A 288358-nucleotide genomic window follows, 5' to 3' on the forward strand; every position below is an offset into this window, starting at 1 on the left:
TTTGCCTCATTCTGAAGATAGGCAGTATCAAAATGACAGCAAATTAGATAAGATGTCTAATTTGCATACTTTATTCATCCTTCATTGAATTGAAATGCAATTAGACATAATTTGCAATTATGCCTGGAGTTGATTTTTTTTATTTTTGCTTAGTACAAAAAATATAGCTTCTTCACAGCTCAACAGCAAAATTATATGGAACATAGCTGCTAAAATTTTATTACAATTGCCCTTGATAATATCCAATATGGCAAGCATATGCAGATCTTAGTGTCAGGAGACAAAAATAAGGAAAAACAGGATTTTGCTCATTGTGGCTCCATTTTCTTTTCCTCTCCCCCTCCCCAATTAGCACCATGGATGTGATTGAAGGTACAGCCTCTTAAACATTTCTGAAAATGCAGCCTTTGAAAATGCACAGGTTGTTTCAAACATTATTGCAAAGAGTGGCTCACAGGCTTAAGTATGTATCAGGGGTGAAATCCAGCAGATTCTGACAGGTTCTGGAGAACCGGTAGCAGAAATTTTGAGTAGTTCGGAGAACTGGCAAATACCACCTCTGGCTGGTCCCAGAGTGGGGTGGGAATGGAGATTTTGCAATATCCTTCCCCCAGGAGTGGGGAGGGAATGGGGATTTTGCAGTATCCTTCCCCCAGGAGTGGGGAGGGAATGGGGATTTTGCAGTATCCTTCCCCTGGAGTGGGGTAGGGATGAAGATGGAGATTTTGCAGTATCCTTCCCCTGCCACGCCCACCAAACCTCACCCACAGAACCGGTAGTAAAAAAAAAAATAATTTCACCACTGGCATGTATATTCCCAATGGCTAAATACATGACTGTGTTATGATTTCTTAAAAAACCCACAGTGGGCTGCTTCACTTGCAAAGATAAGCCATAAACCAACATTGTAGAGAGAATACAGAATACAGAAGAACAGAAATTGGAAGGAAACTTGGAGGTCTTTTAGGCAACCCCCCTGATCAAGTAGAAGACCAGACAAGTAGCTGCCCAGTCTCTTCTTAAAATCCTCCAATGATGGAGCACTCACAACCCCTGAAGGCAAGCACTGGTTAGTTGTTCTCAGGACGTTTCTCCTTAGTTCTAGTTTGCTTCTCTCCTTGATTAGTTTCCATCCATTGTTGGAAACTCTTCAAGGAGAGAAGCAAACTAGAACTAAGGAGAAACCTCAACTGAACTGAAACTTCTATTGAACTGAAACAGAGCAGACTTCATTAAGGTTTTGCATAATGTGTGAAACCTAGAACTTAGTTGGACCAGAAGCTTCAAGACTATTGACCAAGTAGGAACTTTTAGCTTAGAAGATGATGGACAGACTGAAGAGAACATGTCTATCAGTGGTGGGTTGCCCCTGGTTCGGACCAGTTCTATAGAACGGGTAGTAAAACCGGAGGGAGGCTCTGCCCACCAATCCTGACGTCATCAGAACGCTTCTGCACATGCAGAAGAAGCTTCTGCGCAAGTGCAGAAGAGCACATGTGTGCGTGAGCAGCACCATTGCAAACCGGTTGTAAAGGTGAGTAAAACCCACCCCTAATGTCTATGTCCCTAAGCAGAAAAGGAATGGCTGAAGCAGCAAAAGGAATAATGAAGAAACTTTTCTTACTCCCCTGTAACATCTGTTATCTTAGCTGGCTGCTCATTGTGTTTCGGTAGAGAGAAACTTGATATGTCATGTGGAACAACTCTGGACTATGTTGACTTTGGGAGGAGTAATCATTTTGCAGATAGATAGATTACACAAATAACAAAGGAATTAACTCTGGAAAACATGGCTTCAAGATCACACTGTCTTTGTAGGAAAGATAAGAACCTTTGTATGGTGTCCTCATAGGGCATTTTGCAGAATCCATCACAGTCCACTGAAAATAGGGATAATTGCAAATCTAAAAGGGGAGAGCCTTTGTGTGTCCATTAAGGGATTCATTAATGCCATAACAAATTTGTTAAGTAATAGCCATTGTGCTCAGATTAATTAAGCAAAGCTACAGCTGGGTCACTGTATTCAAAAACACACTCTAAATGCAGAAAGCTGCCTATCACTAGTCCTATTATTTGTATAACTAGTTCAGTTCCGTCTTTTCAAAATGATAAAAAAGGGTAAAGGCTTTTTAAAGCCTAGCTCGACCTTAGTGCTACAATGGACACGTCTTTAAATTTTTCTTGATAGCAATATAGAAATGGGTTGGCATGTGTGGAAAGCCAATACTCTAATCCTGAAGCAGTAGTCTCACTGAGAGATTGGCATTCTCCCCATTCATCTAGTAGGAACAGCAGCAGCAGCAGCTAATCATCTTTCCATTCTGCTCTCTCCCGAGGGGCAATAGATTGTTTCAGGTGCTGTTCACAAATGGATGTTTTCTTTTATTTCCCTTAGTGCAGCCTTGACTTATTTGGTCTGATCAGCACTTTTATGGCCCATCTTGGCTGACAGGGAAGTGTTGCTGCCATCAGCCTTCCCTTACCTGGGGCATTCAAATATGAAGGTATAAGTGCTCCATCACTGGACGTTTTCAAAAAGACCATGGACAGCCACCTGTCCAGAATGGCATAGTACCATGATGGCGAACCTATGGCACGCGTGCCACAGGTGGCACGCAGAGCCATATTAGTGGGCACACTAGCTCAGCTCTGGGGCGCATGCGCACGCCGGCCAGCTGATTTTCAGGCCTTCTGGGCCCACCAGAAGTAGGGAAACAGGCTGTTTCCTGCCTCTGGAGGGCCTGGGGGGGTGCGGAAGGCCGTTTTTCTTTCTTACCTGGCTCCAGATCCTCTCTGTGTATCTGGGAAGGGTGAAAACAGCCTTTCCCACTCCCTTGGAAGCCCTACGGAGGCTGAAAGGGCCCATTTCCCGACTCCCGGTGGGACAGGAAGTGATGTTTTTTGCTGCCCCCAGCCTCCAGAGACTCCTAGAGAGGCTCCTAGAGACTCCTAGAGAGGCTCTGGAGGCTGGGGACAGCAAAAAATGCCACTTCCTGTCCCACTGGGAGTTGGGAAATGGGCCATTTCAGGCCTTTGGAGGGCCTCTGAGAGAGTGAGAAAGGCTGTTTTCGCCCTTCCCAGATAAATAGAGAGTATCTGGAACCAGGTAAGAAAGAAAAACAGGCCTACCAGGCCATCATGTGCCAGGAGCGAGGTGGTGGTGCGCGTGCATGCCTAAGGGCACGTGCTCGCGTGACCCTCCCCCGCCCCCCCTCTCCTGGCACGCGATGGCAAAAAGGCTAGCCATCACTGGCATAGTATCTCCTGTTCGAGCAGAGGGTTGGACTAGAAGATCTACAAGGTCCCTTCCAACTCTATTATTCCATGACTTCTATGTGGGCTTTATCTCCCAGGATTGCCCAAACAGAAGGACCATAGCTAAGAATTCTGGGAACCAAATTCCATACATCCAGGAAGTAGGCAACTTGGAGATGCCCCTGCAGATGCTGTGACACTGCCAGAGCTAGGTAGAGTGGTGCCAGTGGCCTGCAACGCTCTCTACATGGGGCTCCCCCTGGGGTGCACCCGGAGGCTCCAGCTGGTCCAGAACGCGGCCGCGCGGGGGATTATGGGGGCGACGAGGCGCTCCCATGTGACACCTCTCCTGCGCGAGCTGCACTGGCTCCCAGTGGTCTTCCGGGTGCACTTCAAGGTGTTGGTGACCACCTTTAAAGCGCTCCATGGCTTAGGGCCGGGGTACTTATGAGACCGCCTTCTGCCACCAATAGCCTCCCACCGGCCAGTACGCTCACACAGAGTGGGCCTCCTCAGGGTGCCGTCCGCCAGACAATGTCGGCTGGCGACCCCCAGGGGGAGAGCCTTCTCTGTGGTGGCACCCACCCTCTGGAACAACCTCCCCCCAGAGTTACGTACAATAACAGACCTCCGGATTTTTCGTCGGGCCCTGAAAACCCATTTATTTCAACTAGCTGGACTGGCTTGAGTCAAATTTTAAATTGATTTTAAATTGGAACAGTTTTAATTACGGCCAAGATATTTAATTATTTTAATCAGTTTTTAGATTTTGTATGTTTTGTATGTATGTCTTGTTTTTTACTTTGGCTGTTCACCGCCCTGAGTCCTATATCGGAGAAGGGCGGTATAGAAATTTAAACAAACAAATAAATAAATAAATAAAATGAAGTCTGTGAACAGAACACTGAAATGTCCGCATCAAATAACTGATAGATCAAAGCCAACTTACAGCATTATCTATGCTGCATAAATAATACTGAATATTTATCAAATGAATTCAACGGAATGCAGAAAGAGTTTCTCTATCCAAATTAGCACCACCAAAAATGCAAATCAAGTGTGCATTTGGAAAGCTTGTGACACCCGATGGGACTGCTATTTTTCAAATTAATTTGCATCTAGTTCCTTTTCCCAGTGTTTTCAGACCGATCAATCCGAACATGTCTCCAAGTCACATTTCCTACAAAATGGAATTTGGTTTCGATTAAATGCCTTAATGCCCAGCTAGGTGGCAGCATCTACATCACTTTATCCAATCTCAAAAAGCTAAATAGAGTTTAGCGAAGTAGAGATCTGATTAATACTTGGAAACTTTTGGATATACACTGTCCCATTGTATGTGGACAAGCATTGCAGAATAACATCAGGCACCAGAGAAATCAGGAGATTTAGGCAGTTCAAAAGAGTATAAAGATTTATTGCAAGCTTAAACTCTCTACAAGAATCTGACCAACTGGAGGTTAAAGGAAATGAGCAGGAGATAAGAGAGGCATTCAAAGTGGGTTGGACTTAAATCTCTTGCAGGCATGCAGGGACTCAAGGCTTATGAGGTCATCTCCTACAAACATAGTGTCTTTAGCTTATAGTTGCATTTAGTCAAACTCAGTTTATATAAGTGGGGTTCTTGGATGATAGGATACCAGGATTGTAGGCTAGACTGAACAGTAAAGTGGGGACAATTACACTGTATTCAATATATTTATATGTAAACAATAAAATATATATATTTTAAAAAACCTAGATGAGGGATTTGGCAAACCATTTTCCTCCTGTTGCCAAGAAAACTACATTAAGTCCCACACAACTGAGCTTGTAGCAGACATAGCTTAAATTTCTTAATGGAATACATCTGGTATTTTTGGCCTTTCTTCTTGATATTATCTTTCTGCCTTATCTCTTTTAAAAAATTTAAATCTGCAACAAATGCTGGGAAAGTAATATCCCTTCTTTTGCTCCTTCAGAATTTCTGAGTCAGTCCTTTTAACTACTTCCCAGAGGAATGAAATTAAATAAAATCTATTTGTCTCTTTCTCACAAAACCATATTTTTTTCTTCTGCCTCAAAGATAGTCACAGACCCCATTTAACCTGGCATGCAGGAGTTGAGAAGAGTTGTTGAGAATGATATTTCTACTCCTCATCATCTGAAGCCCACATACATTTCTGTTCCATGTCCTGATCATTAAGATGGAATTTCACTAGAGTTAGAAGGCTTCTACATCAGCTTCTACTCTATCTTGCTCCCCACCCCCTTTATTTGTCTATTTATTAATTTTATTTGATGCATTTCTCCCAAAGGTGCTTTTTCAAAAGGCAACTGGTTCTTGTTTTTCCTTGAAGAAGTTTTGTTTCTCATTGAAGAAGTTTCTTCAGTTCAGAACTGAAGAAGCTTCTTGGATGAGAAGTGAAATGTCTTCAAGGAAGTCCAGCTGCCTTTTGAAAAAGAGCCTTTGGAATAATGAATGGTTGTGGGAGTTAGGAATGGATTTCCAAAGGAAAAAATTGCAGACTACAGGAAACCAGGAGCACCAATCAGGTGACCCTGAGGACACAGATAAACTTTCAAGGGCTTTAATAACCCTCTAAAAGGCTGCAAATTACCAGCTGTCTGCAAGGAATATAAATCTTTCCATTCCCCACTATCCTGTCAGAGTTGAAGAAGCTTCTTGGATGAGAAGCGAAACGTCTTCAAAAGAAAAAACAAGAAAGTCCAGTTGCCTCCTAAAAAAAATAAAAGCACCTTTGAGACAACCATGATCTGGATGACTGAGATTCTCCATAGACATGTTGCATTTCTCTTTTCCTCTTCAAGCAGTAAGAAATTCCTACCTACAGTTATAGTAGGTATTCTAAGTATAGTTTTCTACTGAATGTACATGGAATATTCCCCAAAGCCAATCTGCCTTTGCAATTAATAAAGAGTAAAAGACTGAACTACTGAAGTTCAAAAGATGGCTCCTTCTTCCTGATTGAAGACAATCATTCCACAATCTTACTCTCTCCAGGGGTATTAATTTTGCCAAGACAGCCATCTCCAAGCCAACATATATAGAGGGTCTTCTTCTGGATCTTCCATTGTTAAAAAAAAGGACACCAAGAATTTGTTTGCAGGTGATGGTTGAAGATAGCTTCTAGGCATACATCTAGCCCAACCACTAGATGGAAGCACAGAGATATGATAAACTCTTTGTTCCAATCTAGTGGTCATAATAATATGGAGGGTTTCTTTTTAAACCTTCCTTGCCCTAATACTGATGCAACTTGCTAGCCTTGTTCCAAGACATCACTTTGATCCACCAGTTCTGCTATTTGTCACTGAGAGTGACTTTTGCATGCAAGTCCTGGGCACCCAAACAGATCTGCTTCCCCCCACCCCAATGTAGCCATGAGCTCTTTAAGTGATGACTAATGCTGGTATAAGGAGTCCCATCTGCGAAGCGCCCCTTTGACCCCAGGGAGCTCTCCTTATGGTTCCCCCTGCGGCTCTCAGCCATCTCCTAGATAAAATCCCATTAAGAGGTAAAAATTTGTTCTACTGTTTCACAGCAGGAAAGCCAGGATGTTAATAACTGAGCACAAATTCACAGTCATTATTGTTCCCAACAGCAGGTGGGTAGAAAATCATTAAGATTTTGTGAATCTTTCTTCCTGGACGGAGCATTCCATCAGAACTGAAAAGTATATTCAGTTTGCAAAATTTCATAAACTCAAACAATCAGATTCCGGTAACCCTTCTTCTATTACAAAAAGAAAAAACAAAGTCCGAGGCTATAAGTATGGTGGAGCAACTAAGTAACCCATTTTCTTCTTCTGATTGCTTTCCATTTAAAATTAGCTTTACAATCCAGCTTTGTACCTTTTGAGAAAGGAAACAAATGAAAGGGGAAGGATCAAGCAATATTGAATCTGCCTTTTCTTATTATATAGACGTTTCTGCACTGGAGGCAAAAACATGCTTGGAGGCAGCTTCAAGTTCAAAAGAAATACAGTTTAGAGAGAGAAAAAACCCCGTACTTATTTTCAAATTGCATACATGTAGCCCTTGATTTACGACCATAATTGAGCCTGGAATTACAATCGTAAGTCAAGTGGTTTATCACATGGCCAATCCAATTTTCTGATTTTGTGTGTGTGTGTGTGTGTTGGTTTTTAAGCAAATGCTGCAGTCATTAATTAATACCACAGTCATTAAGCAAACCTATTGTCAGCAATGGGTGTTTTTTGGCCAAAATCAAAGGTAAACATGAATGTTGGGACAAAAAATAATAATAATAAATAATGGTCATGTGACCACAGGAACGGAAAACAGCCATAAATGCAGGGCAGTTGCTCAGCACCCAAAATGCAATCCTATGAGAGTTTGAAATTGGAACTTCAAATCTGAGCCATTCAGGTTCCTTTTTTGGAGTGTCTCATAACTTCAACCATTTGCTAAGTGACTGGTTGTTAAATGAGGACAACTTGTATTTATTTATTTTTATATTTATTTATAATTAGACTTCTATACCGCCCTTCTCCCGAAGGACTCAGGGCGGTGTACAGCCATATTAAAACACATAAATTTACAAAATTTAAAACCAATTAAAATCAAATATATAAAATTTGGCTCAAAAATTAAAACATACATACACCCCTTATAAAATTCGTATTAGGCCTATCCAGCTTGCTGGAACAGAAGGGTCTTCAGGGCGCGGCGAAAGGTACGCAGGTCGGGGCTAAGACGAAGTTCTTGTATGCATCTGAGATAAAATAACTACTGCTAAATAGCTATGGGGGTTACAAAACTATTTAGCCTTTTGTTTGTTTGATGCTGATGGCGTATCTAAAGCAATTTTCATAAAATAAGATACGGTTGTAACTGAGAGGTCTAGTAGATACTGTTCATGTCCCAAGAAAGTCCCGAATTCAATACTGGCATCTCCAAATGAAGAATTTAGGTCCCAGCCAACTTTGGCTAAATAATAATAATAATAATAATAATAATAATAATAATAATAATAATAATAATAATAATAATAATAATAATAATAATAATAATAATAATAATAATAATAATTTTATTTCTATACCGCCCTTCTCCCGAAGGACTCAGGGCGGTGTACAGCCAGTTTAAAAACACAAGACACAACAATAATTAAAAATTAAAATAATTAAATAGGTTTGGCTGATTTAAAACTCTAAAAATTAAAATACCCCAATTTAAAATTATTATATTGACAGCCCTGCCTGGCGGAACAACAAGGTCTTCAATGCGCAGCGGAACACCCGGAGGTCGGAGATCTTGCGTATTTCTGGGGGCAGTTCATTCCACAGGGCTTGAAAGACTTGAAAGAGCTAATCAAAATTAGACCTTGGTTAGTATTTTGGTGGGAGGATTACAAGGATTAATTACAATTATTAGATGGACTCTGAAAAAAAAGAAACCAACAGTAAAACACTTCTGAGAAAGTAGCACCTCCATCTGCATGTAGTCACATGAACCAATCTTTCCAAACTTGGGCACCCAACAAATGTTTTGGACTACAATTTTCATCTTCTCCAAAATACCAAAATAGGCAGAACAAGGAGCAATGGATGGAAATTAATCAAAGAACCAACCTAGAAATAAGGAGAAATCTGAGCAATCTGTTCAGGGTTGAAGAAGCCACCATTCTGAAATTCAACTTTCAAATGGACAGTAAGTTGTGCATTTCACTTCTTAATCACTTTCAAGGATTGTTAGTCCAGTTAAAAGTTAAAAAGGGCTCTGTTGAGTCACAGCTTCCTATACCTTTTTGAAGACTTGCGTCATTTTAGGGATGTTTGTGTGTGTGCATTAAATAACAAGGAAGAAGGTTGCTAAGGCAAACCAAATAAGGAAGTGTGGAGCAAAAAAAAAAAAAGCTGACAGAGAAACATAAAGACTGAAGTCTGTGATTTTAGTTTATTATTGTAGTAATTTGTAATTTGGTCTTCTTTGATGTCGATGGCTAAAATATTCTGATCCTGATCAAAAGAGGAAGCCAAGATGATGGAGCAAAGTGTTAGAGACATATTTGAAAGGTCTATAAATAAAACCCACCAATTTGTTGACCAGTTTTGCACCAAGGATGATAAAAAATCCTCTCAATTTCCTTTTGAGATGCAAATATGTGGAGAATGATACCAAACTACCAAGGCAACTTCACAAGTAGCTGAAAATGCAGAGGAGTTCATTGCAATTTTGGAAAAACCTGATATTAATTTTCACTATTATGGTTTAAATATAAACTCTCAACACAACTGAAAAAAGAACGGGGAGAAAAACCACAAATGTGGGACCTTTTCTTTAAGGATGACCACAAGGTTGATGATTCTGTGATAAAAAGTGGAGGGGGGGGAGCTTATAACTACTTGATAAAACTTCCAGAGAAGAAAAAGATTTTACTTCATGAAGACATGCTGGAAGGAGTGACTTAAACTCAGTGAGTTAACTGGAATTAGGATGGATCTTTCTTTATTTGATATTTTTAACTGAAAAAAAGTTTTAATCTTATATATAATTTAAGTTATGTGTGTGTGTGTTTTTGTGTATGCTTAAGTATTTCTTAAAGTAGGCATATGTTATTGAAAATGTATTTGAGAGTACCTGTATTAAAAGAAAGTTAAAGAAAATGATATACCATTTTAAAGAAAAATGTGTGTTAAAAAAGATGTTTATAAAAGAAAAAAAATCTATAAGGGTAGTTTGGAGGAATGAGTCTAAATTTAATATTGAAGTTTAAAGCTTCTATGTTAAGAAGTAGAAGAAAAAAATGCATTAGTAAGTTTTGACTTCAAAAAAAGTGTTTAAAAAACATTTAGCACTTCAAAAAAGGTGAAAAAAACAGTGGTTTTTTTCAGTAAGGTCAATGAATTTGAAAGAATACAATGAATCTTGTTAAAAATGGTGACAGTTCACAAAGATTATTAGGTGCAAATAGAAATACATACTATTTCCGTAGCAAGGAAGCTAAAGCAAGAATGGCTAAATTGATTATTTTATTCAAAGAGGAAAATATATTTTCATTTGGATATCACTTCTTGATTTTGTCCTTGTGATGAAAAAAAATGAAACTTTGACTTTGGTTTTGTTGATCAGAAAGATTTGTCATTATAAAAATGGCTAGTTATGTATTAATGTGTAAAAGCTTGGAGTGTTTTTATCTTGTACTGTGCTAAGAAGAGTCGGAAGTCAATGTTTTTCTTTTTGCTTCACCCCCCCCCCCTTATATTTCATACCCCCTTTTCCCCATTCCTTTTCCCTCCCTTAATTTCCTATTTATTAAACAAATAAAAAAATTGAGAGGAAAGAAAACCAAATAAACAAACTCCTTAGCTACCGAAAAATAATAATAATAATAAACCGTATCAACCATTAGCACCAGTCAGTGGTATTTGTGATGCATTTTTGAATGTTCAGTTTATTTATTTATTAATTTATTAATTTATTAATTTTATTTCTATACCGCCCTTCTCCCGAAGGACTCAGGGCGGTGTACAGCCTAATTAAAAACACAAAGGCAGACAAAATTTAAAAATAGTTAAAATTATTAAATAATAGGCCCAATTTATAAAACCCCAAATTTAAAATCCCATTTAAAACCAATTAAAATCTTTACATTGATAGCCCAGCCTGGGCTGGGCACAGCGAAACGTACGGAGATCAGAGATTTTACGAATTTCTGGGGGCAGATCATTCCAAAGGGCAGGGGCTCCCACAGAGAAGGCCCTCCCCCTGGGTGTCGCTCAGTCAACTCAGTTGACTGAGTTTCATGTTTAATGAATAAAGTTGTAATAATAACAACAACAGATAGTGTTTTGAATATCAATACTGTGGGTGGGAGGGGTAGATATGGCGGGAGCAGGGGGCCATATCGTGTTAGGGGAGCTCGCACTCGCTGTTTACGAGTGATGGCGTGCTCCGGCCCCCAAAGCTCCACCCGTTTTCCAGGTTGCACAGACCCTCAGGGCCCGGGCCTTCGGCTGATGCTGTGCAATGCCAGGTCTGTAGTAAATAAAGCCCCCCTCATTTGTGATCTTATTCAGGAGGGGGGTGCGGACCTGGCAGGTGTTACGGAGACCTGGTTGGGCCATGAGGGGGGGGTTCCCCTCATTGAAATGTGCCCACCAGGTTTCCTTGCCTTCCATCAGCCAAGGTCACAGGGGAGGGGCAGGGGGGTAGCGGTTATCATTAAGGAAGGTCTGAAACCGAGGGAGGCCACTGTCCCTCAGACGACCGGCTGTGAATCCCTCCTCGTGAGATGGGGCCATGGGGTTCAGATGGGTTTGCTGATCACGTACCTGGCTCCCTGCCACGTGGCAGCAGCCCTACCCGAGCTACTCAACGTCATCGCCGCGGTGGCGGTTGATACCCCCAGGCTTATGGTCATGGGGGATTTCAACCTACCATCCGTGGGCGAGGCGTCTGAGGTGGCTCGGGAGTTCATGGCTTCCATGACAGCTATGGACCTGACCCAGTTAATTCATGGCCCTACACACACGGGGGGAAACACGCTGGATCTGGTTTTTGTCTCTGGACAGTGGTTGAGTGATCTTGAGATAGGGGATATAGTCACCGAGCCCTTGTCATGGTCGGATCACTCTCTCCTTCGTCTCGACCTTCGAACCGCTACACCCCGCCGCAGGGAGGCGGAGCCGGTAAGATGGTTCCGCCCCAGGCGCCTGATGGAACCTGACAGGTTCCAGATGGAGCTTGGGCCATTTCCTGAGGCTCTGGCACACGCCCCGACTGGAGACCTAGTGGCCGCCTGGGATAGGGCGGCCGCTGGAGCTCTGGACCGGGTCGTGCCTTTGCGGCCTCTGACCCGGCGCCGATCTCATTTAGCTCCTTGGTTTACCGAGGAGCTGAGGGAGTTGAAGCGCCGGAAAAGACGCCTAGAGAGCAGTTGGAGGGCCAGCCGTTCCGAATCGGACCGGACACTGGTAAGATCTCATATTAGGACTTACCTAGTGGCGATAAAAGCAGCGAAATGTAGCTATTTTGCTGCTCTTATTGCGTCATCAGATAATCGCCCGGCCGCCCTGTTCAGGGTGACCCGCTCCCTGCTCCACCAGGAAGCGCGGGAGGACCCCTTGGAGGGTAGAGCCGAGGATTTTGTTCAATATCTGTATGACAAAATCACTCAGATTCGGGAAGATCTGGACTCCGACTGGGTAGTCTCAGGAGGAGGGACAGGGGCAGGTCTTGAGAATGTTATCTGGGATGAGTTTGATCCTGTGACCCCTGAGGATGTGGACAGGATTCTGGGTAGACTGAACGCGACCACTTGTTTATTGGACCCGTGTCCCTCCTGGTTAGTGCTGGCTTCTCGGGAGGTGACACGAGGCTGGTTCCAGGGGATTATAAATGCTTCGTTGGGTGAGGGTGTCTTTCCTGCCGCCTTGAAAGAGGCGGTGGTGAGGCCTCTCCTCAAGAAGCCATCCCTGGACCCGGCAATGTTGGTAAATTATCATCCGGTCTCCAACCTTCGTTTTGTGGCGAAGGTTGTTGAGAGTGTGGTCGCGAAACAGCTCCCCCAGCACCTGGATGAAACAACGTATCTGGATCCGTTCCAGTCGGGTTTCAGGCCCGGGTACAGCACGGAAACGGCATTGGTCGCGTTGGTTGATGATCTCTGGAGGGCTCGGGACAGGGGGTGCTCCTCTGTCCTGGTCCTGTTAGATCTCTCAGCGGCTTTTGATACCATCGACCATGGTATCATGCTGCACCGGTTGGAAGAGTTAGGGGTGGGAGGCACTGTGTTACGGTGGTTCTCCTCCTTTCTCTCTGACCGGTCGCAGTCTGTGTTGACAGGGGGACAGAGGTCGACCCTGAGGCCCCTCATATGTGGGGTGCCGCAAGGGTCGGTCCTCTCGCCTCTCCTGTTCAACATTTATGTGAAGCCGCTGGGCGAGATCATCCGTGGTTTCGGGGTGGAGTACCATCAGTACGCTGATGACACCCAGCTGTACATCTCCACCCCGGATCACCCCAACGATGCCCTTGAAGTGATGTCCCGGTGCCTGGAGGCCGTACGGATCTGGATGGGGAGGAACAGGCTCAGGCTCAACCCATCCAAGACCGAGTGGCTGTGGTTTCCGACGTCCCGGTATAGTCAGTTGACGCCATCTCTGACTATTGGGGGCGAATCACTGGCCCCCACGGAGAGGGCTCGCAACTTGGGCGTCCTCCTGGATTCACGGCTGTCTTTAGAAGAGCACTTGACGGCCGTGACCGGGAGGATTTTTTATCAGGTTCGCCTGATTCGTCAGTTGCGTCCCTTTCTGGATCGGGACTCGTTACGCACAGTCACTCATGCCCTCGTCACCTCCCGCCTGGACTATTGTAATGCTCTCTACATGGGGCTCCCCTTGAGGAGCACCCGGAGGCTCCAACTGGCGCAGAGTGCGGCCGCGCGGGTGGTAATGGGAGCGTCATGGCGCTCCCATGTGACACCTCTCCTGCGCGAGCTGCACTGGCTCCCGGTGGTCTTCCGGGTGCGCTTCAAGGTTTTGGTTACCACCTTTAAAGCGCTCCATGGCTTAGGACCTGGTTATTTACGGGACCGCCTACTACCACCAATAGCCTCCCACCGGCCAGTACGCTCTCATAGAGAGGGACTCCTCCGGGTGCCGTCAGCCAAACAATGTCGGCTGGCGACCCCTAGGGGGAGAGCCTTCTCTGTGGGGGCACCTACCATCTGGAATGAGCTCCCCCCAGAGATACGGAGGATCCCGGATCTGCGCACCTTCCGCCGCGCTGTGAAGACTCTTTTATTCCATCAAGCAGGCTTGGCCTAATCTCCTCCCTCTTTTAATACATAAATTTTAAATCTGTTCTTAAATTATTGGGGTGTTTTAATTTGTCTGGGCCAAAAAATGATTTAATTCGATTTTAACTGGTTTTTTAAATTTTTGTATTTATGTATCTTATTGCTTGGCTGTTCACCGCCCTGAGTCCTTCGGGAGTAGGGCGGTATACAAATCAAATAAATAAAATAAATAAACAACAACAACAACAACAATAATAATAATTCAATAATTCAAATAATATGTCAAGAACTGGACATCGCTGGGCAATGATCAACTGCATGGCTTTTGGCTCAAATACCTGACCAGCCTGCATGGAAAAATGGCCGAATAGTTCAATGGGATGCTGCAGACAGGAAACATCAGTGAATGTTTAACAGCTGGAAAAACCTACTTGATACAGAAGGATCCAGCAAAAGGGGCCACACCTGCAAATTACAGGTCAATAATGTGTCTGCCAACCATGTTCAAGTTGTTGACCAGCATCATAGCTGACAGGATCCAGGACTACCTAGAAGCAAATAACATCTTGCCAGTAGAACAGAAAGGAAATAAACGAGGAAGCAGAGGCACAGAAGATCAGCTCCTGATTGACAAAATGATTATAGAGAACTGCAAAAGCCGAAAAACAAACCTGCATACAACTTGGATTGACTACAAGAAAGCATTTGATTCAGTACCACACAACTGGATCATCAAGTGCCTGGATGTCATCAGAATATGCAAGTGTGTTGGTACTTTCATTGCAAATGCGATGAAGCACTGGAGAACGGAACTGTTTATTGGAAGTGAAAGCTACGGACTGGTCAACATCAAAAGAGGGATTTTCCAGGGTGATTCTTTGTCACCTCTGCTGTTTATCATCGCCATGACCCCCCTGTCAACAATTCTACAGAAGATTAACCTGGGTTATCAAACTGCTAAAAATTCACAGAAAATCTTTCACCTGCTGTACATGGATGACCTGAAGTTATACGGAAAATCAGAAACTGAAATCCAGTCACTGACCAATACAGTTTGAATTTTCAGCACTGACATCAGCATGGAGTTTGGCCTGGACAAATGTGCCACAGTGGCACTGAAGAAAGGGAAGATCATAGAAAGTGATGGAATTGAAATGCCCAATAGAGAAACCATCAAGTGCCACCAACCCAAAGCCTACAAATACCTGGGCATACTGCAGCTGGACAATATCAAGCACGGGCAAGTGAAAAATGTGGTCAGCAAAGAATACACACAAAGGGTCAGGAAACTTCTAAAAAGCAAACTGAATGGCGGTAACACCATCAAGGCTATAAATACCTGGGCCAGACCCCTCATCAGATATACTGCTGGGATCGTAAACTGGACACAGGCAGAGCTGGACAGCCTGGATAGGAAGACAAGAAAACTGATGATATACACTATGTGCTGCACCCGCGTAGTGATGTCGACAGGCTATATTTGCCCAGAAAAGGAGGCGGCAGAGGACTTCTGCAAGTGAAGCAGACAGTCGAAGAAGGGAAGCATGCTCTGGCAGATTAAGTGAAAGACAGTGTTGAACCAGCTTTGATGGAGGTCAACAAGAGGAAGCTGCTCAAAGTGCAGCAAACCAAAAATCAATATAGGAAAACAGCGATGCAAACTCGGGCTGACAGCTGGTGTAACAAAGCACTGCATGGAGAGTTCCTTGAAAAGATCCAAGGAAAAGTAGATAAGGAAAAGACCTGGTTATGGCTGACCAACGGAACACTTAAGAAAGATACAGAAGGCCTGATTCTTGCAGCCCAAGAACAAGCCATCAGAACGAATGTAATCAAAGCCAGAATAGAAAAATCCGCTGATGACCCCAAGTGCCTGTAGCAAAGAACTGGTGGGATCATAAACCTGAAAAAGTGGTCGAAAATGAGCATGCAAAACTACTGTGGGACTTTCGAATACAGACTGACAAAGTTTTGGAACACAATACCCCGGATATAACGATTGTGGAGAAGAAAAAAGTGTGGATCGTCGACATTGCCATACCTGGTGACAGCAGAATCGACAAGAAACAACTTGAAAAAGTCATCAGATATTAGGACTTGAGAATCGAACTGCAGAGACTCTGGCATAAACCAGTGCAGGTGGTTCCAGTGGTACTCGGCACACTGGGTGCTGTGTCCAAAGACCTAGGCAAACACTTAAAAACAATTGGCACTGAAAAGATCACTATTGGTCAGCTGCAGAAGACCACCTTACTGGGATCTGCTCGCATAATCTGCTGATACATCATGCAGTTCTAAACACTTGGGAAGTGTTCGACTAGTGATTTGAGATACAAAATCCAGCATGGTTATCTTGTTTGCTGTGTATACTGTCAAGTTTGTGTATAATAATAATAATAATAATAATAATAATAATAATAATAATAATAATAATAATAATAATAATAATAATAATAATAATAATAATAATAATAATAATAATAATAACCACCACCACCCAGATGGAGTTAGACAATTTGGACGGAAAAACAAGGAAGCTTATGACAATGAATCATGCCTTGCACCCTAAAAGTGATGTTGACCGATTATATTTACCAAGAGCAGAGGGTGGTCGAAGACTCCTACAAGTAAAGCAGACTGTGGAAGAAGAAAAATGCAGCTTGAATGATTACATCCAGAAAAGTGAAGAACCAATGATTAAGGAAGTAAATAAAGGAGGCCTTTTAACGACAACTAAAACAAAAGCAGAATATAAGAAAGAAGTAATTGAGCAGCGAGCTAAAAATTGGAAACACAAAGCTCTGCATGGCCAATACTTGAAAAGTATTGAAGGCAAAGCTGACCAGAAACTAACTTGGAACTGGTTAAGATCAGGAGTACTGAAAAAAGAAACAGAAAGCTTTATTTTGGCAGCTCAAGAACAAGCCCTAGCCACAAACTGCATGAAGGCAAAAATTCAACATGTTACCACCAACAGCAAATGCCGCCTCTGCAATGAGAAAGATGAGACAGTCGACCACCTGATCAGTGGGTGCAGCAAAATTTCACAAACTGACTACCTACAACGCCATGACCGTGTTGCTAAGATCATTCACTGGAAATTGTGCCAGAAGTTTGGATTTGAGTACAGCAAAAACCACTGGGAACATCAGGTTGAGAAAGTTTTAGAGAATGAGAAACTCAAGATCTTGTGGGACTTTAGGATTCAGACTGACAGGCACTTGGTCCACAACACACCTGACATAACAATAGTTGAAAAGAAAAAAGTATGGTTCATTGACATTGCAATACCTGGTGATGCACGGATTGAAGATAAACAGCAAGAAAAAATCACAAAGTACCGGGATTCGCAAATTGAAGTTGAGTGACTGTGGAAAAAGAAATCGTGTGTTGTCCCGATTGTAATTGGAGCCCTTGGAGCAATACCCAAAGGGCTACCCCACTATTTAGAAATTCTAAATTTGCCGGACTTGAACATTTTGACTCTACAAAAAACCACTTTACTCGGAACAGCTTACATCCTCCGACGATACCTTAACAGTTCCTAAGTCCTTGGTTAGGACTCGAGCTGCTGAGCTATTAACCAGCCTCAAAGGCTGTGAATCTCACTAAAGATTAAATAATAATAATAATAATAATAATAATAATAATAATAATAATAATAATAATAATAATAATGGACTGTGGCTGAACTGGAAAACCTGGACTGGAAAATGCATAAACTTTTGAATATGTAGCACGCTTTACATCCACAAAGTGACACCGATAGGTTGTACCTGCCAAGAAGAATAGGGGGCAGAGGGCTATTGCAAATCCATCAAACTGTAGAAGAAGAAAAACCAAATTTGAATGATTATGCAAACCAAAACACAGAAAGATGGCTGCAGGCTGTGAAAACAGAGAACATTATAAAAACAGCAGAAACAAAGGCAGAATATAAAAAAAAACAGCTGGATGACAGATTAAATAGATGGAAAACCAAAAGTTTGTATGGACAGCACTTGAAAAACATTGAAGGAAAATGTGATGATAACTTGACATGGGCATGGCTTAAGAGAGGAACCACCAAGAAAGAAATGGAAGATTTAATACTTGCTGCATAAGAACAAGCACTACAAACTAATGCCATGAAAGTGAAGATACAAAAATCCACTGACAATCCGAACTGCTGACTTTGCAACGACAAAGTTGAAATTGTTTTACACTTAATATGTGAGTGCAGCAAAATTGCCCAAACTGATTATGAAGCTAGACATGATAGAGTTGCTAAATTAGTCCACTGGTCATTATGTAAAAAATACGACATACCTGTATTCGAAAAGTCATGGGAGCACAAAGTGGAAAAAGTTATTGAAAATGAGACAGTGAAGATCTTGTGGGACTTTTGAATACAGACGGATTGTCATTTGGAACATAACACGCCAGATATCATAGTTGTTGAGGGCTGAAGCATACAGTTTATTGACATTGCTGTACCAGGAGATGCCAGAGTCAAAGAAAAAGAACTGGAAAAAAAATCATGAAATATTGCGACCTGGCCATCAAAACTACAGGGCTATGGGTGAAACATGTAACAGTGATACCCATTGTCACCAGGGAACTTGGTACCATGTCCAAGAATTTTACAAAACACATCCAGAAATTGCAGCTTCCTGCAATAATACCAGTGGAACTGCAAAAAACTGCGCTACTCAGAACATCATATATTTTAAGAAGATACTTGGTTGATACCTAGGAGGCTGGCAGCAACCCGTATCAACCATTAGCACCAACCAATCATATTTGTGACACATTTTTAAATGTTCAGTTGACTGAATTTCATGTTTAATGAATAAAAGAGATGATAATAATAATAATAAAGAAATAAGGAGAAATTTCCTGACAGTGAGAACAATCTAGATTAAATGGTGGTTTACTATCCTAAAAGAAGACCAACTTTTTTACTGTCCCATTCACACATCCCACCAAGCCCAAACCAAACCAATCACATTAAGATTTAGTGAAGTATCTGAACTGACTACTGTTTACTAAGTGGTTTCTTGTAGCACATATGTGTGTTATATGTGTGCTATTCCCACGTGCAAGTCCTTTTTGCTAGCATGAATATTCAACTGCTACTTGAAAATGGTAGCACAGTCCATTGGGATGAAGAAGGAAGGATGCATTCTTAATAACAGATACCATGCTGAAGAACTTTGCAGGAAAAGGAGGGGGGAGGGATTAACAAAAATGGGCCACTTCATTGAATTATTCCCAATAAAGAGCATCTCTCAAGCACTTGGCACACATGAAAGGTCTCGGGAAACATGTTGCATAAATTAAATGCACCAGCAGCCTTGACAGCTATTTCAACACATGGGAAAATTCAGAGTCTTCATCCTTGGTCCACTGAGTACAAAGTCAAGGTTAAGAAAAACCAGAGTGATAAACACAAATTTCAACAGTTCTTCCAGTTTTGTTTTGCCTTCCTGCAGCCAAAGTCCACTGAAGCAATTATTGAGGAAAAGTAATGTATCATTATGGGATTCCACTGAGGTTCATGGTCCTCAGACTACTCTTGTATCTATGTATCACTTACAATGAGCATCTGTTTAGAACAGAAGTACTACTTGTCTGGAAAAATATGTCTAAAAACCAGATGGTAGCCTCACTAAAAGATGAAGAATAATCTAAACCTAATGAATACATATCTACTTCAGAATTAGAACTGAGAGGGATGCATTTGGCAGTTTTTAAAATTATTATTTGACTCTTGAAATATTGGAATTGATTTTCTGTAATCATCTTCTAGTGGTGGAGTTCCCTTGGCCATTTCCAAAAGGGCAATTTCCACAAGCTTTGTAGCAAAACATCTTATGGCACATTAAAGAACTCCTCATTAACCTTTTGTGACTCACAACCTGCCTTATCAGATGTAGGGTGCAAGTCCTTAAAAAGAAAGTGCACAATGATGCACTTTTGTTAATGCTCACACTCAGTAATCATACCTCTCTCCTTCTCTGTTTCAATTCACGCGTCTTTGTTCCCTGCTTTCTTTACAACAACACTGCTTGCACATCAGGGCTCTGCCTTAAAGACTTTCATGGAAAGGATTGGTTCCATGCTTCTAAGCATGACTAAGTCCCAATTTAATCCCATTAGGCATGTTCACTTGTAATTCCATGCAACAGTCAGCTCCAATCCATCAGAGTTTATTTACACTAAATGTGTTTATCTTTCAGCTGCCACAAGGCTAGCTCTGTCCCATTGTTTCATTTACCACAATTTGTGTGTGTGTGTGGGGGATCACCATGGCTAAATAAGCCATGCTCTACAAATCCCAAATGCTGTGTTTCCTTAACCAATGAAAAACAAGCATATTATGGCTTACTGAAGAGTCCAAAATTGTAATCCAATGTTTAACACTGTGCTGAAAAGGCGGATAGGGTGCACTGAAAACAAAATAGGACAAACATTAACTGAAAAAATTGATTAATTAGCAAATTCTTGCAACTAGACACTGTTCAGACAATAAGGTAAATGCTAAACCTTGTCAGACAAAACACAACTTGTGAGTATATATAATTTTTGTATACAAGTAAATAGTATTATGGTTTAACATGATTGTCAGGTTACTGTGTTATATCTTTAGAGAATAGATGGGTGCCCACAATATGTAGCACCACATGCTACATACCTACTGTATGCATGTATTAAGTCATTCCTTTCAGGGCCAACATCATTAAGCAAGTGTAAAAAAGGATAAGAAATAGTGAACCTGGAAATTATAGAATGAGATAGGAAATGGGAAAAAAAGCATGGCTGAAACAAGTTACCCAAACACAATTCAGTATCCTTCTTTACCACTTTCTCTCCTTCCAAACCATTCTTTCTTTTGTCATGTCCACAAACTGCTTTATACATTCACTTTGGTTCTTCAAAATGTCTCGTCTCTCTTTTCCAGGATCTCATAAACTCCATCCAATCACAATTTCCTCAACCTTGGTGTCAACTCATTTCTTTTTCTTCCTTTATATACCTGTTTTGTCATTCACTCCTCATTCTCCCTAGATGGTCAAACAATCTCAATGCATTTTTCCCCAAACCTAAGAATGATCTCTTAAGATCTCACTTGATCCCCAGATTTAAAATACACCAAGGACACGGCTGCAATATTAGGTCTGCAAAAATATTACCAACCAATAGATGGCAGCAAAGATTTGATGTTTCCTCTCTGCCTTTCTGGTCCTCTCCTGGTTATCCAGAGTTTTGCACCTCAGATATGGTTGCCCTAAATAAGAATGGTGAGCAAAACCAGGCTAAACATATATATATATATATATATATATATATATATTCTTTCATGCACAGAGAAAAAATAATTTATGAATAGGCTGCAGTTTGCACGGCCATAACTAATGAGTTATATGAACCAGGTCTCTGTTATTTTTGTTGCAACAAGTTAACACAATTCTGCTGGAAATAAGTTAAAACAAGAGTAGCCAGCAGAGGGTAGTAGCAAGCTGAAAGCTATCCTAGAACTTCAGCTACTAAGCTGAAATGTACATAGTTGGAAAATAGTATCTCAGGATGCAACGTGCATGTTCTCGCTCTCTTCCTGATATGCACACCTTCTGTTACTTCCATCCTTTGTTCGTGGCATCCTCAGTTTGCTTCCCGTCCTGAATTATTATACAGGTCAGTGAACAGCTCATTGATATTTATACATTGATCAGCTTGTTAGCCAAGTACTAAGTAAAAGGGAATCTGTCTCAAAGTGTGGTGAAGATTTTGAATCAGCTTTTGCAGGATAATATCTCTTCTGTTAGCATTTTGTTTGCAAAAGAATAAATTTCTGAAACATGATCCAGAAACTGCATTATTTCAAAAAAGAGAGAAGAAAAGGGGGAGAAGGACCATAAGCTAGAAGCAAGATTTTTGCTAGCATTCTGCTTTTTAAGCTATTGGAGTATTTTTAAGAGTTTTGCCTGGGCAAAAAGGGAATCTCAATTAAAACAGTATGACGTACCTTTGAGTAAAAGAACTTCAGCCTTTATTGCAAGTATATTTACTTAGAATTTAATTTATTGAGTTCAGGGAATGTATCTTCTATGTATTCTTGGTAAGGATTAAGCTTCAAAAGTGCTAATTCTTAACCATTCCAGTCACTTTTATATTTTATAGGACTTATATTCAGGAAAGAAATCCATGTCATTTGTCAGGGAAAAAAACATATTACCTTTCAGTGATAGTTCACATGTGTAATTAACATTTTTGTAGGTTCTTTCAATCACCTTCTTCCTGAAATTCTCTGCTAAGGTTGAAATCCTATTTTATAAAATAAGCCAAAACTTACAGATACATTTCATACATTCATATGATCCCATATGTGTTTTGAATGTTTTGAACGTTGCATGATTAAGTGATATCCGTTCCCTTTGCCTAGGTAAACAAAAGATTTCAAAACAACCCTAGAAAAGAGATGCTTACATCAACAGTGTATTGTTAGACAATTTTAAATGGTCAACTTCAATGGACTTAAAATGGACATTAAGATGACAATATGTTTTATTTCATTAATGACTGACAAAGGGGATCATTCAATTCAGCAGTCTTCCCATTCATTCTGTGGTGTGGATCATTGGCTGCAGATCCCATGGTAACTAACCCATAAATTGTTCTGAATCTTAACCAACTCCCAAAATTCCCCAGCTACCATACTTGGAATTCGGGGAGTTGAAGTCCACGCAGTTTAAAGTTGCCAAGATTGAAAAATACTACTTTTTAAAATTGGAAAGTCATAAGAACATTTCTGAATGCAGAAGGAATAATAAAACTGTAGTATATTAATCTACTTTAGATATAATGTTTAATTTAAATATCCTAAACCTTACATTTTGGAAAGAACACTCCAGTAGATCATTCAAAGAGAAAAATACAATCTTCAATCTGAAATACTTGTCCAGCCTTAAGCAGTTGCTGTCAGGCAAAATGAAATGTTCATAGGTTGTCATCATTATCTCTATATTTCCTAGAGTCTGAGCAGATGGAAGAAGCACATGAATTTCATAAAGAAAGAAATGCAGTATAATTTTACTTTATTTTTCCATACCCAGCTCTTATATCTTATTCCTTTATGTGGATTAACTATCACTGAAACAGAGTTGAACAGGAACAAAAAAACTGATTTTAGGAAAAGGAACTTTATGTGTCTGCCAAAGTTCTTCAGACATTTGTGCTTGGATGAAACAAAATTAACAAAAATCAAAAGCAGAGCTGAGAACCAACTATTATAGAACACCTAGCATCTTCTTTAAACACTGTAATTGGATGTCCCTGTAAATAGAAGCTGGACTCATTCATCTCCTTTTCCTTCTTGCCCTCCCTAGCTGTATCTTCCATATATGGAAGAGAATCGAATCAAATAGAATAGAATAGAATAGAATAGAATAGAATAGAATAGAATAGAATAGAATAGAATAGAATAGAATAGAATAGAATAGATTTTTTTATTGGCCAAGTGTGATTGGACACACAAGGAATTTGTCTTGGTGCATATGCTCTCAATGTACATAAAAGAAAAGATACGTTCATCAAGAATCATAAGGTACAATGCTTAATTATAGTCATAGGGTACAAATAAGCAATCAGGAAACAATTTCAATATCAATATAATTTTGTAATTTTGTTACTTGTATCCTTACGATTTATATTGATATGGAAGAGCACAATTTAACTCATAGGGATTTTGCAGACAAATTGATCTAGTTTTCCCAAAATGCTAAATGAAGTTGACTTGGTTGATTTTGACCTAGTTTCCATGTAAAGTCAGCAATTGATTCCACTAGCCAAGATTAAACAAACAACAGTCCAGGGTTTGGTCACTATCTGGATTTCTAATGCTTTGAAATGCTCATGAAACTCTAAAGCAGGGGTGTCAAACTGGCAGCCCGAGGGCCAGATGTGTCATGCACAGGCCATACTCACCCCAGCTCCATGAATGGGAAAAATGTCACAAAACATCATGTTACGGCAATCTGATGCTGCACGTTTGACACCCGTGCTCTAAGGAGATCCTGGATCAGTAGCTCAGTGAGCCGCAGAATCTCTCTGAACCAGCCCTATCTGCTACAGAATTCCAGATGGATTTGTGACCGGGGTTAATAACAGCTCATGGTGGAGTACATTTTGTACTTCATAGCTAAAAATTGGCAACATTCTCACTTTCCATATGTGCCAGATATTACACAGGCAAAAAAGGCTCTTAATTTTATAGTTCATTTGTTAACAACAAATGTTGGGAAAGTTGGAGATAGTATCCTAAATTTTAATGTATTTTTTTATTTGTATAGATAGATAGATAGATAGATAGATAGATAGATAGATAGATAGATAGATAGATAGATAGATAGATAGATAGACAGACAGACAGACAGACAGACAGACAGACAGACAGACAGACAGACAGACAGACAGACAGACAGATGATAGAGTAAAGAAATCCCTGAGAATTTTACTCCGCTAGTCTTTGTGGGGTAAAAGGGGCAGTGCTCATCTCTGTTTCAAGCCTGTGCTGTTTGAAGACATTTTCATGGTCATCTGGCCAGCGCTGTTACCTTCCCACCAAAGTGATGCCTATTTCTCTATTTGCATTTGCATGCTTTCAAACTGCTAGGTTGGCAAGAGTGTGGCAAGGACTGGAGCTCACCCCATTGTGTGGCACTTGGGTATTGAACCTGGACTGCCGGCTTTCCAGCCAACAAACTCAGCATCTTAACAAATGAGCCACCCTTATTTATTTGTATCCTGCCTTCATTATTTTTTACAAATGACTCAAGACAGTGAATATATCCAACACACCTTCCTAACCTATTTTCCTTTCTCCTATTTGTAGAAAAGCATTTTATTTATTTATTTCTGAATATTTCATGCCACCATCATTTTGCCACACAGCTCTGTAAGCTCTGAGCAGCGCAGTTCGGGGCCTGGCATGTTGCTAACATATTTTTCAGTTTGTCAATCTTTAGGGAAAGCTGTTTACCCTGTCATTCTATGCCTCTCTCTACCTTTTTTTCTTCTTCTTTTTAAATTGCTGTTTTCAGGCACTCCTGCAGCAAAATCCTTCCCTTGAAAAAGTAAACAAGGAGGTTGTGATCTTGAGATGAAAGAATAAAGCTACAGAGGAGCTACAGAAGCAACTCAGAGGAAAATGGGGAAGGCATCAAAAGGCAGGGATACCTAATGAGCTGAAAGGACTCAGACTCATGGCCTTTGAAAGCATTTCCTCTCAGTCCTACGGTGGCGGCTTCAAAAACAAGTCCTTCAAAAGATGGCCCATGAATATGGAAGTGCATCGGGACAAAAGGAACTTTCTGAAATATAGATAACCGAACCAGGCTAAATCCAGTATTTAATATATATCTTGTTTTTCCTATCTGATTGGTGTGAAACAATGCTAAAGCTACTCCACTATCCAAGTTGAACATGACTTTGGGTGGCTTTTAGGACACATCTGTATAATATTCTGGGCAACAGTAGAAAAGTGGACTGCTGTTACCTTCTCCTGGAATATTTTTCTTTCAATGTGTCACTGTGGTCTACAGCCCATTCATATCTGAAGCAGAACCTATCCTGCTTAGCTTTTGATCCCCAAGAAGGTCAACTACTTGCTGACAATGTGAGATGGAGCTCAAAGTAAAAGTTGTCTATTCTACTTATGGTTAAATCCTTCTATTGTGGTTGACTCATGGAAGCCACCAGCCATTGGAATACTGGCTTCTTTAATGGCAGCAGCTCTGAGGTAGCATTAAGGAACAGCTCCAATTTCAGTTCTCAGTTTACTAGTGTGCAGCTGATCCAGTCTTTCAAACCTCTGATCATCCCCTGCTACACCTTGGTGGTGCTTGTTGGCATCTTTGGCAACTATCTTCTTCTTTATGTCATCTGCAAGATCAAGAAAATGCACAATGTCACCAACTTCTTCATTGGAAACCTGGCCTTCTCAGATATGTTGATGTGTGCAACCTGCATCCCCTTTACCCTGGCATATGCTTTCAACCCCCAGGGGTGGATCTTTGGGAAGTTCCTGTGTTACTTTGTGTTCCTGATGCAGCCCATGACTGTCTATGTCTCTGTTTTCACACTTACTGCCATTGCTGTGGACAGGTAAACAAATGTTTCCTATTAATCAAGAGTCTAATGCAGAGTTTCTCAACCTTGGCAAGCTGGAAGATGTGTGGATGTCAATTCCTAAAATTTAGAAAGTTGAAGTTCACACCTCTTCAAATTGCCAAGGTTGAGAAACACTGGTCTAGAGAGAGATTTGGTTCACACACCTCTTGCTAAACTGTCATATTTGGCATGCTAATCAGAGAATTAGGTTCATTTGACCTGTGTACATTGGCCTTATTTGGTTTTGGCCTAGTGTGTTGTGTGAGTCTAAATATTGGAATTTATTTGGGAAACCATGTTTAGATAAATTATGCCTTAACACAATGTGTTAAGTTTTTGTGTTAAGATTTGTGTTAAGAGGAAGCCCTGCAGCTCAATGGTGAAACACATGGTTGACAGAAGAGAAGACCTCTTATTCCATCATTGACCCTCCCTGGTTAAGTTGAAATGCAACTCATCTTAAGGGGATGTAGCTGGGATGTTTCCATTACCCTTAAGGATTGAAGCTCTCCAGGAAGTTGATCAAGAGTTTCTCACTCTTCACAAATCTACTCACAAATTGAGAGGATTGATTCTGGGACTCTCTGCCTGCCAAGCATGTATTTACCATAAGGTTTTGGTTCTTTCCTTAGAACAATATGATAGGTCAATGTTCTTTATTATGTTCTATAAATGTCCTACTGTTTTCATTTCATTTCTGCTGGGAAGGAACTTATAGTTGGAGATTAAACTGGTTCTTCCTCCTTGTATTTCCAGCAGAGATTTAAAAACAGAGCATTTACTGGTTGATCATCATTATCCTGTTGTTTGCTCTTTTCTAACTTGTGGCCAACTGGTTTGGTAAATAAGTTAATTTTTACACCTTTTCTCCTCCATGGGTGTGCTGAGCGAGTGACTATGACCAGAGAATTAGGTTTATTTGCTCTGCTTATCCTTTTCACAGCCTGGTCCAAGAAGGATCACAGAGACAGCTGGTTTCTCACTGCAATGGGAATTGTCCCTGTCCTTCAATTAATAATGTGGTATCTTATTATTTGCCACAGAGAAAAAAAATCTGTGCCAAATGTAGCTGTTGCCTTTGGAAAGCCAGACAAATGTAGAAACTGTTTGGAATTGGGAGTGGGTGATAGAACATTTCCATAGCAACATAGTCCTAGCAAAGGTTGAGGATGCAACTTGTACTCCGCACTTTCTGCCAATACATTGAACAACATATCCAAGAGGAGATGGACACATTCCGAAAAGTAGATAAGACCAAGACAAAAAATGGATGTTTATGAGACTAAATAAATAACTAAAATATAACACAATAATTGCATATCTGGAAGCCACAATTCTAGGGCAATCTTTGTAGCCTTCTGGAGAGTCTCTGTTTGGGCTTTTAGAGGGTTCGTGGTACCCTGGGCCAAGTTGGGGACAATATGTATTGAAAACAATGGGCCAGATAGTATAGTACATCTAATGATATCTACAGCCCCTCTAGTGAAAGAAAATAAGGACCAGCTCCTCAACCTTTCCAGGCTAATATGTTTGTAATGTCCATCACAGGACAAAACTAGATTACATCTGATTCTTGGCCATGTATTCCCCTGGATTTAATCCCGGTGCCAATATATGCACCATATTCCACTCGTGTTGGCCTTTGTAAATGGTACAGGTGGTGGCTCAGTGAAACAGCAGATAAGAGAGAAAAGATAAGGAACATCTTTCACATGGACCAAACAGCAAATCTGGGTGGGTGCGATTGGGTAATCTTAAACCAGCGATAATACAAGATCAGAGTTGACTCAAAACAAAGCAATGCTAATTACAGGTGTGATATTGCTGGCATGTGGAAGCAATAGCAAGTTTCTGTTGTCGGAGGCCATACTTTATTTAATATAGTTTATTAGGACTGTCACAAACTGCAAGGGCTCAGATGCTAATGCAATGAAGTCTCCAGAGAGGATGGGAAAGGAATTTCAGCCCTCCCTATGTTGAATAATTTAAAAAACAGAAATAGGTTCATTAAGCATATCGAAGACCAATACAGGTAGTCCTCGACTTACAACAGTTCATTTAGTGACCGTTTGAAGTTACAACAGCTACAAAAGGGACTTATGACCATGTTTCAAATTTATGACCATTGCAGAATCCCTAGGGTCATGTGATTTACATTCGAATGCCTGACAACTGACTCAAATTTATGATGATTGCAGTGTCCCAGAGTCACATGATCCCCTTTTGCGACCATCTGACCAGCAAAGTCAATGGGGAAACCAGATTCATTTAACCCAAAGGTGCTTTTTAAGAGGCAACTGGACTTTCTGGGTTTTTCTTTGAAGATGTTTCACTTCTTGTCTTCAAAGAAAAACCAGAAAGTCTCGTGGCCTCTTAAAAAGCACTTTTGGGACAACCATGACCTGGATGACTGAGAACATCCATAGACAGATTCACTTAACAACCGTGTTACTAATTTAACAACTGCAGTGATTCACTTAACAAATGTGGCAAAAAAATCTTTGGCAGTTTCCTCCATAACCAAAGGTGGTGGTACAATTTGGAAGACTTCAAAACTTCAAAAAAGAAGCTACCTTTTCTTATCTTAAGGTAGATTTATACTATTTTTTATTACCTTTTTAATCTCCTTTTCCTTCAGAGAACTCAAGGCTGTAGAACTGCCCACATGCTGCATTCCATATTCATCAAAAGAATACATTCCATAAACAGCTGTGGTTTGACAGCTCTTCATACGGAGAAACTTCTTCAGTAGAGGCCCTACAGGGAATAAAGGGGAAAATGTTGCTATATTGGTCTCTGCCCATAAAGAAGCTCCTCCATAACCAAATGACTGTTTTCCCAGTAGTTATGGAGGATTATCTTTTGCAGTGTTCCCTCTATTCTCAAGGAGAGTTTTTCCATGGAGAACAGGTTCATAATTCAATATCAGAATGCAGACAGTGATCATTCCTGATTGATAGTCCCCATTCTCAAATTAGCTGTTGAGTGCAGCACAGCTTTGCAGGGATGAGATGAACCAAACACAATTTATGAAAATAATTCTTTGTTGCTTTTGAAATGGTAGGGTACTTGAATGAACATTCTGAATTTCTATTGATCATTTTTCAAAGCGGCAACTGATGACGTTGGTTAGTAGGATATACATAAATTTTGGCAAACCTGGATTTTTGGTGATGTGTTTCCTCTGATCAGTGACTACCATGTAGAGAAGGAAGCAAATCTTCATTTAGCAAAGTCTCCCATGACGGAAATAGGCTTACATTACTCTGGGCTGTACAGATATGAGTGTTTTTCCCTTTATTTTTGTATTGTCCAAAGACAATCTCAAAATATACAATACCTGTTAAACTTTGCAGAGGCCATTAAGCGGGTTAGAAACTGACAATTGGCAGCAACTCTCATGCTAATATCAGCTTCTACCAACAGTTTAGCAGTGGGGAATAGCCTTTGTCTCAGAAAATCAAACTTTAGAAAGATTTGGCATATATTTTTAAATCAGAGATAGAGAGGAGCTTTGGTTTATTGGCAGGCTTTGAGAGAGACCAGGAAGAACCTGCTGTGTGTGGTATTAATTGATCACCTGAAAAGAAAGAAAAAAGCCTCTCTGATTCATTCTCCCCCAATATAGATTGTTCCCATTCTTTTATTCTGTGATGAGGTTGCAGATGGGATAATTGCAATGGCCAAGGATTGTTCAGGGATGTGTTTTACCTTAGGACATTCTTCTCTTATTTAAGTAAACCAATGTAAATTAAATCAAAGCAAGGAGTAGAGAAGAAAAGAATGCTGCACTAAATCCACATCAAACACCCTAAAGGTTTTGCTGGATTCTGTGCTCCAGTCTGAAATTTCAATCTATTCAGAATAAAATTCAATCTATTCAGAATATTCAAAAGGGACCTTCAAGGTCTTCTAGTCCAATCCCCTGTTCAAGAAGGAGACCATTCCAGACAAGTGACTGTCCAGTCTCTTCTTAAAAGCCTCCAGTGATGAAGCACCCACAACTTCTGATGGCAAGCTGTTCCACTGGTTAATTATTCTCACTGTCAGGAAATTCCTCCTTAGTTCTAGGTTGGATCTTTCCTTGATTAGTTTCCATCCATTGCTTCTTGTCCTGCCTCCAGGTTCTTTGGAGAATAGGCTGACGCCCTTCACTTTGTGGCAGCCCCTCAAATACTGGAAGACTGCTATCATGTCCCCCCTAGTCCTTTTCTTTAGACTAGCCAAACCCAAATCCTGCAACTGTTTTTCATATGTTTTAGTCTCCAGGCCTTTGATCATCTTAGTTGCTCTTTCTTCTTTGCACTTTTTCCAAAGTCTCAACATCTTTTTTGTAATGCGGTGACCAAAATTGGATGCAATATTCCAGGTGCATCCTTACTTAAAGCTTTATAAAGCATACTTTCTGCAACTGATCATTATAAGTAGCCCTCAATTTACAACCATTCACTTAGCAACCATTTGAAGTTACAACAGCACTGAAAAAATGACATAAGGCCTGTCCTCGCTCTTATGACTATTGCAGGATATCCAGAGTTAGGTGAACAAAATTCGGTCACTTGGCAACTGGCATGTATTTAGGATGGTGGCAGCGTTCTATGGTCACATGATTGCCATTTACGACCTTCCCAGCTGGCTTCTGAAAGCAAAATCAGTTGGGGGAAGCTGGATTTGCTTAACGACCATATGAGTCACTTAACAACCATGGCAAAAAAATTCATAAAATGGAGCGTGACTCACTTAACAACCACCTTATTTAGCAATGGAAATTCTTGCCCCAATACTTGTATCTGGTTCCTTGTTGTTTTATGCAGATCTTTATTAACTGACAGCGCTACCAAAGCTAAGCCAGAAAATGTCTATGATCTGGGCCAAGCAGTGAAGCAAATATCAGAAGAATTCAACTTCCCAAGAGAAAATGGTGCAGGTGACACTCTGGGTCAGCTAAGTGGTACAATTTTATGCGCACTTACACAGGATTAATAGCCCAGGATACTTTTTGTTTAGTGTGCAATCTCACTCTTCCTTTGAAGAGCATGCATTAAATCAATAAATCATAACAACGGAAGGGAATTTGGAAATTATATAGTCTACTCCTTCACAATGGAGCGTATGCAAGGGCAGACATAGCTAGTCACTGGTAAAGTTGCACCTTTGAATACCATCAAAGATACTTGAATAACCATAGCTAAAACCCTGGATTTTCATGGCTTTCCCAGATAAAGATGTAGGTCTGAGAGATATCGAGTTAAGCATCTATTAGTCCCATATTATAACCAAGGATTTGCAAATACAAGCTATTTTGATATATTCCTGATCCTGGTGGTATTATTGGGATGGGTAAACATCGTTTCAAAGCAGCAAATGCTACTTTAGAAATTAAGCCCAAATATACAACTGCCAGAGTACCAGGAGTAAAATAGGAGTAAAAACCCTTTGAATAGTGCAAAGGGTTGCATTATGCTGAGCATACAAACAGGAAACATTAGTAATTTATTTTTGTGACGTGAGAAGACATTTGTGTTAGACATGAGCCTGAGGTGGAGGTGAGCATGCAGTTGTTAGCCACCAATCAATATTTGTATTCACTGAAGCTCTAAGTGTTAAGCTAGGCATAACAATGTATGCTGATTGGAAAGACAACCATTTATCACAGGGGTAGTACAGCTAGGTGCACACCCAATTAAAAGTAAAAAAGTGCTGGAGAAGAACAATTGTTGTTCTCCTGGGTCTACCTACCCTGTAGATTGAGTTTGCTGTTTTATTGATTACGATTAATCAATTGATTACAATAATATTAAGATTATTGTGTCTTGAATATGCACCGGGCATCTAGAAAAGTTCCTATTATTATTATGTCTATGATACCATTATTAATCCTAATGCTCATAATGATGACAACAGTGATAATGATGATGACCAGAAGAAACATGATTGCTTTTTATGCTGCATTTTCTTGCTTTAATTATTACTGTCCTTGAAATTTATCTTCAGTGTGGTCCTCTGTTTTAATTTTTCTATTGTTTTAATACTTTAACATAATATTATTTTTTCTAAGAGATTTTGTGGCACCCTACAGAGCTGTGGTTAGGGTATGACTGGGAAGCAGAAAAAATTCCATAAAAGAGCAGAGAAAGAAGCAAGAGGTCATGCTCATTTATTTTATTTTATTTTATTTTATTTTATTTTATTTTATTTTATTTTATTTTATTTTATTTTATTTTATTTTATTTTATTATTTTATTATTTTATTTTATTTTATTATTTTATTTTATTTTATTTTATTTTATTTTATTTTATTTTATTTTATTTTATTTTATTTATTTTATTTTATTTTATTTTATTTTATTTTATTATTTTATTATTTTATTTTATTTTATTATTTTATTATTTTATTTTATTTTATTTTATTTTATTTTATTTTATTTTATTTATTTTATTTTATTTTATTTTATTTTATTTTATTTTATTTTATTTTATTTTATTTTATTTATATACCGCCCTTCTCCCGAAGGACTCAGGGCGGTGAATAGCCATAATAAAAACAATGTACAAAATAGAATTTAAAAGCAGATTAAAATAATTAAATCATAGGCCAAATTTAAAACTCTAATTTTAAAACCAATTTTAAAACCCCATTAAAACCAAATTAAAATCATTTATCCCATCAAAGCGGCTTGCTGGAATAACAGGGTCTTCACTGCACGACGGAAGGCGCGGAGGTCGGGGATCCTTCGTATGTCCGGGGGTAATTCATTCCAGAGGGCAGGGGCCCCCACAGAGAAGGCTCTCCCCCTGGGGGTCGCCAGTCTACATTGTTTGGCTGATGGCACCCTGAGGAGGCCCTCTCTGTGGGAGCGTACCGGTCGGTGGGAGGCAATCGGTGGCAGAATGCCATCTTGTAGATAGCCAGGTCCTAAGCCATGGAGCGCTTTAAAGATGGTAACCAACACCTTGAAGCGCACCTGGAAAGAAATAGAAATAGAAATAATAAAGACCACCGGGAGCCACTCTCGCAAGAGGGGTGTTACATGGGAGCGACGGGTCGCCCCCATTATTACTCGTGCGGCCACATTCTGGACCAGTTGGAGCCTCTGGGTGCTCCTCAAGGGGAGCCCCATGTAGAGAGCGTTACAATAGTCCAGACGGGAAGTGACGAGGGCGTGAGTGACTGTGCGCAAGGCGTCCCGATCCAGAAAGGGGCACAACTGGGAAATCAGGCGAACCTGATAAAAAGCCCCCCTGGCCATGGCCGTCATATGATCATCCAAAAACAGCCGTGAGTCCAGGAGGACTCCCATTTCTCTTGCTCCCTGCTGGATGGATGAAAACTAATCTAGGAAAGAACCAACCTAGGACTAAGGAGAATTTTCCTGACAGTTAGAACAATTAATCAATGGAACAGCTTGCCTCCAGAAGTTGTGGGTGCTCCAACACTGGAAGTTGGACAACCATTTGTCTGAAATGGTATAGGGTTTCATGCTTAAGAAAAGGGTTGGATTAGAAGACCTCCAACTCTGTAATTCTATAATTCTGTTATTCTGCTCTCCCAGATATTATACCACTCTGCATCTTCTGAAGAAACGTATCTCGTATACAACTTGTGTGTACGTCATTGGTGGGATTTGGCTGCTCTCATGTGCCCTGGTAGCTCCAGCTGTTGCCCACACCTACCATGTGGAGTTCCAGAAGGAAGGCTTTGCCATTTGTGAAGAGTTCTGGATAGGAGAAGAGAGGGAGCACCTGGCCTATGCTTATAGCACCTTGATCATCACCTACATCCTGCCTCTTTCAGCTGTCTCTCTCTCCTACATCTGCATCACCATCAAGCTGAAGAACCGTGTCGTTCCAGGTCATCCAACACAAAGCCAGGCAGTGTTTGACCGCTTGAGAAGAAGGAAGATCTTCCGCCTCCTGGTGTTGGTGGTGGCTGCTTTCGCTGTCTGCTGGCTCCCCATTCATGTCTTCAACATCATCCGCGACATCAACATCAACCTCATTAACAAAGAATACTTCCTTCTGTTGCAGTTGCTCTGCCACTGGTTTGCCATGAGCTCTTCCTGCTATAATCCTTTCCTTTATGCCTGGTTGCATGATCGCTTCCGAAGTGAGTTGAAAGAAATGTTCACCTTTAAGAAGAAGATAATCCCTGCCAATAATTGTGTTGCAGTCAGTGTTATGCTTTAGATATAGATTAAATTCCTGTATCAAGTAAGTAAGGCAAAGTTGTTTTGAGTTGAGTTCAACTGCTTATGACTTCACAAAGATGTTCATATAGTTTTCATATAGTAAAGGGCATATATGTACATGTAGGAATAGATTATTGTTCTGTGCTTCAGATATTTTGAATTACAGATCCAGTTACCCCAAACCAAGAATGGCTAATGGTCAGGTGTCAGGCTAAGCCCAAGGATAATGAGGAGCAATTCAGTCAGAGTTCAGATCTTTATTTGCTTAGAGTCAACAGACAGAATCTTGCCAGACTAAACCCTTACTATTCCCTTCTTAATGGATACACCCTGAGAGATTCTAGGGCAGTGGTCTCCAACCTTTGTGGTTCGACGTCCTGGTGGTGGGGAGAGAGCGATACTGGGCCAAGCAAGCAGCGGGCCGGTGCATATGCATACACATGCATGCAGCCCTTGCACAAGCAGCAGGCGGATGCACAAGTGCACAGCTTGACTTCTGTGAGTGGTAACCTGGCGTGCATGCGCACGAGTGCCCACAGCCCACCACTCATTCAAGTTGAGCTGCGCGTGTTCTAGCCAGTCACTTGCATGGCCCAATTCCGAATAGGCCACAACCTAGTAGAGGGCCACGGCCTGGGGTTTAGGGACCCCTTTTCTAGGGAGTGGCTAGTCCAACTCTTTTCTTCTATCTCCTATCCAGCTTCAGGTTTTGCTACCTCTTGTTTGGTCCCCCTTTCCTCTTTTATCATTAAAAATATTTCAATAAAAATTAGATTTAAAACAATGAAGAAAGCCAGATCAACTGATTTAAAATACCTTCTGAATTGACAAAAAAGCAAAACGGCGAATTTAAATACTAGAAGGTGGATCACGAAACTTTTTTTAAAAAAGCAAATCTTTACAAAAAATTACTTATAGCAAAGTGAGCTCATATGGGAGGGGAAACTTTTTCTGTCATGCATATTGTATTACCTAAAATGCATGAAAAAAAAATGACTTTTCAAAAGCATCATTTCCTCATATTCGCACCTGCTCATTTTAATAAGCAGATTCATTAATCGATCCAACCATCAATGAATAATATATCTACTTGGAAGCAAGTCCTGTTTTCAGTGGGATTTATCCACAGCCAAATCTGTCTAGAACATTTATAAACCTGTAACTATTCAGATTTTGCTGAATTGTAGCTCGTGGCACCTTTCCCCATTGCCCCATGCAGTAAGGGTGCTGTGCTCAGCCACATTTGGCACGTTAGCAAATCCTCTCACCTATTGCAGAGCTACAGTACAAATGATGACACACAGTTTCTAGCGCACAAACTGTAATACGTCCTGAAACATTTATTTATTTTATGACTGATTGCCCATCAAAAGCACTTTTCTGGGAATCAATCACTCATCCTACTTTAATATCCCTCAATAAACCATGCGCTTACTTTCCATCAATACACAAACAGGAAGTCATTTATTAAAGCAACTCTAATCTTTTTTTTTCATTTTAAAAACAAACTTTATTAAATTTAAAAAGATAAAAATATACAAATTATTTTCAATCATAAAATTAGATATACAATACAAATCACCACAAACAAACTGAATATATGTACTTATATATAAACACATATATAAACAGTGACTTATTACCTACTTTATCTACATGACGGTGCATATTTATTACTTTTAATTTTTCTAAAATTTTGTCTTTACTTTTTTACCCTTTGATTTATCCACTTGTACCATCTATTCCATACTTCAAAATATTTTGAGTCTTCCTTGTCTTTTAATTCTAAGGTTAATTTGTCCATTTCTGCACATGTATAAATTTTTTGGAGTACCTCTTGGTCCGTTGGCAAACGATCTGTTTTCCACAATTGTGCTAGTGCCAATCTAGCCACCGTAATTATATGTAGTGTTAGATATTTTATGTCTTTTCTAATGTTCCCTTTAATCATGCCCAATAAGAAGATTTCTGGTTCTAATTCAATTTCTTGCTCTATTATTTCTACTATCCGTGTTTTTATTTTCCTCCAATATTTCTTAATTTCTGGGCAAAGCCACCAGGCATGGAATAAACTCTAATCTTTATGGCCAGATAAAAATACTTTTCCCTGCCTGTGCATTGTTTAGCTTTTAAAAACAAAGAAAAAAATCACTGTTTGTAACTGCTTTATTCCATCAATGGTTTTCAATATTAAGCTGATTTTAGCTACTCGATTGTGGGTTTTTTTATTATTATAAATACTGCCTCTGAAGTCTAATGTGAAAAAGACCTATAAATGTTCTCAATCAACTCGCATAATAAGAGCTAACATTATCCTGTCCTAGAAAGCACTTACTTTTTGCCCATCATGTTCCTTCCTGGTAACATGGCAACTACTGGTTTCATCATGTCATAATATTACACACAAAACATCTTTATTTGAGGACAGAAGAATCTCCCAGACAGTACAATTCTTTCCTTCTGGAAATCAGGTTGACTATTTTAAGCAGTGGATTTTAAGTAAAATGAAAGGGCAACACAGAGTTATTGATTTTATTTCTCTTCGTTGTTCCTTTATTTCCAGAGTTGGGCATCTTTCTTCCTTTACTGGTCCCCTTTTATTATAGATAGCCCTAATGAAGAAGAAGATGCTGTCTTAGGCTATCCGCTTTCAGTCTTTTTATAATTCTCCAGGCACTAGCTGAACCATAAAATAACAAATTTCCAGAGGAAAACATTGTAAGACTAATAAACCAGCATCAAATATTTCCAACTGTCTAACACGCTAATTTGCCCTCCCTTCAAAAAGTCTTTGAAAAGACTCCCCACTCCTACCCCACTTCAACAGCTTTTAATATAATCCTGGTACAAAACCATTTTTGCTTATTAAAGCCTTGTCACTTACCTTTGCTTTTGTAGATGTTCTTCCCACCTTCTGCAAAAGAAGAATAATTTGATTTTCTCCCTGCTTTAGAACATCAGGACTATTCTTCTGAGGATCTAATTAGATTGCACCCTGTCTAACCTTCACACTCTAGAAGCAATTATAACATAATGGGCTCCAGGCTTTGGTTTGTTTGTGTTTGTGTATACTTCTATTTCCATAGAACACAAGTCACGGGGCATTAGACTAGTGTAAGTGCAAACATATGATACAGGGAATTAAGGTTAGTAATATAAAGAGAGGCGTTACACCAAATCAGATTATCAGATGTTTATTATTTATCTACCTAGAATTGTGAAGGTTGACTGGCTGAATCACAAAAGTGCAGCACTTCACTTGAGTGGGCCTAGCAAAAAAGAAAGGTGGCAAGAGGTACTGTCTATCTATCTATCTATCTATCTATCTATCTATCTATCTATCTATCTATCTATCTATTTATCTATCTATCTACACATACATACAATATATCTTTTGCTATTAACTCAAAGCTGAATACATAGCTTCTGCTTATAATTATAGCTCCACAACTACTGTGTTAGGTAGATTGGATTGGGAGAGAAAGAGGGAGACCAATCCAAAGTCATCCAAGAAACTTGGACAGAATCGGGACTTGGATCTGGAGCTCCAAGATGCTGAGACCCTAGAAAGAATGCAGAGAAGAAAAATACCCTCACAAGGCCTTTTATTCTCACTAGTGCTTTTCTGAGAAGCTCTTGCCTTTTTCAAGCATTCTCATTTAATGAAAATTAAATAACTTTCCCTTTTTAAGTAAAACAAAAACAAAATTAAGAAAAATTAAAATATACTCTTAACAGAAACATAGAAAAACTGATGGTTCATTGACTCTGCCCTTTGAATGGATTTTTCTTGCTGTTGATGTTTTTTAAATTAATTAATTATTTTAATTAATATTTCTATTTTAATAAAATTAATTAAAATTTAATTATTAAATACATTTAATTAATCTGAGAATGCAATAGGAAATGAAATTTGGAAAAATTGGAATATAAATTTCAGCCTAACTACATTATACTTTGCATTGTGCCATAATAATATAGTTGTTTGACTTCAACTTAGCAAGTTATATGAATTCAGACATTCATTATTTGTACTGTACATCTGGCTTAACCTAGTGCATAATCCTGCCAACTGTGGCTTGGTCAACCATGCATAGTGTAACCAACCATAACAAACCATGACTTACCATGAGGCATGAACCCAATTTGGATCAGATAGCAATGGAGCCAATTCAAACTCTATCATTTTCCCCTGTCAGTACTATATCTGTTGTGATACTGAATTATCACATGCTTTGTCCTATGTGACCAAAGCACCTCATGCCAAGAAGTATGATCAATGAGTTATAAATGTGCCCTGTGAAAACTAATTACTTTGTGGTCTCTGATTATACCGGATGGATGAGCTTTAAAAAGGACATGGCATAAACAGCATAACCATAGAAGCATGGCTAATTGCTTGCTTTGCAACATGGCAATCTTCTCCTATAATCTTCCTGTCCTGGGTTAAGTGATTATTTCACAGGTGATGCATATCCATGGTATTGCTCAGGGATGCTTAGACTTAAAAATATAAGCTTCCATTTGAATTCCTGAAATATGAATTTACCTTTCAAAAGCCCTTTGCATTTGAATATTTGATGTTTAAATGTGAATTTGGATAGATCAGGCACCCAACAAAATTCCTATTAGGAAACAGTTTTATTTTTAATTTTCCAACTACTGCCATTATAATTATAATTTACTACATTGGTCTAGAGCACAGGTTGTGACTGGTTCACACATCACACTAAGCTTTGTTTAATCATGGCTCATGGAATAAACCAAGGTCACCTAGGTTAACACAAAATGCTAAGCCAAAACTCAAATTATGAATTGGTATAATGACAAATCTAGTACAGGGGAAGTTGCATGGCTAATAGTTCTCAACTAAATCATTCTTCTTCATCTCAGAGGTCCATTAGTTCTTTCATAGAACATTCAAGAGCCATACCACACCAAAGAAACTGCATCAAAACAAGGAGAGAAAACAACCTAACTCAGTTGTAAAGTGGGACAATCTGGAGTTGGTTCCAAAATAGGGCAAAGCATTCTTTTGCAATGTCCTGAGTTTGCACCAAAGCTACAAACCATGGTTTATAAAATGAAATGGCTAGTTTCATGCAACACACAAAATTGAAAACAAGCAAGCTAATTGTGGCCTAGTTTGATATCTGAAGTGAGAATGCAAATTACTCTGATTGAGTAGTTCTCTGAGTTCTCCAGAACAGAGAAAAAAAAGTCAGAAGCCTGCCTGCCTGCCTATTTTTATAGTACTTTTTTTCTCTTTCCCATTTTAAGAATAGAATAGAATAGAATTCTTTATTGGCCAAGTGTGATTGGACACAAGGAATTTGTCTTGGTGCATACGCTCTTGGTGTACATAAAAGAAAAAAATACATTCATCAAGAATCATAAGGTACAACACTTAATAATAATCATAGGGAAAGAGTCAATATAAATCTTAAGGATACCAGCAACAAGCTTACAGTCACACAGTCATAAGTAAGAGGAGATGGGTGATAGGAATGATGAGAAGATTAATAGTAGTGCAGACTTAGTAACTAGTTTGGCAGTGTTGAGAGAATTATTTGTTTAGCAGAGTAATGGCATTCGGGAAAAAACTGTTCTTGTGTCTAGTTGTTCTGGTGTGCAATGCTCTATAGCGTCATTTGGAGGGTAGGAGTTGAAACAGTTTATGTCCAGGATGCGAGGGGTCTGTAAATATTTTCCCAGCCCTCTTTTTGACTCTTGCAGTATACAGGTCCTCAAGGGAAGGCAGGTTGGTAGCCATTGTTTTTTCTGCAATTCTAATTATCCTCTGAAGTCTGTGTCTGTCTTGTTGGGTTGCAGAACCAAACCAGACAGTTATAGAGGTGCAGATGACAGACTCAATCATTCCTCTGTAGAACTGGATCAGCAGCTCCTTGGGCAGTTTGAGCTTCCTGAGTTGGTGCAGAAAGAACATAAGTATTTGCGTTTGTTAGTATTTCTTTCCAATTTTTAAAAAAATCTAATCAAATAATCTTAAAACAGAGTGGGATCTCTCAGGGATCTTAACTTAAGGCAGCATTGCAGGATCAATCCCTGATATTTTTTGAGAGGCACCAAGACAGCAGGTGGGCTTCAAGCACTAAAGAAGCAACAGTAGCATTTTCTAGTCCTTGAAATCTAGAGACACCCCCCCTTTCTGATATGAAGAATTAAAAAAGTTGTTAGTAAGTTAGGGAAGCTGATTCTGAGCAGAGCAGTGGGAATGAAGATGAGAGGGTCATAGGATTAGTAAGAAAATCATTCACGGCCCACAGGATAAGCTGGGAAATTATTTGAACAGTGATTTCCTCTGAATCATGCAATGATGCTCCCAACAATAGGGATTGATTGACAAAGATGAGTGCCAATCAAGCTTATTATGAAGCCTAGAAATACTGTAAAATGGTTTTGAGGAGGTTGGGTGGGCATTACCACCAAAGGAGGTCATCAAGTGAGATGGTGCAACCTCTTTTTTTTGGCAGGACCCTCTATTCCAAATGTAAATGTTACCCTCAGAGGTGAGCATCAGTAAATACATTAGAACCATCTGCTAGGTTGCAGTGTGGACCACTACCAAATAAATCTGTTGTATCCCAGCTGTGGGAGAAGAAATTGGAATCTGCAATACTCAAGCTCAACCAACTGACTTTGTATCTAAGTTGTGGCTAGAACTCACAGTCACCTGGTTTCCAACCCAGTGCCTTAACCACCACACAAACTGGCTCTCCGTAGGGAACATGAAAAATGACACCCTATTGCAGGTTGCTTAAGAAATAAACGAAGGCTGTAACTTTAGGTACAGGTCTGTGGCTGAGCAAAAATGCAGGAATGCAAATCCAGATACGGTATGTGTATATGTATGTTTATACTTTCCCACTGCCAAAGCACATCCTTCAGCTGCTGCATGAAGTTGAATAAACAAGCATGCACAAAATGGCTTAGTGTATGGGAGCATCTGGTCAATATGCATGGGAATATAAAAACACAATTTTCATTGAATTAGTAACCTTTAAAAGACAGGAAAATTGTTTTGGCTGAAAAGTATATGGAGCAGCAAAGCTTTAACCACCCCCCTAGAATTTGAAGGATAAATTAACTCAGGTCTGATTGTCAGGTACTCATAGTATTAACATTTTTAAAAAATATATTATCTTCATTTTTAGAAATGCTATTCTGGAAAGATATTGAATGTGGATAATTAAATGTGTGTATTTCTTTTTATTTTCTTTTTACACATGTTTGAATGCTCCCAAATTTTGTTTTGTTCCTTATTATTTCTGGCTTTAGCTTCCCTTCCATCCCAAATCCATATAAAGCTGGTGTTTATTTCCTATTCTGAAAATATGGACATACCTACAGCCTAAGGAGAACTCTGCTGGATTTGATCACATTCAGACACTTAGCAGCTGGCATGTATTTATGATGGTTGCAATGTCCCGGGATCAAGTGATCACCTTCTGATAAGCAAAGTCAATTAACAAGAATATAAAAATACTGTCTTGGTCCACCCAAACTTTATTCATTTGTCCACTCGACTCAGTTTTGCTTTTATACCAGCACTGTGTGGAAATCTGCTTTGCAATTACTTGAGACTTTTCTTCCTGTGAAAAGTCTGTAATGATGTTGATGAGTCATCTCACCAGATTCTTTAGAAGTCACCAGGTAAAATTAGATTTAATTGCATATTACTAAAGTATTTCCGGGACTTTCCAGCTATGGCTGTGTTTTTCTTTCAGATCAATAACAAACTTGTGTCTTAACTTCCCAGCTAGTATGCTCTTTCAGCTTCTGCATGTCGCCCACGTGTTCTCACTTGCTCCATCCTCCACTTGTAAATAAGAATCAGTTAGTAAACTAGTCCCACTTCCTTGTTTTCAAATGTTAAAAACAAGATAAAAACTAATCTTACTACGGGCCTGTTGTACATGTTTAAGAACACTCACATTCTCCTCATAGCTTAAGCACCTCAAATATATTCTCAAATATATTGTGATTTGCCAGGAAATTATTGTAGGGAGGATCTGTTCGGAATGGAACTGATGCAGACCAGAATAAGTAAAGCCTCCGTTGACCCAAACTTGGTCCCTGGTCCCATGCAAAATTGACTTATCTCTTTCTTCCAGTACATTTTTTCCAGATTCCAAATAAGATCTGTAGAATTTGGATTTTCCAAAGGTCTCCCTTTATGAGAGAAGTGGAGGGACGAGGAGAGCTTGGTGGACTACAATAAGCAAAGTTTTCCAGGAAAGAGGAAGCACATTAAAAAAAAAAAATGGGGGTGGGGGGGTTGGTAAGGAGCCAAGAGGCAGCCCAGCCCAGAGCTGGATAGGAGACAGGAAAAGAATAAGGATAGTCACTCAGGAGAAGGAAGAGGGGGAGAAGGCGAAGAAGGATTGTTGTACTATGGGCATGGGGTGGGAAAGCATTAGGAGCACACTTTACCCAGCCCAAGCAGAAGCAAAATGTTGTCCACTGGCATATGTAAAGGCACTATGGATAATGCATTAACATCTTGGTCTTAGAACAGGTTATTGACTTAATGGATCAACGGTAAAATTATCTGTATTGGGGCTGGAGATGAAGCCAAACTGGAGCAAAGCAGCGAAGACCAGTTGCTTGTAAAGCCTTAAAAAGAACAATTTTAAATGAGTTAGAGGTGCTGGGCTGGGGATGGAGGACATCATCATCTGTTCCTGCCCCAGGACAGAATGAGTAACAAGAGTTTTTCCCTCACTGTTGCAATCTTGTCTTGAGTTCTTTTGCCCAGGAGAAAAGACCATTTACCTTCAAGCTACACCTTTGTAAGAAAAGAAAACCTGGTCCATAATCCCCTTAGGATGGAAAGAAAGCAGTCAAATCACTTTACTAATCCATGCATAAATGAATAAGTTTGCTCTCTTAAATCAAAGAGAACCACACCCTTTAATGTTATGATTGTGTAAACACCGAAACTCTCTAGCATACTTTTCACCTGCTTGGCTGTTCTTTCCACCAGTTCCTCTTCAAAGAACAGGGCCTCCTGCTTCAAAATGAGCAGGGACATAATAGAAGGCAGGGAGAAGCTATCGATACTGGCATTTACCTGTGTTTGTCTTTTCTTTATGAAAAAAACTGAGAGATTTAGCAAAATACGGGCAATTGAGGGGTAGAAGGAGTTAGCAAGTGCATAGCAAATCCCTTTACCTCACCAAACCAAGATAATTTAAGTTCTGGAATGGAAGCTTAAATAAAGCAACATAAAATATTATCACAATGCTGGCACAGTGACAGAGCACAGAGTTCATATATCTCTTGGGTTGTTGAATAAGCTATGGTTTGATTAACCACAGTTTATTGAATCACCTCAAATTGTCTGGATTTTCCTGTTAGCTATATAAGCTAAGGTTTCAGGGCTATGTGTCCAGCTTCATTTCTGTGGCCTGCAAAGCCACAATTGCAGGAAATTGCTCTTAAGATTTAACAAAACAACAACTTGATGGAGGGATAAAACCTGAAGAACTTAAGTATATTGGTTTCTTGCAATCAATGAGCCTTTTGAAAAGTATATTTCATATCTGCTCATAAGTGGGGTGGGTGCTGTCAGGAAGGAATCACTAACATAATGTTTTCAGGATTCAGTCCTTACTCCGGGATCTTCATAAATTCAGGCTCAAAATGGCAGCTCACCCTCAGTTTGTGCTCATATCTGCCATCCTACAGATTTCACAGACCCTTATTAATAGTCGCCATCCTGCTGTACCACACTATCAATTCTCATCTTTGACTAAGGGTGGGCTGTAGCAAAACTATAAGCACATAATTTATGCATGATAATCCTTTACAATATACACTTTACTAGGCAAAATGTGGACAGTCACAACCATGCCTTCCACACTTTGTGGGAGAAAGCAGCAGCAGATGGTCTGATCCAAATCTTTAGACATGACATTACTATGAAATTTCCTCAAGAAAGGTCTTGTCTAAGTAATCAGGTCATGAAGAAGTATTTCCATTTAGCCGAAGAAAGCTCTGTATGCAACTTCATATATTAAAATCCTTTTTTATATACATATAGCAGTGATAGAATCAGAGCTATAAATAACTAGGCTTTGAGCTGAAAAGGATGATTAAATTTACATTTTTGGGAAGACAGCTTTGACAACAAATCATTATTTCCATCAGACATCAGGATAAAATGATATAAAACTCAATCCCAATACAAAGGATTACAACAACTTCAGCAGTAAGTGAAATTTAATATTAGTAACATCATGATATAAAATATTATAGTTCTAAATCCTGTAAGTAAAATTGTACTGCTGCTACTCTCGATAAATAAAACTAACCAATACAATAGAATGATGTAAAAAGACAATGAAGTAGATTTACTGTTAAACTGTAGTCTAAGTGGCTGACATGTCTTGTAAGAGTTCTTTTGTGTTCTGTTTTTTGTAATTAATACAACCTCTGGAGGGAAAATGGAGAAATGACTGATGGTTCAAATAAAGTCGAATTTATGTGTCATAATATTTATTCATTTATTTACTGGAATACTCTGCTGCAATCAGACTGTTCTCAGCAGTTCACATCAATGGAAATATAGTAAACATCTAGAATAAAACTATAAACACACATAATTGTCCCCGAAACTGTCTGAAATAACCCTGACATTTGAATCAGGAGTGTCAAAATTAAAGCAGATAACTGTGAATAGAAACCCCTATGAAAAATGAAAAAAATGGGAAAAAAATGTGATTTACAGAATGGCTTTGATGATTAGACAGGTTGGATTATAGAAAGAAGACAATCATGATGTAACTTTAGAGAGAAAGATTAATAGCAATAGCAATAGCACTTAGATTTATACAGTATACCGCCCCACAGTGCTTTACAGCACTCTCTGAATGGTTTCTGAGTCAGCATATTGCCCCCAATAATCTGCGTCCTCATTTTACCAATCTTGGAAGGATGGAAGGTTGAGTCAACCTTGAGCCCATCACGATCGAACTCCAGACTGTGGGCAGAGTTAGCCTGCAATACTGCATTCTAACCACTGTGCCACCAGGATTAAAATATATTGGTATTTATAACTGGTGTGAAGTATATTGGAAACTACTTTTTTCTTTCTTTTCTATATTTTTTACTTTTCTTTTTTTTTCTTGCACTTTTAGCTTTCTCTCTGATTCCTTTCTTTTTTCTTCCTTACTTTGTATTACTTTGTATTTGTTTTTATCTTCCTTTTTAAAACTTTTAGTGAAAATTGTATATTTTAAAAAATTGAAGCAGATAAGAATTCCTGCAATCACTTTGGAGCCAAGCCAGGCCTGGCTTGAAAGGATTGAGAACAAGGATTTTGAATTGCATTGAAACTAATAGATAGGGTCATGCTGGTGATTACTTATCTACCAATAGAGGGCCACTGCATTCTGGACCAAGGGAGGCTTTCAAAGCATCTTCAAAGCTAAGCCCACGTGGAACACACTGCAGTAGACTGATGAGTCGTGATGAAGGCATGAATTAAAGCTTGCCTCCTGGAGTTGTGGGAACTCCATCACCTACGGTTTTCAAGAAAAGATTGGACAACCATTGTCTCCTATCTTGGGCAGGGGGTTGGACTAGAAAACATGCAAGATCCTTCCAGCCCTATGATTCTAGGTCCTCTTGCTTCAGTTGGGACCACAATTGGTGCACCAAACTAAGTTGGGAAAAGGTCCTGATGGCTACAACATCCATTGCCCATCTGATTGTTGCTGGGCATCTGTGATTTCAAAATCTTTGATGTGCTTCCTCAAGTATACCCTACCCAGAAACAACATTGGAGGCTTAAAAGAGCAAATAGCAGCTTGCATCTTCTTAACTTGTTTCATCCCATCACAGCCTCCAGACATTGGGTTACTGCATGTCCTTTACTTTGTAGAGTTATACCACAATATTTAGTTTCATGCAAATATATATTATTTTGCATGCTTCAATTGCAGAAATGAAAAACATACTGGGCTTCAATGGTCGGTTGGAGAGTTTTAGTCCCTAAGTTAGATTCCCTCGTGACAGCAAAAATTTCAAATTTAATATACATCAATAAAATGTTACGTCAGGGATCATAAAGTCTAAGATCTTCTCAGTTCTTACTGGGCAAAATTTACCCTTAATTGCACAGGAATAGCTTATCAGAAAGTCCTTTTTAGCGCTTATCAAAAAGTTCTTACTTAAATGTCCCTGTTGGGATTGGGTAATGAATTCATGTGTTGTTCAAAGGGAAAAAAAGAACAGGTTTATCTATTTTGGGGTAATTTACCCAGGTTTGGGAAGCACTAAATTAACTTCTTAGATAGGCTTCTAAATGTCGCAATGCAGGGTGGAGTCTGTATGCATGAAGTCATTTCTAAAAAAGGAAATGCAAGACATTCAGGCTTGAATGCATTCAGATTGCCTACAGTGGAAAACTACACCCTTCTGAGATGAAACTATTATCTAACTGCTAGCTTCTGGACAACGCCATGTTTACTCACCCTCAGAAAGAAATGAACTCTGCACATACTCTAAGACAAATTGGCTCATTAGTTTCAGAAAGGAAATACCAGTGTTTTTTCTCCCTTTTCCCTGTTGTAAGTCTTCACTAACATGGAAATGAATAGTAAATCAGCAGAAATTCTTTCTCCATATAAAAAAGCTATTCAAGAAACTTTAGTGTCAGAATTTTTGCTAGCTCTTTGAACTCCTTCAAAAACTCAGCCAGGAAATGGCAGGCTAAAAAAACCAAGATGGTTTTTTTAGCTTGCCATTTTCAGATGTTGTTGTTCTCCATATTTTGCTCCCCAAACAAGTAGCCACAGCTATTTAGGCATTATTTGATACGTTTGTCCCAATTTCTGGGACTGTTGTCAGCATCCCGACATGGCACATTTACAACTGATGCTAAATCATCATGTGGTTTATCTATTTGGTAAGTTGAATGCAGTATGTGTTCCATATACTGCACTTATAATCAGTTTGTGCCCCAGAATAAAAAAAAAAAACACCCATCAATAGTATCCAACAACCAATTACAGACAGGAGAATCCAAGGTGAAAATATAGATTTATGTTTAATAAGCTATAGACACGCCAATTTTTTAAACTAAAAAGCAATGGAAAGTCATCAATTTGATAGAATCTGCTATAGGCACAGGGACCATTCATTACAAAGGACAGTCTTTTATTTCAAAAAGACGTCCTTTGGATTTATTTTTCCAAAACTCACTTTTTGTTGTTTAATTTTTACTGTATAAACGGTACCATTTCATGCACACGATTTGCATTCTTGTGAAAAATATGGAAATAGAATAACACTGTTATCAGCACTGTTGGTAATGAAACATCTGCAAGAGAACCCCCAAGCTCAGAGAGCACCAAGGACCCCACAAATATCCTTTAGTCTTTTTTATGCAAACTGACTTGTTGGATTTTATTAGAACAGTTGTCCTTGCTTTTGAATTTCCCTTTTTAAAGCAAAGGTATAAACATAAACAATATTTTAATCATTATAAACTTCTTCGGATTTGTCCCTTTTTCAGTCGAGTCCTTTATTTTTTCCCCAAGAAGCCTTTATTTGCATCGCAGCTATGTGCAAATAAAGGCAGAGCAACTGATGGCCTTCCGCATATTTTGCACTATCCCCGCCGTCATCAATGGAAATTGCTCCAAACCAAACCACAAGAGGAGGAACCGCTCTACCACTCCCGCCCGGGTAAACAAACTCCAGTCCCTGCGCTGGAAGCCACGCCCCTTTCCCCTGACAGATCTCGCGGGATCCGCCTCGGCTCTGGCGAGCGCGCGAGGCTCCCCTCCAGCGTTTTCCATTCGGAAGGGGGCGGGGCGTAGCGCTCTCGCGAGACTAGGAGCCGGCTGCTTGGCGTCTCCGCGGTGCCGGTTGCTCAGTCTGGCCGCGCGAGAAGACGGATGCGCTGCTGAAGCGGACGGAACCGTCGCTATGTCGCTGCCGGGCTCCCCGAGCTCTCCGGCCCCGCGCTGGGCCCCGACGCACGTCCAAGTGACGGTCCTCCAGGCGCGGGGGCTGCGCTCCAAAGCCAAGGGCGGCGGCGGCGGCGGCGGCGGGGGCAGCGACGCCTACGCCGTCATGGCGCTGGGCAAGGAGAAGTTCGCCACCTCGGTGGCCGAGCGCTGCCTCGGCTCGCCCGTGTGGCGGGAAGAAGCCACCTTCGAGCTGCCCTCGCTGCCCCGACGAGGCCTGGGCGTGGCCGGCGGGCCTGGGCCGAACGCCGTGCTGCAGCTGAGCGTCCTCCACCGCGCGCTGCTCGGCCTCGACAAGTTCTTGGGCCGCGCCGAGATCAGCCTCGGCGAGCTGCAGAGCGAAGGCGGCCGCCGCAGCACCCGGTGAGCGGGCGGGGGAAGCCTCCAGGCTCAGGGGCAGTCTACCTGCGCGGGGCGGCTGATGCGCCGGTCAGGGCCAACCTCGTTTTTACTAGATTGGTTTTCGATCCCCTTTGCTTCCCTGAGAAAAAGCAGAGAAATGCGAAATTATTTATATATATATATATATGTATATATGTATATATGTATGTATATATGTATATGTGTATATATATATATATATATATATATATATATATATATATATATATATATATATATATATATATATATATATATATATATATATATATATATATATATATATATATATATATATATAAATAAAAACCCTTTCCTTCCCCTCCCCCCTCCCCACGGTTAGAGATCTGAAGACCGAATTGTCACGTATCTAGAGATCTAATATTACATCTCTAGGTCTCTAATTTCTGGAGAGCCGATTGTCTAAATAATTGCGCATTAGACGAGGGCTATGAGATGTCAAATGGAGCCTCCACCTTCAGGGGCAGGGTATATCTGTGCGCCTGAAATGAGGGGAACATGGCTGAAATTGGCATGAAGCAGCCTATTTGGGAAAGGAGGGAGTTTCTTGCAGTAGGACCTGTTTGTATGTTTTGTTGTGTATTGTGAGAGCCCACCCATTTGGGTAGTTTTGGGTGTGTTGTGTCAGCCCTCCGAAAGTTGATAATGGGAATCCAGACAGCGTTCCTTTGTTAGGAGAATAAAATGTTATTTTAAAGGCCAGGCTCATTTTTAACATAAAAGTTTTGGATAGGTCAGCTCTGTAAATTTTTAGTTTAGTTTTGTGCTTTCAGTTAAAATACTCATTTTAGTTAAATGGAAGGGTGGAATAGTTCTGCTGGATAAAATTAGAGGCTAGCCAGCACACTTTAGTTTGTGCTTTTAATACAGATTGTCTTGACTTTTAATTAAAAGGGAAGCCTATTTTTGAAAAAAAATCAACATCCTGTTTTCAAGTACTGTTCTTTATTTTTTATTTATTAAAAAAAATTACATGGCGCCCATCTCTCATGGTGACTCCATTCAACTTATAGAAATAAACCCCAATGTACAAAACCCAATAATACTTCCAAGAAATGCCCAAGGAAGGTACAAAATGGTCAATTCTTGTTTTTCACTCAGCAGTTAATATGCTGCTTCTGTTTAATAGATGTTAATCTGCTAATAATTAAAGATAAACTTACCCTGTATAAATGCAGTTATGTTCTTTTTACATTGTTCAAAGCAAATATTCATTACTTTTTTTAGTAAAATTGGTTTGATACTGCAAACAAAAGCTGCCCTTTAAGAATCTAATATTCAATGAAATAAGTGTCTTATGGAGCCAAGCATGAATTTGCTTGATTATGAAAAAAAACTAAACAGAGAATGATGTTTACAATTCTAAATTTGGGAACGTGGTGGAATAAAAGAAACTTCATTTTTAAATTCCAACTTGAACTGAAAAATAATTGTAAACCAGCAGAAAATATAGTAATATAGAATATTAGTATAAAAATTAAGTTAGGAAACACATTGATGGATGAGCATGAGTAGAATCCAGTAATTTGATGAAATATCAATGAACTTTGAATGTTTGGAGATTAACTTTTTTTTTCAAACTCCAGTGTTAATTTAAATAGCATACTTTTAATAGATTGAACAAGTAATATGTAAGGGGGGGAGGGTAAATAATCCAAATGAAATGGATTAAGGTACCAATAATTAGGAGTTATTGAAAAAGAATGAAGACTTCAATTTCAGTCCAAAATGTAGTCCTATTTAATAAAAGATTGGGTTAGACATTTATCTTTGGAGGAAAATACTGGAATCTGAAATTCTACAGTTAATGCAAGGTTTCAGTAGGTGTGTCCTTTTGATCAAGATGAGAATGTTTTCAAATGTTTATATGGCAATTTGTAAACTCATGTTGGGTGTGTACCTTTTATAAAATGGTGCATCATAAGATCGAGGCAGGTAAAGTATCTATATTCAGTAACTGCTAGGAATGAGTCAGAGTTTTCTGTAATTCCTTATAGCCATGTACTTATTGTTTGCATTTTAGCAGCCCCACAAAATAGCCTACTTGAATTTGTAACATAAGAATTTGAATGTTGCTAGTTCAGAGAGAAGTTGGAAAAGGGAGTTTACATATATACCTATTGCACTATTTACCTTGTGATTAAAAAAACATGAATATGATTAGATAAACACTAGTAAATGAATGTGCTTTGAAACCAAATGTGCATTGTTACGTGAGGCATAAGTCTTTTGCTACTTGTTACTCTGTAGGCGCAAAGAAGTTGCTTTGGGGTGGTATATAAATTTTAACACTACTTTGTGCAGACTTCAAGCTGGAAGTGGTAGTAAAATGGATAGCTTTTATCTTCATTGTTGAAAGTCAAACTGTTGATAGTACTTCCCCTAATTTTTACATATGGTTTTATAATCGTTTAAATGTTGTTAAAGGATGCTATTTGTGTTTATTTTTAAATGTCCTCTGTGGGGTAATGCAGAGTACTTCCAGACTCATAAAATTTCTTGTTCTGCTATTGAAGCTATTGAAGAATTCATTTGTTATTTTAAAATAGGTATTTCCCTATTATGTCAGGATTCCTGCTGCAAAACAGCTGCACATAGTAAAAAGCATGATTTAAAAGTAAAAGATTAAATATATAAGACTGTATTAATTGGTTGTAATTCTATGGCCCTTTGTTAAATGTGCCAAAAAAATTTTTTTTGACCTTGAAGAGAAGATTCAAATCTTGGGAGGGAAAACTTAGTCCTTTTTTCTGCCATCCTTCCAGTCTGAAAAAACAACTAGATATAAATGAAATTATGTTCCAGTAATAATAGTTGAGCACCATATTCACATTGAATAAAATTATTTATTTATTTACTATCACTATTGAATAAAACCATACATTTAAAGTAAAAATAATATACATGCATAGTAGATAATGTATCACTGTTTTGTCTTAGAGTGCAGAAAATGATACTTCAGAACAAAATACCATGATCCTTTTCTTTGGTCAGCAATGTTTTTAGGCTGAGCTCATATTTCAGTGTTAGGAATGTAAATTACAATATATTATGATAACATTATTTTCTTAAAATCATATCTGGTATAGTTGATAAGTGGTAGGTCTCTTGTAAAGGCTGAACTATAACAAGTCCAACAGGCTTACCAAGTTTACACTGACAGTCTTGAATTCTTTGTACAACCATGATAAGCATCCAGAGAATGCTTGAAGGAAAGGCCCATAACTTTCTTACTACAATCAGCAGCACAATGTCAGCTAACCCACTGGGTTCATCTTACAAAAGAAAACCAGAGCTGTTTGATCTCCTTATTTTTTTCTGATTTAATCACCTTTACATCTGCAATTGATTGACTATAATGGCATCATATATTTTAAATCCGTTGGTATCTTTTCATTTGAAAATTGTATCTTTTACAGCAGCAGCCTTGTACCAAGTGGGTGGTTTTTGATATATAGTAGTACTTTTCCTATGGGATGGCAAATACACAACCATGTTGCAGGTAACGGACATGGTTTTGAACTGAATATTCCACTTAGAATCATATCACTTAGATTAGATGACCTAGTTGAAGAGCAGTTGCACAATCTCACCTGATGTTCAGAGGGAGGTAGGAAAGAATGTGGAAAATGAATTGCTTTATATCTGGTGCTTTTTCTCATTCTGTTCCTCTGTTTCATTCTTTTCTCAGACTTGGTATGTAAACTTTTAATGCATGCAATTTTCTTATAAAATGGAAATAGTTAAAATTAAAGTAGAAATTGCATGAATACTTGTAGTCCTTGACTTACAACCATTAGTTTAACAACCGAAGTTACCATGGCACTTGAAAAAGTGACTTGCAACCCCTCACTTATGACTGTCACAGCCATGGTCATGTGATCAAAATTTGGGCTCTTGCAGCTGGTATTATTTACAGCAATGCTGCATCACAGAGTCATGTGATTGGCATTTGTGACCTTCCCAGCCAGTTTTTGACTAGCAAAATCAATGGGGGAAGCCAGATTTGTTCAGTGGTTGAATGATTCACTTAACAATTGCAGTGATTTGCTTAACAACGGTGGCAAAAAAAAAAACTCATAAAATTGGGTGCGACTCACTTAACCACCTTGCTTGGCAATGGAAATTCTGTTCCCAATTGTGGTCATAAGTCGAGGACTACCTGTACATAGATTCCTCTTTCTGCTTCCGAAATCTTTTTCTGGTAATAACTTTCTTCTTTTCTTTCTTTCTAGTCATGCTATCTCCTATGCTGTATCCAGTTCCATTCAAGACTATACTACAGTACTTGTCTTGGTTCAAGTGAGGGAACGAAAAGGTTAGAGAAACTAAGGTGGCTTGCATCTTAGGCTCCAGTAGAGAAGCAGTTCGTTCTTTGCCATCTATTTCCTTATACCTATCAGTGGCATTTCAGCAGTTATTATTATATTAAAATCTTACTGAGAGTTTGGGAAACAGCCAGATCTTTACTGTTTTTTATATTGTAGCAATTTAAAATTACAAAACTGTTGCATAGTAAGAAACCCACCAACAGAATAGGGGGATCTAGAAAATTTTTTTCAAGATCCTATTAAAAGCAAAACTTTTTCCCAGTTATATTTTTGTATCTTCAGAGTGAAAGCACTCACTTCTCTTAGCAGATAAATCTACCTCTTCAGTTTGGCTCATCCTGTTTAAGTGCCTCAATTCTCCTTTCTAACCAGCTATATTTAAAAAGTCTGGATGCATTATACTTTGATCAGAGGGTTTAAAATTCTTACAGAAACATGTTCCTCTTTTGCTAAAGAGTTTGAAAATTTCCTTAAATGGGAATGATAAAACTAATTATTGTTTATGGGCATATATATAAATGGATAAATAACACAATGTACTTAAATTCACAGTAAATTATTATTTACATCTTTTTTCAAGTTTTTCTTTGCCTGATATCTATCTATGCCTGATAGATAGACCCACCCTTCCTAGCTATGTAAGCATAGAGACCCTTTTTTCTGATATTGGTAATTAGTTTTAAAATAAAAGAGCTATCTATAATTTTAACTATTTTGAGAATAATGCAGCACATTGGAGGAATAAATAATTTGAGTGATTTCCTTTTCTCTTTTTTACATTATACTTTGCTGGATCAGTATCACTAGGCTCCATTTCATGGTCATAGAGAACTTGATTCTTCTTCTTTTTGGGCTAAAACTCTGCAAGAAGCATTTCGGAATTAGTGTCTTCATGTTCCTAATTCCTGATTTCACTTTTCATGTATACAGATGGTACAAGCTTCACTCCAAACCAGGGAAGAAGGAAAAAGAGCGGGGTGAGATTGAAGTGGATATCCAGTTCATGAGGAGCAACATGACAGCCAGTATGTTTGATCTGTCCATGAAGGATAAGCCTCGGACTCCCTTTAGCAAACTGAAAAACAAATTAAAAGGGAAAAGGGGCAACGGATTGCCAGACACGGCTTCAGCCATTATTCCTAGCATTACTCACTCTCCAGCTGACAGTGAAGAAGAGTCAAATGAGAAGGAGAAGAAAAAATCAAAATTCAAGACACTGTTCTCTAAACCTGGTTTGCATAAAAGCAATATTTCCCAGTCCATGTCTGTGCTACCCACACTCCAGCCTGTTTCAGAGAGAGTTCGACTTCGACCCAGTGACTTTCAATCACAGTGGAGTGATGATGAAGATGATGACACTTTGACAACAGTCTCTGAGAGTGAGTAGCCTCTTCATTAAGAGAAGCAGTTTCATGAACCTCTTAGGGCTGTGTCTAACTTTGAGATACCATACATTTTCTTTTTTGATCAAAATTGAGTTCTCCCTATCTTTGAGAGAATGGAGCTGTCATGATGATCTGTAGTATATGTCATTGGTTAAGTCCACTTTAAATAATCCCCAATCATAAATATATTGTTCCTAAACATCCTTAATTTCTATAGATAAGTATTTTCAGAAATTATGTACTTAACCGTTTTGATAGCAATGTTACTTTTTCCTTTCAGAGCCCTCTGCAAACAGAACCAACAATAATGTACTTGGTCCCCCTTCTGTCATGACCCACAAGAGAACTGGTAGTGGAGACTCCAAGCAATTAAACCAAATAATTGCTGGCAGTGCTAAGAAGGATATGCATTCTTTATTTGGCCTCAGATCCAAAAATGACCCAGTTTCCAGGTCCAATCTGTGTATCAATGGTAGCCATGTTTACATGGAAGAAAATGAATCAAAGAGCGACCTCGTTTCAAAAGAAGGCACTCCATCTTCTCCTCAGACATCCCAGCGAAAACGCCTCTTTTTGTCTCAGGAAAACCTCTCTTTCGAACACGACAAGGAGCTTGAAAACTCTGCAAGGTTGGCCCTTGATAAATTGCCATCTGGGTCGTTGGAATCCTTTAAAGCCATGACTCTGCCATCGTATAAATTGCTTGCTGGTGGAGATTTAGTAGAAAATAACACTCAATTCGTTTCAGACACTCCAAAAGAAACCAAGGAGATCAAAAAACAGGAGAACAAGAAGTCTGGCTTGCTGTCTCTTGTGACAGGGAAAAAAGAAACAAAAACCAGTGAGGAGTTGGGGAACACTGAAAGTTCCCTGAAAGCGAAGGAAGTAAAGCGTAATGAAAAAGAATTGGCCAGAAAAGAGACAAACCCTTCTGAGCTCCCTGTGGATGGCAAAAGGGGCCATGGCCCACCTAAGAGTAATGCCATAGATGTTGTCATTGCAAAGACATCAACAAACCCTTTCAGTGAAAACATTGTGGAAGGAGAGAAACCAGAAAAGAATGCCGCTTCTGTGAAACCTTCTCAGACGAAACCTGTCAAACCCAGGTTAGTAAGAAGAGATGCTTAAATTTTTGCTAATATCATCACCATCTTATTTGTCAGGGCTGCCCAATTTAGAAAACTGGGCAGCTTATAACATTGGAATACACAATGAACAGTTAAAAACATAAGATTAAAACATAACAGCCCCCACAAAAAAGCAGCCATAACAAACATACAAGGGCTCCACAGATTCATCAATTAAGAGTTAAATGCTGCCCAGAGAAGAGTGAGATGGGCAACATATAAGTTGTATAAATAAAAAAAATAACTTCAGGTTTTATAACTTGAGCCAAATCTTAAGAGCTTTCCATAACCCCAGGAAAGAGGGTGCCATACGTATCTCGGGTGGGATGGGATCAAGGATGCTGTTTCAAAGGTCACAGATATCTTGGCATATAATGCATTTAGTAAGATTGATCTTTTACCTGGAGCAGGTATAAATTTCAAGGTGTATCTGATCTGGGTATTTAGCAGCCAGATCCTTTTGCAGGTGACATGCACGGCTCTGTCTTCTTGAAAAAGGAGAGTAACATGATCTTGGCAGGCTATCTTGGTTTTTTTTTTAGGAGAAAAAGCAAAATAGTTGCTATTCTTCCCCTCAGGGTAGAAATGTTCCTCATAGAGGTTCTACAGCTGGAACATGAAGGGAATAGGAGGAATTATTTGAGAAGAAAATTGGGCTACTTAGATTGCATAAGCTGATTATGTTTGTAAAGTAGTCCACGTTTCCAAACTAAATGTCAAAATACGTCAATACAGATACTGAGGACTATTGATTGTGACTCAGGTTCATTGTTTTATATTAGCGATAAATATATTATGTGCTAACAATGTCTTGTAACTTTGACTTTGTATTTAACTATATTTTAGAGACAGATAAACTTTGCTTTTGTAAGGGAAGTGTGCCTGTCAAACATAGTGCTGTGCTTTCTAACTTTTGTGTCTCTGCTGCTTTATATAGTTGAAGGCTTTGCTGCTCATACAGTCTATTTAATCTGCTGAGATTAACAAAGTAATACTTTATAGACATATTTTCCTAAAATACAGTTTTTGCTTTTCCATTTACTCTATTAAAAAAGTATCACAACATAAAAGAATATGCTTGGGTGCTTCACTAAAGCCCTGTGTCCCTCCTCATTACTAACATACAGCAACTTTTCTAAACTTTTTATCTAAAATATGTCTGCTTGTCTCAGGTTGCATCTGCAACTGACATGCAGGTTTTATTTTGTCCCTTCTTACAGATTGGGCGTGTCTTCAGAGGATGAAACCAAAGCCACCTCTTTTCCTCCTGTTCCTCTTCCTCCTACTTGCTATCCTTCAAATAATGAAAATAATCCTTTTACTTCTAAATTTGATGTAGAACAGAAAACTCGGGAAGTTGGTACGTTTGATAGCTCAAAGAATGTTTCTGTTAATAATCCGTTCACTACAAAATGGATGCAGGATTCTAGAAACCTGGAATGCTCTGCAGTTTCTATCTGCCTTCCTTCAACTTCTGGCCGTGAAAATAATCCCTTCACTCCTAAATGCGGACAAGAATTTCAGGAGATGGAAACCTCTTCCTTATATTCTCTACATTCTGCAGCTTCCATTACTGAAACTCATACTATTCCTTCTCAGCTTTCTAACATTAATGATCCCTTTGTAATCAAAGTAGGACAGGAATCTGAAAGAATTAAAAGTCCTCCCACATCTATAAATTCTGTTTCTTTAACCGGAAACATTGATAATTCCAAGTACACTGATGTTTCTTCAGAAAAGTTTCAAAATGAAAACTTAACTGTTCAAACAGATACTATATCCAACTTCTCTGGCTCTCTATCTGAGAGTCTTCCACCACAGTCTTCTGACCTAGTTAGAGTGAACCAAAAAGCCTCATATGACAAAGTGCATATAGTACTGCCTTTTAAAGAAAATAATGGGATGAAAAAGTCGGTAGCCTTTGCCCTCGATGAATCGAAAGTGGATGTAATAAGTAGTCATAATGACCGTGCAGATGAAGATTCATTTGAGGTAAATGAAAATAAAGAAACACTAAATTCATTTGAAAAGAATAGCGTCCAGGTAATTGAATTAAACATAGAAAATAGTTGTGGCTCTAAGCCTGATGAAGAAGACATAATTTCTGTTCATACTAGTGGGAACCCCTTAGAGAAAGAAGTTGAATCTGGCTTCTCTAAAAAGGAGCCACTGGTACCAATTGCAAGAGTCCTCATTCCTCTGCAAAGCAAAATGTCAGTTCCTGAACAGAGTGACAAAACACATACTGTGCCACCAAAACCAGCACCAAGAAATGGTTTGAAAGTGAAAAAATGTGTACCTCTATCTGATGAACCAAAAGGAGAAGATGTATCAAGCCAGTCATCTGTTCTCAAAGAGGTTTCTTCAGACAATTCAACCTTTAGTGAAAAGTCAAGCCATATTTGCTCATTAACTTCAGAAATGGCTGTCCTTCCTCATAGATATGATAATGGTAATACAGATCCATCTCAAAGTATTAAGGATGACTCTAACCACATGATGAGAACATCACTTGGGATTTCAGGTCCCGGAGAGCTGAATGTAAAGCCCATTACTCTTCCTGTTATTCCAGAAGTAGCTTCAGATGATGAGCAATTAGGTGATTATCAGCAGAATCCTGTAAGTATGCCATTAAGTGAAGATTTGTCAAGAAATGAAGATGGCTTTATGAACTTGTGGGCTTCTGCTGAGAGGACAGATCTGACATCAACTAAGAAAGCTATTGGAGAGACTGTATCAGGTCTCATGCAAATGAGTAATTTTGGCAATTCATCCAACAGATTGTTGAAGGATCCAGCCAACAATGTACATAAAAACCCAAATCATAACCTAACAGGCATAGAAAAGGAGTGTGGAGAGCACTCTACCAAAGATAGGCAGGATGATTGTCCCGAGTCTTCTGCTAAGCCTGTTTCTCTTTACCCTCTGTCTGATTCTTCTCAGTCTTGCTCTGTTAGTTCTTTCCAGTCTGATTCTCATGGCTTTAATAAAGCAGAATCTCCAAAAAAGGCTACAGCAGAAGAATTGGATGCCAAAGTGGAAAGCTCTGGCAGGAAGAAGCTGTTGCAGGCATGGGTTTCACCCTCTGAAACACATCCTAATCCTGGTGGAAATTCTGCCAAACTCAGGTGAGAAGACAAGATCCAATATAAAAACCATTAGCTGCTGTTGAATCCTTGATATCTCTCTTCTTGGTGGGAAGGTGGAAATGCCAACGTTATTTGTAACTTTAATAAATGGAACGGGGAAACAATAAGTCATTGGGATATACTCAGTACATATCCTGGTTTACTTCCATTATTTTGTCATATATCTCTAATTTGTTATGAAAATAAAATAGTAAAAGTGAAAATCTCCTACTTTGGCATAAATTCCTTGGAGGAAGGGCAGAACATAAATGTATTAAGTAAACCTTTGATCTTATTTGAGCAAATTATTTAATACACTGTCAACTTGTTGTTCCACCATATGGAGATGCCAGCCGTACAAAAGGGTTTGTCTTAAATTTGAAGGTGAAAGGTAAGAGAGAAGAAAAGTGACTTTGCAGGATTCATGTGTGCAGTACTCTGTTACATCCAGAGTAAGTATGTTGTTCACTGTAAATGTTATCTCTTGTAGACTTCATCCTGTGAAGCCAATGAATGCTACAACTAACCAACCATCTGCAAAAACCTTGAGCATAAATACTAAGATGCTGGATAATCAAACTGAAATCAATCTAAAGGTACTTAAGGCATTTTTTTAAATGTATGGGCAATCTCTGGTTCTGTAATTTCTGTTAATTCTCACCATAGAGTAAATGAAAATTGAATATTAAAATATGTTAAAGCGCAGTGTGATATTCAATTCAATTCAATTTTTATTATTACAGTCATAGACCAGAGACCAGAACAAATAAAAACACTCAATAAATAATACAATTAAAAATTCTAGAATAAACAGCAATAGCACTTAGACTTATATACCACTTCACAGTGCTTTACAGTCCTCTCTAAGCGATTTACAGAGTCAGCCTATTGCCCCCAACAATCTGGATCTCATTTTACTCACCTCGGAAGGATGGAAGGCTGAGTCAACCTTGAGCCTGGTGAGATTTGAACTGCCAAATTGCAGGCAGCCGGCAGGCAGCAGAAGTAGCCTGCAGTACTGCACTCGCCACCACTGCGCCAATAACAGATAGAAATCTATGATAAAATCCAGTCTGTCAATTATACATGGTCTGATATTTTGTAGCTGTGGTTAACGTGTGCTCCTTGTACTCTTGTGTTTTTAACTACTTTTTTGTGAAGACAATAGTTGAAGGATAGTATAATCAATTTTAAAATATGACTGACTGGAGAATGTATGAATTGCATATGCTGAAAACTTGAAACTCTTCTAAAGGCTTTCAACATAAAAGATTTTGGTATTGGATTATACAATAGTTATTGACTATGTATATGAAGTTTGTAAGAGTTTGATTTTATACAGAAATTAGACCTTGGTTTTCTCAACTGAGACAATTGTAATGGATGATTTACATGTGATATCTTAAGATTGTCTTGATTTTTGCTGGTTTGAGCAACAGCAACCAGAGGTGGGCTTAGAAAGACTTAAAATCTTCATCTCCATAAATGTACTTGCTAACGCTGCATTTTTACATTTTTGTGATTTTTTAAAAAGTGGTTGCTTTTAAGCATTACTGAAGCATTTTTGAAGTGCATGCTAGATCCCTGAAGCTAAAAGTTTGAGCTGCTTTCTGATTTTTTAGTCTATTCATGATAACTCTTTCTACTGAAATGTCTTTTCCCCCCTCTTTCTTTCCTACAGAAATATGACCGTTCAGATCCTGCCTATGCTTATGCTCAGTTAACTCATGATGAACTGATCCAACTGGTCTTGAAACAAAAAGATATTCTTGCCAAGCGAGATGTCCAAGTACGAGAACTGGAAGACTATATAGATAACTTACTTGTTAGAGTCATGGAAGCAACCCCCAACATTCTTCGAATTGAAGTCCACCCCAAAAAGAAAGCTGGAAAGATGTAAAATGACTCCTCAACCTGTATGAAGACCTTTCTTAGTCAAACTTAAGGAGTAGAGAATGTGAAATGAAATAATTGTTGCTTTATCAAAACAAAGGTTATTTATTTCTTTGGGTAAAATTGCTTTTCTTGTCTTAGAGACTGGCTAGATATAAACCAAAATGACAATCTTTACTCTTCCAATACAAAGCACATATTTTGCTTCTCTATTTATGATTAAAAGTTTGAGCTTATGAAACTTCAAGAGAGCTATGTGAATCAGTTTTCTACTGTGAATAATATTGTACCTGGAGCCTCTATACAGAATTTTATGTAAAGTTGAAAAACATTTGCCACAGTTTTCAAATTTCTGTGGGTAATCCTAAATTTTTGTGCAATATATACAATCTTATCCTAAGCAATCTCATGCTAATTCACTGAAAACACTGGAATATCATCAAGTCCCTCATTTTAATTAGCTGGAAAATGAAAATATTACTGGAAAACTGGATGCCTTTGAAATCATCATTGTGACTTTCGCAGGTTCTTATCAATTGGAGCTTATGCTGTGGATGTTTACAGTGGATTGTGTACTGAGCTACTTGCGTTATTCATTTGGGGACCATAGGTAGAAAAAAATTATATAGTAACAGCTGGTGAACAAACATTGCTTGCTTGTGTTTTCTACATTGAAATGGCAAGTGAATAAGAACATGCAAAACTGCAGTTCAGCACTGAGTTTTATAATCTCTAATTATGATTGGTTTGGGGTCCATTGTATTTGATTTGGATTGGGACAAACTGGTTAATAGCACTAGAGCTATTGCTCAGTTGTAGGTGATGATTTATAAATAGAGATTAAAGCAGGGATAAGTAACCTTGGGTTTTAAAAAGAACAAAACTCCAGAAGAAGTACTAGGTTGTTATTCCTCTATGACTTTAGAAATGTGGATATAACTGGAATGTTCCCAGACTTTTAAGTTTGAAAGTACATATTCACACGATTCTTAATTGGCCATGAATATTGACTGAGCTTGCTTTTTAGTCACCTCTTCTTTGTTCAGAAATTGATTTGTTTTTCTTCCTTCCCTTTTACTCAATAAAGTGTTCACAGAATGTCTTCCAATTTGTGAATACCCACACAAAAATTCCTCTAACAAGGTTCTTTTCAGAAAATCTAAGAACATTGGTGTACTTAAGTCCTTTTAGAATAACAATCTACATAGGCTAGTACAATTACTTCTGTCAGGAAAGGTCAGATAGTTTTGGGGTTCCAGAAGTTTCTCTTGAGTTCTTCCAGATTCTGTATTTTTCAGAGATATAATTGCCTGTGATGGTTATTATGGGTGAAAATAAAGATAAAATTGTAGACTTTCAGAATCCGTAACTGATGAGCAAGCAGTTAGAAATCTTTTAGGTAATTTTTGCTAAGGTGAAGAAAAGGCATTCTTTCTCATCAGATGCCATGGCAAATGTATCTGCAATTCTTGAACACTTTCCCCTTTTTCTATGCAGTGAAACTTTGGGTTAAACTTTGCTGAGCAAAGTCTCCATGTATAAACTCTTGTAATTCCAAGCATTTATTTGCTATGCCCAGAGCTGTATATGCAATATTGTCAGTTAACTCAAGTTTTCCTTTCTCCTTAAGAATATCTATCCTATGTTTGAAATGAACAAACCTGAATATCTGATAAATTGCTCAAATCTCAGAATATTCATTGATACTTAAATTCCATTTTATTTGATCAAGAAAACTAAACAGGGCACTATTGATGTGAGACAGTCTGAGGGAGTTAACAGCAGCAATTTTGTACATTGAGGCATTCGTTTTGGAAATCTGGAAGCTTTGTTTGAGCTGTGTTTCTGATATAAAGGTTTTGAATTGTCAAGCTTTTCCACAGTTAACTTCTCTTTCCCCAGAGGTAGAGAAATGTAGCCTGATCTATTTGTTGCAGTAATTACTGGAATACATATGAGATCTACATTATCTTTACACAATAGATAGCCTATATTGTTTCTGATAAAAGACTAAGGGGAAATGTTCACATTTTCAACATACAGTTTATGCAACGTTTATATAAGAGATAAAACTTCCTTTTTCCTGTGAAAATAATAGTATGTGGTAAAGAGGGAAGAATAAATACAGAACTTTTAAATCTTGCGAACTTTTTAAATGGAAAGTTAAAGAGGTTTTTAATTTTAAAGCAGGACAATGGTTACACGGGTGAGATGTGCCTTGAAAGAAAAAATGCATACTCCAGATCTAGTAATATTTTATTCTGGATGTAGTGGGAAAACCACATTTTCTATGTGTATTTTAAAACTTACTCTGAACTGGGCATCTTCCTTTTTATGATTTACAACCAATCCATTGTTGTGTTATTAGAGATTATTTAATCTATCTTTAAATTCTGTTTTAAAAGGTAGAAACTACATGTAGAGATTAGCAAGGTATTTTGCAGAATTACACAAATCTATGCACGTTTATGTTCTAGCCACTCAAATCTACTACTGATTCAAAATTGTTAGCAATCACAGCTAGCTGATTAAATACAGGTACCTGCAGCAATCCAAGTATTATTTAGTGACATTGAAGAATTAACTTAATCATTTGCTATAGCTGTTGTTTATTATCTTCCTATGCACTTTAATGAAGGATCTGTTTGGCACTGAACAGTTCTTCAGTCCTCTTATTATACTTAGTCACCACACTGGATTATAATGTAAGTTTGTCAGCTACATTTAGTAACCAGTGTACTTGCTACTTTATAATCTGGCAATCACCAAAGAGCAAAATAGCTTAGGCGGCTACGGTACTCATGTTTTGAGAAGAAATATAGTTTGTATGACTTACAAACTACATGCATCACAAACTATATCAATGCATTCATAACCTAATTACATATTTTAAGGTTTGGTACGAAATGAGTAATATATTTGAATGTCAGATTCTGAGGGAGGAGGAGATCATACTCTGTTGTTGCCATAAACTGAGTGTGAAATTTGTTGAATAGATATGTCTGCCTCTTCCTATGCAGTATAATTCTAATTCTGAGGAACTATAAAAAGTTTCTTTTTGCCTCATTTGTTTGGTAGAGTTAGAAGCAGCATTTTGGATTTTTCCACAGAAAAGAGCAGTGATCTGGCATATTGAAGGCAGTATGATATTGTGAAATTGCTGGTACTGAAATGTGTAACAGTACATATTTTATAGGTAGAAGAAAAAATTTGGAGGGTGTTTTAAAGTCTGGCTATTTCCCTCTGCTGGTTGTAGCATAATACAATATGCTTTTATGAAAGGCATGCAGAAATTTGTATTGTGTGTCTGATTCCAGAATATCAAATAGCTGCTTTAACACCATGTTCCCTAGGAATAAATTTCTGAAATAGACTGGAATATATTCTAAACATGCCCGCTAATAAAATGGCAGGTATCAAAACAAACAAAAAAGAAACAAAATTCGTGCTGGACAAATTTTTAGCAGATTGAGAAAATCCAAATTTAGAATCCTTAAAACAAGTGAATTTTAATATAAATTCCAGTAAGATAGCATAGTTAATGGTCATTGTTGAAAATTATGGGAATTGCAATCTCAGGAGCTTGCTAAATTTTCCAACCTGAAACAGGCTGTCTGCAGTTCCAATAATTGGAAAGGTCCATTTTGTGTTTAGAATGTTCCATAATAATCTTTTGTACAAAGTTGATCTCAACACACACAAAGAACACTAAATTGGGGATAGTTTTAAGTCATAACTGTATGTATTTAATGGGTTTTAAGTCGGGCAGTTTCACATATTGTGTAACCTAGTATGAAGGAGTTACATCTGGGTCCAGTTGTTGCTAACTTTGTCTTCATGCCTTATATATCACTCAATATATAATGTAGAAATAATAGTGCCTTAAAATCAGTATTTTACTGAACGATTTAAATATAATCAGTTCATGTAAATTCTTAAGTTTTAATAAAATGGTTATGCAATGAATAGTTTGTGTCCCTCTGTATATTTAACATAGAAGGATTTAAATGTATGTTTATGCTTTGTTACAGTTGGTACATTGCCTGATGGTTTTTATACAAAAACCTTCAGCCTTATGAAATGTTAAAATAAAGTTATTTAAAGTTAAACAAATGTGTGTCCTTCGTTATATATTTTATGCACTGATAGACCCAAGAATGAATAAGCACATTGACTGTTTAGTGAATATCTGCTTAGAAAGCATGTATCCAATCCATCGTTTAAACATAATTTTCTTCATATGTTTGATAGAAGTGTTTATGAAGGCAGTTCTATGAATGTGATAAAGATTAGCAAATGAGGGAAGCAGAGCATGTGTGAAAGTATATAGAATACTTAACTAATGGTTCATCACTAAGGGAGTAAAATGTACTGTGTCTTTCATTTTCAATGCATTTTTGAATATAGTAAAAGTTTGTTGGGAATTTAGAATTTTGATGATCGGGGCATAAATATCTCTACTTTTATATGCTGATGTGCAAATGCTGAACAATGTCCTTAAATGTCTTTTTTTGCATTTTGTAAAATATTCCCTGCCTGAAAGGGAATAGTGTGCATACACACACACATCAAAATAGGAATGAAGTTTTAGGTTGTGGCTGATTTTAATAGGATGTAAATTCAGCCTAATCCTGTATTTCATACCAATATTTTAACAACCAGTGACATCTCTTATTCACACTACAAACCTAATATAGAAATTGTAGAAAATAAGATTATGGATGTGGATGATCAAAATCGTCCTGATTTGATGATACTGAGAACATTTCTTTTTCTAATTTCCTCTGCTTTTACATATTTGGTGAGACTGAAACTTCAGGCTATTTTACATGCATATTTCAAATTCTATTATTTTAATAATCTACTGCTAATGGAACAGTTGGATTTGAAGAAAGTCAAAGGTTTTAGGAATTTATTTATTTTTTGAGATTTTTTTACAGTTTGACAACATGGCTAGTTCTAAATGATAGTATGAAAAGTAGTTCCCATTTTTTAAAAAATCCTAGAGTTAAAATTGGCAACATCCTGATAAATATGCTTTTTAAAAATATAATAATAATCCTGCATTGCAGTATCAAAACTTGGTCCTTCGCTGTAAAGCATTCCTGCTAGAATAGGCTGAGCCCAATTTGGAAAGTAATTGTAATGCTAAGTCATTGCACAGGAAGGAACCGGATTATCTGAGCAAACAGTATTCCTTGAATTACAGGGGAAATATTTGTTTTAGTACTATGACACCATTTAATAAACATTTCACATGATAATTTGCTTTTCCAAAGATAGCAACACTGTTGCTTCATTTTTACAACTTACAAAATATCTGGCTGAACTGTTGTCTGCATTCCAAAGGTTGACATACATATTTTAAAATAAACTAAGCATTTATTGTGGATTTTATGGAGTTGAGTGCATTAAGACATAAGATAATACTTTAGTTATTGCTTGCATACTACTTCTGGCCCTTCTACAGTTTTGTCCCTATTATAGTAAGACTTGGAAAAATAAACCTATGCTTTGCTCAAATCAGATTTATTTAACGTTAACTGTCAGTGTAATCAGAAGTTGGCGTGTTAATCTTTCATACATTTCTAGACTACTATGCACCATTAGCCAATTTGTTGTGCTACAGGGGTTAAGACTAGAGGCTAGAAACCAGGAGTTCTACTCTCATCACAGGAACAAAGCTAGCTAGGTGACCATAGGCCAGTCACATGCACCCAGCCCTAGGCAATGACACTTACAAAAAAACATCAGTAAGAAAACTGCAACATTAGTCGGTGCATGGCCAAGAGTCAACATTGACTCAAAGGCAACAAAACAATCCACACACACACACACATACTTAAGGTTATACAATGCATTTTAAAGTTTGTACTTTGCACATGAAAATTCAGCTTTTGATCATTTTGTTTCCTAAATGGGATTCTATGGTCCCCTTTTCTGTGAGATTAATGGCTGTGGATTGGAAACTCAAATTTTATCTTCTGGCAATGCCATGAGGAATATCAAATAAATGCCTGGGGCTTCTGGGTAACATATAAACAGAATATCCCAAGTTCCATTTCAGTTGCCAAGTGATTAATACATAATTACTTATAATTCTAAGGCTTAAGCTAATTTGAAAAAAAGTCCCAGTAAAAATGCAATAGCAAACCACTTACCATTTTAATGCTAAAACATGCAATTCTCAGGACCTACATTTAGTTCAAGGATGTCTCTATTTAATTAACAGTTTTTCCATAAGGACTTTTTGGATTTGTTTTGTTGAATGATTTGTTACAGCTATCCAGTTCCTGTAATGCATTACAATATCAAGAATCCAAAGCACAGTCCTGAGGTGCTAAATATCTAGCCAGTTTTTCAGTCAACAGCAATACAATTGACACGACCGCAATTTTACTAGCACTTTCTGCTCTTTACAGAGAGTTTAATTGACATAAGAAATCTCCTTAGGGTAACTGCAGCCATACCTTGAAACCAACTATGCCTAATACATGTATAATCCAGAACATTTACCTGCATGGCTGTATTAGCACAATTGGTTGATGCCACAGTAATTTAACCTGGTTTAACAAATTAACCCAGTTTTCTGGTTTACTTTGCTATATTGAACTAGTATAATTCAGTTCAGTTGGCAGCAGTCCTAACTACATTGCATTGAGCTAGAGACTAGTCAACCATATTTAGCCAAGGTTACTCTTGGCTTAAACCTAATTCAGGTTTAAATTTTTGTTTACCTTGAATATGGCAAAAATCCAGTTAACCTCTTTTACCTACTGACCCAATGAAATATTTTGTTTTCAGAAGAAAACATTTATAAAGAATGGGTAATGAGGAAGGTGCAACTGAGTTATAAGGATGACACTATTGATTATTGTCATAATAGATATCCAATTACTTATGTAAGTTTCGGACGCCCAACTGCATAATATCTCAGCTCCTGGCATAGAACGGGTCCCAACGGAAGAAAAAAAAGTCCCACTTCTGAAAAGAAATAATAATAAAATAAGCTGATGATGATGATGACGATGCGCTCCTGTCCACCAGGCATCCTTCACTTCGAACAAAAGACGTAACAGGTCTCCAGAGTTTTCCTCGACATTGTCTCTAGAAACAGAAAATAAGCAAACAACTCCTTCAGCACTTACCCGGAACTCTTTTCCTTCATTCTTTGTTTCTCTTCGGAAACATTGAGCGGTGATGGAATTCGTTGCTGACGGGATACCGTAATCGTGCACCGGAAAATGCATGTGTTCCAGGGAAAAGTCCCCCCAGCGGGCCTGTTTCCGGTTTGATCCGAGTTAAATAAAATGGAGTGAAGCTGTTTCTTTCCGGCATACTGCTACATACAGCTGTGGGAGGACAGCCGCCCTCGTCCTCTGACTCGCAATAAGGTACGCGAATGCCCTACAGCAGCTGCTATAGGTCGGTCTTCCCCGTCCAGCTGCGGTCGGTGTGAGGACTCCCAACTCCCTTAATCCCCAGCGTTCCCGGGACCAGATGAGTTATGAAGGGGGGGGGGGGCATGTCGCACTATGTGGGTCTTCGAACAAGTATCTTGGTGGGCTCTGCCTTAATTAAAAAGCATAGATCAGTATGCACAATGCGGACCTGGCGTCTCACGATCCCTAGGCAGCCCCAGCAATCTCTCTTTGTGGCTGTGGCGGTTTTTGTTTCGATTGCAAAAGGTTTTAGGCCACTTAGGTCCTCTGACTCTGTGGCCTGGGTTTCCTCTTTGCCCGCGACTAGCAATAAAATCTCATAAACAAAACGTTTTTAAATTTCTAAGGAGAAACTTCCTGACAGTTAGAACAATTAGTTAGTGGAATGTCTTGCCTCCAGAAATTGTGAACACTCCAAGCCTGGAAGTTTTTAAAGAAGAGATTGGACAACCATTTGTTTGAAATGGTATAGGGTTTCCTGCCAGAGCAGGGGGTCAGACTAGAAGGCATCCAAGGTCCCTTCCATCTCTGTTATTCTGTTTTACCGGACACAGAAATTGGAGAGTAGACATTTGAAATAAGAGATTGGACAGCCCTTTGTCCGGAATGGTATAGTTTCCTGCTTGAGCAGGTGTTTGGATTGGAAGATGTTAAAGGTCCTTTCCATCCCTATTATTCTGAATTCTAGTGATGTTATGCCTATAGATCATGAATGCATTAGAAGATATCCTTGCTGGGATTAGATTGATGCTACCTACCTATGTGCATTTGCTGAATTGATGCAGAAAACTCATGAATGATGCAGCTTGCTGAGAAGCATACAATGCATTGCAAGAATTAAAAAGTTAACAGAATGATTGAGCACTGACATTAATATGTTTGCTAAAATAACAATATCTCATTGTATTTTGAAATATGCCCATCAAATTGGTCAAACTTACTTTTTCCTAACTAGTAAGTTAATTTCTTAAGATTAATTCAAATATATAAATTAGACAGGTAGATGGAGGCAGTTTTATGGGTGTGGAATATGGGAAAAATTATGCAGCAAACATGTTAATCAAATTCCAATATTTTTTCAATTGTCAGCTTAAAATAATTCTGTTGTCAGGCTACTAAAATGTCCACTCAAAAGAAGTGTCCAGATTGTGGCTCCCTGGAAATTGTGGAAGATTCTCACTACACTCAGAACCAGTTGGTGTGTGCAGATTGTGGCTTTATTCTAACTGAAGGACTTCTCACCACTACGTATGCTGATGAGGAACATTTACAAGGTGAATCAAAGAATAACAATGGAACTAAAAACTCCTGGGATCATAAAGTTTAAGTATATTTTGGATACCTGTGATCTACATAGATGAAAACATCCCCTGTGGCCTTTTATATAAACTTCAAACATTTAAACATTGAACATTAAAAATGTATGAGTTTTAAAAAGTTGTTTGGGGAAATGTGATGTTCTTTTTGTCATTTTTCCCTTCTAATTTATTTTTGTCTTTATAGAAGTGACATATTCACGAAGTACTGGACAAAGTGAACAGCTGAGCCGCTGCTTACAGCGAGGTAAATGTTTAATATTACCAGTCAGCACCTTTTGGTGCATTGTAGAAATTACTGTACTTCCCATTTGTGATGGAGTATTTCCTCTCCAAAAGCAAAACCATTCTGTATTTTAAATTACCTGTATCCTTTGTTAAGGGCAGGGTGATTTCCCATTTCAGATTTTTAGAAGAGCTCATTAAATCCCTGGTAGATAATTTTTAGCTGGTACCAGGCTTCTGCCAGATAGATACGCTTTAAATGGTCTCTATAAAATTATAAAGTTATAAAATAGTCTATATAAAAAAGCAAAACTCATTACTGCAGCAGTGCTAATATACAGATAGTCCTCAGTTTATGACCACAGTTGAGCCCAGAATTTCTGTTGCTAAGTGAAAAATTTGTTAAGTGAGTTATGTCCCATTTTACGACTTTACTTGCTACATTAATGCAATTGTTAAATTAGTAACATGGTTAAGTGAATCCGGCTTCCCCATTAACTTTTCTTGACAGAATGTCACAAAAGATGATCACATGACCTTGGGACACTGCAACCATCATAAATATGAACCACTTGTCAAGCATCTGAATGTAAATCATTTGACCATGAGGATGCTGCAACAGTCATAAGTGTGAAAAATGGTCATGTCATTTTTTTCAGTGCCATTGTAACTTCAAACGGTCACTAAACAAACACTTGTAAGTTGAAGACTACCTGTATGCACCTACCCACCCACAATACATATAAGTACTACATAGAGGTATACCCTTATGTTTGTAGTTGAGTCCAGAAGTATGGTTGTAAGCCATACTTTGCAGCCATAAGTCAAAGCACGAATAGACTCAATTTTTTTTAAAAAAAAATCAGTAGTCATTAAGTAAATGTGACACTTGTTAAACGAACGTGATGATCATTAAGTGAATCAATTTTCTCCAATGGGCATTTTTTTGCCAGAAACCAGAACACTGGTAACTGGCAAAAAATGTCGCTAGTCATGATCATGTGATGATGGGATGCTGCAAACAGCCATAAAAGTGAGCCAATTGCCAAGTGTCCAAATTGTGATCAAGTCATCACGTGAGTCTATATGCCTGTCATAACTTAGAAAACAGGTCATAAGTACTTTTTGTGGGGTCCATTACAACTTTGAACAGTCATGAAGTGACCGGGTTGCATATTGAGGACTATCTATACAATACACCCACAGAATAAAAGGCCACAGATAAATATTGAGGGGAGACATCCAGTGATTTTTTTACACACGTTTTACATAAAACATACTAATTTGTTTTGTCTAATGTGCCTTATATTTTTATCCAGTTGACCAAATAATCTGTCTTGGTTTTGATTTTATGGGAAGAACAGACATCCATCTTAAAACAAAAAAAAATTTAAATTACTACATGGCTGTGTGTGTATACATACCCATTCTGCTTTGCAAATACCTTGAGTTTCTCCTTATATTGATTCTGCTATCTGTCTCCAACCCCAATATATTGCTCCATTCCAGAAGATTGCTAACAGCAAATATTTGTGAATTCTATAATTCGAAATGGGAATTGAAAAAAATCTTGCTGCCCTTCTTAAAACCTCACATGCAGTAATGCCATTAGAACAGAATAGTGATATTTGTCCAGTACAGATTTTCTGAAGCAAGAAGTTGGTGTCAAATAGTTTTTCACAGACTACAGTCCTAGCCAGTATTGCCAGAAATATCTGGAGGGCCTTGCTATGGGCATTTTTAAAAATTATCTACATTGCCTTCTTCCACAGGAATCAGACGTGTTCAGGATCTCTGCAAAGTTCTCCGACTTCCTTCTCTGTTTGAAGATACAGCTGTGTCTTATTACCAGAAGGCAATCAAATGCCCCTGCTTTGCTTTGGTCAGCTTAGAGAAGAAGGAGATAATTATAGGTTGCTGTGTTTTCGTGACCTGTAGACAGCACAACTGGCCCTTGACAATGGGCACTGTCTGCTTGCTCCTTTATGCAGACAAGGAATTGTTTGCCAAAACCTACCTGCAGTTCTTGAAGGAATTGACACTAGATGTACCAACTCTGAGCTTGATCGATCTTGTGAAAACACACCTCAACAGGTAAGATTTTTTAAATACTCTTTTCTCATAAACATCTGAACCATTAATGTGCAGTTGTTGAAGAGTTACGGATGGAATTAATTCTTATTATTTAAGCTTCAGTATATTGGTTCTAGGAAAGCTCTATAGATTGGATGTGTAGTGTAGCCACTTTGATGAAACTAGATAAAGCTGAGTGTGGTTGATGCTTGCTCAGAAATGTTTCTAGTGAACTTGGATGTTTTCTCATACTTTGGAGGTGGAGGTCCACTTTTGGAGTATTTAGATGTTCTTGTCAGAACTGCCTCAGCTTGAACCTCTCAGTAAGAACGATCCTTAACTCCATTTATTGAGAAAGGTATAATTTACTAGAAATCAAGTCCATTACAGTAGTTATTGTAGGTTCAAGCGGAGGCAGGTCTGAGAGTTCTCCTAAACCAGGGGTGTCAAATTCAATTTCATTGAGGGCCCCATCGGGGTTGTGTTTGACCTCGGGGAGGGGCTGGGGGGGGCGTGGCCAACTCAATGTCACTTTGTGTTGGGGGCGCCTGTGGTGGCCTGAGTGCTCTGCCAGCAAAAATGGGCTCCCGAGCTCCGTTTTAGGCTGTGATGGCCTCCTGCAACCCTCTGTCAGCAAAAATGGAGCTTTCACTGGCAGGGGCACGATGGGCCAGTCCTTCACTGTTTCCAGGGCAGCCCCACGGGCCAGATCTAAGCACCCTACAGGCCGGATTCGGCCTGTGGGTCTTGCGTTTGATACCTCTGTCCTAAATCAATCTGCTTTCTGAAAATGTATTACATATGGGTGGTTTTGTTATTTCTAATATAAGATTCAAATGTAGGTTTCAGAAAGTTACTAATAGTTAATCTTCTGACAAACTTCAGCTTTTAATTGTCTTGTGCATTTTTGAATGCAATCTCATATGTCTGATTTGGGTGAATTTTTATTATTTGGGTGGGAAATAGAAAGAAGAAAGCTTATTAAGGAGTCTTCAGAGACATGTATATGAGCTCAGGATGTATATTTGAAGTGAACATTTTATTTTGAATTGACTTTTCTGGATGGGCTGTGTGTTATATTCTGAGCAGGAAGCATGGAATGGTGAGATCTAGACAGGCACATCCAAATATTTATTGCTTTCTAAACAATGATCCCAAGAATTAAAATAGCAAAGCAGCTGTAGCAGTGATCTAAATAATATTTAAAATGGGAATGACATTCTCGGAATAACTTGCCTCCAGAAATTATGAATGCTCCAACACTGGAAGTTTCTAAGAAGAGATTGGACCACTATTTGTCTGAAATAGGCTTTCCTGTCTGAGCAGGGGTTTGGACTAGCTCTAGAAGACCTCCAAGGTCCCTTCCAACTCTGTTCTTCTCTCTTCTCTCTTCTCTCTTCTCTTCTCTTCTCTTCTCTTCTCTCTTCTCTTCTCTTCTCTTCTCTTCTCTTCTCTTCTCTTCTCTTCTCTTCTCTTCTCTTCTCTTCTCTTCTCTTCTCTTCTCTTCTCCTCCTCTCCTCTCCTCTCCTCTCCTCTCCTCTCCCTCCCCTCCCCTCCCCTCCCCTTCTATTCTAATTCTTACTTTAAAAACACACCTACCTGTAAGGAAGGAACTGATACCATAAAATCTCTGATGACGGAGCATTAGCAGGCAAAGCCTTGATTTATTTAATCAGATGTTTTTAAAAATAATTTCCTCAGATTATATAAATTTAAATATTGCCAGTAATATTTCCAGAACTATAAAATTAAAGCAAAAACATGAGCTGTATTGATAGGCTTTTCCATACCCCCAATATATTTTGTTCCTTTCAGCTTTAAGCTTTTCCAGGAATCGTCCAGCATCCCAGCCAAATTTCTGGAAGACAAGGAGAAGCTGTTGGCAAGGACAATCCAGATAGTGGAGCTTGCCAGTGAGACGTGGCTGGTGACTGGTCGGCACCCCATCCCCATTGTGGTGGCAGCAGCCTTCTTGGCATGGCAGTCTTTGCGACCTGTTGATCGCCTCACTTGCACCCTTACAAAGTTCTGTAAGCTTGCTGGCATGGACATGCCCCGGCCAGCCCCACAAAGACTGAAGGAATTGCATAATATCCTCCTTCAGATGGCCTCTCAACTAGGTTGGTTGCGAGGGCTCAAAGTGGACCGGAGGACTGTGTCGAAATATGTTGGAGATTTGCTGCAACATCGCCGTGTGCTTCTACGGGCTGCTTTCCGTATGGTGGATACCACAGAAGACCACGAGCCTGAGAACTTCACAGCACTGCCAGACCATCAGCTTATAAAACCAACTGTTGCTTTGACAGAAGAGGCTTCTGTTGCTGGGAAGAAGCGGGTGCCTTTGCTTCCACCTTGTATCCTGTACCCAACAAAGAAGCCTCGAACCAGCAATCCAGACCCTGAAGGCCCAGCCATCACAGGGAACGAGCCCATTTTAGACAGTGAGATTGAACAATACATCCGGACTCCAGAAGAAACAGAACTGTTTAGCAAAATGCAAGTTCGCCTGTACTAGTGAAAGTATTTAGTGAGTGTTAAAAGCCTGCAGTCAATGGCGACAGGGGTTGGGTTTCTTATATTTATAATCTGTGGTCCCAGATGTATTTCTGTCCTGAGATTAGATGAAGTCCTTGTGTTCAGGAACGAACAACCTTGTATCTTAATAGTCTTCTGCAGCCTGTTGCTTTGTATGCATTAGTTGGGGTTTTCTGGATTCACAGTACGAACAAGTATGGAAGGTTATAATAAAGATTGGGGAAAGCAGCGATAGACCATGAGCTTTAATTTTTTTTTGCTAGATTTGGACGAAACGTAATTACTGTAATAATTTTCTTAAAAGGCTGTTCTTTGGCCTAGATATGTGTTGGTGAACACACTAATGTGCTTCTGCTAAATTTTTAGTCCTGAACATTATAAAAAATTGGATTTAATCGTACTACATTGAAGTTTAATGATCTGCATCAGATACACTCCTGGTTTATTTTGCTTGTTATGTTTTGAATTAGATTATCCTTCTTTCCAGTTCAAACATTGCTTTGCATGTTATTTTAGAAGTTTCCCATGCGAGTCTGGTAACGCTGAAGGTAAACATTCATTTAGCATTCAATGGGTTAAGTGGACTTAGGCTCTGCAGTCATTAACTGAGGTTGAAAGTGACATAAGTAGTGTAGAACAGGGCATATTGTGATTCACATACCTGTTTATCTGTAAGGGTGGGGCAAGAGGAATAAATATGATGGTGCATGCCATGATGTCATGCAAATAAGCTAATTATCCTATGTATAAATGGGTTGAAATTAGCATATCCCTTTAAATCTTATGAGTGAAACTCCACTCTTCAGCTTCTGTTTTTCCCCCTTATTATTAGTACCTATAACCTTTTGTGTTTGATGTCAGCTATATATATATTAAAAAGCTGCAATAGAAAGATTTGAGATGAATTGGCCCAGTTGGGATGATAAACACCTTTTGAATGGGTGCACAAGTTGGACTTTGCCAGCCCTCATGAATAGGTACCGTGTTTCCCTAAAAATAAGACTGGGTCTTATATTAATTTTTGCTCCAAAAGATGTATTAAGGCTTATTTTCTGGTTAGGGCTTATTTTTGAGGAAATACGGTACTAAGTGCATCCATCTGGATGACAATCTTAACTTGGGCTTATTTGGGGGTAGGGCTTATATTACGAGCATCCTGAAAAATCATGCTAGGACTTATTTTCCAGTTGGGTCTTATTTTCAGGGAAACGGTATGTGGGAGAAAACCATTCATTAAGAGTGTGCAGGAGATTTGCCTCCTATTCCCAGAGATGACCAGTGTAGTTGCTTGAATAGCTCTTCACCTCCCACAGATCTTTTAAGTGTTGAGTAAATGAGTCCCACTGCTTGGAATCAGTATACAAGTTTGAAATATTAAAAATGTGTAGGTTGGGATGGCAAAGCATGGGTGGAACATAAAAGCAATACCTAGTTCATTGGATATTGCAGTTCTTTTAATATATTAAACAAGAAACATCTGCTAAAAACAGTTCATTTGTATAAAATGCAAACACAACAAAAATGTATTAAATGTTTTCTTTGGCACAGCTGTCTCTCAAAGAGCTCTGTTTTGATATGTCATTTGCTCAAAATGTAAACCAACAAAAGAAGTAGTTATACAGAGTTTTCCCCAATAATAATATTTCATTCTAGCAAGCATATATAACAAGTTCAGCATTGCCAATATCATGTGGTTGTAATATTGCCATATAAAATAGTTAAGGCTCTATTAAACATCATACATATGAAAACCAAGGTGGTTGAGAGAAATGACCTTTTTCAAATGAGGATTAAGTGCTTTTATGGCTTTTCATGGCTATTGCTTTCCAGAAGTCTTAGGAAATTTCAAGGTTGGCCTAAGGCTGACTGGCTTGTGAAACCACACAGCCTCTGCGGTTCTGTGGAGGTAGGTTTTGTGGAGTAGGTTTTCTCTTTTCTGGCAAGGAGGGCTGTGAAAACCTGACCCTTCTGCCCTCTATACAGAGTGAAGAGTTTCTCTATCGTTTTAAACAGGCATGGTATACATCAGTTTAAATGAGTTAATTAAGGATTATGGAGCAGTAAAAATAAAATCAACACATAGACACACACATGGACAAAGAAGAGATTTGTGGTATTTTTTGCATAGAACGACTGAAGGAAATTTTTCCATCTTGGATGAAAATGCTTTACAAGCGCTGCCCTTTGGGTATTCTCAGCAGAGAATACCACTGTTGATAATTTACGTCAATCCTGGAAATAATACTAAGTCAATACTACGATTGTTGCAAGGGAAGTTTCTGGGAATTGCAAGAATCCTGGCCAAAGATTTTCCACTGGAATGGAAAAACTCCAAGGAATATTGGGTGCTGTGACCTTGGTCTTGCTGGGCTCTCTCCTTTAAGTAAGAAATTTTGCATTTCTCCAATATTCTGTTCTAAACAGCAGCCTCCTACAGGTGTAATCTTAATTCATAAATCCAATGCAAAAGTTAATTACGTCTGTCTCTGTAAACAAAAGGCGGCAATGATCTTAAAGAACTAAGGGATTTAAGCCAAGACTTTCCCTCAGACCTAGCAAAAAATTGTAGCCCATTACCTTGCTACATCCTTCGTAAACATGGGTGCGGTACTTGTAAGATCCCAGCCTTTTGCTTTTGATTGTCCACAAAATGTTCCTTGCTATTTTGTTGGCTAGTACATGAGATAATTGCATAATGTACTCTGAAGGGTTGATTTTAAATGAGCAACATGCATTTCTCTCCCCTTTTTACCCCAGTTAGGTTACATGCATTCTTCCAAATACTTGGAAGTTCAGCTGTTCATCAACAATCTTTTTGTTGTTGTTCCTTTCAGTTCCAATGAACTAATGTTATCGTTTTGGCATGAATAAAAAAAGCCTCCGCTGAGTGCATTGTATAAACAAATATGATATATGCCCCATTTCATAGGCCAAACCCTATTTATGAGGTTCATGCCATCAAGAACAAGTATCTGTACTTTAGAACTATTTTTTTTAAAAAAAAGGCACCAACTACTTATGTGGGAAGGTTTGCTTGATTGTCATATTCACACACCATACTTAACCTCATAACTGAAGTAACGGATTTTCTGGATTTTGCAATACATTAGCAATAAGAAAATAATCTAACCGAATCAATGTTAATGTAGTATGCATCCTAATATATTTGGGAAATTTAAAAAAAATACAGAAGGAGGGCGCAAAAGATATTTTTGTTGTTATTAAGATTTGGATGTTTAAGACCAAATAGATTGGGGAAAGAAAAATTAATTTGGCCTTTCCTGGCCTAATATCCTCTAGAAACACTGTGGTTCAACTAAAGGAATCTCAAAGCAGAATCATCTTTCTGTAGACTTATTTTAAGCCAGAAACGAAAGAGGATAGCACAGCTTCCGCGGAAGAAAAGATTTCTTAGTCTGCACTGTTATCACTTTGTATGTTCACCAGTTCCTCCAGAGAAAAGGGTACAGGGTCGTCCTTAATTTATAATCTCAATTGGGACCAGAATTTCTGTTGCTAAGTGAATCATGCCTGATTTTATGAGCTTTGTTGCCCTGATTGTTAAGTAAATCATTGCAGCTGAATGAACCACACAGTTTTTAAGAGAATCCAACTTCTCTCATTGACTTTGTTTGTCGGAACCTGGCTAGGAAGGTTACAAATGGCAATCATATGACTCTGGGCTCCCAAAGGTCCCTTTTTAAGAGGCAACTGGACTTTCTGGTGTTTCTTTGAAGAAGAAGCTTCTTGGATGAGAAGCAAAACATCTTCAAAGAAAACCACAGAAAGTTTACCGTAGTTGCCTCTTGAAAAAGCACCTTTGGGACAACCATGACCTTGAATACTGAGAATCTCCATAGACATGACCCTGGGATGCTACAACCATCGTAAACATATCCCAGTTTTCAAGCTCATTTTGCCCATATGACCATGGGGATGTGTGATGTTTGTGAGGGTGAAGATTGGTCATAATTTACTTTTCTCACTGCTGTTGTAACTTTGAATGGTTGCAACCTTTGAAATGCTAGAAATATGACAACTTCACAAAATGTCTGTCAGGCCCATTTGTGAATTCTCAGAAGGACTGCTGTGACGGTTGGGCCAGTTTGAAACTCCCCTTTACCAGAAAGAAAATGAGCAACGATGCTCTTTACTACCCTATTAATATTAGCTATTAGCTCATCTTTTGTTCTAAGAACATGGTCACATTTTCAACAGCAAAACACTGCCATTGTCTTCTTCTATGAGGACCCTGCCTGGCCAACAGAGGCACTTCTGGACATAAAGAACATGACAGAAGCTGGCAGCTTTTCCCACAGCTTACCAACTTTCTATTTAAAGTATTGCTTTGATTTTAAAAAACAGAATAGGAAATCTTGAAATTATTGAGGAACATGTCTATAGGCACATCAGTGCAATGAATCCCATGTTGAGGTTCCTGAAGGAAATAGGAGATTCCTAGAAGAATCATTTGTGGCATCTTCTGATCTTTCCTCAACTGGTAACATTAGAGATGCAGAGCTACATACTTGGAACTGTCATCAATCCAACAAGGATATTCCGGGGGGGGGAGGGGGGGAGTTCTCTTCAATTGAATTTTTCATATCTACAGGAGGGATTTATTCTTGACTGTGGCATATGGTATGTAAGCAGTGTCCCTATACTATTGGGTGCAGAGTAATTAAAATGCCAGCAAACAGAATAATAAGCTTGATCCTTTCCAATATTTCTGGAAACTGCCTTCAAGAAAGAATCACAATACCTTCATTCAGCTGATTTTTGACACAACAGATTCAATCTGGGGATTGCTACACAATTCTGTGAAACGGTTACTGTATTGCAAAGAGGCCTTGGTTTTTTTAAAGTTATGTCACATATACATAAAGATAAAGGGAATGTCCCCAAGGTGCTTAAAAACAATATTTCGTAGCTTCCCAAATCCTTAAAGGATTAAGGCTTTTTTCTTGGCAATTTTAATTCTATTCTAAACTTCTTTTTCTCATTCTTTTTTTCCTGTTTGCTGATGCACATGCTTTCCTTCATATAGTGAGGGGTTATGGGCTTTCTTTAAAAAATATGGTTAACTAAACATAATCAGCTTTAATAAATGATTGATATGCACATGGGGAAAAAACTATTTCTGAAGCAAGAAGCACACTGCTTTGCTTTTAGACAGAGGAAAATCTCTTTTATAGGAGAGGAAATCCATGTGCTAAGATGCAGGGCTGTCCTCTGCCGTTTTTATAACTGCCCATTATAAATTTGTTGCCATTTTTAATTTATTAGGTAATTAAAACATCCCACTCTTGTAAGCGCTGGGCTTTGCTTATCCCTAGATAAGAACAATAAAATTGTGTTTCACTTTTTTCAGTGGATCAAACTTACTAGTTAAACAGTGCAGCAGCTTCATTTATTTCAGAGGCTTCTATGTGGCATGTTAGCTGCGTCCTGCCTTTAATGAGGCTTCATGGGGCATATTTTCCACACAGCTGTTAAACAGGCCTCAAGGCTTACTTCCAACTTTGAATGTGAGGAGTGACTCGACTTGGAATCACAGAAAAGGATAGAACTGTCCTAGTTTTTGTTCAGTCTGTTCCCCGCCTAACATTCAAAGTTGGAAGTAAGCCTTCAGGCCTGTTTAGCAGCTGTGTGGCAAATGTGCACCAAGAGCCTTAGCAATGAGAACCCAAACTGAATTCCAATTCAGTTCCATAGCAGGTAACTTGGAAGGTGGACTTGTTGATAGCTTTTGCTTGAAAGTGCTACTAAAAAGATTTTATACAAAACATGTCAAGCTCAGAATAGCTGTTCTGAACCTTACCTGAAATAATTTCCTCTAGAAGTATTTCAACCTTGAAACTTCTCTTTTGAATTGAAAACTCTTCTAGAGCAGTATTCTGGTAAAATCTGAACAAGCCACTGTAAAGTTGACAATTGTTCTGAGCTCTTGATGTTTCGTATACCTCTACTGTTAAGCATCTTTGGGCAATGATGCCCAACAAATCATATTCTCCCCGAGTCCCTTCCTAAAGAAGACTAAGGATTGTCACCTAAGCATGCACCTTTGGACAATTAATAGTGCACCTTTTTCTGTCTTGTGGCTTTTTCCTTGACAACTCTACAATCATTCATTAGATTTATCAAAATCAAAACTAGATATGTGCATAACTTTGAATGACTGGGAAGAGCTTCTCTTGTGTCACACAACATGAGTTATTTTGCATAAAGCATGTAGAGACTTTCCAATGGATAGCAAATTTGCCTATACATATGTACACAGCGTATTAGAAGTTTTAGCTTATAGATCACTGTCTTCCTCAGGATGGGGTACAGAAATATCAAGGATATAAAGAGGCATGAAGGAGGGAGACCATACAATCACAAGAACAGATGATTGTCTCTTGCTTTGCAACTTTGGCACCTTGGCTGATTGTGACTTTCTGCCCATTCTCTGGAGGAAAATGTTCCCTGCCACGAAGAACAGCAACTTCACCTGATACATAAGTGAAATGTGCTGTGATTCCCATGACAGGACAGAACAGTCTCCCTACTCCATCTGCTCAGGAGGATCGGTGGGGAGCATGGTTCTTGCCTACCCATCTCATATTATCTAAACCTATGTAGTGCATAAGAGTGTTCTCTTCACTGAGTCTGGTAGGCTGTGGCTACAAGGATAACCTGCAGCTTCCTACCTGAGTTGGTGTTGCTCTAGGATCCCAGCTGCAGAGGTCTTTGACCCTTTCCTACACTGTTGTCTCACTCTTCCAGAGACCTGTTTTCATGCTGCTTGCATTGTCAGCACCACTGAGATTAATGTCATACTTGCTGCCCTTCAGGACCCCATTCTGGTTTGCTGCATTGAGTGGGAAGGAGCGCCTCTTAGTCTCTCTTTCAACAGAGGGGTTGGCCTGATGCTTAAGGTTGTCTCTGCTGGCGCTTCTCCTCTGGCCTCGCCCAAAATCTGCAGACTGGGGGCCACCACTGCCATCACTCAAGTCCGACTGCGTCAGGGTGGATTCCAGAGTCACAACTTTCCCTTGGTTCTGATTGTTCAAAGGGCTATTCCGGCTGCTTTGGTAACTTTCTGAATGACTGTTCTGAAGGCTCCCACTCTCACTAGTAGGATGCTCTGAGGATGGTCCCCGCATTGCCTTCAGGCGTTGATGCTTCCCTTCTCTATAGAGTTTAGTTCTGCTTTTATGGTGCCTGGTGCGCCCATGGAGATTGTTCGTATACCTGGTTGAGGGGATACTCTTACTGTTGGAAGGCTCTGCTTCCTCATAGCAGGCAGTTGTTACAGGGTTACTGTCTGGCTGGGCAAGAGCCACTTGCAAATTGTTGAGTTTGCAGGGCCCTGGGGTTGAAATTGTGCTGGTAGGGGAAGATGAAGACTTAATGGACTGAGCTACTTCTGGGTTGCAGCCAATGAAGACCTGTGAGCCATCTTCAACACCCGCTGCAGTGTGCCCATAAGCTTGCATAGGTAAAGCATTCCTGTAAGATGGGCAACAGGTAAACCATAAACTCTGTACATCTCTCCGTCGGGCACAGTGGTAGATAAAGATGAAAAATCCTAAGGCTCCAGCGGTGACTCCATAGAGGCAACTGAAGACAACCTTCAGGAGGAACCAACGCTGAGATACTGCCATTGCTCCAAATGTCCATAAAGTGAGGTATAGGAAATGGGTGATGACAAGGGCCCAGAGTTGCACCCCTAGAGAATACACACCATCAACATCACCAGCGTGGGGGCTGGAATTCAGGGTGACTGAAAGCGACCCTGAATCGGTTAACAAGTTGCTACTGCCTCCGAAGCGCTGCCTTGTTTCCAAGGGTTTTGGTATTTCTTTGGGATCCTTAGCTCGGCACTGCAGACTGATTCCGGCACACAGGAAATAAATCCAGGTGATGAGCAAAATGAAAGCTGCAGGCACATAGAATGCTCCAATGCTTGGTCGGCAAGCCAGCCAGCAGCTGGGTGGAGAAAGAAAAGGTTGGCCAAATTATGAATAGCTAACAAAGCAGCAACAACTTTGCTCCTGTTCTTCATGACAAAACATACAATCTCGGGTCTAGTACAACTCACTGCGGCCAACTCGCCATGGCCAACTCATCGTAAGACAAGAGCTATACTAATACCGAAGAAATGTTGGGATAGAATCATTAAAGAAAGATGCCAAGAAGGGACATAATGAAAAGTGAATGACAAAAATTAAAATGATGTTTTAATTGTTTTAAATTATTCAATTGAATTGTTGAATTGTCCTGTGGTGAGTTGTCCTGTGATGAGCTGGCCATGGGAAGTTGGCCACAACAAATTGACTGTAGTGAGTTGGCCGCAGCAATTGTCCCATTCCATACAATCTCTTGCCTACCTTGACTTAAAGCAGCCAAAGGGGGACTCTGGAAACTACAGATATGCAGGAGAGGAGACATCTACTGGTGGCTCATAGCCAAAAATACTTAAACCAAATGTCTCTATTCACCTATAACCTATAGAACCTATAGAATAGAATGCTTGTTAATGCTTGTCCTTTCTGAAATGTGGTAAGATGGTGCCTGAAGGATAAGATTAGACAGGATTTATGGGGCAAAGAAGGGGGCATTTAGGAGGAACATCTTTAATCCCCAAGAGATCTTCAAACACTTGAAAACAACACTGAGGATCCCCCCCCCCAGTTTTTGGGATCCATTCATGCAACTGAATACATATGTGCAACAGGGGTGGGTTCTAAATTTTTTTACTACCGGTTCTGTGGGCGTGGCTTATTTTGTGGGTGTGGCTTGATGGTCATATCATTTAGGATTTAGCAGAGGTACTGGTCTACCAGGCTTTTAACTGCTTGCAGAGCTCTACCGATTTACCCATTTATTTTTGCAGGCACTGGTCTACCCATTTATTTTTGCAGGCACCGGTCTACTCATTTGTTTTAACACTGATCAGCTGTAGGGCGGCCCTTTGAAGCCCCACGGCAAGAGTTTAAACAGTTTTTTTCCCTCTAGCCATCAGCTGGGACTCAGGAGGCAGCAATAGATTGGGGGTGGGGCCAAATAAAAGGTAAGAATAACACGGAGGTGGGTGGGTGGGGCGGGGGGGGCAGAACTGGTTCGGTGACATCATATCATCACCGCTACCGGCTTGGTGGACCTGGGCCAAACCGGGAGGAACCCACCACTGATGTACAAGTAGATACAGTGGACCAGCAGTAAGGTGGATGGACTCAATTGTGGTAGTCGTGGGTACAGTGATGGAAGATCTGAAGAACTAGATTGGGGATGGATCATCCTGAAGATCATTTATCTCTATGGCTATTAAGTCAATGTCAACTTGATGACTCATAATCAATGTTCAAGTAGGATCACAATCATGATACCTTAGGATCAAATTGGATGTTGCAAATACATACTACGAGTCCTGATCTCCATAATTGTCAATACGAACTGCTGCTGTAATCCCGCAGATGATCAAGGGGATCCCTCCAGCAATCAGGTAGAACCTGGAAAGAAAACCAGAAAATACTATGCAGAATTCATCCTATGAATTAGAGCAAGTCGGGTATCTATTGGAGATACAAGAACTAAATCCTAAACTGGATGCAATAATCATAGATTAGGCTCATACAGCATATTGATCTTGAATTCAAGCAATTGTTGTTTCTATATAACTTTCCTTGCATTTTGCATGCATGTTCAATTGGCCCTATTTCTTTGTGTTTTTGGTATGAGTTGAGTATGGAAACCATCATAGAAAATTTTGCAAATTTTATTCTTGTATCATTTATTCATTTAAGTGCTAATTTTCTCATTTCCTGCCCAGAATCTCAGAATGATTTATAAGGTTTTAAAGGAGTGGAGGAGAAATAGATGCCCCAACAGCGTTACAACCTGATGCAAGGAATCAAACAATGATTAAGTTCCCACCACACACAGGGTCACTATCTACTATACCCAGTTAAATGGGTATATAAATACCTATTAACCTACAAAAGAAATCTTAATTAAATAGGACTTCTTTTGTAGGTTAATCATGGCAAACCACATCCAGTCCCTGCAATCTTCAGGTGCCTTATAACAAGTCCTATAATCCCTACTTCCTTAATACCGTAGCATTGGACGAGGAGCAGGCTGAGTTGGTTCCCCTTCCTGCTGTTGGGGTGCCTTCCAGGCGGATGCCTTGTAGATCACTCGTGCCATCATTGCCATCCACAGAAGAGTAGACAAGGAAGAATAATGGAGAATGATGCCAACCTGGAGAAGGGAGGAGATGTGGAAAACAGACATAGTGGAAGTCAATAAAAGTTGCTACAACTTCCAGGACTTCATTTGTGGGATTATCTATCCCCTATAAATCTGAGGAGATATATTGTTCAAAGGTGGGCAAATTCAAAAAAACCTTTTAGATGAGTTTTAGTTGTTCCTTAAACTAGGACCATCTGCTTGAGTGCTATTGGAATCTCAAAAAACTTAAGAGAGTCATCAGTTTCTCAATTTTGCCTCAATGGCAAAGTAGCTAAGGACCTGTATGTGTGCATGCACATGGATTTGCCCTTGAATTGGTGTCCTCAGCTACCCAGCAATGTATCTTTTGTAAATTTGGGCTGATCACTCAAGAAGGTGATCCTGTTAAGAATGAAACAGTTTGGTAATGGAGATGGTGGTTTTCAGGGTGGAACATCTGTTCATTTGTTCCTTACCAGGCAAATAGGTGGCAACATGTCCCCTGCATCTACAGGTACCGTAGATAGAAAGACAATCAAAATGGCCTTACAGTAATGTCTCAAAGGGGCTTTTCCCAAAAGGCAACTGGACTTTGTCTTTTTTCCCCCTTTGAAAATGTTTTCAAAAAGCATCTTGGATGAGAAGCAAAACATTTTCAAAGAAAAACCAAGAAAGTCCAGTTGCCTTTTGGAAAAAGCACCTTTAGGGCAATTATGACCTGGATAATTGAGAATCTCTATAGACGTAACACCTTATTGTAACACCTTACAATAATATATACTGCTCAAAAAAATAAAGGGAACGCAAGCAGAAGACATCCGAGATCTGAATGAATGAAATAGCCTTATTAAATACTTTGTTCTTTACATACAGTAGTTTATACACTGCTCAAACAACTAAAGGGAACACAAAACTACTGTATGTAACGAACAAAGTATTTAATAAGGCTATTTCATTCATTCAGATCTCGGATGTCTTCTGCTTGTGTCCCTTTATTTTTTTGAGTAGTGTATTTACTGATAAATGGGATGCAGAAGTTTACCTATCAATTCTTGGAATTCCAGGGGGTATGTGTGATGTGATGCAATTTTGATGTGATGGGCGTTTCTGTGTATCCCATGTGGAAGTTGACAGATTTGGAAAAAGGAAGAAAGGGCTGAACTAGTTCCACATTGCAAAGGTGTGATCTTGAAGCCATTTTAGCAACTTCTCAGTGTTTCTTGTGCATGAAGAAAACCTCTCAGTGATGTGTCAACTGACACAACCTACAAGCCCGAATTAATCAGATCCTGCCCTCATACTCACAGCTTGGCAGATGGCTATGTAGTTGGTGAGAGTGATGCCACCTGCAAACACAGCAGATGTCATGGCGATGTGAAAACAAAGGTTTAGCAGCATATGCCAGCACTTCTGTGCAATATGAATGGTGCTGAAAAAGAAAACCGGGATAAGAAAGTTAAGAGATCAAACAATAAAGCTTTGCAGGCAAGGACCCTATATTCAAGTAAAGGTATCTCCGTTTAAAAGATAAGCAGGTGATGAGAAAGCTCTAAGTTTGCTTTCTCCTGGTGCTGCTGTTATTCAAAGCATACAGAATTGGGCTAATGTTGTTACCGAGAAAAACCTGGGATGTGGCTTCTTCTGGTAGCATGGTACTGTAAGTACCTGCTCAGCAGTGGGGAGGAGAATTTCAGGAAGGTAGAAACTTCAACTCTAAAAGTGATTCACCTGTGATTGATGATGTAGATAATGATGGTGGTAAACAGGCACAAGAGGAGGAGAGCCGTGCAACTGTAAATTACAGGATGAAGCACCTCAGCGGGACTTGGTGAGTCATGCAGGAAGTTGCTCAGTTCCTGTATGAGAATACGTTTCATTAGGGCATAATATGGGAGGACGACAGATATTAAGGCAGCTTCTATAAAAGTCATTCCATGTGCAGTTGAAAGGGGTCATGTGGCCAATGCACTGTAGCCATTCATTCTGTCTCACTTGAGTGTACCTCATATGGTTGTTATTAGGGGGAAACTGAGAGAATTGTGTCTTAACCAATTTGAGATACTGAAAAAACTTATACTGACTATGAGGGGTGGTGCTCATCTCTGTTTCAAGGCCATTGAGCCAGCGCTGTCCGAAGACATTTTCCCGGTCATATGACTGGCATGATGTCACGAGCACTTTTACCTTCCCACAGAAGTGGTACCTATTTATCTACTTGCATTTGTGTGCTTTCGAACTGCTAGGTTGGCAGGACCCCTAGGCAAGGACAGGAGCTCACCCTGTCATGTGGAGCTCAGGTCTTGAACCTGGCATTCTAGCCAACAAGACCAGCATCTTAAATATTGAGTCACTGCGCTGCCCTTAGATACAGAAGGACAAGCAAAATATAACTCTAGTAAATACTGTTACTATAACTACTGTACATATTAACAGTAATATATACTAAGTCTTTATAAGTATCTGTGGAGTAGGAAGGTTAAACAGGAATAGACAACTTAGCATATTCCAAATAATTTGGACTACATTTCCTTTTAGCTCTATCCACTTCGACAAGTAGCAAAAGAAACTGGGAGCTCTGGACTAGAACATCTGAAGGTTATCTATCTTAGGTTGGGAGCAAAGGAAGCTCCATACCATTAGGCATGTACAGTGTGCGGAAAAATGCACGCAAGATTTTAAAGAAATGCATGTAAAAGGGAAAGTGGTGCTTCTTGCTTTGTTGAAAGAGAATTTGGCAGAAATTTACGTGACATAACCAGGGGCTAAACAGAAATGTAATAGATCAAAGTACCATACACCGTCTCCCGCCTACCATCAGCACAGCAGTGTTGCTAAGATGTCGGCAGCTCACAGTGGTGAAGTTGGGTTCCTGAAGGATCAGCTGGCAACCTTCTGCTCTCCAGCCGCCATAACCACCCAGAATGTCGAAGTCCCAGAAAGCGGCTGTGCGATCTGTGCCCTGGTCCAAATGCCGCAACGATATGATGACTGGCTCGGTGAGATTGCTTACGCCACAGCCATCTGAGGGAGGCAGAACCAGGGGTTCATCAAAGTAGTTCATGGAAGTGCTCAGAACTCAAATTAACTTCAGGAGGTGCTTGTTCGCTCAGATAGGGTTTGCCTAACGGGGGCAGGAGATCATCTGCCTTTTTTTCAGGATCGGGATGCTTTCCTCACACTCTTAAGAGTTGCTTAAATAAATTCCACAGAGCTCCTGCTCAGCAAGGGAAAGCAAATAAAGATTGAGTTTTCTGATTAAAAACAACAACAATATAAAGCACCAGCCTTTAGCATCCACTTTATTTCCAAGGATGTCACACATAAGCCTTCGGGTATTTTAGAAAAGTAAAAAATGATGATGCTTATGTGTTCTTCATTAGGAAGTGTGTCTAGACAGCTACCCCCTTTTGGTGGTCCCAAAGCTGCTTTCCCAAAAGGCAACTGGATTTTCTTGTTTCTTTCCTTGAAAACATTTTGTTTCTCATCCAAGAAGCTTTTTCAGTTCTGAAGAATGAAATGTTGTCAAGGAAAAAACCAAGAGAATAGACTAGAATGGAAGGGAAGGGAATAGAAAATTTATTGTCACTTTAAATGTATCCTAATCAGCATACATCAAAATGATTTTTTTTTTTTTTGCATTCAGTTTAGTTTAGTTTAGTTTAGTTTAGTTTATTTGATTTGTATACCGCCCTACTCCCGAAGGACTCAGGGCGGTGAACAGCTAAACAATAAAATACATAGATACAAAAAATTTAAGAACCAGATAAAATTGAATTAAACCATTTTGGCCCAGACAAATTAAAACACCCCAATAATTTAAAAGCAGATTAAAATTTACATATTAAAAAGAGGGGAAAGATTAGGCCAAGCCCGCCTGGTGGAATAAAAAGGTCTTCACAGCACGGTGGAAGGTGCACAGATCCGGGATCCTCCGTATCTCAGGGGGGAGCTCATTACAGACCGTAGGTGCCCCCACAGAGAAGGCTCTCCCCCTGGGGGCTGCCAGTCGACATTGTTTGGCTGACGGCATCCGGAGGAGCCCCTCTCTATGACAGCGTACCGGCCGGTGGGAGGCTATTGGTGGTAGTAGGCGGTCCCGTAGATAACCAGGTCCTAAGCCATGGAGCGCTCTAAAGGTGGTAACCAAAATCTTGAAGCGCACCCGGAAGACCACCGGGAGCCAGTGCAGCTCGCGCAGGAGAGGTGTTACATGGGAATGCCATGTCGCTCCCATTACCACCCGCGCGGCCGCACTCTGCGCCAGTTGGAGCCTCCAGGTGCTCCTCAAGGGGAGCCCCATGTAGAGAGCATTGCAATAGTCCAGGCGGGAGGTGACGAGGGCATGAGTGACCATGCGTAAGGAGTCCCGATCCAGAAAGGGATGGCGAATCAGGCGAACCTCAATCTCAAAAGATAACCATTATGCATATACCCCCCACACACACACATATATGACACATATACATGACCAAAAATAAAAATAAAAAAAATCCTGCAAATTTACAAGGTGGATGGGATAAGAAACAAAGCTGTTACAGAATTTAGCAGACTTGCTAGAAATACTTCGAAACTTCCTCCCAGAGGGAAGCAACAAAAACAGACCGTGAAGTGGGTGTGTAGGGTCTCTAACAATGCTCTGAGCATTAAGCACAGAGTGCTTATAATTATTGCCTTTTGGAAAAGCACCTTTGGGACAACCATGACATGGATGATTGAGAATCTCCATAGACATTCACCTTCTAGTAGGCAAAAATTCCCAGACTGGCCCCACTAACTCTGCCAGCTGCTTTGTTCCCAGGCCATCCATCCCACAGCAGCTCTTCTTATAAACATCTCCATGCTATGGTCCCAAGTTTCCCAATGAACCTGCCAGCCACTCAGTTTCTTCCTGCAGTGGGTTAATGTCCTTCTCTGCCACAGCAACCGGGGTCTCTTACGTGTGCCTGCATAGATCACCGGAGTGGCTACGCTGCGTCGCTTGCCATCATCAGCGAGGTGTGAAGAATTTCCAGTGCTGCAGAAGAGTTTTCCATTGCGGAACACCAGGAACTGAAGCTTACACCTGATGGGCACGGGCTGGTGGGGAACTGATGGGGAGAAGAGGCCCAGAGGCAACTGAATGGAGGCCAGAGCAATGCTGTTCTAATGAGAAGAGGAACAAAGAAAGCTAAAGATGGGGCTGGCCAAGCCAAACCCTTCCCATAGTTAACCGTCCTCCCAGCTATCCCAAAAGGGCTGAATACACAAACTGTCAAAGTACTAACACACCCAGGGAAAATGAATAACAGAATAACAGAGTCGAAAGGGACCTTGGAGGTCTTCTAGTCCAACCCCCTGCACAAGCAGGAGACCTTATACCATTCTGGACAAAGAGCTATCTAATCTCTTCTTAAAATCTTCTAGTGATGAAGCACCCACAACTTCTGGAGGCAAGCCATTCCACCAGTTTATTGTTCTCGCTGTCAGAAAATTTCTTCTTAGTTCTAGGTTGCTTCTCTCCTTGGTTACTTTCCAACAATTGCTTCTTGTCTTGCCTTCTGGTGCTTTTGTGAATAGATTGACTCCCTCTTCTTTCATGGACAAGGAATGATTCAAAAGCAGGATAGTGCCATTCTTCTTGCTTGTTTAGGAAATACAACTTTTGATAGCTGTCCTTGCAACATTAATGACATCTCAATCCATCAATATATCTCAATCACTGGTTAATAGAAGAATATTCTTTATTGGCCAAGTGCAATTTGACACACAAGGAATTTGTCTCCTTGTGTGTCCAATCACATTCAGCCAATAAAGGACAACCTCCTCCTCCTCCATCATGATTGAGATATGTCAATGAGTATTTCAGATATGTCGATAATGTTTTCCAGGCTGCTCTGGTTCTTATGCCTTATGTTCTGATATGAGAAACCTAGCAATATAGGGATGCTTGCCTACATGGAAAAGCAATATGGAAATGAAATTACCGTAGGTTCTCCTGGTATTTCCTCAATTTAAACCCCACATCACCAATTGCTATGCCAGAGATAAGGAGTACTTTTTCCTTATGCTATTACGCTCATCCACCAGAAACCTTTCTTCCCCATCCCATCTCACCTTGATGTGGAAACTGGCCAAGGAGATGTTTGGCCGGCCTGTAGCACAACGGAACTTCAACTGCTGGTCTGCCAAGGATTCAGAATACCGTTCCTGTCGTGGAGAACGGTTACCAAGGTTCTCACGCTTCTGAAAAGCCATGCAGCTCATGCCCAGATAACTTTCTGGCATGATAAGGTAGGCTTCAAAGGCGATGTTCCTGGAGTTCTGCATAAACAAAGCCAGGAGCTTTGTGAAACCAAGCAACTTTTCTAGATCCAGGCCATCATATATGTGGTCAACAGCCATTAGTTTTTTGTCCTAATCTGAAGTCTCTAGCTCTTTAAAACTTACTGCTATCCAAGTTCCTGGACAGATGGCCTTTCCCATGGCAATTTTGTGGGATGTTTTCCCCATATTTGCTGCCCTGAATATGGGCTTTTCTGATAGAAGCAGCCACATAAAATCCTCTCCCTCTTTAAAATCTCCTAATAGCATTTACATTGTAGTTGTGCTCCTCTGAGGTACTATGGAAAGTTTAAAGCAATAGGAACATCGAGGAACTGGACAAGGAACTGAGGAGGAGAGGAGACAATCATCAGCAAGGAAGACATGTCAAGATGCTTGAGTCTCAACAGCTGTCCAAGAATATCATTGGGCCCTTGTATATCTCAGTCTCAGCCAATTCAAAATCTTCCCACAGTGTAAAAATTCTCCTATTTCATCAGTGTTTTTTTTTTAATTCTTGTTTCCTAGTTCCATGCCCACCCCCCTCAAAAATAATATATCTGTAATTTGCATTTTTGGCAGTACACCACACCTAATCTTCAAATGTAGCCTTTTTTTACTCTGCCATCCCTCCCACTAGGAGAGCTTGGATCCCTACCACAGCCATATGCTGAGAGTTGTTGCTGACAGCATAAGTCGCAATCTTCTCCAAGGAGTGCACTATGCTGGTACAAGCTTTGTCTTCAATCTGGGCCATCCACAGAACATGGTCATCTACCAGCATCATGTTACTTGCCATCTCCACAATGACGTCGGTCAGCTAGGCGAAAGCAAACAATTTGGGATATAAGAAATCATTGAACATTTCACTCCAGATCAAAGATGTGCTTGTTAGGCCATCTGGTTAGGAAAGTTAGATTCTAAGATCAGATGGTGGCCACACACTGCCCATCTCTACTTTAGACTTTCTATATGTTGAGGATATTTAGCAACAAATGGAATGTAGACCCCTCTTTTCTTTCCTCACCATTATGAATGTGGGGAAATGAACACATGGAAATCAGCTCCAAATGTAATGCGCTTACCTGTTTGATCTGGTCTACATAACCAGTGAACTTTTCAATCATCTGAGACACATAGATGACATCCATCATATCTGAGAAATTGGCAGCTTCAGCTGTGTAGACCCGCAACTGGTGAGCTAAAGTTAGTGCATTTGAGGCATTGATAGGCATCTGTCAGCAGATAAATGGGGATAAATGTCAAAGCAGTCTAAGCCCCCTTTCCCCATCCCCAATGCATCCGACAATGCTTAATTTACAAAATGGGGAGATAAAGCCTGTTTAGCTGCAGTGTTAGGTTTTCTGACAAAAAATAGCCACCACTTTTAAGAGAAGTACTGGGATCTGCCAATGCACCCATCCTGTGCAAGATGTAGTCAGAGTGAAGTGACAATGATGAGCAGGCCAGGCCAGTCAATTGTGGTCAACTATAACTTGGAGGTCTGCAAGAAAGGGGCTTATGCATCCTGTGATGTTATGTGGACCACACTATTATAGATGGATGGACAAATGGGAGACATGGCATCTGTTGTAATCATTCTTAGTTATAAAAGACTGCATGGTGGATAATTGAGAAAGAGACATACCAAAAATAATACAATGTGGAAAACTGGATTTTACAAAAAAACATACTTTATGAAATGCTGCATATAAAAATGAAATTCAAGGGCTAATTGTATAAAATGCAGTATATTAGAGAAGGATGTACAACAAAGACTAGTAAAGAATGGCTTTAATAAGGTATATGGAAAATATGTAGAGGGGTTGTGACTTAATAGTACTGCTAAACATGTAAAAAAAATCATGGGAAGGAGTCAGTGGGTGAATGCAGTGCTGACATGGACCACGTGGATCTCTAAATCTCAGGTATGTTAAGGGTAAATTCTCATTATACATGGCAAGGACTGAAAAGGGTTCTCCACGTGCTTCAAAACATTCACTTTATCATTTTGTTTTGTATTACTTGAGCCACTCCAGAAAACAATCTCTTTCTTGGAATGAACCAGCAATTCTTGGACATTGCTTGTGATCATTTCTTGCTGCAACACCTGAGTCAGTCTGTCCAGCGGCTACAAAATACTCAAGGACAATCAGAGGAACAAATCCTTATCGTCCTACTCACCAGCACAAAGGTGTAGAGTACACGGGTGATATCATTGGTGTACAAGCAGTGTGAATAGTCCTCTTCTTCCCAGTGGCCTGTGCGGTCACAGTGTCTCCATGCCTGCTTTTCATGGCCAGAGCCTGCATTCCCAGAAGTGAAGGGATACTGGAGGCAGGATTGATAAGCAGTGATGCCAGCCAAAGTCCGTGGCCACCTAGCACCAAAGACGAGAAGACCCAGAAAAGCATATTTATATCCATCTAATCAAATGCTGATGTTAGATAGATCCCAGAAAAATGACTTATGGAATCAACCAAGGGAAAATGAAGGAATTGGGGGGTGGGGGTGGCATAAGAGGGCTGGAAAGTAGGGGATAAGGTATGGGAGGGTTCAAGACTGGAAATGTTCCACCATGTGGGGGAAAGTCTCCATTGCTTCAGCTCAGGTCTGAGAACATAGGAAAATGTCAAATGCCAGTTATTTTATTTGCCTCCTGGAATGCTCTCCTTGGCTCAGCAGCTTCAACATCTGGATCGCAGAATTTTGAGGCCACTTCCTTCCCATGCCAGCAGCAACAGCTGGATGAATTGAGCAAAAGCAAATGGAGATCAGAGATACTCCCACACCTTGGATACCACCTGTCAAAGCAAGTTTCTTCTCTTGTCCCTGTTCACAGTTCAAGCAAGTAGGGAAAGGAAGACCTTAGTACAATGATTCTCAATCTTTTCTTCACCACAGACCGCCTTTAAATATCTTTTATGGCTATGGCCCCCAAGACTTAAGTCAAGATTTAAATCATAATATTTCTTCAAGCCTTCGCAGACCCCTGTAATGACATTGCCCCCTCCAGGGGTCGGGGAACAAGTTAAGAATCCTGTCTTAGCATAATGTGCAAATCAAGTGAAAAGCAGATTGCTAGTTCTCTCCATCTATCCTCCAAGAATAATATTTCCTCCAGCACACCCTCAAAAAAAAGAGCACTTGAATACATTGGTCAGCAGCTCATGTATCTTATGATGTAACTGAAGAACAAGCTAGCACAAATCAAGCACATAATTCCTTAGCTGTTTGAAAACTAACAGTATGTGTGTGAGTATTGGAGCTCTGCTGCTGATTGATGTAGCAAGGGGGAGGGGATATTTCTCCCATCATATGTTTGTAATGAGCACCAAGACCCTTTTCCAATGGGGCAAGGAGATTTGGAGTTGGGGAGAGAACATTTTCATCTGGAAGCTTAGAACAGGGAACTGTGATTTTAGTTTTAAAAAATAGGTTTCCCCAAAGACATGAGTTGCATAGCAGAAGCATACCAAGTCTAACAAGAGCAGATCAATATATTTGGCTTTCTCAATGGGACTTTTTGGCATGCAGTGGTTCAATTAAAAAGTTTGCTGAGCTCTTGGACTCTTGATTCTCTCCTACTGCCCAGGAAAAAAATCCAGTGGAATTCAATTTTTTTTACTACCAGTTCTGTGGGCATGGCTTGGTGGGCGTGGCAGGGGAAGGATACTGTAAAATCTCCATTCCCACCCCACTCCAGGGGAAGGTTACTGCAAAATCCACATTTCCTCCTGATCAACTGGGATTTGGGAGGCAGAGAATAGATGGGGGCGGGGCCAGTCAGAATTTTTACTACTGGTTCTCCAAACTACTCAAAATTTCTATTACTGGTTCTCCAGAACTGGTCAGAACCTGCTGAAACCCACCTCTGAAAAAAAAACCTCTGGAATTGCAAAAAGGGAAGGGAAGGGAAGGGAAGGGAAGGGAAAGGTGAATATGCCATTGCTCCACCAGCATATGGAATCTTCACCTCCCTTTCTGTAGTAAAATAAAATGCAATAAAATAAAAGCCAGAAGATAACTTCTAATTATCTCTTTATTCATCTGGCATTCAATCAGGTTCCCGTCAGGGATTTCCTGAAAAGGAGGAATCTTGCAAAACAGCTCTTATGCACAATAGGCCAGGCCTTTGGTCCCCATTGGGATACCCGACTGGCCCACAGATGGGGAAGATCTTCCAACCCTCCGCTGGTCTTCTTCTGCGGCTGCTTTTCCTACGTCTAATCCCAGGCTCTATCCTGCTCATGCAGGCTACAGATGGAAGGAAGGGGAGGGAGTTAGAAGACAGGCCCGCTGTTAATTTAAGCCACATTGACTGCACAGTAATTTATATTCCATCAAGACCCCGCCAAGGTTACAGCCGACTCCATGAGCCTTTTTTCTCGTGCCAGAAAAATTCCAACACCTCCTGTTTCTGGAGCCTGTCTGCACTGCCAGAGCGGGCCTCTCAGATGGCCTCCCTTGCAACAGATGCTTAATCATTCCCAGGCCTCAATTGCCAGCAATCCCAAATCCCTCGCTGACTTTGCCTTCCCCGGGAGGGGCAGGGGAGCTTTGCAGTAGAATTCAGACAGTTCATCTGCAGCTGCTCCTCCAACCCAACCCTTGTCCAGCAGGGCTGAAAAGGCAGCAGGAGCTCAAAGGAAGCAGCTTCACCTTCCCGTCTTCTCAATTAAAGAGTGTTGGGGTCTCTCCAAGAAATGTGTTGCTCCTTTTTTGGGGGTTGGCTTCCTGGGGAAAGCCAATTTAGGTTCTTTGGGGAAGATGCTAGTGAAGGGGTGCTCCTTCTGATTCTGGTCTTTCCCTGCAATTCTATTGCCAAGGCACAAGAGGGCAGAGATGGGCAAAAGAGAAGGGGATCCACTGAGTTTATGCAACCAATTTTTGCTAGAAGAAGGGCGCATAAGTAGGCTTGTATAAATTGAGGTTGCTCTGCTTTCTTGACGTGCTTCAACTCATGCAGCAATGCTGTTCGACCTCTATAAACTGCTTTGCCTGTTGAAAACACTTTATGACCATTCTTTGAAGAAGTGCCTCTTTGAACCCATTGCCCCTTTCAAATATTTGCACAGTCCCAGACACAATTCATTGTACGTGACAAAGTGTGGGGGGGAGTATATGGCCATCCTTGTTTTCAGCAAAGTTCTCCATGTGTGTAATTCACGCTACAAACCTATGAGCCAAAACACGTAATATTTGTATGGCTTTTCGTTCCATCTTCTCCTCATTGATCATTTTTCCATGACTGCAACTAATTAGGAAAATTTGGGTTTGCCAGACTCAAATGTACTGGCTGTTCCTCAAATATTCAACTTCATTTTTTTATTTCTTGGCCACAGCTCACACTTTTGTTTCTCAAGCTTTGAATCTTTCCCTCGTTTAGCTGTTATGTCAGTTATCATTTATTGCAAATGTCCAGCCTACTTTTCTTCAAAAATTGATTCTCCAGCAACTAAAGACATAAAGGGACCAGGGCAAAACTAAATCATTCCCTGTTAAGACAATTTCTTCCCATATTAGCCCATGCGAAATGAGTAGAATTCTGGAACACGACTCCAACCACTGTCTGGGGAACCTATCATAGATGATCAGTTCTGTTCCTGATAACAGCTTCTGCCACACTTTGGCTCCTACCTGAAGTCTCCACGGTTGTTTGTAACCCGCTCAGGTGGGCAGTACGAGGCTGAGGTCTCCAGCACAACAATTTCCACCTTTTTGCTAACGTTGCCCTGGGCAGTGGAGATGGTACATTCCCATTCACCATTAGCTGAGACATGGATGTTCGACAGGATGAGCTCACTGCAAACAGAGAATCCTTTTAGAAGAGAACATGGGCTGATGATCAATTGAGCTTTTGAACTATGGACTAGCCCAACCCATATTTCCTCTCCTTACATCATATTCTTTACACACAGAATTAGCAATATATAGTTGCTGGGAACTGAAGCAGGAACTTTGGAAGAGGTATGGACATGCCCACTGCATCTCTCAGTGCCTCCTGAAGGCCTTTTTCTAGGCTTACATGGAGCCACATAATCCCAGGAATATACGCATTTGATTTTGATTTGGTGCCTACCAACAGATCATACTGCATGGCTAATTGAAATGCCTACTTTCCTGGGACTGCATGACTACCATGGTTGTGCAGGAGAAAACATGGTTATTTTAAGGAGGTAAAGAGACCTGTGGTGAGCATGCATCCATCTCACATTTTTTTATATTCTTGATCCAAACAGCTGCACATCCTAATAGAAAAGTTTTCAGAGCTCAGTACAGAACAAATTTATTAGCAGTATTCAAGTAACGTTATTATAACGTCATACAGGTCACCCAAATCTACAGGCATTTCTTTTGTAATGCCCTATGGATGTCTTTAAAAATGGGGAGGGTATACGGTATTTATTGGGTGGTTGGGAGTGACCAGAGAGAATTCCAGAATGAAGCAAAGGACAGATTTAGATTTATTTACTGCCTTCTGGGTGAGTAGGATAAAAAGAAATATATATATATATTCAAACATAAAAGAATAATGCATTCAAATATCTGCAAATGCCTGAAGGAATAAGCATATATATTCAAGACTCTGAAAAGATTGCAATGTTGTCACTGGACAAATCAATTTGGGTGAGAATTCCAGAACAGGAAGCCACCACTAAGAAGGCAGCCACCAGTCTTCCTTCTAGGAGGACCTTCTGCTTGGAATCAAGTCAAACCCAAGTACAAAAATGAGCTAAATCCCTGAGTCCATCCCTGTACTCTGAAGTTACTGCTTACGTGTGAATCAATAGGACATTTTTTTCTAAACCTTAGTTCCTACTGGTATTAGTCAACATCAATTCACCCAATGACCACGTTGGTGGAAATCAGCCTGCCTAATGGCCATGCTATGCTAGACCAAAGATTGGAAATAACTAGGAAAGAACTTTTCCTTCTTTGACCGACCCAGTTCAGCCCTTAGTACCTTGTGATTAAAGTGCAATCATGAATGAGGCTGTCCTCTAAGATGATGCCGCTAGGTTCATCTTCTTGCACCAGTGCACGGTTGTGGTACCAGAGGATGTGTGTGCTGTTGTCCAGATAGGTGGCTGTACATTGGAAAGGGAGTCGGTCTCCTTGGAAGACAACTTGCCTCAGGGAGGGGATTAGCTGATGGGTGTGCAGCTCTGGGGACCCTTCTGTGGGTAAAAGAGAGAGAGAGAGACCTCACTTAGGCTTTAGGGAAACAAGAGAAGAAAGCCCAAATCAGTCGTGTCCTGGACCCTCTCAAAGAAAGTGCGCCTAATCAAAGGCCCACTTGGTCAGCAGTCAAAGCCAGTTATGCTCAACTCTTCAAAGAAAAGAAATAAATACATCCAGGAGGACATGTCCAGAATGCTTGTCTATATGCCTATTTGGATTTTTTCTTAGATTTTTAAAAATTCTGCCTTTTATTATTCTATTAACTAAATGTTCATATAGGTACTGCATTTAAAATAAAAAAGAAAGGTTGCTAAATTCTGAATGTAAAAGGCTAAAAAGGTAAATGATTCCCTTCAGATTTTACTCCACTAGTCATTGCCAACTATTCATCTTTGTTTCAGGGCCCCTGAGCCAGCGTTGTCCGAAGACATTTCTATGGTTATGTGGTCAGCATGGCATCATGGAGTGCTGTTACCTTCCCACCAAAGTGGTACCTATTTATCTACTTGCATTTGCAGGCTTTCAAACTGCTAGGTTGGCAGGAGCTGGGGCGAGGTCAGGCGCTTATGGTGTCATTTGGCGCTCAGGGCTCAAAACTGGGCTGCCGGCTTCTCAACCGGCAAGCCCAGAGTCTCAACCACTGAGCCATCATGCCACCAAATTCTGCATGAAGTCAACATGAAACTGTATGCTGAATAACAGAATGTGTATAGACTGCCCAAGGATCACATGTTTCCAGAGCTGCCTGTCTGCTTTGCTGCTATACTAGCATTACTTCACGTCTGCCAAACTTTTTGCAAGACATCTGAGGATTGTACTTTACAGCACTGTTCATTTGAGTAAGATTCTGCTGCTTCTAAGAGTTGCCAGCAAGGAAAAATTTCTTTCCGTCACTGGTGGTGAAGGAAATCCAGTTACTCAGGCTATGCTGTGGGAAAGAAGAGCCATATTGAGGACTCCATCAGCTGAGAGAAGATGATCTCAGGAATTTTTCCCTGCAAGCATCCCAGAGGAATCATGTTGCTTTGCTTGACGTGGGAGCTGTGGGTGAGGTTTTTGGTAAGCCGTTCTGAAGTCCTCTTGGTATTGCAAAATGAAGTAGACACACTTTACATATTGAGCTGTGATATTTCAGTAAGCAAACCTGGAACCCTGAAAGGATTATCAATTGCAGAGGTTTGCAGCCGACCAACACCACTATCCCTTCATGGTGATAATCCATGCTAAGCAGTAACAGAATTCTAACCACTGCGTGGTGGCACAGTGGTTAGAAAACAATATTGCAGGGTAACTCTGCTCACATTGCCAGGAGTTTGATTCCTTCAATCCTGACCGATTCAAGATTGGCTCAGCTTTCCATCCTTCCTAAGTCAGTAAAATGAGGACCAAGATTGTTGGGGGCAATGTGCTGACTCTGTAAACCACTTAGAGAGTGTTGTAAGGTACTATGGGGATGGTATATAAGTCTAAGTGCTATTTCTATCTGTTGAATGAAGGATGGAATAGAAGCAGGGAGGTATCCCAGAAGGAGAAAAGAGCACTGGACTACTGAACAAATCTCCTTTGCACACCAAGCAAACTCACTCACTCAGGAGGGTGCCTCACCACAGCGCAGTTGGCTCTCTCTGATGTTTCGTAGTAGCTTCCCATGCAAGTTGCTGGGGTAGACACACACCGTCTTATCAGATACCTGGACAGAATGGCTTTTGGACCAGGCTAGGACCCAGCGCAAATGGCAGTCACAGGTCAGGTATTCAGTGGCAAAGTCACTGGAGAACAAGAGAAATGTAAATTGAAGAGGAAGTGCCAGTGAGGAAGATTAACACAGGAAAGAGATGCCTGTCCCTCCTCGATAACAAAAACATCTCTAGAAAGCTCCAGCATCTTGAGGTAGCACAGTGAACATCGAGGAACCTTGTCCACAGCTGGGTGATGGCTTGGTCTGTTCTCTCCAGAGGGCTTCAAAGGGGAGGACAATGTGACTGAGCATGGCTTTCCATGCAGAAAGACCCAGATGTCAACCCCAACATTAATCACGTAAATTAATCGCTTAAAAAAATTAAGTGCTGCTTTTTCCTTTTCCTTTGACCAACAAAACAAAAAAATACTTACAGTACTTTCAGAGACAGCAACTCATCAAAGACTCCACTCTGGAGGGTGGCGAAGATATTTCCTGATATGTTCCTGTCAAGGGGATGATAACAAAATAAGATAAAACTTACATGAGTAGACCAAGAAGCCTACTTAAGATGAGATTCATCGTGGCAAGAAAGCTGCTTCAGGGAAGTCTTTGAATTGTAGGAATCTTATTCTCTTTGCAATTGGTACTTAGAGAGAAACATCCTTTCTCTGAACATCAGGGCTCCATAGAGCCCTCACAGCAAATGATGATATAGTTTTATAATAATTAAAGTCAGTTTCCCTCACTTCATCTTTTGGCTATGGTTTCCATAAATTTACTGTGAACAAAGAAATGCAATAGGGGGTTCAATTTATTTTGGGGGGCAAGAACATAAGCCATGGCAGAAGACCATACAGCATAACTAAGTCCGGTTGCTATTTCTGTTTCTGACTGAAGTTCTCTCCACCAGAATCTATCAGGAGCTTGCAAGAAGAGCAACATCATCCCAAGACCATCTGCTTTAGAGATGAGAGTTTCTATCTGAACCTCCCTAGGTTGCTCATTTCCATGACAGCTGGATATAATACAAAACAGAATTACTGCAAATAATGCCTGAGCTTTCTGGTTTTCTTATTCCCTTCCTATCCCTTGTCTCTTCTGTATCATTTCTTCCCTAATTAGTAAACCTGAAGACAAGGACTTCTGCCTTTTATTTTTCTGTAAGTTCTTCCAGGAACTCTTCACAGAAAGTATCAGAGTATAAATGCTAAAGTTACTACAAAATAAACAAGAGATTTGCTGGATCAGACCAAAGAGCTATCTCATCCAGGTCCTTCCTGTCCCCTCCAATTGCCAACCAGAAAGCTAAGGGAACTCCAGGACAGATGTGAGAACAATAATCCTATTTCTACTGTTCCTCCCAACAACCTACTGCTCTTATCTTAAGGGTATATCATCACTATGACTAATAGCTGTAGATAGCTAAATTTAAGAATTTGTCTAAATAACATCAAAAAGTAAAATCAGCCAAAAGTATTCAATGTGTTTTTTTTAATTGAAAGACCAAGCAGGTTTGCTGCTATGGGGTTGCTGCTATGGGTAGTTGGGTTCATAAATCTATAGATCCCAATAGGGATCTATTTCTTATAAATCCCTCAGCCTTCCCTTTCAAATTTCAGGATTCCCTGACAAAATAAGTTGAAAAGGAATAATGAAATAAAAGCAAAACCATCATGCTTGGCATCTGTGCTCAGCAGTATTCTTTGACACAGTATTCTCCAACCAGAACAGTTTTCAGTTATGTGGACTGTCAATTTTGACCTTGCCAAGTGGAAATTCTGGAAGGTGACATTCACACCTTTGGAGAGAACCCAGATTTTGGAAGATGGATTTGAGAAATAAGGGTTCCTGTCAACAGCACATGTACAGAGGCTCAAAGTGAGACCATACCTTCACCATTGCCACTGAATACTCACAGACGGATAAGGCTGGACAGTCCCTGCAAGAGGCCGATGTTGAAGCAGCCAATGCGGTTGTTGGAGAGATCCCTGCAGAACAATGAGAAAAAAATGGGAGCCATAGACAGACCGTGAATAGCCATGGATATTAAGGGTATATGAGCTTTCTCTTCATGGGGCATCCCAATGTTGACACAGCATAGTCTGAATTTGCCGGAAAACCTTGTACACCTTGAATGTATACTGGTAAAGATAAAGGCTTCCCCTGTCCACTTGTGTCCAACTCTTTGGAGCAGTGCTCATCTCCGTTTCTTAACCGAGGAAATCAACATTCACATTGTCCAAAGATGCTACTGGGGTCATGTGGCCAGCAAGACTATGCACCAAGGCGCACAGAATGCTGTTACCTTCCCACTGAAGTGGTACCTATTTATCTACTTACATTTGCATGCTTCTGAACTGCTGAGCACCTTTCAATGTCAGCATCTACTTCTTGGTTAATCTCAAAAAACTATGCAGAATCAGCATTTGTTTGGGAGATTTATTAGAAGTGGTGAGATTGTAGATCAGAGTGAAAAGCAGCAGTAAAAATACCCCTAAAAACAATAGCCAATCATTTTAGTATTGTTGCCAAAACAACTGCATGGACACATCCATGAAATCACCAGAAGCGTTTTTTCCCCTTGAATGAGCACTTGAATGAGTGCAACTAGCTTAGAGGACTGGTGGAGAATTAAAGGACAGATTTGTCTTTTCCAAGCATACGTTGCAATTACTTTTGGAAAAATAAACACCCAGCTCAGAAGATGGTGACCACATGCATCTTTGTTGAAATTATCAGGAAACTGACACTTGGAGTAAACAGTCAGGCATTATGAGTTATGGACAGGTTACACATTACTTAAAACTTTTTGAAATGGCTCTGGGCTTGGAAGTTAAGCAATTATGGGGGTGGGGATATGGGATTCACATGTAAATATTAAAGGTAGCTTGCAGATTAAAGAATCAAGAGCAGGAAATTAGCTGGAATATGTTCCGGAGAAGTTCAAACTATTACTTACAAGCGTTTCAGGTCCTGAAGACCCAGAAAAGCTCCAGGCTGAATGATGCTAATCAAATTGTTCTTTAGGTCTCTGGGAAATAAGGAAAAAAGAAACATAAGATGTTGCACTGAAGAATGGGTGAATTTTGTTCTTGATGGATCCTTGAGGATAAGGGTTGAAACTTTCTTAAGGTAACTACTCTATTTTCTTTATACCAATCAATATAAATTTCACCAAAATTTAAAAGAACAAAACCCAAGCGAAGCAAATAAATATAATAATACACTAAAAACTAGCAAAATAACTCACATAGTATAACATTTGCTCCTCTGTTACTATGTTAATACAGTTGTTACTGGGATAATAAATCTAAAACATTAATAGGTATAAGTAAAAATAAAAAACTATATATCCCCTAACAATTGATTCATTAAAATGTGTCAAACCAAAATATTTAAAACAAAGATAATTGTGCCTTTAGATAATTATATCTTTCATTGCATTTTTTAATATATGGATATATAAAGTTTTCCACTTTTCCTTTTCTATTCCTCACTCATCTACTTCCTTCTTCCTATTTATTTACAAACATGCTTTCGAGAAAATTTTATCACATGTAAACATACATAATTAACTTTTAAAACAAGACCACAAATGGAGTATTTAAACAAATATTCATAATCCTGAGTGGCATCTTACTTTACACCATTGAAAGCCTTGTTGAAGCAGCCACCATGTGCAGTAGAATTCAAGCACTTTCAAATTATTCCAAATTTCCTTGCCTCAGCCATGTGTGGGCTGTTTCTCAGGTTTTCACTATTTATTGACTTTATTTAGTATAATAATGGACATTTACAAACCCACCCTTTTTTTTCCAGGGAAGCAGGAATCAATTTAACTCTTTGGCAGTCTAACTGTTCCACTTTCTGGTGTTTGATACACTTCAGCCATTAATAAAACATCTCAAAGATTCTGTACTTACTTGAAATGAAGACTTCACCCCACCCGTGTCAAATTATTTATTTAAAAAGAGAGAGTTGGCCTGTGATTTGTTGAGAAATTGATAATGGAGGCATGTTTTTTTTCAGTTTTTTTCAGTTCTTATTTTCAAGATGGAGAAAGGAAAAGAGAAAGAAAAGTCCTGGATTTTATTCAAGACTAAATCAAGTTTCCCCAAATGTATTCCTTCCAGAAGGGTTTCGCAACTGTAACTGACTTATTTGGGTGAGGTACAAAAACAATCTTTTGAGAAGATTGAAAATCTTTTACGGACTTTTTGCTGACCGTGAAATGATTCATGGATCTGATGATTAAAAAAGGACTAAATAAAGGGCTGAAGGGATTTTTATACTATTAAGAAAGAAGGCTGGGCATAAGTTGCTAACTTTTGTTGCAAAAGAGATTTGAAGTCACTTATTTTTCTGACCTTTGTTCTATTAATTATTCTTCCACTTTTTTCTTCTCGTTATTATTCTTTCTTCTCTTTTCTTTTTTTAGATTTGTCTTATATTGTTTGAAGAACATCCTTCATAAAAATTATGCTTTGAACAAAAGAAAAAATAATTCTTTTCTTGCCCACTTCTGGTAACATCACAGGAAGATGAATGGTTGCCCAAGAATACAAGGTATTTACTTATCTTGTGGCTAAATCCAACTAATCCCTTGGATGTTCTTCCTCAGTGAACAAACTTCCTCATTGTTTGAAACACAGTGATGGATTCCCATCTTCTGAAGATAAGTTTCTCTTAGTAGTTGTCCCATAGAGTCCAAAGGCCCCTCTAACACTATGCTCACATCAAAGAATGGTTTATAGATGTAAGAAGGTTTGTTATTGTTCTGTAATTCATTAAGGATCACCATTAGGACTCCTCCTTCCCTTGTAATTGTAACTTTTTCCTACTCTCAGCTTATGCTAGGCACTAAGAAAACAACAGTGCATACTCACACAAACAAGCCCACCCATACTTCATGACTTCTTGCCAAACAGAGTAGGACAGCAACAAAATCCTCTGCTCCACAGAAAAATAAAGCAGCTTTTCCCATCTACTAGCTTTGTATGCTGCCTGTAAATCTTCCTAAACACTTCATACTTTCCCAGTGTCAAGCCGAGCAGGCTAAAATGAAGCTCAACTTTGAAAGAGATAACACTTAAAATACTGCATCCAGTTTTGGTCACCATATTATGAAAAAAGAAATGTAGAGACTCTGGAAAGAGTGCAGGAAAGAGCAACAAAGATGAATAGGGAGCTGGAAACTAAAACATGAAACACGGTTGCAGGAATTGGGTATGTCTAGTTTAATGAAAAGAAGGACTAGGGGTGACATGATAGCAATGTTCCAATATTTGAGAGGCTGCCACAAAGATGAGAAGGTCAACTTGTTTCCCGAAGCACCTGAAGAAACAATGGATGGAAACTTATCAAAGAGAGATCCAACCTAGAACTAAGGAGCAATTTCCTAACATGAGAATAATTAACCAGTGGAAGGACTTGCCTTCAGACGTTGTGGGTGCTCTATCACTCGAGGCTTTTAAAAAGAGACTGGACAGCCACCTGTTTGAAATATTGTAGGGTCTCCTGCTTGAGCAGGAGGTTGGACTAAAAGACCTCCAAGGTCCCTTCAACTCTGTTATTCTGTTATATTCAGGAGAGAAAAAAATCAACATTTTTCCTACATCCCAGAGGCCCCTTTTAGGATCAGGGAATATACCAATTTGAAATTTAGACTGTTTTTGTACCCTGTGATGTCACAGAGCTTATGTGCAGTTTGCAGTGGTAAACTGATCTACTATCACTTCACTCCCCTGCTAAAGGAAATGGTATGAAGCCAATTTTGCTGTGCTTCCTTGGAAATAGGCAGTCCAGTTGAATTCTCCCATTAGTGAGAACTGCACTTTCCTTCTGTATCCATGGTACTGTGATGCACCCATCTCCGATCCACTCTAGCTGCTTTCAAGTAAAGCTTTCTCTCTCACCCTCCCCATCCAATGGCTGGGTGTTCTTATTTCACTATTGGGGAAAGCAAAGATGAAAAAGGAAGATTTATTTATTTTGTGTATGGCATAAAGACATACACAAGTTACATGTGACTTACATAAAGACATACATGGAGTTCCCATGTAACACCTCTCCTGCGCGAGCTGCACTGGCTCCCGGTGGTCTTCCGAGTGCGCTTCAAGGTTCTGGTTACCACCTTTAAAGCACTCCATGGCTTAGGACCTGGTTATCTATGGGACCGCCTGCTACCACCAATAGCCTCCCACCGGCCAGTACGCTCCCATAGAGAGGGGCTCCTCCGGGTGCCGTCGGCCAAACAATGTCGACTGGCGGCCCCTAGGAGGAGAGCCTTCTCTGTGGGGGCACCTACGATCTGGAACGAGCTCCCCCCGGAGATACGGAGGATCCCGAATCTGCGCACCTTCCGTCGCGCGCTTAAGACTTTCCTATTCCATCAAGCTGGCCTGGCCTAAATCTTCTCCCCTTTTTAAATGTAAATTTTTAAATGTAAATTTTAATTTGTTTTAAATTATGGGGTATTTTAAATTCAGCCAAATTATTTAATTCATTTTTAATTCATTTTAAATTTTTTGTATTTATGTGTTTTATCTTGTGGCTATTCACCGCCCTGAGTCCTTCGGGAGAAGGGCGGTATAGAAATTTAATAAAATAAAATAAATAAAATAAATAAAGTACCTGGAACAATAGTAAGAATATATAAAAGGAGCAAAGGTATGATGGGAATAGGTAGTCAATTTTGTAAGGTATAAGGAATTCAAGAAGTTATATATAAATTGTAGATTACATTTTCAAATATGTTGGTTGATGAGAATGGAATAAGTGTTCTATATATTAATATCTAAAGTATATCGTTTATCCAATTAAGTGCAGTATTTGTTAGTTGGAGAAAATCTGCTTTTCCTCCTGTATAAGCTCTCAAATAGCAGCTAGTCATTATATGATCCAGTGTCTGGCAAGGAGTAGCACAGTCACATTTGGGGGAAGGAGGAGGAGGAAGAGGAGGAGGAGGAGGCTATCTGTTCAGTCATGTCCAACACTTGGTGATTCTCTGGGCCAGGTGCCTCCACATCTTCTGAGCTTGTACTACTTCTTTGAATTTTTCTGTGTCTGGTTGGTGTCAGCGTTGATGATGTCCAGCTACAGTGTTCTTTGAAATCCTGATTTCCTTCAGGAGAGGATCCTCTGCTCCATTCACCTAGAGAATCTTGACAGATACCATGCAAGATACGAATCCTAGCCAGAATTTTCCAGCATTGACAGGTGGCATCAAAAACTGTTAATTTTTATGATGGGTAGGGTATATTTTTTCCAGGCAAAGGAAGAATAAGGATGGAGTAGAGCAGAGTTAGATGAGGGCGGGGTGCTCTTGCACTAGAAACATACTAACCTGTGAGGGACCATCTTGAACAAAGCTAATGGAATGAATATTAAGAGTAGGGCTGAAGATTTTCTGGAATGGCCACAGTTAACATATGGAAATCGCTTCCACACGGGATCTAGGGCTCATCAGCAACTTGGAAGGCTTGAAAAAGCATATAAACAAATGCTCAGTATATAACATTATTTATTGCTCTCCAAGCTTCTTCTTGGCTGAGAGATTCCAGAAAATCCCATGCCCTGAATGCCTTTGTCACTGTAAATCAGGAACCATTACTTTCAACCTTATCAACAAGATCTGTAACACAAATTTATTACACCTTCCTTAACCCTTGCCCAGGCCATACACTCTTTGTCTCGATTATCTTTTAGCTGATCTGAATGATAGGAAACTCATCAAGCTCTGTTCAATAGTCAGCAAGATCTGGCAAGACCTCACTAGGAACAGTTTTGGTTTGATTAAACATGCTCAAGGTTTAATCATAACAATTGCTGTTAATTCTCCTATTTATCTCTTATGATTGATGATGATCTCTTCACTGAAGCCTTAGTACTAATATAGGTAGTCCTTGATTTACGACCACAATTGAGCCCAAGATTTCTGTTGTTAAGTGAAACATTGCTTAAGTGAATTTTTCCCCATTTTATGACCTTTCTTGCCACAGTCATTAAGTGAATCACTAAAGTTGTTAAGTTAGTAGCAGGGCTGTTAAGTGAATCTGGTTTCCCCATTGACTTTGCTTGTAAGAAAGTCGCAAAAGGTGATCACATGACCCCAGGACACTGCAGCGGTCATAAATGTGAGAGAGTTGCCAAGCATCTGAATTTTGATCATTTTATGACCTTTCCTGCCACTGTCCATGGGATGCTGAAAAATGGTCATAAGTCACTTTTTTCAGTGCAGTTGTAACTTTGAACAGTCACTGAATGAACTGCTGTAAGTCAAGGACTACCTGTATATAATCACTCAATATTTGAAGTAGTTTACTTGAACTTACACCGTAGTTCATATTGCAGTTTGTTTTATTCATCTTATCTTTTAAGCTTATTTTTATTTATTCCTATGTTTTATGTGTAAGGATAGCCAGGGACCAAATATATAGTAGTACATATACTAATATCATCCAATATTAATTATTAATCATGACAGCAATATATTGCTTAGTATTAAAATCTGAATGCACCCAGGAACAGATAAAGAGAGTTGTTGTGAGTTGGGTGGCATTGATATTGAACAATAATTTAATAATAATTTTTATTACGGCCACAGACCAGGATTACAAATAAGAAGCATTAAAATAATAATACTGTAAAGACAATTAGTGGACAATTATTACAGTTAGTGGTGGATTGCTAGTGGGAAGTCAAATCTGCCTAATTTTGCAGACAGCATAACAAAATTTAGTTACATTCAAAGAAATTACATTGTACTGATCTGATAACAGCAGTTTTAAGCAGGAAAGTTTAACAAATAATTATTGTTCATTGCACAGTCAGCCAGATATTTAGACTGGATTTGGCATTTTTGTCAATTACTGAGTCTTTCCCAAGGACTTGGAATAGGCAGATGTGACTATTTGATGGTGTTAAATAGCAAATAATCATAACAGTTATTATTGGAGAAGGAGAAAAAATATGTTAAATAAACAAATCTGCCATGTTTGAGATGTTGAGGAATCTCATATGAAGAAAGATATTAAGCAGATCTTCCAAGTTTTTGGAAACATTGACTCAATTTTTACATATAAAACAAAGAAGCCTAAATATTCATGTTCTTGCTGAGGATTCCAATAAAACTAAAAAAGCACGATGTCATATAAACAGTAGAAGAGGGGATTTCAGAGGTTTTGGAAAACCTCCAAATTTATCTCTTAAAAATCTTTAGAAATCAAAATTTGGAGGAAGGGTGGAGGTGGGGAGCATACATTGAAATAAGAACGCCTATGCACGGTAGCTACACTGTGTAGAAAAAGGAGAATAAAAGAAAAACAGTACTCAATGGAGTAGAGTTTTTGTCTTGTGTATGTTGTTTGGTCAAGCCAGCAAATCCATAAAATGCTGCAAAGTTTTGCTCTAGTACAAGGCCGCTGACCAAATCCTTGCATCCATATTTCTTATGGAAATGATTCATATACTGTATTCCACAAAATACAGTGAGGGACCCGAGTCCTTTTTCTCATGAAGACCATGTTCAATCAGCCTTTTTCCTCCCTCTCCTATGCTCCAAGCTCTGGCTGGTCCTTTCCCTGCCAATTTTGCAGTTCTGAAATGTGCTGGTGATAAGATCAGGCTTTTTCTGAGTCTTGCGGACATGAAGTTATTGCCATTCTCTTTTTCCTTTGCTCTGTTTGCCACCCGCCCCATTCTTTCCCCACCATCGTTCTCTGCAGGCTCTTGAGAAAGAAGGGATGAGTGCAGACCACACTGCCTGCAGCTGTTCCTCTAAATCATAAAATTGAACAGAACAAAAGCAACCAGCGAACCCACCCTCTTAATCCCAAGGAGACAGCTGGACGTGGGAATGAGGAGTTTCAAACGTTACAAAAATACTTCTTCAAATGCTGCCTGAAATGTACACATGCACAATACACCGGCCACCAACCTGTGTACACAGAGGGACCTCTTCCTGAGAACAGAGGGATTTTCCAACATTTTGCAAAGAGGAATAGGTATCCTTGCAACTTTCTAGTTCTCAAACAAGGAAAGAATTGGGAGCAGGTTCCCAACTGGTGTTGCTGAGGACCTGGTTGCTCTTTGTCAGTCATGCTGTTTTATAGCCTACTCTATTTACCTCCCATGAGACAGAATGGGCAGGGGAAGTGAGCACGCCTCCACCTCTCCTGTCTATGGAGATTCTCAGTCATCCAGGTTTCCAAATGACAACTGGACTTTCTAGGTTTTTTCCTTGAACATGTTTCTCTTCTCATCCAAGAAGGTTCTTCAGTTTCTTGGATGAGAAGCAAAATGTTTTCAAGGAAAAACCAAGAAAGTCCAGTTGCCTTTTGAAAAGCATCTTTGGGACTTCACTTCTCCTACAGATTTAGGTTTCCAGGTCCTCAAACAAGAGATAAAAAAAAAATCCAGCATAGCAAATCTAGTCACAATAACTCCCATAGCAATTTAGAGGCTGAGAACTACAATTCCCAGCAGTAAGGCCAATGGTGAGAGACCCTGGGCATTGTAGTAGTGCTGAGACATCTGGAGTGTCTCCTTAGATTAGAGGGGCATATTAAGAATCTCTGCTCAGTCAGAAAACTGGGCAAATACAGACAAGCGACTTCCACTCAGCCTGGATTTCTTCATCAGCCTGGATTTCTTCATTGGATCTTTGCAAAGACAAAATTGGGAGTCAGAGGAGGAGGGTAGAAGGAGACCATGTGTTCTCTCTTTTGAATGAGGGATGGAATAAAAATGTTTCAAAAAATCAGATTAGTTTCCGTTTTGGCACACGTTCTTTCCAGCCCTGACTATGAGCCATATATGGCCTGTCTTTAAATGAGATTTGATTTCAGAGAACTCATAAACAAAGAGAAATGGAAAGAAGAGCAGGCTTCCTTTGCTCACAAGGGCAGAGACATTTTGGAGCTTGAATGGCTGGCGCCCTTGACCTGAGGAGGCAGCTGTCCAACTGTGGGGAGGAGATAAGTCCCCCCCCCCTCACACACAGAGAGACAGAGAGGAAATGGCAAGAAATAAAAGCAGTTGGCTTTAAGCATTCCTTATGTTCTGGGGCCAGGGCTTGTGATAGATCACGGATGTGTGTAGGAACCTAGTAAAGTCCATCTTCTAAGTCAAATTCTTGGCCCATCTAGTCTGACTTTGCTGGCATTAATTGGTAGCAGCTCTCTAAGCTTTCGAGCGCAAATTATTTGGAAAAGCTGAGATCTGAATTTGGGATCTTCTGTCTATAGAGCAGATATGCCACTCCTAAACGATAACCGTTTATTGTCATTGTTCACTTGTTTTGCCCCAGTTTCTGAGATCTAATGCAGCTTGCAAGATGGGTAAGAGGACAGTCAAAAAGGTTGGTTCTTCTTTTGTGTATGTGTAAAGCTGTCCTCTGGCTAGAAAAAGGAGAGCTACCAGCCAATAGAAAAATATAAGACCTTAAAGAACAACCTTTGGTTCTTGCTCCTTTTTGTCTGCAATATATCAGTTTCATCTATACAATTTAGCTGAACCAGAAGCTAAATCTACTTGGCTAAGATGGAATATAACAATGTCTGTATCTAGGTAGATTAATCTCTAAAAATATAGACTTTTTCAAGAGAGGTAGACTTCCACACAAGGAGAGTTCCAAGGTTGTATTTCTGACAAAAGCATATCGGATGAGTGCCTTTTCTATAGCAAGTAGGAATCTTGTCTTCTCCCAACAAAAGCTGGAATTCCAGCAGCTGCCTAACTATGCTAAGCATTGGTCCATCTGCACAACATCTCCTCAATGGAGATGTCAAACTCACTATTATGAGTTGAACTGTAGATCACAGTATTCGTGCTCTGTGCACTCACAGGATAAGGGCATAGCACAGCCACCAGAAATGAATAACTCATGTAAATCCATGGGGCAAACTTCTTTCTTCATCTGAAGTTAACTTTTAAGCATGTGATAAATCAGAATGAAGGGGCCTTGTCAATGCAATTACAAAAGGCTTCTGTCTGGTGCCCAGTTTGGAGGAAGCTCAAAGATTTATCAACTCCCTTTTAGAAAATATCATGGCAGAGCTGCAGACATAGGAGGCTGCTTTGGAATTGCTAGAGACAAGGGACACCATAGTCATAGAGGAGATGCAAAGGACTTTCCACACAGGGCTTGCAGGGGGGGGAGGAGGAGGAGGAGGAGGAGGAGATGCAATATTTAGTATAATTGTTCATATAGTCCAAATGGAAAAATCAATGCATAGGTTACACATATCAATAGGATTCAGGGATCCTCCAATTTAGCAGAAATGCCGGTCAAATTGTTGGGAAAAATAATCTAAGAGTTTTTAAATTTCCCAAACAGTCCAAAGTTACCAAGTGCACAAGACAGAGCCATGGCAATGAAATTTGGGTGAATATCAGATGGAATGGCAATATCTGCTAGAACCTCAAAAATCATCACTTACCTGTGATATTTTGATTGATTTATTCTCTTTTCCTAAATTTTTTGGGTTTACTTTCCCCTTTAATTATAACTATTATAATTATGGTGACTGGTACACCCAGTCATGTAGTGGTTGGTTTAATCAGAATTATAATCATAATTATCTGGATTTACAGATACTGTAATACTATGGTGGTAGATACCATGGTTAGATGCATGTATATCATACTAAGCTAAAACCAGTTCAATTATATTTAGGCCTACATGGAGTCCAACTTTAATTCTCCACGGGAACCAGTCTAATACCCATATCCAAATGGATAAATTCTAATTGTATCAAATATGATACTGTCCTAAGGTTGCTGGATTGAAGAAAACCACCACACTTTAAGGTCTAAGGACACTGGCAATCAAATGGCAGCTGGCTAGCCAGAAAAAAACAATTCTTCTTGCTTAAAGATGGGTGATGGGTGATGATTTCATCCAAACGAAAATGGAGTGGAGGTGGAGTCAGCAAATCTATGCATCAACAAGCAGCAAAACAAAAAGGAACCGGTTTTTTTCCAAGGTCTGGCTGATAAATTTATGGCATGCATCTGGAAAGAGCAGCTGGGGATGGAATTCGTGAATTCATCAGGCAGAGGAAGGAAATGTCTTTACATTTCACAGGAAGGCAAATGAAGAAAGATCTGAATGTGTCTGAGTGTGCATGCACAAACAGAAATGGTTTATTTTTCTGGTGATGGGACAGGGGCAAATGGCTCAAGCCCACCTGTGCTTTGAATAAGTTATTCATCTCTTTCAAGAGGCGGCTTCTAGGAAGGGAAACCTGAACATAAACAGAATATTACCCCTTTCAAAGGCAGCAACACTTTCTCTCGTTCTTAGAGATGCTGAAGATGTGTTCTTAAAGCATTTCTCACAATGAGAGCCCTCATACATAGCCTTGACCTCTGACTCCCTCTACTCCAGGCCCCAAAACACTTCATCACCTGAATGAGAAAACTGCCTAGCCCTGGTATTAGATTATCACAGTTGGCCTTTTTAAGCAACTCGAAAGTAACTTTTTTGACAACTCAGAGCCTTTAGTTTTTGAAGCCTCTAGGTTTTATGTAGATATATCCAAGGATATGACCCTTTTATTTTTTCTAGCATATTTTCCTGCACTTGGTTTTTATAATTTTTATTAAAGAAGCTTCCAACAGAATAAAAACAATGCAAATGTTGAACGGAAGAGAAAAAGAATAGAGAAAAGTAGTAAGAAAGTAAAAAAGAAATAGAAGAAGAAAAGGAAGAAGAAAAGAGAAACATAATAAATGGCTTTCAATCTTCTTAACAGCTGTTATAAGTGCATTTATATTTTTAATGTTATATCTTAATTTCCTACTTTCCATAATTTCCTCTTTCTAATTGTTAAATCCACAAATCACTAGTTCATTTTTTTTGCAGCAAGGCGTGTGTGCACACAAATAGGGAGACACAAATAGGGAGACTGTACTTTCTTTTTCTGCTCCTGCCTATATTTTCCTTACTTTTTGAATAAGGAAGGACACCAGAATCAGAAGACAGTATCGATCCTTTACAAAATGATGAACATTGCACAATTTGCAACTTTGTTTAATTACTGTTTACAAAACTGTTTGAGGAGGCAAGCTCATTAATTAAGAAAGCTGAAGGCTAAATGAAGAGTTTAGCTATCCCAAAGCCAAGATTTTCCTTTAGATGTGACATTAAACTGTTGCTAAGGTTCCTTCTCCACTCTTTCCTGAGATATCTTAACTGATTTTATGATGATAAGTGCATTAAAGAGAAGAGAAGCAGATGCCAAGAGATCTTACTTCTGCAAAAATCCATCTCTGCTTTGGCTTTGTGCTGCCTGTTTGTTGCAATGATCAGAAGAGTTACTAGATTTTCATCTATAACAAAAAGACAATGTTGATGTGTCTTCTCCATTCTTAGCAAAACTTGGATTGCATGAATGTTGGAAATAGGCAGAACCCCCTTAATGAAATCCAAGAGACCGATCATTGGATTCCTGCCAACTTTTTCCGACTTCTGCCTCTCACCACCCAGAGCTAAGGAACAGCATCACAACAAAAAGGAAGAGGTTGCGTCTTTCTGTAATTTTGGCTCTGCATCCTGCCTTATCCCTCTTCATTTCCTTCCATTTCTACCAAACAGCTGCTACATTTCACGACACACAGCATTGTGAAAGCAGTGATTTGTGGCCGATCTAGAAAAACAGGCAAACCTCCCCAATACAAACATTTATTTCTCAGTATTTGGCAGGACTAAGTTAAGATAGCAGAGCTGTTCAACTTAAACTGTTGGCACTCAATGGTAAATAATGATACAAAACCAGAGATAGTTTTTCAAATGAGAATGGTGGTGCAGAAAAAGAGAGACTACGCTTTGACATCCGTCTTCCATTAGCATAAAATCTAAGTTGGGAAAAAACATTTTTGTTATTACATTTTGTAATAGCTGGAATATAATTCTGCATTTGACCACCCCATTAGTTTATTCTTCCATGCAAAAATGACAAAGGAAAAAATATTCTGGTTTTTGTTTTTGAAGTAGCCATATTCTGAATCCTGGCTGATTCAGGACAAAATAGGACTACTGCAAAACACAAGAGAAATGTTTGTGTCCCAATGGAACCCAAGTTTTGCTGCAATACATGGGGACAACAATAAATTTAAGATAGCATTTCCTCAGCCAAACTTTACAGCATATTCAAGATGAAGCACATTTAGTAACTACAAAATGATGGCTATCAATTGGAAAAATAAACATAAAGCCTAGAAAATGGGCACAAAGAGCCAGGGTGACACAGTGGTTAGAATGCAGTACTGCAGGCTAATTCTGCTGACTGCCAGCAGTTCGATTCTCACTAGCTTAAGATTGACTCAGATTTCATCCTTCCAAATGAGGACCCAGATTATTGAGGACAATATGCTGACTCTATAAACCACTTAGAGAGAGCTGTAAAGCACTATGGAGTGATATAAGTTCAATTGCTATTGCTATTGCTATCCATTTTAGCTGTAGGTACTATATTATTTTGTTGTAGTGTCTTCCACACCCTCTATCATTGATAGTTCAAACAGCAGTATATCAATAAGCAAGTTATCCTTGTTCTGTTCTACTGATCTAAATCACACACATGTGAATATTAGATGAAGCAGTCCAAGAACTGAACCCATGAGTTCATGACTCAAGGCTTAGTGAGATGTGTTGAGAAGTTGCTGCTAATGTTTTCTGTAGCCCAAAATAGAGAGACACTGTTTCTGAAGTTTGAAGTTGTTGTGCTATATATCAGACACAATGTGATTCACATCTGTAAAGACACATCTGTACATTCAGAGTGCAAGCATATGTGATGCTAATATAAGAGCTTACCAGTTTTTCTCTGGTTCATCAAGCAAAGCTTACATATCTGATATAAATGAAGTGAGCTGAAGTCTGAGAGCAAAAAGGATCCTTTGCAGACTCTATCACTTTCTCATAGCCTCTTTTTCCCTTTGCTCATAACCTTTTAGAGAAAGGATCCATAAATGGATTACTTGCTTTTAAAATGGAGCCCAAAGCAATGTGCAGGCTACATGTTACTCACCCTTGCTTTATGCATTCATTGGTTGCCTTAAACTAGATGTTTGGAAGTTCAACTCCTATCTGCCCTAACGGACCTAGGCAATGGTGAGACACTATTGTCCAAAATATCTGGACAGAACAAGTTGCCTTCCTTGAAGATTTAGGTATGGTGATGACTTCTCTCAAGCAGCCATCTGCCATGTTTCATTTCAAATTGCTGGAGGTTCTAGATGCTCCTCAGAGGCAGAGACAATTTCTATAATCTGATATGAATGCTACTGGAGAAATGAAGAAAATTACCAGGTCAAGGTCTCCTAGAAAAGTTGCAGTTCATGTGTTAGTCTAAGAAGAAAAAGTGATAAATCTGACTGGGAAGTTCACAAGAAGAGCAACAGCTGCCATTCACTCTTGTGCTCTAACAGCAGGTGATTAAGGGATATTGTCTCTGATACAGGTAACAATATGCAGTTATCAGAGTCCTCTAGGAACTTGTCCAGTTCTTTTTACAACTATCTAAGTTAGTGGCAATCACATCTGATAATTGTGAGTCGTATGTTCTTGTGTGAAAATGGGTACTTCAAGTTGTAACAGAGAGAGAGGGAGGAAGGGAGGGAGAGGGAGGGGGAGAGAGAGAGAGAGAGAGACTACATTTTACATATGATGCATTATCATACATTTCTTTATCTTATTCCACTGACTGTGGAAGAACAGAAGGCTGAGCTGGAAGATGGGATTAAATGTGTCATACGTTTGAGGTCATTGTGCTGCCACAAGAAACCCAAGTCCAGCCCCCCATGAATTCTGTTGACCCTTATCTAGTGCCAACTTAGCTTTTAGTTGATTAGATTCTTGTACAGAGGTAGCAATAATAAACTCTTCTATGCTTTGAACTCAACAAATGCCTCTGGTTATTTGCACCTGACAGACTTTCCTCTTTCCCAAGAGAAAAAAAGGCTCCAACACCACCATCTTTCCTTCTACAGAGGATTATTGAATCCTTTTTGTATACTAATTTTTTTCATGGGTGATACAAATTTCTTTTTTCTTTACTCTAGTGACCAGGACTTGCACAAAGAAAAAGAGGAAGACATGCATCTGAAAACTCATTGATGGATGTAAATTAAGAGCTGCTGGTTTGAAAAAAGAAAAATACATTTCTAAGCTTAGGAGAATTTATGGAATCAAAAGGCTCATCCTGCATTTGGGGATAGAGTAAGGATGTTTCCTCTGAGACTCTGGGTCAGGTTTACGAGGGTTTGGGAAGGATCTCCATGGGAAATCCACATGAGAAAAGTATGTCTAAGAAAAGAGCTCCAGCAATTGGCCTATCATGTAGGCCAATTGAAATATGTCACTTAAAAGGATGACTATATGGTTAAATAAAATATTTAGATTAAGAGAATATATTATGATATATATATGATATACTAGAAATATATGTATAAAAGATATATTAAGATAAGAAAGATAAAATGTATAAATATGGATTACTGATGTGAAGATGTTGAAAAGAAGAAGATGTAAATATCTGGTTTTTTTAAAAAACTATTTAATAAAAATTATTGGGGGGAAAAAAGGATGACTATGTGGTTAACCAGCTATTCTTTACTCCAGGGATCTCTAAACCTGGCAACTTGAAAACTTGTGGATTTCAACTCCCAGAATTCCTCAGCCAGCCATGCTGGGGAATTCTGGCAGTTGAAGTCCACAAGTCTTAAAGTTGCCAAGTTTGGAGATCCCTGCTTTACTCCATTGGCTGGTTAAGTTAATGGTCAACTCTCCTGAATTTTACAATAGATTCTGCTTGATTACAAACATGAAAGCTTTTTCCAAACAGGGGAGGGGACTGCTGGGGCTTAGATGAAAGAAGCTCCCTTCTCCCTTCTCCAAGCATCTCACTGCAAGGGAAAAAGTTTGCAGCACATGTTTTGGGGAGATCTAGCAACAAGTAGCATATACCATCTAGGCCAGGAACCATCCCACAAAGCCCACATAACTCCCTTGCCCAGAACAAAGACTGTCCTGTTTTCCATAGCTCAAAAATAATTTCCTTTGGAACTGGGAGGCCCACCACCCTACCCACCTTGTTTTCTGATGAGGTTGGATGGTGGACTTTTTTCTCCTCACTTAAAGGCCCTCTTTGTCTCCTGGAGTGGGGGTGGAGACCATTAGTTCATCACATTATCAGGGCTATGGTTGTCGGTGAGGAATCCCTTTTTAACAGCAGGTTTTTTGCCAGCACTTGCTTGGAACAAAAAGTATCTAACCATGGCTGGTTTCACACAGATGCTAACACTTTAGCCACCCTGATAGTATTTTATAAATTGAGACTTCATGTTTCTTGAGAGACAACTAAGAAATTCTAAGATATAACATCCTGGGCCCAATCAGCAGTTCTGAGTTCAGACTATTCCTTGACAAGGTCTCCTCCTATCTCCTTTTCATAGTGATAAAGGCATACTAAATGGGAATAGGGATTTGTTAAGAACAGTCACTATCCCAGATGAAAAAATGAGTATCTCTGGTAAACAGAAATGTTTACACTGTACAAAACAGAGGCTGCTTTTATTTCCTAATAAGGATGAGCTACAAGTGAAGAGGCTTGCTTATAACATCTCCCCTTGGGATTTAACCAAAGATGGAGAGGGCCTAGGGTGGGTGCAAACTTAATTTTTAAGACACACTTGTTCTCTGGAAGTCTTTAAAAGCAGTCCTCCAAACAAAGATAGATGGTTCCATTGTTCCTCATTGTAGACTGTGCCTGCAGATAATGCCTGATTATTTTGATTCAGTTTGTTATCTAGGCTTTATATGAAGTGTGGATTGGTCCTTCAGCAGAACCTGATACTGTAAGTAAAAAATAAGCTGAAAGCGAACACTGATATTATTTCAAAAACAGTTTGTAAAATAATAACAGCAACAATAAAAAAATCATTTGTTTACAGCTTCATATAACCGCATATAAACACAGTAATAATGACCAGGTATAGAGGGTGGTGCTGAAGGAACAGCTCCCTGTCACCTGGGCAAACTTTGGATAGGTATACAAGCCAAATGTAAGGTAAATTCAAAAACTACATGGGCTCATCACCACCCTCCTTGAAGGTCTGGGAGAACAGGTAGGTTTTCACTAAGTTTCTGAACTTCATCAGGGTGGGAAACTCTGGGTGGATGCCATTGCAGAAAGCAGATGTTATGACAGAGGAAGCATGATACTTCTACATAACTCTTCCTGCCCAAACCATAGAGCTATACATTTACACTTCTTATTCTCATCTACCTATTTTTCTTAAGATCTGCTTCTGATCTGGACCAAGATTCAAACCTGGGACCCCAACATATGAAGCCATTTTTCCTTATAACCAATTCTTTAACAGAATAACAGAGTTGGAAGGGACTGTTGAAAGTTTTCTAGTCCAACCCCTTGCTCAAGCAGGAGACCTTATATCATTCCAGACAAGTGACTGTCCAGTCTCTTCTTAAAGGCCTTCAATGATGGAGCACCCACAAATTCTGAATGTATGCTGTTCCACTGGTTAATTGTTCTCACTCTTAGAAAATTCCTCTTTAGTTCTAAGTTGGTTCTCTCCTTGATTAGTTTCCATCCTTTGCATCTTGTCCTGCCTTCAGGTGCTTTGGAAAATAGGTTGACCCTACTCTTCCTTGTGGCAGCCCCTCAAATATTAGAACACTGCTATCATGTCAACCCTAGTCCGTCTTTTCACTAGACTAGACATACCCAACTCTTGCAACTGTTCTTCGTATGTTTTAGCCTCCAGTCCTCTAATTCTATAACTATCCAGACATCAGTCATCGTTAAGTCTAGAGGTAACTCCAGCTATATCCCTCCAGTGCTGTGCAAAATAAATGTAGTTTAGCTCTATCTATGCTTTTATGAGCCCATTTCTCCTATGGACCCTCTGGAATGAGACAAGCTTGAACCTTCCCATAAGGAGTTAATACATTTTGCAATATTCCCTCTCAAGGAAAACATATTGGCAATGAGCTCCTGCAGTGGGCTTACACTCAACAAAGAGTGCAATTTGGACAGAAACCAAAGATTTCCATTGTCTGAACATAAACAGATTATGATAGTATAAACTCCCACTGCCTTGATCCCATGGGAGATCAATGTCTGTGGGATTTTAACTCTAACATTCCACCAGCATAAATAAGGGAAACCAAAGTCACAGAATCAATGGGGCACATTCTGTTCAGCTCCATACTTACAGAAATTATAGAGAGCCCACTACAGGAACTGGGAGTGAGGATTTACTAACAACTGCCATTTCTCGATCAGCTGAAGAAGAATGCAAGAAACTGCCATCTCCACACTGGCATATTGTTGATTTCTCTCATGCATCAACCTTCCAGACCCAAAACCTTTGCTGCAAACTTCTTGAGACCATGGGATACAAGATTAAAAATCTGGACTATCCACGGTAGATATTCAAAACCACAATTCATTCACTTCTGACATTATGTGTTACTTAAGAACTATGAAGGTCCCATGGACTAAATGGTTGGTTTCACACAGTATGCTAGAGTGGGCTAACATTGGGTTATTTTGCAGCTCAAGCTGGGAAGCAAGCTGTTTTCTTAGCACACAGTGAATCATAGCAACGTTTTAATTCCCAATATTTCTTTGGGTATTAAACAAAACTGTATTTTTTCAACTTCGGTCTCCTAGCAATAGTCCTTAGAACAAGAACGTTAAAGACAAGATTTGCTAAAGAGGACAACCAAGTCGAAGAGCCGCATACCCTGTGGATAAGACATTGAAAAAAATGAAGCAGGAAAATAATGAAGGTGTGAGTAAACAACTACCCCATTTTAAAATACAGATAATCCTCGCTTAATGACCAATGGTTTAATGATCGTTTGAAGTTACAACAGACTTCACAAAAAGTACTTACAGCCTCATTCTGGAGTTCTGATGGTGGCATGTAGCCTCTTGGTCATATGACTGCATTTTGGGCACTTGGCAACCTGTTCACCTTTACAGCCAGTTATAGCATTCCACTTATGGCCAGTTTTCAGCAAAAAACACCCATGCATTGACTTGCTTAATGACTGAAGCATTCAGTTAACAACTGCTGCAAAAAAGGTCATAAAATTGAGTCAGTCACATGGGTGCCTCAACTTAAAACCATCATGACTTATGACAGAGATTCTGGCTCTTTTAAGTCAAGGATTATCTGTACAGCACATTTATCTACAATTTGTACAGGGCCAAAGAAGGTGTAGACTGTCCATTATTAGTTCTTACCATGTCAAGTAGAATAGAGGTATATTTCAACTCCCAGATTTCCCCAGCCAACATGGCTGGTTGGGGAATCCTGGGAATTGAACTCCACAAGTCTTAAAGTTGCCATGTTTGGAGATCCCTGAAGTAGAGTTGTATAGAGGAAAAAATTCCTGCCCTTATTTCCTACCAGTTCTTCTTCAGTTTGAGTTTCCTTTTTAAATGTCTTGCATAGTGAACATTGCAGTGAAGTTCTCTGGGATGGAATCCTTGTACCAATTTAATGACCAAGTGACTAAAATATACATTGAGAATACTTTACCTTCCCCTGATCTTCCTCTAGTGGTTTGCAACTGCACCTCTTTGGGGGTGGGGGTGTTTTTTTTTTTAATTTAATTGTTGAAGTGGTGGAAAAATGCTTATGAAAACAATACCAAACTGTTGTGATATACTCTGCTGCCTTTACTGATCAACATTACTGAGAAAACTACCAGGAGAAATATAAAAAAGAGGGAAAATGTTGTAACTTCAAATTCCCCAGGAATAAGTGGAAAAACAGAAGCTTCTTTCAAATGGGATGAAAACTTTTGAAAAACTGTATGGTGTAATTTGACACCACATTAAGATGATCTATAGCTTGTGAAAATAAAAGGAACAGATTGCCTAGAAAATGTATATGTACGTATGATCCTTCCATATGTAGACAGATGATTCTGATCTTCCTTATCCATTCATTTTTCCAAGATCATCATCTGCACAGGAATGCATTTTATAGGGCAATATAAATGATTTAAGCTGATGTTTTCCTGAGTTTTGATTTTTTCCCCCCCAGGGTAGTGAAGCTAACTATTTCCTCTCTGCGTACACTGCCTCTCTGTCTTCACGTCTGTTTATATGACATTTTCATTCATAGCAAAAGCCAATGAAAGGGGGGAGGGCAGGGCGGGGGAGGGAGTGATAGGGCTCTGGCATTTAGTTTACTTAATATAAGTTTACTTAGTATAAGTTACATTTGGAAATAAATGTACCCCAGATGCATAAACGACCCCACCCACCACCAAATTATAATGCATCATGAACCAAGTTAACAAGCAATTATAATTCTAAAAGCCGGAATACTAAAAATGCACGTAAGCATTTTTACGTGCTTCACTGAAGCATCCCTCAGAAATAGTAAATAAACTGCTGGAATGCTAAATGTACATTCAACCTATAAACAAAAGGAAAATGCTTACATTCTTTTTTTTTTTTTTTTTTTTACTGCTAAGAAATGTTCAGGAATGAATGAATTCTCTGTGGTGCCTCTGCTCAATTAACCAAGCTTTTCATTTTGATTTTTTCCCTTTTTTTTTTTTTTTTGAAAAAGAATACCCAAGAATTCTTTGAGAGACCAAAATGCTTCACCACCAGCTTCTATAGGTTCCTATATTAAATCCTGCTAGTGAAAGGCTAGCTAGGAGCAAGGCATTTTAAAATTTATTTTCTGCTGGTAGTTATCAGAGGTTTTGTATGGACAAAATGGACTGTTGACAACGTTAAGTGCTCTCCAACTGCAAGAGGGCTCTGATGTTTGCAGTGTGATGCCACAGCTAATAATCACCAATTAGCTCCTCATCAACACCATTTCTTCATGAAACATTTATCTGTAACTGGTGTACAGATAGTCCTCGACTTAAAACATTTCATTTAGTGACCATTCAAAGTGACCTATGACTCTTTTTCACACTTATGACCGTTGTAGCATTCCCATAATCATGTGATCAAAATTCAGACATTTGGCAATGGAATCATATTTATGACAATTGCAGTGTCCTGGAGTCATTTTATCCCCTTTTATGACCTTCTGACAAGCAAAGTCAATGGGGAAGCCAGATTCACTTAACAATCATGCTACTAACTGAACAACTGCAGTGATTCACCTAAAAACTGGCAAGAAAAGTCCTAAAATGGAGCAAAGTTCACTTAACAAGTGTCTCACTTAGCAACAGAAATTTTGGGCTCCACTGTGGTCCTAAATCGAGTACCTATATATAGTTTTTGCTCCCAGCCATCTCTAGCTCCAGGAGCTCCATCTGAACTTCAGATGTTAAGAGATAAATTTCCAATATTTTAAATAACTAGTTGGGTTATTGACTTGAAGACTTGATTAACTCCTAGAAGACTTCCTCCTCTTCTGAAATAATTTTTGCCTCCCAACTAACTTCTTAGAATCAGCCAGGATATGGCAACGAAGGAAGCAGTTAGATCTCTTCATCTATCACTATGTTGTCCCATTCCTCACATATACAAGAAGATAATCTTTTCCCTTCTATACTCTGAAGTATGCAAAGATCAACACATAAAGCACTTGTTGGGGGTTGAGGGAGAAGAGAGAAAGATACCTGAGAGTATTTGGATCTGGTCTAGATCTTGGTGTGCCCTCTAGGAGGCTTCCTGTATTGCATCTATCCTATAAATCCTAAATTCACCATTTTTGATCTACACAACATCACCCTAGGAGGTCATCTGAATGTATAGGCGGAGACAAAATCAAAGACATAGAGAACTATATCTCCTTTTAGCATCTACTTCTGGGAAACCGCTGAATATCCTGACCTGATATCTAGATGACCTTCTGACTGGAAAGGCAAACAGGCTGAAACATATTTGGAGAATTCATGAATTATTTTGATTGGGAATTTTTTTGATTGACCATCTTAGATATGTTTTAGGCTCAGCGCTATCTACAAAGAGGTCACCAGAGTTGACAGCCAGGATTAACTAAAAGTGTTTTTTCACCTGCTGCTGCTTTGGTGGTCATAGACTCTCTTCACCCATATGTTGTCATACAGCAGTACTCCAACTAACCATCTGCATTAATAGTTGGATAGATGTGTTTGTAAAGGGACTCCAGCCTCTACAGTCTTCTGCCTTTTTTTGTATGGAAAACCTGCTCTCTTAATTCAGGGCAGTTTGTTTGGAGAAGAGATAAAGAGAGTTCAACCTAGGCATTTTTTTCCCCAACAAAATACCAAGGATACATTAACAAACATGGTTTCATGCCTGTTCTCCTGTTTCCCATAGCAGAAAGTTAATGATGACTTTCACCCGGCCAGAGCTGCCAGCCTGTTTACAGAGGGTGAGATCCATTTAGCAGGAAAGCAACTTTGGTTTCAAATTCTGTGTAAGCTTGACTTCAACTCTTTCCCTGCCCACAGGAAAGGAATGATTTCAGCATTCACTTGCCTGTGCCACTGGCTCTCCCTTCCTCTCTGCAATTTCCACCTAAGGGGCCTAAAACAACATAATGAGTCACTGTGATATGAATGCACATCTCTGTAATTAACTGTACCCATTTTTATGCCAGATTGACACCTCTTTAAAAGAAAAAAATAAAGAAACAGATACTCAAGGTGCATGACAAAGTACCTATACATGGATACCAAATTGATGCTTCAATCCATAATTAATGAACTTCTACCCCTTATAATGATGAAACTTCTGGCTCCGATTTCTGGCACAGGGGCAAAATGGAGAGAGAAAAAAACCTCCCAAAATGGAAGCCCCAGAAAGGAACCAGAAAAGTCAATAGAGTGAGGAAAAGAGAATGAAAAGGCTTAGAGAGAAGGCAAAGAAATCTTGAAGCAGAAGAACCCTTGATAGAAAAGGCAGATGATACTGAGAAGGTATATTCATGCAAATACTTTAAAAATGTGCCCAGATATGAATTAGAATAGACTTCCACGTGTAAAAGAGGCATAGCATGGATTGTTCCATACTGTACATCTCTATCTGAAAATATGGCAAATAATGCCTAGAAAGTAGAACTGTGTCAGTGGAAACACAAGCCCGAAACTCTGAAATGCAAATCGTAACTGGAAGTCTGTCCACAATTCTTATTCTACTGATTCATTCCAATTTAGCTCCCCTATTCCTCCTCCTCGATCCTACGATGGCCAATTAATTACAATAAAAATCAGTTATGGGAATCATAGAGATATACAGATTTCAAAAACCTGCCTATCCATGTTTTAGGCACTGAGAGCCAACTCATTTCTAGTCACATATACTGTAATTGTTATTGAATTTATCTGTACCCGACAGCTGGTTACTATCAGCCAACACATATTTACAAGTTCAGTGTGAGAGTTCACAGCTGTCGCTTTCCATCAAAATTAACCCTGTAAATTACTCAGAAGGCCTTTGCAAATTTCTTAAACTCTATTTCCTTCCCAGGCAAAAAGCAGAGGTTAAAATGACCTTTGCTCCTAGTTTTGTTGAACATTGTGAGCAAAGAAAGCCATCAGATACATTATGGTTCTTTTAGTTGCATCAAAAGAAAACATAAAGGAATACATTTCTCTGCTAATCAAGGAAAGCACGATTGAATATAAACTATATTAATTCTGGGCAAGTATAAAAGTTAAAGCTAATGGCAATGACCATTTTCTGCAAAATTAGAGCTCTATTGGAAATACCTTCAGCTGTTTGTTAATCATTCTTCAATTAGAAGGAAATATGGATTTCAAACTCCTTCACACAAGAGAAGAAAACTATACTGGAATTCTAATTGGTAGATTATAGCAGTGGTCCCCAACCTTTTTATCGCCGCGGCCCGCTGAGCGCGCGCAGGGGTGGGGCCACGGCCCAGGAGCTTTTGCGCAGGCCCATTGCGCACGGCCCAGGAGCCTTTGCGCTGCAGCGTTCCTGTCCCCCGGCCGCTGCGCGGCCCGGTGCCAGGTACTCCACGGCCCGGCACCGGTCCGCGGACCGGGGGTTGGGGACCACTGGATTATAGGATTCAGATATATTCCTTATTTCAGTGGTTCTTAACCTTTTCTTCACCACAGACCTCCTTTAAATACCTTTTGCAGACACAGACTTTGGCCACGGACTACCAAGACGTGACTCAAGATTTAAAGCATTAAATTGCACCAACCCTTTGCTGATCCCCTGTGATGACATCGCCACCCCCAGGGGTCTGCGCTGCGGACCACAGGTTGAGAATTGCCTTAGTTAGTGAAAAATATGTGAGTGAGTCTCTCCAGCAATGTGCTATTTTCCTGGATTTCCACTTTTCAGGTAAATCCCCGGGGAAGACAATAACAGGAAGTTCTTCCCATGATCCCAACCTCCTCCCATCAGAAAATATGGGAAGCCGGAATGAAAAGATGTGTGAGTGACAAAACCAACCACACTAGCACATCCGGCATTTTTGCAATAATAAACTCCAGAACACCAACCAAACAAATGTGAAAATAGTGTCCAAAGCCCCCCTGTAAATGAGATACAAAAACAGAAACCACTCTTTTTTTTTTTTTTTTTTGCAAGGGAATTTTTTTTCCAGGAATTAACAAGACAGGTTTTGGCTGAATATGAAGAAAACAAACAGCTGTTTCTAAAAATGTTTGATCTGATTAACCTGCAGTACTTAACTTTTTCTTCAGTAAGGTTTAAGTGAGGAGTAGAATGCCAGAGCAATTGTACCTTGCTCTAGTCCAGATTTTCGTGTTCAATTTCTTAGTGACTATAGGTAGTCCTCAACTTATGACTGTTTTTCACACTTATGACCATTGTAGCATCCCCAGGATCACATGATCAAAATTCACATGCTTAGCAACAGATTCATATTTATGATAGTTGCAGTGCCCCGGGAACATGCGATCACCTTTTGCGACCCTCTAACAAGCAAAGTCAATGGGGAAGTTAGATTCACTTAGCAACCATGTTACTAACTTAGCTGCAATGATTCACTTAACAACTGGGGCAAGAAAGGTCGTAAAATGGGGTAAAATTCACTTAACAAATGTCTTGCTAAGCAACAGAAATTTTGGACTCAATTATGGTCGTAAGTCGAGGACTACCTGCATTTGTTCACAGACGTATTTTTTAAAAGTTTATCTCTTGCCTTCTTTGGAAGAAGACTGAATAGTTTCTGTGATTCTAAACTGTGCTCCATGTTTGGAAGACCATGCCCCTTTCAAATCTCACTCTTAAAAAAATTAAACAAGCACTAAGAGTAAAAACAGACAACCACTAACAACCTCCCAACCACTTACAGAAAGCAGCCTCTGACTATAGGTTAAAAAAGGAAGGGTCCATAGATTTCAGCCATGCATTAAAGCTGAACATGATTATGCTTTTACAGCCTCTCAGAAACTGGGAAAGGATCTCTGTTTAAGGAAAATGTTTGCTTATTTAGCGATTGGTGGGGGAAATTCAGTATTGAATGTCTCACTATCCTTAATAAGAATCTGGGTTACAAAACACATGCATTTATAATCAAAGGACTGGATCCAAGCTTAGAGCAACCCTGTGTAACCAAGGTGGTTTAAAAGAGTTCCAACTAATTTTTGTATCCTGTTTTAAGTGCGCATTAGCAGATGGATAGACCAGGGGTGAAATGTAAAATTTATTACTACCGGTTCTGTGGGCGTGGCTTGGTGGTGGGGGTAATGTGACTGGGTGGGCATAGCCAACTTATTTATTTTTTTTTACTTTTAAAAGCATTTTTCTCGTCCGAAGAGGTTGTAGAAAAAACGCTTTTAAAAGTAAAAAAAAAAAAAGCCTCTGATAATCGCGTGGCTCAGCTGGGCATGGGGGGGGGGGGCGGACAGGGATTTTTGCTACCGGTTCTCCAAACTACCTGCCATCATCGCTACCAGACCGGGAGCATTTCACCCCGGGATAGACTCAAGATCACAGAAAGTACTAATACCGCTTTATAAGCCTTAGTAAGACAACGCCTGGAATACTGCATCCAATTTTGGTCACCACATTATAGAAAAGATGTTGAGACTTTGGAAAGAGTGCAGGAAAGAGCAACAAAGATGATTAGGGGACTGAAGGCTAAAACATATGCAAAACGGTTGCAGGAATTGGGTATGTCTAGTCTAGTGAAAAGAAAGACTAGGGGAGATATAGCAATCTGAGGGGCTGCAACAAAGAAATGGGGGTCGATCTATTTTCCAAAGCACCAGAAGGCAAGACAAGAAACAATGGATGGAAACTAATCAAGAAGAGAAGCAACATTTCTAAAGTAAAATTTTGCTTCTATTTTTTTTTTACTAATCTTTATTCAACCTTTTTTAGTTTTAAAATCACATTGCCACTTTTACAGCATTCAGTTATCGGTATCAGTTCTAATTACATATTTTCCATTTACGACCTATTGTATTATACATTTATGTAATTTTTGTATTTATACATCTAAATACATCAAACCTTTTGCTATGTTATACAATTGTTCACCTTTAGTATATGTTTTGTAAATTCTTTATATATTATACTTATATATACTTACATAATCCCTTTAACCTTTAACATCCTTTATCATATTCATAAATATATACGGTTTTCACTTTAACATGATTTCTATATCTATTCTATACATTAATTTTACATCTACTTTCCAGCCATTTATACCACATGTTCCAGATCTTATAATACTCTGTTTCCTCTCTATCTTTTATCTCCATGATTAATTTATCCATTTCTGCGCAATCGAGCACCTTTTTTATTATCATTACGTGTGATGGCATGTTTTCCTGTTTCCAATTCTGGGCAAATGTAATTCTGGCTGCTGTTATGATGTGGAGTATGATGTATTGAATCTTTTTACTTATATTTCCTTTTATGATACCTAATAAGAACAGTTCTGGTTTTCTCACAATTTTGTGTTCTGTAATTTCTTCTAACCATTTTTAAATTTTCATCCAATACCTCTTAGCCTTTGGGCATGTCCACCACATGTGATAGAATGTCCCTTATTCATGGTTACATCTCCAACAATTTGCCAGTTTATTGGGGAACATTTTCGCCAGTCTTGCTGGAGGTAGATGCCAACGATAAAACATTTTGTACATGTTTTCCTTATAAGCTGCTGACATCGTTAATTTATAATTTTTTCCCCATAATTTTTCCCAATATTCCAATTCGATGTTATAAGAGCCTTGGTGGTGCAGCAGACTAAAGTGCTGTTAAGTAGCACCAGCTGCCTGCAATTACTGCAAGTTCAAATCTCACCAGGCTCAAGGTTGACTCAGTCTTCCATCCTTTCGAGGTAGGTAAAATGAGGACCCGGATTGTAGGGGCAATAAGCTGACTTTGTATAAAAAAGAACACCGCTTGGGAGGGCCGAGACCCCTACTAAGCAGGTATATACAAAAAGTATGAAAGCTATTGCTTAACGCATTGTAAGCCATCCTGAGTCTCCGGAGAAGGGCGCCATATAAATCGAACAAATAAATAAATAAAATAAATAAATAAATAAATAAATAAATAAATAAATAAATAAATATCCAAAATTTTTGGCCCAGATTATCATAGTCTCTTTCACTGTTTCCTCCTCCATTTTGAATCTTAAAAAACAGTTGTAAATTTTGATTATCATTTTTTCTTCTGTCCCTAATAATATTTTATCCAATTCTTGTTGTTCTCTTTGGAAGCCAAAATTTTCTAAATCTTTTTTTACCTTGTCTGAATTTGTAAATATGGCCACCAATCTATTTCTATTCCTTCAGATTTTAAGTCTTGGTTAGATTTAAGTTTTCCTTGCCCATCCAATAACTCTTTGTATGTCACTACCTTATTCCAGTCTAATACGTTGAGGTAAAGGAAGAGCCTCGGTGGTGCAGCGGACTAAAGTGCTGTTAAGTGCTAGCACTTAGCTGCCAGCTGCCTGCAATTAGTGCAAGTTTGAATCTCACCAGGCTCAAGATTGATTCAGCCTTCCATCCTTTCGAGGTAGGTAAATTGAGGACCCGGATTGTGGGGGCAATAAGCCAACTTTGTATAGAACAACACCGCTTGGGGTGGGGCAAAAGCCCTAATAAGCAGGTATATACAAAAGTATGCAGTTATAATGCATTGTAAGCCGCCCTGAGTCTACGGAGAAGGGAGGCATATAAATTGGACTAATAAATAATAAATAAATAAATAAATCATTGCTTCCATGGTTGATAGCCACCTCAGGCTAAAGAGAAGCAAAATTTCTAAGGAGAAATTTCCTAACAGTGAGAACAATTAACCAATGGAACAGCTTGCCTTCAAAAGTTGTGGGTGCTCCATCACTGGAGCCTTTTAAGAAGAGACTGGACAGCCACTTGTCTGGAATGGTGTAGAGGTCTCCTGCTTGAGCAGGGGGTTGGACTAGAAGTCCTCCAAAGTCCCTTCCAATTCTGTTATTCTATTATAGTGTTAAATACATCTGACTCAGGGGTGGGTTCTACTTACCTTTACTGCTGGTTCGCAACAGAACGGAAGCTTCTGCGCATGTGCAGGTCGCTTCTAATGACGTCAGGGTCAGTGGGCGGAGAGTCCCGCCGGTTTTACTACCGGTTCTATAGAACTGGTCCAAACCGGGGGCAACCCACCACTGATCTGACTACATATTATTAAGAGGTCAGAGACACACAAAGTTAATCTTACAGCCTCCCTTTTATTTCCTTCCAGTGTTCTTTACCCATTGAAGTCCAGGAAATCCAGGAAACAGGACTGTGTGAGGAAACCCCAAATACTAAAATAATTGTTGGGATGAGGTTTTCACTGGTTGCCTTTTCAAGAATGAACAGTAAAATGACTCAAAAAGTTAGCAGTTTGCTTCTATTATCAAATTTCCTTTCCACTGGAACAAGAGTGTAAAACAAAGCAAATTCCTAGGACAATTTCAAAAGTTTTTCTAATTATAAGATGCACCATATTTTTTGATATTGATATAGATACGCATGAAGCCATAAAAACTAAACTGGGGGGAAAAGCCTCAGCTCAGGAGCAATATTTACAGCTTCTACTAGGGCAATGAATGAAGTTCCTTCTCAGAAACATAGGACCCAGTGAGACCATGTTCACCGAGCAAAAAAAGATTTGGTCTGGAAAGCTGACTTGAAGACGTACAGCAATTATTGGGAGAACAAGTGGGTTAATGTTTCGAAAGATGTAATTAGCAAACAGGAAATGCCATTCACTTTGCAATGAAACAGAAATCGTTCTGGCTGAAGTGATCCCAGACATGGGTGTGGGATAATGCAACTTAAAACCAAATTTCACTGTTAAACAAACAGTGATTTGCATGTATGAAACTGTATGTGTCTGGCTATCTGGTTGATTACTCCAAGAGCAGGAAAAAGAGAGAACTCTCTACATTTCAAAAAGCATGTAGGAATTAGCCTTCCAGGAGCAAATGGCCACACCATGCCCCAAATACAGGTAGTCCTCGACTTATGGCTACAATTAGGGCCAGAATTTCAGTTGCTAAGCAATGCAGTTGTTAAGTGAATTATGCTTGATTTTATGACCTTTTTTTGTCATGGTTGTTAAGTAAATCATGCAGTCATTCAATGAATCTGGTTTACCCCATTGATTTTGCTTGCTGGAAGCCGGCTGGGAAGGTCTAAAATGGCAATCATGTGATAGGATGATACAACCATCATAAATACATGCTGGTTGCCAAGCACCCAAATTTTGATCATGTGACTGTGGGTTGTAAGTGTGAGAACATTGATGATGATGACAACTTCACAAAGAAAATGTCCCATTGTAGGAGTTCTATCACAAGCTCCTTTTTTCCACTGGGACTTCATTGAAGTAGGGAAAAGCAGGGAAATCATATACCCTTAGAGTGATGACTGCACAAAGAGAGAGCATTCACACACAACATTTGACCAGCTTATACCTATGTAAATGTACAAACCCCATGCTACGCCAAAAGAATTTCACCAAGACTCTCTTCTTGAAATAAAATGTTAAGGGACAATCTTGGTAGGAAAAAAATGCACAACTGAAGAGTTTTCAGTTTTCAAATTTGGCACTCTTTGTTTGCAACTATTCTAGCTGACTCTAAACTTTGCCTATTTTTTTGGGAAAGGGAAATGCAACCAGTGCACACAGGAGGCCAATGCCATTCTACATTTTTGCTCCACAGAGGAGTAATTCTTCCATATCCCAAACGTTAAGTGCCTTCAGGCTATGGTAAATGACTGAGTCGACTGAGCCGAGAAACAAGGGACCACACAATGCCAAACTTCCACTTCATTCCAGCCTGAAGGACTTGTTGACTTTGGCATTTTCTCTGTGTATTTTAATTCTGTTCTCCTCCATCACAGCAGATGGCCAAACACCATGGGATGTTTGCTCTGAAAAGTCCTAAGGGAGCTAGAAGAGAGCAGCTTGCCATGATGGACTCACTAGTTTCCCAAAATGAACATCTCCCTTCTCACACACACACATTAGTCTCTATGGTGCTCTACTAAAAATATATTATGCCTCCTTTGAGCCAAATTGATTGAGCTCCAAAAAAAACTAATACAAAGCTCTGAACCCACCAGCAGAATCATTGACAGATTTTTAATGGCAGAGAGATCTAACCTCGTGATTTTCACTTGTTCTATTAAGCTATTCTCAAATCTATATGGGTGGCTATATTAAGTCTGCTTAACACATAAATAAACATCTCAAGCTAGTTTAATGTATTCTGCACTATCAGGCCAAATCTGGGCCTCTAATAATTGTGATTTGTGTTGTCAAGGGTGGGAGGAGAGGACAGGATTTCCTACAGCTTTCAAGCAAAAGACAAAAGGGAAGACCTTGGAGATCAGTGTATATAAATATATTGTGGGAACATCAAACAAGTCCTGAGTACCAAAGACATCCAGAATAATGCTACAGGCTGTACACTTGATGCTAATTTTAGACCCTTGGGCTTCTAGACAGGATGTAATAGAACAGGTGTGCCACAGCTGGAGAACCCAAAAAACCCACCAGCCCATTTTTATAAACTGGCCTGCAGATCTTGTCTTAATTGTACCACTGAATATAACTGTATATCAATTTCTTTGATTTTATGTGCCTTCATTTATTGTGCCTTTGCCTCTTCATTTTGTCTTTGGCAGGAGATGTAACCTTCTCTGTAAACCATTGGGAGAAGGGGAGGATAGAAAGGGAGGGGTAGGAATGTGATTCAATGTTCTAAACTGAGCCAAAAATATCTGACAACCTGGGAATATTTGCTCTAGAAAATTGTTCTAATCTATGCCAATATTACAGGGTTCACAGCAAAACTATAATGAAGCTGGACAGAGGGTCCTATGTAAGGCCAAGCTTGAGTATTTCCATTTTTTAAAAAAGCATGTATGTGTCATTTGGAGTTATATGAAATGTCTAGTTTTTCATCTCAGATTACAAATGAATCTGTGGATGCCAGAAATGGATCGCATAAATGTTACATCCTAATACTCTAGGAATGTGACCCACAGGGTCAAGTAGAAGGGGGTGTTCCATGTCTTAGATATTTTCCTTTGGAACAGAGCCTGGTCAATTATTGTGCATGTGTTGGTTGTATCAAGCTTAATTTCACATGAAATCATTATATATCTAAAGTGCAAAGCATCTATAAGTTAGTCAGTCAGTCAATCAATCAATCAATCAATCAATCAATCAATCAATCAATCAATCAGAATAGAGCTGAAAGGGACCTTGGAGATCTTCTAATCCAGCCCCCTATTCAAGCAGGAGACTCTATATCACTTCAGACAAGTGGTCTCTTCTTAAAAACCTCCAGTGATGAAGCACCCACAACTCCTGAAGGTAAGCAGTTCAACTGGTTAATTGTTCTCACTGTTAGGAAGTTTCTCCTTATTTCCAGGTTGCTTCATTAGTTTCCAAAGTTTCGAAGTGACCAAAAACATCAACATGTTTTCAATATTTGACATACCCATTCAAAATTAAATGAAGATACTTTAAAATGTCATTTATAAAATGCCTTTGAATGGGAGGACAATAACTTTATGACCTACTGAATGCCAAACTAAACACAAGCATTTTCAGCTTTATTTTAGCAAATGGACATGATCCAGAATGGGTATTACTGGGGGGGAAAAAACCCATTTAGACATATATGTAATTCATGTGCATTGTATGTTGTAGAAGAAGACAAACTCCAATGAGCTTTTCGGGAAGTATTGGATTCAACACATTGTCACTGGTTTGAATCTAGACCCAAGTGGAAATTCCAGGATTTTATCCATAAAAGATCATAGAACAGGATCTTTTCTCCTATCAAAGTAGGATATGGGTCGTCCTTGACTTAAGTTCATTTAATGACCGTTATAACAGCATTGAAAAAAGTGTCTTATGATTGTTTTTCACACTTACAACCATTGCAGCAGCTCCATGGATGTGAGGTCAAAATTCGGACGCTTGGCAACTGACTCATATTTATGATTGTTGCAGTGTCCTGGAGTCATGTGACTTTCTTTTGCGACCTTCTTACAAGCAATGTCAATGGGAAGCCAGATTCATTTAACAACCATGTTACTAATTTAACAACTGAAGTGATTCACTTAACAACTGTGGCAAAAAGATGCTAAAATAGGGCAAAATTCACTTAACAAATGTTTCACTTAGCAATAGAAATGTGGGGCTCAATTGTGGTTATAAGTTGAAGACTACCTGTAAGTGACATCCCAATATTTAAAGGATGTTAAGGGAAAAGCTGGGCGTCTCATCAGCATCAGGTCTTTCTTTTTAAAAAATCTACCTTATGCTTTAGTCCAAGAGGTCAATCAGGACCTGAAAAATGCTACCATTTTTCTAAGCCTCCTTCTCTCACATGAGTCTCTGGGAGATGAGAACTCAATTCGGAGAAAGGTCACACATCATAAACAATGCTCATTGCTCCAAGACAAGGTGTGACCGAGACAGCACAATGCAAGGCTGGTAAACAGAAATTCCCTCCTCTGTCTGGGTCAGAGGTTCAAGCCCCATCTTAGGTCCCTGGTGCAAGAGATGGAATTCCCATCCCCTGGGTGCTTGTTAAGGCCAGGCAGAGCGGGTTAACAGGGTGCAGCTTTGTCAAAAGTGTCTGGGATACAAAGCCATCATCTCAATTGGCAGTAATTGACCTTCCTTGCTGTTGCCACAGACACCAGGCTGAGCAGTAAATGAATAAGCTCCAGGAAAGCAGACTTTTCCTCTTAACCCTGAAGTGGGATGCTCTAGTTTTTTGTTTTTTTTTAAGAACAAGTGATGTCCTTTCCCAAAAGTGCTTTTTCAAAAGGCAACTGGACTTTGTTTTTCCCTGAAGACGTTTCGCTTCTCATCCAAGAAGCTTCTTCAGTTTTGAACTGAAAAAGCTTCTTGGATGAGAAAAGAAATGTCTTCAAGGAAAAACAAAGTCCAGTTGTCTTTTGAAAAAGCACTTTTGGGACAACCTTGGCCTGGATGACTGAGAATCTCCATAAAGAAGTGATGACCTTTGTTGTCAAGAGAATGTGGTTTCCATTTCTGTAATAATATATTGCACAGATAGTACAAGAACACTTGCAAGCAAGCATACCTTCTTCCTTTTCATCAGCAGGAAGATGGAAAAAAATCTGCTGCAAATGCCTTCATACCTTACAATAATAGCAGAGTTTGGCCAGTGAAGGAAGGGTTATACACAAGCAAACAAGTTTTCTACCCAGGTTTCAGTGATACATTCCTTGTCTGTCCTCTCACCATGATCAAGTCATTTGCTCATTCATTCATTCATTCATTCATTCATTCATTCATTCATTCATCCATTCATCAAATTTATATGGCCACCCACCTCACACAAAGTGACTCTGGGTGGCATACAATAAAACCAACAATGAAAACAATATACAAAGGTCACTTAAAACAATTAAACATAAATTTAAAAATAAGGTGTTTTTAAAGTTATGAATGAGATGAGGTAGAACATCAGCTCTTCCACTTCAGAAGGAGCCCAGTGCCTTCTGATGTTCTACTTCCTGGTTCCTGGAAAAAAAGACTAAAAGTAGGGACCAGCTTGATGTTCATGAAGCCTGAAGAAGGCCTGATTTTTACTTCCTGTCATATATCCATCTGCCCATCACAACTTGAACCCTTTTCCTAACCTCCTGTCTATCCACCTCCTTCTTAACTGCTTTGGGAATTCAGACAGGTGATTATCTAAAGAGGTCATGTAAGGCTGTTTAGTCTACAGTCTGAATCAGGGAGGCAGAAGTTGTGGGTCTGTACCAGGTTGCTGCCATTAATGTGGTAAAACAGGAAAATTACTAAATATACATAGAGAGTTTATATTAACTACTTTTAATTGTAGGGTTCTTAAAAATATATAGAATTAAATCCAACTGTGGGTTTCTCCTGGTCTTTCCCATTTCTATTTCTGGGTCCAAAAATGTGTTGCCATCCCCTCCCCCCTTTCTAAATTTACTTAAGTGTACCACTGGTCACAAAATGCCTAAAGACATATATTCTTCTTGGGATGATTAAGAAATATTGCAGGGCGGGGGTGGGGGAATGATACATCCATCGACTTGGTATTATTTATACCATTCTGCATAATGTTAATTACCCTGAAAGGGACGAGTGGGATTGAGTGTATGCTTTCATCTTGGGATATTTCTTCAGTTTGTGCATTAATCATTCTCTCCAAACTTTCCCCTCTGCAGCTGTAACACCCACACCCACACCCACCAGAAGCAATTGCTAATTGTGGCTCCTGCCATTCTGCCCTCTACCACACCCCAGAACTTTACCATCATCCTATCCAAGCCACAAGCCAGAGTGGGGATGGGTAGCATAAGAGGTAATAGCAATACTCTTTGACTGACAGCTCTGGTCTCCCAGCATAATTTGAACATTCCAGAGGTGACCATGAGGTTAATGCCATCTGGAGCAGACTGGGATGGGGTGGGCTGTTTGTTCAGAACTCCCTAACCAATGAAACTTTAAAGAGATGTTGTGTGCCCAGGGGTCCAATCCAATTAGATACAGTTTTTTAGCCTGGAAGAAGAAGAATTACAATAATAACAAGAAGATGCCATTGGGGAAGGGGATGCAAAGGTCAGGTTCAAGCATTGCTCAAGCAAATACAAAACTTGGCAGAAGCCACATCAAAATTGGGGTGGGGGCTTCTCTTCCATAAGCAACGTCAGGGAAGTTGATAGAGAGTTTCAAATTGCTAAGACTTTCCCTTGGAAGCCCAGGAAAAGTCAGAAACTCTAACAACTACCCTCCTCTGGAGCAGCTTCCCTGTTGGGCAAACTGTAATCCCTTGCCATTAATGAGCACTTTGTTCCAGTCTCAAGAGATGCAGATAACCTTGAACTATGAAGAAGAAGAAAAAAAGGAGGAGAAAGAGATGGAAGGAACATTAAATAAACATTAATGTTTCATAGTTTTAGCAGAGAAAAGAGGTCCCTGTCCTTAGGAGTATCCCATGTAGACTGCAAACTAGGAACTTCACTGCAATTGTATCAAGCAGTTTCTTCTTTCCATCTGGATTTTTTCCCTTGTCTTTTTGTTCATGTTATAAACATACTGAATCTTGAATGTGTGTGTGTGTGAGAGAGAGAGAGTGAGTGAGTGAAAGAGAGAGAGAGACAGACAGACAGACAATCATTTTGTTTTGTACTTATCCTGCCTCTCCTCTGGGCAAGTTCATCCTTTCTTCTTGTTTCTCAATGCCCCGAGTTTGGACTTCAACTCTTACTGACACTTATTCACCTGACCCTACTATTAGATGTAGAAATGTCTGTATGTCCCTACTCCTTTTTTAAATCAGAGAACTATGATCTGCTTATGGAAGCCATCCTCTCCATTTGCAGTCATATGCACATCCATGCAAAGTTCCCAAAAGCAAGCAAACCTGACTAAAATTGCAATTATGGTGACATATAATTCAGTGCAGAGGGACTGTTCCTGCTTTAGTTCATACATGGGAGCAAAATTCTTAGCTATGAAAATAGCTTGCTTGTTATTCATAAGGAAATGCCCTAACAAGTATGCTGTTGGGAAACTGAGCTAACTAACCTTGATGTTCATGTCATCAATTTTATGGAAAGATATTATAGGAAGGGGTAAGACTCCTGTAAAGTTTGTTGCTGTTGGCTTGCACCCATTCAGAATCATAAAATATATACACACACATAGAGCAAAGTAAGTTTGTTGAGTAGCATTCATTATATTTATTTTTGATTTTCCTATATATCTTTCATTGGCCTCTTTCCTAGTCATGTCACTTTTGCATATGTTCATTTCTAGGATTTCATTTATTTCTTATGTCCACATTAAGCTGCAATTCAGTCAAAACATTAAAATAAAAGCTTTCTTCAGAGTTCAGCTATCACCTTAAATAGGCAAATACATATTACCACAAAGTGTGTATTATTCAATATTTTAAATATAAAGTTGCATGTTTTAAACCTTGACTTCTAGTCAAGAAATAAAGATCATATATGTGCAGAGAAGTGAAAATCCAAAAAGAATAATCATGCTCCAAACGATTCATTTCTCCAGTCAGAGTCAGATCTAGTCAGTCTGTGCCTGATCTGATTTTTCAAGCATCCCTTTTCCAATATCAGTGAATATTCCTTCAGCACATCTAACCCTAAACCCAGAAAAAGCTGCACTTTCAAGCCTCATTAAACAGTATAATAAGCCACAGTCATATATTTTCCAGTGGGGAAACTCAGCCTAAACCAAGCATCTCTGAACAAAAACCCTTCGGTATGAGTTCTCCTTTCTCACCCATCCCAAACATACCTACATAAAGATTAAACTCACATTTGGAGGACAAGGACAAGGAGGTATAAATCTCTTTCTATGACAGACCTGAACCATTGCCTTTCAAGTTCAGATAAGAAAGTTGACTTCGTTGGTCTGAGAAAGTTGTTTTTCATGACCTCTTCCTCTTAAAACTATTGGTCCAGTTCATTTGGAATGTTTCTGGGCCTCTCAAGAGCAAAACAGAAGTTGATATAATCAGGAACTGAACTTCCTTCTCTTCTCCTTTTTTGAGGGGGAGGGAGGACCCTAAAGAGAACTGCTGTAGGAGAAGGAGAGCGGCAGTAAGCTTCAACTGCAACTGTAACAGTAAAATTGCAGGAGATAGCCTTTTTCTGAGCTGAGCAAGTAGAATGAACAGCATTTGATGATTCTAATTGATATTGTGGGCCATCAAAAATTGCATGTATATCAGGGGTGAAATGCTCCCGGTTCGGACTGGATCCCCGGATCAGGTAGCGATGGTGGCGGGTGGTTTGGAGAACTGGTAGCAAAAATCCCTGCACACACCCCCACCCCCAGGGGGAAAATGCTTTTATCAGTAAAAAAAAAGCCTCTGATGATCGTGCGGCTCAGCTGGGATCGTAAGAAGCTTTTAAAAGCATTTTTTCTACAACCTCTTCGGCCAAAGAGGTAGTAGAAAAAATGCTTTTAAAAGTAAAAAAAAAAATTATTATTATTATTATTGTATGTTTTAACCAGTGTTCGCTGCCCTGAGTCTTTAGGGAGAAGGGCGGCATATAAATTTTTGGAAATAAATAAATAAAATAAAATGAATAAAAAGTTGGCCACGCCCACCCAGTCACATTACCCTCCCACCAAGCCATACCCACAGAACTGGTAGTAACAAATTTTAGATTTCACCCCTGATGTATATATTTAAAAATTGAGTAGCACAGTGGCCTAGATGTGAAGAAGCTTGCATCCTACTTGGAAAGTTGAGAGTTCAATCTAAGGCAGCAGCAAATTTATTTATTTATTTATTTATTTATTACATGTATTTATTCATTTATTACATGTATTTATATGCCGCCATTCTCCCGAAGGACTCAGGGCAGCGAACACAAGTTAAGAAACAAGTACAATAAAATTTAATCCAAATAATTAATTAGTAGTAAATAATAAAGCCCAGAATCAGTCTCAGCCTATTTGTTTGAAAAGCCAAGTCTTCAAGTCCTGACGGAAGGAGCGGAGATCAGGAGCCGTCTGGAGCTCGGTAGGTAATTCATTCCAGAGGGTGGGAGCACCCACAGAGAACGCCCTACCCTTGAGCACAGCAAGGTGACATTGGCTCGCCGTCAGAACCCTGAGGAGAGCGGCCCTATGTGAGCGAACAGGATGGTGAGAGGCAGGCAGGAGAAGGTCATGCAAATATCCTGGACCTAAGTCATGAAGGGCCTTATAGGTGAGGACTAACACCTTGAAGCGGACCCGGAGAACCACTGGTAACCAGTGCAGCTCACGCAGGAGGGGTGTTATATGGGAGTAACGAGGGGCTCCCATGTTTTTCTATCAGGGTACAAGGAGAAAATATCTGTTGTGAACACTGCATAAGTGTGAGGAAGGGCATCTGACCAGTAAACACTCAGCTCCATTTAGTTGCCCTGACTCCACCCCAAATAAATTAAAGTGTGTGTGTCTGTGTGTGCATGCACTGTTATATGAGTGTGTGTAAACTACAGTATATACATTATAGACAGCAGACTTCTTCAATGTTTAGGTCAAAATTGCAGTCAGAATCTTTGCACCAGTGGTGGGTTCCTCCCGGTTCGGCCCAGTTTGGCTGAGCCAGTAGCGGTGACGATATGATGTCACCGAACCGGTTCTCTTTGCGGGCCCTCCAGCCCTCCTCCACAGTATTCTTACCTTTTATTTGGCCCCGCCCCCAATCTATTTGCTGCCTCCCGAGTCCCAGCTGATTGGCTAGAAGGAAAAAAACTGTTTAAACTCTTGCCGCGGGGCTTCAAAGGGCCGCCCTACAGCTGATCAGTGTTAAAAGGCAGTGTGGTGATAGACCAGTGCGCTCAAAAAACAAATGGGTAGACCGGAACTCTCCAAGAACAAATGGGTAGACCAGAATGCTCCAAGAACAAATGGGTAGACTGGTACAGCTCTGCAAGCAGTTAAAAGCCTGGTAGACCAGTACCTCTGCTAAATCCTAAAGAATTGTCACATGACATCAAACCACGCCCACAAAATAAGCCATGCCCACAGAACCAGTAGTAAAAAATTTTAGAATCCACCCCTGCTTTGCATCTATATTTAACGTGGATATTAAGCAATATTTCACACAACTTGTAAGGTCCTTTCCCATTTTCAAAATAACCATTATATAAACCTTAGAAAATGAATAGGGAAAGGCCCCCTTTAAAAAATAACTTATATCTGCCTTTCCTTCAGGAATTTAGTTTCAAACAATAGAGGTCCAAGCTCTTTTTATGTTTCTTCTTTAAAAATGAAATCTGACCTGGGGGGGTTTCCCAAATTTCCTAGAGTCCGCTGTGGCAAATCTCTCTGGTAACATTAGAGGTGCAGCTAAATCCTTTCAATAAATGGATGATTCACTAAAGCTGAGAATAGCTTCCAGGAGAAGTAATTTAGATAAGGGATTTAACTTGGGACAGCTGTGAAAAGTAGGAGAGTCTTATTTAAGATCTGCTGGTAGATCCATAAATACCAAAGATGCTTGAAATCTCTATCTGCTGGGGTTAAATTATCCATCTTCTGATCATCTTCATTCTTTTTCTCTGTACTTATATCTGCTCCATCTTTCTTAAAATGCTGTGTCCAAAATACTCAAAATAACATCGGACCAATGCAGAATATAATGGAACAATGACTAGAAATATATCTAAAACTATATTTCTTCTAATGAAGCTTATAATTATTTTTACTGATTAAACATGCCTGTGATTCAATACTATTATTCTGGGCTACCTGTATATAATTCTTGTATGCTACAATTACTTTTTCTAAAAGATTCAATAAAGCAAGAGGCAGAAAACCCTTCTGATTCTAATGTGTTTAACTGTGGCCAAAATAGAAAGACACCATGCAACCTACATGCAGTGGTCAACAAGGCACAATAAACACAAATAAAGACCAGCAGATCCACCAGTAAACAAGTTCTACAATCATCATAGATAATGAATATTTGAATATCTTCCAATTCCTATGGTCATACGGGACTTCCACACATAGATACATAGGCACAGGTGTATGAATACATGTGTTCACAACCACTCCAAGTTCACTTTCACTACAGTTTAACCACTAATTCCTGAGATCATGACCAATAGCCTAGAAGTTTTTTTTTTTTTAAAAAAGCAAAAATTAGTACTTACAACTTTTCAAGAGCATGGAGTTCAAAAAAAGTGCCGTTCTTCAGGGTTGTTATTTTGTTATTGCTCAAAATCCTGGAGAAAGAGAGAAAGGTGTTATGTAGTTTCTGGTGTCCATACATACAGGGCTTAAAGAGGCAGGAGTGGGGTCTGGTTGTCACTAAGGGATTCATTAGTTCCAAAATAGATAAACTAGCTAAACATTCACACAGAACCCCAAATCCTCTTTTTTGTAGACTGCAGAACCTTTTAAGCACAATTTCCCCAAATCAGCCATGCAGCTTCCAATCAAACTCCAAAACAGGTTGTGCTCACAGTTTAGGAATAGCATAAATTGTATCCTTCTCTCAGAAAAAAAGGGAAGCCCGGTATGTAATTATTATTGCTTTGTCACATAGTCAGCCAGATGTTCAGATGGGATTTGGTATTTTTATCCACTTATCAAGTGCTTCCCAAGGACCTGGGATAGGCAGAGGTTGATGTTTGATGGTAGAGATATTGTTGCAGGATGTAAGCTGTTCCAAGTAAAGCTGCCTTTTGCAATTGACTGATAGTGAATTGTCAATGCCAATGGTGTTCAAGTTGTTTTGGGAGTGTATCTAAGGTGCCTAATTACCATTACTATTCCCTTTGCTTTCTTTTGCCATAGTTGTTCTATTTCTATTTGCAAGTATTTGTATTTTGTAATTATTATTATATGTATGACATGCCCCCCTGACTTTTGCATAATGGCTCCAGTTGCTACCCTTCCCCGCCTTTCCACATGTTAATGGTAACTTCAAATGTTGTTCATTTCTGCATTAGTCAGCACCATGTGTTTCTGGGTGGTTGTAGATGGTTTAACGGAAAGACAGCAGAGGCTAACACAAACTGATGAAGTCATGATTAGCTGTCCGTTCTTTGCAAGCATGATTTGCATAACGCTTCTCAGACATTATGGGGTTTGCTTTTACATCAGCTCCACGGATAATAGTAACATTTACAAATGGGAACCAAGGCCAGGTGTCAATGCTTTTCCAATGGCTGAAGGAAACTGAGGAGAAAGGCCTTATCTAAACTGTACCAGCTGGTTAATGGAATTTTTTAATACATATATCTCATCTCTCCCTTCATCTGAATTCATTATTTTACTCGGTGCCATTACTGGCTGGGAATGTCTGTGGTGTGGCTGAGTGACATGGTTAGATTTTCATCACTGCTATTCTTACCAGAATGAAATAAGCTTGCAAAGCCTACCAAAATGGAAGTAACAAAGGCGTAATTTAATAAATGGAATAATAAACATTGCAAAACAAACAGATGTAAACTAAAAAGTACACAACTGGAAAGATAAACAAACCAACGCCAAAGAAACAAAATTAGAAGGAAAAGAAATCTGAAACCTATCAGCATATGAACGGGTTGTGTGCGGAGACACAAATGTACACACACACACACACATTTGTGCACAAACATACAATTTCTTATATGCACATAGGCACGATTATAGGAAAAGTAAAAACCTTTTAGATATTCACATTCAATATTTCTGTCTGGAATATGCAGAGAAAAGTAATTTGTCAGGAAAAACATCTCAGTGTTAGATTAATTCAGAAGATATCTGCATAGTTAGTTCTGCACAAATAATATAGAGTTTTAAGGCATTTTTTTCATTCTGATCCAATCATAAGCAAGAGTCCAGAGGGAATAATAAGTAGTTCTAGGCAGCATAAGTGTGTGTTTTCAAAGGCTGGTTGGCCAGTCCTGTAACAGCTTGGAAACACACTGAAATATTAACAAGAACAGATTTTCTCAAACAGAACCAAAGTCTCAGAATCAAATCAATTGTAAGGTGCATCTTTTCTCCATATATTTGTCTATTCCCCTCCCAAAATTGTATAGAATGCTGTCTATGCATCTCCCTTGTGTGATGCTCATTTTCAGCATGTACAAATCAAAGTTGGCAGACTCTGGATTAGGACCTCCCACACAACGGCCTGAAAAGGCCACTATTCAGCCAAGAGACTTGATCCATCCTTCCCATTGAGCTTTCTCATTTTATGGGAGTCCGGTTCAAGTACCCCTAGGTCAGGGTTTTGACCGGCACTAGGAAGCTTGCTCTCAAAGTAAACAGTTGGGAAGTTCACAAAAACAGCCCTCTTTTGACCTCCACTCAAAGCAAGCAGAAAACTTGCCAACTGAAAGGAGCCAGGAAAAAAAGAAAAGAAAAGGAGCACCCATCAATTCTTCCAGCTCTCATTAAAAAGCTTTTCTAATGAGCAATTAGCCCTGGCAAGCATGTCTTGTGCTAAGAGGGCCACCAAACAGCTGCAGAGCTTTTGATAGCCTGACCTCAGCATCCACTTTAGATTCTTCTTTTGATGGAAACTTTAAGTGAATGGGGCTTGTAGCAGCCATGTTTCCCAAACAACTGCTGTTAACAATTGCACAAAAGTCTTCCACTTTTCTTAAGGTTTTCTTCCCTGTGCAAAAATAGAAACTGCATTCTATTTTCCTGCCCTTTCTTCCAAATGCTTGAGAATTCCTTTCACGTTTCTCCTTGGGTTGTTTCTGAATTGACTTCCTGACTTGACAATGATAAAGTCAGAATGACATTTGAAAGTACTTGTCAAGGAGGCAACGATGAATTGTGCAGGAAGTTTATTTTTCTCAGGTCCACATTTTTTCCATCAGTGCCCAGATTTCTATCTGTCCAACTATATATTATTATGGTTTTTAAATGCTTCTAATTGTTTACATTAGTTTCATATAGAATAGGGTGGGCAACTATGACTGGCTGAAATCCGCAGGTTGTAAACGGGCCACAGTTGCCCACCCTTGATATAGACACATCATACTAGGCTGTGAGGTGCTTTTGAGAGTTTCTTTCTTAAAAATGCATTTAATTTTGTTTTCAAATTTGTTGTAGCCTGCCTGTAAAGGTTTTTAATTTAATTTAATTTAATTTAATTAATTTAATTTATATGCTGCCCCTCTCCGAAGACTCAGGGCGGCTCACAATACATTTAAAAAATCATTATCAAAAGACATTGAAAAATTAAAAACATTAAAAACATTAAAAACTGCTTGAAATGCAGCAGAAAACAATTTACATGCGAACTATACATAATATGAGATACGGAATCTCTGTATGCATAGGGATACATGTGCATTCAGATTCATATATACAAGTAGTCCTTGACTTACGACCATAACTGAGCCCAAAATTTCTGTTGCTAAGTGAGACCTTTGTTAAGTGATTTTTGTCCCATTTTATGATCTTTCTTTCTACAGTTGTTAAGTGACTGAGTACAGTAGTTAAGAGTACAACCTCTTCGGCCGAAAAAATGCTTTTAAAAGTAAAAAAAAAAAAGCCTCTGATGATCGTGCGGCTCAGCTGGGATCGTCAAAGGGATCATCAGCTGATGATCCCAGCTGAGTTACCTGATCGGCAGAGGCTTTTTTTCTTTTAAAAGCCTCTGACGATCCAAGCTGAGTTGCCTGATCAGCAGAGGCTTTTAAAAGAAAAAAAGCCTCTGCCAATCAGGCAACTCAGCTGGGATCGTCAGAACCTTTTGAAAGCATTTTTTTACAACCTCTTCGCTGAAAAAATGGTTTTAAAAGGAAAAAAAAATGGCCATGCCCACCCAGTCACATTACCCCACCACCAAGCCACGCCCACAGAACCGGTAGTAACAAATTTTAGATTTCACCACTGCAATGTTTGGTAATCAATCAAAGACTGATTGGGCAGTGGAGTTTCCAAAGTACAAATACCTAAGACTTATGTTTTCTCTTCGTTGGACTTCTAAATCATCATAGTCGACCCCCTGGCTATAAGCCACAATTTACTCCTGATATGAGATGTATTCAACAGCTGAGCTCCTTGGGCTGCAAGACTCCCCCCTCTCGCAGGTTTGGCCCTCTACCCTATCGAGGGCCTACCGTGATGATGGGTCTTGGAACCCCGAGAGGTGGCATGCAGCAAAAAAGAGAGTGAGGGATTTTTTAATGAAAGCTTCTGTAAAGTTTTTAAGGGGTTTTGGGAAGGGGTGGGAAGGACCTGGGGGGGGTCCACAGAACCTCAGAGCAGCTGAGTGGGTCTGAGGGTCAAGGCGGGAGGAGAGAGGGAGGGGGTTTAGATAGGGAACCGGGGGTCGAGGTGAAGGGCTATTCCATCAAAATAGTGGGTGGGAGGGGCAGATATGGCAGGCGCAGCGGGCCATATCATGTTCGGGGAGTACTCAGTTGCTGCTTACGAGCAGTGGCACGCCTCTTGTATTCCAGGTTGTGCAGAGTCTCAGGGCCCGAACCTTCGGCTGCTGTTGTGTAATGTCAGGTCTGCGACTAATAAAGCCCCCCTCCTTCATGATTTAGTTCAGTAGGGGGGTGCGGGCCTGGCAGGGATTACAGAGACCTGGTTGCCACGAGGGGGGGTTCCCCTCGTGGAGATATGCCCACCAGGCTTCCGTGCATTTCATCAGCCGAGGGCCCAGGGGAGGGGCAGGGGGGTAGCGGTGATTATTAAAGAAAGTCTTAGTCTGAGGGAGGCCACTGTTCCTCAGATAGCCGGCTGTGAATCCCTCCTTGTGAAGTGGGGTCATGGGGTGCAGATGGGTTTGTTGACTGCGTACCTGGCTTCCTGCCACGTGACAGCAGCCCTGCCTGAGCTGCTCGACGTAATAGCCGGGGTAGCGGTGGATATCCCCAGGCTTCTGGTCATGGGGGATTTCAACCTGCCATCCGTCGGTGAAACGTCAGAAGCAGCTCGGGAGTTCATGGCTTCCATGATGGCCATGGACCTGACCCAGTTAGTTCATGACCCCACCCACATCAGGGGACACACGCTGGACTTGATTTTTATCCCTGGTCAGTGGTTGAATGATCTTACAATAGGGGACCTAGTTATTAAGCCCTTGTCATGAACAGATCATTCGCTCCTTCAGCTAGACTTTCAAACCGCTTCTCCTCATCGCAGGGAGACGGAACCAACCAGGTGGTTCCATCCCAGGCGCCTGATGGACCCTGAGAGGTTCCAGATGGAGCTTGGGCCATTTCCAGAGACTCTGACTCGTGACTCGGCTGAGGAACTGGTGGCCACCTGGGATAGGGTGGCTGCTGGAGCCTTGGACCGCGTCGCGCCTTTGCGGCCTCTGACTCAGTGCCGAACTTGACCAGCTCCTTGATTCTCTGAGGAGCTGAGGGAGATGAAGCACCGGAAAAGACGCCTAGAGAGCGATTGGAGGTCCAGCCACACCGAATCTGACCGGACACTGGTGAGGTCTTATATCAAGACCTACCTAGTGGCGATAAGAGTGGCGAAATCCAACTATTTTTCCACTCTTATTGCATCTGCAGAGAACCGCCCAGCCGCCCTGTTTAGGGTGACCCGCTCTCTCCTACGGGTGGGAGCAAGGGAGGATCCCTTGCAGGGTAGAGCTGAGGATTTTGGACAATTCCTGCATGATAAAATCACTCAGATTCGGACCGGCCTGGATTCCGATTGGATAGCCTCAGATGGGATAACGGAAGTGAGTCTTGAGAGTGTCACCTGGGAAGAGTTTGACCATGTGACTCCTGAGGACATGGGCAGGATTTTGGGGAGGCTTAATGCTACCACATGTTTACTGGACTCGTGTCCCTCCTGGTTGGTGCTGGCCTCCCGGGAGGTTACATGAGGCTGGTTTCAGGAGATTACCAATGCTTCATTGAGTGAGGGTGTCTTCCCATCTGCCCTGAAAGAGGCGGTGGTGAGGCCCCTCCTCAAGAAGCCTTCCCTGGACCCTGCTGTATTAGCTAACTGTCATCCTGTCTCCAACCTCCGCTTCGCGGCGAAGGTTGTTGAGAGTGTGGTGGCGGGACAACTTCGATTCCTGGATGAAGCTGTCTATCTAGATCCGTGCCAGTCGGGCTTCAGGGCAGGTTACAGCACGGAAACAGCATTGATCGCATTGGTTGATGATCTCTGGAGGGCCCGGGACAGGGATTGCTCCTCTGTCCTGGTCCTCCTAGATCTCTCAGCGGTTTTTGATACCATCGATCATGGTATCATGCTGCATCGGCTAGAGGGGGTGGGGGGCATCGTGCTACGGTGGTTCTCCTCTTTCCTCTCTGACCGTACGCAGTTTGTGTTGACAGGGGGGCAGAGGTCGACCTCGAGGTTCCTCACTTGTGGGGTGCCGCAAGGGTCGGTCCTCTCGCCCCTTCTGTTCAACATTTATGTGAAGCCGCTGGGTGAGATCATCCGTGGTTTTGGGGTGAAGTGTCAACTGTATGCCAATGACACGCAGTTGTACATTTCAACCCCAGGCCACCCCAATGATGCCCTTGACATGATGTCCCGCTGCCTGGAGGCCGTGCGGATCTGGATGGGGAGGAACACGCTCAGACTCAACCCCTCCAAGACTGACTGGCTGTGGCTCCCAACGGCCCGATATAGCCAGCTGACACCATCGCTAGCTATTGGGGATGAGATCTTACCCCCCTCAGAGAGGGCTCGCAATTTGGGCGTCCTCCTGGATTCACGGCTGTCCTTGGAGGATCATATGACGGCCGTGACCAGGGGGGCTTTTTATCAGGTTCGCCTGATCTCCCAGTTCCGTCCCTTTCTGGATCAGGACGCCCTGCGCACAGTCACTCATGCCCTCGTCACTTCCCGGCTGGACTATTGTAATGCTGTCTACATGGGGCTCCCCTTGAGGAGCACCCGGAGGCTCCAGCTGGTCCAGAATGCAGGAGTAATAATGGGGGCAACTCATCGCTCCCATGTAACACCCATCTTGCATGAGCTGCACTGGCTCCCGGTGGTCTTCTGGGTGTGCTTCAAGGTGTTGGTTACCACCTTTAAAGCGCTCCATGGCTTAGGACCTGGTTACCTACAGGACTGCATTCTGCCACCGATTGCCTCCCACCGACCAATACGCTCCCACAGAGAGGGCCTCCTCAGGGTGCCATCAGCCAAACAGTGTAGGCTGGCGACCCCCAGGGGGAGAGCCTTCTCTGTGGGGGGCCCGGCCCTATGGAATGAACTGCCCCCGGACATACGAAGGATCCCCGACCTCCATGCCTTCCGTCGCGCTCTGAAGACCCTATTATTCCAGCAAGCTGGACTGACAGGATAAAGGTTTTAAATTGGGTTTTGATAGGGGTTTTAAAACGATTTTAGTTGGATGTTTTAAATTTGGCCAAATGATTTAATTATTTTAACAAGCTTTTAATTTTTGTTGTATATTGTTTTTACCATGGCTGTTCACCGCCCTGAATCCCTCGGGAGAAGGGCGGTCTATAAATATAATAAACTAACTAACTAACTAACTAACAGTTGTTATCCAGCCTTCATCTGTTCATTCTTCATGAGTTGGCCACTGCCTAGCCATTTCCATGAGACATTTCACTTCCTTATGTGACATATTTCTGTCTGTTGATGGGGCCATATATTTCTATTCATGTCATGACAAGCATGTGCCATTCCATTCTTGTAACTTTCAGCTTCTTTACTGCTTTTCTGTTTTTAGAGTCCTGGTTTTACAACCATATGTCAGCACAGATAGCACTGTATACATTGATTAAAAACTGAATACTTTAAGCAGGTGAGCCTGCTGCTTTTTGAGTACAGCATGAAACTACCCAAATGTTCACCCAGTTCACTAGTTTAACTCAGCTCAACTGAATTTCTTCTACAATAGAGCCATGCCATCTTTTAACCAAGGTAGATCTAGGTGTTGTCCTTCTTTGCTCCATGATTTTGCAAGGCAACTCTTTGTTGTGTTTTTTTCTAACACATCTTTACCTTGGCTGGGAATTTCAAGCGAGAAAGCATGCACATCTGGAGTCTTCTTCACCATTGGAAGAAAAGTGAACTAAGAAGTACAAACCCCAACATTAATTCTGTATGCCTTGGAGTTCAATACTCCTTTTTTGACTTCCATCTGGAAAGATCAGGGACTAGGTTGTTTTCATGGTTTGTTTATTGTTCCTACCTTCTCCCAAAAATGTTCTCTTTTTTTCCCACACTTCTTTCTCTACATACATCTCATCACTATTTTCTACCATTTAAACATTGAGGTGGGAGGTCACAGTCATACCATATGTTAAACAAACGATGGAAAGCCCCAGAAATTCAAAATATTCTGCAGTTACAGAATTCATTATTTATTTATGAACTTGTTTTCTAACCTGCCTTTCATTTAGAAGTTTAGATGATCTAGAGAATGCCCCAACAATTCTGTGAGATAGATTGCACTGGAAGACTATGAATGGGCCCAAAGTTGGCTAATGAACTCCAATGGCTAAAGTATGGGGACGGATTAAAACCTGGGTCTCTCTACTCTTAGTCCAACATTTTAACTAGTACAGCATCCAATACGTCTATTCACATTCCATATAAAATTTGCAACTGCTATATTATGAAACAATACCATTTTTCTTTTCATTTAAAGACTTTATGTTCTGTTTTTCAGCTAAAAGTCACTCACTTGAAATAAACAACTAATTGAGGGAAGAATGAGTAATATTTGCTTTGGTTTCAGATATTGAACATGTCAATTTGAAAAACATCTTCTGAGTGTCCCAAGACCTCAAATGAATAATTGTTGTGTTGTCAGTCAAGAAAAATTAAGTATCTGGCACAGTCCTTAGAACTTATTTATTTATTTATTTATTATTTATTATTCGAATTTCTATACCGCCCTTCTCCTTTCAGACTCAGGGCGGTGAACAGCCAAAATAAAAACATTTATACATAAAGTACGATTAAAAATAGATTTAAAATAATTAAATTTGGCCCATAGTTTAAAATTTATCAATTTAAAATCCATATCAAAATTTAAAACCAACCATAAAGGCAACTAAAGGCAAATTGGACCATCCTTTATGGAGTGTGGTAACATGTGAAGTTAAGCTCAGCTTTAGATATCCCATATTTGATGGCTTCTTGAGCTGCATAAAGCCAAATACAACTTCACAGCTTAAAGGGTGGTCCTGGGACAGCTGACAGAAGAAGGCATCCTGTTTGGCAAGTTCCCTGGAATTTCCTGCCTGAACAATAGGAAAGTTGCGCCTCCACTTTTTCCTATTTGTTTTGTTAATAATTTCCTCTGGCCCTGAACCTTGTGTCTTAAAGATTTCCATGTGTGTCACACTAAGGGTGCCATACCTGATTAAAAGCAAGCATTCTATCATTGGGTCATTCTAAACTGGAGGAAGAAACAAGGCCAATCCCTTGAAGCTGACCAGTCTTGGTCTTCCTTCAATTTTTTTTCCTTGATCTGAACTGCAAGTTGAGGAAGAAAGCCCAAATCTGTATTAAAGTAATAACTGTATCAGACTTTATGAATGCTAACAAAAACAACATGGAAGCTTTCAGGCTTCCAAGAAATCTCTATGCAAGAGCTTAAAATGCCAACCTTTTAAGTTCAAGGCAAGAGAGCCCTGCTTCCACTGCCCTAGTAAACAGCAACTCTACCTTTGGGGAAAAGGTGAGCCACATTCTAAAGTCCAGAACTTTGTCTAAAGACATGGAAGTGGGGGTGACGGTTCCTAAGAAGGAACAGACAATTTACTTCATGTTTAGATACTGGGGATCATCCAAGTTCCTGCCATAAAAACCAGACTACCTCCCTAAAAAGGGAAGGAGCCAGTTGGCCAAGATGTAATCTTGTAATTCTGTCTGATCTGTCGCCAGGGTCAGGAAAAAGAATCTGCCTCTCAATAGTTTGGAAAGAAAATTCTGGACCTTCTCTCCTCTTTGCTAAGCTAGCACTAGTTCAGGCTCATATTGTTCCCATCTTTCCTTGCCAAGGATGTTGTTTGAAGAAATGATCCAGACTAATTTTTCATCCATCCATTGATTTAGTGAAGCAAGAAATGCAATTTTCAGAGACACTGAGAATGGACTGGATATCTCTTGAATCAACCTCAAGATATTCCCCAAATATCATATTCTCACATGAGCGCTCTTACCAGATTATAGAAAGCTGAATTTGGAGTGTCCAACTCCATTGTTATGATTAATTGTGATTCTGACCTGGTACAGGGAGAACATGAGTGTGGGAGGAGGGAGAAAAAAAGAGAAAGAAAAGGAAGGGTGTGTGTGTGTGTGGATAGAAATGACCAACCTTCAACCTTGTAATGAGCAGAAGTACTTTGAGGAACAAGAGGAAGGGTCAGAGAAAAGCAATCTGAGTCTGAGTCAGAAATGTAACTTGAGAAAGTGTCTCAGACTTGATCTTCCCTAATTCTCACAAAAATAAAGGGAAGGAGGGGGAAATTACATTCAGACTTGAAAGAATCTCTTACAATTGTATTACTCATATGGTAATACAAATAGTATTTGCTTGTATACCTATGAATTCCAAGTTTGGTCTACTTTGAAGAGCTGATAATCTTATTCAATATGAGGGAATGTAGCCATTGTCCCAAAGGAAAAAAAATCCTTGCTCCAGGTTTAGAAAATTAATTGCTTGTGTTGATAAATAAATCATAAATTGACTTAATAATTAATTGAGGAATCAAACAATTAAGTCAGCAACACACAGGCCTAACTTGCAGAATGTCCTCCCTCCAGAGTTCAGATTGGCACAGTGTTTTAATTCCCCCTTTCAAATAGAATGACGTGTTTATTTAATGGTGCTTTCTTTGGTTTAACTTAAACATACATTGGAACTTAGACCATTTTAGAGACATTGTCCTAACAGCATTTTTTATTTGTTTTTTATTTTTCAAACTACCAATTATCTTGACCGCATTCATTGTTCTTTGCAACACAGAGTCCTTTAAAACAGGGAACCCTTTTTATTGACGTTTCATTAAGCTTGAATGGCTTTGAGGGGCTTATAGCTAAGCAGCGGAATTAGGACATAGAATCAAATATTGTCAATAGGCAAAATGAAAGACCAAGGAGAGGGTTGGATAGAATTGCCCTCAAGCGTCCCATTTATATGGCAGCTTTCCTTTGTCTTATGTTATGACTCTGTGTCCCATTATCCAGATAGTTTAAGAGATCCTTGCAACTGGCAGCATTTACTTTGGCAATAAACAAACATCCCCAGGCAACAATTCTAAGGCCAATGAGTCAAGTAGAGTTAGAAGTGGAGATAACTGGGAGATGAAACCAACAAGAGAAGATATGCATGGAGGTCAAAGAAACAGATTTCAAAGGGCCTGTATAAAATCACGTTTGGCATTTTGGTGTCTCTCTCCAGCATCTGTTAGGAGGCTTGAACCTGTCTGACAAAACTCTTGTATACATAGAAAAAGAGAAGAGGATTTATGTTCATTTGTTTAAAAGGGAAACCATGTTAATGTTTAAAAAAAAGCATGGACTCGAACAGCCACAAGAACTATCTACTGCTTAGCCTAAACAATTAAGGAACTTCAATCCCATTTCCAAAGATCCAGATGCATCAGATGCATTTTCAGTTGGCACTCCAAGCTGAGCAAGAAAGGAGGGGAAAAGGAGAATGCAAACCATTGAATTTGGGTCACAAAATGTCTACATGGCAAAATCCTGCCTGTCTTTACATCTTAGCAAAAAAGGATACAGCTCTGCACTTCCTTCCCAGATATTTCATGGGTCCCTCCACCCATCCTCTGGTATTGTAGGCAGGACAATGAAGAGGACACAAAGGACAAAGGGAGAGAAATGTTCCTGCTTCTATTCTTTTTTTATTGCTTCAAAAATATGTGAGTTTCTTCTACTGACCACGGGATCATCTGCCCTACAAGTAAGGGAATAAGGTTTCTTCTCCAATCTAAGGACCCAAACTCTTCAACTGGAGACAAGTTGTTTTCCTTGTTGGCAATTTTGCATCCCAACTTTTTATGAGGGACTCTTGAGTTCCATAATGGATGAGGCTCCATCCAAGATATTGTTCAGACTTTCCAATGGCGAGACCAGCTGGAAAAATAGCGGGCTTCAACGAGCTCAGTGAAAATCCAGCCGGACAAACCGCTGACGGGGGATCTTCAGACCGGAACCTTCCTGTAGGGACGGTGAAGAAGGAGAGGCATCTCAGAAGACCACGAGGAACATGCAAGTTCCCCAAAAGGTCGGAGGCAGCACTTCGTACTGGCGGCAGAGGTGGCAGTCATTATAAAATGACCGCTCTGAAGCTGGGGCAACCGGACTAAGTTGTTGTGCAGGAGTGGTGTTTGAACCGAGTGCTGGTATTGGGTGAGTGATTGACCAACTCACAGGTAAAAGAAAATGTTGAATTGGATTAAAAAGGTGTCCCGGAGCTGAAATAAGTGGCTAATTGGCATTTGGGAAATTCTATGGAGGGAGAAGAACAAAGAGGAGGCTAAAATACTAAAGCCCAAGAATGTTTTTGTACCTATAATTGGATTTGGAGAAACTAAAAATAATAAAAGAAAAGAACCCAAGGAAAAGGATTTTTTATGTGGATTTAAAATATTTTTGATAGCTTTGACATTTAGTTGGTTTGAGAATATTGTGGATTTGAGAGAGACATCTGCCCCCTGAAAGAGAGTACTGCAATATTTGTTGGAAGAAAGAAGAGAAAATACAGCTGTGACTTTGACTACTAAAAGATAATTTAGAAACTGTGAGAACTTTTAAGGAGTATCTGTCTTTCTTCATTGCTTGGTTTCGATTCTCTACAGCTGTGGAACAAAGCTTCAACTTGGAATGGACTGGATAAATATTTGAATTAGACATTAGAATTTGAAAATAAAAAAAGACTATATGGATTTTAAGTTCTAATTAAATGTGACATAATTTAAAAGTCTTAACAATCTGTTAAATTGGCAATATGGAGTCCTGTATGTGTGAGAAATTCATTGAGAAGTTTAAAAATATGTGTAAATCTCTGAAAGGTAATAAAAAGTCAGAAACTTTGTTGGAATACACAGAGCAAGAAATAGGAGAAGAGAGCATAAATAAGGAGCAAGAAAATAATATTGAAGGAAAAGGAATTGTAAGCAAAAAACAGCTAGATGATTTCACTGGGATTTACAGTGGCAAAAAAAGAGTTGACAGGGGAACATTCCCCAAAAAAGAATGAATCAAAGGGTAAAGAGGGAAATAGTGGGAAGAGGTTAGGAGAAAGCTTGGGGAGAATTACTTGAATAATATATTTAAAAGCGAGAAAAAGAATTCAGAAGAAAAGATATAATAAATATAAAAAAAAAGAAAAAGAAAAAGAAGTTAAGAGAATGGGAGAAAAGGAGAAAACTATCAAGAAGTGGAATTTTGGGGAGACCAGGAGAAAACGATTAAAGAAGAGAAGATTAGTGGAAAGGAGAAAGGGAAATAAGGTAAATATTAATAGATTTAAGGGAACTGTATTAATATTATTAACTGTGGATGGTCAACTAAGTTAAAGGGTTTTAATGTAAGATCTAATATGATGATGTATATTGCTAATAGTAAAACAGAATAGCAGATGAAATGTGAAATGGCAATCTGATTTAATTTGGAAGACAATTTAAATTAAGAGACAAAGTTGAAATGTTAAAGAGTGGGATGGGGATTTTGAGAAATATATTCTGTAATGGAGAAATAAGATAATTAATTGATGTTATTGTAAGAGATTAGGAATTAAGGGCAGATAATGATACTGTTTATGTATTATGTATTAAGAAGAAATTAAGATAAGACAAAGAAGTATGGAAAAAGAATATTATGGCTGAAATTGGAAACATGTAAAATGGACTTGGAAAAAAAAGAACAATATGGCAGAAGTTGAAATAACAAGATATGGTAAAAAATGATTAATTCGTGATAAAGAAATATATAAAAGAGATGAATATGGTAAAAATGGGAAGATTGGAATAGATTAAAAAGATTAATATATATAAAATGTATAAAATGGGACCCGGTCAACACTCTGTTCATAAAATAGGTATGATGAAAGAAAAATTTTAATAAAACTTTTTTTTTAAAAAAAAAGGACCAAGGTTCAATCCTTGACATAAACCTTAGAAAAATTCCCACCCGAAACCCTGGAGACTTTGCAGCTAATGATGACAGCTCTTAACTACAAAGACCAATCATCAATGTCATGTAATTTCCTCTAGCAGGAATGAGATCTGATTGTGAAAAAAGCATTATGGATGAGGAATTAATGGTCCCAGAAATGATGCTGAAGGAACAATTACAAATAAAAGACTATAAATCTTGTCTTTCCAGGCATGGCTTAATCAAAACTCGGAGCTTAGCAGCAGACTTCTTAATCAGAACTTGGAGCTTGGCAGTAGACTTCTCCAAGTAAACCTGGAGAAGTTTATTATATAGACAGAAAGAAGCCATATATCCACAGATGATTTCCTTATAGTATGGTGAAATCAGAGTCTATATAGAAGTCTGTGCTTCAGGAATTAATTTCTGGGCTCCCCCCCCCATCTCCTCTTAACGAGTTAGGAGACATCTGATCTATGCTGACATAATGATGCTTTCTGCCCTCAGACCTGCTGATATTTGACTCACCAGCTTCATTTCACATATATTACATAGGATTATTTGCAGCCGCAATCAAATGGGCCCTATAGTGCGTGCATAGTTTGATAGATATACATATGGAACATCAAGCATAAAAATGCTGTTTCAACGCCCAGGGGGAGAGCGTTCTCTGTGGGAGCGCCGACCCTCTGGAATGGGCTGCCCACCGGCCTCAGGACAGCCCCTGACTTCCTCTCCTTCCGCCGTGAATTGAAGGCGTGGCTTTTTCACCAAATGGGCTGAATCCGTAGGGGTGATTTTTAATAAATTTTAATTAATTTTTTAATTAATTTTAACTAATTTTAAATTGACTTTGATGTTTATGTAATTTTTTGTTCCTTCTTGTAAGCCGCCCTGAGTCTTTCGGGAGAAGGGCGGCATATAAATTACATAAATTACATACATACATACATACATACATAACCATAAAGCTATTAAAGGAAAAGGACCCCTCATCAATTCAATCTAAAGATCTGGCAAAGGAGAGGAACCTATATAGCTATATTTTTTTCCTTCCTAACATTTTTCCACACAAGTGCAGAATCCACTTTTTTCAGAACAACTGACTGTTGATCCAGTGGTTGCAACAAGAATTGACCAACCAGATTGTTGCCTGAGCTTGAAATCATGAGCCATGAGAGAATGACTGGCCCAAAATCATCCAGCCAGCTTTCATGCCAAAGGCAGGTCTTAAACTCACAGTCTCCTGGATTCTAGCCTGGTGTCTTAACCACTAGACTCAACTGGCTCTACTTCTATACTACTATGAATTAAAAATAATAATGCTAGGAGACCCAAACCATGGGATGCTCAAAACCCATCACTACGACTTTTAGCTAACATATTACATTTTCTTCAACTATTGGGCTTCTGGTTTACAGTAGTGTCCATTTCTAATACATAGTTGAACATTTGGGGAGTTCTTAAGAGTACCAGTCTGGGGAAACTGAATTGAATTGTTTTAAATGTTGGTGGGATTTAATTTAATTTAAATACTGGAGGAAGCTCACCACCAGATTGCAAGAACATAAGTGAACAGTCAGATGAGGAGACCCAAACTCATTGATAGCCTTACATTGCAATGAACAAGGACACATTCAATTTCACAGCAACTAAGATTGTTGGCCATGCAGGTGCAAAGATAGCCAGGGAAATGATTGAAGCCTGGGAAACAGTTAACATGAGTGCTGATTTACCTCCAGTTTATCAAGTACTTAGAAGCTGAGGTCTTGGCAGCACAAGGAAACACCACCAATCGCAGCCATCAACACACTAGTCAATCAATAGGAAGGCACCAGATAAACACAATGCATAGAACAGCCCAAAGCACATATTCCAGTAGAGAGAAGTTCCCTAAGGTAGTTTCCAGAATGATCCAAAAGCTCAGAAAAGTAAAACTCAGGTCCCGGTGACCGACCCAGATTCGACCTTAAATACTGGGTGTTTCATTCTCTGTCCTTTCCAAATATATCCTAGCAGGGAAATCTTTTTCTGCACCATTGGCTTGGAGCTGTCTGCCTAACTATCAAACTCTTGGCTCTGATTCAGTCATCACCTAAGCAGTTTTATTCAGATTTTTTCATATCAGCTAAAGCTGAATCTTCCCAGAAGACCCCTCTCCATATCTTGTCATTACCGATTACTCATTAGGTCAAAAATAAGCAACAGAAGGAAGCAATGCAGAGGTACCAGAAAGGGAAAAATACCGTATATTCTTGCAGATAAACGGAGCCATGGATAAAGCGATCCTCAAAATTATTATGTTTTAATTTTCACAATTGGCTTATGGTGATACATTTTTCATGGTAAGTAAATCTGGCTTCCACCTTGACCTAAGGTTGCAAAATGGGATCCCATGACAGTGCAACTGTCATAAATGTGAGTCAGTTGTCAAGCATCCAAATAAAAATCACATGACTGTGTGGATGCTGCAATGGTCATATACGTGAAAAATGGTCATAAGTCACTTTTTTCAGTGTCGTTGCAACTTTGAACAATCACTAAATGAACTGTTGTAAGTCAGGGGCTATCTGTATATTCACAAATAGGCCATCCTGCAGATAAGCTGACCTCAATTTCTTGGGTACATTTTTGAACCTAAAATTCTTAGCTTACCTACAAGTATATATGGTGAGAAATTTCAGGTGTTCATGAACTATTTTTTTTCAATCCGCTGCCATTTTAGGATGACAATGAAAACTGCAATTGATGCAGCTTTATTTATTGTGCTAGAAAGAATGTTGGCCATCTTGCAATCAGGCCAAAATGTTAGTAATCTTGCCAAGCATATCTCAGGAGATACATTAGATGCCAGACAGGAGTCCCAGGCACTTCATTATTGCAACCATAACTTCTTTCAGTTCAGCTTCTCCGTGTTCTGTTATTGGAAGCAAAAAAAAAAAAAGTAGGAAATTGTGATCCCAAAGGCCTATTTCAGGCACACAGCCCTCTTGTGATCCAAGGTTCTCTCTCTCTTTCCACCACTGAGGACAGTCCATGTTTTCAAAATAGCTCATCTTGGTTTGGGATAGGAGACTGTTTGGGCTTTGGTGGAAACTGATGCCCGCAGATTCTGGGGTGTACAGATTAAGTTAACTAATAATAACTTGTCCAGAATGCATGGCCCCACATTAAGATGGAAAACCTCACCAGGATTCTTGCCCAAGAAGTGGTTAAAAATGAAATCTTTGCCTCGGTCAGCTTGTTTCAGCCTGCTCAGCCCCTCCTCCTCAGGACAACCACATTACTAACCATCATCTAGATAGATGCTTAGCATTTCCAAATAGTATTTGCTGCTGCAAAAAGAACATGAGGAGGGCTTTGGTCCAGAAGAGCCACAAGTTGATTCTGAGAGATGTTTCAAGCTCTTGAAACATCAAAGGCCATCAGAGATGCTCAGAATCTGTTGTATGCCAGAGGACAGATATGATCAAAAAGCAAGAAATATTCTATTTCCAATAGAATATCCTACTAGATACTTCAGGATTGAACTTAACCATCCTCTTATGGTGACCTCTGGGAAACACAAACAGTAATATATGAACTCAGAAGGAAAGAAGAAAAGTCCCAGAAGATTCTAAAGGTGAGAAGTGTCATCAAGCGACTGTTCAGCCAAATCAAGGGTCAGTGGGATTCTTCTGGTAAATGTCCACATGGAGGTTCTCATTCATCCAGATCATGGTTGTCCCAAGGACACTTTTATTTTAAAGGCAACTGGACCTGCTAATGTTTCTTTAAGACATTTTGCTTCTTGTTCAAGAAGCTTCTTCAGTTCTAACTAACTTGATTTCCCCACCAGTTAGTTAGAACTGAAGAAGCTTCCTGGATGAGAAATAAAATGTCTTAAAGAAAAACCAGCAAATCCAGTTGCTTTTAAAACAAATGCACCTTTGAGACATTCCCCTAGCAGTAGATTAGAACAGCAACCCCCAACCTTTTGGGCACCAGGAACTGGTTCTGTGGAGAGAGGTTTTTCCGTGGATTGCATGCTGCCTGCATTCTGTGGATGGGGCTTCACCTGTTTGCGCGGCCCGGTTTCTGCCAGTCCATGGACTGACCTGGATTAGAAAGTAGAACAACAGTTTGGAAGGGACCTTGGAGGTGTTCTAGTCCAGGGGTCTCCAACCTTGGCAACTTTAAGCTTGGTGGACTTTGACTCCCAGAATTCCCCAGCCAGACAAATGGCTGTCCAACCTCTTCTTGAAAACCTCCAGTGATGGAACACTAGTGGTGGTATTCAGCCAGTTCTATCTGGTTCGGGCGAACCAGTAGTGGCGGCTGCGGGAGGCTCTGCCCTCCCGCTCGGACGTCATCACATCCTGTTTTTGATGCTCTGCGCATGTGCAGAAGGTTCTGCGCATGCACAGAGGTGTCGCATGCGTGCGCTCACATAGGCAAACCGGTAGCGAAGGTAAGTCAATACCAACCCTGTGGAGCACCCACAAGTTTGGCAGGTAACCCTTAGATTAGATTTGATCAGAGCCACCAACGGATCCTGATGTAGCATTGCTGCCCACCTTGAACCAATCCTTTGCAAGCAACACAATCTTCACACTGAGTCACCTCCCATTTCCAGCAGCTTGAAGCTAATGCCACTTAATTGCTAGGTACAAAATCTCATATGGCTCTGCTACAAGAGTTCTAGGAATGACCACCAGCCTACCGCGCAGCCGAGCTCATTTGCTAGGGAATGTTCCTTCTTTCTTTAATCTCAAACGAGGAGCTGAAAGGAAAACACACGATTATTTTCTCAAGCGTGCTGGAATCCACTTGAATAAATAACAGTTCCAGAAATGGGGCTGCTAAAATAATAAACTTCCTTGGAGCTGACCCCAAAAAGCGATGGGGGTGGAGGGAATGCCTTCTCTCCGTCAGAAAGCAGGATTGAGAAGTGCAGGAAACCTCCACCCCCACCTCTAAAGTTGATTTCTACCAACTCGCCACCCCGATGGTAGAACATGGAGCTGAAAGCAGAAGAAAGAGAAGGGGGGGGGTCGCTACTCTTACAGCAGAATATGAAGCTGAAAGCAGGAGGAGGAGGAGGGGAGGGAGGGAGAGAAGCTTCTCTTACAAAAAAATATGGATCTAAAAGCGGAAAAAAAAGAGGGGGGGCTTCTTTTGCAGCAGAATATGGAGATGAATGAAAAAAGAGGAAAAAGAGAGGGAGGGGCTTCTCTTTTTCAGCTCTTTCTGTTGTTGTTGTTGTTAAATCTGCAATAATTAAAAGCACATGTTTAGAGGCTACAGACAGAGTTCTGCATGAGGAGAGGAGACTGGCCGATCCTGCCATCAATCTATTTGGGATCATTTCGGATGTGGTAGCAAAAAAAAATATTTTGACCTTTAAAAAAGTTTTTTTTAATTGCATTTAAAATAATGACAGCAAAAGAAGAAAAACAAAAGAAAGCACAGAAATGCATACATAATAAAAATGCATACATATCGAAGTGTTTTTAAAAATGAATGGAAAAGTGCAACCAAAAAAAAAAGCAAGTTAGGATATGTTATTGCAATCAACAGTTACAATTCTAACCATTTTAAAAAGTTTTATTTGATGGGATCTCTTGAAATTCAGAGCCTAAAACCTTTAGTGTGCAGATCTGGATGAAGAAGATATTCCTGGTAGAAACTTTGGACCCTTGGAAAATACACTTTATTTATTTATCGCTTTGTGCTAAATGAGGTTCTTTATGCAACTAGTCTAGAACTATCCTAGAACTTCCTTTGATGGATAATATGCTCCACAGTCACAGTCTGCAATATTTACCGTCATATCTTATCTATATTTTTTAAAGGAAGATGTCACACATTGGATTGAAAGTCTTCTGCATACAAAGCATCCTTCCACCCAAAGAAAAATATCCAGGTACATTTGCTTTAGGACAAGCTGACAGAAAGAAGGAACTGGAAGTTATTTTTTTTCTCTACTGAGATTAAACAAAATTTCTGTATGGAAATTCCTGCATTTGTAGGAAGCCATATAGCCCAGCTGAGTATTTGCTTGAGGAGGATTACAGGTAGTCCTCAAGTTACGAATGGAATGGAACCTGCCCATTCCATTCATAACCCAAGGATTTGTGGGAGTGAATATTGTACATTGAATGGGATCACTCCCTGCGTTCACCCACACATTCACTAATCGAATGTGAGGCTCATGAAATGCACATGAGGTATTTCAGGGTGGGGAAAGCCATGGGGGGGGGGGCCTAGTGATGGAACAGGCCACTTGCTTAAGACCACCCAAGGCCTCCCGGACCCACTGAAATATCTCATGCTCCCCACAACTGCTGTCCCCCACAAGCTGCTGTGCCAGATCACTTGTCATGTGAAGATCTAGCAAGTAGTCTCCCCTCCAGCCTCTTAGCCACGTTCCTCCCTCTGCAGTTCCGTTTAGGCTTCTGCAGGCTTTGCCTAACACATTGCTCCACAAATGGAGCTTCTGAAGGGTGGATCTGCCCCTCCAATGCTCTGTTCGGACTTCCAGAGGCCTCGCTCAGCATGTTGCAGGCCAAAATGAAGCTCCATTTCAGCCTGCAACTTGCCGGGCGAGGCCTGCAGAGGCCCGAACAGAGTGTCGGAGGAGTGGATCTGCCCCTTGGAAGCTCCATTTTTGTCGGCAACATTCAGGACAAATGTTGCAGACTCTCTGAAGTTGTTCATAACAGCAAACAACTGCCATGGTGCTGCAAGTATCAACCCTGAAATGAACCTGGCTGAGGTAATCTTTATGGCTTCAGGGTTGCCACAAGACAGGGAGTGGGGCGGGGGGGAATAAATAGCTGGGGTTTTGTAGTCAAAACAGAAAGTTTTCCTGTGGGAACCAAGGACATTTCAATAAGTGGCTGGAAAGAGGAGAAGTAGAGTAACCAAGCAATCGAGTCGAGTAACCAGCACCTCTCTTGGACAATGTAACTAATGATTTGGAGAAAAGGGGGAACTTTCATTTTTTAATTAGGTGAAAACCATGGGAACTTTCAGAGTCGGTTTTTACCAGTTGTGCCAATATGATGTATCCAATAAATTGTTCTTTGAGGAATCTACCTGCCTCAGAGTTCTGCTTTCAATGGGTGCATTTCTTTGAACATTGACAGCAAGATTCATAGTTTTGGAACTTGTTCGTAAATGCTAGGGATGCTTATCATGTAACTTTGAACGTTCACTAAGGGAAAGCTTGTAACCCATGGATTACCTATATAATCTATTGACCACATCCTATTACACTCAATAAAGATAATGTGCCGCCTCCTATCCCGTTTACCTTTTCTCCTTTTTTGACTTTCAGCAAATCACAAATGTTGGCCAAAGTATTGGCGAATTCATATTGGGCAAATCCTGTTTCTGATGCAAGCTATACCGAATTATAATTTCCAAAATTCTCAAATTTTAGAGATGACTAAAATATCACAGGCATCAGGGTGAGGAGGGCTGTTCCATAAACTGGAGGGTGCAGTTCTATAGAAAATTTGTTATGGATCTATGTCCATGGAGGTTTAAAGCCTCTGTGGCAAATTCAAAAGTTCTGGTTGCTTCAAAATACTTCTGTGTGGTCTTAGGAACATTATGTAGAAGCACAAATAATGTGCTTGGAAACATTTCCATTACATATGTGGAGAAGTATCAAATGTTAGAAATGCAACAAATTTGTTATGTAAAGTTAATGAAAATGTAACAGACACAATATTCATTAAATTAGGCAGTTAAAATGAATAGAAAACCCATTCTCTCCTTCCTTCCTTCCTTCCTCCCTCCCTCCCTTTCTCCCCCTCCCCAAGACAATAATTGTAGAAAACACATGCAATCATCCATAAAACTTTCCAGGCAGGCTAAAATTTATTCTACTATAATTCAGTATTGTTTTTAGTAAAGTCTAAACAAAGACATTGGAACTGCAAATGTTGAATCCACGAAAATTACCATGTTACTATGGTTTTTTTCTTTGTAATCTAAACACCATTGAAATATAGAATATCAATTTTCTCTTGCCAAGCATTCCAATAAAGAGTATTTCTAGGAAAGCTTGAAAACTGTTTGAAAGCAACATTAAAATCACAGCATATGTCCTTAAAAACAAAGTTGTTTGCCTCTCTCTCTCTCTCTGTGTGTGTGTGTGTGTGTGTGTGTGTGTGTGTGTGTGTGTGTGTGTATCACACTGGTTACTTTTGATGGACAGTTTATAAAATGTTATAGGGCACATATAATCAACACAATGTATATTTCCAGTTACTCTTACTGAATACTAGATAGCAAACTTGCTACACCAGATCTCATTCTGGAAATAATACACAACTCAACTGTATTATGTTTCTGATACTTTTAAGCATATCAACTGAAACAGAATCAGGAAGGGTATAATAGCCAAATAGAAAGAAAGATTGTGCATTCTTAAATTTATCCCATGTGAAAAGCACAGGCCTCATCCAGCATGCAAAAGCATATTCTTAGTATTTGTGGACTCCTTCTCCCACTAAATCTTAATCCACAGTTGACTAACCACAATAGCTAGATTCCTACACTACACTAACCCCAACCCAATCACATTATTAATTATTAACTTTTTAAGGAGCCTTGCCCAATATTCACATGAAACAAACTAATGTTTAATGTACTCAAATCAAGGCATTGCAAATGTTCATTTTATTTTTCTCTTTCTTCTCAAAACATTCAGAGTTTGCAGAGTTTCATCATGAACTAACCACAGCTTGTTATGCTAGCCAAAACCAAAGCAACTGCTACAATGTTTTCTGGAAACAAGCCAGCTCCCAAATCATAGTTTACAATGGATTCACTAATCCAGGGTTTGGCAAACCCTCCAGATGCTTTGGACTACAGCCCCAAAGTTACTCAAAAGTTATTCAGGTTCCTTACACCCTCTAGCTTGAACCACGCACTAAAGGCACAAAATCACTTTCAGAGCTGGTTCCCACAACATACCAAAGAAGGGAGAAAAGTAATAAAAGTCCCTTATCTTTCTTGCACCTAAAATTACATCATAACAATGACAACAACAACCATAAGAATTCCCGCCCCTGCTTTAATCCAACACTTTCTTTCCTATTTGCACACCTAGATTTTCTTTCACCAGGATGCTGGGGCAGGGGTATCATACAGAATTATTATTATAAGCCTACCCAATGTAGAGCACTAGGCAAATCAGGAGATCCAGGCAGTTCAAATACAGTATGTGTAAAGATTTATTGTACAAGCTTAAGCTCTCTACAAGAATCTGAACTACTAATGGTTAAGGGAAATTAATGAGGGTTAAGAATACAAGATATTCAAGGTGGGCTGGACTTAGATCTCTTGTGGACACGAAGAGACTCATGACTGATGATGTGTTTGGCTCAGCCTGGTCATCTCCTACACCCAGGAACCTTTGGATAATATCCACACTATTTTGGATATTGAGTACAGCAGGGGAAGAAAATGGTGCCCTCAATGCAACACGATGGTACCATGTCATCATAACTCCTTCCTGGTTTCCCCACTCAACATCCTTTTGAATGGGATGTTCTGAACGTCAATCTCCAATGGCACATGTGATTTAATCCTTATGGCAGGAGGCAGGATGCTTGCTACAGCTGCCAAAGCAATCCAGGAACCCCAGGGAATCAAGATAGGGTTAGGCTAGGATTCATGAGGGTTAAAAGGTAAAGGTAAAGGTTCCCCTCACACATATGTGCTAGTTGTCCCTGACTCTAGGGGGCGGTGCTCATCTCTGTTTCAAAGCCGAAGAGCTAACGCTGTCTGAAGACCTCTCCGTGGTCATGTGGCCGGCATGACTAAACGCCAAAGGTGCACAGAACGCTGTTACCTTCCCACCAAAGGTGGTCCCTATTTTTCTACTTGCATTTTTTATGTGCTTTCGAACTGCTAGGTTGGCAGAAGCTGGGACAAATAACGGGAACTCACCCCATTATGTAGCACTAGGGATTTGAACCGGTGAACTGCTGACCTTTCGATCAACAAGCTCAGTGTCTTAGCCACTGAGCCACTACATCCCTGCACCACATCCATGAGGGTTAAGCTTCCCCACTGAGCATCACAGAAAGCTCTGACCACTAGTCTAGGCTAGAAATCAGGAGTCTGGGGCTACAAGATCAATGGTGAGTTCCATAACTGAGTAGAGCATTGATGCAGTGATGGGAAAAGGTGTTGCTCTTGAGGCTTGATGCAACAGGATGCTGAGTCAGCTACTATCAAAGCTTGCTGTCTGCAGCACTTTGACCTCCAAGAGCATCCAGTCTTTCTCCAGATGGTTCAAAGAAGAATAGTAGCAAATAATCAAGATTCATGTCAGCAAGAACTGTTGGAATGGGAGATACAGTCAGCAAAATGGAGAGGAGACACTCCCAGGGACCATCTAAGCAACCACAGAATAGCAGTGAGCATCAAATGCCTACCCAATAGTAACTCTTTAACAATTATTTATTTGTTTTTATTACATTTTTATCCTGCCCTTGTTGCTTTATAAGTGATTCAAGGCACAACCATACTCCTTCCTCTTCCTATTTTCTCTGCAACAACCCTGGGAAATGGATCAGGCTGAGAGAGAGTGACTGGCCCAAAGTCATCCAGGTGGCTTTCACGGCTAAGGTGGAACTAGAACTCACGGTCTCCTGGTTTCTAGTCAAGCAACTTAACTATGAGACCAAACTGACTATATTCTGATGAGAGTCAATTACCAACCCTTCTCCTCAATCAAAAGTTAGGTGGGGAACAGAGGAATAATCAGGCTTGTATGGGAATAAACAATGAGAATAAAACATTGGAAACATGTCAAGGAGAGACTAGGCAGAAGGAAAAAAAAATTGGAGCAGGAAAATAAATTGTAGCAAAGAGGTCAGAAAAATTGGAACAGAAGTCATACACTGCAATTTTATATATGCCTTTTTTTCCAACCTCTACATTTGTACCCCTCAGAAAATATGTGATTTTCTGAGCCCTCGTGTTACAGGCACAAATCAGGCCAGCTCACAATTTCCACATCTGGAAAAGGTTTGAACTCCTTCATGAGCGGGAACACGGCTGGTTCTGACCTTAGACAGCTATCTGTCTCTTGTTAGGAATATAGTACTTTTTCCATCAAACTATTAGCACAGAGGTCAGCCAGGAAAGGAGAGGATTAGAATCTTGTTAATGAATGCCAAGATAGATCCTGCCAACTCAGCACAATTGGAGCAATAGGCAGCAAACACTGCTCGCAACCTGTATGCTGTTGAGGTTAAAATGCTGGCCTATGAACAAGGTGTCTTAGGAATTTAAACTAGGACACCTTGTTCATAGGCTAGCATTTTAACCTCAACAGCATACAGGTAGCTAGCTTTGGTTAATCTTTCTCACAGTCTAAGCTACATCATAGGGTTGTTTGGTAGATAAAGTTAGAGGGAAGTGTCTTATATATACCTCCTTGAGGATTTCATGGAACATGCAGCAAGAAACAGTTGTTAGGAGCCATGGTGGCGCAGTAGTTAGAGTGCAGTATTAGTAATTGCAATAGCATTTAAACTTATATACCACTTCACAGTGCTTTACAGCCCTCTCTAAATAATTTAGAGTCAGCCTATTGCCCCCAACAATCTGGGTTCTCATTTTGCCAACCTTAGAAGGATGAAAGGTTGATTCAACCTTGAGCTGGTGAGAATCGAACTGCTGAACTGTGAGCAGTCAGCAGAATTAGCCTGCAATACTGCAGTCTAACCACTGCACTACTATGGTATTGCAGGCTAATTCTGCCCACAGCCTGGAGTTCAATCCTGACCGGCTCAAGGTTGACTCAGCCTTCCATCCTTCTAAGGTTGGCAAAATGAGGACCCAGATTGTTGGGGGCAAAATGCTGGCTCTGTAAACTGCTTAAAGAGGGCCGTAAAGCACTATGAAATGGTATATAAGTCTTAAGTGCTATTGCTATTTCTAGATGTAAAAACCAGTGTACCAACTTTTTGAATAGCACTAGAAAAAGGCTCCTGAGTGACTGAGAAATGCTTGAATCAGCATTCTTAGCTTTTTTCCAATAATAAAACTCAGAGCCTAAATAAATTCTTTAGGAAATCGTCTCACCTTGTACTCAAGAAAAGGCACCAAAATCTAGCCTGAATGATGATTAGGATCACTATATTACTATATGGATTGGAGAAACACAGGTGCAGATGTGTTCTCAAAGAACATACTAAAATTTTGCAAACACAAGCATGGAACCAGCAATGCTGCAGAAGGAAGAGAGCCACTGGCCTCGCACTGTACAAATTCATGCTCAGTTTTGAACAGCAAAGATCTGATCCCTCCCTCCCTTCCTTCCTTCCCTTTCTCTCTCTCTCTTTCTTTCCTTTCTTTCTCTTTCTCTCTTTCTCTCTCTCTCTTTCCTTCCTTTCTTTCTTACTTACTTTCTCTCCCTTTCCTTTCCTTTCCTTTCCTTTCCTCCTCCCCTTCTCCTTTCTTTTCCTGTTCATTCCTCTTCCTTTTCCCATCTTTCATCTTCTTTCAATATGCCATCTTTGGATTGAAACTGCTGTCTGTATAAATACAAAATGATATCCAAGTCAGCCCACAAGATAAAAATCATATTCTAAGGACTATAAAAGCTAATTTAAGCACCTTGAAATACTTGGATGTAATGAATGCAAGCCCAAGTATAACAGCTTGGAAATAAGCTTCTGTGATCTGTCAGCTTCCCAAAAGCTATTTCAAACTTTTGAAAGTTATTAACCTAGACAGGGGTGGGCACTGGAGAACTTGCAGGCTTTGAATCCCTTTTCAGTGGCATCCAGAGCCCTTTTATTATAAACACCAAAAATCTGATACACCTTTTGCTTTCAAGCTGATGTTGAAAACACACCAAGACTGTTACATAAATCTTGAAGTAGGCTTACAACGAGGGATACCTCATTCCATCACCACCCCCAAAAAACAAGGAAAAATATAAATCCTAGTCCCCCGCTTTTTGTGTGCTTATTTTTGTCCAAAATGTTAACGGCAACTCTTGACCTATAGGGATGGTGAAGGAATTTAATCTGTGCAAATTCCGATACAAGCTGATTTGACTTGTATTTCCTGAATTAAAACACTGACCCAAACTTGGTTATCTGATGACTTTTAAAATTCCTGAACATTCTGCTCATGTTCTAACACAGCTTGAGTTTAATGGGGCTTACTTCTTTCTGATATGGAAAAGAATTTTGTGCAGTGCCAAAAACATCTCTTGCATTTTCCCCCGGCTGTTCTTCTTTGATTGAAAGAAAAGGAAGGGTGTGTATGTATTTTCCAGAAGAGAAATAGAGGATGGGTCTTCATGCCCTTATTTAATTATTAGATAAGAGGAAATAGGGGAATTGCCTGTATTTCATAATAGCACTTCTCCATCCAGCCTCCCTGACTTCCAATACTTCCATTAAACCCCAAAGCAATAGCACAGCTTTTCAGATGCAGAAATGTGAACAGCCAGGGAAGTTTGAGGCTGGTAGGATGTAAGATCATCTTTTACCACTTTGCAATAGAGCTGGCCCCAAGTCATCCTGAACAAAAATTGAAAAGTCATTCTCCACCATCCTGCAAATGAGACAAAAAAACAAAAACAAAAAACAAAGGGCAGAAAACATGAAAAATGACAAGGAAATCCTGGCATAGGGATACAGCCTCGGAGCTAAACAGCTTTTTCCTTCCTGAAAAGGTGACATTACAGCAGTGTTCCAATATTTGCAGGGCTGCCACAAAGAAGAGGGGGCCAACCTATTTTCCAAAGCACCTGAAGGCAAGACAAGAAACAATGGATGCAAACTAATCAAGGAGAGAAGCAACTTGGAATTAAGGAGAAACTTCCTAACAGTGGGAAGAATTAACCAGTGGAATAGCTTGCCTTCAGCAGTTGTGAGTGCTTCATCACTGGAGGTTTTTAAAAAGAGACTGGACAGACACTTGTCTGGAATGGTGTAGGGTCTCCTGCTTGAGCAGGGGGTTGGATTACAAGACCCCCAAAGTCCCTTCCAATTCTGTTATTCATCTGCAGAAATGCTCTTTGACTGAGCTAAACTTTCCCAACAGTTTGGGGAAGGCCTTTCTGTTGGAAAGATGCAATGAGAAAAAAAAAAGGATCAGACAGTAACAAAGAACCATAAGCAGAGCTGAACTTGACCATCTGAAGTGGGGGGGGGCACACTGTGCTTTCCAACTATGCTCCAGGCCATGCAACCCTGCGCAGAAACAATGTCAAGGGTTGAACTGCAACTCTATTCTTAAGCAAGCTTTACATCACATCTGGCATGGAGAGCCTTTTTTTGTTTCAGGAAGAGACTTCTGGATATCCTGTTGAGCTGAGATCCAATTTTACAGACTCCGTGATAACATTCCACTATATAACTTGGAGCCTTGTTTGAATCCTGCAGGCTCATTAGCAAGCTGCGAAAGTCAGGAATGTCTCCCCCCGCTTTCCAAGTTTTGCTCCTGAATGTATTAACTTTCCATGCATCAAGCTGAGTTTGCCGTCTGGTGCCAGAAGTCAGCTGCAATATTTCCCTTGAAGGTTACAAATGCACTGAAAATAAGCACACAAGGGGACTTGCTGGCATAAGCTCTCTTTCCTCCATTAAAAGAAAATTGGCACAAAGGTTAGAGTTTTATGAAAAGAGGCTTGCCCGCCCCCTCCCTGGCCTACCCAATTTTTGCAAAAAGCAGCAAGAATCATGTTCTTTGGACATGGATTATACACAATCCTCAGATTTCAAAAAGGGAGGGAGCCAACACATAAAAACGTAATCTTTAAGCACAGTCCAAGGGCTTCAGGCACATCTCTGGCGTTCCCAGCCACACTCTCTGGGATAGTGCAATGATCTACCATTAAACATTTAAAATGCAATGATTGACCTCTCTTCTCACCCCACCCCAAGGTGGTTAGGCTGGCATTGAAACTGTAATACAGGTTGTCCTCAAATTACAATCACAATAGTGCCCCAAAAAATCCATTTCTGAGCAAGACAGTTGTTAAGTGAGTTTTGCCAGATTTTATGATCTTTCTTGCCGCAGTTGTTAAGTGAATCAGTGTAGTTTTTAAGTTAGTATAAAGTTTATTACAGTCAAAGACCAGAGATCAGAACAACAACAACAAAACATTCAAAAAATATCCAGTTTAAAATTCTAGAATAAAATAAATAACATATAAAATCTATATTAAAATCACGATTTGGCATTCAATCTGTCAGTTACACATGGCCTAAATATACTATAATATTATTCTAGAATTTTAAATTGGATATTCCTTAAGTGTTTTTATTTGTTCTGATCTCTGGTCTTTGACTGTAATAAACCTGATTTAAGATTTAAGTTAGTAACACTGTTGTTAAGTGAATCTGGTTTCCCCATTGACTTTGCTTGTCAGAAGCTCTCAAAAGGGGATCACATGACCCTGGGACACTGCAACTGTCATAAATAACATGCCAGAGGCCAAGCATCCAAATTTTGATCATATGACCATGGAGATGCTGTAATGGTCATAAGTGTGAAAAATGGCCATAAGTCATTTTTTTCAATGCCATTGTAACTTTGAACAGTCACTAAATGAATGAAGACTATCTGTAGTGAGGAGAGAGTTTGGGGAGCCAAACAAGACCACTCAGAAATGGGGGAGTTTAACATCCAGTCTTTGGATCGCCACCTCTATTATTTTCAGAATGCCTATTTATCATTTTCAGAATGTTTGTTATTTATCAAAATTGGATCATCCAAAGAGTTAACAGCACATAATGAGAATTAGCCTTTCAACCAAAAAAAAAATGTGGATGTGGAAGAAAAAATAAGGAAAAGACCCAAGGTGGGTGGGCAGAGAGAGACACATTTCCTTTAATTGGAAGAAGTGGTATAAAATGATTAAGATGTCACGCTATGACTGGGGAGTTTCAAATTAACTCTTAGCCACATCAGATGGCTGAAATAACTCTCAATGTCCCTCAAAATTCTGTGTTGAGCTTTATCTAATAGTGCAGAGACTGTCGAATGAGCTAGGATTAGCTCATGTGCAGACTACATACATATCTTGTATCCTGCATTTATGAAAATTTATCCATGTATTTATTTCCTTAATTTATTTCTGGATTACATGCTATGAGAGCTGACCCATTCCAGTCAGTAATTCCTTCAAATTATAATCAACTCAAAAATAAATGCTCTACACATTATATTAAAGATAAACAATAGAAACACCATAAAATGGTAAAAAGCATCCCAGCATCCAAGCCCATGTGTAATAAAAGAATTACTCAGGATATGGGTCATTATCATTAAAACTTGCCAGCAAAATCAAATTGCTTTTATGAGCAGAAAGCTAAGTTATGTAAAAAAAAAAGTGTTTTTAAACTTTTCTCAAAACACTCCAGAAAAGAACTGACAACAGAGTTGGAACTGGACCCAAACTTCAGCAAAGCACATAAGGAACTGTGTCAGAATACCTCTGAATACACGCAGAGTCCTGTGTTCCTGAGAGGAGAGCACTGCATGCCATCTTAAATTACGATGTGGCCTTCTAGATGTTGAGCTCCAACTTCCAACAATCAAAGACAGCACAATCAGCAGAGAGAAATGAAGAATTGGAGCTGAATAACATCTGGAGGGCCACATTTTACTAACTCTGGATTAAGTGAAAAAGCATCCAGGATGCTAACCTTTTTCTTTCACAGACCAACCATTAAATGCAACAAAGAAGGGATTAACTTCTTTTCCAAAGCACCAGAATGCAAGATAAGCAACAATGGATGGAAACTAATCAAAGAGAGAAGCAATCCCGGAATTAAGAAGAAACTTCCTAACAGTGAGGACAATTAACCAGTGGAAGGGCTTGCCTTCAGAAGTTGTGGGTGCTTCATCACTGGAGGTTTTTAAGAAGAGACTGGACAGCCACCTGTCTGAAATGGTATAGGGTCTCCAGCTTGAGCAGGGGTTGGACTAGAAGACCTCAAAAGTCTCCTCCAGCTCTATTCTGATTGAAGTTGGTGGACCAGCCCCTTCAAGTTGCATTTTATTTTCCTTCTACTCTATTAATTAGTTCATTGAGGACAAAATCTAATACAGTTAAACACACAATGAGAAATAAGGGCTTTCAACTCCGCCAGCGTACTAAGAAAATATATTTAACATTGTATCATTGATTGCTCTAATATTAATAGTATTATATATCACTTCTATAGATCTGTAATTCTCATAGTGAACTGAAAAGATATTTCCCTGGCCAGCTTTGTTTTTCCTAAATGCTTTCACGCAAACCAGGGTTACAATGTTTCCAGTTCTATTAAGCCAATTCATTCATGACAAGTAATCATTGTAACCTTTCCCAGGCTAGAAACTGTTTCACTCAGCCCAGATGTCTCCCCTCCAGACCTCAGACCCCCACAGTCACTCACAACCCTCCCCCCCAACTTTGCAACGTGCAGCTAGCTATCCAAAGCCTTTTGGCACATGCATAGAGTAACCATCTGCCAAACGTTCATTTGCTGTACTGGGAAAATATCTCTGTGAAGCACATTCATAATGGCATCAGTGTCTTTGATTAGAGAGAGAGAAAAAAAAAACCAATATCTACATTTATGGCTGCGTGGAAACCCCTTGTAGACTTTTTTGTATAAAACAAAAAGAAAATGAACTTATGATTTGTGATTCCGATGAGGAAAAAAGTAGTGGAAAAAAAGGCTGGATTATAGAAAAGAGTGAGCTTTCTTTTGTAGTCACAAAGTAAGAGAGAGTTTTGTGGTTGTATTTATATTTGCTTAAAAGAAATTAGACACCTCTATTTCTTTCTATATTTTCCTGCACTTTTGCTTTTTTTTTTCCTTTCTTTTTGCACTGCTTTTCCTCTTCATTAACTTATGCTGAGTTTTAAGATCTAGAAGAAGCTTTCAATAAAAATGTAAAAGATTGTGGCATTACTGCTGTTGACTTCCACAGATGTACAAAATAGCCTAAGTGGGCAGATTTTAGACGCTTGCGCAGAACTGAGGGGCAGCGGCCAACCGTTTGAAGGGAATGGAAAATGAAAGTATGCAAATCGGGACTAATTATGTTAACTCCTCAAATATACAAGGGGTGCCTCCGCTTATTTCCACTCCTTCAGTTACAGGTTCCCTCTCTCACCTAAATCCTGAACCAGACAGGGTGGGAGACAGATGGCTAGAATTCCCAGAACCGGATTTCCCCCTCCCCTGCAACACTGCAAGGCTGGCTTGCTGCATTTTAATGCGAAGACACGTGTACAGCCATCTGTAGGGCCGCCTCCCCCAATTCAAACTCCTTAATGTCTGCGTTTAAGGCAATGAATGCTTGACACGTGGGATAAAACGGCATCGAATTCATAAATACTCGAAGCCACTTCTAAACTGAGGCAGCCTCCAGCTGTTTCGGACTACAACTCCCATGAGCTTGCAGTGCTTTCCTAGGAAAGAGACGGGGCTTTCTTTGCACCCCAGCGGATTACTTAAGGGATAGATTCTCACAATGTATATTACTCCCTAAATCTAAATGATCAAAATCAAGACCCCCTCAGGCTCACGTAACGTATTAGCAAAGCAAAGCGCATTAGGACTCCGGTTTACAGGACTAGCGAGCGGCTGATTTCCACAGCCAGGAGGATGCGGCCCCTGAGTTAACGTGCCTAGCCAGGGTGCCCAATGCGTTTCTGCAGGCTGCATCCTGCGTCTCTAGCAACTGATCCACTGAGCGGGGAATGGTCTCAGGATACTCGGTCCCACTTCGCTGCCCTTATTACCGACGGTCACCAGCAGCGGGCATTGTGATCTGATTCCTGTGCGCTGTCCGTCGGCGCGGGGCTGGTGGCTCTGCTGAAACCCTCCCCATCCCTTCGAGCCCCCCCCCCCCATAAGCCTCTGAGCACATGCAGAGCGCTCAATCCGCCTCGGCAGCTGTAAAGGGCGGGGGTTGGCTCAGCTTGCGCGGGTAGCCTCTGAGCGCGCGCAGAGCGCCAGGAGCGGCGGGATCGGGCGCCACCAGCCCTCCCACCCCCTTCCTAAGCCTCGGCCCGCTACTCACAGGGTGACGGTGCCGTTGGGCAGGAAGCGCGACGCCGGCGGCTCCCGCAGCTCCTCGCCGCTGCAGCTGACCCGCTTCCTGGCCGGGGCCAGCGCCTTCGGCCTCTCGCCCACGCACTTGCAGCCGCGCAGCTGGAGGGGGCAACTGCGCGCCCCGCCCGCGCCCCCCAGCGCCGCCAGCAGGAGCAGGGCGCCCGCCCAGAGCATCCTCGACGGCGGAGGCTGCCGGCCCATCCTCAGCCCATCCTCGCCCCGGGGACCTCGGCAGCTCCGGCCCCGCCGCCTCTTGCCCCGGCCGTCACGCTCGGCCCGAAGGCAGCCCCGGCCGAGCCGCTTCGCCTGCCCGGAGCTGGTCTGTCCCCGCCGGGGCTGCGCCTTGCATGGCCGGGGAGGACCGCTGCGCGGCTGGGCGAGGATGTCCGGCGGCCGGGCTGCTAGGCGAGGCTTGGATCCCGCGGCTGGGGCTGCCGTAAGCCGGGTCCCTCCCCTCGGCCACGGCGGGGCCCTAGCGCCTCCCTCTCGGCCGCCGTCGCCGAACTGGAGCCGCGGCGGGCGGGCGGGCGGGCGTGGATGGGAGCCAGGGCTTGGGGGGTTAACGGCGGAGGGCGCAGGAGTTCCCTGCCTCGGCTGCGCCCCCGGGACTCTTGCCCAGCTGTTGAGGCTCCGTTCCCGGCGCTGCTGAGCTCCGCTTGTCATTTGCGATCTGGCCTTGAGCGCAGCTCCGGCAAGATAAATTGAAAGCAGCTTTCGGGACGGCTGAGCAAACATTCCCCCTGGGAGATGCCTCCGAAGGAGTTGACCGGACTCGCATGTCTCCTTCTTCGGCGTTTGCTGCTTTCACATGAGCTGCTGCGGGTTCTGAGCCAGGAAGTCAGTGGCAGGCTCGGTTGAATATTTTGGTTGCGCCATGAATTTGTTGCTCCCATATGGGACGAATAGCAATGGCACTTAGATTTATATACAGCTTGATACCTCGCTCTAAGCGGTTTCCAGAGTCAGCATCTTGCCCCCAACAACCTGGGTCCTCATTTTACTGACCTCGGAAGGATGGAAGGCTGAGTCAACCCTGACCCATTGAGAATCGAACTGCTGGCAGTCCATCTGTTCATCTGGCACTTGGAAGTAAGGATCTCTTTGGAAGATCTTTTGATTCATCTAAGAAAGGGGCATGGAGGGCCACATCTGGTCCCTCCATGTCCTAAACTTTGCCAGAATAGCTGCCCTGTCCCTCCCCATTTCAATCCTCTTAAGCTTTATGCACTTCTGTGACCATCAAGAATCAACTTGGGGGCAGGAGCTCCGAATGCTAATTTCACCTCTTTGAAACACACAAAATCCTACATCACTCTCCACAAGAGGACCAGGTCTTGCCCACCTTTTGGAGCACAGCCATTAACGTGCCACACAAAATTGCTGTGGGCAAAATTGTATGTTGCTGATCTAAGCCAGGATTGTCAGTGCTGGCTGGTGAACCTCTCCAAGTATTAAGTATGATTCTTTCCCTGCCTGTGTAGTGATGCCCAGGATTGAATGCTAGATGTTGACTGTCAATCTTACTTGATGCATAAGGGATGTTCACTATCTCTGGGATGATCAGTTGCAGCTGCCTGGTAGACCTTTACAAACTTAGCGACTTTTAAGGTGTATGGACCTCAACTCCCAGAATTCCCCAGCTAGCATACTTTACACTGCCTTCTATCAACCCGATTTTGATTATTAGTCCTTCAAAACTTTCTGCTTATCAGGTGTTCCCAGAGGCCTCTTTAAATTTGTATTCAAACTTCAAACTCTTTTAAACAAACCCTTTTGCAGAGTTTTATAGATTTCACCCCACTGAATCAGACATGTGAAAGATTACTTTGGAAAAGCAAGTTATGGATTACCGAGGGTGGGGCAGAATGGAAGAGAGTTTAAACAAATTAAATATATGATGGCGCAAGCTGTGATGACAGGCAGCAGCCATTCTAAAGTTAAGTGGATAGGCAGATACTGAATTAAGGAGTTGATGAATACCCATACTTTGATAAGTAGTCTTAGTGTAAGTTTAATTCAGGTGATGTAGTGTAAACTTTTTTTTTAAACCCTACCCCTTTGCTTTCTCTTCTTACTGGTGCAATTTTTGCTATGTTGACCCTTCACCCCCAGACCAGTGATCTTCTTCAGTTCATTCAAATGATATATGAGTGGAATTGTAAGTGGCAACAGTGGAACCTAAAAATTGTACATATTATTGCAGGAGTTTTGATGGATCACAATCCACTTGACTCAGAAGTACAACCCTCTGGGTCAGTGGTCAAACTCAGTGATAAAAAGTAGATGTCTGTGTTCCACAAACTGTTCGAACCATAATATAACCAAAAGGTATACTTCTGTGCCTTTTCCTGTCTAAATGACTTCACAAGGAATTATTTTTATGTGTTTGTATCCTGCCTTTATTATTTTTATGAATGACACAAGGTGGTGAACATAGCAAACACAACTTCCTCCTCCTATTTTCCCCACATCATCTCTGCCAGGTGGGCTGGGCTGAGTGAGTGGCACAAAGTCACCCAGCTAGCTTTCATGGCTAAGGCAGGGCTCGAACTCACTCTCTCCTACTTTGTAGCCTGATACTTTAAAACAGTAGACCAAACTAATCTTGCAAGCCAACAAGGCTGGCCTTTCCCGGCTCCGGATCCTAGATGTTGGTTTGGCCAGGCTGTCTCCCAAATGTCCACCTCACCCCAAACCATCCAGACACCTCTCAGCTGCACTGTTCCCTGTAAGTCTCAAAACAAGTCAGCGCCACAGATCCAAACTAGATGGAAATATGAAATCTGAGACCCACGTCTCAGTTCAAACACAATTTCCCATAGGGACCAAGAGGCATATAGACCAGATTGCTTTCAACTCCTTCCAAATCCTCTCACGTCCGTCCCAGGGAAACACAATTCCAGGCCTTTGGAACTATTCTTTGATGAAGGCAAACAGAAAGGTGACTTAACCTGATGCTGTAATAACATCTGTCAACCTAATTACCAAGAGGACTTGCATTTCTCAAAGCGAAGCCGGTCAGAAACCATGCTGAGTGTATTCATATACCAAGTTCCGTTTCCAGAAAAGGTGGCAACAAGGACTGTGCTATTCCAAGGAGAGGCATTAGTGATGTGAATTGGACTACTTTGCCTGAAGAATCGCATCATCTTTCCAGATATAGATAGTCCTCGACTAACAACAGTTCATTTAGTGTCCGTTCAAAGTTACAAATGGCCCTGAAAAAACAGTTTTTCAAGCTTGTGACCGTTGCAGCATCCCCAGTTGCTTACAACTGGTTCATATTTATGACAGTTGCAGTGTCCCGGGGTCCTGTGATCAGCTTTTGCGACCTTCTGACAAGCAAAGTCAATGGGGAAGCCAGATTCACTTAACCACGTTACTAACTTAACAAATGCACTGATTCACTTAACAACAGGGGCAAGAAAAGTTGTAAAATAGGAAAAAACACTTTACAAATGTTTTTTTTTAAAAATTTGATTTATATGCCGCCCTTCTCTGGAAACTCAGGGCGGCTTACAGTGCGTTAAGCAACAGCCTTCATACTTTTGTATATTTTATACAAAGTCAGCTTATTGCTCCCACAAACTGGGTCCTCAATTTACCTACCTTAGAAAGGATGGAAGGCTGAGTCAACCTTGAGCCTGGCAAGATTCGAACTTACTTTAATTGCAGACAGCTGGTGTTAAATTACAGTGCTTTAGTCTGTAGAGCTATCCAGGCTCCTTAGCAACATAAATTTTGGGCTCAGTTGTGATCGTAACTCGAAGACTATCTGTAATCCTTTGCAGGAGAAACTTCTTGTCATAAGGTTTCTCTCTGCCATTAAAACACAACCCGAGAGAAAAGGGGCTTGCAATTCTAATCAAAATACGCTGATGGAAAGAATAGATTTGGAATGTAAAAAAAGAAAAAAAATGAAAGGGGAGGGGAGGGAAGGTACAAATATGAATGGCAACAGCTGTCCTGTCCCTGGGTGATGAATGGGGCCAGACTGATTTTGCCCTTGCTCCGATTCTCTAGAAAGCAGAAAGTGCAGCCTCGCAGTGGCCTCTTGGCATTTATCATCTGCCTGAGGGGACAAGAGTGCCCCCCATACCAGATTTCCTATTTGTTTTGGGAGGGAAGGAGTATGCTGTTATGTGAGCCTCTACTTACTAGTAGTTGGAAGCAGCACTGCCCAAGCACAGGTTTTGACCGCCCCAGTGAGAATTACAGCCCAAATCCTTCTAACTTACCGCCAATAAAAACAGCTTCAGCGTTGCTTTCCTAGAGGAAATCTAATAGCTACTGAATAAACAGTTTCTCCATTTCAGTGCTGAAGGCAGACAAAGTACTTTCTTGAAACCTGAAGAAACTAAACTCCCAAGGAATTTTTCTCCGTCTGATCCAGCAACTGGAATAATCACCTTTTTTTGTTTCCTGGATGTAGTCAAAAGCTGAGGGGGTGAGACTCTCTATGTATTCCTCTCTCTCCTCAAAACATTATTTTTTCTTCCCCCACCTTCCTTCCCTTTCTCAAAAGCAGAGGGTGAGACTCTCCCTATATATTCCTCTTTCAAACAATTGCTATTTATTTTTATTCTTTATTTCAAAAGTACAGATTCTACATATATTCCCCTTTCCTTGAAACAATTGTGTTTCTTATTTATTTACTTATTTATCCCTCTGTTGATACAACCTAGGACTGCATTAGCTTTTTTGGCCTTTTTAGTAGGGTCCTTGTTTTGGTAATGTAAGGATGACCCACCTGAGGCCTTTCAGATATTTTGAACTACCATACAAATCCCACAATCCCATTCCGGGTGGAACTGATAGGAGCTGAAGTTCAGAACATCCAGAGGGCAACATATAGCCCAGCTCTAATATAACAGTTATGGTATCCAACTAACACCCATGACCTGGGTTCAAATTCCTACTTTACTATGATCTTCACTGGAGTCTAATCAATCCACCATTCTAGCTCACTGGGTTGTTCTAAAAATATAGCAGATGGGATCTCCACAAAACCATTACTTCTAATTCACTAGCCTGTTGCTCTCAATATATCGAAGAAATGCATCACTTAGAGCTGTAAGAATGACGTTGCTTTGAAAACCCAATATTTCTAGTCATAATAGAGCTAGCAAGTACTTTGGAGGTCTTCTAGTCTTCACACAGGAGACCCTGTACCATTTCAGACAAGTGGTTGTCCAGTTTCTTCTTAAAAACCTCCAGTGATGAAACACTCACAACTTCTGAAGGCAAGCCCTTCTACAGGTTAATTGTTCTGTTGTAAGTTTCTCTTCAATTCCAGGTTGCTTGTCTCCTTGATTAGTTTCCATATGTTGTTCCTTCTGGTGTTTTGGAAAATAAGTTGACCCCCCTCTTCTTTGTGGTAGCCCCTCAAATACGGGAATACTGCTATCATGTCACCACTTGTCCTTTTTATAGATTAGCCATACCCAGTTCCTGCAACAGTATTTTGTATATTTTAGTCTCCAGGTCTTTAGTCATCTTAGTTGCTGTTCCCTGCACTTTTTCCAGTCTCAACATCTTTTTTGTAATGTGGTGACCAGAAGTGCATGCAGGTGTGGTCTTATGAAGGTTTTATAAAATGGAACTAATACTTCATGTGATTTTGATTCTTTGCCTCTGTTTATATGACATACCAAGATATATATAAGATCCGTACCAATTGGGTTTCAGGCCCAGTTACAGCACGGAGACAGCATTGGTCGCGTTGGTGGATGATCTCTGGAGGACTCGGGACAGAGGTTATTCCTCTGTTCTGGTCCTATTAGATCTTTCGGCCATGGTATCTTGCTGCGAGGTCTCGAGGGGCTAGGAGTGGGAGGCACTGTTTTGCGGTGGTTCTCCTCTTACCTCTCAGGTCGTACGCAAGAGGTGTTAGCGGGGGAGCAGAGGTCGGCCATGAGGCCCCTCAGTTGTGGGGTGCCCCAGGGGTCGGTCCTCTCGCCTCTTCTGTTCAACATTTATATGAAGCCGCTAGGTGAATCATCCGTGGTTTCGGGGTGATGTATCATCAGTACGCTGATGATACCCAGCTTTTTATATCCACCCTGAACCAGCCCAGTGATGCCCTCAACATGATGTCCCGGTGCCTGGAGGCAGTACGGGTCTGGATGGGGAGGAACAGGCTTTAGCTCAACCCTGCCAAGACCGAGTGGCTGTGGGTACCGGCATCCCGGTCCGATTTAGAGGTTCCATCTTTATCTATAGGGGATGAGGCGTTACCCCCGGTAGACAGGGCACACAACTTGGGTGTCCTCCTGGATTCACGGTTGAGTTTAGAAGATCATATAACAGCCATGACCAGGGGGGCGTTTGCCCAGGTCCGCCTGGTGTGCCAGTTGCGCCCTTATTTGGACTCTTATTTGGATGCCCTACGCACAGTCACTCATGTGCTAGTCACCTCCCATGTTGACTACTGCAACGCTCTCTACCTAGGGCTGCCCTTGAGGACCATCCGGAGGCTTCAGCTGGTTCAGAATGCAGCCGCGCGGGTTGTGATGGGTGGTTCCTGATACGTCCATGTTACACCTCTCCTGCGCAACTTGCATTGGTTGCCGGTTGCCCTCCGGGTGAGATTCAAGGTGCTGGTGATGACCTATAAAGCCCTACATGGCTTAGGTCCAGGATATTTGTCGGACCATCTGCAACCAGCAACAGCTCCCCATCGCCCGCTGCGTTCTCACAGGGAGGGCCTACTCAGGGTGCTGTCAGCTAGACAGTGTCGACTGGCAACCCCTAGAGGCAGAGCTTTCTCTGTGGGTGCTCCCACCCTCTGGAACCAACTTCCTCTGGGACTCCGGTTGGCCCCTGACCTTCTGCTGCGACTTAACAACATGGTTGTTCAGCCTAGACTTGGGGGGTGGGGGGTGTAACATGTATTTTAACACATTTTTATTCGGATATTTTATTGTTGTGAGCCGCCCTGAGTCCTGCGGAGATAGGGCGGCATATAAATAAAATAAAATAAATAAATAAATATTTGAAGAATACCTTCATGGATTTTAGCTTTCCAATTATTTCACTCCATTTAGGGCAGCTTTGGTAAAGCAAATTCCCTAATATATCAGTTTGGGATATTAAAAGTGTTTATCACTGATAAAACAATTTATTCTTATCAGCGGATATGTGCTCCATACATAGTGAACAACAAACACTTCTTTTTTTAAAAAAAAACTGAAATTCAATTTTCTGGCATTCTTTCACTTTCTGAAGCAGAAACAGAGTTGACAATAATAAACTCTGAATTCTTGCTCTTTGAGAATGAACCAATGGTGCCACCTACAGTCTCATTCTAGTTTCCCAGGATTTCCATACACATGCACATAAGAACCCACCACACAAGAATACAAGTGTACACATGTTCTCCTTTGAAATTTGGAGAAGATGGGAAAGTATCGCCTATCAATCTATAGTTCCTTTCTAAAGAGGATTGCTTTGTGTAAGAAACTGCAAACAATGAAAGAACTCTGAACCCAACAGCGTGATTCCTTGAGATTGTAGAGGCAGTCCTCAACTTAAAACCATTCCTTTAGCAACTGTTTGAAATTACAACAGCCTTGAAAAAAGTAGCGTAGAATAATAGAATAACAGAATTGGAAGGGATCTTGAAGGTCTTCTAGTCCAACCCCCTGCTCCGACAGGAAATGCTATACCATTTCTGAAAAGTGGTTGTCCAATCTCTTCTTAAAAACTTCCAGTGTTGGAGCATTCACAATTTCTTGAGGCAAATCATTCCACTGATTAATTGTTCTGTCAGGAAATTTCTCCTTAGTTCTAAGTTGCTTCTCTCCATTATTAAGTTTCCATCCATTGCTTTTTGTCCTGCCTTTAGATGCTTTGGAGAATAGCTTAACTCCCTCTTCTTTGTGGCAACTGCTGAAATATTGGAACATTGCTATCATGTCACCTCTAGTTCTTCTTTTCATTAAACTAGATATTCCCAGGTCATGCAACTGTTCATCATATATTTTAGCCTCCAGTCCCCTAATCATCTTGGTTGCTCTTCTCTGCACTCTTTCTAGAGTCTCAACAACTTTTTAAAGTGACTTACAACATTTTTTTTAAGTTCTCACGCTTACAACCATTCTCCATGGTCATGTGATCAAAATTTGGGGGCTTGGCAAATAGTATTATTTATGGTCGCTGAAGTGTCCCGGAATCATGTGATCATCATTTGTGATCTTCCCAGCCAGCTTCCAAACAGCAAAGTCAATGCGGGATGCCGGGTTCACTTAACAACCACATGATTTACTTAACAACTGCAGTGATTTGCTTAATGGTAGCAAAAAAGGTAATAAAACAGAGCGCCACTCATTTAACCACTGTCTTGCTTAACAATGGAAATTCTGAGCCCAATTGTGGTCATAAGACCAGGTAGTACAGGTAGTTCTCGAGTTTCGAACGTAATGGAGCCTGCCCATTCCATTTGTAACCGAGGATTTGTGGGAATGAATCTCGTACCTTGAACGAGATCACTCCCTCCTTTCGCCCACGCATTCGCTAATTGAATGTGAGGCTCGTAAAGTGCACGAGGTAATTCAGGGTGGGGAAGGCCATGGGAGGCCTAGTGATGGAACTGATCACCTGCCTAAGACCACCCAAGACCTCACCAACCCACTGAAATACCTCATGCTCCCCACAATCGCTTCCCCCCCGCCCAACCTGCCGCACAGGGTCACTTACCTTGTGAAGATCTAGCAAGCTGTCTCCTTTCCAGCCTCTCAGCCACATGCACCCCTTCAATGCTCCATTTAGGCCTCCACAGGCTTTGCCTGGCATGTTGCCTGCCGAAATTGAGCTTCTGAAGGGCAGATCCACCCCCCGGAAGCTCCATTTTGGCCAGCAATGGGCTGGGGGAAGCCTGCGGAGGCCTGGAGTGGCGGATCCACCCCTTGGAAGCTCCATTTCGGCTGGCAATGTTCAGGACAAATGTTCCAGACACTCTGCGGTTGTTCGTAAGGGTGAACAACTGCTGTGGTGCTGCAAGATTCGTAGTTTCGGAACTTGTTTGCAAATGCTAGGGAGTGCTTATCGAGTAACTTTGAACGTTTGCTAAGGGAATGCTCGTTACCCAGGGATTACCTGTACTTCGCTCTGAACTAAAAACCTGTAGGGCAGATGGATGCAGTATTTGTGGGCTTCTGAGCTGCACAAAGTTTTGTTAAGTGAACCTGGTTTCCCCATTGATTTTGCTTGTCAGAAGGCCACAAAGGGAGATCACATAACTCCAGGACACTGCAACTGAGTCAGTTGTCAAGCATCCGAATGTAAATCAAGTAACCATAGGGATGCTGCAATGGTCCTAAGTGTAAAAAATGGTTATGTCACTTTTTTCAGTGTCATTGTAACTTTGAATGATCATTAAATGAACTGTTGCAAGTCGAAGACTACCTGTATATGTGGCGAGGCCAGGACCACTTTTGGGGATGGACAGTGAGGTTGAGGAGAAAATGCAAGGTTGAAGGCACCCTATTGCCCCTCTGCTATTTCTCACTGAACATGTTTGGGGACCAGCTCAGTCTTAGGGGTATGACCTCAAGGGCCTATGAAAAGGGCATCTGCAATCCATTCTTTGTCTTAACAGCACCAGGCACCTGAAGATCCATTATTGACTTCTTCTTGGCATTCTTCAAAAGTGCCATCTGCTTGCCCACCTTCTCCATGTCACCCTAGCTTGGTGCTGTCCCTAGAGCGACAGACACTCCTCCCTTAGTCCAGTAATAGACTTTCTGAACAACTACACTCTTCTCACCAGACACCAAAACCAAAGTCCTGGATGTGGCAAGATGCATATGGCTCTCTGCTAAAACATCCACACCACCACAGGACAGAAAAAGGAAAAAAATATATATCTTTAATAGCTTAGTAAGCAGCATAGTATCTCGGTTCACAACTAGTTTTATTCTTAAGACAAAGAAAGGACTGTGGAGCTTAGGGACTGCATTTAGCATTGCACCTGTGCTGTAAAAGACTGGCTAACAGGATGTTCTGTACCTTGCAGTTTTATATTAGAACCAGACAACCCTGTTGGGTCACCATTTCAGAAATATTTCCTTACTTAAACACAGAAATAGCATGACCACGAGCAGGCAAAATAGCAGGAGGAGCGGGAGTGATATCCAACTTCCTGCTGGCTTCCCCACTTTAGGAAGCTCGCAGGATCCTGGATTTTGGATGCATTCTGTATGGTAGCCTGTTTGAGGTACATCGATTCAAAATCTGTTGCCCTGTGAATGCAACATTTTGCCCATTTGAAGTTTACAAACAATCAGACGTGAGAGCTTTAGTAGCATAAAGATGGAGTCAAAGATGTGAACGATCAAATGACTTCCAAAATTAGAAATAAAGGGAACTGGCTTTTACCTGGATAAGGAATCTCACCTGATAAGTCCAATGCATTCTACAATTGCTACTGGGTGTTGAAAATGCCAAGTAGAATTCAGACCCATAATCTGCTACCCTTTTATTTGGGGGTACTGGGGTTAAATCTGGAGCTTTCTACGAGTCAAGCATGTGTTTTATATCGCAATGGACTCAAAGATACACCATTAAATTATTCCAGAGATGCACAGAGCTAGAAGCATTTTGCTAGAGGAAAAAGGAGAGGATAATTTTTTTAAAAAATTAACACATATTTCTGCCAAGATCACATACATCATGAGGCCAGGCTTTCAAGTAGATTGTCAATATATGAGTTACAAAACAGATTCCACGGTAAACATTTTCACCAACTGGGGTTTGCAGAAGGAAGGATGACTATTTCGATGGATCTTTAGCAATGCATTTTGTTTCAATAAGATTTTAGTCAAGGTATACTTTTTAAAGATGGGTGAAAATATATACAGTGGGAGATAAAACCCATCATCATTTACTAACATCCCAGACATCAAACCTGGAAAGACAGAGCTTTGCATTAAAATGCAGAAATTCTGAAGTTTGCCCTGGAAAACCATTATTTGCATATGTGCCACTTCCAATCTTGCAATTCCACCAATCTCGTCTGTGCGTGTTAATGCACAGGCGAGCAAATCATGGCTGGCTGCAAGATCTTGCTTGGCTGTCGGTTAGGCAGACACTGAAAGCTGCTTTATTCTGCAGCTGCACTGCCTTTCCTATGGAATGATGATAACGAGGGGGAGAGGTTTCGCACCCAGCCACCCCTTGATTTGCCACGTGAGGTAGGTCAGCCCCATTTCTCATATAGGGATCAGGCACAGGACGGTTAAGAGATAACCCTGCACGTTGGCGGCAGAGCCAGCAGGTTTCTTGGCTTTTACAAGCAGAGCCATCCTGCTTCCTATCAGAATTGTTCCAAACTTTACTTGATTCAAATAAAGGAAAGAAACCCCAAGACTACATTATAGAGCAAATGGTACAGCAGAGCTAGTCGGCAGTGGTAATAGCTACGAGAACAATTTCAGCTGCAATCTCTTCCAAATCTCACATCCAGGGGTAGGTTTGATGTTCATTGGGATCCCTATCTATCCTTCCCCTGCGGGCTACTTAGCAAACCACCCAATCTGAGCATGTTTTCTGAAATGCCACAAAAAGATTAAAGATAGCAAAGATTTAGATGAAGCACAGAAGTTGACCCATAAAAGCTTTGAGAGTGGAAGGGTGGAGAATAACCTTTCCGTAAGGCAACCTTGCTTCAAGGGGAAGCAAACGAGAAACATGACTCTAATTGGAAATGCATCATGGCCACTCCTGGAAATGGTATTTTGCCCAGACCAAGTCCAGTTTAAATCAAATGGTTACCCAGTGTAGCTATTTAAAGTCACTGCAGTTAAAGTACTGAAGTCAATCACAGGTGCTGCTGTTTTTTTTTCTATAAATGCAACCTCAATGGATATACAAGAATAAAGGTACAGGTGCTGAAGTCCTTGTCACACCCTGTCACACCTGCCAATTACCTGCTAGTGCTCCACTGCCATCAGTACAAAGGAAGAGTCAAGTGCCTGGGTTTCCAAGCAGATTCTCTCCAACAGAGGGAATCTGTTGGGCCTCTGCTATTAGTTCTCCTTCAGAGTCAAATTCTCCAACCTGTCTTTAACGTCCTTCTGGGTTTTGTCGCTAGCAGGTTTGTTGGGGTAGCTGCGCTCTCCGAAGATGGTGCTCCCAATTCTGACGTTGGTAGACCCCACTTCAATCTGTTCAGTTAAAGGTGAGAGAAAGAATCACTGTTAGGAGTGTGACATGAACTGACGGAACCTCCTTCGCCCTTAGCTAGGAATCTGGAGCAAGAATGGAGATCCACAACCTTGGCAACTGAGATTTCTGGCTTCTGAAGCACACCTATCGTTGGCTAGTGTGGAGAAACACTGGTTTTAGGCAACTGGTGGAATGGAACCGAGACAGCCTGCCTCACAGGCCCACTGATCAAATGGCAATAGTAGAAAACATCTATTCCAATCAAAATGAATGAATCAAAACTCTGAAGCCATACAAGCTGATTTATAGGAGCACATCTGGTGCATCTGGCCAGTACTGTCTACTCTAGCAATTACCCATTATAATCTCAGAATTTAAGGACTTCTATCTAGTCTTTCTAATAGGAGATGCCTATTAATCTTCTGAATATAGAGCTGTGCTGTCTTTGAATTATAGCTCCCTGTAGCCTATCATGATGGACAAGCCATAGTGGAATCCACCACAATTAATGTCCTGTAGTAAATTACATGCTTTGCATCCCACCAAAAAAACCAAGTTCAGATGGTAAGAGTTCTGAATGAAAGGTTCCAGCTGATGATGCTTAGCTTTTCTTTGAATAAATCCAAAGAGAAAGAACTTGCCTACTTTCTAGATCAACTGGTCCATTGTTTAACTGTTCCTTAGATGATAATGGAATAGATGGACCATTCCACTTAATTGGAAATAAGTCCATTCATTTACAACTTGACAGATTAGGAGGGTATTAGGTTAGGAAAGATTATCTAGACCCCTTGGTAGCTTCCTTCAATGGGAAAGATGACAATGTCAAAAGGCTTCTGATAATCTTTGGCAAAATGACAAACAGACTTACTGCGTGTTGAAAGTCTGTAGACATCCCCATGCTCAGCTCAACCTTTTCAATTGGGATGCTGAGCTTTTCACACAGTTCTTGACGCAGAGATATTAACAACTGGAGAGAGAGGTTGGGGGAGGGGGAAAAACATAGCTCAATCTTTTCCTTAAAAGCCAAGATTTACCTATCAGTATTATCTCTCAAAATTTCACCTACCTGGAAATCGGGATTGGGACCCTTACTGAGATCATGCCCAAAGCTTCCAATTGTCATCAAACCAACAAATTCTAGATTGGTACACTTCTGAAGGATGTGTTCCACCGTTGTGATTAGTTCCCCTGGTGGAAGCCCGTGTTTACCTATAATAGAGAATATATCAATGCACTTTCTGTGGATGGAGTTCTCTGAAGGAAGATGCATTCACAATTATGATAAGAGAGACTCTTTATCTAAGACTAATGAAATCACTATTGACACACTATTCTTCCATACTCATGGAGAATGAGTCATTTGCTTGGAGTCATTTGCTGGCCATTTAACTACCTCAGCACAACTGGTGTGGTATCTGTAAAGGGAAGCCCGTAAGTAAAGTTGTTGGGGTGTAGGTTTTCCAAGTGATTTCAAATCCAAACATTGTAAGGTTCTGTGCATGCACACCTGTAGGCCCATGTCTTTTACATATATCCTACCAAACTCTGCAAAGTATAGATGTCACTTTTCTCCAGCCTTTGAATGTGTACGTCAGAAATTCTCAAAAATGAGCTTCTTGACTTTATAGTCAAGCAGACAAACCAGCCAAAACCTTATCATGACTCAGTCATGTTTGTGTGTGGAAGAACAACACCTGGTCTACTTACTTGTTTCTCCACTGGTGTTTACTTGCACCATGATCTTTAGCTTTTCAGAAGAGTTCTTTTTTTGCCAAGTACTGTTCACCTTATCTGCCAGTTTAATGGAATCCACTGTTTCCAGCATAAATAGGTTTGGCACCACTAAAACAAATAAAAAAGGGTCTTAGCAAATATCATTTGTGACGTACACTAGACCAGTGTTCCTCAACCACGGCAACTTTAAGACAATGTGGACTTCAACTTCCAAAATTCCACAACAAGCCATGTAGGCCCTGCTGAGAAACCAACCATGCAGACTCTGTTGAGAAATTCAATAGCAAGTAGCTAAATTCAATAGCAAGTGGTTAATAAGTTATGAGAGTGGAAGAGGGTTTGTTCCCACTGATACTTAAAATACATTGAATTAGACTAATGTAGTTCAGTGAATTGGCTGTATGTTTGTTCAAGATTCTATGCATTTTCCCACTACCTCTGCTTTCTTGCATCAATTCTAGAAGTCTCTTGGATACACCTGTCGTATTAATCATTTATTAAGCACCATTTACATAGATGGCTCAAAATAATTAAATACAATAAGGCATAGATTCCTAAGATTGGAAGATTTGCACAGAAAAGAGACTGTTCCTTGTCCAATATAATCTGATCACAAACATTTCCTATGCTTTATTTCATCCCTCCATTCAACTAACTAATTCACAGTCACTTGATAGTGAGATGGGTGGTACATACATTTAATAATAATAATAATAAAAAAACCACACATCATAATCTGAAATTCCAAAGCAAAGTAAGACATTCATTTAAATTGAACATATCACATCAGGCCTTTCTTGCTATAATAAGTTTTCCCCCTACTGTCTCGTAAATCAGTACTAAAAGCAAATATAATTACCGATTAGCTTGTTGACATTACTCTTCTGCAGATGGCCAATAAAATGCCATTTAATCTCCGGACAAGAAGAAAGAATCTAAGATTGAGACAACAGGGTATGTGATATTCTGGCTTGAAATTTAATGGCATTATTTTATATTTATCCAACAAAACTGCTATATAAAGATATACAGGATTAAAAGTCACAAAAAAATTGCAATTTTCAAACAAAGGCACAAATATCAACCAACATTTTATATGTGTGTGTGTATTGTTGTTGCTGTGTGTTCATGTTTAACTTTACTTAATTACTATTGTTAATAACCCCAACTAGACTCCAGAACAATCCAGATGAGAAAATTGTTTCAAATTACTAGAACTCTCAAGGACAAAGAACCACCTTGTTCAAGTTCTATATCTTTTATTTAGGCCTAGATTAAGTTCAAAATTTCAACAGGGAGGAATCTTCTGCAGAACAAATGAGTAGTTAATTTATTCCAACAATGATATGTTCTACATTGATCAGAATACTGACTACTTGAAATTTTTATCTAAGAAATACACATACCCCTACTTACTTTGGAATCTGATGCCTTTTCTAATAATTCTTGGACCTATGGAAAATAAAAACATCCAATTAAGGTTTCAAAGTTTACTTTCATTTATTTCATGCAGACTGTCATAACTGACAATGCAAAAAAAAAAAAAAAAAGAGCATTAGGAAAAGTAAGTTACAGGAAAGAAAGTAAGTTACAGGTAAGAGAAGAAACTTCTGCCCAAACTATGCATGGTGTCGCCACCTGCTCATTTTTTCCTGAATAAACAGTACTATCTTTGTCCATGTACATCCAACAGAAATGTGGTGCTCAGCAAATACAACAGAAATGTATTTGCTTAAATAAACGTATTAGGGTTATAAAAACAAATTAACTTCGCATATGTATCAACACTACTACATAGTGGTAGGTAAATCATAAAATGAAAGATAATACATACATTTCACATATGTATCAATTCTCTCTGTTGGGAAGTACTCAAATAAATTTTAACTGCTTTTACAACCTCAACCTTTTTCAGAGGAGGTTGCATTCTGCTGGAAGATATGATGAATGAGCATATGTATACTTCAAGCAGCTGAAAAATAAAGAGTGGCAGCAACCTTACTTGAAGCAACTCAGGGATCTTATGTTAGCATCTTTAATTTTCTTTGCTTCAGGAATGATTAGCCTGATTTAACATTAGCTGGCAAGTTCCAAAGTCAAAATAAAGTTTTCCTTGTTACCTTCTGGGTGGAGGCTGAATCATCTATATTCAGTCAGTTTACCCTTACTCAGATTCGAACTAGGCTTGCCTGCATTTTAGTTGTATTAATCTCTGAGCCAGAAGTTCTCCTCCCTTTATCAGCTGAGCCAGGGGAGGGAGCATACTGCTTCCCTTTTGCCTTTCAGCTCCAATCCAGAAGCCCTCAAACAGTCAGATTCACAACAAACCATTTTATACCAAGTTTGTATTTGCTGATAAATATAAATTATTTCTTTATCAGCAAATATAAATATTATATATACATATACATATATATGGAATGGAATGGAATGGAATGGAATGGAATGGAATGGAATAGAATAGAATAGAATAGAATAGAATAGAATAGAATAGAATAGAATAGAATAGAATAGAATAGAATAGAATAGAATAGAATAGAATAGAATAGAACAGAATAGAACAGAACAGAACAGAATTGAATTCTTTATTGGCCAAGTGTGATTAGACACACAAGGTATTTGTCTTTGGTGCATATGCTCTCAGTGTACATAAAGAAAAATAAAACACATTCATCAAGAATCAGCAAAACATTCAGCAAGATGCAACACTTAGAGATAGTCATAGATTACTAATAAGCTACTCACTTTTGTTGCCACCAGTTTAGACATTAATGGCTGTGTGTTGCGTTATTTTGACAGCACATTTACACTGTAATACAAGTTGTATACTCACTACTTTACATTGTAGCCAAGTGTCATTTCTTCAGTGTTGTCACATAAAAAGATATACTTAAATATTTACAAAACGTGAGGGGGTGTACTCACTTCTGTGATATATTGTATGTACATGTGTTATATGTGTGTACGGGTAGATGTACTTTCTTTTGGGAGCAGGCAATTTCATTTTTAATGTGTGCCAGTGTGCTCACAGTAAAAAATGACAATAAAGGTTATCTTACCTCATCCCATCCTATCTTAACAATTAGACTGGGCGCCAGGAGGCTCATGCCTTGTTCCTTCCCATCTTTCAACCTTAGATTAAGCCAGGTACTCACATAGTTTTCTCCAAAGCTGCGCTGTCCATGATTATAAGCCTCAATGACCATTTCTGCTGGTTTGGTTTTACTGACAGCCACTAAACGAGGTGGCATGGTAGGTAAGGTCTGCATTTGCAAAGAAAAAAAAAGAAGATGAGCAGTCTATACAGGCTTTCTGATAAGCGGAATGTGGAAAGCAATCACTAAAGACCCATCAACATATCAGGTAACAGCAAACAAAAGGAGGGCAACCTGGTTCCCTTTCACATTTTGGATCATTCCTGCAACTTTGTTCATTGGCAATGTTGTCCAAGGATTGAGGCAGACACAATCCAAAAGACATGGAGAGGACCAGATTGTATATTCCAGGAATAAGGAAAATTATTTATTTATTTATTGGATTTATATAGGTACCCATCTCTGGGCATACAATAAGCCACCAGTTAGTTTAAAAAATAGTTGATCACAAATAGTACAAATAAAATTAATACATGGGTGAACAGACCAGAGCCCATCTTAAGGGCTCCCCTATCTCTAGGATTTCCCAAGCCTGCTGGATAAAAACAAGTTGTCAAAGATTTCCTATATTCGGTTTATCTAACTATAGTGATGAATAACATGTAAAAAATAACAGCTTTATTGCACCTTAAAGAATGCATTAAAAACGAATGGACATTCTCACAGACAAAAGGATTCTGCATCTTTAGAAGCCTCACCCCTTTCACTTGGGACAAGTATGATCAAGCACAATGGAATTTATTATTGGAGAGTTAGGTTGGGGATTAAATTTTCAGGAGAAGCCTGGGATCCCCTTTTCCTACTAACAAATTGAACTAAACGGCAAAAGCTTTTGAGAGGTGCTGTTCACTTCATCAGATGCCTAGAACAGCTAGGCTGATATTAAATTGAAATGAATGGGGGGGGGGGGGAGGCAGCAGAAGGCAAGTTTCTCCCCATGACCTGATTTAACTCAATCAGGTGTCCATCAACCTAGCCATTCTCCACACAGCTAATCATTTCATAATAATACATATGTCAACTTATTTTTATGTTGTGTCTTTTAAGCATTGTTTTATTGTAAACCATGCAGCTAATGATAATGCATACATACTTTAAACATTTTCATATTGTGCATTTTATACGTTCTATTTTGTGGTAAGCATGCAGCTAAGAATAACATATTAGTTGTTGGGTTTTTTTTTTTTTTAAACAAATTAGATTGTGCATTTTATGTATTGTATTGCAAGCCGCCTGGCGCCCCGCAAAAGTCAGAGGAGGGGGATATAAATCGGATAAATAAATATATTTGCAGGCCGCCCTTTTTCCCACAGGCCCCGGGCAGGGGTGAAAGCAGTTGCGGCTGCAAATAAATAAAAAAGCCTTTTGAGTCAGATTTGTGGGTCGGAAAAGGATCTCCTCCCACACAGGATTTGGATTTGAAGCAATGGGAAGGTTGAGAGTCTCGCAGCTGATTCCGCCTTTCGCCGCCCGAGGAGCTCCAGAGGCGCGGGGACTACGCCTCCCAGCCAGGGCGGCCTCTGAAGGTTATGGGAGTTGTAGTCCCCAAGCCCTGGAAGGCGCCCGCCGACCGTCTGCGGGGAGTCCCGCCGCTCCGGCCGCGGAAGAGCCCACAGCACCCAATGCGAAGTCCGAGCGCAGGGCCGATTCAGCGAAGCCCATCCAGACCCCGGCGCGCGTGGGCCCCGGCGGGTCCTACCCTCCACCCCAGTCCCGGGACAGCACCTGGGGCCTCCGGGCCGCCGCCTGCTGCACTTGCTCCCGGACCGCCCGGAGCATCTGCGGCAGGCCTTCCCCGGCAGCCATGCCGGCTCTCCACATTCCTCGCGGGGCCTCCTCTTCCTCTGCGCTCAGCCCCTCCGGGACCCCCGAGCGCGCCAGCTTCCGCCACACAACGCGGGAGCCAATCGCCGCTCGAGGCTGTGCTCAGCTGGCCAGCGGGATTGGGAGGAGAGGCCGGAAGGAGGCGGGGTTGAAGCGTCTGACCGGCCCTCGCCTTCGGCCATTTTGGAAAGGTCGAGAGAGGCGAAGCAACGGGTAAAAGTGGAAGCTGCAGCACGCATGCGCGCCACACTTGTGTTGAATAGATGGGCAGCTCTACAAGCCCGAGGGCGAGCGGTTGGAGAACATGCGTGCATGAAGAGCTCTGTACCTAGCAGGATTGTAATGCAACCTGCAGTTAAGGCTGCCGGTTACAGTCCTGGTCCTGCTGTCAAATCCTTCACCTTCCTTAAAGATTGCACAAGTGACGGATGGCAGGTGGGATACATGAAGCTCCCTACTCAACTTTCCCGTTTTCCAGGGTTGTTGCAAATGCAAAGTCAGGTTACCTGCTGTGGTGTGCTAATTTTCAGTATTTCTGGAAACCTTTGGTTTCCTTCTGCTTCCATTGATCCTGCTTTCCCCCCCTCTTCTCTGTTTCTACTTTGGCTCCATTTCTGGATGGCTCATGTTGACACCAATTGGGTGGCTTGTGCATGCTGGTTTCGGTACCCACCTTCCCCATTGATCAGAGAGAGAAGCTGAAGCTGTCCTTGGAATCCAATGGATCTGAAAATGCAAGATTTTGGGAAGAGGGAAGGATGAGAGAGGGATTGGAAGGATATCATTAAGAATTCCATCCAAATCTCCCCTATTTATAGAGCCACTAGACTGATTGGGACAACTTGCTCAGCTCTATTGCTTTTGGCTTCTGCGGCCAAAAGCATTACATTACATAAACCACAGCATCACACAATGTGAATTCAACTGCCACCACCATCACCCAACCTTGTTCCCCAAATATGGACTACCTTTCCCATCTGGGCTTGCCTATAAGTAACACAGTGCTTGCTTTTCTCCTCCAGGACATTCATAAAGTAAAGAGTTACAATACAGTAGGGAAACGCATGTTTCAACTTTATAAAGGCATCAATTATTTATGTCTGAAGTTTAAAAAAATAAAGGATATCTGATAATCAAGTTCTAATGATCCCCACAGGAATGCTTGGCAGCCTAACTCCATAAAATGTCTCAATTTAAGATTTTTGGGTGTGTGTTTGTTGTGTTCAGGAAATGTTTCCAAGATACCATCCAATTCTTAGATTCTTCAAATATTTTTCTGCCCCCTCCTGCCAACATTATTTCAAAGCCCAGCATATGTCCTTACTTTTCACTCTGAAAAGAGATCCCCTGAATACACACATTAGGGTGTACTTATTCTAAAAGCAAAGAACATTTTTATTGAGTCATTACAATAAATATCAAAATGTACCAGCAATTTAATACACAATTTTCTAAGGAAACAATCCAACAGATTAGAAACACAGCAGCATGGCGGAATGGCAGATGTCCCAAAACATGAATGAGCAACATTCATTGATTGCCTCCTATAGAGAGCTCATTTGAAGCATAAAAGTTCTTTTTCACATCCTTGCATACAGAAAGTAAGTGTTACTTTGTTCAACGATAATACAAAATAAAATAGAAAAATTAGTTGTTCAGAACCCAAACAGTGAGCAGTTGAGAAAGGCTCATTTTAACAAAGCAGCTCTCTCTTGCATGCACATTCTCTTTCACACATACACAAAAATCAATATTTCTAGTACCTAATGGGCTGGACAGAATTGAATTATCAGGAAAAATCACCCACATCTTAATTAAGGAATGCTGCTTTTTAAAAAAAATTGAAAAGAATTTTAAAGTTTCATTTAGTTAATCCATATATTTAAAAAATCCTAAAGATTTTTTCTAAACCATATTTTTACATCAGTGTTATATAAAAAGTCACATAATGTACTTTGGCTTTGCTGGAATTTAGTATTTGCTAGTTTAAAGAGCTTGAGCAAAAGAGAAACAAATCTTAATCTTTTATACATGAAGAAAAAAAAATCAAATGTCACTGCTCCCATAAATCTTATGTGAATGCTTATTAAGTTTATTTTTATATTCCAGTGCACGCATAATTGTTTCTGCAAACTGTAGTAGGAAGAAAGTTCAAAAAATAGCAGCTTTCTTCTATTGCAAAATTGGATATAACTCAGGCAATGAAATTCAACTGTACAATTCAGAAATTAAGACAAATGGTTAGAGATCCATTTTAGTACCTAAGCTATTTTATCATACCATTTCTGAACTATTTGTTTCAAACTTTCTGTATTTTCAATTGACAAGGAAAAATCTGTGACGTCTACATGAAAACAAGCTTATACAAATAAACAAGAACATGGCTGAACCCAGAAGTGCAGACTTAAATATCAACATGATTTTGACTACAGTATTTTTTGATATGAACAGAATCTAGATAAATTTTGGCTAGTGACAACCTGTTGCCAATTAATTGTCCTATAGCAGCCACATCAATCTTTTGCAGCTGCTGCTGAAAGCTCAGGTGGTAACAGAGGATGGACACTGGGCAGTGTGATAGAAGAGAACATCTATGAAGGGAAATACATTTTCTAATATACCCTCTCCAGCCCAGTCAAATTCTGTGATATACTCCTTCCGTGACCTCCAGATGTGTTGGATCTCTGTTTCCTAACACTGGACAATATCAAAATGAGGAAAACAAATCTTGTACTGCACATTTCACTGTCAAAACTTTGGCTTGGGCTCATTAAGGTCCCAATATTTTTAGAATTAGATTCGATATAGCTTCAGCTTGGGTTCACCCTTAAAGAAACAATTCCTTTCTTGTTTCGTCTTAGTGAGAAATGGACTTCTTTGAAGAATAGAGGAATACATTACAAAGCCACATGCTAAAGGACCTAGTGCTTTAGGACTTGCATTTATCAGCCATGGAAGAATGCCAAGTTTCTTTATAAGGCAGTGATGGTGAACCTTTTCGGCACAGAATATCCAAACCGTAACATGCGTGAATGCACGTGTGCGCGCGTGCGCCAGAAACCTGAAGACCAGCTGGCTGGTGCACATGCTTGTTTTGGGGCCATTTTCAGACCATTTTTGGGCTGTTTTCAAGTCATTTTCCGGGCCGTTTTCAGACAGCTTTTTGCCATTTTCAGGGCCGTTTTTGACCCAAAAAACAGCCTGGAAAACGCCCCCAAAATTGCCTGTTTTGGGGCCATTTTCAGGCACTCCAGCGCCCACAAAGACCAGCTGGCCAGTGCACATATGTGTGCTGGAAACCAGAAGAGCAGCTGGTGATGGCGTGCTTACCCACAGAAAGGGCTCTGCGTGCCACCTCTGGCACACGTGCCATAGGTTCGCCATCATGGTTATACGGTGTGAGATAGTCTTTAAACCAGAATAGGAAAAAAAAACATCCTACACTCTTGATGTTATTGCAGTTCTAGAGATTTCAACAAGCAGCCCCAATTCAGAACAATGCACTGTGTGGAAACCAATAGCACATTTAATGGGCTTCTCCCCATGAATTTGGGGGTAATGATGCCATAATTCTCATAAGCCTTTATTTGTACACAACAAGTCACACAAAGGGAAGTACACTTGATGCTTCTTCTGCTCCACTTTCCCTACAGCCTATATTGTGTTGTACATAAGCACTGTTTAATTCAACTGCAAGTAAAGGCCAAATTCTAACACGGAATGGGAAACAAGTACATCAACTGTATCCTTGTCAATTGAAGGGTGAGGGTTCACATGACTGAATGCTTCTATATTAAAAATGTAGTACTCCAAAAGTTAGTATAATATTTTAGTGAAACAGACAGATGTTCTCCATACAGCTTCCTTCACTTCAGAGGAACTCTGGATGTTCATTACATTAGCTCAGCTTTAGACAATGAAGACGCGTGGAAGAAAGCAACTGCAAGGGAAGGAATAGGCTAAGGCGTCCAACCTTGGCAATGTTAAGAGTTGTGGACTTCAACTCCCAGAAATCTCAGCCAGCATGGTCTTAATGTTGCCAAGGTTGGACACCCCTGGGCTAAGGAAAAGCTCATTTGAAATTTAAGGCACATGTGGCAAAGCGCCTGAGATTCCCTTTATTTAGTTTGCAGGCCATGGATTCCGAATAGTAGCCCCCATTTAATAAAGAAGCTCATCTCAATCCCTTTTGCATGATGAGAAAAATGTTAAAGTGGAAACACCCCTCTCCCACTTCAAGTCACACTTCAAGAGCAAGGACTGTAATCAGACTGACAGAAATCTCCCATGAAGTTTAAAACCCAGCATGCCATAACGATCACCCTCTCAGTTAGGTGATGGAACAAAACTGAACAAGAGAGATTTTTCACTAGGATATTTGGAGAAAGGTACAGGACATTTCACTTGATGACAACTGAAAATTGACCAGGTTGTTTGAAAAAAATCAGAAAAGGAAAGAGAACAAGAAGCAAATAGAAAGTTTTTCTACTTGGTCTTTGTCCAGCATAGGCAAAGCATACTTTAAAAAGGATCTAGGAAAGTTTGCATTCTTAACACATGGAACAGACACAAAAGATGATTTAGCAAGAGGGCTTATTCAGGCCTTGTGGCTACTGAGCACTGATCTTATAGTGGGAGGCACTGATTAGACTAAGATGATAAAAGTCTTTTGAGTATCATCACCTAAGAGGTCTGGGGTTCTTGGTCCTGCCACTTACAAGGTATTATAGCCCTACTTGCTGCAGCTTAAGAGCAGGAAAATGTATGCTACTGATACACCAGCTATTCAATCAGCAAACATTGATTAGTGATTTTTTTTTAAAAAAAATGGTTCCCCTACTACAAGAAGGAAAAAAGGCCTTTGTTACAGACTGTTTGGATTACAAATAGGATTTCAGCCCTAAAAGAGTTCTTATCCCAAGTACCAGGATCTTGGGGTTTAGAACAGAAAATTTTGGCAGGATGCCCTATTCGTCTACGATGTCTCAACCTTTACAACTTAAAGACATGTGGACTTCAACTTCCAGCATTCCCCAACCAGCCATCATGGCTGGCTAGGAATTCAGAGAGTTGAAGTCCATACTTCGTAAAGTTGCTTAGGCTAAGAAACACTAGCCTATGCAAAATAAATAGCACAGGCCAACAAGAAGAATGAAAAAGTCCTTCTGTTTTTTTTGGGGTGGGGGGGGACAGAAAGTTCTCTCAATCTGGGTTTTGGAGCAAGCCATTTCTAGAACCACATGCAACCCCCCCCCCTTCCTTAATGGAAGATACACACCTAATGGAATAAGCAGCTTGGGATTTACAGTCACTGAGGGCACCATTTGAGACATCATTGGTTGCTGAAGGAGGGATTCGGATGCAGCTTGGTGTTTCGGATTCCTGCTTGCTGGGCTGTCCTCAGAAAAAATCAGTGTTAAGAATCACTTCCCAAACTATTTCACCTACTTGTGGATCACTTCAAAGGGCAGCCTTCTAGAATATAGAAATGCTGGATGTGTGTATTTTATCCATAAAGCAGTGGAACAGGAGAGACCCCGATGTTGCACCCTTGGAGACTAGTCAAGCCAGAATACAGCCCTGTATGATGAGTCTTGATCAGTCAGATCTGGGTTCTGCAAATAGGCTGCCAATTACCTAGTGAACAACAATGATATGGCTAGTAGATTGTGTTAAGATTATGGGATCAGTAGTTACGCAGGTCCATTCAGACCACAATCTGAAAACCAGAATCAAGTTATGCTTCTCTACTGATTCCCTCTATGAACTGCATATTATTATAGAAGAACTTCCAGATAGAGGACAAGCACTTCTCCAGGAAAAGCTGCATTTAATGTAAGGGCAAAAGAACCATCTCACCTGACATTTGTCCCATGACTGTCCCAACCAATTTCTACAGGTAGGAAGGTGGACATTGGGTCTAGATGTGCTCTGCAGATCTTGAAATAAGCACCAACTGACATATCTTTAGTTAATGTTTAATGCTCCAAGTTTCCATTCCAAGGCTTTTAATCTGTAGTGTGTGTACTTCTTGTTTAAAAAATTCAAAATTAGCACCTTTATTTTTGAAGGAATAGACTGCAACTGATGACTAGTGAAATCCAATTACTGGAGAAGATGCTCATGAATGCAAATAATTCAGCATGCAGAGATGATCTGCTCATTCACATATTGTCCCAAAAAATATTAGTCTACTGAACCTTATGCCCTTCAGAAGAGTTGGGACTGTAACTCATGGACTTCCCGGTCACCCCAACAATTTACATTCTGGGGAGTTGGCAGTCCCAAGACTTCTAGAAGGAATAAGGTTGGGCTATTTCAAGACTAATTTGCCAATACCAAAAGAGGGAGCGAGCCCTTTTTTCAATTAAAAAAAAAAAAAATCCTACATGGTGGACTTGACCTGTAGTATATGTACAAGTATAAGGGAATAGTTGGGTTTCTCACATGAAAAGGTTTCTTTTGCTCCAGAAATAAAATTGAGCATGCTTCATCTTATTGAAGTGGAGGCAGAGTCAATCATGGGCATGCTGCCTCTTCTTTTAGCATGATTCACTGTTGCTCCCTCCATCGGCACGAAGATCAATAAGGCAGTGTATCTTGACTGCTAAGAAAGATGAAGTCAGAAGCCTGAGTTGCAGTGCTTCTTCAGGCTGTCTTTTCAGAACAGAGAGGGTGTTTTTCTTTCTGGCCTAGTGGGCTCAGTGCTTCTTCACATTCTGGAAGGTAGAGACCACACATCAAATAGCCAAATGCCATTTCGGATGGATTCAGACAGGGGTGGTGCTGTCCGTCTGGCCGCTCATGACTTCACAAATCTTCCCCTGTTTCCAGCCAACTTTCATCTCTTAGCTCCTCTGCCTGTCCTTCAGAAAACTTAGTGGGAGTCCCAGCGTGATCCATAAACATGTTGGGTATATCTTTGCCAAAGTAGATTTTGCTGTTGGAAGCAATCGCTTTGTATTTCATTAACTGCAAGTATTCTGGGGTCAGTTTTAGCTGCAAGGAGAGAGAAAGAGAGCATACTCACAAGTCTAGTTATGAAAAAGAGTTTTCAAGTTTTCAAGACTCAGTCTTTGGATTAAATTATCAATCTTATAATACTTATAATACTTTGAAAATACAAAAATAGAGCAAGATAAATATGCAAGATAAAGCTAAAATGAGGCTGGTTAGTTGATTCAGCCACTGCCTGTGTTATATAAATAGACTATTGCATTCAGCCATAATAATAGTTTGTTTGAATATAGCACAATATCCAGAGACACTCGGAACAAATGGGGCTATCCAGTGGCTTCTGCTCTTTGCGATTATGGTGACGTGCAGACAACAACCTATATATTATATATCTGCCCTTTGTGTCCCAATCAGGATCTCATGGCAACGCAAAAGAACGCAATCAATGTTGCTAGTTTTTGGGTAAGATCTTGATTTGTACTGTATATATTTTAATCTTGTATTTTATATTTTAAATTTTATGTCATATAGTATGTCTTATTTTAATTGTGATGCTTTCAACACAAATGAACCAACATTCTGTACACAGGAGAAAAATACTACTAATCTACATCTGGGATTTAGTATGTTGTGTAAATATCTTCTCTTATGTATCTTATAATATCTCAGTGCTGCGGCTGTAACTATGATGTAGGGATTACATGAGAGAAACATCTACTTCGGTGTCCAGGAGGAAGAGGAAAACCTAGCATGGATTGCCAGGCACAAACTGGTCCATAAATAAGTCAATGGTTAGCAAGTAATCAAGAACAACTTTTTAAATCAATAAGATTTTTGGAGTCACACAGATTCCATCAAGAATCTGAGGATGGAGAAGCTCAGACAAGGGGACAACCGCAGTGATAATAAAGATCAAAACAACTTTAAGACTTTGCAGTTGCAGCATCAATAAACTGAGCTCCAGGCCAAGGAAGCACAGTGGAATCTCTCACCTTGTTGGCTTCTGCTATCTTCAAGGCCGTGTAACATTCAGCATCTGCTTTCGCTTTTTCTCTGGCAAGGAATGCGGCATCTGCAAAAAGAGGGGAGATGGGTGAAAAAGACTTCCAAATGCAGAGAAGCCTCAAGTGACCCTGAAAATTTAAAGAGGAGGAGGAGGAGGAGGAGCAGACATTTTCTAGAAGAAATGCTGATTTGTATCTTCAGAATTGGTTAAATAGTTTCCATCTGAAGTCATTTTTTCTCTTAATCTTGATCAGAACAACAAGAACAAAAAGATTACAGCCAATCATTAAGAGAACAATCTGGAGGAAGAAATGAAGCAGAGCAGAGCAGTTTTCCTTAACCTGATATCCTGCAGACATTCTGGGCATCACCATAGCCAGCAGACATTGTGTAGTATGAAGGGCACTAGGTTAGGCAAAGCTGATCAGTGACAAAAAGAAATCTGAATAGAGAGAACATGCTCCAGTTAAAAATTCAAACTTTTCTGTGTGAAATCTACCAGTAAGTCAGATGCTTTTCAGAATCAAGTGAAACAGATATAATTTAGACTGTTCTAGTTTCTAAGCAAAAGATTCAACTCTTCCCACACACACCCAAGAGTCAGTGAGGTAGAGATGGTTGGAATTAGATCTGGGAGATGCAAATTCAATTCCCTATAAAGCACACAGCTGAAAGACAGTACTGATTGAAAAGTAGAAAGAATTATGATTCTAAGAGAAAGAATTTCCAAGTTTAGAAAGCCAATTCATAAAGTAATTGCTAAATACAACCACAATTAAGCCCCAAATTTCTGTTGCTAAGCAAGATAGTTAAGTGAATTTAACTTCCCAAAAGGTGATCACATGACCTTGAGAGCCAATTGCCAAGCGTCTGAATTTTGATCATGTGACCATGGGGATGCCGCAACGGTTGCAAGTGTGAAAAAGTCGTAAGTCAAGCTTTATTATATAAAAGCAATATAGGTACTGCTCAACTTATAACAATTTGTTTTAGTGACAATTCAAAGTGACAATGGTACTGAAAAAAGTGACATGACTTTTTCACACTTTCAACCATTGGAGCATCCCCACCATCCCATGATCAGAATTCAGTTGCTTGGCAAATTGGCTCATGTTTATAACGTCCTGGGTCATATGATCACCTTTTGCAATCCCCTGACAAGCGAAGTCAATGGGGAAGTCCATACTCATGCGGTTTTGACACACATCCATCCATTAACACCTCCATGTCTGTTCATATACCAATGCACCAATGTCAACAGCCCAAAGTGTGTACAATTCAAGGGGTATACAGTCCAGTATCCAATTGCCAGAGCAACCACACGAGTCTGAACAAAGCCCCAAATTTGCTACTAGGATACAGCTGGACATCCTGTCTCCTCTCCTTCAATTGCTTAGGATACAGCTGGATCGTTTCAAAGGCCTGGCACTCAGCAACACGTCTCGATGTAAAAGCAAGCTATTAGCCCTCTGCCAAGGCCTGCCTAATGAGAAGCTGCTGCTCTGTAAACCACTAATTAGCTCCTTGGGGACATGCTGGATCGCTTGACAAGATTCATAATGAACTTAGCTTAGCAAACCAGTGCTTAGAGGCAGGCCAGAGGAGCCTTTTCCCTGCACCAGCAGCTTACTCCAAAAAAGGGTCAACAAATGGGAAATCCTCATGTCAGCATCTCCTTCTTACAAGGGTAGCTTGAAGGCTTTGGCTCAGTGGCACAGCACATGCTTTATAAGCAAAGTACCCAGGTTCAATTCCAGCTTGTGATGCAGAGAAAAACTTGCAGAGCCAATGCCAGTTGGTGGAAATATCACCAACTTGTGATCCAGATGCCAATCCCATGTAACTTCAAACTAATTTCAAAGCCTGCGCATGGTGGTGGTGGTGGTGGTGTAGGCTCAGAGATATTTGGATTGTTTTTAAGGCCTGCAGGTTGGGGGAGTGATGAAAATTGACAGAAAGGAGGAGTAGCCGATTCATTCTGCCTCATGGTGGTTTGCATGGTTAGGACGCTGGGTTGATAAGTAGCAAGCCCACGTTCGAGACCCAAATGCTAACCTGGAACGGGGCGAGTTTCCATAATTTTCTCCAGCTCCTGCTGACTTACCAGTTCAAAAGTGTGCATTTGTAAGTAGGTAGATAGGTACCACTTCAATTGGGCACATTAATAGGGACATGAAATCAGCTTTCAGCTAGGCAACCCCTGGGCAACAATGATGTCACTAGCTAATCCTTTCAACCTGGAAGCAGCCTAGTGCCTCCGACACAAGTGCAATGCAATTTGTTGTTCAAATCAGCCTGCTGCACACTCCTTAAATGGAAGTTAGGAGAAACTTCCTAATAGTAACAAGCAATGGTAACAGTCAGTTTTCTGATTCTTGGTTTAATGGCAGTTCAAGAAGTATTTAAAAGTAATGAGTAGTCTTTGCTGGAGGTTTTCAAGAGAAGCTGAATTGTAACCAATGCTTTAATTTGGATTTTTGCACTAAGTACGGGTTGGAACTCAATAATCTAAATATTATTCTTCCCACTCCATGATTCTATTATTTACCTCCTTATTGCTTAAGAATTAAATAAAAACTGGAATAAGCAAGGAAAGGATTCTTCAAATGTCAGTGAAATGGGGAGAGGCTCCTAAAGCTGATGACAGACGAATGGGGTTAAACAGAAGCAAATCACAAGATGCTGCTTCTGCAGAATTACATCATAGACACTACTGATTCACCTAAAACAAGATTATCTCCATTAACATCACTAAAATATTTGCAATTTTCTTGTTCTCTCTGTAAACTGGATTTATCTCTTTGTTAGATTTCTGGTGACCTTCAAACAGGGAACATAGTGATTGAAATCCTCAGACAGGACAAACACCTCTAAGACACTGCTGCTTACCTTCAATCTCAGATATTCTTTTCTCTGTTTCTTTTTCCATCACCTTCTGCCCATATGTTATCTCAGCCACCTGGGCAATTTTTTCTGCTTCTGCATAGGAGAGAAAACACACCCAATCATTATAGGAGGCAGCAATGATGTTCAATGAAGTTACAATTTCCTGGAGCAGAGAGGCTTTCTCCACTGCCTCTGTGGGTGCTTCCCCCAAAGGGTGCTTAGAAATGATGACTTGTACACCTTTTCAGGAGATTTTTTTCTCTTTTGTTTACAAGGGTGGCTCATATTTTAAATTAGGATTTTTCTAATGATCTCTGATGAAGTTAACTACCCCAAAGGAAATTACGTCCCTCCCCCTCATTTCACAAACTACCTGAGTACTTTTATACTCTCAGAGAATTCACAGTTTGCAATCTAAAATCATTCTGAGCTTATATCCAGTTTGGTTCAGATCCAGTGGGAAAAATACTCCCTTAGTTATATGCAGAATGTATACTTCTTAGCCTCTGCTTTTGATCTCCCTCTATTCTTTTGGAAAATGCAGTCCACACAGACAAAACAAGAAATACCACCTGTTATGTTCTGCCTAATTCTACAAGAATATTCATACATGACAACAAAAACTGCACACCAACCAATGAGTGCCTTTTTGCGTTCTGTTTCAGCCTCTTTCTCCACAACTTTCTGCTTCTGAGCCGCAATCAACAGTTTTGTCTTTTCACTCTCCCTAGAGGGGACCAAGAGAGGCTTTAGCTAAAGGATTAAAATGACTTCCATAACAAAAGGCATCTTCAAGTTACTGAATGGATTAGAATATATACATATATAGAACGACACTTAGATTTATATACCGCTTCACAGTGCTTTACAGCCCTCTCTAAGCAGTTTACAGAATCAGCCTATTGCCCCCAACAATCTGGGTCCTCATTTTACTGACCTTGGGAATGGAAGGCTGAGTCAACCTTGAATCAATGAGACTCGAACTGCTGACAGCCGGCAGTCAGCAGAAATAGCCTGCATTCTAACCACTGCACCACCACAGCTCTTATATGTACAAATAATAAGCACAAGAGATTCTATAGCTGGCTCAAACTGAACATTCATTCATTCAATTTCTATAGTAGCTCATCTCAGTCAATGACTCTTGATGGCTTACAATTAAAAACAAAAGCAATTAAAAATACTAAAAACATTTTAAAACACTAAAAACGTTCGGATTAAATATACACAAGGGCAAGATATTTGGCTAGTTAGTAATACAGCCAGGAAACAGGGCCCTTAACATATTCAGCAGTTAAAACAGGGTGAGCAGTGTGTGTTTTTACATATGTCATATGACTACAGTCCTATAGTGTATGTGTAATGTATGCACACACACACACATGTAGCCACTATAAAGAAGAAGATTTCAGAAACTTACATGAGCTCATAATTTCTCCGAATTGTTTCTGGGATGTTTGGCTTTGTAACTCGGACTGCCTGATTGAGCAGAAAAAGTGAGCATTATGAGGAAAGACTCTCAAAATGACCACAATATTAAGAACCACACAGCTGACTGTTCAAAAGTAAAGGCATCCTGAATCTGTGAATAGGAACTAGTAAGAATGAAGCAACAAAGGAAAGACTAGCTATCAATTGGACAGAGCTCATAAGAGGTTTCAATAACTCCTTGTTTAGATAAGCAACAATTTTTAAAATAATCTTATAATCTATTCAGACATATAAAACTAAACATGGAAGTTGCCTAGCCCAGAACGTGAGACACTTCCGTTAGGAGAAAAGCACAACTTAGAACCAAACTAGAACCAATATTTTGTCATCATGTTTGCAACAATGGCAGAATCTCTGAACTTCAAATTGGACAACATCAAGATTACTTTGCAATTCTCTCGTCTATCCCAGCGATTCTGAAGCTCTCAGGGAGTCCATGAAGTCAACTAAATAATAAATATTTTAAATTTTCTCCATTTTAATATCTAAATATTGTTAGATATATCCCACATTAGCCAAAGCTCTTTGGGGTCCCTCAAACATTTTTAAGAATGTGAAGAGGTCCTGAAACCAAAACATTGAGCATTCTATCCAGTTTTGCACCAGAATTTTTTTCTTGGGATATATTCCAGCATTTTTCATTACCTGTATGATGAGTCCTGGAGCCATGGTTGTCAGATCTTGTTGAAGAGCCAGTTTTAGGTTTTCATCAATCTGATCTAAGAAGGGATAAAGCAAACAGACAATATTGCTGCAATAAAAAATGGGAGAGAATATGGATGACAAGGCACTTATTCTCTGGAAGGAATTATAGGTTATTGAGACAGTAGTTCCTTTGGAAGCAGGTGGTCTCACTTTCAATTCCAACCTCTTTTATGCCAAAGATCACAGAAAATGTATGGCTTTTCAAAATTTGCTGAACTTCCAGCAATAATAGCCATGAACTTGGCTAATGGTGAGGAATACTGGGATTTATAATTCAGCAATATTTTAAGGGTATCAGGGCCACTGATAAGTAAGGAGATATAATTTTCAACCAAACATTCATATAATCAATGACACTTTCCAATGTTTCTTTACTGCTAAATAGTTGTAGAGGTAAAAAAAATGGTGCAAATTTTCACTCCTGCCTCATCAACTAGCTCTATCAAAATTCCTGATTATAAAACCCTGAACTATAAAACCACTATTTGTTTTCAATTAGCCGATTTGTCTTCTGAAAATGAGGGTAGATTAATGAAAATATGTAATGCACTATCATGCTCTATCATGTTCAAAGGAAATGATGTATCACACATTGCAACATTTAATTACTTCCACTAAGACTAGCTAAAAGCACCATTAATTTTTTGAGATAGATTTTGTGTCATCAAATTGGCCTCTGCCCTTAGTGACCACATATATTTTCTCTGTCCTTAACCTGGTCTTTCAAGTTTTTCAATGCTCCCATTAATGTTAGGAAAGTAAAATCTATTGCTGTGGATTCAATGATTTAACAAATATGCAAACCCGTAAATGCTCTCAATTATGGGAAAGAGAAAGGAAGACAGCTTAATGAAATTCACAAACCTAACCCTTAAATTCTTCTCATTCTAGAGACATTGTAATCCCAACAGTTCTCTAAGGTATTTTAATTCAAGTGTTGTGCACATCATGCTGAAGAAACTCACCAAACAATTCAATATAAACTTCCTGAAGTGTGTGAACACTGCAAAACTGGTTCAGTTCATGGTGGATCTTGTTGAAGATGAGAGCCTTATCATAATCTGCAGTATAGTTCTTTACTATATCATAGACTAGGGAGAGAGAATAAGGGGTGTTAAAAAATTGTGCAGGCAAGAAATGGCATCTCATTTGTTATTATAGCCACGGTTTGAGAATGGGAAAAACTCAGTACTTCTCTCCAGGCAATAAAGAACCCTGGGAATTGGGTGATTAAAAATAACCCCTAATTTTATTTCCTTGGTATAAATGGTCCCTTCGTTTTATTTTCCTTCCAGCACAATTGGTGCAACCATCTCCCACAATAAATCTGATCCCAAATCCAGCTCTGAAAAAGAGGTTGGCCTTAATAACTCACCTGCACTTTGGATCAGGAAGTTCACAACCTCAATTCTGTCAAAATAGATCATCACTCCTCCGCTGCAGCAATAAAGAAAAAAAAATTCAAGTAGGAGAGAGGTGAGCATCTGCTGGGATGGGTCATTTGGAAGAGAAGCAATGCTGAGAGCTGTGCTAATCTCCCTTGCCAAAAAAACAGGAGTTTGGTAGCATCTTTTCTGACAAACACCTTTTATTAGAAGGCATACGTTTTTCTCATGTAAGCCAACACCTTTTAATAAAATTAAAGTTGGAAAAAAGTGCTACCAAACTTCTGATTGCAAGAATAAGGTATCAAGCGGTAGCTCAGAAAGTGAACTCTACCTGCTCCAAACACATGCAGTGCTACTTTGTTAAAAAAGGGTAGCAATTTTAGATTGATTGGTACACATTAAGACTACTGCAAGAGGCTTCTCTGTGGATAAGTAAAAGGAAAAAAGTGCCATCTAGTGGTAGAGGCAGGGCATTCTTTGGATTAATAGAATGCAATCAGGCCTCCCATCTGAGTGAGAAAAATAAGGAAAGCAAAGATAGTACTAATAGTAATATTGCCTTGGGTGCAATCCCAAAACAATTGGAGGACCATTTGAACATCATTGGCATTGTCAAATTCACCATCAGCCAATTACAAAAGACAGCTTTATTTGGAATAGCTTACATCCTGCGACCATACCTCTAACACAATGAAACATCAATATCTGCCTATCCCACTCAGGTCCTGGGGAAGGGCTTGATAGGTGCATAAAAATGGCAAATCCAGTCTGAACATCTGGCTGACTGTGTGACAAACCATAATAATAAAAAAATTGCATTGAAATAAGATGCCTGGATGAGAATCCTCCTCAAACACCTACAACATCAGGATTGGAAAAGGGGGAAGTTTGTATTATCCCACATGGGCTCCAAAAATGGGAAAATATAGAAATGAGGGGTGAAATTGGAATAGAAATCGGTGCTCTCTGAGCCTGCTTGATTACTTGCAAACACTTCATGATGTTACCTAATTTGGGTAACGAAACGTCTGCAAGAAAACAAGCAAACTCAGCAGCAAGGACCTCTCATTTCAACCCTGAGCTACTGATATTCTCTATCGAAAACAGAAATACAAGAAATGATTACATTAATTAGTCAAGCTACATAACTTGGTTTTTTTAAAAGTGAAATAATTGCAGCTTTGAATGCCAAATATCTTAACTCCAGGTTTCAAGACCGACAAACCTACTTGCATTTTTATACCATCTTTAAATACAAACTCCTAGGCTGTGGTATTAATTTTTTAAATCTTGCCTTTATCACTTTTATAAATAACTTAAGGCAGCGAATGTAGCTAATACTCCTTCCTCCTCCTATTTTCTCCACAACCACCACCTTGTGAGGCGAGTTGGGCTGAGAGAGATTGACTGGCCCAAAGTCACCCACCTGCTTTTCATGTCTAAGGCAGTACTAGAACTCACAATTTCCTGGTTTCTAGCCTGGTGCCTTGATCACTAGACCAAACTGGTAGTTACATGGGCAGTCAAATACAAAATCATAGATACAAGATGATTTCATTTCCTATTTGTGTCATCTTATCTTAAATCAGCAAAAATAATAGCACATTTTTCGACACATCTATACACAGGAGGGAAGCACTAATCAAAGTTACAAAACAAATTCTAGATTTATGTACGAGAAAGCCTTCCTCCACCTGTGGAGAAGATAAAAGCTAAGAAATGGCAGATTTCACAGATGGGGGTCCAACCTTACCTTGTGCCACATGGAACATTCTTTACTTCATCTGTTTGTAAGGTGGTCTAGAAAGTAGAAAGAAAGAGGACTATTAAGGGACTGCTTTCCTTAAGCTGAATTTCACTTCTGCAATAAGAAAAAAAACTTTTCTCTGGGATGGGGATAAACAAAATTTGGCAGCCAACACTCACATAATCTTTTTTGGGGGGGGATAAACAGCCGCAGGAAACAAGGTAATGTTGCATAAAGAAGGTCACAACTGTGAAGAGATTCATCTTTTTACTTTTCTCCCTGACTTGGAGGAGGATTTTTAAATTATTGTGCTACAACTTATTATATACTGATGCCAAATGATGTTTCTTGTCCCAGCAGAGCAGAAAAATAATATTGGGTAGTGCAGAGCTCCATGGGCTGTAAAAAGTGGTTACCCATCTTTGCACAGTGGCTTGCATAGCTTTGGTCAAGTCTCTTTGGCCCAACTCAGGTAAATGCCACCCATCTGTCTATATCAAGCTCTACCTGATCATCTTAGCCCCATCTTCTCTGCAACCTATCCGAGCCAGAAACAGACTGTCCATTCCAAATGTTGCTCAACAATACTTCAAGACAAATATATTCAACATGCTGATTGAGAGCAGGTCTTGAAGATAAATCTCTTACCCCTATTGTGAAAAAGTGGAAGGTCTTGTTTGAAAACAAGTTTAAAGTCCATTCAGATAAGACAAAAAGAAAGAATGTGAAGGAGTTGGGAAATGTGGCACATGCAAAGAACAACTTTGTTTGCAGGTCTGCAATTTTAAGAGTAACTTTGCAAGAACTTTGCAGAGGCTCATTACAAAATTTACAGAGGTAAAATGCTTAATAAAATATAACAGAAAATATATACATATTACGGGACAATAAAATAATAAGGAGCAGTTAAGATCTAAGTCAATCTGGGAAGTAGATAATAGTAAAGAAAAATAAATAAACTTTATTGCCAAATAACAGTGTCCCACACACATAAAACCAGCTTTTCCACAGGATGTAAGAAGTAAACAAATTGGAGTATGTAAATAATGTTTGTGTCACAAGCTCGTATATGTCTAGTCTGATTTATATGAATGATGTATTATTATATTATTGTAAACCGCCCAGAGTAATGTCATATAAGATGGATGGCTATATAAATTTGATTAATAAATAAACGCGAAGTTTATAGCTTGCTACACAATATTAATGATGGTTATTGCAAACTAGAATTCCTGGTCATGGAAAGCAACTGGAAACCAAAACTATACATATTCTGATTCTCCTCTGGAGACAAGCTAGGATTAGTCAGAGTTTCAGACTAAGATATGATTATCATGAATGGAGAATTGAGATCCAGGAATAAAAGGTTACATTACAAATTTAAGCATGGGCACAATTCTCTTCATGCCACATTCCATTTTTATTCTACTTTTAACCTCTTCAAGCATTCCCCACATTATGTTCCTTACCCAAACAACTTGCAACAGAAAACCTGGACTCTGAACCATAGGGTGTGGCAAGCTTCTTTCTTTCTTCCTTTCACAACAGTTACTACATAATGAACCACTTGACAAAACAGTTCCTCAGGCTTGCACCCAAGATACACAAAGAGCATTAGAGAGTTAAATATTAACAAAATCGCCCCAAGATGCATTTAGGAGCATCTTCCATGTGACAGTTACAAGGTATAAATGTAAATCCGGCTTCTAGATATCTATACTTTAGTAACAAAATATTGAATCATGTATTTAAATTTTCCAATCAATTAGGAGTTGATTTACTTATCCCCAACAAAATATACAACAATTATGAAAATTGAATTATATAAACTATACATTGGACTAAAATGACACCTCATATTGTTGAGACTGTGAATTAGAATCTACCAAGAAATGTCTATTCTAAGGTAGCATTCAAAACTACTCTGGCACAGTTAGTAAGAGTTCTCTGTGCTTCTCTCCCATAAGACAATTATATATAAAGACAAGATACCTGTACTGATTTATAGGAAGTTATGAAGGGGAGCATTAGATGGAAACCAGGTCCACTTGTAGATGTCAGAAGTGCTCCTCCTCTGTAGGGGAGAAAGGTATATATTTAAACAAAAAATGCTCAGGTTCTTTGACCAGCAATTTCAGACTTTTGACATCCCCACCAACCAATTCCAGATTATGTAGTGCATTAACAAATTCAAAGCTTGCTTTCTCACCATCACATTTTGCCTGTGTCCTTTTATCAAAACTTTATTTGCATCATTTGTATAGCATCCTACAAACTGAAGACAGCTCACCATAAATACAATTACACTGAGCCTGCAACAACCTCAGGTTCAAAGCCAAACATTTCATCCTAAATACTCAAGTTATGTGTAACAGGAGGGGGTGTTCTCCAGTGCCAAAAGACCACAAGTGTCCCAAGCTAACCACTCTAGAGCTACTATTTTGAAACATGTACAAGCAATCTCAGTAAGCATATTCAGAATGAGATGCATTTGCACAGTCCTCAAATGGTCCAGGAGAAGATTTTCACAGCTATGGCATTCAACTTAAAGAACACTCTCCTAAAGAAAGTGTATGCATGGCACCAGGTTGAAGTGAAGGAAAAATTTCCATTTGTCATTTATTCAATCTTGCAAACCACATTTCTTAGCACACATGCAGCAATACAAAAAAGCACACATGCAGCAATACAAAAAAGCACACCTCCTTCCAAGTATCTGCCCTTACCTGTAGTAAACACCAATGTGCCCTTCTTCAATCTTGTGTATTGCAGAAAAAAGAGAAGCTGCTACTAGGCTAGCAGCCAAAGCTGCAATGGCACCTAACTGAGTCATCCCTGAGAAAGTAACCTGAGAAAAGTAAAAAAAGGAGCAAGATAAGCATTTATGTGAATCTGTGCAAGACACTGGTTCTCTGCTTTGGGAACAAACTGTCCTGTCTAAAGTTATAGACAGGACACCTTGTTTATGATTAGATCATGATAAAGATTTCCTTGCATGATTGGATCAAGGTCCACAGACCCAGCATACTTTTTCCATCAATAGCTAGTCGACTGTTCTCTGAAAGAACTGGAAATTTGGTTATATATTTACCTTTAGCATTTGATGACCAACTCTGCTGCCACGGAATATTCAGACTGTTTCATGTCATAGCTAAAAGATATGTTTTGGGGTTTTTTTTGCTTTAATTTATACGCCACTCTTCTCTGGAGACTCAGGGCGGCTTACAATGCATTAAGCAATAGCCTTCATACTTTTGTATATTTATACAAAGTCAGCTTATTGCCCCCACAAACTGGGTCCTCAATTTACCTACCTTAGAAAGGATGGAAGGCTGAGTCAACCTTGAGCCTGGTGAGATTTGAACTTACAGTAATTGCAAGCAGCAGATGTTAATAAGTGTTTAGTCCACTGTACTACAGGCTCTTCTCTTAACCTATATTTCTTATTAAATTTGATTAAAGTACTTGACATCCTACAAACCTCAGCTGCTTTTTAGGGTGGCAGGGGCAAACGTTCAGTCCTCTTGGCAACAGGAATCAATTTCACACAATCAGTGGTCATGGGCCCAATGAAATCTCATAAACTAGAAAGTGAATAAACCAAATTTCTTTTCACACCAAGGAGCCCAACTTTACTCTTCTCTCCAATAGAAAGCATTATTTGTCTAATTTGCCAGTTTTACCAACACCAGGTTATTGGAAAGTGTTTACAGTATCAATTTAATTCCTTAATGTTTTGTCAACTACAGCATTCATGTGAAATAAAAATGTGATCAGAAGAGAACTGTAAAAATTGGGCTGCTGATTGTAACTTTTACTATGTAGGATCTGATGCTGAACATTCAAATAGCGCCACAGGCGTGTTCACCTTTTATTAATATTAAACACAATCCACTAATAAACTTCTCCAGCACAGACTCTGAGGAAATCTGTAGCTGTTGGCATATTCTTCATGCAGAAATTAAGAGTTACCTGTGTCTCTAAAGGCAGGACTAGAATCACAATGTGGAAACAAGAATTTGGCTTAAGTCTTTAAAGTAAGTGTAAAAAATTTCCAACTGTGGAATAGACTACTGCAAGTGATAGGTTCTCCCTTTGATATTAAAGCAGAGATTGTTATATGCCAGTGATAACAATGTTTAAGCCTCAACAACTTGATTCTAATTAAATATATTGATTTGCAATTCCCAGAATTTCTAATTTCTGGGCAGCACTAGTCAGGCAAGAGTACTTCTGGTTTACCCTGATGAACCAGAGAATTGGACTAAATTACCCCATCGTCCTGTTCAGTTCTAAGATTCATTTTGCACTTTCCCATTGTCCGTTCTTGCATTTTTCCTATCAGTCGGACCCAAATTCTGACAGATACTACAGTTGCTTTGTGATGCTGTGTTTTTCAAAAAATTAGCAGGTTGCAAAGAGCAAACAACCTCTAAATGCTACTGCTTGCCTCTCATTCAAAATCCCCAGAAGTCTTCTGAGTGACTCACAGAAGTGCCCAAGTTGCCAGTTCTTTGAATTTTCAACCACTGCTAGTGATAAGGAAACCAAGCAGGAAGAACTTAAAGTGTCTTTTCAATTCTTGTAGCTTATGCTTCTCTCAGTTTGCCAAATACATCTTTAGATAACCAAAAAGAGGTTAATCCACAAGTATGCCTATGATTTGTGGTATACCCAAATGGCAGGAAACATACATTAAGCAATCAGTTTCTGTGAGCTGCAGCCTTAGCAATGATATACCCAATTCTAAATTTTCACTCCAGCTGAAAAAGAAATGCAGTGCCCACCAGCTTCATGAATAAAATTCCAATAGAAGAGAATGAGGTAAGTTGTAAAAGTCACGATGCTCAAGATTTGTTGACAATGAACAGTAACTGTTAAATAATGGTGGTTATATTAATGAACTAAGCTTGATTACTTATCAACTGAACCAACTGTAACTTGTTCAACAAGTCCTGGCATAGTGAAATCAGGCATATAAACCTAGTCTCCTGCCAAACTTGTTAATGATTTTTTTAAAAAAAGTTCACCTGGCACCTTTATTTATCTGTGAATGCATTTCTATTCTTCCCACCTAACCTATTCCTTTAGAACAGCTATGTCCAACCTTGGCAACTTTAAGACTTGTAGACTTCAACTCCCAGAATTCCCTGGCCAGCATGTCTTAAAGTTGCTAAGATTGGAGAGGCTGCTTTAGAAAGACAACTGTTTCATCCTTTCCCACTTCTCTGCCTCCTTCCCCAGCCCTCATTTTCTTCGGACTTCAACGACAAGATTTTATTGGAGCGTATCTGTTGAAAAACGTATTTGAAAGAAAAACACAAAAGAGTTGCTTTCGATTGCAAGCACCAAGACTTCAGCTCTCAGTAACCATGGAGCTCAGAGTTACTTTCACCCCGCCATTCTCATTCCAACCAATCTCACAGGCTTGTGGTGGGAAAATTCCCAAAGAAAGACAACCCCTCCCCAAACCTCTCGAGCTCTTCAGAGAATAAACAGGATATAAAAACAGTACATAAGTAAATGAGAGAAGAGCCACATAACAATACAGGAAAGCGCTGTCGAAATTGTCCCACTGAAGAAAAAGGCAACAGACTTTTCCATTTAGGAGTCCAAAAGGGCTACCTGGAAGAGGCTTTTGCAACACCCCTGGGAGGCCCAGTTTGGGGAAAGCCGACTGGAAATGAAAGGACCCGGCTATGCCTTAAGCGGAGGACAACACTGGCAGCTAAAAACTGGGGGCGTTATTATTATTATTATTTATGTTTTCCCCCCTAGTATTGTGCGCTGCCCAGAGTCCACTGAAGTTGGGCGGCCGATGCTTTCAACAGAGAATAAATAAAAATAATCCTCGTCCTTCTTTCTTCCCAGTGAAAGAAACGGGCCTCCTAAAGGGGCGAGAGAAGCGAGGGGGCGGCCTAGCGAAAGCACTCGGTTGGGGAGGGAGGTAGAGAGAGCAACGGGGGACTCCCTACACCCGGCCGGGTGCACCGCTGAGGGGGAGGAGAGGAAGCGAGGCGCCGGCCTAGCAGAGAAAGACAGCCACGCGGATTGCCGCGCTTCACAGCCCCGGCACACTTACGGCCGCCCGCGCCTCCTGCTGCTATGGCCGCCCTGGCTTCCGGGTCAGTCGCGCGCCTGACGTCATCTCCCTGAGCCGCCACCGCCGCCGGCAGAACCTGTTGGACGTTCGCCCCGCCCCCCTGAAGTAGGGCCGTTGCTGCCTTCTTTCTCCGACAGAGGGCGCGAGAGCCCTTGGAATCGCTTCTTCGCCCTAGACTCCGGTGCAGCCGCCTGCGTGTTACCCACAACGTCGGAATGGTGCCCCCAGCCGCCGTTTGAAGTAAGAAGCGCGCGTTGAACTGAGCGGGGCAGGCAACAGTGCGGAGATGCGTTTCCCAGACGGCGGCTGCCTTCAACCTCGCCTGGGGCAAAGGGGTGGAAGTTATTTATTTATTTATTTATTTATTTATTTATTTATTTATTTAAATAATAAATAATAAAATAAATATTGTCATATTTATATGCCGCCCTTCTCTCGAGGGACTCGGGGCGGCTCACAGAATAAACAGTCCAATAATAAATAGAATTAAAATGTTAAAATCCGATTTAACACCCCAAATCCCAAATTAAAATACACAGCAGATCAGGGAATTTGCTGAAAGAGCCATGTCTTTAGATCGGCGCGGAAGGTGCAGAGGTCGGGGGCCATCCGGAGCCCAGTGGGTCAACCATTCCAGAGGGTCGGTGTGACCACAGAGAACGCCCTCATCCTGGGGGCCGCCAGCCGACACTGCCTGGCCGATGGAACCCGGAGGAGGGCAGTCCTATGTGAGCGCACTGGGCGGTGGGAGGCCGGTAGGAGGTGGTCATGCAAGTACTCTCCAAGTTATGATTCGAAAGGTGGGCCTACGTGGGTCACAGTGGGCTTACATCCCCTTTTGAGTTGGCAGCCCATTCGGTTTAAGACGTTCAGCGATTTATTAGCAAGAGAAAAATATTACATGATATAGGCTGGGCTCGTACCTTGCATGAAGACAGTAGCAAATCATAACTATGGCCATCGTGATTTAGTCAAGTGGCTTGGTATGGTTTTGCATCATATGCGTTCTGTTGAGTAATCGTTGAGTTCGTACCCCAGGTATTAAGCCATAAACCATTATTTACAAACAACAGGACTTGGACGCCCAATGCACAAAATGGTCTGATTCATTTTACTTTACTATGTCATTGTTATTTTTAAATTATACTTACTGAATTATATAAATCCAGCCAGTATTGATATACTCAGTATAACCTAGTTATACTGATTATAATTAGCTGGTTACAATTGAACATGTATTAATAAGATAATTACAATCTAATCAGGGTGATAGTCAATAACTTGAATGTATTTGTTTTATAATGTTGGAAGAAATGTCCATCTGTGTTGAGTTCCAAGTGGGGAGAAAGACACTGGAAACATGGAAGCTGTTTGGAAAGATGGTTTAATAGTGGACAGGACCACATGGTTTGAGGCCCAGCTTTTTGTCTTGTAAATCAGCAGTCACCAACTGGTGGTCCGTGGACCATTGGTGGTCTGTGAGAAAATGTTGGTGGTCCGCAGAAAAATTATTTGCATTTTTTATATTGTATTAAATCGGGGGTCCTCAAACTACGGCCTGTGGGTTGGATACATGCAATGAACATTTGTGTTGCTGCAGAGAGTCTCCCCTTTGGGGTCTTCTTGTGTGGGTCGGAGGGGGGAAGAAATTCCAACTTGGGGTCTGCTTCAGCCTCCTGGTACGGGGCTTTGGGCGAAGGCTGGAGGGAAGTGCCTCTGGTGGCAAAGAGCCGGAGGGCCTTGTTCCAGTGGGACTGCATCATGGCCTGGAACTGACTGACCATCTCAGCCCGCTGAGCCTCCAGGTGCCGGTACCTGGCCTTGTACTCCCACAAGTCTTCTCTCTGCTTGGAAAGCCTATGCTCATAGTCCTCAGTGAGGTGCTTCTGCTGAGCCTCCTTCTCAGTCAGATCTAATTTGAACTGAGCTGTTTTGCTAACTCTTTCTCGTGGTGGCTGCTTAGCTCCAACAACTGCTTCCTGTTGGGGCCCTAAGGAGCCCGGGTGGGGCGGTGAGGAGTGGCTGGGAGGAGAGGGGTGAATAGAGGCTGGCGAGGCACCTCTCGATGTGAGTGACATTGAGTTGGCCATGCCCACCCAGTCACATGCCCACCTAGCCACGCCCACCCAGCTGGTCATTAGGCAGATCATATTAGTGCTCCACGGGATTTAAAATTATGAATTTAGTGGTCCCTGAGGTCTGAAAGGTTGGTGACCCCTGTTGTAAATAACCAAAGTATCTGCTGAGGGCAGGGAGCTGGGCTGAGTTTCTATCTTAAGATTTCTATTTCTCTTTTAGGGGAAATATTCTGCCTTTTTAATATTTCCTGGAATATTTCATTTTTCTAGGAGAGGGATGGGTTCTGACTTCCTACAATAATAAGTTAACCAAAGCATGACTATTTGCAGATGTTACTGAATTGAAACTCTTAGGACTTCAGATGACACAGTTAGAAACATCTAGAAAGGGTATTTCTTATTTTCAGTCCTGATTTGGTTTCATGAAAAAACCCAAGAAATTCCCTTTCATTAGAACTTTACCTTTGGTGTGTGGATTAGCAGTCATTATAGTTTGTAGTGGTTTCAAAATCAACAAGCTCTGTTTAATGCTGACCTGGTTCAAACTGCTTTTGAGATTTCAGAAGTTTGTGTGCTAATCTTACTTTGCCAATATACCAGCAAATTAAAACCACTAGAGAAAAGTGAGTAGAAAAAATGTGTAAGCTCTTGTATTATTCCCAGTTCTATAAATCTGATTCTCCAAATTACTGTAACTTCTGAAAACTATCCAGAAGCATAAGGAGAAAAACTCATCTAAAATGTCAGCAAAGGAGAAAAATTTCATCTCCGCTTTATAGCGTTCTCTATGTATATGTATAGAACAAACCTGTCCAAAGAATTCTGTGCCAATTTATAAAACCAAGTAACGAAATATCAGCAATATTTGTCAATCCAAATGTTCAGCTCCCAAACAAACGTTAAAAGGGTGTTTTGGATGAAATACACACAGCATTAAGTTTTTAAACACTTGCCTAGATTTAAAGCCTTGATAAAATGCACTAAATCTTTTAAGGTTTTTAATGAATTTAGCAGGTGTTTCATAAATCAGAGTTTGGCTCAGCCCTTCTTTTAATAGCAGTAAACTAGGAAATTGCTGTGAGTGGAGGCAAAACGCATTCCTGTAACAGTGAAAACAAACAAGGTTTTTGAACAAGAAAACTGGCCTCATGTCTGGAACTGACTCTGGTGACACTAAATCAGATTCCATCTGTGGATCTATAGTTAACAATATCAAGATGTAACCAGGTAGAATGGTAAATGCATCAGAAGGTTAAGGAATCATTATCAGCACAGCTTGGCCGTGGAAGAAACGTGAGAAACTCTGGAACGTGGAACTTTGTTGGATTTCATTTTGTAGTCTGGCCAAATCCAGTTAGATTCACTCTTGGCAAAAATGAAAACTTATGTCACTGTCCCTTCATAGGGGCAGTGAGAAGTTTATGTGATGGAGATCTTGTTATTCCTCACGTGTCAGCTTTCCCAAGTAGACCAGACAGGAAACTCATCAGATGAACTAATTCTATCTTGTTGTGAAGCTACATTAACAGAATCAAAACTGCCACCATCTCTTTCTGCAGCCTGATAAGTTAGGGAGGGATCCCTTCTCAGTTTCTTTCTTTGCCTGTTATGCAACTGTGAGCTCCCCCAGTTATCTGACTTCCCTAAGCAGCATCTCTTTCCCCCACCTCCCACAGTCCTTTCCTCAGTTCACTAAGTCATTATTTCCTTAGTTGGGGTTGGTTGAAGAGCTGATATTTGGCTGGATTCACATAACATGCTGGGCCCAAACTAAACACATAATAGCTTGGTATGATGCATGACATAATTTTATCAGATCTCACTTTCACTGTGGTATTTGGAACTGAAGACAGTTCTTGAGGTGGGCTTGAGTATGCAAAAACAGTAGAACTGAAATTACATTTAAATAAAAGTTCATGTTTGACTTGGCATGCAAGTTTAGCACTTACCTTGGGTAAAAAAAACATCAAAATCCCTCATAGGAGGAGGCCAGTTTGCACATCAGGACAGCCATATTCATAATGAGCACTAGTATGTACGAATATGCGTGTATAGGCAACAAAGATGTCATCTTTATTTCAAAGCGATATGAAATGCTGTAGGAGCCAGTTTCTTTTTTATTTGAAAGAAAGCTGCCACTGACTCATCAACTTTTTCTCAAAATCCCCTTAAGTCATTTTTTTAAGATGTTGGGATGTGGGGAGAATAAAATAAATTAAAGCAGATTAAAAAGAAGCCCTCTTCCTGTCAATAATTTCCTTTCAGCTCCACTTGATCCCAGTTCGCATGCCTATGTGCAAAAAATCAGGCCTCCCTAAAGCGTGCTCATCTTTGAGGCACTTTACAAACAACATATTAAATAATTATTAGGCACAGCTATTAGCGAAGATTAGAAGTGCCTCATCTCTTCCTTCCAGTAACTTTGTCCCAACCCATTAGAACTGAAAAGCAGAAAATTAAAAAAAAAACTCTTCCAGAGATGGAAAGGCTTTCATTCGTTGTACTTCACTTTGCAAGAGAACACAAGAGGGAACTGCTCCTGATCCTGGTGCCAGCCAACTTGCCAGCTGCCCTCTTCTAGGACATTCCGTGCTAGTTCCCGCTGCTCACGTTTCTTCCTTAGCAGCCATGGAGAAGAGAAAGAAAGGAAAAAGAGGTCTCTAATTTATCTCCAGAGTTATCTCCAGCTTTCCTCCTGAGTTAAGCTGCCATATCTCTAAGAATTTCAGAGAAAAGCAATTGGTTATTCTGTGCTGAGCACTAGTATATTTTAATATAACTTTCTCAGGTCCAACTGGACAATATGGTTTCTGTCTGCAATTCTGTACATCAACGTCTGACCTTGGAGATGTGTGTGTTCCCCAAGTTTTCTCTTCCTAGCCTTGGAGAGTTTTCTGAGTCTGCTGTTAGGTTTTGGGTTCACAAATGTTGGAAATTGGCCATGTGGAGATAAGAACTACACAAGAGCATCACATGCCCTGAAATGACCATAAAACAATTAAAAATGCAGAGAAACAATGTAGACTCCTTGAAACCAAAGTCAACAGTAAAGTTCTATGTAGTTTACTTGGCAACAATATGAACATTGCTTCTTATATAGCCTTCTTTGGGGAATTATTTTCAAGTTGTTCTTTAGCTCATCACTCTGGATTTCTTGGTCTTCTTTTTGAGATCAGCCAAGGTCAACTACCTGGGCAAAAAGACACCCCCCCCAATAATCTTGGCAGTGCCCATGTGCGCCCTACATGGCATACCTACTTTGCATCACCCCCTACCTCACCCTAGAAAACTGCCTACTTGAATGTGTTCTGTTTGCTTTGTTTTACTGTTTAAAAGAATATATTTTGCCAACGTCTCTTCTCTTTCCTCATGGTAATGCAGTTTCCCAAAATTATAACATCATTCTGGAATGTTGATCCTGTTCTTGGGGCTTTCTGCTGAGAAAATCCACTGGGCTTTTAGTTGCCTCTTGACACTTGGGGGAGTGGCGCTGTATGAAATGATCCCTAAGAGGCCACTCTTGCTGCTGGTGGAGAAAGCTGGGGAGGGCAACTTCCCATCCAGGCTGGAGAATCCTGAAACAAGAAGATAGCAAACCAGTTACTACCAGGAGGAGAAACCTGAGAGAGAAACTGAGAAGGAACTTGGAGTTCTGCAGGTGTCCTGGGTGGGGAAGTGCCCAGAGACAGAACACCCTGATCAAAGCTATTGTGCTGACAGAATAGATTAGTATCCAAAGGAGAAGCTTCAGGCAAAACCTGATGGGAATGACAGTAGGGATTAAAGTTGGAAAATAACTTGATCCAGAGGAGTGACTCAGATCAGCATTGTTTGACAGGGAGAAGGTTTCAGGGATAAAGGGCTGATCCTGTCAAAGATGGGGGAGTGGTAAGAGCCTAAAGCTCCCAGCGTATATCTCCCACTGAAGTTCCCCTGTCCGCAGGTACAGGTGGGGTACTTTCAGAACAGGTAAATAAGCAACTTAGTTAAGAGCAGCTCATTCTTTCTCAACCCGGATTGATTCAATGTCATATTATGACCTCTCTCCCACCTTTTTGTGAGTCAGGCACCTTCAAAGCAGCTATGGTTGTCAACTCACTAAGCTGCCGCAGCTGGATTAGATAATTAGAGTTTTAAAATATTTATCTGTTTACGTTTAGGGAGAACTCTGCGTGTATGTATGTGGGAAACATATAAAAAAGCTGAAAATCAAATGCTGATCACGAGTGATTGGCTTGAGGTATGCCTGGGTGTGTGTGTTTGTACATACTGATTTTCATAAGAACAAAGAATATAGAATAGAATATTCCTTATTGGCCAAGTGGGATTGGACACACAAGGAATTTGTCTCCGGTGCATAAGCTATATGCATAAGTAGACATACAAGTAACAAAATGATAAATCATGAATCATAAAATACAATCCTAAATCATAAGATACAACCAACAAGTAATAGTGATAAGATACCAATAGGAATAGGTAATAGGATAGGTGAGAAGCATTATGGTAATACAGCCCTACTTCAAAATACGTTTAAAATATATTTAATTGACCAAATGTCCAGGCAATTTTTTTTTTACAAATGCAAAAAGATGGGGATAGTGTTTGCTAAAACCATTAGACAGTCCAAAGGGAGAGAAGGAATAACAGCTTTTGGTGAAGACTGAAAGACTTCAAAGACTGAAACACTGAAAGTTTATGCTAAATAAATAAATAAATAAACAACACTGGATGAACTTTTCACAAATTTTCCTCTCCTATGAAAGAGGCTTCTGCCTTTTTACCTTCTTGGAGAATTTGGAACGCAATCCACCATTTTTGGATATGTTGTTGAGTTCTAGTGCTAGCTTGCCTGTTTTGTATTCTATAATTTTCCATCCTCTTGAAGCCTGCTTGGCAGGACAGTCTGGAAAAATAAAGCTTCACGAGACAACTTCTCTCCCTTGGGGTAGAATAGAAATTGGGAAGCCAAGGAAACTGCAGAATAAGCAATGGCAGCTCTTCATATAACAGCATTTTTACCTATTCTAATCTAAAAGTCTCCAAGTGAAGTGCATAACATAGAAACCATTGCAAAAATCAAAATAAACATAGAAAATTCTGGTGTAGGAATGGTAATAAAAGAAAATCCATATTTATTTAGCATATAGCATACCATACATGGACTAGCAATATATATTAACATTTCAACTGGACTAGTAGAACGCAATAAAATATAAATGTTAAAAAGATCTATAAATCCATAATTGCAATCTCATGTATGTATGTATATATGTATGTATGTATGTATCACTATTAGAGATCTTTTACCAGGGAATCCTTTAGAATTCTCTGTCTTCTACCTTTATTCTTAAGCATCCTTCTTTATCTAGTCTTACTGATTCTTCTTATCTAGAAGTAGCACCCAGATAAAATGGTGTCCCCAGATCCTTTTTGATTATTATTATTATTATTAATTTAATTTGTATACCGCCCTTCTCCCAAGGGGACTCAGGGTGGTGAACAGCCAAAATTAAAATACGTAACAATACAAAAGTTAAGATAATTAAAAAAGATTAAATCAATCGGCCTCCCATTTTAAAACCCCAAGTCTATAAAATTTAAAAAATCCCATTAAAAACCCTTTAGACTAGGCCGGCTTGCTGGAATAAGTAAGTCTTCAGGGCCTTACGGAAGGTCCGGAGGTCCGGGATCAGTCATATTCCAGGAGGCAGCTCATTCCACAGGTCGGGTGCCCCCACAGAGAAGGCTCTCCCCCTGGGGGCCGCCAGCTGACATTGCTTGACCGACGGCACCCTGAGGAGGCCCTCTCTGTGTGAGCGTATTGGCCGGTGGGAGGTTATCGGTAGCAGCAGACGGTCTCGTAAGTACCCTGGTCCTAAGCCATGGAGCGCTTTAAAGATGAGAACCAACACCTTAAAGCGCACCCAGAAGACCATGATCATCAGACTCTAGTTATATAAAATGTTTTGTCAAAATAAAAAAAAAGCTGACAAGTCACTAAACTCTATCACCACATTTAATTACCGGATAATATTTAGACCTTTAGTTTAGATCAGGGGTGTCAAACTCAAGGCCCGTGGGCTGGATCCGGCCTGTGGGGTGCTTAGGTCTGGCCTGCGGTGCTGGTCTAGAAGTAACAAAGGACCGACCCACGGTGCCTCTGCTAGCGAAAATGGGGTGCAGGGAGGCTGCGTGTGGCCCTGGCGCCCCATTTTGGCCAGCAGGGTGCTACAGGAGGCGTCAGTCCCGTCTCTCCCCCTCCCCTCCCCCAGCCGACCTGCAGAGGACAACTACAATGCTGATCCGGCCCTCGAATAAATCCAGTTTGACACCCTTGGTTTAGATCAGTGGGTCTCAACCTTCCTAATGCTGCGACCCTTTAATACAGTTCCTCATGTTGTGGTGACCCCCAACCATAAAATTATTCCTAAAACCATTGAAAATATGTGTTTTCCGATGGTCTTAGGCGACCCCTGTGAAAGGGTCGTTCGACCCCCAAAGGGGTCCCGACCCACAGGTTGAGAACCACTGGTTTAGATAGAGGACATTCTGGAGGCTTTAGTAGATGGTCGCTGCAATGATCGTAAATGTGAGGACTGCTGTGCTGTTGTAAGTCGAGGACTATCTGTATAAGTACAACATTTCACAATAGCATCAACTTTTTTTCTCTCCTTCCAGAATATGGGAACAGATAGCAATTAGCTTGGGTTAAATGTTGCAAAAACAAAGTGGGAAAGAACAACTAGAAGAAAGAACAGATCAGACTTCAGCCATGGATAGTTAGGATGTTTCTATATAATCTATCAAAGCATGCCTTTGTTGAATTTTGGCTTATGTGAAGTACCCCTGCTGTCAACAGAATGATATTCCATCTGTGTGTAATAACTTTAAATCCCCCTGGGCAGATCTCCTGGCTGTAGCCCATAGCTAGCATGCTGATAAGGCCTGGTTAAATGCTTTAAACTGTCATCATGAGAGACCGATTCCTCTCCCTCGACCTCTTTTCCCTGGACTTTGTGTATGCTAAGCCCATGGCGGGGATTAATCCTGCTGTTGCCCATGGCATGGCCAGGCTAAGACTCTATTAATAATTCACCAAAGAAAAGATCTATAGATGGAAATGATGTCTTGGCAGAATTCATAAAACATAAATAAAGAAAACCTGGATGGCCTTCATGACCAAGAAGAATGCTTGGGATAGGAAAATGGAGGAAAAATGATTGTTGGCTGAGTTTTGTATTTATTCACTAAGATCTGCTTATTTTAGCCGATTGGACCCAAGTTGCATCTTAGCTGATGACAGCCCCTTGCTGGCTGTGGCTAGGCTCAGAAAGTCAGCAGGATTGGGCCCAGTTTGATGGAAGAAGCTTTGATGGCACAACCTTGAGGCTGCAAGCTAGATGGGGATACTGAAAACACATCTTGGAAGAAAGCATTTTGATGCCAAGAAGTCATCAAGAGGTAAGCTCAAGTAGAGCCTATACAGTCAAAGCATGTCTCAAATGTCTCTTTCAGTTGGCTTGGAGGCCAAATAGAGGGCTAGCAGGGAGAGTCCTACTGATTGCCTCCTTGCCCAACATGTTCACATGATGTGACTAATATGTGCTCAATGTGTTGAAGCCTATTACTCTTCAGATACCCCACCTTCATATTTGGTAGTCATGCTATTTGTCATACTAATCACCATTCTTCTTGTTGTGATTTTCTGGGATGCCTCTGAACAAGTGGATTTTCCAAACTTGAACCATGAGCAGGACGGCAAGTTCCAGCCAACAATATTCCTTACCTTTCAAGAAAACAAATTCAAGTTTAACTGAGGTGAGAATACCACTAGAATTACTTCTTATAGACCAATGTTTGGCAACTTTAAAACACATGGACTTCAACTCCCAGAATTCCCCTCAGTCCATGGGTCTTAAAGTTGCCAAGGTTGAGAAACACTGGTTTAGAGCCAATCTTTTACTGTTCCGATTCCACTCATATTTATTACTTTTTAATTTGGGCACTTGATGTGCCATTAATTATTACTTGTGGCATTACAGTTTCTGTTGAACTAGATTGAACCAGTGTGATTGGTTCTTCCTGTCTAACACAGATCAAAACCCAAACCTGTGCTGCAATTTTGCAAAATGGAAACAGAAGTCCACTTCTGCTTTTCTATTTCATTGTCAGTGTGCTTAAGGGTTTATTTGGGGAGTATTTTGAGCTAATTCTATTGCCCAAGCAATACTCTTATTTTCCATCACTTTGAAGTTTTTTAGTTACCCTGGAAAAACTTCTCAGGAAGAGTTGTCTGATGGTATCTTTTCTTAAGAATGGACGTGTGGGAAGCCCAGAAGCTAGAGACCTCTGGGAAAGAAGATAAAAGGTAATAAACAGTGTAAGTTTCCCCTGTCCATTTGTTTCCCACTCTAGAGGGTGGTGCTCATTTCTGTTTCTTAGCCAGACATTTCCGTGGTCCAATGATTAGCTTGACTGTATGCCGAGGCATACGGAACTGTATGTAAACTGTAAATAGGTACCAAAGTGGTACCTATTTATCTACTTTCAAACTGCTAGGTTGGCAAATTAGGTTTCTAAAAAAACCCCAAACCCTAATTTTTGTAAAGCTGCTAGGTTTCTAAAAAAACCTAGGTTTTGTAAAAACTGCTAGACTGGAAAAGAACATTGTGTACTAAATCACAGAACAGAACATTCACACTTATACATCAGCCACCTTGTGACCAAGTGAAAGGCATTCTTCTCAGGAGAATTGCAACAAGCAATTGCAAAAGTGAATGCTCTTTCAATAAATAGAGTCTTGGAGAAACAAAAATACACAATAATTTTTCAGCACAGACCCCGCTCTGAAAGACCTTCCCTAGGTCGAGAAAGTACATTTGTGGTACAGTTGGAACACCAGGGGTGAAATGCTCCCGGTTCGGACCGGATCACCCGATCTAGTAGCACTGGAGGCGGGTGGTTTGGAGAACCGATAGCAAAAATCCCTGCCCCCCCCCATGCCCAGATGAGCTTCATAATCATCAGAGGCTTTTTTTTTACTTTTAAAAGCATTTTTTCTACAACCTCTTCGGCCGAAAAAATGCTTTTAAAGGTTAAAAGGTTAAAAAAAAAAGCCTCTGATGATCACGCGGCTCAGCTGGGATCGTCAAAGACTTTTAAAAGAAAAAAAGGGTTTTTTTCTTTTAAATGCCTCTGACGATCCAAGCTGAGTTGCTTGATCGTCAGAGGCATTTAAAAGAAAAAAAGACTCTGCCGATCAGGCAACTCAGCTGGGATCATCAGAGCCTTTTGAAAGCATTTTTTTACAACCTCTTCGCCGAAGAGGTTGTAGAAAAAATTGTTTTAAAAGTAAAAAAAAAAAATTGGCCACGCCCACCCAGTCATATTACACCCCTCACCAAGCCACGCCCACAGAACCGGTGATAACTAATTTTAGATTTCACCACTGTGGAACACACATAGAGAGTAAGTAAAACCCATGGTTTTCTTTCTATAGTTGGGAATAACAAGCACAGAATATCTGGTTGCTTGTTTATTGATCTATCGTGCCTCCCACCCCACTCTCAAAGTGTGAGATTCACAGCATGTTAGTGTATAAATTCCAAACTCATTTATCCCTCATTTCTCCCAACATGGCCCAATTTCTCCCTAAAGGAAGCAGTGGAAAGCATGAGGGGTGTGGAAGAACCTCAAATATTTCAAAAAGTGCACATAATCTTTATAAACCAAAAAGGATCAGGAATGGAGATTTGACCTCGACTATGTATACTTGCAAAGTAGGCAATGCTGATGTTTGCTCAAGTAGAAGAAACTCCAGGTAGGGAAAAAGTAAATCTTTGGGAAGAAGATGGTGTCAGGCTCTAAAAAAACCAAGAAAGACACACTGAGACTCTACTAAGCAGATTCCTTTATTATTCCTCATCTGTAGACAGAATCTTGCCAAACTAAAGCAGACTAGTTGCACCATAAAACATGTATTCTGGGAACTATTAGAGAGGAGGCGTCTTCATCCTTACACAAACTATCTAAACTGAGTTGTCTCTTGTTCCTCTGGAATGCATTCCCTCCATCCTGGGAATCTGGAGAACATTCCATCACAGTTGAATAGTGTCACACTCTGCTACTATATTCAACTTGTCCCGTTTACAGATATTACATGGGCATATCTATCATTGGGTCTCCATCCAACCATTATATGCTGATATAATGTTAAGTATTTGAATCAAAAAATTAGGGAGCCTTAATGAGAGTAGAATATGCACATGGACTTTTCAAACAAAGGAGGTTCACTATCTTTTTTTTTTCCCATTTCCCCCCAGATCATTTCCTGAATAATTTTGAAATTCAGAGCAAACATCCCCATCAGTGTCAGCTGATTATCTGGATGGAAACAGAAGTAAAATGCAAGACAAATATGGATAGATCTTGTTATGGCTAGGGAAAAAAATAATCCTGCGATTCATAAATAAAATGTTTTTGTTTCTAGCTTCAGTTTTCTTTGGCATGTATGAACTGACACCTAGGAAGGCAGTTAAGTCCCTCTCTTTGTCACATCCAACACAGTTCTGTCTATTTAAAAAACACAGAAAGACAATTGTTCCATTGGAAAAGATGGTGAATCTTAACCCTAAGGCCATTTTTTTTTTTTTAAAAAAAAAGACACCACTGGAGAAGGAAAAAATACAACCAATTAAATCTCTTCAACATTATTTACAGATGATGGTGCCAACTTGCGTTCTGGTAGATCCAAGTTCATTAGATGTCAGCATTAACAATACTGCACTTGGCAATCAAGACAGAACTCAGGCTGTTAGTCATTAATCACCATCTGACAGCCTGAAGCAGAGACTCAGAAAATGGCTCACACGTGTCTCATCCCCAGTAACTCTCCCTGCTGCAATGATAGCTCTCGTTCATGCCACTGACTTACTGCTTTTCAGCAACACGGCCTGGGTGATAAGGCCCTTATTTTGTTCTATTTATATTTATGGGAACTAAAGGAATGTGGCATATGTCTAAGTGCATGCAATCAATGTAAGATTTGTTTACAACAATAAACAGGTTTATTGTTCATATGTACAGAAAAGTTGTCACGTCAGCATATTTATCTATTTTTGCAGAGATGTAGCCTCGAATTGAAATTAGATGCAGTACAAGTGACCATTGGAAGTTCTTCACCAATTTAGGGGCAGAGAAATTACAAGGAGGATTTTTTTCTTCTGAATTTCTCCAGGGGATGGAGCAATTCTTCCATGCTTTCTCAAGAGCGGGATTTATCTTTTAACAATGTAAATCAATATTTCTCAACATCACTATTTTAAGATATATGGATTTCAACTCACAGAATTCTGGGAGTTGAAATTCACACCTCTTAAATTGCTACATTTGAGAAAGACTATGCTTGAGTAATCCAAAGATTCTGGAATCAAAAGTCAGCTCCAAAGAGGGGAATGTAAAGGAATTCAGTGCGCCCTCCAATTTTTTAAAATGTTTTTTTCCACTGAAAAGGAGCCTCCCACCCCCTGTTTAAAATATAACATGATTGGGGTGCTCCTGGGTGGAATTCCTTTCTGGTGAAATTTTATTGTTGAAATTGGGGTAGAGTTTGATTGTGTTTGACTTCTCAATCAATGATCTCCCTCACCAGCTTTCCCTGTTTTTTAGTTGAAAAATGTGGAGAAGAAAGACACATATTTATAGATATCATGTAGATCAGGGGGTGTCAAACTCAATTTCATTGAGGGCTGCATCAAGCCTGTGGTTGACCTCAGGGGGTGGGCGGGCATGGCCAACTGGGTGGGCGTGGCAAGCTTGATGCCAGTCACTGGGCATGGCCAACTGGGTGGGTGTGGCTGACTGGGTGGGCGTGGCCAGCTTGACGCCACTCCCCAAACTGCTGGCATGTTTCCTCTTCGCACTGGGTAGACCGGGCTGAAGTCACGCTGGCCCGATGTTTCCTCTTCGCACTGGGTAGACTGATCCGAAGCGACGCAGGTAGACCGGGCTGAAGCAACATGGGCTGGCCCCTTACATTTTCCAGGACGCCCCTGCAGGCCAGATCCGACCACATCGCGGGCCGCAGGCCTTGTATTTGACACCTTGATGTAGATGGTGCCTAACTAAAGCCAATGTTAGGGGGGAAATGTTTCCTGTGAAGTTTTCACTTTTTTTCACCCTTTTTGGGGGGGGAGGGGGAGGAAGAAACCCAATTTATCTATTTTCATCAAGTCAGAGAATTGGTTAAAAATGCAGAAGAAAAGTCCAGTACAAGTGCCAAGGCTTCACTTTCTCAGCTCCATTGGTTTAAGAACCCTAAACTCAGAATGACAAAGTTGGAAGGCACCTTGGAGGTCTTCTAGTCCAGACCCCTGCTCAGGCAGGAAACCCTATGCCATTTCAGACAAATGGTTGTCCAATCTCTTCTAAAAAACTTCCAGTGTTGGAGCATCCACATCTTCAGTTGTTCCACTAATGAATTGTTCTAACCGTAGGGAAAACTCCCCAGACCATCAGTGCATCAATGATGACGACAGTGGACTCATGAATCTTCATCATTTTTGCAGCTTTTACTTCCAAACTCTTTTAAGAAGTAGCAAGCAAGAATAAGAAATGTCATTTGTTTTTAGAAATTTATGAAGCTTTGGGGAGTTTCACTGGCTCACTACAAAACTAGCCCTCGCATGAGGACAGCACTTCCTTTTTCTTCAATTCATTCATTTCTGATTCTTGGAGAAAGCCTGGATAGATTCCTACAGTTTTCTTGGCAAGGTTTTTCAGGATGGGGTTGCCCTTGTGTTTTTCCTAGGGTTAAGAGAAAATAACTATCCCAAGGTCAACTAGCTGGCTTTGTGCCTAAGGTAGGACTTGAACTCTTCTGGTCTTTATCTGATCTACACCAAACTGGCTCAAGTATTTACCCACTGCTAAGTGATGTGAGGGGTCCTTGGTGCTCTCTGAGCTTGTTTGTTTTCTTTAAGATGTTTCATTACCCAGACTAGGTAACATCATCAGTGCTAATCCAGTGAGGCGAACAGTGACTAGCACTGATGTTGTTACCTAGTTTGGTAACAAAATGTCTGCAAGAAAACAAGCTGAAAAAGCTGAAATATTCTCCTTTATTAGTAAGTGATGTCCTTTGCATCAGAGAAGCTTCCCTTCCAAAGGAACCTTCTGGTAAGCATATGGGAAGATGAGTGGAATATGTCAGATTTTGGCCTGTGCTGCAGCATCTTCTGAGATGGGCCAAATCCTCAGGATGCTGGTGGAACTCCTGGATGAACCCAGCTTTTAGAAAGGAAAACGAGGGTCTGACTTGGGACTTTGCAGTGGGAAATTTACTCGGAGGCTTTTTCTTTACTTAATCTTCTAGACGCCAGCCCAGTGGACAACTGCCAACATACCAGGTCATCTTGTCCATAAATAAAAGCAGCAATGTTTCCAGCCCCAGAATCCCATTTATAATGGGAAAATGATTAATGGCCTTGCGAAACCACAATTCATCCAGGGATAGAAATTATACTTGCTTCCAAAAGGAAAAAAAAAAAAAAAACCCACAAACCCAACCGCACTTGAGAATGAGTGCTTGGAGAAGTTTGGGCAGATGGATGGGATGAGGGTGAGGGGAAGCTGGGGGTGATCAGGACTCATCAGTGTTCTGGGATTTTTGACTCTCAGGCACTAGATGAGTAAACTGCAAGAAATGCATAAAAGAAAAGAAGCTGCAAGGTATTCAAAGAGAAGCATTCTAAAATAGGTTAAAAGGGGTGGGGAATGCAGAAAGAAGCTTAGAAATTACCCTTGCCAGGTGATACACTACACCTTTGGGTCACATCCTGCAAGGATGACCTGTGGGAATTCATTCTCAGAGTGAGATTGTATGTCTTTTACTGGACGGTTCTGAACCCCCCTCTTCTCTTTCTAGCATCCTTTTTCTCAAGCACCAAGGAATCAAGAGGGAGTTTCTCCTAGGACTTGGAGTAGATCATCTGCAGAAGACCATTGAGACTAGATCCAGGATTATAACTACTTCCCCCTATTTACACCATCATACTCTGCCACAAGCCCAGGACAGGAAGGAGCACAAATTGCATGAAACCGCACTTGCCAATATGGAGTCCTTAGTGCTATATGAACTTGTTTGTTTGCATGCAGATGTGTCATTATCTGACTAAGTAACATCATCAGTGTTAATGAGTGTGAGATTTGCTCTGTTTACATATAGTAGCTTGTCCTGCCTGTGTTGGTGGGAGTGTGGTTTTCTACTTGGTAGGTCCTTGATTAGGGTATTGTATTTTGCTTGATTGTTTGTCTTGTGTTAATCCCTGCTTATCTGGGAGTTGGCTGCTGGAGAGGATGTGTTCTAGTCTTTTTGTTTTCTCCTTTTTGATTGTCTTTTGAATGACGTGTAAATGTGGTTTATCTTGATATGTCTGTTGATGGCTGATTTGTTTTGCAGGAATTCCCTAGTGTATTTGGATATAGCTTGGTCTATGATGCTCAGTTTCCCAACTGAAACTATAGTTTAATCTGTCTGCTCTAATGAAGCAAATCCCCACACTCACTAGCACTGAGGATGTTCCCTAGTCAGGTAGTGAAACATCTGTAAGCAAACTATCAACTTCAGAGAGAATCAAGGCCTCCATAGTTCAACCTTGAGCTATATATATTTTCTTCTATTGTTCTTCCTTATAATTAGAAATTTCTGGTCAGCTGCATAAGGTATGTTCAAGACTAGATTTCCCTCCAGTTTAAATGGCAACTCACTTTCCCAGCGCCACCAGTCTTGTTAACGTTTGTCAGGCCACGATGCAGAGGAAAACAATGTATGACAGAAAAAAATATTCACCTGGATGGAGTACAAGTCAAGACAGTCATTTACCTGCAATTGCATCACTTCTGCTTTCATATTCTTTTCAGGGCTGAATAACTCTTCTTGTCAGTCTGTTGAGTGGTGAGCTGAGAGAAAGCAGGAGCTGATTAATCTGGAAATGCATAAAAAGAGTTTTCCAGCACGACTGCTGACTTTAATCCAAGCAGCTGTGTTCTTTCACTTTGGCATCTAAACCCATTGTGTAAGTTCTGGGCTTGAAGGAAGCTAGTGGTATATATTTGTCATTGCCTAAGAAATAATGAAAAAGGGAAGGAGAAGGGGAAAGAGAAAGGGGGTTGGCCCCTTGCTTAATCAGACCAGCGAAAGCTACAAAATGGCTGTTGAAACCGGGAAAGAATAAAATGAGACAGACCAAAGCAAAGCTGAAAGCTGAAACAAAGGGAGAGTGAAAAAGTCACAGCCAGCAAGGGATGCCTACAGCATGCTAAAGAGTGTAGGTTTCCTTTTAGATATCAAGAAAAAGTCCAGGGTCCAAGTCAAGAGTATACGTGAACAATGGAATTGTGGATACCAGTCGTGTAATTTTTTTTTTTTTAAATAAAAGTTAGTAGCTAGATCTACAATAATGCTGTGGTGCTGGGGCAAGAAAAATTAAAAGCTTTCTTTCTCCTGCAGCACATTGCTGTTATTCTATGTTGAATGCAGTGTGTGTGTGTGTGTGTGTTTAAGCAGAATGCTTAGTTTTCCTCATTGGCCTCCTGTCAATGTAGCTGCATAGAATTCCATTACTTCCCTATATGAAGTTTATTTTCACCAAAAGTAACCTAGTCCCACTTAAATGCTGGTTTTAAATACAACAAGCTAGGACAGTCAATAGGTAGGCGAAGGTTGAAAAGTCTCTGTGTTAAAAAAATGCTACTTTTGGCATTTTGTTTAACTAAAAATACACAAAATGCATCCAATCAAAAGATCAGGATGGTGGAAGGTATGAAGCTATTAGCAATGCCCCACAATGACATCCTGCTGATGAAAATGTTCTTTTCACCTCAAATAATTTGTCTCACTCCCTAAAACATAGCCAAAATGAAACGGCTAAGAAAATGGCTAAGAAAATCCTTCCCAAACTGGGTACAGCCATAGCAGATGTAATAATTCTGCATGTTAATGAGACAGAGGGGGAGGGAGAAGAAAAGGGGAGGGAGGGAGGGAGAGTGGGGAGGTATATATTATGCCCTCTCTCACCTGGACCTGCTTGAGAAGTCCCAGCCAGCTAGCTGCATTTCTCCAGATCATCTCTTCCAATAAATCAGAATTCCAGAACCCTTTCAACTTTGCAAGCTGATATCTCCCAATAATGAGAAGAATGAAAAGCTATGTCCTTCTGGAATCTACCAGAACAATAAATCTCCAAAGTAAAAACATACCCCGGATTTCCAAGTGCATTTGTTTTTCACAATATTGTTTTAGCAGACTAACCTTGCTGCAATAAACTCGACCCTTGTTAGATGGTATTGTCCACTAGTCTTCTGACAGATGATACCCAGAATAAAGAAAGGCAGCTGGAGTCAACATGCCTAGGAGGAACTAACCTATGGATCTATCAGCCGGCTTCATGCGTGTGTTTCCTTTGGTCTGCTAAGATTAATAGTATGGCCAACATCAGTTTCCCATTTCCCCTGTTTTCTTAACCTGCAAAAGAGGCTTCTCTCTCTCTCTGTGTGTGTGTGTGTTTCTTTACCTTTATTCTCAAGGTGGTTGAGAATTTCTTTTGAATTTCCCCAATTGAGTTTTTAAATTTACTTTTTTGTTGGAGAAGATGAAGGGCACTGATGCTGGGAGTGTTCTTTTGGATTTCACATTTCGACACCACATTGAACCTTCTCTGGCTGCCAGTACATCAGGCTATAAGTTCCTCTGAAACAGGACATATCCCTGCAATTTTTTGGATATGCTGCTTGGCTCTCTCGTCATCTACATCAGCAGCACATGAGATAAAGCAGCTGCCTCAGAGAAGAACTTTGCAAGAGCATGTCCACGCTCATTAAGAACCAGGCCAAACAATACCTAAAGTGGCAGTAATGGCAATTTCAAAGTTGTTGCTCATTAATCACTCTGTCAATCTTGACAGGGCCAGTCACTCTAAAGAATTCAGCTATCTAGGGAAAAGGAAAAAGAAGCGCCTGGGGACATTTGCTTCTTTGAGCGACTGTCTAAATGTAGCCACAAGAAAAAGAATTTGGTCAATATGCAAGAAGCTTTGCAGTACAGATGGTCCTTGACTTACAACCATTCATTTAATAACCAAAGTTACAGTGGCACTGAAAAAGTGGGGCTGTGCTCTAAAAAGGCCAAACTTCCAGGTTCTAGCATCCATGCGCACCTGACAATCAGCTGGCCGGTGTGAATGCGCAGGCCGGTTTTTGGCACTGCTGCGTGTGCGAAAGAATCACGCTCCGGAAAAGCCAAACTTCTGGGTTCTGGAGTGCATGTGCACCTAACAATCAGCTGGCTGGCGTGCATGCGCACACCGGTTTTTAGCACTGCCACGCATGTGAAGGACAGCTGATCATCCCAGAAGACAAACAGCCGAGCCCGTGCATGCTGGGCGACATGGCTTTGCGTGCCACTTTGGGCACGCGTGCCATAGGTTCGCCATTGCGGGTATAGGGCTTCCTGCCTGAGCACGAGGTTAGACTAGAAGACCTCCAATGTCCCTTCCAACTCTTATTCTGTTATGGTAGGCTGGAGAACAAGCTGGCAGCACCCATTGGCCAGTGAAACCTCAGGTACCTGCCAAACACCAACGTGTACTTATTCATGTGACTGATTGTTGCTTCATATGTTTGGTGCTCCTAGAGACTGGAGGCCTATGTAGGGCTAATCCTTTGGTGGAAAGCAGTTCTGGATCTCAGTGTTTTGCTACCAGCCATGCTAGAGAAAGAAAATAGTTTATATCAGGCTCAATTGCAATGTGGTTGGAAACCTGTGAAACTTAAGTTTTTGGTATGAATTAATGGTGATTGATTTACTTACTGGAAAACAGAATCCTGTATGCTGAGCTTTGGGTTCGGTAAAAGGGATGTTAAAACTGATGGCTTTGCAGCTTCTCTCAGTGGCTCAGATGAAATAGGTGTGACACTGACAAGTTCTATGAGTTTTCTCCATTTCCCCTCTAACATTAACCAGTCAAGCATAGTCTCAGGGTACTTGAACGTTTAAAATTCTTTTTCTTCTCCCTTTGTGTGAAATGGGGTCTGGGCTGGTTTGTTTTTTTGTTTGCAGCAGCTCTGCAGTGATTTTCAATTCACATCAGCAAAAAGGAAGGCTAGCAAGAATCTTCTTCAAATTGCTTCTGAAGGGTTTCTGTAATGGAAACAATACTGGCACTGAAGTGCTTAATCATTGAAGTGATACAAGATGCTCAGGGTGAATGTGCAAACACAGGCTCATGGGTTTGGCTACATCCTGCAACTTCCAGTTGCAGCCAGCAAGGCCATTCTGTTTAAGGTTGCATGCCTTTCTCCATATTTTTGCTTTTTCTCTGGCAATGTATTTTTTTCTTCAGTGGGCAACATGTGATTACCTTATCAGCTAGCATGGAAAGACAAATATATCCAGAGGATGCTCTGTGGTCCCCTTTGCCACTGGCAAAATAAACTGATTTAATTAAAGATCAGAGGCTCAGGTCTTGTCTCACATCCTTTTCTTGTTCTATCAGCTTTTCTCTGCTCTTTCAGATCCTACAATGATTGGCAGAACTGTCTAGAGACAATGAGGCATAGTGGGCTCACCTCCCAGTGAATCACAGATGAGACAGGTGAGGGTTGAGCAAGCTCAAGGAGAAATCCAGACAGGAGTGAGTGAATGAATGAAGGAATGAATTAATATCCACAGCTCTGCACGGAAGAAGAAAGAGAATTGCTTTCCTTCTCTGAATGTTCCCCACTGCTGTGAGGCACTAGGCTGCAGAATGTCCCAGTGAAGATGACTAATGGGTCCTGGATATAGATCAAAGGCAAGCCAGGCTTAGCTTGATCTCTACATGCCTGCACGTGCTTGCACAGAGAAAACATTTCTTTGGATGTTTCCATTTCAGCAGGTCAGTGGAAAGAATCTCTCTCCATTGATAGATCTGTGGTGAGGCTGTATAAGGGGCCCAGGTGTTATGCGATGCAGATGGCAGTCCCCCAAAACTCTTGTAGATGGCCTGAGGAATTATGGGACCCAGCCTCTGTAACACAGTTGGGTTGAAAGGAAGGAAGGAAAAGACAGCAAGCTTCTTTTCTACCCTGACTGGTATGGAAAAAACAACACATAGGAGATGTCTAAAATCATATGGAAGACACCCAAGGGGGTTCCAGCAACACCTGACCCCTGCATACAAGTATCAGAGGACAAGGATTGAAGCTTAGTGGTGGGTTGTGGTAGAAGGATTGTGAAACAGACTAGCGTGAAAGGTTTATGAAAGTGACTAGCTTTGTTCTCTGATGGAAAGCCTTTATGTGGTTGATTCTAAAAAGGCAAAAATGGATGAACTAGGGAGCTATGGAGATTTATTTATATTTCAATTTGTGTCCCTCTTTTATTATTTTTACAAATGACTCAAGGTGGCCTCTTTCCTCCTCCTATTTCCCCACCCTGTGCGGTGAGTTGGACTGAGAGAGAGTGACTGACCCAAGGCCACCCAGCTTGCTTTCTTGGCTAAGGTGGGACTAGAACCAGTCTCTTCCTTTCTGGCACTAGACTGAACTTGAAAGAGCACATTCTGTTTGTATGTATGCATGTATAGATCCATGTGTATAGACATAGGAAGTGGTTTGCCCTTGTCTCCTTTCTAGGGCTGAGGAAGAGGGACTGATCCAAGGTCACCCACTTGGCTCTCACGGGATATGAACTCATGGTCTCCTGTTTTCTAGTCTGGTGCTTCAACCACTAGACCAAACTGGGAAGAAGAAATTCTGCCTGTATGTATACATATGTATGGATTTAGGAAGTAGTTTCACCCTTGTCCCCTTCCTAGGGCTAAGAGAGAGTGACTGGCCCAAGGCCATGTAGTTAGCTTTGTGCCTAAGGCAGGTCTACAACTCGATATCTCCTAATATGTGTGTGTACACACACCCACACGTACACACAGAGAAGATGGAATATAAGCAAGGAGAAAGACCTGGGCTTGATATAAACTGGGTCTGCCTGAATGATAAAAGAACCATCTCAAAGATGATGAAGAGTATCACAGCTGCTGTTTTATGCTCCACATTTCTCTCTCACTATGAAGCTTCTCTGGCTGCCCATATTTCCTGCTCTGAAAAAAGCTAATGAAGAGGATTCATTAAATGTATCGCCCTAGGAAGCTAGAGAGCCTACGTTTCTGGATAAGCGATCGCACACTGAAAAACAGGCCAGTCATATGAACCTTATGGGCAGTTGGAATGCTACCCATGAAAATTTAATAGATTCCAAATTGACTAGTAGCAAGAAATGATAGGAGAATTTTTCTGCAGAAAATTACAAATCACATTAATTATTTCTCAGGTGAATCTAGTCATTATTTTTGAATGTATCAATTTGCCATGCAACGTGCCCACTAATTGTCTCCCCACCCCCAGATTGAGTAGATGATTATTTTGTTCCTATTGGTTAGAATCTATAAATAAAACTAATAGGAGATATGAAAGAAGGGAGTTCTATCTAAGTTCCCCTCCCCTCCCAATTTATAAGCTACATTTTTTGAGATTGGACTCTGAAAGCTCCTGCTGGGGAAGGAGATAGGGGAGCCTTAGTTTACTGAACAATATTTATTGTCTTTAAATATATGATAGCTATGCAGACCCAAGTTCTCCTAAATCCATAAACATCTTTTTAACTCACTCAACTCAGCTTGGTGAGGCCCCTTTCGGCAGTCGTTTATTTAACTTTTTCCACATGTGGAGCCTGTCGCCTCCATGTGATTTCCGGGAAAACACTGGGATGAGGGAAAGAGAATTATTTGGGAATTGTGGGGAGAGGATAGGCTTCACCTTCTGGCTTGCTGGAACAGGCCCACTGCCGCTTGCTGGCACGGCCAACAAAATCTTACCCAGCCAAGCCGGCCCTCATTAATCATTCGAACTACTCAACTGCCAGCTCCTTTCAAGATCTTTCAAGAAGTGTTTTCACCCAAAATAGAGCTTGAAAACACGCAGGGCTCTACTTTCAGGAGCTCATCAATCTGGCTATTATAGAGAGTGTCAAGCAGACCCTGACAGACAAGGGAGCTCTGTTTGAGCAGCCTCTCTCTCCCCCCTCCCCAGCTCTTTCTCAACCTGTCATATCAAGAACCTGATCAAATCGGACAGCTTTATTTGTACCTACAGAATAGATAAAAGGGCTGTTCATTGAAACAAATGGAAGGGAGGACAAGGAGGGTGAATCGGGAGACCTCTCACAAGAAGGAACAGGGAAAAGGCATGGAGTCCAGGACAGGGCAGGGCAGGACAAGAGGAGGAAGGGTGGGCTGATCCCAGCCTTGAAGGCTCACATGACTGCACTGGTATTCATGCTGTGCTCTCCAGGGACCCAGTTTAACAGCTGCATGTAATTATGGGGAAGAAATATTTATATAGGGATGAGGAAAGGGATTTTCATCCTGTGGCTGAGCCCTGCTTGTCATGGAAAAGTCACCAGCTCCATCCTTGTCAACTCCAAGGGTTTTAGTTTTCCCCAAAAAACGCAAGGCTTGACGAACACTTTGAGGAGCCATTGGCCCTCCAGTGACAATGAATAGACAAGTAACTCCATAAAAGTTGAGCTGAACCAGGCACATAATCCCTTACTCCCAACTACCTTGGAAAGAGGATCAGTGTTAGACATGTTGTAGATTGGGTAACAGGGAAGTGAAAATGATGTATGTAGTTGGGTAATAAAACATCTGAAAGCAAACAACCAGGTTTGGAGAGCATTAATCTCCCTGAGCTACAGATATTCTTTTCTATTGGAAGTTCCTCCTCCTCCTCCATGGTCACTCAGATAAATTCCTGAAATTCAAAGACTCCTTGATTTGCAGCTTCAATCTAGTGCAGCTCCAACAGCTGGTGGAGAGGCAAAGCAACTCAGTTCAAATATTCCCAGAGCTAAGAATCTCTTTGGTGGTTTTGGACAAGCCTTGCTTCATTTAGCCTCAGTTTTCGATTTCACAATGGGATTGAGCATGACAGAGGCTTACATTTCAAGAATGTAGTAATGGTGGCAATTATTAATACATTTGTAGCACTCTGAACTTCAGAGAACATGGTTAAGTAGTCCTCCTGCTGTGCTCATTGGAGTTTAAAGTTAATGTCTTCTTTTCTCCTCTGCTTCTGGTTACCCTAAACTGTCAAGTTACTCCTTTCCTTAAAGCAAAATTTTTAAAATCATATCACAGTGAAAGGCTTCATTACAATAATACATTTTTCTTTCTTTTAACAAATAGAGAAGGCCTAACTATTTTTTTCTCTCACTGGACATTTCTTTTCACTACTTGATTTTTTTTTAATTTTTTATTTTTTTGCAATAGCTAGCCTATATATTGAAAATTAGAGCAAGATTTTTAAAACTTAAAGCTTCTTTTCCAAGGTAAAACCAACTGTCTTGACCAAATTAGTGGTATATTATAGATTGCAGTCTCAGAAATGCTTTTAGGGTTGGTCCTTTTCTGATATTAATGGTACTGAAAACCAAAGATGATAATCTGGGAGAATCATCCACAGTGATTTGGATTATCCCATATGCCTTTGGTGTAGAACATTGAATGACAACTCAAACAGCAACTATAATAAACTGTGAGAAAAACACATTCCAAACATTGCTTCCCTGTAGAAAAATTTTCCTTGCCAGCCTATAGTAAAAGGCTTGGCAAATGTGGTAGGGACAGGACTAACCTATGTGACCCCACAATCTTTTCTCAGCCTTCACAAGAGGAATGTTTTTATGTACTACAGATCATTGATGCCCCTCGTGAAGGCTGGAGTGAACAGCAATGAAGCTAACATGCACAGGATACTTCTATTGATGATGGTGGATTTAAAATGAGTGAATTTATTTTGAAGGGAGGCAGCAACTTCTGGTGGAGATGGGTTTTCTTCTAAGGCCAGATTGTGAGGGCACACACTTGGGAATGTCTGTTTGAAAGCAGATTGGCTTTATTCCTTGGAAGTAACCTTCTAAGGCTATGTGCAAATAATAGGCAGTGTTTAACAAACACTGGATGAGGTTTAGGTGGGGCCAGAGAGGCAAAAATGGTTGGATTGTTTGTCTCCATTTCTGACATCCTTTTCGTTTATCATCTTGACAGTCATTACTTTCTCTGTTTCTGCCTCCCTCAGACCAGTCTGCTTACACAGATCCTTCTTGAATTAAGGCTTGCAATTTTCTTTTGAAATTAGAAAAAAGGAATCACTGGCAAAAGTTCATAATTTGCTCATCCCTAGGTTACAGAGATGTTTGATCTAGTTGAACAAAGCTCTCCTCATGTTCTAAAATTGCTTGCAGTAGACAAGTTTCCTAGTTATATAACTTGACACAGTACCAAAATGTTACAAAGGAGCATTAGGTCTGTCTAGCAGGTGATATTTCCACAAGGTTATAGTGAGCCTCCATCAACACAGGTCAATATTCTGTAGGATCTAAGCATGCTTCTTAGAACAATTGTTAGACGTTCTGTATCACGGAGGACTGTAAAAATGCTAACATGGAGGAAGTGAGAGAATATTTAGTTTTTTTAGGGCTATCTAAGATATCCATAGAATTCATAGTAATGGCTACCTAGGGAGCAAGACTTGACATCTAAGAAATGGATGGATGGGTGTTTGTGCAGGTGGATCAGGTGTTAACTGATCTTGATTCCTTTATTCCTCCAAAAGTGGATTAATTTAAGCTCTACTAATAAAGCTGTAGCAGATGCCCGGCCATATTGTTCAAAACCCAAACTTTGTGGGGGGTACTAGTGGTACAATATAAAATTATATTATTTAGAGTGGGGGTGGGAAGTGAGAAGATGAAAGAACCCTGCCAAGTAAAACTTTACAGAGTATGCAGATTTCAGTTTGTGGCTTGCAGCAGTTTTAAATCCTCTTGCTACTACTACCCCAGTCATTTTTCAAAATATTGAAGTGATACATCTTTCCCTACTCTCTCCCCTCTCCCCTATTCAAGAAGAAGACATTTGTGGTTATTTCTGTTCTGCCAGCTATTAAAACCACTTGTACAGTCTGTGTTGAATGAAAAATCAGTGTGCGGCTATAAAGCAAAGGTCTTAGTTTACACTGGAGACATTTGCTTTCCTTCCTCTTCTTTAGCATCTTGCCCGTCTTCCGTCTTTTCCTCAGTCTCAGGTGGTGTCCTTGAGAGCATGGAGGACTAAGGAAACCATGGTGGTTTCAGCAGGAAGAAGTAGGGGCTACTTCCAGATGTATAGCTTCAAAGGACATTAGGCTTCTATTCCTTTTCTCTGTAACTGGGAAAAGAAGAAATGAGAAAAAACTGGAAAATTACAAACAAAAATGTGTCTGTAATTTATTTTATTTTTTATTTATTTTGTTTCAAATTTATATACTGCACCTTCTCCCAAGGGACTCAGGGCGGTGTACAGCTAGATAAAAACATACAATACAAACATTAAAAACAATTAAAAGAATATATATTAATTTGGCCCCAGTTTAAAATGACAAACCAATTAAAAATTTAAAATTTAAAAATATGTTAAGCCAGCCCGGCTTGATGAAAAAAGAAAGTTTTAAGGGCAGGGCGGAAGGCACCGGGGTCTTGGATTCTCCTTGTCTCTGGGGGCAGCTGGTTCCATAGGATAGGTGCCCCCACAGAGAAGGCCCTCCCCCTGGGGATCACCAGCCTACATTGTTTGGCTGATGGCACCCCGAGGACGCCCTCTCTGTGGGAGCGCACAGGTCGATGGGAGGTTGTCGGTAGCAGCAGGCGGTCTCGAAGATAACTAGGTCCTATGCCATGGAGCGCTTTAAAGGTGGTAACCAACACCTTGAAGCGCACCCGGAAGACCACTGGGAGCCAGTGCAGCTCGTGCAGGAGTGGTGTTATGTAATTATCCGCGCGGCCGCATTCTGGACCTGTTGGAGCCTCTGGGTGCTCTTCAAGGGGAGCCCCATGTAGAGAGCATTGCAGTAGTCCAGGCGAGAGGTGACGAGGGCATGAGTGACTGTGCACATGGAATCCCAATCAAGAAAGGGTCGCAACTGGCGAATCAGGCAAACCTGACAAAAGTTCCCCCTGGCTACAGCCGTCAGATGTTCCTCCAAGGACAGCTGCGTATCCAGCAGGACTCCCAGATTGTGCGCCCTCTCCGAGGGGGCCAAAGACTCGCCCCCAATAGTCAGCGATGGAGTCAGCTGACTATATTGGGATGCCGGGAACCACAGCCACTCAGTCTTGGAAGGGTTGAGCTTGAGCCTGTTCCTCCCCATCCAGATCTGCACAGCCTCCAAGCACTGAGACATCACTTCAAGGGCATCGTTGGGGTGGTTGGATGTAGTTTTGGATGTAGTTTTTCAGGAATGAGGGAGGTTCATTGTAGAAAAACCCCATCTGGGAGCAGCCATATCTTTAATTAACAGCCACGGACACTGGTGATTGGATTCACATCATGCACTAAACTATATTTTGTTTTAGCCATGACTTGATGAGTAAATCACAAGGGGTGGCTTCACAAGCACGCTTAGTCATGAATCATGGTTTGTAGATTGTTCAAAGCTATGGGTTTTAATCAGGATTTTTGGACAAAGCCAAAATGGCTGGATTGGTCCATTATGATCAGCCATCAATTGTGGTTTATAAGACACAGTCATTGGATCCACACAAGCTGCTGAACTAAATCTAAATTTGACACATTATGATTTAATTCAAGTTTGTATTTAGCCACCTGGACAGTGGCCATTTCTGAGTAAGACATTTGGAGTTGTATATAAATTTGGTGAAATAAGTGACCTCACTCGATAAAGGAGTTCCTGCAGATTTTACTCCGCTAGTCGTTGCTGACTCTATGGGGTGTCTCTGCTCATCTCCGTTTCAAGGTCATTGAGCCCGTGCTGTCCAAAGATATTTTCGCAGTCATATGGCTAGCATGATATGGAACACTGTTACCTTCCCATCGAGATGGTACCTATTTATCTATTTGCTTTTGAACTGCTAGGTTGGCAGGAACTGAGGCGAGGATGGAGCTCACCCCGTCATGTGGCATTTGGGTCTCAAATTTGGGTTGCCCGCTTTCCAGCCAACAAGCCCAGCATCTTTAATCACTGAGCCACTGTGCCACCCCAAGTGATCCCACTAGTGACTCCACTAGTGTCTTATAGTCAGCCAATCCTCACTGACAAGACAAAGTTTGGCCCCACTGTTGTTATTTCGGAAAACAGTGCTGGCTTCTGAAAGATCCTTTAAGTTATTAATGGGAAAATGCACTCTTGATTTTACTGAGTGATTACGATACATCCTTCACTTCTTGCATGCAGAGGCAGTTTAAAAAAATAAAAGTTTTGCATACCTTGCATGTACTATACCGATTATCTATACCCATAAAGAAGCAAAGATGATTTTTTTGCAAATCTTTGTCCTGTTTTGATCAGAAATACAATACATTTCACCAGAGCAAGTACAACTTACGATCAAGTGATCTGTATGCCTCGTTATTCTCTCCATGTACTGCTAATATCTCTGATCACATATCTCATGAAGACATAATGCGTTTTTTAAAGTGGGTTTCTTTCCATGTGGTATGCACAGTACTGATGCAAACAGAGGATGGAAAGCACACTCATGCAAACCGAGCTATATCATTTTATAAAGCATTTTTCCTAGATATTGTTCCATTGGTCCATGTTGCATAACACTGCCCCATGGTGGTTTATTCAATAAACCATGATTCAACAAACCCTAGCTTGGTGTACCGGTATGACTTACTGGAGAAAAGAAATTGGAAGCTGAGGATGATTCTTCCTGGGAATCAAGTTAAAGAAACAGCCTTTCTAAATGAAGAGGTCTGCTAAATGTTTCCAGGAGATGTTCTTTGGTGGGAAGAAAATGATGTCTCTCTAGCTATTTGTCATGATGTTAAACAGAGGGCCAACTGCTGATCATACATCATCATCAAGTAACATCTCACACTAAACAATAGGTCTGGCTGAAAACTGACATCAACAGAGCCCTGTAGAAAATCACCGTGGCATAGATCTGTCCTGGCCATTGTCTCGGATGAACGTTTTGGAAAAAGAGAGATCTTCTTCAACGCTGTAATGTGGAATCCATACAAGGAGAGCATGAATGTGACATAAAACAGATAACCACAAGCAGTTCCGGATTTCAGTTCAGTGGGGAGCATATGTTTTGCATGAAGAAAATTCCAGCTTTAAATACTTTGCATCCAAGTAGAGCTCAGAGTAACAGAATTAGAGAAGAGACCTTGGAGATCTTCTAGTCTAACCCCTTGCTTAAGCAGGAGACCCTATATTATTTTAGACAAATGGCCATCCAGTTTCTTCTTAAAAACCTCCAGTGATAGAGCACCCACTACTTCTGAAGGCAAACTATTCCACCTGTTAACTGTTCTCACTGTCAGAAAATTTCTCCTTAGTTCTAGATTGGATCTCTCCTTGATTAGCTCCCATCCATTGTTTCTTGTCTTACCTCTTGGTGCTTAGAAAAATGTTACTAATTTAACAACTGCAGTGATTCACTTAACAAATGTGGCAACCAAGGTCATAAAATGGGGCAAAACTCACTTAACAAATGTCTTACTTAACAATTTTGGGCTCAATTGTAGTCGTAAGTCAAGGACTACCTGTATTGTCTTCCCCAAACTCCTGTGAGATAAACTAAGGTGACTGTGATTTATTAAATGACCTTGAGCCAATTCTTGGCTGGAGTCACACACCCTATTAAGCTGTGTTTTCTTTCATCCTTGATTTGTTTGATGAAAACAACCAGTTAGATTCACAACAGTGTTATGGACACAAGTTATCAATTTCTTTTTGTTTAATCTTTCTCTCCCGTACCCCGGAAAAAAATAAAATAAAGGTGGATGGAAAAAGAAAGACTTCAGAAGAAAGGCATTAAGTAGAGACAATAAATAATAAATAAATATGGCACTCAAAAGCCAAAATCTGTGATACCTCAATGGAGTTTCAGAGGAAAAACTTCCACTTCAATGCCTGATAGGCACCATTCAGTCCCTATTAGTGCACCTCTTTTTTTTTTTCACTCAGCTCTGCTATTTTTGCACCGGCATCTGTCTTCTTTTTAAAAAAAAAAATGCTAGAGCAGAATTCATCCTTCATGGACTACAGATCTTTGATGCTCTTTGTATTTCCCGAGATTTCTTTGTGGACATCTCCACTGCAGCTTTTCTCTTTGTGATGGATTAACCGGGAGATTTAGCAAGGGCTTGCACCTTGAGAGAACAGCTTGTGCATTACAGAACCCAACACATTTCTTTTTTCCAGCCCAAACGTATAATGTCGCCTTTGTTAAGTCTGGCCTGCAAGGATGATTTGAAGCCAAAAGGGGGTAAAAAAGAAAATAAAAAAAAGCAGAATTGCCTTTTCTGCAATTCCCCAGGACCACGAAACGCTTTCAGCTTTTTCTGCTTGGGTACCAAAATAATCCTAACCCTAATCGACAACAGTAATGAAGCGCCTTGATTTTCCTCATTCCTCTCTTGCATCCTCATGCAATCGGGGCAGGGATATGCATCCCTATACAGACATACACAGAGGCCTGAGCCGTGGCTGCGATAAATCAAAGGGAAACAGAGCCTGCCAGTTAGACTAAACAAGTGCATTTGCAAAGCTTGCTAGCCCTCATTAATCACCCTGACAGCTCTAAAAACACATTTCCCCTTTAATGACTGTATTTGGATAATCAGTGCTTTTTCCTTCTGGGTGAGGGTTTGAAGAAGGGACAGCTGGTGCTATTGCAGCCATTCACAGGATGGGAGGGGTGGGGGGGTGAGAGAAACAGGGTCAACCAGAAGTCAACCACAAAAGGCCTTTTGCAGTCCTGGTCCAGAACTCGGACAGGGGTTGTTTGGCCGTCAGAAGACCAGCAACTCTTTGCCAGGAGCTGGAACGCCGAATGTGCTGTGTTCCTCTGAGCTGTCCAAACAACTGCCCCAAAAAGAAACAAAGAAACCAAAAAATGTCTCAAGGAGAGATTCAACTTAAAAATAAGGAGAAATTTTCTGACAGTGAGAACAATCAACCCATGGAACAGAAGTTGCCTTCGGAAGTTGTGGGAGCTTCATCACTGGAGGCTTTCAAGAAGAGACTGGACTGCCATCGGTCAGAGATGGTGTAGGGTCTCCTGCTTGGGTGGGGGGTTGGACTAGATGGCCTACAAGGTCCCTTCCAACTCTGTTAATCTGTAAAATCTGTAAATAAAAAAATATAAAAAGATTCTTTGTGGCTAGATTGGAGGAACCTCTGTTTAAATTTAACTCAGAGGTGCTCAAAGTGAGGTTCCCAGCCTGAAAATGCAGATGCATCTTCTGGAGAAAGTACTCCAAATGCTGGTCCATATCCGTATCAGCAAAAGGGAGAAATGAGACAAAACATCTCTACTTCATTTGAATTAAGGTGAAGCATAAGCAGAATGGTCTGGCATATATAGGTAGTATATTCTTACAACCACAATTGACTCGAAATAATTAAGAAGAGGGTCAAATTGAAATTGGAAACCATATTATTATTAATATTGAATGAAACAACATTAACAACTGGAGAAAGAGAATTGGTGAGGATTTTGGTTATAATGGGAGAATTATAATTGCTAGATATTGGAAATTAAATGTTGACTTAAAATTAGAAGAATGGTACAATGAAACATGGAAATTTGCATTAAATGATAAATTGACTTGTGATATTAAAATTAGAAGTGGTATATATAAAGAAAATGTTTTTTGGAACACTTGGCAACCATTTGTGGACTTTGCACTTGGGAGATTGGATGAATCGGCACCAGTACCTTATCAAAGAGATTTCTGGAAGAATTGAAGACTTCAAGTTCCTAAAACTTCCTTTCCGTTTGTATAGCACTTTGGGGGAAATTTTTTTTTCTTTCCTTACTATTGATTTTTTGTATTGATTTTTTTTTCCTTTCTGTTATTCTTTAACAATAAAAATATAATAAAAAATTAAAAAACAACAACAACAACCACAATTGACTTACAACCACAATTGGGACCAGAATTTCTGTTGCTAAACGAGTCATGTCCACTGTTATGACCTTTTTTGCCATGGTTTTTAAGTGAATCACATGGTCATTAAGCAAATCTTGCTTCCCCCATTGACTTTGCTTGTCAAAAGCTAGATGGGAAGATCACAAATGGCGATCAGATGACCCCAGGAAAATGCAAGTTTCATAAATATATGCCAGTTGCCAAGGACCTGAATTTTGATCATGAGTCTGTGGGGAAACTGCAATAATCATATGTGCGAGAGCCAACAGTAGGTAACGTGTTGTTACTTTGAATGGTCAGTAAATGAATGGTTGTAAGTCAAGAACTACCTGTAGTTTGTGCCATGGCTTCACTTACTGCTTTAGGGAGATGTATTTGGATGGCAGAGATAGCCCAAACAAGATAGAAAGATATAGAGGTAGAAGTAGAGGTATGTAACTTTTTAAGTCCACAAGATGATAGATAGATGATAGATAGATAGATAGATAGATAGATAGATAGATAGATAGAGAGAGAGAGAGAGAGAGAGAGAGAGATAGAGAGATAGATAGATAGATAGATAGATAGATAGATAGATAGATACTGTGTTTCCCCCAAAATAAGGCCCTGTCTTATATTTTTTGAACCCTGAAATAAGTGCTTGGCCTTATTTTTGGGGAGGTCTTATTATTTTGGGGTGCTTGGAGCAAGATGGGGCTCCTCTTGCTATCTTACCTGATTTCCATCTCTGTGTTTAAATATTTTCAGAGAGGGCTTATTTTCGGGGGGGGGGAGGCTTATTTTAGCGCATGCTCTCAAAAGCCCAATTGGGCTTATTATCAGGGGATGACTTATTTTTGGGGAAACAGGATAGATCAGGGGTCCTTAAACTGTGGCCCGGGGCCGGATATGGCCCACCAAAGCCATTAATCAGGCCCGCGTAGGACCATGAGGCTGCTCCGCGCACATCACTCCACCTACCCGCTGGCCCCCACCCGCCTTCTGGAGGCCGAGGCCAAAAACGGACCCATTTTGGGCAACAGAGTGGTTCTGGAGTGGTACTGTTACCCTCCCCAGCCTCCAGAGAGAGAGGGAGGGAGGGAGGGAGAGAGAGACACACACAGGGGGGAGGGAAGGGGGAGGGAGACACACACACACACACACACACACACACACACACACACACACACACACATAAACAGAAGTCCCTCACCTGCCCCCAAGGCAGCCACATCCCTTCACTAACCTGTTTTCCACCCCCAGGAGCATAACAAATTAAAGTTTAATTTGTGTGTATTGTTTAATGGACTGCTAAATTGGCCACGCCCACCCAGACACATGACCACCTAGCCACACCCAGCCAGCTGGTCCAGCCCCCAACAGTCTGAGGGACTGTGAATTGGCCCCCTGTTTAAAAAGTTTGAGGAGCCCTGGGATAGATAGATAGATAGATAGATAGATAGATAGATAGATAGATAGATAGATAGATAGATAGATAGACAGACAGACAGACAGACAGACAGACAGACAGACAGACAGACAGACAGACAGACAGACAGACAGACAGACACAGATAAAAGATAGACAAAACTTTTTTTTAGCATCTTTCAGAAGCAGGCATTGTTTTTCAAATAACGAGTGAGGACAAACTTTCTGTCTTGTCAGCGAGGATTGACTGTTATAAGAAATTATAAATCACTAGTAGGGTCACTTATTTGTTTAACTAAATTTATATGCCACTCCAAACATGTCTGACTCAGAAATGGCCAGGGTCCAGGTTGGCTAAATACAAACGCAAGTTAAATCATAATGTGTCAAGTTCAGATTTAGTTCATCAGCTTGTGTGGATCCAATGACTGTGCTATATAAACCACAATTTATGGCTTGTGATGGACCAATCCAGCCATTTTGGCTTTGTCCAAAAATCCTGATTAAAACCTATGCCTTTGTGTGTGTGTGTGATTGGTATATAGCAATATATCTGCTATTGATTGATTGATTGATTGATTGATTGATTGATTGCCACATCTCAGAACCCAGAACTCTGTTTCATTTGAAGACTGCAATCCCACTCAGCTGGATGGAAATCCATGAGCAAAAAAAAAAAAAAAGCCACATTGATTCCCTCGCTGCCCCAATGGCAAGAAGCCAAATCAAATCACATGAAAAAACTCTTGAGTGCAAGTTGTTAACTGCAGAATGATTAATAAAGTGCATCTCCTAGCCCCTATTAGAGGTGGTTTTGGCAATATCCAAGCTGCAAACTTGACAGGGAATTCTTTAATGCATTGGCAGAGCAATTGCCCTGCTGCAGATGAAATTGCAGCAACCTGGCAGGTTATAAATAACAATAACAATCAGAATAGAGCTGGAAGGGACCTTGAAGGTCTTCTAGTCCAACCCCATGCTCAAGCATATATCATTTCAGATAGGTGGCTATCCGGTCTCTTCATAAAAACTTCCAGTGATGAAGCACCCATAGCTTCTGAAGGCCAGCTGTTCCACTGGTGAATTGTCCTCACTGTTAGGAAGTTTCTCCTTAATTCCAGGTTGCTTCTCTCCTTGATTAGTTTCCATCCATGGTTTCTAGTCTTGCCTTCTGGTGCTTTGGAAAATAAGTTGACCACCTCTTCTTTGTGGCAGCTCCTCAAATACTGGAATACTGGAATCATGTCCCCCCTAGTCCTTCTTTTCTCTAGACTAGCCAAACCCAATTCCTGCAACCAGATAGCCTGCTCCGGAATGTTTTGTGATTATTCTCTGCCTGATGATGTAGGGCATGAGAAATGTCAGGGAGTATAAATTGAGGATTTTTTGGGGAGTAAAGCCTTCCTTGGGATAGGAGAATAAGGATACTTTCAAAAAAGTGGGGTAGCTTGATGGCTTAATTGATCTTCCCCAATGATCTCTGGTGTATCTAATGTCAAGAATGAACCACATTACTAATTTGGGAATAGATGCCCTTTTGCTAAGAATGAGCCAGATGCCTTTGTTATGTTATGAGAGTCATTTTGGACTAGAAAGCAGGAGACCATGAGTTCAAGTCCTATTTTAGCCATGAAAGCCAGTTTGGTGACTTTGGGCCAGTCACTTTCTCTCACAGCTCAACCTACCTCCCAGGGGAGGGGAAAATGGGAGGAGGAAGGTATGTTGGATATGTTTGCTATCTTGAGTTGTTTGCAAAAATAACAATAAAGGTGTGATGCAAATGAATGAATGAATAAATATTTAAAATGTTTCTAGATAAGAATATCTGTTATCAAATAGCTCTGTATGAAGCCTTTGCACATTGGTCCATAATGCAGAAGGTTGGAGCTAATGAATTCCATCTCATGAAATTTCGAGGTGGAACTGACCTGCCTAGACCAACCACTTGGCTTTGAGGCAGTTGGTTTCTTCTCACAGGTAACACTTGCACAGTCTCAACTCAAGGAGAATATTTCTAGCTCGGGGTTGAACTGTGGAGTCCTTGGTGCTCTCTTGCAGACATTTCTTGTAGAACTGATGATGTCACCTAGTTTGGGTAGTGAAACATCTGCAAGAAAGCTCAAAGAGCACAAAGGACCTCTCGCTCACACAGTGTGTCATTAAAGGCCCACAGAAGCAGTTGAAGTGAAGTGGTGCAATTGCTTCAACCTGGCAGGTCAAATTTTTGTGCTCTTCACTTCTTGAATCAGCTCTGATGGGGTAGTCCAATTGCTGTGCTCCGTGGCTAAGCCCTTTTTAATACTTTCAAGACTTGTACAGTATATCTAGACTGGTCTCAAAGCCAAGCTGGGCATATTTGGTGCCACCTCTATCATTTCTGCTTTCTCTTACTTTTCCTGCACCCCAAACCCACCTCAGGTTTGTAGGATCCTATAGTCCAGCACAAGCTGCAGCTTGCTTGTCCAAAATCTCTACCACAAGGAACTTAAGTAAGGGGTGGAGGCAGTGGTGGGATTCAGGTAATTTAACAACCGGTTCTCTGCCCTAATGATTTCTTCCAACAATCAGTGTGCCAAACTGCTCAAAAGTTAACAACTGAAGTGGTGTGAACTGGCTGAATCCCACCACTGGGTGGAGGGGAAAGTATTCATGAAAGGTGGGTTAAATTTCTTTCCCTGGTTTTTAAACGAGAAAAGCCCAGCATTGTTGTCTCCCTTACTGCCATGGTGGTGCAGTGGTTAGAAAGCAGTATTGCAGGCTAACTGTTCTGACTGCCAGCAGTTTGATCCTGACTTCCTCAAGGTTGACTCAGCCTTCCATCCTTCCAAGGTTGGTAAAATGAGGACCCAGATTATTAGGGGCAATATGCTGACTCTGTAAACCGCTTAGAGAGGCTGATAAAGCACTGTGAAGTGGTATATAAATGCTATTGCTATTGCTATCATAGGCAGCTGTAGAAAGAGGCATCTCTCTCTCCCTCCCTCTTTTTTTTCTAACCCTGAATTAGATCATTTCCTCTTCAGAAAAAATCTATGATACTTATTGCAGAAATGCTTCTCTTCCCCAGGAATAACTTCAAAAGGCATCGATTTGTTGCATTTACACCTTGCTTTTACTCTGTGGAACTGGAAGTAGCAATTGGGGAGCCTCATACAGTTTGATGTCCCTGCATTGATCAACTCCAAATCTGTTTGGTGAAGCAACTGCAACTTATGGCCTTCACAATCGCAAAGCTTGAAATTTCCCATTCCTGAACATAATCAAGAGCTTTTTGCCTCTTTGACTTTTTCAAACCAGACTTGGTTTGTTAAAAGATTTTTTAAATTGCTGCTTCTTAGGCAATCTACCATTGAGATTGGATCTCTGTTTATAAGAACAATTGGAAAGATTGGTGCTAACAAGTTGTTAGTTTTTAGGTCCCAGTTAAACATATCATATTTTTCGGAGTATAAGACGCATCTTTCCCCCCCCTAAAAGGGGGTGAAAATTTAGATGCATCTTATACACCGAATGTAGCCCTGCCCATCCACTGGCCCCCACCCTTTGGCCTGTGCCTCGCAGCAGTTACCTCCTTGCAAGAAAAGACAGCTCCTTTCAGCTTCAGCACAGCTAATTAGCACAAGTTGATTAGATCAGCCTCCCGACTCTCAGCTGATTTGCTCTCAGTTGTTTTGGGCAGGGCTCTGCTGCTTGCTGCAAAGACATAAGTTGCTGGAGCAGATTTTTTTCCCCTTGTGCTAATCAAGCTATGCTGAAAACGAAACTGAAAGTAAAGCAGGCTGTTTGCTGCAATGAGGCAAAATTAGGCAGAGTCAGAGGGAGATTTCTTTTTCTTCTTTTTCCTCACCAAAAAAGGTAGGTGCAAACAATGGGAAATTTAGGGCAAAAGAGGAGAGTTCAAGATTTTAAACACAAAAGAAAAAAAGGAGAGAGAAAAAGGCAAAAATAAAAATGGAAAGGGAGAAAAAGAAAAAGAAATGAAAGAGAAAAATTTATACATATTTAGAATTGAAATATGAATAGTAATAAGAAATAAATGGGAAATCATGATTGTAAAAATGAAATGAATAAGAATTGGAATATTTGTTTTTGTATTTTTGAAATCTAGACAATGATAAGTTTTTATTTTTTTATTTTTTTTAGAAATATGAATAAGTATAAACTGTAACAATTGAAATACCTTTCAATTGTTGGTATATGGTGGTGAAAGTAAAAAGGATTAAATTGTAGCTTGGATAGCAGCTAGAACATTTTAAAATTTAATTAGAGAAATTGTAATGATTGAAATATTTTTAAATATATATTGCGATGAAAGTAGAAATGATTAAGCTGTGCTTTGGAGGATTATATGGGCAAAACTATGTGGGTTATTGGGAGAGTTTAAGATGTGAAAATGAATAACATAAGAGGGGAAAATTATTTGGTTTATTATTATTGGTAAATATAATTAATTGATTTGTAAGAAATTGGATTGCATGGAAATAATTGGAATATTCATGTTCATATTGATTAATATACAAAAAAGATAGTTGTATAACTGATTTATATTAAAATGTTGAATTTGTATTAAACAATTGTAATATTACACAATTAAGCAATGTAAGGATGGATATAAAAATAGATGACAATGGGAAGGGGTATAATATAGAACAGAAGGGAAAAATTGAATTTGATTTAAGATTAGAGATGAGGATGAAGAGTAATATTGGTTTTTTAAAAAAATAGATGAGGAATAAATATGGAAAAAAGGAAATATAGAAATTGTAAATTTAATTGAAATGACTAAACACTGTTTAAATTTGTGAACCAGCCAACTACTCTGTTCAAAGAAAATACATTGTATGTTTGTATGTGTGTTTGTCTAAAAAATAAAAAAAAACTTTAAAAAAAACGCAACCAAAAAAGGTAGGTGCGTCTTATACTCCGAAAAATACGGTAGATAATTTAGGTCATGTTGATCATACCTGCATCCACCTAGTTCTCTAAGTTATGTGGGTTGAATCTTGTCTGTCTGTCTGTCTATCTGTCTGTCTGTCTGTCTGTCTGTTTGTCTTTCTGTCTGTCTGTCTGTCTCTGTCCGTCCATCCATCCATCCAACCTTGTGAAGTAAGCAAGCTGTAAAAAGATGTTTTTAAATTGTTTTTCTTCCCCATACAAATCACCATCTCCACATTCGCACATTTTTTAAACCAGCAGCTTTCAAATTTTCTGATATGAGACTTAAAATGAAAAATAAGTATGTGCAATCCTTAATGAATAATATTTAGGATTTTAGTGGACTTAGTGATATTCAAAAGCCCAAGCTTGATCACCATGCAATGTTTGGACTCCTCTTGATTGCTTATGACTCCCCAAAGTGTCCTAACCCCTGTTCTAAGGCATAGATACTTTAGCGCTGGTGTGTTGAATAAACTCTCTCTCTCTTCCCCACGCTTCTCTCTCTGACAGACAGACAGATATCAGAATATGGCTGGAAGCCTGGAAGGCACCTTGGAGGTCTTTTAGTCCAACCCCCTGCTCAAGCAGGAGACTCTATACCATTTCATACAGGTGGATGTCCAGTCTTTTCTTAAACACCACCAGTGATGAAGCACCTTCTGAAGGCAAGCTGTTCCACCCGTTAATTGTCCTCACTGTTGGGAAGTTTCTCCTTAATTCCAGGTTGCAGAAAGACATAGATATCGATTCTTTGTTACAGTCAAGTATTCATACCAGTTTTCTCATGCAGGTTTGGCAGAAAACTCTTTTTACCAAGTTCAAACAATTAATCATGACTAAAAATCTCAGAGTAAGGGAACCAAACCACTTTGCTTTATCGTCCCCTTTTTATCCAGCAAACCATGAACATTAAATTAATAGCAACAAATGCAACCTCTTCCCCCCTGCCAAAAAGGGCATCAGCCCTCTTGTTGAACCTAAAAGCAGTTCATATTTTGAATTAAGCTCTTGAATCTGAAAGTGGCTCTTATCTTGAATGAACTTAGTATTAAAGCTACTAGATCCAAGCTGCAAATATCTGGATGGCAAGAACTTGTATTAAAAAATTCTCTTTATTGCTCTCTAATGGTCATCTTTATTTCCCAGCTTTAGGGGCCTCTATAGATGTTCTTAGGAAATTTAAGAATTCTGCTATCTCAGAGCAAACATTTACCTAGTCTTGCATTTTGTTCCTAAAACACCCAACCAAATATCCGTTACAAACCTCTAATGAAACACAACACTGTCTTTGTGATAAGTCCTCCAGGAATTGCTATTCTGGGGGATACTATTTTTGATTCTTGAGTTAAAGCTAGGACAGCTTTCTTTGTTACTGTAAATATCTCTGTACATGTAGTCCTTGACTTACAACAGTTCATTTAGTGACCGTTCAAAGTTACAATGGCACTGAAAAAAGTGACTCAAGGCCATTTTTCACACTTATGACCTATGCAGCAGTCCCATGATCATATGATCAAAGTTCAGATGCTTGGCAACTGGTTCATACTTATGGATGTTACAGTGTCCCAAGGTCATGTGATCACCTTTTGCGACCATTTGGCAAGCAAAATCAATGGGGTAACCAGATTCACGTAACAACCATAGTACTAGCTTATCAATTGCAGTGATTTATTTAACAATTGTAGCAAGAAAGGTAATAAAATGGGGCTAAACTCACTTAAATGTCTCACTTAACAACAGAAATTTTGGGCTCAATTATGATAGTAAATCGACGACTATCTGTACTACAGGAGAGCCAGGGTTATAGAAACTCCAAATGTTAAACGAGGCTTAGCTTGCTCACTAGCAAGGAGCAGGTGTAGATACAACAGATCAGCTGTTACTTTAGCAAACAGCCAAGGATTAAGGACTATCTGTGTGAATGAGGAGTTGTCAAAACACTGGAAATCTCAAGACAGAGGAAATGTCATTATTTTTCTTTTAAAAAATACAGTAGAGGGAAAGCTGGATTATATAGACAAAGAAATGCCAGAGGGTCTACTTGCAGTGAAGAGAGCTCTTGGGAAGCAGAGCAGAACAAAAAGAATGTTTAGTTTCAAACACCTGAATTTATATCAAAATAACGACACAATTTTTGCACATAATTTGCTTCGTATCAGAGATGGCCTCCATGGAGGAAAAAAAATCTAAACAAAGAAAGAACAACAAATAAATGAGAGTTGTTCCATTGGCTCCTTATCAAAGGAAAGAAAAGGAGGTGCCTTCTTTAAATGCATCTCATCCATGAAACTTCTCACCTCTGAAATATTATGCTAAAACTAAGAAAAACAGGTGCTCAAGGCCCCGTGAAAATTTTCATGGCATAGAAACTTTCTACAAGGTATTATTTCCAGCTCTGTGGTCTTCTGGTAGCTTATTTTTACAGCTTCATAGATGTTTTTAAAAAGCAGTGAATGAAATTGTACACTTGCAAAAATAATTTACAATTGCACCTTAACCTCTGAAATTCTCCCTAGTGTATTTGTATTACTGACTGGAGAGAAGATTCTGCACGCACATTGCCATGCCAGATGTATAATCCAGATTCAAAAACTAATTTAAACTTTTGCAAGGAAGTTTCAGAAACAGCGGTAACTGTCTAACCTCTAGTTTGTGCTGCCAGTTTGACAGCTGTCTGCAAAAAGCTTTGCAATAAATAGTAATCTTCCAGTATTTTATTAAATATGTAGGATTACAGACATGCATGAACATGTGCACGCTAACAGAAGAGGCCACATTTCAAAACTGGCTAAGCAGCCTAGTCTTCCTCTATTTCCTCCTCATTTTCCTTTAGGAACCAAAACAGGACAAAGCAAAGGGAAATGGACTAGATTCTTGTCAGTATTTGCCACTGCAACTAAATCAATTGAGTTGACAATAATAACATCAATAACAACATCAACATCTTAACAACCGATCTGTTAACTTTGATTTTCTGCAAGTCATAGTCAGATCGAAAGTAAATTCTGATAGGCTGAAGAAACCAGATGTCATTGAGCATCGGCCAAATGTACAGTATGAAAGTTGATACTAAACTTTTTTGCCCTGATCAGAAAGTTCACAGTGGTTATAGTATCCCTAGTATTGAGGATGAAATGCCTGACTATAAGTTGCTGGAAAACTTATCTCAGAAAGAGCAGTGAGCGTGCTCTCCTGTCCATTCTACTTACAAGCCTCTCTCATAGGCATCTGCTCGGCCACTGCAGGAAATAGATGGGAGACTGAAAAGGTATTTGTGCTGATCTAGCAAGAGTCTTCTTAAGACTTTTACTGGCTTGTTTCATACACTCTACTGGCAGTTGAGTTGCTGAGAAGGCGAAACACATGGTTGCCATTCCATGTGGTAAAGAACAAGCACTTCTACTTTGTTTAGAACAGGGTGGTGGCAACCCTGAAACCCTCCAGATGATCTGGAGTTCAGTTCCCATCTGGACAGAAATTGAAAGAGCACTTTTGATGACAAGATCATGAAAGGTGTAGTTCCAAACCTCCAGGTAAGGGAGAGGAGGGGAGAGGAGGGGAAAGGAGAGGGGAAAGGAAAGGAAAGGAAAAGGAGAAAGGAAAGGAAAGGAAAGGAAAGGAAAGGAAAGGAAAGGAAAGGAAAGGAAAGGAAAGGAAAGGAAAGAAGGAAGAAATCACTTCTGCATCTGAACTCAGTCCAAGCTATGGAGAAACCATTGCCGGCAGCAGCTTGCTCTGCAAGAAGTTTCTTGTGTCATCTCATCTTGTTCACCATGGCTAAACAGACAATTGGTTGACTTCATGTAACCCCCTACATAAGCCCTCAATTCCTAAACTCCCATAACATTTCATCAATCATATTGCAGCATAACCTGATGGCTTGTCACGCGACATGCTAAAAACAATGGCTGGGGCTCCCACGCATGCTGAACTAATTAATCTCATTTTATCTTAGCTTAAAGATGTGTTGCTAGCCCAATTAATGGAGCAATCTCTGAAAATTAAAAATGAATATCACGTATACAGCTAGCTATGAGCCACATTTGTGAGTAGCTATAACTTGAGCTTGAAGCTGTACAGTATTTTACACAGTCATCTTTTATATCTTTGAAAAGTCATATTTGAACCCAAGCACTTATTCTCATTACTCCTGTCCATAAATATATAAACAGAAAGTAGTTTCATCTGACTTTATTAGCTGGGCAATACAGTTTGTAATATGGCACTTCCTACTACAAGTGTTTAAAATGTGATGGAAGAACCTTCATCACTCAATAGTAGAACAATTTGCATTCATGTCTGTGTTATTGGTGTCCATAATTCCGGGGGAACAGGATTTATACTATATTAAGGCTAGTATCCAGTAACAGGCCCTCCACAGAGTAGTTGGACCTGTGGAGGGGTGGATTGGCTCTTAGTTCAGGCACTTAAAGTCCATATCCAGCGGTACCACTAGGAGGTGGCCAAGCCTGTAACTATACCCTTTTTAAGAGAGTAGGTTCAGAGTTCAAGCCCTCTCATTTCCAAGTTTCGCTGAGAATAATCCCTATCTGAAACTACAAATTGGTGAATCTTGCTCAATCGGAGTTCACTCCAATGTTTGGATATCAATTTCAGTCATTACCACTGAGAATTCTGGGAGTTAACTCAACACATTTGGCAATGCCCAGGTTATAGAAGGCTGGTATAAACAAAATTGAGCAGTGAGGACCATCCTAGATGGATCAAAGTATTATTTCTGGATAAAGCTGTTACTGCCATTCTTACAGGTTGACATCCATGATTACCTCCAATAAAACCTGCTAATCTTAAATCACTTTTTCCATCTTCAATAGCAAAACTATCCTCCAATTCATCAATTAGCTTTGGGAGAAGTGTTGATAAGGCAGTTGTTTTTCAAATCCTTGACAATTATCCAGGCTAAAGCCTTACAGTAGAGGGAGAGAATTTGTACTTCTTCAGATGTTGATGGGCATCCAACTCCTAGCAATCTTTATTACAGGCTACCCTGACTGGGGCTGATGAAAATTGTACTTTAGCAATATCTCAGCAGCCTTCAAATGCTTCACTCTAAATTAGGTATCCTCAAAAAAGGCCCCATTCTGGTAAACAGCAAATTTATGGCCAATTTATGGTGCCTGGTTACTGGGTCAAGAAAATAAAGAAAAGGTGAAAATTCTCACAAGCATCCTTCAACTATAGTAGAAGATGTTCTATCCTGCAGTCCAACTCCTGGCAGAAGATCTACTAGATAGGGGCATTATGAATTGATACACCTGGATTGGAAAAGCTGTTACTTGCCCAATGAACAAAGCAGGTGGGTATTATGGGAGAAGTAAAAGAATACCCAAACAAAAGTTATTCAACGGACTCACCAACAGATATAATGCTGAGCTCCTTTGTGTCAAATCCAAATACCCTTCCATTTCCCACAGGGCAGGCATCCTAGAGCTGATGCTTGCTGAAGTCCAAACCATCCTGAAAAGTCCCAGTTTGCCTATGGCATGGAAACACGGGGATTATCTATGGAGATCCTCAGTCATCCAGGTCATGGTTGTCCCAAAGATGCTTTTTCAAAAGGCAACTGGACTTTGTTTCTTCTTGAAGACATTTCACTTCTTATCCAAGAAGCTTCTTCAGTTTTCTACCATTCAGTCAGAACTGAAGAAGCTTCTTGGATGAGAAGCAAAGGATTATGCTGCGAAAAAGACTGACTTTGAACATCCCAATGTCCTTCAGTGCAAAAGCCAACTAGTGCCGTTGCGTGTACTCTTGGCAGGAAAGGAAAATAAAAGGACATCCTTAACATATATTTTAAAAAGGTTGCTGAATGATCCGAGTCTTGAGGCAATGAATGGATCCAGGGGAGTTGAAAGAGGAAAATGAAAAAATATATACATCCCGTCCCTTCCGAGTTCTCAAGATGTCTTGCAGTGGATGAAGCTGGACTCTAAAAAAATCTGAATCAAAATCAGAACAATAGAGAGGTAAATCCCTTGGCATTTCGGTGCCTTTGGGAAAAATGTGCCAAAGCCCTGATAATAAAGCACCGTTCTTAGCACGGTATCTATCCATAACCATAACAGTACTCTCAAAGAGGATGCAAAAGGTTTTTTACTTTTCTCCACCACTAGGTAGTGCTGCAGCTCTTCCACGCTCCATTTCCCAGGAAGGTTTTTAAACCCTGCTCTCTCTCTCTCTCTCTTTTTCTTTCAATCTCTCTCTCCCCCCCACCCCCCTTAAAAAGTCTTTCCTGGACTCCAGTTGTTATATATTTCCTATAAGGAGAACTCACCACTCCACTGAATAGAGTTAGCTCAAGAGAAACACTTAGCAGAGAGAGCAGCTGCAGGCAGACTTTACGCATTCAGCAGAATGAAGCATCATTTTGCTGAGGTGGCAGTCAGACAATAAGGAATATGAGTGGTGCAGGCACATTGCTTTGGAACATCCCCCCCTCCCTTCTGAAGCTTGCAGAAAGAACGGTAGCATATTAGAGACAAAGGCATTACGTGAATCCGTCCTGCTGGCCAAAGACCCAATACTTCTCTTCCCCTGCAATTCCTGATCAGAACAATCTTGCCTCAGTTTCCCCCATGAATAGGCCAGACACACAAGCGACCTTCCCCTCCCAGCATGGCAGACTGAATCAGTTGTGCTTGCCCAATGCACTAAATCACAAACCACAACCGGAGGATGGCTTGATGCATTAGATGACTGTGATCTCCACTTCCACCGTTCAGTCGCCTTAAAAACAAAGGGCTCTGTTCGTGGTTTGGCCACTCTTTGGGTTGTTGTCTTTGAATTTTCAAGGCCGCCTCGCACAACCAAGCAGTCAAGGGGAAGGTGTAGCGCAGGAAGGCGAAGGGAGAATGCAAAAGAGCACACGCGATGGGGTAGATATAGCAAGTATTCATTTATTAACAAAATAAGACTTACCAGGAGGGAGTTCTATTCACCCCAAAAGATCTGCAGCCTTCCGTGCTGCTTAGTTCTGCAATTTGGGGAGGAGTTCCGCACCTTAACAGCTGTTCCATTCCCACAGGTCAAGAGAAAGTGGGCGATAGGGTCATTAGGGAAGAAAGGGGAGTGATTTTTTTTTTGTTGGTTGGGGTTTTTTGGTACGTAGATTTGAGTCTACAGAGAAAGATAAAGAGGCCCCCAAGGGCTACTAGCTGGACTTGAGGATCCAGCTCGAAACCAGACTGAGCAAAAGTTCTCCGAGTTCCTCATTTGGCGTATAAGAAGATTGTTCTCTTCCAGTCCCTCAAGGATGCTTGCTAATTTCCTTAAAATTCAGGTCTTTTGAAGAGAGAAAAAGCGGGGTGGGGGGGTGAAGGGAGGGGAGAGAACAAAAAAGAAGCCAAAGCAAAATAAAATAAAATAAGTGTGAAAGATGGTGGAAGGCTTGCATGCCCCTTCTTTTATGGGAGGGGGCTTCAGCTTCACCCAAAAAATTCCAGTGGTTGGATGCTCTCCTTTTTATTTAGGGCATCCATCCACTTACTCTGAGAGCACAGGTGATTTAGTTTCTGCAGTGGAGACAGGACGATAGGTTCTATGTAGAACCACCAAGCTCTCGGCACCGCCAGCCCAGTGCCAGCCGCTTCCCAGTCCCAAGGTGAGTCCGATCACCCCGCCTTCTGCTTCCACAGTTAAAACAAAGCCACCAAATAATTTCCCAGCCAACCTGACCTCCCCATTTGTCTTTCTTTCTTTCTTTCTTTCTTTCTTTCTTTCTTTCTTTCTTTCTTTCTTTCTTTCTTTCTTTCTTTCTTTCTTTCTTTCTTTCTTTCTTTCTTTCTTTCTTTCTTTCTCAAGACAAAAAAAACAATAATTTCCAGTTACTATACAAAAGCCAAAGAAACCGAAACCAAGAATAGAACCAAACTAAAATAAGGGGGTATGGTAGAGAAAGGAGGGAGAAGGAAGAAAAGCATTTCGCTGAACGTCATGCCAGGCATTCCTGGGGACCAGGGCAAAGTTTTCTTTTAAAAAATAATATTTAAAGGGGGAAAAAAGAAAATACAGTAAGCTTCCTCCCCCCACATGGACAAAACATTTTGCTTTAAAAAAAAAAGATAAAAGTGGGTCAGATTTTGGAAAATGGGGGGGACACAGACGTTTTGCATACCATTGATTCATTGGTGTATTAATGCACTTATTTTCCCAGCTTTAAGCTAACATACAGGAAATAAATACACACTCCGGAGGCGAGGTCGCAAGAGAGGGCAGGGCTGCTGGAGTTACTGATATCCAAGTGCAGAGGCTGAGGTCAGTCTTTGGCCATAAAGGGCATAGGGGGAGTAGTAGGGTCCGGCTGCAGGCAAGGAAGGGACCGGCAAGGTCCCAGCCGTCGGCAAATGGCTTTTGCCGTAGGGATGATAGCGGTTTAGTCCCAAAGTCTGCGGGCTTCTCAACGACAGAGATCCGGGTAAGGAGCTGGGACTCCCCGGAGCGGCAGGCGGGAGGTGGAGGTGGCAGGACGCAGCGGAGCCCAGCCCCGAGGTAGGATAACCAGCCAAAAGTTTTTCCGCCCCCGGCAGAGTCGTGTGGGTCCTTAAATGGGCCAGCAGTTCCTCGGAGGTGGCAAACCTCTTGTCGCAAGGTCCCCCAGCAGACACCCAGTTGCATATGTGGGGCAGGGCGTCGTTCTGCAGCATGAAGCCGTAGGTGTAGAGCGAATGGCCGGACAGGCTGGGCGTGGCGCTGGAGGAGAGGGCGCTGTGGAGCGGGTGGGTGGGATACACCAGGGGATATCCACTTTTCAGGCTGCCCGGGTCGTGGACGCAGCTGGAGCAGTTGCTGGTGCCCAGGTGGGAGGCGGTGTGGTAGCTCAGGCAATAGGGGTCTCGGCATAATCCCTGCATGAAGGAAGGCGGGGAGGCCCCCGTCAGCGGGCTGGAGCTGGGGGGCTTCCCCGGGAGCCCCAAGGCCCCCGGCAGTTGGCCGCCGCTCACCAGGCTGGGCTTGGTAGGATCCAAGCCGGGGACGAACTGGGAAGGATACCCCGCGTACGCCCCCACGATGGAGCCGTGGTAGCCGATGCCGGAGGGGGGCAAAGGAAACACCGAATGACCCGGCTTGTAAGGAGACACCGGCGCCACGTGGCCCGCCGACGCCAAGGCCGGAGGTTCGGACTTGCGCCCCGAAGCCGCCTCGCTTTGCGTCCCGGGTTCCACGCTGCCGGCGCGCGCCCGGCTGCCTCCGGCTCCTGTCGCGCCGTCTGGACTGGCTTTGGCCGCGACCTCCGACTCCTTCTTCTCGTCCAGGCCTCTGCAGTCCGAGTGCTGCGGGGAATTGCCCCTCGAGCCGCCCGGAGAGGAGGAGGAGGTGGAAGAGGAAGAGGCGGCCAGCGGGGGGAAAGGAGGGCAGGCGGCGCTGGGAACTCGGAAGCCGTTCTTCTCCGCGCCCGGGCCGGCCTGGTTCGGCGGGACGCCGCCGTCCTTCCGCGGATCGCCGCCGCCTCCGCCGCCTTTGGAATACGGCTTGAAGCTCGACTTGTCCTCGGCGGGCGCGTCGCCCAGTTGCTTGAGGGCGCTGCCGCCTCCGGCACTGGCGGCGCGACCGCTCGACTCCTTGTCCGGCCCAGAGAGCCCGGCGGCCGCGCCGGAGTTGAGTTTGGAAGCGGGCGGCGGATCCGGCTTCCCGATCTGCGAGCAGGTTTGCGCCAGCAGCGCCAGGGGGCTCTTCTTGGCGTCCAGCTATGGGAGAGAGGAGAGGCGAATGAGAAAAGCGGGGCTCCCGGGTCGCAGCGCACCAGAAACTCGAGCTCCCGAGGGACAAGAGTTCCCACCGTCCTCTAACCGGGCTCCCTTCCTTTTCCTCGGCCTTGACCCCTTTCTCCTCCCCGCCGGAAGGTCATCGGCAACACGGGTCCTGGTCCTTCCGACGTGCAGCCGCCCGCGCCGGAACCCGAAGTGGCGGACATAAGTCCTCCCCAAATGGGGCCCTTCTTCTGCCCGGCCTATTCCGCTACAAAGCCCTTCATGCGCCCCTTTGCCCCCTTTGGAAGCAGCAGAATTAAAGCGCGGCGCAAAGTTGGGGAAGAAGGCGCCGAAGATCGCAATACAGCTTTCTTTCGTCGCCCCCCCCGCCCTCCCCCCTGCCGTCAACAGGCCGCCCAGCCAAATCGGTTCGGGTTTGAGGCTCGCTCGCAGGCAAGCGCCCTTCGCCGGCCCTCTCCACGACTGGGGCGCCAGGCAGCGGGGGCAGAGCTCCCCGAACTAAGGGGGAGAGGAGAGAGAGCGAGAGCCGGCCCGGGGAAGCGCGAGGGCAGCAGCGGAAGCCCAAAGGCCCAGCTCGGCGGGCGGGCGGAGGAAGGCTCGGACTTGGCACTGACCTCGATGGGGCTGACGGGCGTGGAGGAGAGCGGCTGCAGATATTCCGGGTGCAGGAGGTGACCGCTGTGGGCGCTCAGCATCTTCAGGATCCTGATGGGAAGCCGGTTGGCCTGGCGCAGGGGGTCCTCCGGGGACAGGTGCGAGAACACCGGGCACACGGCTCCGGAAGGCTGGGCTGACGAGGCGGCGGCCGAGCCTTCGCCGCCTCCTCCTCCTCCTCCTCCGCCGCCGCCGCTGCTGCTGCTGGGCGATGTCCTTGCGTTAGATCCAGCGGGCGAACCGCCGCTCATTTGGGGGAGCGAGCCGGGCCGGGCGGGGGTGGGGTAGGGCAGGGCTGGGGAGGGGGGAAAAGGGGGGGGAGAGGCAAGCTCCGCAGCGCCAAACCCCGGGCAGGGCGCGTTGTGGAAGCGGCGGCGGCAGCAAGGACGACCGCACCGGCCCCAGCGAGAGACGGAGGGGGGAAAAAGCCCTGCCTTTCCCTGAGCTACACGTCTAATAGCTCCGGTCTGCAGCACACTTCAAAGGCACCGGCCTGCCCACCAATCGGGGACGTGCCAAGGGCCTCGGGGCGGGGCCATCGGCCGGTGGGGGGAGCTTAGCCTAGTGGAAAGATGAGAAAGTCACTTTTTTAATCCCCTCCTCCTCCTCCTCCTCCTCCTCCTCGGGAGCGCCTTGGCATCTCGGAGGCAAGCGGAGCGACGCCTCCCTGGTTGCTCGCTCTCATCTGTCGCCTGCTTGCGCAAAGGGCTCGGCCCGATTCTGGGCTGGGGATGCAACGGGCTGGTGGGTGCAACGGGGGATCCCTTCCCTTCTTCCTTGCTCTCTCCTGATCTCCAAATATTCTCTCCGTATACAACACACACTTTCGTATATACGCTCAGGAGAGGCGCACCCAAACACTCACTATATTGGCGAGGTTTTAGAAAACGGCATCAAAGAGGGAAGGGAGTGGAGAAAAGGACATCAGCTGCGTGTTGCGGCTATTTCTGCTTCATTTCTAGGTGAAAGGTGCTGGATTCAAAGTTATTCATAGCCCAGGAGGCTAAATTCTCCAGGAAGCCAAGTTCAGCCATCCTAATTCCAGCCTTAGATGTGGACTCACCAGGTGACTTTTAGGGTAACCTGTTGAACCTTTAGCCTTCGATCTCAAAAATTGCTACCTTCTTCCAACTCAAATTTCATCTTATTTAACTTACTTTTATCAGATTTAGAAAGTTGTCCAACTCTTTAAAACTTGGTTAGGTTCCCTCTCTGGTAGATTTTCTCATCTTTTTAATTACCAAGGTGGGATCTTGCCTTAATTGCTTATTTCACCCATCCTCATCCTGTAGAGTCTCTTTTCCAGGATTCTTTCTTGGTTATGATGTATCAGTTACTCATGTCTCCCTTTCGTTAGAATGCTGGACTACTTCTTGCTAGAACTTTTTCTCCATCTTACCTGATGCTACTGTTTTTTAGAAATTTATATTGCCTAAATTCTTCACAATGCTTGATATAATCCTACAGTATCACACGTTTGATGCATTGGATGCATATTTTCATCACAAAATATTTTCCCCCCAGTATTGCTCCCCAGGAAAGAAGACAAAGCACCTCTTCAGGGGTGGTGATTACAGTTTTTCATAAATTCAATCCATCTCTGTTACGGGCACAAACCAGCAAAGCTTTTCATAAGTTGGAACTGTTTCATCATTACTGGAATTGAAGAAGTTGAATGTCTGGAAGTCCACAACTTTGCCTTCAAAGATGTTAATTGCCAGGGTTGGAGATGCATTTTAACAGTTACCATAGTTCTTGTGCGGATAAGAATGGGAGTTGTCCAAACAGTAAGCAAATCAGACTGTTACATCTTTCACCAAAGAAGGATAGTCATCTTTCTCTGGGGGAAAAAAAAAGTAACACACAAGGAAATGGATCTGAGTTTTGTTGCTCTAAATTAATGAATACTATTAACCAGCATTCCTAGATGCTTGATTAACTCTTTCTGGTCTTGATTGCAAGGAAGAAAGTGTAACTGCAGAATTATCAGCTCCATCATCACCCCATTCCCTTCCAGTAATAAACTACGAGCTATTCAATCTAATCAAAAGATAACCAGTAAAGTCTCCTTTGAGTCAGGCTCGGTTCCTGGGAACTGTAGAGACAGATCCATGTACTTTTCATGGTAATGGTACAGAACTGCTTTGATCTTTGAGGGTCTGGGAATGTTTTTTTCCTTTCAATTTCTCAGTCCACTTCACAACTTGGGGTAGTATTTCATCAACTACCAGCGGAAGTCTGATTCTGCTTATATTTTTAAAGCAGCCAAGGTTGAAAGCTGCCTCAGAGTGTAACAATCGTATTAGTGGTCCCTTACCAGAGGCAATTAAAAAATTCCAGCAAACCTTATGCTGTTCCTCAAATAAGGTCATAGGGACAGAGTAAGAATTCAACCAGAGCTGCTGCTCCTCCTCCCTCTCCCCTTCCCTTTCCTCCTCCTCTTCCTCTCTGTATTTTGTAACCGTTTTCTTCTTGACGGGGGTAAAGCTGAAGGCAAAAATAGGAGTGGGATCTTTTTTTCTTAAAGAAATACATTTATGCTCTTTCCTTCTCCTCCCCCTTCTCCCAGTAAACCACGGGTGTAGGGAAAGATATCTTTCAACAGTTTTCTTTCTTGCAAGAAGGCTATAAATTTATGCTGAGGTTCACATGAAGTCAGCAGGTCATAAGTCATCCAGCTCTTCATTTACATTTTTGAAAAATGCAAGAATTATCTTTGGAGGTGCTACTAACTTCCATTAGCACATAACAAGTCCAGGGAAAGGACAGCTGGATTTAAGAAGCCAAGAATGCCAGAAAAATCTGTACATCACAAGGAAATGAAAAGACACCAAATGCTACGTAGTTTTTTGTACACTAGTATGAAATTCTTCAGGGCTGCAGGGGAAAAAGTAATCATGGCTTTCCAGATAATAATTCAGTGCAGAGATAGAATCAAGTAATGGTCAGGCAGATTGATGAGCATTGCAGACAAGCAGAAAGAAAGCACGGTTGGCCTCAAAAGCATTGCTACAGGAAGAGCAAAAATATCAACATAAATCATCCATGTGGACTAGACAGTTTTGAAGAAATTCAGCTGGGAGATACTTTGCTACATGAACCATCTCCTTGGAAGAAGACTGCAAATCAACAGAAGATCTGGTGAAGATCAGTAGACCTTAATCTCATACCTTTCTTCCATTATAGTAAGTGGGATTTAAGGTGGGGGGGGGGATTAGCTATTTCTCACTATCCTTCTTCCTAACAGCAGCAAGCTACATTTCTTGCCATGATATGATATTCCCTTCTATTTGTCTCTAGTTTTCTTTTCTAAATACACTCAGTACTATTGTAGCTACTTATCACACTCACTTCTTGTGCTGGATTACAGCGGGGTGGGGTGGGGGTGGGGGGGTTGCCATGTATCTGGAGTCAATTACATACATGGACACAAATGAACACATAGAACAGTGGTTCTCAGCCTCTGGTCCGCAGACCCCTGGGGGCCCACGATGTCACAGAGGGTCTGCAAAGTCTTGAAGAAATGTTCTTATTTAAATCAGGGGTGAAATGCTCCCGGTTCGGACCAGATCGCCCGATCCGGTAGCGATGGCAGCGGGTGGTTTGGAGAACCGGTAGCAAAAATCCCTGCCCCCTCCCGCCCATGCCCAGCTGAGCCGCACAATCATCAGAGGCTTTTTTTTTTTTACTTTTAAAAGCACTTTTTCTATAGCCTCTTCGGCCGAAGAGGTTGTAAAAAAATGCTTTTAAAAGGCTCTGACGATCCCAGCTGAGTTGCCTGATCGATCGTCAGAGCCTTTTAAAAGCATTTTTTTACAACCTCTTCGGCCGAAAAAATGCTTTTAAAAGGTTAAAAAAAGCCTCTGACGATCCCAGCTGAGCAGCACGATCATCAGAGGCTTTTTTTTTACTTTTAAAAGCAATGCTTTTTTAAAAAAAGATTGTGCGCCACAGCTGATCACACCCCCCATGCACTGTTCTACTTACCGCATGCTTCCTTTTGGCGTGCACTGCCCGCACACCTCACATTTGGTGCGTGGTGCGCACTGCACATGCGCAGCCAGTGAACCGGTAGTAAACCGGTTCAGATTTCACCACTGATTTAAATCTTGAATTAAGTGTTGGGGATCCGAGGCCATGATTTTTTTATTTTTTATTATTTTTTATTATTTTTTTAAATTTGATTTATATGCCGCCCTTCTCCGGAGACTCAGGGCAGCTTACAATGCGCTCAGCAATAGCCTTCATTCTTTTGTATATTTATACAAAGTCAGCTTATTGCCCCCACAAACCGGGTCCTCAATTTACCTACCTTAGAAAGGATGGAAGGCTGAGTCAACCTTGAGCCTTGGCGAGATTCGAACCTGCAGTAATTGCAGGCAGCTGTTCTTAATAACAGGGTACTTTAGACCACTGTACTACCAAGGCTCTATGGCCACAAAAGAAATTTAAAGGGGTGCATGATGAAGAAAAGGTTGAGAACTACTCACATAGAGAATAGGAAATTGCCATAGTGCAGCATCATGTCCATAATGGAAGGATTCTTCTCCGCAGAAGAATTCCTAAATAACTAGAAATTGACCCCAAAATGCCTAAAATAAGAGGGCATTCTGTAGAGTGTTGGATAGCAATAGCACTTAGACTTATATACCTCTTCACAGTACTTTCCAGCCCTCTCTAAGTGGTTTACAAAGTCAGCATATTGCTCCCAACAATCTGAGTCCTCATTTTACTGACCTCGGAAGGATGGAAGACTGAGTCAACCTTGAGCCTGGTGAAATTCGAATTGCTGACCATCGGCAGTCACCAGAAGTAGCCTGCAATACTGCATTCTAACCATTGCACCACCAAGAATCTATCAGATACGGTCCTATTCCTGCTTCCTGCTGGGTTTCCTATGAATGAAGACTTTCAAGCAGATCTTTGGAACAGAACAAAACAAAGCACAGAGGGTGAAATGAAGGAAGAAGGTGGGCCTTAAATTAGCCACAGTTTTTAAGGGAGGATTTGAAGAATTAGCACCATATACGTCTTCAAGCATGAGTTCCATGAATGGGAGGGATAATACAGGGGGACCTCATTTAATGACTACTCTGTTTAACAACTGTTTGCACTTATGATGGTGCTGAAAAAGTAGCATTGTGAGTGGTCCTCACACTTAATGATTATCACAGCGTTCCTGTGACCATGTGATAGAAATTCAGGTGTTTCACAACCAGTGCTCGTTTACAAGCCTTACAGCATCCTGTGGTCAGTATGATTGCCATTTGTGTGTTTCACAATGGACATTGTGGTTACTAAGTGAGGACTACCTGTATTGGGTTGAAACCAGATTTAGCTACACTTGATTTCCAATCCCACTAAAATCCATGGTCAACCATTTCTGTGGATCTGCTCTGAATGTTGTGTCTGATTCCAACCCTTCATCCCCAATTTTGCCAGGATGACATCTGGAATTCTGTGCTTGGTAGAATTTCTTCCTAGTGGAAGTTGTGAACGACAACTTCTTCCAACAAAATTATGTCAGAAGGATTCTTTGTATCTCATATAGGGACCATGTCACAAATGAGGACATTCTACAAAGAAGTAATTCCCGAAGATTCTCTGAGATAGTGACAGACTGAAAGATGTGCTTTGTTGAATCTGTGCTTCACATGAGTGAGCAAAGTCCAGCATAGACCGCAATCAATTGATTGTATATCAAGTGATGGTGGTGCAGTGGTTAACATGCAGTATTGCAGGAGTTTGATCCTGAATGGCTAAAGTTTCCATCCTTCTGAGACCAGTAAAATGAGGACCCAGATTGTTGGGGGCAATATGCCGACTTTGTAAATTACTTAGAGAGGGCTGTAAAGCACCATGAAGCAGTACATAAGTCTAAGTGCTATCGCTATTGCTACCATCAGGTGGTTGGAGAAAAGAGTAAGGTCAAAGAAAACCTTGTGGCAAACATTTCAGGAAGATCTGAAAAATCTCAATCTTAAATGGAAGATGCAGAGACTCTAGCTGTGGACCGAGAACTGTGAAGGATACTTTTAACCCAAGGTGCTTGGGACAAGACATGATGATGATGATGATGATGATGATGATGATGATGATGATGGAAGTTGTGATGGTGATGGTGATGGCAAGGTTTCCATCTTCTCAAACCTTTTTCTCTTTGTCTTGCTATGGAAGGGACTTCTTTGTGATAGTTCAGAGGTGGTTTTAAGAATCACAGGCTCAGTCAAATGTAGATGGCAGGGACTGGAGATATGGAATGATCCAGTGGTGGGTTGCCCCTGGTTCGGACCGGTTCTATAGAACCAGTAGTAAAACTGGTGGGAGGCTCTGCCCACCGACCCTGACATCATCAGGAAGCTTCTGCGCATGTGCAGAAGCACATGCACATGAGTGGAGCAAGAGCATGTGTGCGGTCCCGTTGCGAACTGGTAGTAAAAGTAAGTAGAACCCACCCCTGGAATGATCCAATCTGTGAGACAGCAGGCAGGGGAAAAAAAAAAGGGGGGGGGAGAAATCAAAGTGCATTTGAGGTGATGTCATGGCTGCGTTGTAATAAAAACACCTAACAACAACTACAAATGCAGCGTGATCTGGAATAAATTACCCTCTGAAACTCCAGTAAACTGCTGCCACCGTGATTGGCATGGCAGGTCAGTAACAGACTTCTAATTCAGATTGTTTGACAGTGTCCCATTTCCTTTCGTGTCCTTCTAAGTGATGGTGTTGGATTTGCCAGTGGAACACCGCTTGCCCATTGCTAGGTTCAATGGCTGGACCGAGAAAGAAAGAAACAGGCTTCTGGGTGAATTTGTGAATTGATGTTTCACAGAACTCTTTCCAAGCTTTCCATCCTAAGGCCCCAGGACTCAGTTTTTCTTCTAGCCCCCCCATTTTTTTTCTATCATGGAATAAAGGTTTTGGGTTACAGCTACCTCAAGGGGAAAAAAAGACCCCTCAGAGCAGAGCAAGCAAGCTGTATAATTAATCATATTAGATCCTGACAGATGCTTTAGTTTGCAACAATGTTGGTATTATTAACTATGTATGGCTACTCATTACAGCCACTGCCCACGTGCTTGGATTCTGGGAAGAGAACTTGGCCGCCCTTCTCTTAGCCGGATTTAGGTTTGTCAGCATCAAGTACCACTTCCCCAACCATCATCCATCACCCCACATGTCTGATGTGTCAATTCCATCTTTGGAGATCTTTCCCAAGTCAGACAACAAGCCTTTATTTGAAGTGAATGGTAAAAGGGAAATGGATACACACACACACAATATTTGTAACTTGGAGTTGAAATGAGGTGTCCTTCATGCTTTCTTTTCTTGCAGACATTTAATTACCAAACTAGGTAACATTATCAGTGCTAGAAGGGAGTGGGGTATTCTGGGAGAAGCTGGGGCCATTTTTCTTCTTAAATAAAGATGTCAAAGTTCCCTCTGACCTCCACCCCTCCCCCTGAAAAAAAAAGAAGGAAAAAAAGGAGAGGAGGAATAATAAAACAAAACTAACCATCAAGAGAAGCTGTTACCAATATATATTAGCCACAACCCTTCCAACTCAATCCAGCCAATTAGTGTCGGCTGGAATAAAATGTCATCAGAAGATGAGTTGTGTTGAATTGATGAGTATTTAGGCAAATTGTTGCTGCTACTGATGCTCTTCCTTGAAATATGTACAGATAATCCTCGATTTATGACCACAATTAAGTCCCAAATTTCTGTTGTTAACTGGGGCATTTGTAAAGTGAGTTTTCTCCATTTTATGACCTTTCTTGCCCCAGTTGTTAAGTGAATCACTGAAGTAGTTAAGTTAGTAATATGGGTTGTTGAGTGAATCTGGCTTCTCCATTGACTTTGCTTATTAGAAGGTTACAAAAGGGGATCACATGATCCTGGGACATGGTCAGTTGCCAAGTGTCCGAATTTTGATCATGTGACCATAGGGCTGTTGTAAGTGTGAAAAACAGTTATAAGTCACAATTTTCAGTGCTGTTTCAACTTCGATCACTTTGATGAACTGCTGTAAGTCGAGGGCTACCTGTATTCTGCTTCTGTGTTGTTTTTCTCAAGGATATCTTCTCTGGAACCCCTCTCCTATTTTTTAAAAAATCCTTGAATGATTGATAGAAAACATCCTTTTTAAGGTCTCCAGTTCAATCCCTGAGATCTCCAGGTAGCAACGGGGACATTTTCATGCTGGAAACACTGGAGAATTGCCAACAACTAATGGAGACACATTACTGAACAAAAGCAGTCAGCAATTTAATTCCTAGTAGTAAGGCGGATGATGTTTTGTAAATTCTGGGAAATAAAAAAATGTACAATTGAAAGTGCCATTAAAAAAAAGAGAGACTCTTTTTTTCCTTCCTAAAACAGAAACAAGAGTGATTTATAAACGTTTCTCAATCTTAACTCAACAGAACATAAGATCCCCCCCCTCCTATACACTCCCAGGCTTTTTGGAATAATCTTGAATTGTGATTTAATAACTGATTGTCTAACTCTGAGAAATGGCTGCAAGGATGAGTAGACTCGGAGAAGGAGTTTGCCTATTTTCCTGCACTAAAAGTGCTGTTTACATTTCTCAAGCCTGTAATTTGAATGTAAAAAGCCTATGTTGGCTAAATGGTGCATTCTGTTCTCAAAATGGCTTTCTTCCATTTTCCAAGACTGCTTCTGAGTGTCCATGCTGTTGCGTGCAAAAGCCACAATTTTATTCTATGGCAATTAAAGCCTACCGATACTAGGAAATGTGTCCTGGGGAGAGACAAAACTGCCTTTCCATACATGGAGTTATCCCGATCCAAATTATGGCTCAAAAAGTAGCATTCGATATTTGAAATTATTTTGATAGATCAATACTTTTCATTCAAATCAAGAAAACTGATCAATTGACCCAGAGTTATTTCAATATTTTGAGTTTCTTCCTATTTATTGGCCTGGTGATTTCCATAGTGAAAAATCAATGGAGAGGGAGGAAAAGCCAGTGACATAGGATACAGAGAGAAGAAAATGGTGCTGAAGGGCTTAAATCATATTCAATTCCTGATCCAGTAAAAGTATTAAAAAAAAAAAATTGAAATGGACCTTGATTATGGGGAAAAGTTAGAAGAAATTTAATTGTTTGGCTGGGTCCAGATGGACCTCTTAGTATGCAATGCAGTTGATTAATTAGAGTACAAAATTTTACAGAGCATCTAGATCTGTGTTTTTCAAACACTGCTGACTTCAAGTTCTGGAACTGACTTCAACTCCCAGAATTCCCCAGCCAGCTGACATGCTGGCTGGGGAATTCTGGGAGTTGAAGTCCACCCATCTCAAAGTTGTCAAGGTTGAGAAACAGTGATTTAAATGATGCATATCTGTAGCTAACTAGCCATATTTTAACTCCCTTTGTCCATTTTTCATTGGAGTGAAATAATTTGTTTAGGTAAAATGATTCAGAATAAGCATCATTTGTTAAAATTGCAGATCCACTATGATGTTCAATTTAACTCAAGCTTAAATAAAAATGGTACAGGTAATCTTTGACTTACATCCACAACTAGGACCAGAATTTCTGCTAAGCAAGGAGAATGCTACCTGAGACACGTCCAATTTTATGATTTTTTTTGCCATGGTTAAGTGAACCACTGCCATTAAGTGACTCAATTGGTCATTAAGCAAATCTGGCTTCTCCCAATGACTTTGCTTGTTGGAAGGAAGCAAATGATGATCATATGACCTCAGGATGCTGCAACTATCATAAATATATTCTGGTTGCCAAGCGTCCAAATTTTGATCATGTAGCAGTGGGGATGCTGCAACAGTCATAAGTAGGAGGACCAGTCATAAGTCACTTTTCCCTCTGCTGTAGTCACTTTGAATAGTTGCTAAACAAGTGGTTGTAGGTTGAGGACTACCTATATCTGGAGCAGAAGTGATTGTTAATTTCTCCCCTATGGTCAGCCAATGCCACAATGCCTTCACAGGAGAGCATGGATACTACTTTCCCATTCATTTTCATGCTGCACAAATTCCAGAGTTCAATAACCTCAGTTATGAAACTCACCGAATTGCATGCACAGGTTGATCAATCCACTGTTTGCATGCTCAAAAGTGCCATCAATTGGGACAAGGAAAAAGAGATGGAATTGTATACTATGGAACAAAAATTAACATGATAAACAAAAGTAAGGAGTATAGATGTCGCAGGTTTAAAGCATTTGGCGCATAGAAGGACTATCTTGACAGTTTAAAGCTCAATACAAAGCAGATTTTTTTGCTAAGTTTTTTTCCTAGTATCCTGCCACTCATTCAGTAGTTGTATTAAAGAGTTTTTAGTTGTTCAGATGACTTTTGGGCATATGGTTTATTACATGCTTATTTTCTTTTACTGCTGCATAAAATACATGTTTATTACTGCTTTTGTTTTACTTTCATTGTTACAATTGTACAACTCCTTTTTGCTATGCTTGTGTAGAGGTTACTTTAGCTACACATTTAAGAGCCTTGGTAGTACATTGGTCTAAGGCACCCTGTTATTAAGCTGGTTATTAAGACCAGCTGCCTGCAATTACTGCAGGTTCGAATCTCGCCAAGGCTCAAGGTTGACTCAGCCTTCCATCCTTTCTAAGGTAGGTAAAATGAGGACCCAGTTGTGGGGGCAATAAGCTGACTTTGTATAAATATACAAAAGGATGAAGGCTATTGCTGAGCACATTGTAAGCCGCCCTGAGTCTCCGGAGAAGGGCGGCATATAAATCAAATTAAAAAAAAAAAAAAAAAGGAAGAGAGGGAAAGAGGGCACGTGTGTGTGTGTATGTATATGTGTATATATGTATGCATATATTGTGTGTATATATTTTATTTTATTTATTTATTAAAATTTGTCAAACAAAAATGAGAACAAGAGTAAAAGAAAAAGTACAATGACAGGGACGATAGGCACGATTGTGCACTCATGCACGCCCCCTCTACTGACCACTCAAGTATGTAGTAAGGTCCACGGAAGTCAATTTGCGACTGAAACTATGGAAATTTGTAGCTGAGACAACTGGATCAGGTAGAATATTCCAGACTTTGATACACACATACACACACACACACACATACACACACTGTATATATATCCATCCATTCCCCACCACCCAAGCTGCACTTTGACCTTGATTCCTGTTTGCAAAATCCAAGGCATGGATGTGGGATGGAAGGGTCAGCCTTTGTGTTCAGTATCCTGTTGTTAAGATCACACCTGTGCGTTTAAAGAAACACTCCATTAAGAAAGACACTGTAATTTGGGGAGGTCAAATTCTTTCTGTTATGAAGCTGGTACCGATAGGTTAAGAGAGGAAGGGGCTGCTGCTGCAGACTTCCTGCAAAACTTCCTGGTGCTTTGATCAACCACTTCCCTCTTGAGATCCTACTATTCTCAATTTGGTTTCATTCATTACTTCCCGACTTTCTAATGCTATTCAGACTTTCCTTCTGCCTAGAGTGCCCCCGAGCCCAACATTTCTGTTGCTGCAAGTTTCCAGAATGTTCCTATTCTGAGAATTGCGAAATGCAAATTCCACATTTGCAAAGGAGGCGTTATCCTCCCTAAACCTCTGCAGGGCACCAAACTGAGGAAAGGTCAGATAGACAGTAAAACTGAGAAAAGCTTTCCATGTTCTCCATTTTTCTCTCTTGATTTTCTTTATAATAGTCTTCCTCTACAAAATGATAGCGATGCACTTGAAAAAAAAAACAAGCTGCACTTCAAGAAATTCAAAAATATTTCAGCTGTGCTTATGGAGAAGTACAGGGCTGTGTAGAAATTGGTGAGAAAAGAATTTAGGTTAGCCCAATTCAGCTACTGTGTATGCTCATGGTGGGATTAAAAACATACGTCTCTGTGTATGCTGAGATTGTGGGCCCATATACAACCCTGTTCTCTAATTTTTATTTATTTATTTCTATCCCACTTTTGTTATTTTTACAAATAACTCAAAGCAGCAAATATATCCAATACACCTTCCTCCTCCAATTTTTCCCATAACAACTACCACCCTGTGAGGTGAGTTGGGCTGACAGAGAATAACTAGCTCTCCATCATCCAGCTGGGTTTCATGCTTAAGGCAGGACTAAAACTCACAGTCTCTTGCTTTCTAGCCTGGTGCCTTGGAATTGTGCTGTACTTCCCTCCTTCTTAAACCCCAGGGAATTGAGGAGGTGTTTGCTGAAGCTGCTTCCAGGTAGCACTAGCACTAAGACTTATATACCGCTTCATGGTGCTTTACAGCCCTCTCTAAGCAGTTTACAAAGTCAGCATATTGACTCCAACAATCTGGATCCTCATTTTACTGACTTCAGAAGGATGGAAGCAGGGGTGAAATGCTCCCGGTTTGGACCGGATCGCCTGATCCGGTAGCGATGGCAGTGGGTGGTTCAGAGAACCGGTAGCAAAAATCCCTGCGCCCTCCCACCATGCCCAGCTGAGCCGCATGATCATCAGAGGCTTTTTTTTTTTACTTTTAAAAGCATTTTTTCTACAACCTCTTCTGATGAAAAAATGCTTTTAAAAGTAAAAAAAAAAAAGCCTCTGATGATCGCGCGGCTCAGCTAGGATTGTCAGAAGCTTTTCAAAGCATTTTTTTCTGCAACCTCTTGGCCAAAGAGGTGGTAAAAAAAATGCTTTGAAAAGTCTCTGACGATCCCAGCTGAGTTGCCTGATCAGCAGAGAAGCTTTTCAAAGGATTTTGTAAAAAGCCTCTCTGACGATCCCAGCTGAGTTTCCTGATCCTCAGAGGCTTTTCAAAGCATTACAAAAAATGCTTTGAAAAGTTAAAAAAAAAAAAAAGTTGGCCACGCCCACCCAGTCATATTACCCCCCACCACCAAGCCACGCCCACAGAACCAGTAGTAACAAATTTTACATTTCACCCCTGGATGGAAGGCTGAATCAATTTTGAGCCGGTCAGGATTGAATTCCTGGCAGCAAGCAGTGAGTTAGCCTGCAATTCTGCGTTCTAACCACTGTGCCATCGTGGCTCCTGATTTTATCTTGTTTCTCATGACTTCAAAGACTGCTTCAGCCCCCTTTGCCTAGATCACAGTTCTTGCATACTTCTGTCAAGGTCACCTTCCTTACTCTCTACTCTGTGATAGAGCAAAAGATCTGCAGAGTAATCTGTGCCCAGTCAGCTTTGTTGCTCTACATAAGTAAGTATCCAAAGAGGGCTCCTCACCCAAGTTAAGTCTAGTCTAGAGCATATTTTCAGTTAATGAGATGCAGAGAGAGGTGGAAGTGAGGAATGTGGTGCCCACTCATCTCACCCTCCTCTGGAATCCAATGCTTGGAATGACAACTTTGCGGTGATTCATGGCTGTGCTGGCCCAGCCTGCTCAAATTAAGGCCTGAGTCAGGGCCATCTTCCACTTAGCTCAGACTGCTGGACCCTAGGCTAGAACAGATCATATATCAGCTCCTTGACTTAATGGAACAAAGATGACTCAAAGGCTTTTCGGAGGAGAGGCTTCATTTGCTCTTGGATGTTTGCTTCACGCCTTTTATTTTATGGATAAATCATCATCTATTAGCCTTCCTTGAAAGAAGTTGACAGCAGCCTTTACTCAAATCACAACAGTCCTTTTCGGCTGACTTGGTGGAAGAAAACGTGTGTCAGCAATTCTCTCTGGCCCTCCCCAACCCTTTTTTTTTTTCAAGTTCTACCTTGCAACTGTAGAAGAGGCTCATTTTTTTCCCCCCCTGCTAAACAAGTGCAACCTAGAGACAATCTTATTTATTGCAGAAGACATGTTTTAAAACAACTGACAAAACAGCAAACTCTAAAATGACAAGCAAAATAGTGGGTTTTTTTTTAACGATTGCATAGATTTCTGGCATGGATAAAAATAGTGAGTGCATTTGAAAGTTGTAATTAGATTTAATATTATTATTATTATCTTAAAGAAAGTGAGGAAATGTTTGGATATTAGATAGGGTTGCCAACAAACCTACAGAGTTCAGGCTGGGTGAACATTTTGGACTTGTAGTTCAAGTAAAGAAGGAGTAAAGTGGCCAGTTCTGAGCTGGAAAAAAAATCTGAATGGCCAATGGATAGCAACAAAAAATTCAAATTTCCTGTATCTCTTTTCTGCCATTTACTCGTCATCTGGAGTTAAATAGCTTTAGAGAAGATCTTATGCACATATTGATCATTTCAACTTTTCAAGTTTCTAGTGGTAGAAGCTCCATTATAGGCTGCCATTTTAATGTCTAATTTCTACTTTGCTTTATGAGGTTAGGGAAGAGATGATCTTTATAACCTTCTCTCCTAAAGAAGTAGAGGTCTTTTTGTTCAGATTCTGCAGAGTTTTCTATTTCTGAGGGTTCCTCTGAAGAGAATTCTTCCAAGGAACATGAGATATATATTCCCCAGGACACAATGAAGTCTAGAAAATACATTGGTACTTCCAAGACCATGGAGCAGGAAGGGAGGGGGGAATAGAAATTGCTGGAACTATCAGCAGAAAGGAAGGAGTAGAAACACCATGTTCAATATATCTGGTTTGGTGGGCCATACAATATGCTAAATCTGAGTTAGCATGTTTTGATTCTGTATATTTATATCAGATGCTATGTCCAAGCAAATAAACCACAGTATAGGCCAAAATTGTGGCCTGATTCAAAAAGAGTACTAAAAAAGGTTGCTGGGTTTCTGCAACATAATCTCCAATTCAGTAGTGAAATCCACTTACCTTCGCTATCGTCTTGCAGTTGTCTGGACTTCAATTCCCAGAATTGCCTGATGGCTAGGGAATTCTGGGATTTGATGTACATACATTTTCAAGCCAGCAAAGGTGAAAAACACTACTCTGTTGTTAACCAAATCTGGAGAATGCCATCATGAGCCGATGAGATTATTTTTTAAAAAAGGAGGGTGGATGGAAAATGTTGGGGAGCCCGGGATCTTCTTGATAAAGATTTTTGGGTGCCAGAGATGCAGTTGTTCAGGATCATGATAGTGAATTTGGTTCAGCTTGGAAATGAGCTGGTGTCATTTTTCAGGCTGTGGGTTGATGACATGTCTATTCTTAACACTAACTGATAGGCACCGGATCACAACTCATACAGTTTCAATTCTTGGTTGTTCTCTTCTCAGTCCAGTGATTAACATTAAAGACCTGTGTGAACATTGTGGGTTGGGGGGGTTGAGTAGAGAGGGGAGGGACAAAGAGGTGAGATTTATTTATCTTTTTTTTTCTTCCTCTCCTTCCATTCCCTTGATGTGTGATTAACAGCTGTTTTTCTTTGTGGCAAAGCAGTGGGATCTTCCTGTTGTTGATGTAATGGAGATACTTCCTGGTGTGAAATTCTACAGGATGGATTGTACAAAGGGGATGGTGAACTCAAACACACTTATCAAAGTGCTTTTGAAAAAAAGAAAAGAAAAGCACTCTTCTATTCTGTGGGGACAGGCAACAGATCAAAACACACACAGAGTGCTTGACATCAGGTCAAAGTGACATGAGTTAATGATAGTTTTTGTGTGCTTTCTTTTTTTTTAAAAAAAGAGAGACTGTTTTATGAGCCAACAGTGCTCTTAGAAAATACAACTGTGTGACTGTAATTTAAGAACCTTTTTTTCCTCTGTAAAATGTAATTATTGTGTTCTGTGAGGTATTTACATGCGTGGTTGTAACTTCAGGTCATCAGTCCAATTGTCCCAGCACTGGAGGTTTCAGAAAGTAATGATTTTCTCTGTAGAGCAATAATATCACAGAAGAGGGAAGCATAATCTGGAATCCTAACTCTATACAACTAAATGTAGCCATTCCAAGTGGCAATTGTTAAACACATAGGTAATATACTGTACTAGTGATGGCTAACCTTTTCCAGACCGAGTGCCCAAAGCATACATGCGTGGGCGTGAATCCGTGTGTGTGCGCCTGAACCCCCAAAATGCAATGCGTGTGTGGTCCCCTGCATGCACCCTGCCCCTCTGTGCATGTGCAGCAGAGACCTGAAGACCAACTGGCCGGCGGGAGGCACAGAGCCTCTTGTGTGGCAGAGCTGAACTGGGGTGACGGCTCGCGTGCCCACAGAGAGGGTGCTGCGTGCCACCTCTGGCACACGTGCCATAGGTTCGCCATCATGGTACTATACTATACAGTACATGCAGGTGTGAATCAGCTCCCAGAATTCTCAGCAACTGCTGTGCTGGCTGGGGAGTTCTGGGATTTGAAAACATATGCAATAAGGGGTTTCCATAAAAAAACCCAATAAAAATACAGCAAAGACAATCAAAGTTCCATTGCAAATACATAATATCAAATCAACATGAAACCAGAACAATTCCAGTTGTTCAGTTCAGTTCATATTACTAGAATCATGATATGTTAGCAAAAATAAAGTGTCTTGAAGTAGGGGGGTCTTTAAAGACAAATCAAGATAGGATTGTATATTCCATACTTCTTTCAATATATGGAAGTTTCATAATTTAGGGGTCACCACTAAGAAGGCTTTAGCATTATCTATGATTTCTTTTTACCAATCCTAGATAATCTGTTTTAAAGTAATTAAGCTTACTCCCTAGAGTAACATAGAAGTATTTTCTGTTTAAGGCATTATCTCCAAATCTTAAACCTGGGATTTAACCAGTGGGATTGGTCTTCACTGATCCTTTAAGTATTATGTCAAGAACATAAACTGTACTAAAAACCATTTAATCTAATTTTCTGGATCATACAATGGTCTGTGAGAAGCATTTAGAATTCCTGATAATATATTATAATATATTATTATATATTTCCCATGAACCAGAATCTCCCAAACTGGTAACATTTGTGAGTCAATTTTCCATGAATTTGTCCATTCCATCTAAATTGTCATCAACACCATCTTTATTTAATCTCCCCTAACTGCTTTCTGAAGACATCTAACTTGGTTAGATGCAAAGTTCAACTATGCATTGAAGCTCTTTAACAGATTAACTGAGTTGGAAGGGACCTTGTAGGTCATTTAGTCCAACCCCCTGCCCAAGCAGGAGACCCTACACCATTTCTGACAGATGGCAGTCCAGTCTCTTCTTGAAAGCTTCCAGTAATGAAGTTCCCACAACTTCTGAAGGGAAGCTGCTCCATTGGCTGATTGTTTTCACTGTCAGAAAATTTCTCCTTATTTCTAGGTTATCTCTCATTGAACAGTTTCCATCCATTATTCCTTGTCTGGCCTTCAGATGCCTTGGAAAATAGCTTGACTTCCTCTATGTGGCAGCCCCTCAAATATTGGAACACTGCTAAATGGTTTGAGACTCTTAATTTTATTAGGGCATTGGTTGCAACCTGAGACGTGTCTCCCCTGGTCCTTCTCTTCACTAGACTAGCCGTGCCCATTTCCTGTAATCATTCTTTAGTCTCCAGTCCCCTAATCATCTTGCTTGCTCTTCTCTGCACTTTTTCTAGAATCTCAATATCTTTTTTATAGTGTGGTGACCAAAACTGGATGCAATATTCTAGTTGTGGTCTTACTAAGGCTTTATAGAGTGGTATATATAGGAGCCTTGGTGGCGCAGCAGACTAAAGTGCTGTTAAATAGCACTTAGCTGCCAGCTGCCTGCAATTACTGCGAGTTCAAATCTCACCAGGCTCAAGGTTGACTCAGCCTTCCATCCTTCCAAGGTAGGTAAAATGAGGACCCGGATTGTGGGGGCAATAAACTGACTTTGTATAAAAAAGAACACCGCTTAGGGGGGGCTGAAAGCCCTACTAAGCAGGTATATACAAAAGTATGAAGGCTATTGCTTAATGCACTGTAAGCCGCCCTGAGTCTCTGGAGAAGGGCGGCATATAAATTGAACCAATAAATAAATAAATATTAGTACCTCACTTGATCTTGATTGTATCCCTCTGTTAGTGCAATTTAGGATTGCATTGGCTCTTTCAGCTGCCGCTGCACACTGCTGGTTCATATTTAGCTGGTTGCCCACCAAGACCCCAAGATCCCTCTCACAGTTACTACTATTAAGCTTGGTTTCACCCAGTCTATATGTGTATTTTTGGTTTTTCTTGCCTAAGTGCAAGACTTTACTTTTCTCTACATTGAATTTCATTTTGTTAGATAGGGCCCAGTGTTCAAGTCTGTCAAGATCCATCTGGATCTTGAGCCTATCATCTAAGATGTTGGCTATTCCTGTCAGCTTAGTATCATTTGCAAATTTGGTAAGTTCCCCTTCTATTCCTCATCTAATTAGTTTATGAAGATATAGAAGAGTATTGGGCCTAAGACGGAACCTTGTGGTACCATACTGCTCTTTCCATGTGATGTAGTACCATTAAGGACTACTCGTTGAGTATGGTTTGTCAGCCAGTTACGAATCCATCTGGTGGTGATGCTATCTATTCCACTTTTTTCTAGCTTACCAAGAAGTAGGCTGTGCTCTACTTTGTTGAATGCCTTGCTAAAGTCTAAGTATATTATGTTAACAGTATTTTGCTGGTCTACTAATTTAGTCACTGCGTTGAAGAATGAAATAAGATTGGTTTGGCATGATATGTTTTTAATAAATCCATGATAGTTATTACTTTACTCATTTCTAGATGTTGGCAGATCTGGTTTTTTTATTATCTACTTTTTATCAACCTTGGCTCTTGCTGCATAGATAGCCCTAAGCTCTCACATTGTGTGTGTGAAGGAAAATCTATCTATACTTTTCACACATGGTTTAACATAAGTCTATCATTCCTCTTACTCACCTTTGTTCTAAACTAAATGCTTAATAACTATAGTTTTCCCTTATGGAGCAGATGCTGGAATCCTCTAATCATTTTGATTGTCCTTTTGGTGCTTTCAGGTCTAGTCTGATAAATTCTTTGAGTTGGTTTTGATGCCAGGTAACTGTATGGAGATACATTCATCATTCTGATCTGCTTTAGTTATGACTCACAGTTCTTCAAGGAAATTTCACCAATCTCTTTGGTCCCATCTAGCTTTATAATATTATTATGGAGCGGCTGCATGGCTTTAGTTGTTACACCATAACAGTCTACAATATGTCAAGTGCAGCTTCATCAGTGGTGAAATCCATTTTTTTTACTACCGGTTCTGTGGGTGTGGCTTGGTGGGCGTGGTGTGGCTTGGTGGGCATGGCTTGGTGGGCGTGGTAGGGGAAGGATACTGCAAAATCTCCATTCCCACCCCACTCTGGGACCAGCCAGAGGTGGTATTTGCCGGTTCTCCAAATTGCTAAAAATTTCTGCTACCGGTTCTCCAGAACCTGTCAGAACCTGCTGGATTTTCACCCCTGAGCTTCATCATAAACTTTTGGAAAATCCCAAATACAGTGAAACTTGATCTGACTACCACTTTTAATGCTGAAACTTTGAGGAAACAACTAAAGCCAACTAAAGTGGTGAACTGAATTGCAGAATGAGACCAGTATACTTGTATACTTGAAGCACACAAGTTCTGTGGTCTTTCTCATTTGTGATTCCTCCCTGTTTTAAAAGCTACTTTGTCCTAAAGTGTAGATAGCATATGTCATAGCCTGAAGCTGGGTGTAGCTTCTAATCAGGGGTTTACATGGAATACATATTGCTAAACAATTTGGTACAATGAATGAACCAGCCACCATTTTGCTCCATGAAATATTTCCCCAAGCTTCCTGTTGTTGAGCTACTGATATAGTTTTCTTGGAAATTATTGTTCTCTCTCTTTTTTTTAAAACAGAATTTGTATGTTGTTGCTCCATGCTTCCACTCACAATGACTCTGGGAAAGAAGGTAGGCTGTAGCAATTGTAAGTGTCATAAGATCCTCCAATATGCTTTGTAGGCGAAGGAATTTGAAGTTAGATCTTTCAGTTTGAAGATTTCATTCAAATCACAAAGAAGGAAGGGGAGGAGGGAGGGGAGGAGGGGAGGGGAGGAGGGGAGGGGAGGGGAGGGGGGAGGAAGGAAGGAAGGAAGGAAGTTGGATAAGGGAAAAAAGGGCAAAGTGCACTTCTGATGGGCAGATGTTGTCCTTTCTTTTACTTAGTGAAAACTACTAATTCATAAATAAGGAAGTGCTAATTCTGTTAGTCACACTGAGAGATCCTTGGTCTTGAGTGTAAAAACTTTCCTTTCTTCCCTTCTTCATACATTGCTGATCCAATAAGTAGGTTGCTTCAGCTCTGAGCATTGAAGGAAACCATTCATTACCAGCCTGCAAACTCATTTTACATGCAAAACCATAAAGCAATCATACAGCCTGTCTCCATCCGTCTTTGAAAAAAAAAAATCTGGTCACATTTTTCATGCCATGTTTTGTTTATTATTCTAGTGCAGATGGAGCCAGAAAGCTTAGAACTGCGTTGAATGTTTTCCATGATGAGGAAAGGCCAATGGTTTGGCAACAGTTGGAAAAGGAGGGGTGGTGGTGGTGGTGGGGAGACCTTACCCAAATAGCAGAAAGTAATGGTGCCTGGACAACCATTCTAAAGCTTCTCTAGGTAACTTCTGTCATTGAAAAAGGTTAATAGCAATAGCACTTAGACTTATATACCTCTTCACAGTGCTTTGCAGCCCTCTCTAAGCAGTTTACAGAGTCAGCATATTTTCCCCAACAATCTGGGTCCTCATTTTACTGATCTTGGAAGGATGGAAGGCTGAGTCAACCTTGACCCAGTGAGAAACTGAACTGCTGGCAGCCAGCAGTCGCCTGAAGTAGCCTGCAGTACTGCATTCCAATCACTGCACCACCATGGCTCTAAACCCTGTTAGATAGGAAGAGGGGAGCTCTTGAAGAAGTCTCCTTCTGAAGCAGAAGATTGGACTAGAAGAGCGCCAAGATCCCTTCCAACCTTATTATTCTGTGTTCTGTGTTCAAGTTATTGATCTATTACTATACACAGCCTTAGGAGGAAAATATAACTTTGAACCCAGAGCAAGGAGTGAGCAAGGGCAGTAGTTATTCTACATTTAATTCAGTGGTGAAATATAAAATTTGTTACTACCTGTTCTGTGGGTGTGGCTTGGTGGGGGGGGTAATGTGACTGGGTGGGCGTGGCCAACTTTTTTTTACTTTTAAAAGTATTTTTTTACAACCTCTTCAGCCAAAGAAGTTGTAAAAAAATACTTTTAAAAGGGTCTGATGATCCCAGCTGAGCCACGCGATCATCAGAGGCTTTTTTTTTTTTACATTTAAAAGCATTTTTATTGGCCGAAGATGTTGTAGAAAAAATGCTTTTAAAACTAAAATAAAAAGCCTCTGATGATCGCGCGGCTCAGCTGGGCATGGGGGGAGGGGGCACAGGGATTTTTGCTACCAGTTCTCCAAACCACCCACCGCCATCGCTACCTGATCAGGCGATCCGGTCTGAACCAGGAGCATTTCACCCCTGATTTAATTTCTTTGAATTTTATTAACATATTTTGTTAGTTATGTATCATATGTGTATGGCTGACATCTAACAACATGGGATGTTTATTTTTATTTATTTGTCAAACATGTACAGATAACGAGTATAGGTATGAACATAAACAAAGAAAGTAAATACAAATAAATGGGGACAGTAAGACAGGGATGGTAGGCACGCTGGTGCGTTTATGCACACCCCGTTTACAGACCTCTTAAGAAGGGGGTGAAGTCCAGAGTAAACAGTTTGAGGTTGAAACTGTGAGGGTTTGAAGCTGTAACAACGGAGTCGGGTAGAGCATTCCAGGCATTGACCACTCTGTTGCTGAAATCGTATTTCCTGCAACTGAGTTTGAAGCTGTTTACCTTGAGTTTGTATCGATTATTTGCCCGTGTACTATTGTGGTTAAAACTGAAGAAGTCATTAATAGGCAAGACGTTGTAGCAGACAATTTTGTGCACTATGCTTAAATTGGACCGCAGGCGGCGCAACTCCAGATTGTCCAAGTCCAATAGGCATAGGGAATTCTGTTGTGAGTAGAGGAGTGGAGTACTCTTCTCGTAAAATACCTCTGAACTTGCTCGATCATGTTAATGTTAACATAGGTAGATTAATACTATCTAAACATTAACATGATACTATAGGTATCCTGTAAATTGAGAAGAATAGAGCCAGTTGGATGCAGTGGTGAAGACACCAAGCTAGATACTGGGAGATTGTGAATTCTAGCCCCATCTTGGACCCAAAGTCAGATATAGATAGTCACTCACTTTTAGCTCTAGGATGGAGACAATGGCAAACCATTTCTGAAATCTTGCCAAGAAAAATGCAAGGACTTGTTCAGGTTGTTGCCAGGAGTCAATACTGACTTGAAGACACTAAAAAAAAAAAAAAGATTAACACTCCAGTCAGGTAGTAATTGTTTCTTCTTTTTTATTAATAATTTTCCCCATGAAAATGGGGAATTATGTTTAGAAATCTCCAGCCTCTTGGTTCGTGCTTTTGAGAGTTGCATGGAATCTGGAGCCGGTGGTGAAATGCAGCCGGTTCTATCTGGCTTGGACGAACCAGTAGCGCCAGTGGTGGGAGGCTCTGCCCACCCACTCGGACATCATCACGTCCCGTTTTTGACCCTCTGCGCATCTGCAGAAGGTTCTGTGCACGCATGGAGGAGGCGCATGCACTCACATTTGCAAACCGGTAGCGAAGGTAAGTGGATTTCCCCCCCTGTCTGGAGCCATATGTTGCATAACTACACTATGCTTAAATTTACTCTTGATACAATTTCTGTAGACAAAGAAATGATTTCCTGTCCAAGGAGAAATTCTTCAACACATTTTAAGGGTTACCGTTAACAGTAACTCAGCTTTTTTCTTCCCAGCATTTCTACCTTAAGCAGCAGCAACTGTATGTGACAAGTCAGTTATAATTTCATATCCTGTATAATTTGCCTTGAGCCTGGTATTATTTTGAAGAACTATGGAGAGAAGGAATGATGGCCATCATAAAAAAGAAGAAGTGGGGAGGTTTGGAAGACTTGGGAAAAATTAAACAAAGAAAAATGATTGAGAAATTTTAGAACTAAGAATAAGTCTTATTTCAAGCTAGTCCTGAAGTTTGATACTTTGAAACTATGGACTTAGCTTCAGACAAGCAATCGGGCTTGAAAAGAAATCATTTCAGAAAACAGCAATATATTTTTACACAAAAATAATAAAACATCTTTCTAAACAAGCCTAGCCAGCACCTAAGTTTCTTTTTAAGGAAAAAAAAAGATGTTAAGATGAATAGGTCAGTTGTGCTCTCTTTCCTGGACATTTGGGCTTCCTTGGCTAAAGGATTCTGCAGTTCTGCTCTGATTTCAGATATAACGATTTCCTTCAGTTTCTGATACTCCAGTTCTTTAGGGAAAATGTGGGCGTTATGGTTTGGATCTGAATCTGAATTAATTTCAGAGTGTTAGCATGGTTGCTTTAAAGAAAAGAGTCAAAATAATTGACAAGGAAGACTTCATCTGTGATCCTAGAGCAGTATTTTTCAACCTTGGCAACTTTAAGGTGTATAGACTTCAATTCCCAGAATTCCGCAGCCAGCATGAATAAATATCATTAATTATTGCTACATTCTTCTTCTCTCCCTTTTCATTTCCCTTTCTTCCCCTCAATCCTCTTTAATTCTTTAAATCAGCCTTTCCTGATTTTCTCCAGTACACCTTCAGGTATGTTGAGGTTACTTCTTACATT

At 40.6% G+C, this 288358-nt stretch overlaps 7 protein-coding genes, 2 long non-coding RNA genes and 1 pseudogene across 17 annotated transcripts; 6 read left to right on the top strand and 4 right to left on the bottom strand.

Moving 5' to 3' along the window:
* Nucleotides 1–21522: 21522 nt before the first annotated feature.
* LOC117677015 (prolactin-releasing peptide receptor-like) lies at nt 21523–36631 on the top strand. Its single transcript, XM_034436876.2, has 3 exons — nt 21523–21703; nt 25108–26170; nt 33730–36631. Exons 2-3 carry the CDS (start codon nt 25752–25754, stop codon nt 34361–34363), a joined length of 1053 nt encoding a protein of 350 aa, XP_034292767.1. The 5' UTR covers nt 21523–21703; nt 25108–25751; the 3' UTR covers nt 34364–36631.
* An 11527-nt stretch (nt 36632–48158) lies between these two features.
* RAB11FIP1 (RAB11 family interacting protein 1) lies at nt 48159–64744 on the top strand. 3 transcript variants are annotated; one of them, XM_034436878.3, is made up of 6 exons: nt 48159–48728; nt 54029–54477; nt 54764–55589; nt 56831–58738; nt 59229–59334; nt 60420–64744. In XM_034436878.3, exons 1-6 carry the CDS (start codon nt 48325–48327, stop codon nt 60636–60638), a joined length of 3912 nt encoding a protein of 1303 aa, XP_034292769.2. In that variant the 5' UTR covers nt 48159–48324; the 3' UTR covers nt 60639–64744. The 3 variants fall into 3 exon arrangements, with proteins under 3 accessions (XP_034292769.2, XP_060549492.2, XP_034292770.2); XM_034436879.3 differs by lacking the exon at nt 48159–48728 and adding an exon at nt 49135–53085; XM_060693509.2 differs by lacking the exon at nt 56831–58738.
* Nucleotides 64745–67760: 3016 nt separating this feature from the next.
* Nucleotides 67761–75767, top strand: BRF2 (BRF2 general transcription factor IIIB subunit). Of its 2 annotated transcripts, none has more exons than XM_034436882.3 (5): nt 67761–68025; nt 69163–69347; nt 69577–69636; nt 71387–71708; nt 73503–75767. In XM_034436882.3, exons 2-5 carry the CDS (start codon nt 69194–69196, stop codon nt 74200–74202), a joined length of 1236 nt encoding a protein of 411 aa, XP_034292773.2. In that variant the 5' UTR covers nt 67761–68025; nt 69163–69193; the 3' UTR covers nt 74203–75767. The 2 variants fall into 2 exon arrangements, with proteins under 2 accessions (XP_034292773.2, XP_034292774.2); XM_034436883.2 differs by having other exon boundaries at nt 67876–68025; nt 69185–69347.
* On the bottom strand, nt 75659–179775 carry ADGRA2 (adhesion G protein-coupled receptor A2). Of its 2 annotated transcripts, XM_034436880.3 has the most exons (19): nt 174705–179775; nt 141755–141826; nt 102566–102637; nt 101523–101594; nt 100038–100109; nt 99531–99694; nt 97708–97921; nt 96381–96545; nt 92925–93120; nt 91826–91975; nt 91399–91560; nt 90534–90740; nt 89378–89582; nt 87253–87461; nt 86169–86296; nt 85746–85869; nt 84325–84470; nt 83630–83719; nt 75659–82196 (listed from the first exon to the last, which is right to left on the bottom strand). In XM_034436880.3, exons 1-19 carry the CDS (start codon nt 175469–175471, stop codon nt 80966–80968), a joined length of 4446 nt encoding a protein of 1481 aa, XP_034292771.2. In that variant the 5' UTR covers nt 175472–179775; the 3' UTR covers nt 75659–80965. The 2 variants fall into 2 exon arrangements, with proteins under 2 accessions (XP_034292771.2, XP_087731783.1); XM_087875657.1 differs by lacking the exon at nt 141755–141826.
* On the top strand, nt 98265–117099 carry LOC132712367 (uncharacterized). The gene is made up of 3 exons (XR_015729333.1): nt 98265–98415; nt 102634–102738; nt 104045–117099. It is a non-coding gene; the product is annotated as an uncharacterized LOC132712367 (long non-coding RNA).
* LOC148112469 (uncharacterized) lies at nt 145936–147530 on the top strand (annotated as a pseudogene).
* A 4805-nt stretch (nt 179776–184580) lies between the features above and the next one.
* PLPBP (pyridoxal phosphate binding protein) lies at nt 184581–193815 on the bottom strand. The gene is made up of 8 exons (XM_087875659.1): nt 193519–193815; nt 191794–191901; nt 190055–190090; nt 189498–189573; nt 188612–188746; nt 187971–188113; nt 187773–187871; nt 184581–186900 (listed from the first exon to the last, which is right to left on the bottom strand). The coding sequence occupies exons 1-8, from the start codon at nt 193612–193614 to the stop codon at nt 186763–186765; spliced, it is 831 nt and encodes a 276-aa protein (XP_087731785.1). The 5' UTR covers nt 193615–193815; the 3' UTR covers nt 184581–186762.
* Nucleotides 193816–194988: 1173 nt separating this feature from the next.
* On the bottom strand, nt 194989–215974 carry ERLIN2 (ER lipid raft associated 2). Of its 3 annotated transcripts, none has more exons than XM_034436885.3 (12): nt 215879–215974; nt 212523–212644; nt 211789–211870; nt 209803–209849; nt 208037–208098; nt 207627–207752; nt 206602–206675; nt 205886–205944; nt 205101–205192; nt 204469–204558; nt 201567–201646; nt 194989–200616 (listed from the first exon to the last, which is right to left on the bottom strand). In XM_034436885.3, the coding sequence occupies exons 2-12, from the start codon at nt 212627–212629 to the stop codon at nt 200428–200430; spliced, it is 1008 nt and encodes a 335-aa protein (XP_034292776.1). In that variant the 5' UTR covers nt 212630–212644; nt 215879–215974; the 3' UTR covers nt 194989–200427. The 3 variants fall into 3 exon arrangements, with proteins under 3 accessions (XP_034292776.1, XP_034292777.1, XP_087731784.1); XM_034436886.3 differs by having other exon boundaries at nt 215422–215923; XM_087875658.1 differs by lacking the exon at nt 215879–215974 and adding an exon at nt 213278–215113.
* Nucleotides 215975–216048: 74 nt separating this feature from the next.
* On the top strand, nt 216049–228468 carry LOC117677020 (uncharacterized). Of its 3 annotated transcripts, XR_004594607.3 has the most exons (6): nt 216062–216139; nt 222138–222217; nt 225248–225441; nt 225706–225798; nt 226234–226348; nt 228303–228468. It is a non-coding gene; the product is annotated as an uncharacterized LOC117677020 (long non-coding RNA). The 3 variants fall into 3 exon arrangements; XR_004594606.3 differs by lacking the exon at nt 222138–222217 and having other exon boundaries at nt 216049–216139; XR_004594608.3 differs by lacking the exons at nt 216062–216139; nt 222138–222217 and adding an exon at nt 216217–216234.
* A 32798-nt stretch (nt 228469–261266) lies between these two features.
* ZNF703 (zinc finger protein 703) lies at nt 261267–265263 on the bottom strand. The gene is made up of 2 exons (XM_034436887.3): nt 264712–265263; nt 261267–264073 (listed from the first exon to the last, which is right to left on the bottom strand). The coding sequence occupies exons 1-2, from the start codon at nt 265000–265002 to the stop codon at nt 262616–262618; spliced, it is 1749 nt and encodes a 582-aa protein (XP_034292778.2). The 5' UTR covers nt 265003–265263; the 3' UTR covers nt 261267–262615.
* Nucleotides 265264–288358: the final 23095 nt, after the last annotated feature.

Source organism: Pantherophis guttatus, chromosome 9 (genome assembly GCF_059756535.1).
Source record: "Pantherophis guttatus breed Tessera chromosome 9, ASM5975653v1, whole genome shotgun sequence".
NCBI classification, from domain to species: Eukaryota; Metazoa; Chordata; class Lepidosauria; order Squamata; family Colubridae; genus Pantherophis; species Pantherophis guttatus.

Excerpts from the sequence above, each read along its gene's own strand:
- LOC117677015 (XM_034436876.2), top strand. The coding sequence starts at position 25,752 with ATGGAAGCCACCAGCCATTGGAATACTGGCTTCTTTAATGGCAGCAGC. Across the intron at positions 26,171-33,729 it reads ACTGCCATTGCTGTGGACAG|ATATTATACCACTCTGCATC; the intron begins GTAAACAAATGT and ends CTGCTCTCCCAG.
- RAB11FIP1 (XM_034436878.3), top strand. The coding sequence starts at position 48,325 with ATGTCGCTGCCGGGCTCCCCGAGCTCTCCGGCCCCGCGCTGGGCCCCG. Across the intron at positions 48,729-54,028 it reads GGCGGCCGCCGCAGCACCCG|ATGGTACAAGCTTCACTCCA; the intron begins GTGAGCGGGCGG and ends TCATGTATACAG. Across the intron at positions 58,739-59,228 it reads GGAAATTCTGCCAAACTCAG|ACTTCATCCTGTGAAGCCAA; the intron begins GTGAGAAGACAA and ends TATCTCTTGTAG.
- BRF2 (XM_034436882.3), top strand. The coding sequence starts at position 69,194 with ATGTCCACTCAAAAGAAGTGTCCAGATTGTGGCTCCCTGGAAATTGTG. Across the intron at positions 69,348-69,576 it reads TGATGAGGAACATTTACAAG|AAGTGACATATTCACGAAGT; the intron begins GTGAATCAAAGA and ends TTGTCTTTATAG. Across the intron at positions 69,637-71,386 it reads GAGCCGCTGCTTACAGCGAG|GAATCAGACGTGTTCAGGAT; the intron begins GTAAATGTTTAA and ends CTTCTTCCACAG.
- ADGRA2 (XM_034436880.3), bottom strand. The coding sequence starts at position 175,471 with ATGTTTGCTCAGCCGTCCCGAAAGCTGCTTTCAATTTATCTTGCCGGA. Across the intron at positions 100,110-101,522 it reads CTGTCCAGCCTTATCCGTCT|GAACATATCAGGAAATATCT; the intron begins GTGAGTATTCAG and ends TCCCCTTGACAG. Across the intron at positions 91,561-91,825 it reads ATGTAGACCAGATCAAACAG|CTGACCGACGTCATTGTGGA; the intron begins GTAAGCGCATTA and ends GCTTTCGCCTAG.
- PLPBP (XM_087875659.1), bottom strand. The coding sequence starts at position 193,614 with ATGTGGAGAGCCGGCATGGCTGCCGGGGAAGGCCTGCCGCAGATGCTC. Across the intron at positions 188,747-189,497 it reads TAATGTCAACAAGCTAATCG|TGGTGCCAAACCTATTTATG; the intron begins GTAATTATATTT and ends TATTTGTTTTAG. Across the intron at positions 188,114-188,611 it reads AAACACCAGTGGAGAAACAA|GTAAACACGGGCTTCCACCA; the intron begins GTAAGTAGACCA and ends TCTCTATTATAG.
- ERLIN2 (XM_034436885.3), bottom strand. The coding sequence starts at position 212,629 with ATGACTCAGTTAGGTGCCATTGCAGCTTTGGCTGCTAGCCTAGTAGCA. Across the intron at positions 208,099-209,802 it reads AATGTTCCATGTGGCACAAG|CGGAGGAGTGATGATCTATT; the intron begins GTAAGGTTGGAC and ends TTATTGCTGCAG. Across the intron at positions 206,676-207,626 it reads AGTTTATATTGAATTGTTTG|ATCAGATTGATGAAAACCTA; the intron begins GTGAGTTTCTTC and ends ATCCCTTCTTAG.
- ZNF703 (XM_034436887.3), bottom strand. The coding sequence starts at position 265,002 with ATGAGCGGCGGTTCGCCCGCTGGATCTAACGCAAGGACATCGCCCAGC. Across the intron at positions 264,074-264,711 it reads CGCCCGTCAGCCCCATCGAG|CTGGACGCCAAGAAGAGCCC; the intron begins GTCAGTGCCAAG and ends TCTCTCCCATAG.